Source organism: Tachyglossus aculeatus, chromosome 8 (assembly GCF_015852505.1).
Source record: "Tachyglossus aculeatus isolate mTacAcu1 chromosome 8, mTacAcu1.pri, whole genome shotgun sequence".
NCBI classification, from domain to species: Eukaryota; Metazoa; Chordata; class Mammalia; order Monotremata; family Tachyglossidae; genus Tachyglossus; species Tachyglossus aculeatus.
The window spans coordinates 10415273-10703630 of record NC_052073.1 but is presented as its reverse complement, the minus strand read 5'-3'; the positions used below and the strand labels follow the sequence as shown (position 1 = coordinate 10703630).

Here is a 288358-nt window from a genome sequence, read left to right as displayed (position 1 = left end):
CAGTGATTCAATCGTATTTGCCTGTATCCACCCCAGCGCTTAGTGCAGTGCCTGACACACATCAAGTGCTTAACAAATACCAGAACCATTATTACTATTATTGTTATTATTAAGCTGCTTTTTCCCCCCTAAACAAACTGCTGCCACACTGATCAAAGCACTTATCACCTCCTGGCTTGACTACTAAATCAGCCTCCTCACTGACTTCCCTGCCTCCTTTTTCTCCCTACTCCAGGTCTTACTTCATTCTGCTGTCAGATATTTACCTAAAGTATCATTTATCCCATGTTTCCCAACTCCGCAAGCATCTCCCATGGTTGTCCATCTGCAAAAACCCTCCTAAAATCACATCTCTTCCAAGAGACTTTCCCTGACTCAACCCTCATTCTCTTCTGTACCACCAGGGCACTTGACGCTCTAATTTTTATTAATAATAATAATGGCATTTATTAAGCACTTACTATGTGCAAAGCACTGTTCTAAGCACTGGGAAGGTTACAAGGTGATCAGGTTGCCCCACAGGGGGCTCACAGTCTTCATCCCCATTTTCCAGATGAGGTAACTGAAGCACAGAAAAGTGAAGTGACTTGCCCAAAGTCACACAGCTGACAAGTGGCGGAGCTGGGATTTGAACCCATGACCTCTGACTCCTAGGCCTGTGCTCTTTCCACTGAGCCACGCTGCTTTAACCCCTTGATATTCACCTTGCTCTCAACCCCACAGCACTTATGTTCATATCCCTAATTTATTTTAACGCCTGTCTCCCCCTCTAGACTGAAAGTAAGTTCCTTGTGGGCAGGAAATGTGTCTACCATCTCTATTATATAGTATAGTGCTCCACAAATAGTAAAACCTCAATAAATACAACTGATTAATTGATTGTATTGCACTCTTAGTAGACAGCACACAGTACACAGTAAACACTTAATAAATGCCACCTATTCATCCGAACAGCCTCTTCAGTGAGTCTTCAGTAAGATGGTATTTGATCAGCACTTACTGTGTGTCCAGCACTGCACTAGGCATTTGGGAAAACGCAACAGAGTGGGTAGACACAATCCCTGCCCAAGGACCTTACCATCTACAACTTTCAAGTACTAATCTGCCTATTTTATTGTTGCTTATGTGTTTACTCCCTTGATTTATCATTCATATCTAATTCCCTCACTCTTTCTCCCACTGTATATTTGGCAATGTCGTATCTTCTTGTCTCCTCCACTAGATTATGAGCTCTTCCAGGGAAGGGATCACATCTTTTCCGTCTTTCATATGTTCTCCAAACGCCTACAGCAGTGCTGTGCACACAGGAAACGCTCTCAATATATGTAGTTGACGATGATCATATAGACAGGTCGCCCCGGTAACATTTATTTTTCCAAAAGTCCACAGCCTTCAAAAGTTAAGTAAATGTGAATGCCTAATGCAGAGTAAATTACTATTGAAGGGCATTATTGGACTTTCATGATCACTATAAAATATCTTGGGAATTATGGTGTGGAAATGTTTAATAAATTTGATAAGAAAAAATCTTGTTAGCCAAAAAAATGGCACTATATTTCATAGTAATTTTTCAGTAAGCTTGATCAACTATTGAGCAATAATTAGGTATAAAATCGCACTGTTTGTGCCTTGTTTCTTCTGTGTTGGGCCTCACTGTTGCATTACAAGTCTTATGCAATTATTGAACTTTTCAATTATCCACCAAATACCATTCTAAGCTTAACTCAAAGGAAATATCAGATTTCAAACTGAAGCGTAACTCTGCAAAGATTATTTCCTTTACTAGTTTTTTTAATAAGCCTCCCCCAACATTCCTTATAAGAGTCAATAATTGTAGCATTTTGACCGACACTACTTCTCATGGATTTCCACATTTCCTAGGTAGCATTTTGTTGGTCCAAAAATGTCCATTTTACTCTGGGATCTTAAACCGAGCATTTCAGGCCTGAGGAAGGATGAAATATAAATAAAATAGATGAATGGAGGAGTGGGCTAACACCAGCTGAGAAGCTATGGAAAACAATCAAGCCATCGTATTTATCGACCACTTACTGTGTACAATGCATTGTACTAAGGGTTGGGAAAGTACAATATAACAGAGTTGGGAGATATGTTCCCTGCCCAGAGTGAGCTTACAGCCCAGAGGGGGAGACAGATATTAATATAAATAAATTACAGATATGTCCATAAATATATTCTACATTGTACAGAAGTATGGTGAGAGGGCAGTATAGTCTAGTGGATAGAGCACAGGCCTGAGAGTCAGAAAAACCTGGGTTCTAATCCCAGCTCCACCACTGGTCTGCTATGTGACCTTGGTCAACTCATTTCACTTCTCTGTGCCTCAGTTCCCTCATCTGTAAAATGGGGATTAAGAGAGTGAGCCCCTGGGGGACATGGACTGTGTCCCGTCAGGTTGGCTTTCATCTACCCCAGCATTTAGTACAGTGCCTGACACATAGTAATCACTTAACAAATACCACAGTTATCATTATTACGATTATTATTGTTATTATTAGTATTAGTAGTATGTGCTGCAGGGCTGAGGGAGGGGTAAATAAAGGGAGCAAATCCAAGTACAACCAAGCAGAGGCATCACAAGGGAACCAGAGACATGGGAAGGGCATTACAATCTTAGGGCACATCAGTCATGTACAAATGTCTGACATTAGACACATGGATAAATGCCTCTACAAATGGGGATATGTATATATGTATGTATATATGTTTGTACATATCTATTACTCTATTTATTTATTTATTTATTTATTTTACTTGTACATATCTATTCTATTTATTTTATTTTGTTAGTATGTTTGGTTTTGTTCTCTGTCTCCCCCTTTGAGACTGTGAGCCCACTGTTGGGTAGGGACTGTCTCTATATGTTGCCAACTTGTACTTCCCAAGCGCTTAGTACAGTGCTCTGCACACAGTAAGCACTCAATAAATACGATTGATTGATTGATTGACTGATTGATGGGGAATATTCAAACAGCCTAATGCTGCAAGACAGAGGAGGAAAAAACCTCTTAATTTGATACAGACCCAATAACACCTTTTGCTAGCCTGAATCTGATGATTTATGTTCCTGATCCACTTTGGAGAGTATGAAATGGAATACTGTTAGGGATGAGCAGGTGTTCTATAGGGAAATTCGAATACCCCTCTGCAGAAGTCTTACAGTATTAATTGTAGGGGAGAAAAAATCTGTACCAGTGGCTGTCATTGCTCTGATTCACAAGACTTGATCTGCTCTGCTGCCCCATGCAAAACATTTCCAAGATCAGTATCCTTTCTCATGCTGTAATCATCCCTGGTTACTACATGTCTTTAATGAGTAGGTGATTAATGAGTCTATTAAACTAGCAAATAAGTCAACACATAAAATTTTGGGTCACTCTAACCTGGTTATTTCTGTTCTTCCCTGAGTTGTTAAGATTCACCCTGACCTTTTTAGACTATCTGCTTATCATCAACTAAACAGAGAACAAAAAAAAAAACAAAACATGAAAAATTTCTCTTAAAAGCTTCCTGAACTAGAGGAGGAGAAGGAAAATTGGTTAGTGGAAGGAGGGTTTTTCTGAGAAATGAAAGCCAGCTATATTGAGCACATCTAGAAAAACAAGCCAGATATTACAGAATGAGGGAGAGGGATGAGTAGCTGGATAATCATTCAGTGATATTTACGGAGCAATTACTGTGTACAGAGAGCTGTACTAAACACTTGAGAGGGTACAACTGAGTTGGTAGATGTGATCCCTGCCCTTAAAAAGCTTATAATTTAGTGAGCAGTTTACAATCTAGTGATAGAAGGCAGTAAAAATGAAAACAATAAAGTAATCAAACAACCTTGACTAGCACTAGTTACTAGGAATCAATCAGTCAGTGGTATTTTTTGAGTGCTTACTGGTGCAGAGCACTGTACTGAGCACTTGGGAAAGTACTTAACAACAGAGTTGGTAGACACAATTCCTGCCCATCAAGCAAACTAGAATACCTAGGAATGCCAGACCAATTTAATTTCTTTTTAAGATGGAGCGGCAGACTATGTAGGCTAGAAAAAGTCAACAGATATGATTTAGTTTGGATCAGAAAGGTATCCAGTTACACTCAAAGGTGACATCCAGTGGCTTACTGGTGTGTCTCACACAGTAGGTCTACAGGGTGGAGTCTATTTTTTTATGGTATTTGTTAAGCATTTACCATGTGCCAAGCACTGTTTGAAGCACTAGAGTAGACACAAGCTAATCAGGTGGGACACAGTTCCTGGCCCACTTGGGGCTCACAATCTTAACCCCCATTTTGCAGATGAGGTAAGTGAGGCACAGAGAAGTGAAGCGACTTGCCCAAAGTCACACAGCAGACAAGGCACAGAGAAGTGAAGTGACTTGCCCAAGGTCACGCAGCAGACAATTGGCAGAAGCGGAATTAGATCCCAGGGCCTTCTGACTCGCAGGTCTGAGCTCTACTATTGCTGAGTTGGACAAAGGAATTGAGAGCATATTCATGAGAACTGCAAGGGGTGAAAAACAAATAATAGTGAAAAATAATATCAAGTACAAGATGGAGGTAAACTGAAATATAGCAGAAAGAGCAAGAGGTGCCAAGCCCAATATGAATTATGAGTCAGCAATGAGTGCTCAAATTTCAATGTGGGATTGGGATGTAGAACATGAAGTTACATGTAGTAAATATGTAGAATGTGTAAGAGACAGGGAGAAATCCCTCTGGCGTGGCTTAGTGGAAAGAGCACGGGCTTGGGAGTCAGAGGACATGGGTTCTAATTCCAGCTCTGCTATTCGTCTGCCATGTGACCTGGGACAAGCCACTTAACTTCTCTGTGCCTCAGTTACCTCATCTGTAAAATGGGGATAAAGACTGTGATCCCCACGCGGAACAACCTGATTATCTTGTAACTACCTCAGCGCTTAGAACAGTGCTTGGCAAATAGTAAGTGCTTAACAAATGCCATTACTATTATTATTAATAATATTATCAATTCCCTTGGAGAGTAATGACATGATCTCCAACATACCTTGGTGCCAGTAATCTTTGAGAAAGGTGGAGGCTAATCAATAATTAGAGGTATTTATTAAGCACCAACTGAGTGGAAAGCCCTGTGCTAAGCTCTTGGGAGAGTATAACTGAAACAAGACACACTGCCCTCGAGGAGCCCACACTGCCCACTTCCCAGCCCTCAAGGAGATCACATAACAGTGAAAGAGAAAGACAAAGGTGTAACTCACTTTTTGTTCTTTAAGGAGAAAATTACTTCTTGGGAGTTGTCTCCTGATCCTCAGGACAGGGAAAATTCCTGAAAGGGAACTAGCTTCTTTGTCCAAAACCAACACCCCAAGGGTGATGGAGAACAGCTTGCTTTTCCTCGGGCAGAGAGCAGCTGTCCACTGAGCTGGGGACATTGGTTACTGAGTTGACAGGATGTGGGGGTAAGTGGAAATAAAACAGGGAATGCCTCCTGGAGGAGCTGGGATTTCCACTGGTTTTTGAAGCTGGGGACGGATGTAGTCTGGGGGATTTGAAGGAGGAGAGAATTGCAGGACATGGAAAGGGCAGGATCAAGGGGTTGGAGATGGGAGAATCCCTCTAATCATCCCCCATCACCATCCTGATCGTATTCATTCATTCAATCGTATTGATTGAGCACATATTCATTATTCATTCAATCACATTTATTGAGCGCTTACTGTATGCAGAGCACTGTACTAAGCATTTGGAAAGTATAATTCAGCAAAAGAGACAAACCCTACCCAACTGTGTGCAGAGCACTGTACTAAGCGCTTGGAAAGTACAATACAGCAATAAGAGAGGTAATCCCTGTCCACAATGGGCTCACCTTAGCTATCTAGCCTTCATGGACCACCTTTTAGTACTTACGTATTAGTTACTATTTATTCATCTATTTATGTTTGTTTTTCTCAATCTGTTGTTTCATTTTTAAACTACTGTATGCTTGTCAACTTCCTCTTGGGCTCGCTTATATTCCCCATTAGCTAATAAGCTTCTCAAGGGCAGGGACTGCATCGTCTATTTCATGTTCTGCTCATTAAAGACTTTTCCAGCAGTCAATCAATGGTATTTATTGAGGGCTTATAGTGTACAGCACTGTATTAAGAAGTTGGGAGAATATAACATAATATAGTTGGTAGACATGATTGCTGCCCAACAAGGAGCCTACAGTCACACTTTTGATGAGGATGGGGACTGGTAGTCTTTATCTTCAAGGCGGAACAGTAGCAACAATAATAATAATAATAGTAATAATAATGGTATTTGTTAAGTGCTTACTCTATGTCAAGCACTATACTACTTGCTGGAGTAGCTACAAGATAGCCAGGTCCCATAGGGGCTCACAGTCTAAGTAGGAGGGAGAACAGATATTAAATCCCCACTTTGTAGATGAGGGAACTGAGGTAGAGAGGAGTTAAGTGACTTTCCCAAGCAGGTTAGTGGAGGAGTCGGAATTAGAACCTAGATTCTCTGACTCCCACGCCCATGCTCTTCCCATTAGGCCACACTGCTTCTCCTGCTGCCAAAGTAAGAGAACCTACAGCCACCTAGCCACCTGCATCTTATTCCTGAACTGGATAACTCAAGCTAACCAGCTCACTGTGTCTTCTTCTCATCTCTTGCACTGACCTCTTGCTCAAGTCATCATCATCATCATCAATCGTATTTATTGAGCGCTTACTGTGTGCAGAGCACTGTACTAAGCGCTTGGGAAGTACAAGTTTGCAACACATAGAGACAGTCCCTACCCAACAGGGACTCCCTCCCCATTTAAATTCCACAGACCTGAACTCTCCCCATTTTCAAAGCCCCTTTGAAATCCCAACTCTAGGAGGCCTTCCCATTTCCCCAGTTTATAGCCCCCGCACACCCACCCCGTGGACCATTTTTGCATTACCTTAGCACGGGCGTTCAAACAACTTTCCATAGCATTTTTGTACCTGCCTCATATGCCGTATTACTTAAACACTACTCTTGTCCATATCCCCTTTTCAATCAATGATATTTATTGCACACTTACTGTTTACAGAGCACTATACTAAGTTCATGGTCACTGTACTTTCTTCCTCCTCTCTGTAACTTAGGTAAGTGTATCTCTCTGCTAGGCTGTAACTCCATGAGAGCAGGGAACATGCCTGCTAAATTTACTGTACTCTTCCAAGCTCTTAGCAGCATGATGTGGTGGAAAGAGCATAAGCATGGGCATCACAGGACCCAGATTCTTGTCCCGGCTCCGCCATATACCTGGTGTGTAACCTTGGGCAAGTCGCTTCATTTTTCTCTGCCTCAGTTCCCTCGTCTGCAAAATGGGACTCGATACCTGTTCTCCCTCCTACTTTGACTGGGAACCCCATGTGGGCCTTGATTATCTTGTATCCACCATAGTGCTTGGTACATAGCAAGCGCTTAACAAATACCACACTTAATACTGATATTATGATTATTACAGCATTCTGCACACAGTACGCACTCAAATACTATTGACCATAATAATAATAATAATAATAATGGCATTTGTTAAGTGCTTACTATGTGCCAAGTACTGTTCTAAGCACTGGGGGGGATACAAGGTAATCAGGTTGTCCCACATGAGGCTCACAGTCTTAATCCCCATTTTCCAGAGGTGGTAACTGAGGTACAGAGAAGTGAAGTGACTTGCCCAAGGTCACACAGCTGATAAGTGGCGGAGCTGGGATTAGAACCCATGTCCTCTGATTCCCAAGCCCTGGCCCTTTCCACTGAGCCACGCTGCTTCTCTGTGCTATTTGTCAGACATATCCTTTTCTTGAGCTTCCAGGCCACTGCCCTTTGTGGCCACTGTCCACCTGCAAAAGGAAGGAACTGCGCTGGTTCAATTAGGAGATTTGAATCCTGGAGGTATGAGGAAGGGCAAGGAGCAGCCAGAGAGCTGAAGCCATCTGTCTGCTGTCAACCGCACCAACTTTGACTGCGGCCACTGCGGTGAATGACTCCTATCAGTCTCAGAGAAGGGACAGCAGGATTTCAACTCCAGATTCAAATGAAGTAAGAGGGAAAGCAGCCCAGAAGAGAAGCAAATCATGACAGGACTAAAAATCTTCCCCTGCAGCAAAGCCAGTTCTCCAAGTGGTGCAGCGGATTTGGTTTGTCAACAGGATTCCCCTGCCACTTGTAGTGACTTTATCAGCCCCGCATGGCTGATGGCAAATGTTGTATTGTACTGCTGTATTATACTCCCCCAAGCACACAATCAGTGCTCAATAAATACCGCTGATCGATTACTGGGTGACCTTAGGCAGATCACTTAACTCCTCCATCCCCCAGTTCCCTCATCTGCTTCCTCAGGGGAAGCAGTGTGGCTCAGTGGAAAGAACACGGGCTTTGGAGTCAGAGGTCATGGGTTCAAATCCTGATTCCGCCAACTATAATCTTTTAGACTGTGAGCCCACTGTTGGGTAGGGATCGTCTCTATATCTTACCAACTTGTACCTCCCAAGTGCTTAGTACAGTGCTCTGCACACAGTAAGTGCTCAATAAATATAATTGATTGATTGATTGAACTGTCAGCTGTGTGACTTTGGGCAAGTCACTTAACTTCTCTGTGCCTCAGTTACCTCAGCTGTAAAATGGGGATTATAACTGTGAGCCCCCCGTGGGACAACCTGATCACCTTGTAACCTCCCCAGCTCTTAGAACAGTGCTTTGCACAAAGTAAGCGCTCAATAAATACGATTGTTTGATTGATTGAACTGTCAGCTGTGTGACTTTGGGCAAGTCACTTAACTTCTCTGTGCCTCAGTTACCTCAGCTGTAAAATGGGGATTAAAACTGTGAGCCCACCGTGGGACAACCTGATCACCTTGTAACCTCCCCAGCTCTTAGAACAGTGCTTTGCACAAAGTAAGCACTTAACAAATGCTATTATTATTATTACCTGCAAAAATGAGGATTCAATACCTCTTCTCTCATCTACTTACACTGTAAGCCTCATGTGAGACTTGACTATCTTGTATCTACACCAGCCCTTAGTACAGTGCTTGACACATAGTAAGCACTTAACAAATACCACAACTGCAATCATTATCATTATTTTTATTATTATGTACAGTGCCATGCCTAATAAATGGAGAATGTATTTTTAAGATTCAAAACATATATCATTTGGTGGTAATAAAGGGATTTTTTTTAAGTTTAGGTAAACTTTTCTTAATTTGGCATTTCATAATTTAATTTATGTACAACCACATCTGCGGTACAAGTGCTTCTTTGGTAATATTATCCCTTTCTAGCTTTTGTAAATAACTCCAAAGAGGGCTAAAAAAACTAAAAGAGGGCTTGATATCACAACTACCCGATGAGCTCGGAGCAAAAATTTTAAGGTAAAAATGTTAATATTAATGTTAGTTTAGGGAATCAGACTCCAGCATCAACCCAAAGCTTAATTTGGAGGTGAGGGCTCTTGCTTGGAGAGAGAAGAATGAACAACAATGATATTAAATCAGCAAAACTTGCCCTACACTGTCAGTTCCGCAAGGCCACAGCAAACTATTTTCAGAGAGGGGAGAATGAGAGTCCTTCAGAAGCAGCACCATAATAAATGGTATCTACGAAGAGCACTAGAAGAGAGATTTGGTGTTAATCTCCCTTAAACTTAAAAGCTAACAACCCAAACGTTACAAGGTGAAGTTTGTGTGTAAAATCCCATCACTGCAGCACTGCCTCTGGGAAGGAGCTACTGCAGGAAAATGATCACACATTACAGCAGGGTGAGTGCATTTCGTACCCCTCTAGGGGAACAAATCCAATTTCCCTTAGGAGCAGGATTACAATCACGGTAACTCTTTGTGAACTCCCCCTTTCACAAGCATTTCTCCCTGACCCTAGAAAAGGAGACCCAAACAGCCTAAAGGGACAAGCTCTGAAGATGAAAATTGAAATTATTTCGAACTACAAAATCTCTGGGAGGCTCCAAAGTACGGGCAGCTTCTTGATGTGTTTTATTATGATGATTTGGCATTTAGACTCAGAAGCGTCTTTTCTGAGGAGCTCAGTCAGATGGGTTAGGACATAATGAGAAGCAGCAGTAATGAGAAGTGGCTTGTCTAATGGAAAAAGCATGGACCTGAGACTCAGAGGACTTAGGTTTTAAGCCAGGCTCCAACATTTGCCTCCTGGGAAATCTCAGGCGAGTCATTTAACTTCTCTGTGCCTCAATTTCTTCCACTGAGAATGGGGTTTCAATACCGATTCTCCCTACCTGGCTTGTGAGCCCCATGTGGGACAGGGACTGTGTCCAACCAGATTAACTTGTATCTACCCCAATGCTTAAAACAGTGCTTGATGCAGAATAAGTGCTTAACATATGCCATAATGATGATGATAATTATTATTATTAATACTAATAAAAATAATAATGTCAAAGCAACTAGAAATTTTACAAGTTTCTGTCATTACCTGCACCTCTGGCTGCAGCATTCTTGATGGAGACAGGAGACAGGCGCTTCCTTTCTCAGCAACTGATTAGACTATAAATTCAAGCACAGAGTCTGAAACCGAACCTTTGAATTATTGTGTATCAATCAATCAATCGTATTTATTGAGCGCTTACTGTGTTCAGAGCACTGTACTAAGCGCTTGTGAAGTACAAGTTGGCAACATATAGAGACAGTCCCTACCCAACAGTGGGTTCACAGTCTAAAAGGGGGAGACATAGAACAAAACCAAACATACTAACAAAATAAAATAAATAGAATAGATATGTACAAGTAAAATAAATAAATAGAGTAATAAATATGTACAAACATATATACATATATACAGGTGCTGTGGGGAAGGGAAGGAGGTAAGGTGGGGGGACGGAGAGGGGGACGAGGGGGAGAGGAAGGAAGGGGCTCAGTCTGGGAAGGCCTCCTGGAGGAGGTGAGCTCTCAGTAGGGCCTTGAAGGGAGGAAGAGAGCTAGCTTGGCGGATGGGCAGAGGGAGGGCATTCCAGGCCCGGGGGATGACGTCCCTACCCAACAGTGGGCTCACAGTCTGGAGTGGTCTGCACGCAGTTGGCGCTCAATAAATAGGACTGAATGAATGAATAAATGCTAGAGATCTCTGAAACCTCGAATCAATACGTTCCTGATTGGAGAAAGGGGGGATGAATTAGAGGATTTTTAGCCAGCCCTTTCCACCTGAAAATCCTGGGATTCTTTCCAAAAGGGGAAATCTGCGGTGGCCTGGGGAGGAGCGACTGGACCGCGCCACCCAGAGGCCAAGCGACGCACCTGCATCCAACCGTCTGGGCCCTCACCAAAACCCCTCTCACAATGTTTTGCGGCCTGCGGGGCAGAAAATGGAAAAATGTTGACACCCTATAAGGTACCCGAGGGTTTCCGCGTATTTTAAGTGAAACTTCGGAGGTGGGAACTTCTTAAGAATGTTTTACTGAAGTTCTAGAGCCCGATATCAAGTACGGAGAACTGGGCTTTGCACATAGTAAGCGCTTAATAAATGCCCTTATTCTTATTAATAACAATTATTATGGTATTATGGTATGGTATGGTATTATTATTAATATTAACATTAATATTGATGTTATTGATAACAATAACGGCATTTATTCGGCGCTTACTATGTGCAAAGCACTGTTCTAAGCGCTGGGGAGGTTACAAGGTGGAAATGTGTGGAGAACAGGCTTTAGCTACTGCCTGGTATCTATTCCCTTTTTAATTCATTCATATCTATTTGATGATGATGATGATGATGATGATGATGGCATTTGTTAAGTGCTTACTATGTGCAAAGCACTGTTCTAAGCGCTGGGGAGGTTACAAGGTGAAAATGTGTGGAGAGCAGGCTTTAGCTACTGCCTGGTATCTATTCCCTTTTTAATTCATTCATATCTATTTGATGATGATGATGATGATGATGATGGCATCTGTTAAGTGCTTCCTATGTGCAAAGCACTGTTCTAAGTGTTGGGGAGGTTACAAGGTGATCAGGTTGTCCCACGTGGGGCTCACCATCTTAATCCCCATTTTACAGATGAGGTAACTGAGGCTCAGAGAAGTTAAGCGACTTGCCCAAGGTTACACAGCAGACATGTGGCAGAGCCGGGATTCAAACCCATGGCCTCTGACTCCCAAGCCCGGGCTCTTTCCACTGATAATTGAGGTCGGTGTTAAGGGCTGACTCTATGCAGAGTTCTGGGGTAAATACAAGTTAATCAGGTCGTACACAATCCCTGGGCCACACAGTGTGAGGGAGGGAAAACAGATATAATAATAATAATATTAATAATAATAATAGACTGTGAGCCCGCTGTTGGGTAGGGACTGTCTCTATGTGTTGCCGACTTGTACTTCCCAAGCGCTTAGTACAGTGCTCTGCACACAATAAGCACTCAATAAATACGATTGATTGATTAATAATGGCATTTATTAAGCGCTTACTATGTGCAAAGTACTGTTCTAAGCGCTGGGGTGGTTACAAGATGATCAGGTTGTCCCACCGGGGGCGCTCACAGTCTTAATCCCCATTTTACAGATGAGGTAACTGAGGCACAGAGAAGTGAAGTGACTTGCCCAAAGTCACACAGCTGACAATTGGCAGAGCTGGGATTTGAACCCATGACCTCTGACTCCAAAGCCCATGCTCCTTCCACTGAGCCATGCTGCTTCTAATGTCATGCCGTGCCCATTTTACAGATGAGGTGACTGAGGTGAAGTGAATTGCTTTAATTTCCACAGCAGGTAAGTGGCAGAGGCGGCATCAGAGAAGCAGCGTGGCTCAATGGAAAGAGCACAGGCTTTGGAGTCAGAGGTCATGGGTTCGAATTCCGCTCCACCACCTGTCTGCTGTGTGACCTTGGGCAAGTCACTTAACTTCTCTGAGCCTCAGTTACCTCATCTGTAAAATGGGGATTAAGACTGTGAGCCCCACGTGGGACAACCTTATCACTTTGTATCCCCCCCACCAGCGCTTAGAACGGTGCTTTGCATATAGTAAGCGCTTAACAAATGCCAACATTATTATTATTATTATTAGAATCCAGGTCTTCTGACTCTCATGCCTGGGCTCTTTCCACTAATGGTAGTACAGTGCTCTGCACATAATGCTCAATTATTGCTGCTGATTGATTGATTGATTCTGAGTACTTGGGAGAGTATAATGAAGGTGGTAGACATAGTCCCTGCCCACCAGGAGCTTATAATCTAGAGGATTCTAGTACTGACTGTCAGTACTGTAGTTTGTTCTGTTACCTTCGGAAAGGCACTTTCACCTTTCTGTACCTCAGTCCACTCATCTGCAAACTGGGGCTAGTAATCCCTATCCCTCCCTATCTCAAATTAGGTAACTGGTGTAGAAGTCCTTAGAAAAAAAGTTTTATAAATTTAAAAATGAATATTAATATCGGAGGCTGAGGGGCTTAGCGAGAAGGGTGGGGGACCGGGAGTCAGGAGACCTGGGTTCTAGTCCTGGCTCCGGCACCTGCTTTGCTGTGTGATCTTGAGCAGCTCATTTAACTTTCGTGTGCCTCAAATTTCATCTGTAAGATGGGGATAAAATACCTGTTCTCATTCATTCATTCATTCAATCGTATTTATTGAGCGCTTACTGTGTGCAGAGCACTGTACTAAGCGCTTGGGAAGTACAAGTTTGCAACATATAGAGACGGTCCCTACCCAACAGCGGGTTCACGGTCTAGAAGGGGGATTCTTCATTCAATCGTATTCTTTGAGCGCTTACTGTGTGCAGAGCGCTGTGACCGCAGTGAAATAGATATGCTGCTTTGACAATGCCAAATGGATTGATCAGTGGTATTTACTGAGCACTTATTGTTTACGGGGCTCTGTGCTGGGCACCTGGAAGAGTACAATAAAACATACAGGGAAGTAGCATGGCCTACTGGACAGAGCACAGGCCTGAGAGTCAGAAGGACCTGAGTTCTAATCCTGATTCCGCCACTTGTTTGCCATGCGCCCTTCGAATTCTCTGGGCCTCAGTTACCTCATCTGCACAGTGGGGATTAAGACTATGAGCCCCACGCGGGACAAGGACTAGGTCCAACCCAATTAGCTTGCATCTGCCCCAGTGCTTAGTACAGTGCCTGGCACATAGTACATGCTCAACAAATACCTTAAAACATACATGTGCGTACATTTTACACACACACACAAACACACATCAGAGTTGGTAGATGCATTCCCAGCCCACAAGGAGCTCACAGTCTAGAGGGGGAGACAGACATTACTTGCACATAGTAAGCGCTCAATACATATGACTGAATGGATGAATTGTACCTTCCAGGCTGGGAGGCCCACAGGGACAGGGACTGTGCCCAATCTAATTATCTTGTATCTATCCCAGTGCGTGGCAGAGTATTTGGCACCTAAGCACTTAATACATATCATCATCATCATCATCCCTATTATTAGTAGTAATAATAAATGTGAATCTAAGTAGAACTTGGTACAGTATTGCATAAAGCATTGAGACGCACTATGGTGGGGGGGATGAATGGAAGCGAGACCTCAAATTGGCGTGGCTTAATGATGCTGATGATGGGTTTGTGTTGTGCCACTCACACGCTCTTGGCCCTGCCAGTGACGAACCCACAAGAGCACGGGGGACGGGGATGATGCCCACTGCAAAGTGTACAGGAAGGTTTTTGCGTGTGGGGACAACTTGTGACCAAAGTGACTAATGTTGTGCATTGTCCCTTCCCCACAGCACCTGTATATATGTATGTACATATTTATTACTCTATTTATTTAACTTGTACATATCTATTCTATTTATTTTATTTTGTTAATATGTTTGGTTTTGTTCTCCGTCTCCCCCTTCTAGACTGTGAGCCCACTGTTGGGTAGGGACCGTCTCTATGTGTTGCCAACTTGTACTTCCCAAGCGCTTAGTACAGTGCTCTGCACACAGTAAGCGCTCAATAAATACAATTGATTGATTAGAGCCGACCTACAGCCTGTTCTCAGCCCCGCATTACTTCTGTACACATCCGTAATTTATTTATTTATACCGATGTCTGTCTCCCCCTCTATTCTGTAAGGTCGCTGCAGGCGGGGAACGTGCCTACCGACTCTGTTATATCGTACTCTCCCAGTGTTCTGCACACAGTTAGCGCTCAATAAACGTGATCGATTGATTGAGCCATGACCATGTCTTGGTAGCTACCATGACCTTGGCCGTCTACTTTAGCCAGGTATTTTTCATGATCCCTGTTGAGCCTGACCTCCTGAGCCCGTTGTTGGGTAGGGACCGTCTCTATATGTTGCCAATTTGTACTTCCCAAGCGCTTAGTACAGTGCTCTGCACACAGTAAGTGCTCAATAAATACGATTGATTGATTGATTGATTACTGTGCACACTAAGCACTCAATAAATACGTTTGAATGAACACCTCTGGTGGGTTTGGAAACCTTCACTGTTGATGGCGACTTCATGGATATACTTTCTCCAGAACGTCCTGTCCTCTGCCATAATCGGCATCCTTTCTAACAGTTCTTCCGCTATCGTTAGTCTCTATCCATCTAGCTGTCGGCCTGCCTCTTCCACATTTTCCCCGGACTTTTCCTACCATTAGTGTCTTCCCCAGAGAATCAGTCCTCCGGATTATGTGTCCAAAATCTGCTAATTAAGTCGAGTCACTTGGCCTTCAAAGACCACTTTGGTTTCATTTGCTCCAACATCCATTCGTTTGTTTTTCGGGCAGTCCACGGTACTTGCACACCACATTTCGAAAGAATCGATGTTCTTTCTATCCTGTTTTTTTACGGTCCAGCTTTCCGATCCAGACGTTGTCACTGGAAACACCACGGAGTTGCCCATTTGTATTTTGGGGGCAATTGTTACACCAGCACGTTTCACGACTTTTTTTCCAGGCTCTTCCCAAGCAAGTCTTCCTATCATTGATCTTCGGCGTATTTCTCGGCTACTCGTTTCTTAATGGTTGATTATCGATCCCGGGAGAGGAAAACTGTCAACTGCTTCAAGGACCAGGATTCAAATCCTGAAAATTGTCAACTGCTTCAAGAACCAGGATTCAAATCCTGATTCCCGGAGCGGTTCTCTTTACTTTTGAGTAGCAGGGCGGTGCTCTTGACTTTTGAACAGCAGAGTGGTGTTTTCTTCCACGATGTAGACGAACCTAGGGAAGCCCCACTGAAAACCTACGGACTCCACCCCAGCTTTGCAAAAGCTTCCCATCTACGAGAAGTGCCAGCCACGCCAACGTTTTCCCAAACGTGGGATTGGCAGGGGGACCGGAGGTGGGGGAGGAGAAGGATGGGGAGGGGAGAGGGTGGGGGAGAAAGAAAGGCAGGGAGAACGGATCTTTTCCTGATTCGCTTTCTTTTCCCGAAAGAGGACCGCCTGAGCTCTCGGGATCCCTCCCGGCTTTCCAATTCCCTTTTGTGCCGCGGGAGAGCCGGGGAAGGGAGGAAGAAAGAGGCCGGAGGGGGAGGGCATTAAGAAGGAGAGGAGAGGGGACTGCAAGCGGGTGGCAGAGGCTTTCCCGGGAGCTCCCGGAGACCTGCCTCTGCCGAAACGTGGAACCTGCGCTCCGGCTTTAAACCACGGGAGCCCGAAAGGGGAGAGAGGGCGACTCCTCTCCGGGGCTCGCTGGCCTCCGCTCGCCCCCGGGCCACCTGACTCTTGCAGTCCCGAAGGGAAGTGTGAAGGCTTGAATGCAGCAGCAGCGGGAGCAGCAGCGGGAGCAGCAGCGGGAGAAGAAGCAGAAGCAGCGGCAGCGGCGGCGGCAAGGAGTTTGCAAGTGAGCGGGCCGTTCAGGACGATGCCGGGGTCGGAGGGCCGGGGCAGCCAGAAGGGGGCGCTGCGGTGGCAGGGGCAGCCAGAAGGGGGCGCTGCGGTGGCAGGGGCAGCCAGAAGGGGGCGCTGGGGTGGCAGGGGCAGCCAGAAGGGGGCGCTGCGGTGGTAGGGGCAGCCAGAAGGGGGCGCTGGGGTGGTCGGGGCCACTAGAAAGGGCAATGCGGTGGTCGGGGCAGCCAGAAGGGAGCGCTGTGGTGGTCGGGGCCACTAGAAAGGGCGCTGCGGTGGTAGGGGCAGCCAGAAGGGGGCGCTGGGGTGGTCGGGGCCGCTAGAAAGGGCGCTGCGGTGGTCGGGGCAGCCAGGAGGGGGCGCTGCGGTGGTCGGGGCAGCCAGAAGGGGGCGCTGTGGTGGTCGGGGCCGCTAGAAAGGGCCGTTCGGTGGTCGGGGCAGCCAGAAGGGGGCGCTGCGGTGGTCGGGGCAGCCAGAAGGGGTCGCTGCGGTGGTCGGGGCCACTAGAAAGGGCAATGCGGTGGTCGGGGCAGCCAGAAGGGAGCGCTGTGGTGGTCGGGGCCACTAGAAAGGGCGCTGCGGTGGTAGGGGCAGCCAGAAGGGGGCGCTGCGGTGGTCGGGGCAGCCAGAAGGGGGCGCTGCGGTGGTAGGGGCAGCCAGAAGGGGGCGCTGGGGTGGTCGGGGCAGGTAGAATGGGGCGCTGCGGTGCTTGGGGCAGCCAGAAGGGGGCGCTGTGGTGGTCGGGGCAGCTAGAAAGGGGCTGTGCGGTGCTTGGGGCAGCCAGAAGGGGGCGCTGCTGCGGTGTTCGTGGCAGCCATGAGGGGGCGCTGCTGCGGTTGTGGGGGCGGTGAGGAGGTGGGGGACGCCCCGGCGGAGGCTGGCCCGGGCACAGCTGCTGGGCGGAGCCCGGGCACAGCTGGACCCTGCGGGCACACCGGGATCCGACCGCCCCCAGCCGGACGGGCGGGCGGACGGACGGACGGACGGACGGACGGGCAGGGGTGGGCCCCCCGGGGCTCGCTCCGTCGCCCCCTCCCTCCCTCCCTCCCTCCTTTCCTCCGCCCCGCCCTCAGCTGGGCCCGGGCGCGTCTCTGCCCCTACTGCGAGCTCACCTCCTCCAGGAGGCCTTCCCACACTCAGCCCCCTTTTTCCTCTCCCCCGCCCTACCTCCTTCCCCTCCCCACAGCACCTGGATATATGTTTGCACAGATTGATTACTCTGTTTTACTTGTCCATATTTACTATTCTATGTATTTTATTTGGTTAATATGTTTTGTTCTGTTGTCCGTCTCCCCCTTCTAGGCTGTGAGCCCGCTGCTGGGTAGGGACCGTCTCTCTATGTTGCCAACTTGTACCTCCCAAGCGCTTAGTGCTCTGCACACAGTAAGCTCTAAATAAATATGACTGAATGAATGAATGAACAAACCTGTACCTCCCAAGCGCTTAGTACAGTGCTCTGCATTCATTCATTCATTCAATCAATCAATCGCATTTATTGAGCGCTTACTGTGTGCAGAGCACTGTACTAAGCACTTGGGAAGTACAAGTTGGCCACATATGGAGACGGTCCCTACCCAACAGTGGGCTCACAGTCTAGAAAATTGAGCGCTTACTGTGTGCTCTGCATTCATTCATTCATTCAATCGTATTTATTGAGCGCTTACTGTGTGCAGAGCACTGGACTAAGCACTTGGGAAGTACAAGCTGGCAGCATAGAGAGACGGTCCCTACCCAGCAGCGGGCTCACAGTCTAGAAGGCGGAGACAGAGAACAAAACAAAACATATAAACCAAATAAAATAAATAGAATAAATATGTACAAGTAAAATGAATAGAGTAATAAATCCGTACAAACATATATACATATATACAGGTGCTGTGGGGAGGGGAAGGAGGTAAGGTGTGGGGGGAGGGGGAGAGGAAGGAGGGGGCTCAGTCTGGGAAGGTCTCCTGGAGGAGGTGAGCTCTCAGTAGGGCTTTGAAGGGCTTTGCAGACAGTAAGAGCTCAATAAATACGATTGAATGAATGACAGGACCAGACGCACAGCCCAGGTCTCCATCCCTGCCTGCCCAGCCAGGGGTGACACTGCCCGGAGCCCGGAGAGGGGATGCCCAGAGACGGGATGCCCGGAGAGGGGCACGCCCCTTCAGCTGCCCCTGCCAGGCCCGGGAGCACAAGGGGCACAGAGGGCTGGTCCCGACCATTCGTCGGTCTGTCCGTCCATCTGTCCGCACAGCACCTCCCAGCACCGGCGGGGTGGACCAGACTGAGCAACAGGTTTGGATTTTCCAAGCGCTTGGTATAGTGCCCTGCACACCATAAGCGCTCAATAAGTACAACTGAATAACTAAATGAATGAGTGAGTTTGCCCCACAGGCCCCGGAGCCAAGCGGATCGCCCCCACCCACCAAGTGCCAACTTTGGGCCGCTTTGTCCGGGTCCAGCCTGTCCAGCCCGCCGGACAGATTCATTCATTCATTCAATTATATTTATTGAACGCTTACTGTGTGTCCAGAGCACTGTACTAAGCGGTTGGGAAGTTCAAGTTGGCAACATATAGAGACGGTCCCTACCCAACAACGGGCTCACAGTCTAGAAGGGGGAGACAGACAACAAAACAAAACATGTGGACAGGTGTCAAGTCGTCAGAACAAATAGAAGTAAAGCTAGATGCACATCAAGATGCCCAGGGGCCTCCCGGCTTTCTGCCCTTGCCAATTCCTCTACCCATTAACTGCCTTTTCTCTACCCATTAATAATAATAATAATAATGAGCACATTTATTAAGCACGTACTATGTGCAAAGCACTGTTCTAAGCGCTGGGAAGGTTACAAGGTAATCAGGTTGTTCCACGTGGGGCTCACAGTCTTCATCCCCATTTTACAGATGAGGTAACTGAGGCACAGATAAGTTAAGTGACTTGCCCAAAGTCACACAGCTGACAATTGGCAGAGTCAGGATTCGAATCTATGGCCTCTGACTCCAAAACCCGGGCTCTTTTCCACTGAGCCACGCTGCTTCTCTAAACTCTCCACCAACCTCCCTGGGCCAGAGCAGAATGGTTCAGTGCCCATTCTGGCTGCTACAGGGTGGATGCCCATTCTTTGTGCTGCATTGTGGCTGGCCCTTACTGCTTTTTCTTTTTAATAATACTAGTAATAATAATAATGCCATTTGCTAAGCGCTTACTACATGCCAGGCACGGTGCTAAGCGCTGGGGTGGACACAGGTGAATTGGGTTGGACTCAGTCCCTGTCCCATGTGGGGCTCACAGTCTCAATCCCCATTTTACAGATGAGGGAACTGAGGCCCAGAGAAGTGAGGTGACTTGCCGTTTGTTTTAATGGTATGCGTTTCTTCTTCTTCACCAGGAAAGCAGTTTGCAAAGGAAAAGGGAAAGTGATCGTTGGTAATGGCCTTGATTAGTTTTAGTGCTTTTTGTTAGAGCACTTACTAGGCATCGAGCACTGGGGTAGATACAAGCTAATCGGGTTGGGAGCAGTCCCACATGGAGCCCACATCTTAATCCCCATTTTACAGATGGGGTAACTGAGGCACAGAGAAGTGAAGCGACTTGCCCAGGGTCACACAGCAGACAAGTGGCAGAGCCGGGATTAGAGCCCGGGTCCTTCTGATTCCCAGGACCCTGCTCTATCCATTAGGCGATGCTGCCTCTCTCTCAGGAGTGGTGTCTGAATGTGTAAATAATGCAGGAAGGAGGCACCTCTATCGATCAATCAATCAATCAGTGGCATTTATTGAGCACTTACTGTGTGCAGAGCACTGCACTAAGCACTTGAGAGAGCACAACAGAGTTGTTAGACACATTCTCTGTCCGCAACAAGCTTGCGACACCACTGTTTGGAATATTGGCAGATACCGTCTCTCCGGTGTCTGCTTCACTAAAATGAGCACGAGGAAATGTACCCAGCATTTTTACCCAGCATTAAGTTGGAAAATATAAAGGCTCTATATTTTACCTATCATTAAGTTGGGTCGGTGATAATGATGCAGTCAGGGTAGCATTTTTACCCAGCATTAAGTTGGAAAATAAAAAGGCTCTATATTTTACCTATCATTAAGTTGGGTTGGTGATAATGATGCAGTCAGGGTAGAGGTTTGGGAGGTGAGGTTTATTAAAATGTAACGGTTGAGGGCTGTTGGTGTGATTTGAAGTCTTTAGAAGATTAAATAGGCCAAATCTGATAGGTAATGGCAGTACTGTATGCTAGATGACTGAATGTGGAGGCCATCTGTATAAAAAAAATTCTCTATGGATAGAGTGTGTGAATTTTTCAGGCACCTGTCCCAAATCGCCTGGTGCTTGGTGAATCTGAACTGTTGGATTTCCGTTAATTTATTTTGCCCCTAAAGCCCCTAAGGTGCTAATAACCTGAAAGATGTGAACAGAAAGAACATGCTTCAAAACTGAAGAATAACGGGGGCTATTGACTCATTGCAGGGCGTACGTGTGTGTGTGTGTGTGTGTGAGATTGAAAAGTCGTTTGTGGTGGTGATTATGTGGAACTGGAGTACAATTTAACGTGCGAAAATTAGCAAATAGTTTGAGACTTGACCCCAGACCCCCATTTGAGCATGTATTGCTCCCTTGGGCCCCGTATTATCTTGGAGCTAGTGTCACCTGTACACAAATTGAAATCCCTTTCATCACAGAGCCCTGAAGTCCAACCGTGTTTTTCAGAAACACGTCTCAAGTGCCGTTGTGAAATTCTTATCCAGTTGTTAGCCAGAGCCACGAGGGCTTGTGTTTCTGGTCCCTTAAGAGTGGGCTGCAGTGTCCCCTCTGACCCCTCCTTCAAACCCCACAATCCTTGCCCGATGCCCTACATTTCCGACATTGGAATTTCTGCAGAGATCAGAATCATTCCAAACTGCATCCCTCTTTAGACAAAACGGATAGACAAAAGCCTCCACCTGCGAGGAAAATGTTGATTTGGAAAGTTGTTTAGAATTGATATATGCATAGGTAAACACTCTCCTTCTTTACACCCATCCATCTGGAGCCCTAGACTCTGCAGCCTTAAAACTTACCCTGGGAACACATCATCAAACGGAGAGGAAAAGAGAAGCTGGTGTAGTTTTTGTCCGTGATTGCAGAGCTGTTTCTTTGGTAGGGTTTAAATGTCTCTCTCTCCAATTACAGTCCTAGGGGAAAAAATCAGTTAGGAGGTCTCGGAGCATCTTGCTGAAATACCTCTTCTGGCTCCAGCCTGAAAGCTTCTCCCATTGGGAGGCAGCATGACCAAGTGGAAAAACCTGGAGTCAGAGGACTTGGGTTCTAATCCTAGCTCAGCCACTCTTTTTTCTTTTTTTTTTTTTTTTTTTTTTTGGTATTTGTTACACACTTATGTGCCAGACAGTGTACTAAACAGCAGTGTTTAGTACACTGGCAGCGTGGCTCGGTGGAAAGAGCACGGGCTTGGGAATCAGAGGTCATGGGTTCAAATCCCGGCTCCACCAATTGTCAGCTGTGAGACTTTGGGCAAGTCACTTAACTTTTCTGTGCCTCAGTTACCTCATCTGTAAAATGGGGACTAAAACTATGAGCCCCACGGTGGACAACCTGATCACCTTGTATCCTACCCAGTGCCTAGAACAGTGCTTTGCATGTAGTAAGCGCTTAACAAATACTATTATTATTATTAAACACTTGGCTGCTGGGTGGCCGTCAGCAAGTCGCTTAATTTCTCGATGCCTGAATTTCCTCAGTTGTACTGTGTCCAACATGATTGTCTTGTTTCTACCCCAGTTCTTAGCATACTGCTTTGCACATAGTAAGTGCTTAACAAATAATGATGATTATTATTGTCGTTATCATTAACTGAACTGGAAGTTTTGTTAGCTGACCAGGTGCAGGCTGGGGAGATCCTCTGAACACCATCAGGGTTTTCCGTGAGGAATAGGGTCTTTTTGCTTTTGTTCCCCTGAGGAATGTTGTGGGAGCAATTGTTTATGGTATTTGTAAAGCACTTACTTTTTGCCAGGCACTGTATTAAGCGCTGAGGTAGATACAGGCTAATCTGGTTGGACGTGATCCCTGTCCCACAGGGGCTCACAGTCTTAATCCCCATTTTACAGATGAGGTAACTGAGGCCCTGAGAAGTGATGGGACTTGCCCAAGGTCACAGAGCAGATAAGTGGTGGAGCCAGGGTTAGAACCCAGGTCCTTTTTGACTCCTAGGCCTGAGCTCTGTCCACTAGGCCATGCTCTGCTTCCCACTTGTTCTATACTCCATCTGGATTGTAAAAACACGCACTTTGGCCCTTTTGGAACCTCAGCGCAATGCGCCGTCTGATATTATGCTGTTGTTGACTTTGGAAGCAATCCGGGAAAGACTGGTGTAGTCGGATCATCATCATCATCAATCATATTTATTGAGCACTTACTATATGCAGAGCACTGTACTAAGCGCTTGGGAAGTACAAATTGGCAACATATAGAGACAGTCCCTACCCAACAGTGGGCTCACAGTCTAAAAGGGGGAGACAGAGAACAAAACCAAACATACTAACAAAATAAAATAAATAGAATAGATATGTACAAGTAAAATAAATAAATAAATAGAGTAATAAATAAATCGTCACTGCTTTGAAACGGGAAGGCGACTGGGAGGTGGAGAAAGAAAAAGCATCACTATTTCACTGGTGCTCCTTAACCCTCCTCCTTTGTCCCTCTGATCAGGGCCACTTATTAGCCCATCTCTAGTGCCTGAGTCCATTCTCATTAACATATTAATTAGAGAGAAATGCAGCACGATGTCTGTGTTTGTTTGAACTTGCCCCCTTTATGTGTCCCATGAAGCAAACCTGGCCACAGACTGAGCTCAGCAGCAGTAAAATCTGGCAGTGGCAAAGAAAGGGCAGCCATAGATGGTAGTTTATGATGCCACATGTCACATGCCATTCCCTCTGCATATTGTGTACATATTGCGCTCTCTCACTTGCGCAAAATTAAGGGTCCAATACTGAGCCAGTGGGATTCTTGAAAACTATTGGCTGGGAGAAGGAAAGGTGGACTATAGAGGAACCGAAAAGTGTGCTCGGCAAGTAGAAACCTGCCTCACCATAGTGGCTACAAAACACAAAAGGAAGGAATTTTCTTTTTCCTCTTTTTTTTTTATACTTCGCAAATTTGATTCTTTTTCATGATGCACGGAACTGCCTGAGTCAGAGGCACAGATGCAACTCTTGATCCGGAAGAATTACACGAGATTACTGCCAGGGAATTCAACCCAGACTTCCCTGGGAAATCACCATAGAAGAGAACTAGAGTTTTATATATAACAGATTTTCTCAATTACCTGCTGCTTCTGCTGATTTTGTGACATCCAGTACATAGCGATTATTTTCCCCATGATGGGTGATTATTTATCCGTCTTTTTTCCCAGTGGCTATCACCAAACTCAGGATGTTGTATTCTTCTCAAGAATTTGGAAAATGAGAGCCTGCCTTTCACATGCTTTAGCCATTTCTTGAGCAGTAACATGGACAATGGCTACAGTCTCCGTTCAAGAAATCTTTTTTCATTCAGCAACATTTATTTAGTGCCCATTGGGTGTTAATTCCTGTACTGGGTCATATGGGGAGAAGGAGAAAGATATGGTCTGCTGAAAAATACAATTTACTGTATGGAAGCAAATCAGACTCAAATTCACCAGCATACCACATAAACATAATGAAAGTGACAAAGGTCTACAACCAGTAAAAGTTAGGAAGACCCACATACCTTGTATTTTTGTAGCGCTTTTATTTTTCCACAGCACTTTTATATCAGTTGAAGTAGGGAGAGGGCTGAGGTGTGACCTTGGGCAAGTCATTTAACTTCTCTGAGCCTCGGTTTCTTTATTTATGGATTCAATATCTGGTCTCCTGCCTACGTAGACTCCGAGCCTCACATGGAACATGGACAGTGCCCAACCTGATTATCTTATATCTTCCCCGGGGCTTAGTACAGTGCCTGGCATATGATCTGCTAAAATATAAGCTCGTTGTGGACAGGGAAGGGAGTCTACCAACTCTGTTGTATTGTACTCTCCCAAGCACTTAGTAAAGTGCTCTGCACAGAGTAAGTGCTTAATAAATACCAGTGATTGACTGACTGATGGCATGCTAGTTTAGAGTGAGGTTGCCACTAAAAAAAAAATGCATTCCCCATTTTTTCAGGGGATTTCATTTCTGAAACAAGCTTGTGACCTTGACTTGTCCATTTATACACCAGAGAAGAGCGTACCTGCCCGTGCATTTTCCCCACCCTGCCCGTGCAGCCAAATACATGCACATACCAGAGATCCATCAATGAACTTTAAAAAAAAAAAGTGTCTAATCCTCATTTAGCAAATTAGTCTCCTGCCGTCTCTGAGGAGCCAAGTGCTGAAGGGTTGGAGAATAAAATATTCATCATCTGTCGGTGAACTTGTAGCCAGGAAACAGAATTTTGGGTTTTTTTCCACATTATATTGCTTTCTGGGTAGAATACTTTTCAAGTAGTGACGTGTGGCAGCATTAGCACCGCAAATGAGAGATGTGCGACTTAGACCGTAAGCTCCTTGTGGGTAGGGATCGTGTCTGCCAACTCTACTGTAGTGTACTCTCCCAAGTGCTTAGTACAGTGCTCTGCACACAGTAATTGCTCCATAAAGACCATTGATTTGACAGGACTTGGGGGAAATAGCTGTAGGGAAAAGCTGAGATGGTCCAAAGGGTAGGATTTTTAGAGAGAAAACTAAGCGAACCTGGTTCTATGGTCTGTATATTGACTAGCTCTAAGGATACAAAATATGCCTCTTCCAGGGACATCCCCTTGTTAAATAAAAAGTAAAATTTCCTCTCCCATGGAATAATTTTTTTTTATCTTTGAGGGTGAAGCATCTATTTTATGATGCAAACTTGGAGACATTTTTTGAAAGGAAGCTCTCTTACTTGAATTTAACGACTAGAAAAAATTAGCCAGAAAAAAACCCCAAACTATTTCACAGCTACCATTCATAAGCATCGTACAAGTAGGTCCTCAGTCTTTAAATGGATGCAATCGCAGCGGGAAAACTCTCAAACCCAGAAAGGTGGAGCCGGTTGGAATGAATATAGAGTAATTCCTCTCATCCCTGTACCTTATAATTGTGGCACTATTATTAGTCTGCAAAACTAATAACTGTGCTATTTCTTAAGCACTTACAATGTGCCAAGCACTCTGATGAGTGTTGGGGCTAGACGGACTATAAACAGACCAGGTTTGGAGGCATGTAGCAGGCAAGTTTGCATCATAAAATAGATGCTTCACCCCCAAAGATAAAAAAAGTCATTCCATGGGAGAGGAAATTTTACTTTTTATTTAACAAGGGGATGTCTCTGGAAGAGGCATATTTTGTATTCTTAGAGCTAGTCAATGTACAGACCAGACTAGTTACTGTACCATTGGGTTTCTGGAGAGAAAAGGCAATGCAAAGGGTTGAAATTTTGCCCTGTCTCTAAATCTCCGTGGCGTCGGAGCACTCTTAGAAGCCACGAGCAAAAGGAACAGAGAGCGGTGTGGAAGCCCACAGCTGGGCTTCCTGTATGAGCCTTCCCTCACAGAGACTGGAGCATTTTGGCTGCTGCTTCTGCCTCACCAAGCAGCTGAGAATGAGCTGCTGGCAGCCCCCTTTTCTGCCGTGGTTATTCACTGATCTTAAAATAGTCCTGCAAGCAGCATGGCCATCATTGTCACTGCTTCCCCCTGGCCAAACACCTGAATGATTGTCAGAAAAACTATTGTGTTTTTTTTTTATCCCCTCCCTTCCCCCTCTTGTTTCAGAATTCCAAGGTGGAATGTAAAGTCCAGTTACCAAAATGACTCTCTTGCCCGGAGAGAACTCGGACTACGATTACGGCGCCCTGAGCTGTGCGTCCGATACCTCTTTCAACCACACCTTCTTCCCCGAGTCGCACTCGCTCAAGGGAGTGTTTTACCAAAGAGCCCGGCTTCTCCCCCCGCGAGAGGATCTCTACCAGAGCACTCAGCCCGAGGACCGCAAACGCCACATCATCATCAACGTGGGGGGCATCAAGTACCTGCTGCCGTGGACCACCCTCGACGAGTTCCCCCTGACCCGGCTCGGGCAGCTCAAGTCCTGCACCAACTTTGACGACATCCTGAACGTCTGCGACGACTACGACGTGACCTGCAACGAGTTCTTTTTCGACCGCAACCCCGGGGCCTTCCGGACCATCCTGACCTTCCTGCGGGTGGGGAAGTTGCGGCTGCTGAGGGAGATGTGTGCCCTCTCCTTCCGGGAGGAGCTCCTCTACTGGGGCATCGAGGAAGGCAACCTGGATTGGTGCTGCCAGCGCCGCTACCTGCAGAAGATCGAGGAGTTCACGGAGATGAACGAGAGGGAGGATGACCTGCTGGAGAGCGAGAGCCTGGCGGAGGTGGCCGAGGAGGCCCGGGTGGGCCTGTGTATGAAGGGGCTGAGGGACATGGTGGAGAGGCCTCAGTCCGGGCTGCCGGGGAAAGTGTTCGCATGCCTGTCTGTGCTATTTGTGACCATCACCGCGGTGAACTTGTCCATCAGCACCATGCCCATCCTAAGAGAAGAGGAAGAACAGGTGAGTTCCGGCCCGGGTCGGCAGCGGTTCGGATCCGTGGAGCCCTGAGCACGGTCACTGGCTTCCCGGGCAAAACCGAGGCCTCCGTGGCCTAAAGTGAACGGCTATTAATATCAGGCCTGGGAAATGAATCGGACGGGCGCAATTCGAGGCCCCCTTTGTCAGCTAAAAGATGTGCTCTCTGCGAGGAGATGAAAGCCTCTGCGGCTAATAGAGAAGAGCAGATTTTACAGAGGAGTGCTTTATAGGTGGGAAGCTGGCGTGGCAACTTAAATGGCAGACTAACTGGGACAGCCTGTCAGATGTATATTTCTATTTCAGCCCTAATATCCGTGATTGTGCTGCTTTGACTAATATCCAGGGAACACAGGTCACAAAGCTCAATTTTAGAGAGAGAGAGAGAGAGAGAGAGAGTGTGTGTGTGTGTGAGAGAGAGAGAGAAAGAGAGAGAGAGAGAGAGTGGGTGTTTAGGCCAAAGTAACATCTAGGGTAGCATGTGTACATTGGGCCACCTTCTTCTCATCACTACTAACTAGTTCAAAATCAAGACCCTCGAGAAAAACTCAGTTGTCCCCCAAGTTTCACTGGTGTGTACTGAGCTCCCTCTGTTTGAGGAGCTCTGGGGAATGCAAAACAGAAAAGAAGATGCAGGCCCTGTCTTCAAGACACAGGGACTGTGTCCGACCTAATGAACTCAAACCTATCCCAGCGCTTAGAACAGTGTTTGACACATACTAAGTGCTTAACCAAGTTCCCCCTGACTCCACCATCTTCAGTGATCTGCAGGAGGATTGTGCTCACTGTTGGCAGTTCTGAAGAAGTTGGGAGGAAGTGACGCTTGAGAAGGACAGTGATGAGCTCCATTTTCAACATGTTGAATTTTGTGGCAGCAGTCTGTATGGTTGGAGATATCTCAGAGGCAGAAGGGAGTATTTGAATAGATGGGTGGGAGCATAACACCTCACAACTTACTCTCGCCTTCCTTACTACAGTGGGTTTTTGTTCCTGGAAAATTGCCAGGATTACACTCCAGCTTGCCTGTCATTTAGTGAAATGGTACTGAGATTGACATCATTCTGATGAGAGGCTAGAACTGGAAATGTTAAACCTTGTGATTAAGTGACCTCCCCTCAAGAAAGTGGCTATAAAATGAGAGTTGGAGAGGGCCAGCACAAAATGATGAAGGATGCTTAGCTCGAGAATAAGTTTACGAGAAGAAGCAAAGGAGAGAGGGAGGTAGAGCAGTTTGAAGAGAACCTGGAAAATTTCTTGAAGACAAGACTAACAAGAACTTCAATCAATCAATCAATCAATCAGTCAGTGGTATTTATTGAACACTTATTGTTTGCAGAGCACTGTACTAAGTGCTTGGGAGAGTACAATACAACAGAGTTGGTAGACATGTTCCCTGCCCACAACAAGCTTACAGTCTAGACGGGGAGACAGATATTAATATACATAAATAAATAAATCATGGATATGTACATAATTTCTGTGGTAAACTCAATGCGATCAGGGAACACGTCTACCAACTCTGTTTTATTGTTATATTGTACTCTCCCCAGCGCCTAGTTCAGTGCTCTGCCCACAGTAAGCACTTAATAAATACGATTGATGAAAAGGAGAGTTTGCCTGTCACATCAAAGGCAAAGAAGAGTTTTGGAAAAATAAGAACAGAAAAGATAGCACTGGATTTGGTTAGATTTGTAAACTTCAGCTAAAGCTGTGTCAGTGAAATGGTGAAAGGAAAACCAGACTAAAGCTCATCAAAAACAGATTTGAATGGAAACACCGGATGTGGATAGCATGTCCCGAGGCTTTAGATGGGAAGGATGGAACTATAACTGGGAAGTACTGTGGGATCAAGTGAGGAGATATAGAATAGGGAAGATGTGAGACTGTTGAATGAAGTAGAGGGGAATTTGTTTTTTAGTGGTACCTTTTATGGGCTTACTTTGTGCCAAGCACTGTATTAAGTACTGGGATAGATAAAAGCTAATCAGGTTGGAAACAATCCCCATCCCAAATGAGGCTCACAGTTCATATAGGTGGGAGTAGGATTTAAGGCCCATTTTATGGATGAGGAAACTGAGGCACGAAGTTAAATGGCTTACCAAAGGTCACCCAGCCAACAAGTGGCACTAGACTCCCAGGCCTGTGTTCTTTCTAATAGACCACACTGCTCCTCAAGATGGCAATGAATGAGAGCAAGATCTTTCATGAATGAGAATGCTGGGAACATGTCCCAGGAAGTGAGGTTAGCTTCATCGAAAAAGAGGGAGACCTCTTTCTCAGAAAAGCCAGAAAGAAGAATGGGGAATATTATGATGGGGAAGACGCATTTAAATATTCTGATCACATCAATAAAGAAGGATGTACGGTCATCAACTGTTATTAATAATAGTAATAATAATAATTATGGTATTTGTTAAGGACTTACTATGTGCCAAGTACTGTTCTAAGCACTAGGGTAAATACAAGGTAATCAGGTTGTCCCATGTGGGGCTCACAGTCTTACATTTTACAGATGAGGTAACTGAGGCACCGAGAAGTTAAGTGACTTACCCAAGGTCACACAGCATTTATTCATTTCATTCATTCAATCATATTTATTGAGTGCTTACTGTGTGCAGAGCACTGTACTAAGCTCTTGGGAAGTACAAGTTGGCAACATATAGAGAAGGTCCCTACCCAACAACAGGCTCACAGTCTAGAAGGGGGGGACAAGTGGGGGAACAGACAAGGGGTGGAGCCGGGATTAGAACCCACGTCCTCTGCCTCCCAAGCCCGGGCTCTTTCCGCTAAGCCACGCTGCTTAGTGCTAAAAAGTGGAGGGCCTGGAGGATTTAGAAAGGAATTATAAATTTGGAAGAGCAGTTGAGGGTTGTGGGCCAGAGTGTCAACAAGAATAATAGCATCACCTTGATGTGATCAAAACGTTTTAGCATGGTTAAAGCCGGTCAGTTTGGGATATTTTCTGATGAGTTTAAAGAAGAGAAACCCAAAGTGAGAGCCAGATTCAGTGTGTGAGCTCCCTTGAGTGTAGGGAGGAGAACTGCAATCGGTGGTATTTATTGAGTGCTTCCTGTGTGCAAGGCACTGTACTAACCGCTTGGGAGAGTACAATATAGTTAAATTGTTCTTCCCCTCGCAAGTGGGGGTCGTTGCCTGGGATAGTAAAACAGGGTGAAAAGGCTTGAAATCTCGGGAATCTAGTGTAGTTTGGAGCAGGGAGGGGTAACTGGTCAGGAGGCTTTCGTTAGAGAGAATTTGAAATTTAAATTTAAATAGAGAAGTAGAGTGGCCCTGAGGAAAGAGCATGGGCCTGCGAGTCAGAAGGACCTGGGTACTAATCCCTGCTCTGCCACTTTTCTGCTGTATAACCTTAGATAAGTCACTTATCTTCTCTGTGCCTCAGTGACCTTATCTGTAAAATGGGGATTAAGACTGTGAGCCCTAGGTGAGACAGGGATTGTGTCCATCCTGATTAACTTGTATCTATTACAATGCCTGGCACATAATGATAATAATTATTATGATACTTGTTAAGCTCTTGCTATGTGCCAAACACTTTTCTAAGCACTGGGGTAGATTCAAGGTCATCAGGTTGGGCACAGTCCCTGTCCCACATGGGGCTCACACTCTTGTCCCCATTTTACAGATGAGGTAACTGAGGCCCAGAAAAGTTACCTGCCCAAGGTCACACAGCAGACATGTGGCAGAGCCGGGATTAGAACCCCAGGCCAATTAGACTCCTAGGCCAACGCTTTATCCCTTGTGCCACGCTATTTCTCATAGAAAGTCCTTAACAAATACATTAAAAGGGTGGGGGGTGGGGGGAGGAGTGGAATAGTACTGTAGGGAGAGAGAGAGAAAGGGAGAGAGAGTTAAAATCAACCAATGGTGTTAATCAACCCTTACTGAGTGCAGTGCACTGTACTAAGTGACTGAGAAAATACAGCCCAGTAGAATAGGCAGGCACAATTGCTACCCTCGAGGAGCTTATAGACAGGGAGATTTTGAAGTTGGAGAAGGAGGGTAGTATCCTATTTCTGACCTTTGAGGACAAGGAGAATCACTTGATAATGATGTTCAGATGTGCCCTGTTGGAGTATAGCAAATGTGTGGAAGAGATGAAAGTCAATAGAGCCTCGAGGAGTGAGGAAGTGTGAGGCAGCAGTGTGCAAAGTTCAGCTGGTTGCATATTAGAATCACCAGGATGACTGTGCAGTCGGTAGGGTGGGGAAGGAGAAATGAACCGTGAGCTGAAATTATCCAGAAATTAGAAGGTGGGTGCAGTGTGAAGCTTTAGCAGCTGTCAAAAGGGGAATGTCTTGGGCTTCAGCTGATCAGCTGATGATATCCAAGTGGCAAGGGGTCATGTGGCATTTAAAAGAAAGGAGGAGACATCAGTTCTTTGTAGATGAATGCCAAGATAAGCCGGTTAAAATTGTGCCCTTTAACCCAGAGTGCCTTAGATCTTTAAAGCTTTATTCAGGACTCACCTCAGCTCATTAGTAATATTAAAATGTACTTATTAGGCTGACCCGTGCATATCGCTCCCTGGGAGTAATTTGGATGTGAGCTCTTTCAGGGTGATAGCAAACCACACGGTGCTTTGCAGCTTCCTTCAGTAGCATCTGTACCAGACTGGTAAAATCACAAAAGTGGCCTTCGTGTTCTCAGTTCTGCAGTGGCTAACACTCCCAGGAGAGGAGCTTACCTCTGAGCCGTCTAACTCCCTGAGACCGTAGCTTAATTTGTATAACCCAAAACTTCCATGATTCCCCGCAATGATTCCTCTCTATTCCAGGGCAAGTGTTCCCAGATGTGCTACAACATCTTCATCGTGGAATCCGTCTGCGTGGCGTGGTTTTCCCTGGAGTTCCTGCTGAGATTCGTTCAAGCGCCCAGCAAGTTTGCCTTCCTGCGGAGCCCCTTGACCCTGATCGACCTAGTAGCCATCCTCCCGTACTACATCACCCTGGTGGTCGACACCACATCCGTGGGCCACAAGAAGCCGAGCTCGGGCAACAGCTACCTGGACAAGGTTGGCCTCGTCCTGCGCATCCTCCGTGCCCTGAGGATCTTGTATGTCATGAGGCTGGCCCGCCACTCTCTGGGCCTGCAGACCCTCGGACTCACCGCCCGCAGATGCACGCGGGAGTTTGGGTTGTTGCTGCTGTTCCTCTGTGTCGCCATCGCCCTCTTCGCCCCGCTGCTGTACGTCATTGAGAACGAGATGGCCGACACCCAGGAGTTCACCAGCATCCCGGCCTGCTATTGGTGGGCGGTCATCACCATGACGACGGTGGGCTACGGCGACATGGTGCCCAGGAGCATCCCCGGCCAGGTTGTGGCGCTGAGCAGCATCCTGAGCGGGATCCTGCTCATGGCGTTCCCGGTCACGTCCATCTTCCACACGTTTTCCCGCTCCTACCTAGAGCTGAAGCAGGAGCAGGAGAGGAACATGTTCAGGAGGGCACAGTTCTTGATCAAAACCAAGTCGCAGTTAAGTAACGGGTCGCAGGACAGCAACATTTTGTTTGGGAGCGTCTCCTCGGAGGCGCGAGACAACAACAACTGAAATGACCGGTCACCTTTGCCCCTCACAGACAGCGGCTCTGCGGTAATAGGCCTCTTCACGTTTGCTTCCGGAGCTCTCAATGGCAGCAGCAAGAGGCAGTCTTAAGTCCAACGGGCAAGCTTCCCAATAAATAACATTTGGGGGCATTACCTCTGAAAAGGCAAAAAAAAAAAAAAATCATATGGCATCAAAGACCTAGCTTGTGCCATCATTTGTGTCATAAAGCCGTGTACATTTTCCCTACTTTGTAGTAGTGATGATCTCAATTTCCATCAATAAAGAGATGGGTTTTCTTTTTTGGGCTATGTAAATGATTTAAGCACTAGAAAATTCCGTGCAATTATAGAAGATTATATATGAACGATTTTTAGAGGAAAAAAAGATTCTCTTTTCAAAATAGATTCTGCTAAAGAGATTTTTTTTTTAAAAAAAAAGAAATGTTCCATATAGCCTAGCCCCACACGGAGTAATAAAATTGGATTACAGAAGGGTCTTGGGGGGTAACTTAAATAGCTTATTTTCTAAATGATGTAAATCAGTAGGTTTTTTGAAAAATATAGCTATACCTGATTTATTTGTAACCTTTCTGAGGAGGCTCCAATAGCACCCAAAACTTACATTTACTGTAATGTTATCGATCAATGGTATTTATTGAGCACTTACCAGGTGCAGAACACTGTACCTAAGCACTTATCCCTCCACTTCAATCGTGAACTAGGAATAGGGTGGAAAAAATATTGGTTCCATCCTCCAGCCCTGCCGATTGGGGGTTATCCTTCTCTCAGCTCTGAGAGTTGACTGTGGGGCCTCATCTCTGGGTTGGGAAACCAAAATTATCACAGCAAGTTTTAGTGATGCAGAAAGGAAATATCACTTGAGTCATGGGAGACTCATTAAAGTCTCCTATGACAAACTCCCAGTGACTCACAGGAAAAGTAAGTTTTCTGACTAATTAGCCCTGCCTTTAACCAGTACAGTATGCGCACAGCAATCAAAAATTACTGCAGTGATAATAGTGATAATAATACTCTTCTGGATACTCTTCTTTGAGAGGCAGGAGGATAATTTAAAAATGCAAAACCGGCAGGAGGGTAACATGAACAGAGCAAATGGAGTCTTGTTTGGGGGTCTGTCTTTTTTTCCCCCCTCAGGAAACACACCCACGTGATGGCGTCAGGAGATTTTTATCTTTCTCTCAGAGTGAAAAGCAGGAACCTAGAACAGTGCACGAAGAGAAGGTAGTCCCACAGTGTTAGGGCATCAAATCTCTGGGAATGCTTACCACGTTCTATCTGTGCTGGATTGTAAAATCTTTGAGAGGAGGGACAATGTCTATCCATTTTATTATATGCTCCCAAGTACTTCTACCATGCTCTGTCTACAAGTAGATACTCAATGAATACCACTGATGGATAAATCAATGAAAACAGGAAATAGTCTCAAGCAAGGTTTGGGGAAACTCAGTCAATTGGATTAATTGAGCTCTTACTGGGTGCAGAGCACTGTACTAAGCACTTGGGAGAAATTTACAGTGCTTTGCACACAGTAATCACTTAATAAATGCTAAAAAAAACCCAATATAACAGAGTTTATAGACACGTTCCCTGCACACAATGAGTTTGCAATCTAGAGGAGGAAACAGACATTAATATAAAGAAATTACAGATGTGTACATACGTAGTGTAGGGTTGAGGGAGGGGTGAGAAAAGGGTGGAGATCTAAGTAAGGACAACACAGAAGAGAATGGGAGAAGAGGAAATGAAGGTTTAGTCAGAGAAGGCCTCTTGGAGGAAGATGTGATTTTAATACGGTTTTTGAAGGTGGGGAGAGTGATCAGCTGTTGATTATGAAGAAGGAGAGCATTCCAGACCAGAGGCTGGGTCTGGGCAAGAGGTCGGCAGCAAAACAGATGAGCTCAAGGTACAGAGAGTAGTTTGGTGTTAGAAGAATAAAGTGTGTAGGCTGGGTTGTAGTAAGAAATCAGCAAGTTTAGGTAGGTTAGGCGATTGAGTGCTTTAAAGGAGTTTCTGTTGATTGTGGCAGTGGACTGGCAACCACTGGAGGTTCTTGAGAGGGGAAACATGGAATGAATGATTTTGTAGAAAAATGATCCAGGCAGCAGAGTGAAGTTTGGACTGGAGTGGAGAGAGAACACAGACAAGATGTCACGGACAAGAGGTCTATAGTAGATTAAAAAGATAAGCGTTTACTTAAAAGGTGAGCCCACGATGGAGGTGTGGATGAATCAATATAGAGTAATGGATTCATCATATCCTTTTCTCCAAGTGCTTTTTGATAATTTTGGTGTTCTTAAGCACTTACTGTGTGCCAAGCATTCTTCCAAGTGCTGAGGTAGATACAGGTTAATCAGATCCAACACAGGGCTCACAGTATAAATAGGAGGCAGAACAGCCATTGACTCCCCCATTTTACAGGTGAAGAAACTGAGGCACAGAGAAGTTGTGACTTGCCCAAGGTCACATAGCAGGTATGTGGAGGAGCAGGGATTAGAACCCAGCCCTGACTCTCAGGCCCATTCTCTTTCCTCTAGCCCTCACTGCTCTTCTTTTAGATGCCACTGTCCAAGACAGAATATGGTGTGATTGGATTTGACCTGCCTGAGGATGATGGTGTTTCTCCCTACAAATACAAAAGAGAAAAGGGCCCATTCCAGTGCTTTCTTTATTCATGAGAGACTTCAAAAGAGTTGATGCACGTTTATTAAAATGGTATGTGTTGATAGAGCTGAATAGGTAGTCATTTAGATTCCAGATGTGGCTTAGTGGATAGAGCATAGGCCTGGGAATCAGAAAAACAGAGAAGACAACAGAGGGCCTGGGAGAAGTAGCGCACATGTCTGCTGTGTGTCTTGGGCAAGTCTCTTCTCTGTGCCTCAGTTACCTCATCTGTAGAATGGGGTTAAGAGTGTGAGCCCCATGTGGGACAGAGGCTGCGTCCAACCTGATTAACTTGTATTTACCTGGTGCTTAGAACAGTGCTTGGCACATATTAAGTGCCTTAACAAGAACCATAATTAGTATTGAAAAAAGTGTTCAGGGCAGAGCAGTGCAAACCTACTTGCCCCAGGAGGCAGGGAAAAGTCTGGAGAGGGGGTTCAAATGCAGGGCATCCATGGACGCTCTCAGAATGGACCAACCTAGGCCTGAAATGGAGCCCGGTCAGGCCAGGCAACACTGAAAACCTACTGGATGTACTGCCTTGGTCAATGGGCTTAAGGTTAATGCTAAAGAACACACTCATTCCCAAACCTCAAGAAGTTTACAATCTAACAGAGATGTGTGGCCTAGGGAGAGAGCACAGGCTCAGGAGTCAGAAGGACCTGGGTTCTAATCCAGACTCTGCCAACTGCCTGCTGTGTGACCTTGGGCAAATCACTTAACTTCTCCTTCCGCAACTGTAAAATGGGGGTACCTGTTCTCACACCTATTTAGACCGTGACTTAGTCCATGCAGGACAGGGTCTGTGTCCGACCTAATTAACTCATACCCTGATGCTTAGAACAGTGCTTGACACATAGTAAATGCTTAACAAATGCTTTAAAAAAAAAGGCTACCCTTTTTCCTTTAATCTCCCCACGGTTGATGTGTGGAGGGGATGGGATGAGGAAGAGGGTTCTCCTTAGAAATGCATGTGCAAAGAACTAGGATACCATCATGCAACCCAAGCTGTTTTGCTCCGTCTTGAGGGTCTTGGATATGTTGCAAATCCTGCTGCCTAAGAAACCAGGCCACGTATTGCTCAGTATTCCTGTTTGCTTATAATAGGTTGCTGTCGCTGCTGGCATCTATAATGTACATTTCTTCTGTATTTAAAAATGAATCCAGTAATCCACAAGCCTCTGGGTACATAAACTATTATATTGTTTGTTATTATTGCTTTAGTACCTATTGCTATAGTAATAATTAATATTTATTCATAGCAACAATGAACTACTTAAGCAATTAGACAAATCACAGTTAGGCTGGCCATTTACCAGAAAAGGATCCTTTTAAAGTATTTTACAGTACAGATTTTCATATTGTCTATTCCCATTACTGGTCTGAGTTATATGTGAGGCTGTCTAGACTTGTCCAAAAAAAAAATATATTTTTCTTCCTTATCTTGTTCGCTCCCACAAATTGACAGAGCAATAAGCAATCTCATCTTCTGCTGGACTATCTTTCATTTCCATTTTGACAAGAGATACATCAAGGTGAAACGTTGAAGTAAGTGAGAGGCAGAGAGAGAAGAGTCTTGGGAAGGAAAGAAGAAAAGGAAGAAAACCGCAGTGTGCCTTCACTACTGCAGGAAACAAAATAGGAAACGTCTTTGAGAGAAAATGGTTTATGCAAAACTAATGGATTGATACAGCACCTGACAAAGCCATGGTGTGTTGAAGACAGTAACCATTATTATAAACAGAAACACTGATGGCCCTTAATTCATCTCCAGGGGCTTCACATTAGGAGAAAATCCAGGGAAGCAGTGTAGCCTGGGAGTCCTGGAAGCAGTGGAAAGAGCACAGGTCTGGGAGTAGGAGCAGGTAAAGACCATTTACCTGCTGTGTGGTCTTGGGCAAGTCACTTAGCCTCTCTGTGCCTCAGTTCCCTCTCTGCACACTGGGGATTCAATGCCTATTTTCCCTCCTACTTACTCTGTGAGCCCCATGTGGGACCTACTTATCCTGTACCTTCACCAGCGCTTAGTACAGTGCATGGCATATAGTAAGCACTTAAATACCATAATTATTATTGTGAAGAACCTATATCTTTGGGCTTCGGGAGTGGCTTACACTATCCCATTGGAGCTAAGGCAGAGACCCCACAATTGGGACTGGTTTGAGAGGAGAAATTGCCTCATCGACATCAATAAACCAAGGAGAAAGGGCCCCCGGCAATCCGCTCTTGCCCACACACACCCAGCTCATCCGCTTGACTGCAAGCTTGTTGTGGGAAGGGAATGTGTCTGTTTATTGTTGTATTGTACTTTCCCAAGCGCTTAGTCCAGTTCCTGAACACAATAAGCACTCAATAAATACGACTGACTTATTGACTGACAGACAGATGAAAGCCACATGTGCCTTATCAATACCCAACACCTCCTCTCTCCTCAGAAACCTCTAAGTGCTAATGGGCTAGATTAAAAAACGCTATCAAAAATCAGGCCACAATGCATCCCCCACAGACACTGGACATGGCTAGGACTGGACAAAGAGGCTCAGTTACTTCGTCTGTAAAATGGGGATTAAGAACTGTAAGCCCCATGTGGTACAACCTGATTACCTTGTATCTACCCCAGCACTTAGAACAGTGCTTGGCACATAGTAAGCACTTAATGAATATCATCATTATTATTATTGGGTCAGACCAGAGCCCATAATTTTGGTCTTGTATCCCTCTATTTCTTCTAGCATACCCAACAGCAAAGACGGTAAGATATTACAAAACTGAATAGCAAGAATGGAAAAGGATACTAGTCTTAAGTTTTCGAGTTGTCTCTGACCCATAGTGACTCCATGGACACATCTCTTCCAGAGTGCCCCTCCTCCATCTGCAATCATTCTGGTTCTGTATCCAGAGAGTTTTCTTGGTAAAAATACGGAAGTGGTTTACCACTGCCTTCTTCTGCAAAATAAACTTGAGTCTCTGCCCTTGATTCTCTCCCGGGCTGCTCCAGGGTGAACTTTGACTTGTAGCAGATTGCCTTCCACTCGCTAGCCACTGGCCAAGCTAGGAATGGAATGGGTAGGCCTCTACTTGACTCTCCCTCCCATAGCCAAGACTGGTAGAGTACTGGAAACTCTCCAGGTGCCATCCTGAGAGGGAGGAAGGGACACTTAAATCCATGCAAAATGAACGTTGTCTAGAAGTCTCTCTCGCTCTCAGAATTGGCTTGGTCTCTGGAAAAGAGTTGGCCTTCCCAGAGGTTTTCCTCGTACTTTAGTTCAATTGCAAGACTGCTACTGGACATTTCAATGATCCAGGCTTAGATCTCTGTGTTCCCCTACAATGCACTTAGGGTTCTGTCTTGGGTTGGTACATGGAATAATAATAATTCTAGGAGAAATTAGAATAATAATAGTACCTAAGTACTTACACGTAAAGCCCAACCCTATGATAAAAGTACCTTTTAAGCACTTACACTTAAAGCCGAACCCTATGATAAAAACTGGAGCAAAACAAGATCATCGGACCAGGCAGAAGTCCACATTCCACATGGGCTCACAGTCTAGGAGGCAGAGCAGGGACTTAATCTCCTTTTTATAGCTGAGGGAACAGGCACAGAAAAGTGAAGTGAACTGCCCAAGGTCATGCAGCAGATAAGTGGCAGAGCCGGGATTAGAACTCCCACTCCTGTGCTCTGGGCTTCTTAAGCTAGGATGAAGCTCACTCAGGTGAAAAGAAGGCAGGAGCCAGTAGTGGGAAGGAAAGAAAGAGTCCTAGCCAGCTCATATGAAATTCCAGAATTCTGCTGTTGCCACCTTGAGTCCATCTGGAGCTCACTGTGGGATAGAGATTGTGTCCAATCTGATTACCAGCATCTGCTCCAGCATTTAGCCTAATAATAGTAATAATAATAATAATAATGGGATTTGTTAAGTGCTTACTGTGTTCCAAGCACTGTTCTAAGTGCTGGGGTAGATGCAGGGTAATCAGGTTGTCCCACATGGGGCTCACACTTTTAATCCCCATTTTACAGCTGAGATAACTGAGGCACAGAGAAGTGAAATGGCTTGCCCATAGTCACACAGCAGACAAGTGGCGGAGCCGGGATTAGAACCCATGTCCTCTGACTCCCAAACCTGTGCTCTTTCCATTAAGCCACACTGCTTCTCTAATGTGCCTAATGTTTTTAGCACATATGAAGTGCTTAATAAATACCACAATAATAACAGTAAACTGGAAGGACTTTTTATGATATTTCTTACGCACTATGTATCAGGCACTGTATTAAGCTCTGGGGCAAATACACACTAATCAGATTGGACACAGTCCATGTCCCACATGGGGCTCACACTCTTAATCCCCATTTTACAGATGAGGTAACTGAGGCACCTAGAAGTTAAGTGACTTGCCCAAGGTCACATAGCAGATAAGTGGCCAAATCAGGATTAGAACCCAAGTCCTTCCGATTCTCAGGCCCATTATTTGTACATATTTATTCTATTTATTTTATTTTGTTAATGTGTTTTGTTTTGTTGTCTGTCTCCCCCTTCTAGACTGTGAGCCCGCTGTTGGGTAGGGACCGTCTCTATATGTTGCCAACTTGGACTTCCCAAGTGCTTAGTACAGTGCTCTGCACACAGTAAGCACTCAATAAATACGATTGAATGAATGAATGCTCTGTCACTAGGCCATGCTGCTTCTCAATGCCCATTCCAGCCCTACCAATCTATAATGAATCAATTTCCAGATAGGGCAAAACTGAAGAAGAAAACTCCCTTTATTTTACACAACTAGCCTGGAAGAATTTCTGATTGGCATCAACTAAGTAGCACCAGGGTGCCATGTTACTGAGAATGGCTCCTACAGAGACACTAGGGAGGGCACTGTGACGTTCAGGCATAATGTTTTCTACCAGAACTACCTTTTCAGTAAAGGAGAAGAGTGCTAAAGGATTCCACCTGTTTCAAATCAACTCAGGTCCCCGCCGACTGGAATCCTGAACTGTAATCCCACCAGCTTGAAATGCGTTACTCCGACAGCTGTGTTCAAAGCAGAAATCCAAGTCTGGTGGTCAGCATTAGCAGAGGTAGCAATGGCATTTATTTAGCACTTACTGTATGCCAAACACTGTACTAAGTTAGGGGAAGAAATATACAGGTGGGAATTAAACACGGTCCCTGTCTCTCATTAGCTAACATTCTTAGCAAACCCTCACAGTGTGCTTGCTCTAAAAGTTCGCATGCCAGTTGGTCAGTCAATCATATTTATTGAGCACTTATTATGTGCAGAGAGAGAGAGCACTGTACTAAGAGATTGGGAGAGTACAGTATAATAAAAAGTAGACACACTCCCTGCCCACAAGTTTACAGTCAAGAAGGGGAGACAGACATTAATATAAATACATAAATTATAGATATGTGCACAAGTGCTGTGAGGCTGTGACTAAGTTCCTTGTGGGCAAGGGAACGTGTCTACCAACTCCATTGTATTGTGCTCTCCCAAGTACTTAGTACAGTGCTCTGCACGAGGTAAGGGCTCAATAAATACCATTGATTGGTTGATTGATTGTTTGAATGATGTGGCTCATTTCGCGAAGCCAGCCCCAGAGCTGTAGCCTGACAATAAACGTGAAGAAAACTGAGGCAAAGCATCTCTCTGAGCCAGGAAACCTTTCACATAACAAGTACTCTTCATTAGCAACCCAGAACCTAATGCCGTCATGGAAAACCATCAGCGAGACTCCGTCGGCTTAATAGAGGCAAGAAGAGGAGCTGCCACAGTAACTCCGCTTCCAGCCCCTTTCCTGCTTTAAAAATCCATTAGTGTTCCCCTACAGTGCCACCCACCCTTGACTCCATGGAGCAGAATTAATCCACCAACTAATCATATTTATTGAGTGCTTACTGTGTGCTGTAACTGCTTGGGAGAAAACAAAATAATAGAGTCAGTAGATGTGTTCCCTGCCCACGAGGAGCTTACAATCTACAGCAGGAGACTGACATTATTATAAATAAACTATGAATATGGACATAAATGCAGAGCCCTTGTCCCCAAGCCCTGTAAACAGCAAACATGTCAGCATAACAGGGTGTTGTATATTTGTGGTTTGGTTGGTCATACTCACACTGACCTTTTCAAACATACCCGCATCCATGAGTAGAGCTCACCATTGGTCCAAAAATAATAATAATAATAATAATGGTATTTGTTAAGTGCTTACTATGTGCAAAGCACTGTTCTAAGCGCTGGGGAGGTTACAAGGTGATCAGGTTGTCCCACGGGGAGCTCACAGTTTTAATCCCCATTTTACAGATAAGGTAACTGAGGCCCAGAGAAGTTAAGTGACTTGCCCAAAGTCACACAACTGACAATTGGCGGAGCAGGGATTTGAACCCCTGACCTCTGACTCCCAAGCCCGTGCTTTTTTTCCACTGAGCTACGCTGCTTCCCCTAAAATGAAGGATAACTCTAGATTGGTGATGTGCAGGAGTCTTTGACCCCTCAAGTACGATGAAAAGGGACGCTATAGGAAAGATAGGTCATTTTAAAAACATTTTGAACAGCCAAAGGTGACATTTCTGGAGAATAGGTGTGGGACGGCTGCATATTGAGTTGGTGGATAATCACCTCTGTTTTCCCTGATAAAATTTTGAGCTCAGATATGCTTAAAGGAAACAGATGACCCAGGGGAAAGAGGCTGGAACTGGGAGTCAGAGGATCTGGGTTCTAATCCTGGCTCTGTGTGACCTTGGGAAAGTCACTTAACTTCTCTGTGCCCCGGTTTTCTTGCCTGCACAATGGGGACTCAATACCTGTTCTCCCTTTTTAAACTGTGAGCCCCATGGCTCACACAGTACACGTGAGCTGCACTAACAGTGCTTAGTATAGTGTTTGGCACATAGTAAGCACTTAGCAAATACTATTAATAATAATAATAATAATAACGGTATTTGTTAAGTGCTTACTATGTGCAAAGCACTGTTCTAAGCGCTGGGGGGATACAGGGTGATCAGGTTGTCCCACATAGGGCTCACAGTCTTAATCCCCATTTTACAGATGAGGGAACTGAGGCACAGAGAAGTTAAGTAGCGTGGCTCGGTGGAAAGAGCATGGGTTTTGGAGTCAGAGGTCATGGGTTCAAATCCCGGCTCTGCCAATTGTCAGCTGTGTGACTTTGGGCAAGTCACCTAACTTCTCTGGGCCTCAGTTACCTCATCTGTAAAATGGGGATTAAGACTGTGAACCCCCCCGTGGGACAACCTGATCACCTTGTAACCTCCCCTGCGCTTAGAACAGTGCTTTGCGCATAATAATAATAATAATAATAATAATAATAATGGGATTTATTAAGCACTTACTATGTGCAAAGCACTGTTCTAAGCGCTGGGGAGGTTACAAGGTGATCAGGTTGTCCCATGTGGGGCTCACAGTCTTCATCCCCATTTTACAGATGAGGGAACTGAGGCTCAGAGAAGTGAAGTGACTTGCCCAAGGTCACACAGCAGACATGTGGCAGAGTGGGGATTCGAACCCATGACCTCTGGCTCCAAAGCCCGGGCTCTTTCCACTGAGCCACGCTGCTTCCCTGAAGTAAGTAAGCGCTTAATAGTAAGCGCTTAATAAATGCCATTATTATTATTATTATTATTATTAAGTGACATGCCCAAAGTCCCACTGCTGACAATTGGCAGAGGCGGGATTTGAACACATGACCTCTGACTCCAAAGCCCGGGCTCTTTCCACTGAGCCATGCTCACTGTGAGCCCCACAACATCATCATCATCATATGGCCAAATGCAGGGAAGGTAACAAAAGAATTGTACAACTGCTCTTCTGAGTCTGAAATGTAGAAAATGATTTCCATCCAACTTTCTTTTTTTCTGAACACGCCTCGGGCGTTTCTCTACTTTTTGAGTCAATCCTGCCCTCTAGGGGTCATCCGCGGAAATAGCAGTCGGCGGACAATACGGTAAACTGAATCCCATTCCTGGGCCGTTGGCGCTATCTTACAAGTGAAGTCAATTTATCCCTTTTTGGATACTTACAGATCTCAGAAAGACCCAGAAAAATACAATGCTGTGAAAGGATGAGGGGGATGAAGCTCGGCTTCTTGGAGCATATGGAGAACAAGATGTTTTTTTCCTCTCAAAATGACATCCACAGGTCTAGAAACAAAAATGTAGGAATAACTTTGCCATTAAAGTTGCGATCACAGTTTCCAACCATACGCATCTATATGTCTCTCTCCTTTCTGTGCTTGCATATGTATTTATGTAGACATATTCGTAGGGCATTTGGGTGGGTGTATAGACTATGTATGCCAGTCCATGAATGTGTGTAAAATGATGATGATGGCATTTTATAAAGCGCTTACTATGTGCAAAGCACTGTTCTAAGCGCTGGCGAGGTTACAAGGTGAACAGGTTGTCCCACGAGGGGCTCACAGTCTTCATCCCCATTTTACAGAGGAGGTCACTGAGGCCCAGAGAGGTGAAGTGACTTGCCCAAGGTCACACAGCTGACAAGTGGTGGAGCCGGGATTTGAACCCATGACCTCGGACTCCAAAGCCCAGGCTCTTTACACTGAGCCACACTGCTTCCACAAGCAGCGTGTAAAAACATGCATGTGTAAAAACCATGCAACTTATAGGCCCAGGTTTTGGAGGAAAAAAAGAGAATTAGCTGTAGGCAAGTAAGAATTTTAGTAGCCATCACCTAGATTTTATACCTCTTCAACCTACTGGTATTCTCTGACATCAGACACTTCATTACTCCAGCGCTTAGAACAGTGCTTTGCACATAGTAAGCGCTTAATAAATGCCATTATTATTATTATTATCATTACTACAACAGGAGCGATGGTATATTTGGTGAAAACTGCAAGCTAAGAGGTCGGTCAGATCTGTAGATAGACAGACAGACAGCTATACCAACAAATACATACTGCTAGATAGATCGACAGACAGACACGCATGATTTCTTCAGGGCAGCAGCAACATTCTAGAAATTATAAGTTAAATTAATTCAATAGGTTAAATTCTAGAGAAGCAGTGGGCCTAGTGGGCAGTGCAAGGCCTGGGCGTCAGACCTAAATTCTAATTTCGGCCCTGCCACGTACCTGCTGTATGACTTGGGGCAAGTCACAACTTCTCTGTGCCTCGATTACCTCAATTGTAAAATGGAATTAAGGCTGTGAGCCCCATGTGGGTCATGGACTGTGTCCAACTCAATTGGCTTGTATCTACTCCAGCACTTAATACAGTGCCTGGCACAAAGTAAGAGCTTAACAGATATCATTAAAAAATTCTAGAAGTTAAATTAATTCAAGATTCACAAGAGCCATTAAGCTTCCTGAATCTTTTTAAGATTATAAACAGTTCCCAAATTTTAGCCAGAATGATCTGTGTTGTCTGGCACAATAATTAACTGATTCACAGTGGTGGAACAGAAACTTTTTTTTCACTCTCACACTGTAAAAAATATCCCAGTGCAGCAAAGAGTCCTCACATCTCTAACCCAATTTTCCTGCACCTTCCATTTCATTCATTCAATCGTATTTATTGAGCGCTTTCTGTGTCCAAAGCACTGTATTAAGCGCTTAAGTACATCCTGAGTATACACCTAGCGGGTGGAGCTCTCAATCAATAAATCAATCAAATGCAATTATTGAGTGCTTACTGCATCCAGAGCACGTACTAAGTGCTTGAGACGCTACAATATAACGGAATTCATAGATGTGGTCCCAGCCCACAATGAGCTTACACTCTAGAGAACCTCTCTCGGGGTTGGGGGAGCTAAAGTGATTCCAAATCTTCTAGAAATGTATTTTTCTGTATTTTCCAAAAGCTTAAGACTGTAGGGATGGGTGAGTGGGGAGAATGGAAGAAGAAGCATAGCAGAAGTGGCAGGGGTAGTTGTCAACAACAGCAGCAAGTAATAAGGGGGACGGGAGAGGGAGGTGGAGAGAACTGGCCCCAGGGAACTTAAGGAGAATTTCCCTGAGACAAACCGCGGCCTAGTGGAAAGAGGATGGGCCTGGGAGACAGAAGGACCTGGGTTCTAATCCTTGCTCCGCCACTTACTTGCTGTGTCACTTTGGACAAGTCGCTTCACTTCTCTGAGCCTCACTTACCACACTCCTAAAATGGGGATTAAGACTCTGAGCGCTTTGTGAGATAGGGACTTTGTCCAACCCGATTATCCTATATTTATCCCAGCACTTCAGAACAGTGTGTAGCACATAGTAAGCACTTAAATATGTGCACTTAACTGCACTTAAAAATCACAATTATTAAGGAGAAACAGGAGGAACAGCTGGAGACCCAGCTACAAGAAGCCTCACTCTGCCAACCTCCCTTGAGTGCAGTGCTCGTTTTGATTCCCAGGTCATGCTCTATCCACTACGAATGCTGCCTCTTAGGTAACATCTGGGCCTTGACGGTCTGTTTCACAAGAGGGGAAACTGAGGCCTGGAGCGATCAAGGGACAGTGACGAAGCAATTCAGTCAGAATCACACAGTCCCACCCGGACAGAGTGAGAAGTCAAATCTTTGACTGTCAACTCCAGGGATCCTCCTTTAGGAGGCAAGACTGTTGATCACTTGTGGGCAGAGCAGAATCTTACCAACTCTATTATTTTGTACTCTTCCAAGCGCTTACTACAGTACTCTTCACAGAGAAAGCATTCAATAAATACGATTGATTGATTGGATACAAAAAGTTTTCATCTGTTTCACTCGTGTTTTTCCTCTGGGGAAACACGTGCTATTCTCTTTGTAGTTTTGATCAGCTTTATTTCCATAACATCATTCCAAGCTTAGTTTATGAGATCAATTTACACCTAGGGGGAAGACTAGAATTACACTCAGAAAAATCCTAGTAATTTTTAGCCTTAGGCAGGTAAAAAGTAGATATGATTACACCTGCTTCAAATGAGGCCACTGAAATCCAGACTTTCATCCCACACAAGACCATACCTTTTTTATGGTATTTATTAAGCACTTACTATGTCCCAGGCATTAAAGTGCTGGGGTAGATACAAGCTAATCAATTTGGACACAGTCCCTGTCCCACATGAGGCTCACACTCTTAATCCCCATTATACAGATGAGGTAAATGAGGCACAGAGAAGTGAAATGACTTGCCCAAGGTCACACAGCAGACATGTGGTGGAGTCAGAATTCAAAACCAGGTCCTTCTGATTCCCAGGCCTGTGTATTTTCCACTAGGCCACACTGTTTCAAATCTGAACACATCCAAAAGGTCCCTCTACCCCATTCCCCAAAATAGAGGATCAAAATCAACAATTTTGACCCCAATAAATGTGAAGTAGAAGAATGCTATTTAATTTCCATGAATTGGGCTAATAATTTGTTTGGCTTGTTATACTCATCTCATAATAATATTATTAATAATAATAATGTTTTAAGCATTCACTATGAGCCAAAAGCTGTCCTAAATGCTGGGGTAGATGCAACATAAACAGATTGGACACAGTCCCTTACCCACATGGGGTTCACAGTCTTAATCCCCACTTTACAGATAAGGGAACTGAGGCTCAGAGAAGTGAAGTGACTTGCCCAAGGTCACACAGCAGACATGTGGCGGAGCTGGGATTTGAACCCATGACTTCCGACTCCAAAGCCCCTGCTCTTTCCACTGAGCCACGCTGCTTCTCTTCTCAGGTGGTTCTCAGATGTGGACAGACTCATTACAGCAGCTTCAAAATCAAACAGTGATCACTGGGGGAAGATTTCCAAGCAAGGGTGGGTAATGCTACTGAAACATGGAAAAAACCCAAGGGATTGGAAAGCTAAATAGCAAGTCTATTTCTGCTCTGCTAACATGCCTAACATCGGCTCGCAATCACCAACACTACCTTCCACCTCCCAGATAAAAGACATCACAGATGCATCGAACAACGGCATCGCCATTCATTCTATGGTCGCCTGACTTCATTCAGTTGTATTTATTGAATACAGTTGTATTTATTGAATATTGTGCTTACTGTGTGTGCAAAGCACTGTATTAAGTGCTGGAATGATGAGCAGATAACTGCAGCCAGGAGAGGGGCCGAGGGAGGGGTCAAACATCAGTTTCTACACACAATTTGTAAATATTTATACATCCCTAATACTCTTTGTATATATGACCATTACAGATAAATATGTTCATGTATATTGAATGCCAAAATTGTCCAGCATGGCCTGTGGGTAGAACTTGGACATCAGAAGGACCTGGATTCTAATCCCAGCTCTGCCACTTGACTGCTGGGTGGTCACTTCACTTCTCTGGGCCTCAGTTACCTCATCTGTAAAATGGGGATTAAGACAGTGAGCCCCATGTCTACAGGGAGTCTGTCCAAACTGATGATCTTGTATCTGCCCCAGTGCTTAGTAAGGTGCCATGCTACTTCCTTGCATGTTAAGCATTAAAGGTCAAACACTGCAGTAGACACAGAATGATTAGGTTGGACACAGGCTCCGTCTCACAGGGGCTCATAGTCTAAGGGGGAGGGAGAACAGGCATTTATTTACTCTCCATTTAACAAGTGGGAAAACTGAGGCACCAAGCAGTTAAGTGGCTTGTCCAGGCAAGCGGCAGAGCCAGGGTTAGAGGTCCTCTGACTCCTGGGCGCCTGCTCTTTTCATCAGGCCACACTGTTTCTCAAGATGAAGCCCTCTGTGAGGTGTATCAATCAATCAATGGTATTTATTAAGCATTTACTGTGTGCAGAGCACTGTACTAAGCCCTTGGGAGCACATGTGTGTTTTTCATCCCTGAGAACCAAGTACAGGCCACAAAGGGACTTTTCCCCAGGCCTCGATCAATCAATCAATCAACCAATCAATCGTATTCAGTGAGAGCTTACTGTGTGCAGAGCACTGTACTAAGCACTTGGGAGAGGGCAGTCTCACAATATAACAGTCACGTTCCTTGCCCACAACGAGCTTACAGTCTAGAAGGGAGCCTCCTAAGTCCCAAAGCAATGCTCTTTCCCCTGGACCAACAGCAGGGCTAAAATAGTCCTCAAAAAGCAAGCAATTCTGTCCAGACAATCATTTTCATCCCAAATTCATGAACAGGTCAATTTCCCCTCCAGATGACATAATTAATACCCTTGTTAAAGCTAGGAAGTAAGGCATTGGATATTTTTGAGATAACCTTTCTTTTCAAGCAGAGATTTAGTAACCTAGCAACAGTATGCACACCTCTGAATAGGCTTTAAATAAAATAACAGCTTTTTACACAGAAGGGCCAGGGGCTAGAAGCGGGAGCAATGCACAAGAGCCCACAATCAGTTTCCTTTCTTCGGTGACCCATGAGGCTAATCTCTTCCAGAGAGAGAGGACAGCAGAGAAGGGAGATGGGAGGCTGAAAAGGACAGCTGAGAAGCAGCGTGGCTCAGTGGAAAGAGCACGGGCTTCGGAGTCAGAGGCCATGGGTTCAAATCCCGGCACCACCAATTGTCAGCTGTGTGACTGTGGGCAAGTCGCTTGACTTCTCTGTGCCTCAGTTACCTCATCTGTAAAATGGGGATTGACTATGAGCCCCCTGTGGGACAACCTGATCACCTTGTAACCTCCCCAGCTCTTAAAACAGTGCTTTGCACATAGTAAGCGCTCAATAAATGCCATCATCATTATTATTATTATTAGCTGAGATGGAAAATGTCCCCGAAAGAAGAGGTGAGAGAGGAAAGGTCATCCCTCTTTCTGATTTGGATTGGGAATCTCTACCGATTTGCTTCCAGGTTCCTCCGCAAAAAAATGCAGGTTGGAAGTTGGTTACCTCAGGCTCGGATGGTGCTTTGACCCCCCTGGTCGAGTGAAAATTATTGAGAGATCCTGAGTCAAACCAAGTCCCTCATTCATGGCATTCATTCATTCAGTCATGGTTTTTGAGTGCTTACTGCAGAGCATTGTACTAAATACTCGGGAGTGTACCATACAAAAACAGTCACATTCCCTGCCCAACGAGCTTACAGTCTAGAGGATGAGGTGACAGTCTGGAGGGGCATCAAGTCATACATCAATTTACCTGGAGAGACCAAGCACTGTGGGTGGGGAATAGGCCTATTATACTGTTATACTGTACTCCCCCAAGCACTTTGTACAGTGCTTCTGCACACAGTAAGCACTCAATAAATACAATTGACTGACTTTTTGTTTTTTGTTGTTTTGTCTGTTTTGTTTTCCTTTGGATGTTGTCTAACTTCTGCTTCTAATCACCTCAGGATGCAAGTTTTCAAAGGGAAAGTCCACAGAGTTCGGTAGGAGAGAACTTCATATTGCTATTTGTCTTGGGAGAGTGACTCAGGGTCCTGTGTGCTGATCACTCCATTAGGCACTTGGTATTAATAATTGTGGTATGTGTTAAGCACTTACTATGTGCTGTGCACTGTACTAGGTACTGGGGAAGATACAGGATAATCAGATCAGACACAGTCCCTGTCTCACTTGGGGCTCACCATCAGAGGGGTGGAGAACAGGGGTTTGATCCCCATTTTACAGAAGAGGAAACTGAAGCATTGCGAAGTGACTTGTCCGAGGTCACCCAGCAGGCAAGTGTCTTGAGAAGGAGCGTGGCCTAGTGAAAAGAGCCCAAGCTTGGGAATCAGAAAACCTGGGTTCTAATGCCGACCTCAGCCATGTACCTGCTGGGTGGCCCTGGGCAAGTCACTTACCTTCTCTGTGCCTCAGTTTCCTCATCTGTAAAATGGGGATTCAATATATGTCCTCCCTCTTAGACTGTGAGCCCCACGTGGGACCCGATTATCTTGTATCTACCCCAGCGCTTAGCTCCGTCACTTGTCTGCTGTGTGACCTTTGGCAAGTCACTTAACTTCTCCGTGCTTCAGTTACCTCATCTGTAAAATCGGGATTGAGCCTGTGAGCCCCACGAGGGACAACCGGAATTCCTTGTATCTACCCCAGTGCTTAGAACAGTGCTTGGCACAAAGTAAGTGCTTAACAAATACCATTAGTATTATTATTCAGTGCTTGGCATATATTACATGCTTAACAAATAAGATTTATTATTATGATTATTATTAAGCATCCAAGCCAGGACTAAAATCCACATCTACGGAATCCCAGGACTGTGCTTTTTCCAATGGCCAACACAGCTTCCTATGTTGTAAATTCTGACAGTAGCGTAGGTGATTTTGCTGTCACAATTTAAGAATTCAGAGCTTTGACGACAGATAACTCTTTACTCTGAGGGGGTCCCTACACTTAATAAACTTACCTATTAGGAATATGGCGCAAAAGAAATCATCTTTAATACCCCCAAAAAATGGTTTAGACTGCTTAGGAAGAACTGTACTCGGAATGTGATTGTATTCGTAGAGTTGAGAGGGGAGGGAGGGTAGTTAGTTCAGCCCTTTCTTCCTCTGAAGGGACAACGAAATCTTGGATACCACCTGGAAATAAAAGTTGGTTTTCTGCTCCTGGACACCCGCCTCGCAACACCCCACCTCCCTCCCGCCCACTCTGAACAACCGAAATGAATCACTACACTTTCAAGTGCGGATTACAAAGACTTGTTTGACTCCCTTACCCTGGTTTGAAGCTAATAATTGTTCTCCTGCTCGCTGTCAACTGTCACAATACTTCCTACAGTTGCCTACCCCCCTGCTGTAGCCCACTCTTCCTGCTCACCTCCACCATTATCCGTCCTGTGCTGGCCTTCCCTCGCAACGCTGTCTCCCCTGAACTCCACCCTCACTGATTTGGAACATGGGACAGTGGCAGGGATTCAGCTAGTGACTGAGGCTAGCGCACTCCCTGGCTTCTGTAATTCACTTCCCCTTTCCACTACTTCCCCTTTCCACTTCTGTTTAACTCCACCCTGCTGCTGACTCCTTGGAATTCTTGCTGCAGCCTCCCCACGGGCAAATGGGACATTTGCCAATCCCATCAGCCTTCCTGTTGGTAGCAGGATCAGGTGAGCCAGTGCCTGTTTGCCCGGGTGATTTGCACTGCCAGAGCTCGGCAGAGGCTCCGTGTCTGTTTGGCCTGGCTCAAAATCGTAATCTACTTTCATGTCCACCAACTCTGTACATTCCCAAGTGCTTAGTTCAGTGCACTACACACAGTAAGCACTAAATACCGTTGATTTGATTGTTTGATCTTATATGAAAATTAAATTACCTACTCACTGGCCCTCGATCTCATCTTGCCACTGACACCTTGCTCACCTCCTCCCTCTGGCCTGGGACGCCCTCCTTCTTCATATCCAACATATTTAATCATTTTTATTGAGCATTTACTGTGTGCAAAGCACTGTACTAAGCGCTTGGGAGAGTAGAGAGTACACTACAACAAAAAACAGACACATTCCCTGCTCACAACAAGCTGATCCAAGGGCTGGGGGTTGCCACTCTCCCATCTTCAAAGCCCTAGTAAAATCTCATCTCCTCCGAAAAATTTTCCCTGCCTAATCTCTCATTTCCCCATCCTTTTTGCCCTATCTTCTGTGTTGCCTAAGTATTTGGGCCTGTATCCTTGAATAACAATAATAATACTTACCCCACCCCCATGCCACATTATGTATGTGTCCTTTCACTCTACTGCTTTCCCTATCTGCTCCTAGTCCAAACAGATCATGCCAACCAACTCTATTGCACGGTACCTTCCCGAGCACTTAATACTCCGCTCTGCACACAGTAAGCACTCAGTACATACCATCATCAATAGTATTTATTGAGCACTTCCTGTGTGCAGAGCACTCTAATAAGGGCTTGGGAGAGGACAATATAACAGTTGGTAGACACATTCCCTGACCACGACAAACTTACAGTCTAGAGGGGGAGACGGACGTTATTTTTTTAAAAAATTATACTATTTAATTTATAGATATGCATAAAAGTGCTGTGGGGCTGAGGGTGGGGCAAATATCAAATGCCCCAAAGTCACAGATCCAAGTGGGGAGCAGCGTGGCTTAGTGGAAAGAGCACAGGCTTGGAAGTCAGAGGTTGTGGGTTCTAATCAATCAATCAATCAATCAATCGTATTTATCGAGCACTTACTGTGTGCAGAGCACTGTACTAAGCTCTTGGGAAGTACAAGTTGGCAACATAATCCCAGCTCCACCATGTGTCTGCTGTGTGACCTTGGGCAAGTCGCTTAACTTCTCTGCGCCTCAGTTACCTCATCTGTAAAATGGGGATTAAGACGCTGAGCCCCACGTGCGACAACCTGATTACCTTGTATCTACCCCAGCGCTTAGAACAGTGCTTGGCACATAGTAAGTGCTTAATACCATTATTATTATTACTGTTAAGTGCATAGATGACACAGAAGGGAAAAGGAGCCAGGAAAAAGAGGACTTTATCGGGGAAAGTCTCTTGCACGAAATGTGACCTTAACAAGGCTTCAAAGAATGAAAATGTAGTCTTTACACTTTACCCTGGGTGCATATAATTACATTCTTTAATTCTCCTCACCTAGCTGCATCTAATGCCAACGATACCGTCCTTCTGTCCTTGAGCTTTGGGGCAGCTGTGAATGGAATGACAGTATAGCAGCTTCAATCAAACTGAGGGCTTCTTGGACTATCTTGGATAAGTCTGACCTCCTGAAGATCAACCCATCTGCCTTCTACAAATGCAAAGAGACGTGGCGTTTTATTTGTATTAAGTGATCGATGGAGAAGGAGCAGAAGATGTTGAGAACCTGGTATGAGAAGAAATGACTGTAGTGGCAGGGTGGAGGGAGTACATTCATCACTCATTTTGCTTTCCCTCTTCCTCTTTCCTGCAAGGCTGTTCTTGGGTCCTATAGCTGTACTGGGGTGGGCTGGGGGAGGGGTTCGGGAAGCAGAAAATGTGATGATGTCTTTCCTTGTTTTTCGCTGATACGGATATATTAACCAACTTTTATAGCTGAACGCCCATCCGCATAAAGTTCTAGAAAGCAGAGGAAACAACTCTCAAGCAGCAGGGAGCTGGCAAACAGAATCCATAGAGCAGGTCCTGTATGCTCTCTCCATCTGTACTTTTTTTACCCTTCTATAATCAGTAGAAGAACAAAATGTATTTGAAGTCAGATTATTAAAACCTCTGAGAAAAGGTCTACGCATGCTTTTCCCCTGAAAACTGTTCTCTCTCTCCATTACGAATAGACTGTAACCTCATTGTGCACAGGGAACGTGTCTGCTAACTCTGTCATATTGAACTCTCCCAAGTGCTTAGTAAGTGCTCTGCACATAGTAAGCACTCAATAAGCACAATTGATCGATTGGTGAATTGACCATTTCCATTCCTGTCTGTTCCATTCTGTACTCCCTCACAGGTTCTAAAACCTTAGGAACTTTGTCTGCTCTAGCTAGGTTTATACAACTCTCGTTCTTCTGTGATATGTCACCATTTTAACGGGAGGGGTTTTCATTAAGATATATATTTTGTCCCAACAAAATATACCAAGATACAATACCCCCCCCCCCCCCCCCCGCCTAAAAACAATGTTAGATCAGTGATTATTACTTTAGGAGGAAGCAACAGAAAAAGTGAACCAAAATGATCCTATTTTTCCTTCCTAGCATTGCCACTGAATACGAAAATTAGAGAGGAAAATTTCTGACATATACCCAGGACACATGAGTTGTCTGAATCAACTATTCTTTACCGGATCCTATAGAATCTCCTTCGTCCTTGAAAAAAAAAATTCCACAGTTTCTTCTCTTCAAGATATTTCTGACACTAATGATTGGTACCTAATTTGTTAGCCAGTTTTTGCTACTGAAATTTAATGGAAAGATTTACAGCTCATCAGGAGAGATGTCACTACAGTATCTCACTGATGAACTGTCTCACTATTTGAAAACAAATCGAAATTTTTAGAGAAGTCAAAATATTGTCACTTCTGTTCTTCACTGTTTTCACACACAAAAAGAGGCCCATTGAGTAATAGAGATTTCACGATTATCGATTTCTAAGTGGGGAAACAGTTTTTAAATTCAGTACATGTCACGTATATAAAAATTTTAGCTGTCTTTCATTTCGAAGATGATGCTGCACACAGTGGCATTTGAGTGACTTTAAAAAGTTTCAGAAATTCTTTGTTTAAAAATCAAATGTCACTAAGAGACCGGATTTCTACAGTCTGCTCTTTTTCTCTCAAAATAACAAAGTGATCCTGACCCAAACAGAAAAATATCTCCAGAGGAGGAAGCTCTCCCAGGTGCTTTTTTTTTCTTTCAATACTTTAGATTATATCACCTTCCAAGTCAAATTATGCTCTCTGAGGGCCTCAGTGTTACTCTAAAGAAAACGTTACGGGAGTCAGACCGTTTTTAAAATTGGAAAGTACAGAGATGCATGAGTCTCATCTAATTAATGACAAAAGGAATCAGCATCCAGGATCAAATTTCCCATCAACGAATGTATTTCTGGATAGTCTATAAATGGGAAGAACATATGTAAGCATCATATTGGGAAATAGCTTCCTTTTCTCACTCGAGGTGGGAATTAGCTTTCTTTTCTCACTCGTAGTCGTTCAGGACACGGAAATACACAGAGAAGTATCTCTACCCAGAGCCAACTTCCAACTTTAGATAGCATATTCTAATTATTCCACAGAGAATGCAGTCATTGTCCTAAAGGACTAACAGGAGATTAATAATTATCATAAAAGAACAGGAAATTAAAATGTTTTCACAATCACTAAGTTCATTTTACTTCTGTCATTCATCTTGAAAGAGGATACGGTTCTTCATTTTTTCAAATAGCAATTTCTCACTCGGAGAGCTTGTGAATTCAGAATTGTATACCGCCTCTTGTCTGCTGTGTGATCTTGGGCAAGTCAATTACCTTCTCGGTGCCTCAGTTACCTCATCTGTAAAAAGGGGATTAAGACAGTGAGTCCCTTGTAGGACACGGACTGTGTCCAAACTGATTATCAGCTTCAGTACTCGCTCTGGCATGTAGTTAGCCCTTAACCTCTTTTAGGTGACGGTTGCCTGGCAGATTTTTGGGGCAATACCCCCAAAAAGGGTAATGTGTAAAACTGTCCTTTGCTAATTACATCATCATCACTTTCAGGACTGATGGTGAGCTAACAAGAACCTGCTCTGCACACAGTAAGCGCTCAATGAATACGACTGAATGAATGAAACTTTCATCTTAGAAAAGGGCAAGCAGTAATATCTCAGTATTGAATGGGAACGCCCCTGAAAAGCTTATGGCCTAGTGGAAACAGCATGGGCCTGGGAGTTGGAGCACCTGAGTTCTAATCCCCGGTCCACCACGTGTCTGCTGTGTGACCTTGGGCAAGTAACAATGTCTCTGTGCCTCAGTTTCCTCATCTGTAAAATGGGGATTTTACACCTGTCTTCCCCTTGGACTCCGAGCCCCATCTGGGACAGGGACCAGGTCCAACCTGCTTATAACACGTCGACCCCAGTGCTTGACACAGAGTAAGTGCTTAAATAGCACTATTATTTTTATTACCACCCACAATCACCTCTACACTTAGGTCAGGAATGTGATTCAATCAACAGTACTTACTGAGCTTTTAATGTGGGCAGACACATTTTGGAGAGTACGATAAAGCTGGTGGGCACAATCTCTGCCCTCACAGAGCTTATTCATTCCATCGTATTTATTGAGCGCTTACTGTGTGCGGAGCGCTGTACTAAACGGGCCCACAGCTTACAGTCTAAAGGGATCCGGGAGATTCTGAATAAGCCGGAGTTTCACTCAATTACATTTATTGAGCATATACTGTGTGCAGACCACTGTACTGAGTGAGTTGCGGGGGGGCTCAGCTGACCAAGACCAGCTAAAATTACTAAAATTCACTTCATTGCACACTTGTCCTAAATTTTTAAGGCCCTGGGGGTGTTCTAGACTAAAGGGATCTCAGCCCCTTTGAACAGCTGCCTAGAGGCTCTAGAGGGACAGGAAGCTTGGCAACTTGCACAGGCAATAAAGGTGATAACTGTTAAATCTTTACTCTGTGTTGAACATTCATTCAGTCATACTGAGCGCTTACGGTGTGCAAAGCACTGTATTTAGCGCTTGGGAGAGTACAAGACACAATCCCTGCCCACAATGAACTTGGTCTAGAGTACTGAACTAAGCGGTGGAGTACATATAACAGTGCTTTGCGCATAGTAAGCGCTTAACAAATGCCATCATTATTATATAAAATAGGTCGAACACCGTCCTTTGGCCCACATGGGTCTCCCAGGCCAAACGGTGTTCAGTGAAGCTGCAATGGGGGTTCGCACTGAAGAAACTATAAAGCCCTGGTGCAGGCAGTGTGAACTATAATGGCATCAACCAATTCAACCTGCGGACCCCAAGACTCACATTACGCACACCTCCTCTGTCAGAACACAGAATGAAGTGAATAACATCATACTCCCTCCATCTGGCAGAACTCTAACCTGGTGTAGACAGAACTGGCCCCAAACTAAGGCATTTCTCCTCTCTCTCCCACACCCTCCCTATTGCTTTGGGTGTTTAAACCACGGAACTCGGCAGGCCGAGTGAGGCTGGACGCTGACAAGACTCACCCTGGATATATAAGCGTCCAGTCCCATAGAATTACAGAACACTGGAGGAGCAGCTGAAAACCAGATGGTCATCCTAACGAGACTGGAACGCTGAGGCGCATAAAAGACCAAATGGTATCCCCTCAATCTATAAATATTTACTGAATGGCTACTGTGTACAGAGCACTGAACTAAGCCCTTGGAAGACTGCAAGAGTTGCTAAACCTGATCCCTGCCCACCAGGAGCTTACGGTCTAAGAGGGTGAGACAGACATTGAAATACATTACAGAGAGGGGAAAGGGTAAAATATAGGTATCTAAGTGCTGTGGGGCTGGGGGTGAGGTGAATATCAAGTACATAAGGGGTACATTGGTAATACAGAAGGGCAAATACTAAGCCCCCCTTTCCCTCTGCTCTCCTTCCCTTCTCCATCATCCCAAATCATTCCCTTGGCTGTACCCCCCGTCCCTGCAGCACTTGTGTATATATATGTACATAGTTATACTTACAATTCTATTTATTCATTAATGATGTGTATATATACTTCTATTTATTTATAATGATGCTACTGATGCCTGTTTACTTGTTTTGATGTCCGTCTCCCCGCTTCTAGACTGTGAGCCCGTTGTGGGCAGGGAATGTCTCTTGCTGAATTGCATTCTCCCAAGTGCTTAGTACAGGGCTCTACACATAGTAAGTGCTCAATACAATTGAATGAATGAACAAATAAGGGAAGTGAGGGCTGTCGGGGTTGGAGATGTGATTTTAGTAAAATTTTGAAGATGGAGATGTGATTTTAGTAAGAGGACCCTGAAGATGGGGAGAGTGGTGGTGGACTGTCTGATATGAAAGGAGAGGGAGTTCCAGGCCGGTGGGGTCGGCAGCGAGATAAATTGAGATTTCGGTACAATGAGGTTGGTGTTGGAGGAGCGAAGTGTACGGGTTAGGTCATAGCAGATAAGTGAAGTAATGACGCGATTGACCGGTTTAAATTGGCTTGTCTTATCCCCCCGTCCCTTGCCCTCCCACCCACACCCTCCTTTTTCTGTTATCTGTTCTCCCCTTGTTTGAAACTTGGGCTTTTTGGGTCCATCTCTGCAGATCCGCACTGGGTGGCTCCCTAATGACATCGTTTAATACAAACGGGATCTGAAGCAGGCCCTGAGGCAAAAAGTCCTTCAGAGCAATTGTGGAATAATTATCAAAGTGGTTTCACTAATTTAAGTGAGGGATAACGGTAGCCGAAAGAGAAAGGTCACCTACTATACAGTGACGGGGGGGGGGGGGGGGGCAAGAGATGGCCCAAGAAAAGGGCCCCAAAGAATTTCCTCCACCCCCACCTCACACCCAGGAGGGTCTTGAGGCTCCCCCGGAAGACATCCGAGGGAGCTCACGGCCCTTCCAAAGGTCCTCCTTGTCCTCATCGCCAAACACGGATTATGAGGATGAATCGCCTTGAAGGACGAGGCCCCCACCAACGTCGGAAACCTGGTTCTGACCTTCGCGGAGGAACTCTGTAATTTCCCCGGCTCCCCACCGGACTCAGAATGAGGTACAAGGCCTCAACTCCGGGTGCTTTTTTCCGCTTCGGGAACGACACCTCACCGGGTGGCAAATCCACAGGCCCACCGCCACTATTTTATTGATTTACAAGGGAGGAACCCCGGCTCTCCCCCTGCCCCCCCAAAATCCCGAAGCGGGAGAGGACGATAGCGGAAGGGGTGTTTTCTTTGGGGTTGATGATCACAAGACGGCGCCGGGCACATTCACGGACTTAAAATGATGAGGATGAACTGGAATCAACGTTCGATCTGGCTTTTAATAGTGGAAAATAGAAATTTTACCCCAAACAGCCCCATCTACATAGTTGCAAAAACACGGAGCCTTCGGAACCGCCACCCGAACCTCGCCTCGGTAAAGGAGCGATGGCTAATTTCTAAGGGGAAGCGGCGTGGCTCAGTGGAAGAGCCCAAGGCTTTGGAGTCGGAGGTCATGGGTTCGAATCCCGGCTCCGCCGCTTGTCAGCTGTGTGACTCCGGGAGAGTCACTATCCGAACCTCGCCTCGGTAAAGGTGCGACGGCTAATTTCTAAGGGGAAGCGGCGTGGCTCAGTGGAAAGAGCCCGGGGCTTTGGAGTCGGAGGTCGTCGGTTCGAATCGCGGCTCCGCCGCTTGTCAGCTGTGTGACTCCGGGAGAGTCACTATCCGAACCTTGCCTCGGTAAAAGAGCGATGGCTAATTTCTAAGGGGAAGCGGCGTGGCTCAGTGGAAAGAGCCCGGGGCTTTGGAGTCGGAGGTCGTGGGTTCGAATCGCAGCTCCGCCGCTTGTCAGCTGTGTGACTCCGGGAGAGTCACTATCCGAACCTCGCCTCGGTAAAGGAGCGACGGCTAATTTCTAAGGGGAAGCGGCGTGGCTCAGTGGAAAGAGCCCGAGGCTTTGGAGTCGGAGGTCGTGGGTTCGAATCCCGGCTCCGCCGCTTGTCAGCTGTGTGACTCCGGGAGAGTCACTATCCGAACCTCGCCTCGGTAAAGGAGCGACGGCTAATTTCTAAGGGGAAGCGGCGTGGCTCAGTGGAAAGAGCCCGAGGCTTTGGAGTCGGAGGTCACGGGTTCGAATCCCGGCTCCGCCGCTTGTCAGCTGTGTGACTCCGGGAGAGTCACTATCCGAACCTCGCCTTGGTAAAGGAGCGACGGCTAATTTCTAAGGGGAAGCGGCGTGGCTCAGTGGAAAGAGCCCGAGGCTTTGGAGTCGGAGGTCGTGGGTTCGAATTCCGACTCCGCCGCTTGTCAGCTGTGTGACTCCGGGAGAGTCACTATCCGAACCTCGCCTCGGTAAAGGAGCGACGGCTAATTTCTAAGGGGAAGCGGCGTGGCTCAGTGGAAAGAGCCCGGGGCTTTGGAGTCGGAGGTCGTCGGTTCGAATCCCGGCTCCGCCGCTTGTCAGCTGTGTGACTCCGGGAGAGTCACTATCCGAACCTCGCCTTGGTAAAGGAGCGACGGCTAATTTCTAAGGGGAAGCGGCGTGGCTCAGTGGAAAGAGCCCGAGGCTTTGGAGTCGGAGGTCGTGGGTTCGAATCCCGACTCCGCCGCTTGTCAGCTGTGTGACTCCGGGAGAGTCACTATCCGAACCTCGCCTCGGTAAAGGAGCGACGGCTAATTTCTAAGGGGAAGCGGCGTGGCTCAGTGGAAAGAGCCCGGGGCTTTGGAGTCGGAGGTCGTCGGTTCGAATCGCGGCTCCGCCGCTTGTCAGCTGTGTGACTCCGGGAGAGTCACTATCCGAACCTCGCCTCGGTAAAGGTGCGACGGCTAATTTCTAAGGGGAAGCGGCGTGGCTCAGTGGAAAGAGCCCGGGGCTTTGGAGTCGGAGGTCGTCGGTTCGAATCGCGGCTCCGCCGCTTGTCAGCTGTGTGACTCCGGGAGAGTCACTATCCGAACCTTGCCTCGGTAAAAGAGCGATGGCTAATTTCTAAGGGGAAGCGGCGTGGCTCAGTGGAAAGAGCCCGGGGCTTTGGAGTCGGAGGTCGCGGGTTCGAATCGCGGCTCCGCCGCTTGTCAGCTGTGTGACTCCGGGAGAGTCACTATCCGAACCTCGCCTCGGTAAAGGAGCGATGGCTAATTTCTAAGGGGAAGCAGGGTGGCTCAGTGGAAAGAGCCCGGGGCTTTGGAGTCGGAGGTCGCGGGTTCGAATCCCGGCTCCGCCGCTTGTCAGCTGTGTGACTCCGGGCGAGTCACTTGGCTTCTCTGGGCCTCAGTACCCTCACCTGTAAAACGGGGATGAAGACTGCGAGCCCCCCCGCGGGACAACCCCATCACCTCGTAACCTCCCCAGCGCTTAGAACAGGGCTTCGCACGCGGTAAGCGCTTAATACAGGCCACCGTTATTAAGCCTGGACTAGGCGAGTGGAACGAAAGGACGCGAAATGCGCCGAGGAAGAAGGTGGGGAAGAGCGGCGAGCGTCCCGGGAGGACGACCGCGCCGTTGGCCCGGGTCCGCCGCCGCCGCCCACCCGGGGGAGGGTCCCGCGGCGGGCCCGGAGCACGTCCGCCGTCCGTCAGTAGCGGGGGAAGGTGGGGTCGACGGAGGCGGCCCAGGCCATGAGCCCGCCGACGATGTCCTTGGCGTCGAGGGGCTGGAGGGCGGGCGAGCGGCGCAGGATCTCGACGGCCTTCTGGGAGTCGTTGCCCCGCTTGCAGACGACGAAGACGGGGAAGGGGGCCCCGGGGGGCAGGCGGGCCCGGCCCCGGGCCACGGCCTCGGCCAGGGCGCGCAGGGCGTCCTCGTCCCCGCGCTCCAGCCGGGCCAGCGGGACGGGCAGGGCGTGGGGCAGGCGGCAGATGTCCACCTCGACGGGCGGCCGCACGTCCAGCAGCAGGTGGGGGTGGCGGCGGTCCAGCAGGCCGCGGTAGCGCTCGGGGGAGACGCGGAGCTCGGCGGGCAGCGGGCGGGGGGCCGGGCAGCGGCCGCCCCCGCAGAAGGCCTCGTAGTCGGGCAGGGCGTCGAGGCTGAGGCGGGGCCGCTCGCCGCAGGCCGGGCAGTCGGGGCGGCGGCCCCGCAGGCGCACGCAGCGGAAGGGGCGGCCGGCGTGGCCGTCGGCCAGGGCGTCGAAGAGGAGCAGGCGGCCGCTGTAGGAGGGCGGCAAGCCGGCGGCCAGCTTCAGCACCTCCAGGGCCTGCAGGCAGCCCAGCACGCCGGGCACGACGCCCAGCACGCCGCCGTCGGCGCAGCTGGTGACGGCGCGGGCCGGCGGCGGGCGCGGGAAGGCGCAGCGGTAGCACGGCCCGCCGCCGTGGTGGAAGACGGCCAGCTGGCCCTCCAGCCGCAGGGCGCTGGCCGAGACGAGCGGCCGGCCGGCCAGCACGCAGGCGTCGCTCACCAGGTAGCGCGTGGGCGCGTTGTCGGAGCAGTCGGCCACCACGTCGTAGCGGCCGACCAGGGCGGCGGCGTTGGCCGGCCGCAGGGCCCCGGCGTGGGCCACCACCTGCACGGCCGAGTTGAGGCGGCGCAGGGCGGCGGCGGCCGAGTGCGCCTTGGGCCGGCCCGCCCGCGCCGCCGCCTCGCCGTGCAGCACCTGGCGCTGCAGGTTGCTCGGCTCCACCGTGTCGGGGTCCAGCAGGCCCAGCCGGCCCACGCCGGCCGCCGCCAGGTACTGGGCCAGCGGGCAGCCCAGCCCCCCGCAGCCCACCACCAGCACCGACGAGCCGCACAGCCGCAGCTGCCCGCGCACGCCCAGCTCCGGCAGCACCAGCTGCCGGCTGTACCGCTCGATCTCCTCGGCCGTCAGGGCGGTCCGGGCCGGCAGCGGCTCCTCGTCCGTCGCCGCCGGCGCCGCCATCCGCTCCGCCTCCTCCAGCCGCCGCCTCAGCTGGCCCAGCTCGTCCTCGCGCCGCTCCACCTCGGCCCTCAGCGCCGACACGTCCTCCCCCGCCGCCGCCATGACGCCGGAACTGGGCCGCCTTCTCCTCAGACGCCCGCCGGAGGGACGGCCCACAGCGCCCAGTCATTCGGTCAGTCAGTCGTTCATTCAGTTAGTCAGTCATTCAGTCAGTCATTAATTCGGTCAGTCATTCATTCATTCAGTTAGTCAGTCAGTCAGTCAGTCATTCAGTCATTCATTCAGTCAATCATTCATTCAGTTAGTCATTCATTCATTCATTCAGTCAGTCAGTCAGTCAGTCAGTCATTCAGTCAGTCAGTCATTCAGTCATTCATTCATTCATTCAGTCAGTCAGTCAGTTGTTCATTCATTCATTCATTCATTCATTCAGTCAGTCAGTCATTCAGTCAGTCAGTCATTCGTTCATTCATTCATTCATTCCGTCAGTCAATCAGTCAGTCAGTCATTCAGTCGTTCATTCATTCATTCATTCATTCAGTCAGTCAGTCATTCAGTCATTCATTCATTCATTTAGTCATTCATTCATTCATTCAGTCAGTCATTCATTCAGTCAGTCAGTCATTCAGTCAGTCAGTCATTCAGTCATTCATTCAGTCGTTCAGTCAGTCATTCAGTCAGTCATTCAGTCATTCATTCAGTCATTCAGTCATTCACTCGTATTTTTTTTTAATATTTGTTAAGCGCTTACTACGTGCCAAGCACTGTTCTAAGCACCGGGGAGGTTACAAGGCGTTCGGGTTGTCCCACGGCGGGGGGGGGTGTGTGCTCACGGTCTTCATCCCCATTTTACAGATGAGGGAACTGAGGCCCAGAGAATCATCATCATCATCATCAGGCCCAGACTGAGCCCCTTCCCCCCAGACTGAGCCCCTTCCTCCCAGACTGAGCCCCTTCCTTCCTCTCCCCCTCGTCCCCCTCTCCACCCCCCCCCGTCTTACCTCCTTCCCTCCCCACAGCACCTGTATATATGTATATATGGTTGTGCATATTTGTTACTCTATTTATTTATTTATTTATTTATTTTACTTGTACATATCTATCCTATTTATTTTATTTTGTTAGTATGTTTGGTTTTGATCTCTGTCTCCCCCTTTTAGACTGTGAGCCCGTTGTTGGGTAGGGACTGTCTCTATATGTTGCCAACTTGTACTTCCCAAGCGCTTAGTACAGTGCTCTGCACATAGTGAGCGCTCAATAAATACGATTGATGATGATGATGATGATTCAGTCATTCGTTCAGTCAGTCATTCAGTCAGTCATTCAGTCATTCATTCAGTCATTCAGTCATTCACTCGTATTTTTTTTTAATATTTGTTAAGCGCTTACTACGTGCCAAGCACTGTTCTAAGCGCCGGGGAGGTTACAAGGCGATCGGGTTGTCCCACGGGGGGGGGGGGGGGGGGGGGGTGCTCACGGTCTTCATCCCCATTTTACAGATGAGGGAACTGAGGCCCAGAGAATCATCATCATCATCATCAGGCCCAGACTGAGCCCCTTCCCCCCAGACTGAGCCCCTTCCCCCCAGACTGAGCCCCTTCCCCCCAGACTGAGCCCCTTCCTTCCTCTCCCCCTCGTCCCCCTCTCCATCCCCCCACGTCTTACCTCCTTCCCTCCCCACAGCACCTGTATATATGTATATATGGTTGTACATATTTGTTACTCTATTTATTTATTTATTTTACTTGTACATATCTATCCTATTTATTTTATTTTGTTAGTATGTTTGGTTTTGTTCTCTGTCTCCCCCTTTTAGACTGTGAGCCCACTGTTGGGTAGGGACTGTCTCTATGTGTTGCCAATTTATACTTCCCAAGCGCTTAGTACAGTGCTCTGCACATAGTAAGCGCTCAATAAATACAATTGATGATGATGAGGATTCAGTCATTCGTTCAGTCAGTCATTCAGTCATTCAGTCATTCACTCGTATTTTTTTTAATATTTGTTAAGCACTTACTACATGCGAAGCACTCTTCTAAGCGCTGGGGAGGTTACAAGGCGATCGGGTTGTCCCACGGGGGGCGGGGCTCACGGTCTTCATCCCCATTTTACAGATGAGGGAACTGAGGCCCAGAGAATAATCATCATCATCATCAGGCCCAGACTGAGCCCCTTCCCCCCAGACTGAGCCCCTTCCCCCCAGACTGAGCCCCTTCCTTCCTCTCCCCCTCGTCCCCCTCTCCATCCCCCATCTTACCTCCTTCCCTTCCCCACATCAATCATCATCATCATCAATCGTATTTATTGAGCGCTTACTATGTGCAGAGCACTGTACTAAGCGCTTGGGAAGTACAAATTGGCAACACATAGAGACAGTTCCTGCCCAACAGTGGGCTCACAGTCTAAAAGGGGGAGACAGAGAACAAAACCAAACATGGGGAGGGGAAGGAGGTAAGGTGTGGGGGAGCTGTGTGATTTGGGGCAAGTCACCTTTCTTCCCACAGCACCTGTATATATGTATATACGTTTGTACATATTTATTACTCTATTTATTTATTTATTTATTTATTTATTTATTTTACTTGTACATATCTATTCTATTTATTTTATTTTGTTAGTATGTTTGGCTTTGTTCTCTGTCTCCCCCTTTTAGACTGTGAGCCCTCTGTTGGGTAGGGACTGTCTCTATATGTTGCCAAGTTGTACATCCCAAGCTCTTCGTACAGTGCTCTGCACATAGTAAGCGTTCAATAAATATGATTGATGATGATGATGATGATGATGATGATGATGATGATGATGATGATCATCATCATCATCATCATCATCATCATCATCATCATCATCATCAATCGGAGAAGCAGCGTGGCTCAGTGGCAAGAGCCCGGGCTTTGGAGTCAGAGGTCATGGGTTCAAATCCCAGCCCTGCCAATTGTCAGCCGTGTGGCTTTGGGCAAGTCACTTCACTTCTCTGGGCCTCAGTTACCTCCTCTGTAAAATGGGGATTAAAACTGTGAGCCCTCAGGGGGACAACCTGATCACCTTGTAACCTCCCCAGCGCTTAGAACAGTGCTTTGCACATAGTAAGTGCTTAACAAATACCATTTTGCACTTTTATTCATTCATTCATTCAACGTATTGAGCGCTTCCTGTGGGCAGAGCACTTTCACTCATTCAGTCAGTCGTATCAATCAATCAATCAATCGTATTTATTGAGCGCTTACTATGTGCAGAGCACTGTACTAAGCGCTTGGGAAGTACAAATTGGCAACATATCGAGTGGCACTTTCATTCATTCATTCAATCGTATTTATTGAGCGCCTAGTGTGCAGGGCACTGTACTAAGCGCTCGGGAAGCCCAAGGTGGCAACATAGAGAGACGGTCCCTACCCAACATCCATGCATTCATTCAGTCGTATTTATTGAGCGCTTCTAGTGGGCAGGGACTGTCTACGTTGCCAACTTGGACTTCCCAAGCGCTTAGTGCAGTGTTCTGCACACTGTAAGTGTTCAATAAATTCGATTGATCGATTGAGATTGATTAGAAGTGGGAAGGCCTCCTCAGAGATCCCCCAACAAAGAGAACCAAAACGCTATTGTTCCCTCGACCCCCCCCCCCCGACCGCGTGGAATGGTTTCGTCCACGGGGAAGGCCAGATTGTGGACGCTGCCCACCGTCCCCCCACGTTTTTGTAGGGTTGGTACGTCCCGATTAGCCCCGCCCCGCGCCTCGCGCCTCGCGCCTTTCCGCTTCCGGTTGGTGACGCACTTCCGGCATGGCCTCCGGAGGTGGAGGAGGCGGCGATGGCGGCCGGAGCGGGCGGCCCGGGCAGGCCGATAAATACTCGGTCCTCCTGCCCACCTACAACGAGCGGGAAAATTTACCCCTCATCGTCTGGCTGCTGGTGAACACCTTCGGGGAGAGGTACCCTCCGCCTTCCCTCACGCCCACATTAATAACGATAATAATAATAATAATAATGCTTTTTGTTAGGCGCTTACTATGTGAAGAGCGCTGGGCAATGATGGCGTCTGTTAAGCGCTTTCTATGCGCAAAGCGCTGTTCTGAGCGCTGGGTAATGATGGCATCTATTAAGCGCTTTCTATGCGCAAAGCACTGTTCTAAAGCGCTAGATAATGATGACATTTATCAATAATAATGATAATGGCATTTATTAAGCGCTTTCTATGCGCAAAGCACTGTTCTAAAGCGCTAGATAATGATGGCATTTATTAATTATAATAATAATGGCATTTATTAAGCGCTTACTATGTGCGAAGCACTGTTCTAAGCGCTTTCTATGCGCAAAGCACTGTTCTAAAGCGCTAGCTAATGATGGCATTTATTAATAATAATAATGGCATTTATTAAGCGCTTACTATGTGCAAAGCACTGTTCTAAGCGCTTTCTATGCGCAAAGCACTGTTCTAAAGCGCTAATGATGGCGTTTATTAATTATAATAATAATGGCATTTATTAAGCGCTTACTATGTGCAAAGCACTGTTCTAAGCGCTTTCTATGCGCAAAGCACTGTTCTAAAGCACTGGATTATGATGGCATTTATTAAGCGCTTTCTATGCGCAAAGCACTGTTCTAAAGCGCTGGGTAATGATGGCATTTATTAAGCTCTTTCTATGCGCAAAGCACTGTTCTAAAGCGCTAGATAATGATGGCATTTATTAAGCGCTTACTGTGTGCGAAGCACCGTTCTAAGCGCTTTCTATGCGCAAAGCACTGTTCTAAAGCGCTGGGTAATGATGGCATTTATTAAGCGCTTTCTATGCGCAAAGCACTGTTCTAAAGCGCTAGATAATGATGGCATTTATTAATTATAATCGTAATGGCATTTATTAAGCGCTTACTATGTGCGAAGCACTGTTCTAAGCGCTTTCTATGCGCAAAGCACTGTTCTAAAGCACTGGATTATGATGGCATTTATTAAGCGCTTTCTATGCGCAAAGCACTGTTCTAAAGCGCTGGATAATGATGGCATTTATTAATTATAATAATAATGGCATTTATTAAGCGCTTACTATGTGCGAAGCACCGTTCTAAGCGCTTTCTATGCGCAAAGCACTGTTCTAAAGCGCTGGGTAATGATGGCATTTATTAAGCGCTTTCTATGCGCAAAGCACTGTTCTAAAGCGCTGGGTAATGATGGCATTTATTAATTATAATAATAATGGCATTTATTAAGCGCTTACTATGTGCGAAGCACCGTTCTAAGCGCTTTCTATGCGCAAAGCACTGTTCTAAAGCGCTGGGTAATGATGGCATTTATTAAGCGCTTTCTATGCGCAAAGCACTGTTCTAAAGCGCTAGATAATGATGGCATTTATTAATTATAATCGTAATGGCATTTATTAAGCGCTTACTATGTGCGAAGCACTGTTCTAAGCGCTTTCTTTGCGCAAAGCACTGTTCTAAAGCACTGGATTATGATGGCATTTATTAAGCGCTTTCTATGCGCAAAGCACTGTTCTAAAGCGCTGGATAATGATGGCATTTATTAATTATAATAATAATGGCATTTATTAAGCGCTTACTATGTGCGAAGCACCGTTCTAAGCGCTTTCTATGCGCAAAGCACTGTTCTAAAGCGCTGGGTAATGATGGCATTTATTAAGCGCTTTCTATGCGCAAAGCACTGTTCTAAAGCGCTGGGTAATGATGGCATTTATTAATTATAATAATAATGGCATTTATTAAGCGCTTACTATGTGCGAAGCACCGTTCTAAGCGCTTTCTATGCGCAAAGCACTGTTCTAAAGCGCTGGGTAATGATGGCATTTATTAAGCGCTTTCTATGCGCAAAGCACTGTTCTAAAGCGCTGGGTAATGATGGCATTTATTAATTATAATAATAATGGCATTTATTAAGCGCTTACTATGTGCGAAGCACCGTTCTAAGCGCTTTCTATGCGCAAAGCACTGTTCTAAAGCGCTGGGTAATGATGGCATTTATTAAGCGCTTTCTATGCGCAAAGCACTGTTCTAAAGCGCTAGATAATGATGGCATTTATTAATTATAATCGTAATGGCATTTATTAAGCGCTTACTATGTGCGAAGCACTGTTCTAAGCGCTTTCTATGCGCAAAGCACTGTTCTAAAGCGCTGGGTAATGATGGCATTTATTAAGCTCTTCCTATGCGCAAAGCACTGTTCTAAAGCGCTAGATAATGATGGCATTTATTAATTATAATCATAATGGCATTTATTAAGCGCTTACTATGTGCGAAGCACTGTTCTAAGCGCTTTCTATGCGCAAAGCACTGTTCTAAAGCACTGGATTATGATGGCATTTATTAAGCGCTTTCTATGCGCAAAGCACTGTTCTAAAGCGCTAGGTAATGATGGCATTTATTAAGCGATTACTATGCGCGAAGCACTGTTCTAAAGCGCTAGATAATGATGGCATTTATTAATAATAATAGTAATGGCATTTATTAAGCGCTTACTATGTGCGAAGCACTATTCTAAGTGCTAGATAATGATGGCATTCATTAATAATAATAACAATAATGGCGTTTATTAAGCGCTTACTATGTGCAAAGCACTGTTCTAAGCGTTTTCTATGCGCAAAGCACTGTTCTAAAGCGCTGGATTATGATGGCATTTATTAAGCGCTTTCTATGCGCAAAGCACTGTTCTAAAGCGCTGGATAATGATGGCATTTATTAAGCTCTTTCTATGCGCAAAGCACTGTTCTAAAGCGCTAGGTAATGATGGCATTTATTAATTATAATAATAATGGCGTTTATTAAGCACTTACTATGTGCTAAGCACTGTTCTAAGTGCTTTCTATGCGCAAAGCACTGTTCTAAAGCGCTGGGTAAAGATGGCATTTATTAAGCTCTTCCTATGCGCAAAGCACTGTTCTAAAGCGCTAGGTAATGATGGCATTTATTAATTATAATCATAATGGCATTTATTAAGCGCTTACTATGTGCGAAGCACTGTTCTAAGCGCTTTCTATGCGCAAAGCACTGTTCTAAAGCACTGGATTATGATGGCATTTATTAAGCGCTTTCTGTGCGCAAAGCACTGTTCTAAAGCGCTAGGTAATGATGGCATTTATTAAGCGATTACTATGTGCAAAGCACTGTTCTAAGCGCTTTCTATGCGCGAAGCACTGTTCTAAAGCGCTAGATAATGATGGCATTTATTAATAATAATAGTAATGGCATTTATTAAGCGCTTACTATGTGCGAAGCACTATTCTAAGCGCTAGATAATGATGGCATTCATTAATAATAATAACAATAATGGCGTTTATTAAGCGCTTACTATGTGCAAAGCACTGTTCTAAGCACTTTCTATGCGCAAAGCACTGTTCTAAAGTGCTGGATTATGATGGCATTTATTAAGCGCTTTCTATGCGCAAAGCACTGTTCTAAAGCGCTGGATAATGATGGCATTTATTAAGCTCTTTCTATGCGCAAAGCACTGTTCTAAAGCGCTAGATAATGATGGCATTTATTAATTATAATAATAATGGCGTTTATTAAGCGCTTACTATGTGCAAAGCACCGTTCTAAGCGCTTTCTATGCGCAAAGCACTGTTCTAAAGCGCTGGGTAATGATGGCATTTATTAAGCGCTTTCTATGCGCAAAGCACTGTTCTAAAGCGCTAGATAATGATGGCATTTATTAATTATAATCATAATGGCATTTATTAAGCGCTTACTATGTGCGAAGCACTGTTCTAAGCGCTTTCTATGCGCAAAGCACTGTTCTAAAGCGCTGAGTAATGGCATTTATTAAGCTCTTCCTATGCGCAAAGCACTGTTCTAAAGCGCTAGGTAATGATGGCATTTATTAATTATAATAATAATGGCATTTATTAAGCGCTTACTGTGTGCAAAGCACTGTTCTAAGCGCTTTCTATGCGCAAAGCACTGTTCTAAAGCGCTAGATAATGATGGTATTTGTTAATAATAATAATAATGGCATTTATTAAGCGCTTACTATGTGCGAAGCACTATTCTAAGCGCTAGATAATGATGGCATTTATTAATAATAATAACAATAATGGCGTTTATTAAGCGCTTACTATGTGCAAAGCACTGTTCTAAGCGCTTTCTATGCGCAAAGCACTGTTCTAAAGCACTGGATTATGATGGCATTTATTAAGCGCTTTCTATGCGCAAAGCACTGTTCTAAATCAATCAATCAATCAATCGTATTTATTGAGCACTTACTATGTGCAGAGCACTGTACTAAGCGCTTGGGAAGTACAAATTGGCATCACATAGAGACAGTCCCTACCCAACAGTGGGCTCACAGTCTAAAAGGGGGAGACAGAGAACAGAACCAAACATACCAACAAAATAAAATAAGTAGGATAGAAATGTACAAGTAAAATAAATAAATGAATAAATAAATAGAGTAATAAATATGTACAACCATATATACATATATACAGGTGCTGTGGGGAAGGGAAGGAGGTAAGACGGGGGGATGGAGAGGGGGACGAGGGGGAGAGGAAAGAAGGGGCTCAGTCTAAAGCGCTAGGTAATGATGGCACTTATTAATTATAATAATAATGGCATTTATTAAGCGCTTACTATGCGCAAAGCACTGTTCTAAAGCGCTAGATAATGATGGCATTTATTAATAATAATAATAATGGCATTTATTAAGCGCTTACTATGTGCGAAGCACTATTCTAAGCGCTAGATAATGATGGCATTTATTAATAATTATAATAATAATGGCGTTTATTAAGCGCTTACTATGTGCAAAGCACCGTTCTAAGCGCTTTCTATGCGCAAAGCACTGTTCTAAAGCGCTGGGTAATGATGGCATTTATTAAGCGCTTTCTATGCGCAAAGCACTGTTCTAAAGCGCTGGGTAATGATGGCATTTATTAAGCGCTTTCTATGCGCAAAGCACTGTTCTAAAGCGCTAGATAATGATGGCATTAATTAATAATAATAATAATGGCGTTTATTAAGCGCTTACTATGTGCAAAGCACTGTTCTAAGCGCTTTCTATGCACAAAGCACTGTTCTAAAGCGCTGGATAATGATGGCATTTATTAAGCGCTTTCTATGCGCAAAGCGCTGTTCAATGATGGCATTTATTAAGCGCTTTCTATGCGCAAAGCGCTGGCATTTGTTAAGCGATTTCTATGCGCAAAGCACTGTTCTGAGCGCTGGCATTAAGCGCTTTCTATGCGCAAAGCACTGTTCTGAAGCGCTGGATAATGATGGCGTCTATTAAGCGCGTTCTATGCGCAAAGCGCTGTTCTGAGCGCTGGCATTTATTAAGCGATTTCTATGCGCAAAGCACTGTTCTAAGCGCTGGATAATGATGGCATTTATTAAGCGCTTTCTATGCGCAAAGCACTGTTCTGAGCGCTGGCATTAAGCGCTTTCTATGCGCAAAGCGCTGTTCTAAAGCGCCGGATAATGATGGCATTTATTAAGCGCTTTCTATGCGCAAAGCACTGTTCTAAGCGCTAGATAATGGTGGCATTTATTAAGCGCTTTCTATGAGCAAAGCACTGTTCTAAGCGCTGGCATTAAGCGCTTTCTATGCGCAAAGCACTATTCTAAAGCGCTGGATAATGATGACATTTATTAAGCGCTTTCTATGCGCAGAGCACTGTTCTAAGCGCTGGATAATGACATTTATTAAGCGCTTTCTATGCGCAAAGCACTGTTGTAAAGCGCTAGATAATGATGGCACTTAAGCGCTTTCTATGCGCAAAGCACTGATCTAAGCGCTGGATAATGATATTAAGCGCTTTCCATGCGCAAAGCGCTGTTCTAAGCCCTGGCATTTATTAAGCGCTTTCTATACACAAAGCACTGTTCTAAGGGCTGGGTAATGATGGCATTTATTAGGCGCTTTCTATGCGCAAAGGACTGTTCTAAGCGCCGGATAATGATGGCATTTATTAAGCGCTCTGTATGCGCAAAGCGCTGTTCTAAGCCCTGGCATTTATTAAGCGCGTTTTATACGCAAAGCACTGCTCTAAGGGCTGGATAATGATGGCATTTATTAGGCGCTTTGTATGTGCAAAGCACTGTTCTAAAGCGCTGGATAATGATGGCATTTATTAAGCGCTTTCTATGCGCAAAGCGCTGTTCAATGATGGCATTTATTAAGCGCTTTCTATGTGCAAAGCACTGTTCTAAGGGCTGGATAATGATGGCATTTATTAGGCGCTTTCTATGCGCAAAGGACTGTTCTAAGCGCCGGATAATGATGGCGTTTATTAAGCGCGGTCTATGCGCAAAGCGCTGTTCTAAGCCCTGGCATTTATTAAGCGCTTTTTATACGCAAAGCACTGCTCTAAGGGCTGGATAATGATATCATTTATTAGGTGCTTTCTATTTGCAAAGCACTGTTCTAAAGCGCTGGATAATGATGGCATTTATTAAGTGCTTTCTATGCGCAAAGCGCTGTTCAATGATGGCATTTATTAAGCGCTTTCTATGCGCAAAGCACTGTTCTAAGTGCTGGATAATGATGGCATTTATTAGGCGCTTTCTATGCGCAAAGGACTGTTCTAAGCGCCGGATAATGATGGCGTTTATTAAGCGCGCTCTATGCGCAAAGCGCTGTTCTAAGCCCTGGCATTTATTAAGCGCTTTTTATACACAAAGCACTGCTCTAAGGGCTGGATAATGATATCATTTATTAGGTGCTTTCTATGTGCAAAGCACTGTTCTAAAGCGCTGGATAATGATGGCATTTATTAAGTGCTTTCTATGCGCAAAGCGCTGTTCAATGATGGCATTTATTAAGCGCTTTCTATGCGCAAAGCACTGTTCTAAGTGCTGGATAATGATGGCATTTATTAGGTGCTTTCTATGCGCAAAGGACTGTTCTAAAGCACTGGATAATGATGGCATTTATTAAGCGCTTTTTATGCGCAAAGCGCTATTCAGTGATGGCATTTATTAAGCACTTTCTATGCGCAAAGCACTGTTCTAAGGGCTGGATAATGATGGCATTTATTAGGCGCTTTCTATGCGCAAAGCACTGTTCTAAAGCGCTGGATAATGATGGCGTTTATTAAGCGCTTTCAATGCGCAAAGCACTGATCTTAGCGCTGGCATTAATCGCTTTCTATGCGCAAAGGACTGTTCTAAAGCGCTGGATAATGATGACATTTATCAAGCGCTTTCTATGTGCAAAGCGCTGTTCAATGATGGCATTTATTAAGCGCTTTCTATGCGCAAAGCACTGTTCTAAGGGCTGGATAATGATGGCATTAGGCACTTTATATGCGCAAAGCACTGTTCTGAAGCGCTGGATAATGATGGCATTTATTAAGCGCTTTCTATGAGCAAAGCACTGTTCTAAGCGCTGGCATTAATCGCTTTCTATGCGCAAAGCACTGTTCTAAAGCGCCGGATAATGATGATATTTATTAAGCGCTTTGTATGCGCAAAGCGCTGTTCAATGATGGTATTTATTAAGCGCTTTCTATGCGCAAAGCACTGTTCTAAGGGCTGGATAATGATGGCATTAGGCGCTTTCTATGCGCAAAGCACTGTTCTAAAGCGCTGGATAATGATGGCATTTATTAAGCACTTTCTATGTGCAAAGTGCTATTCTAAGCGCTGGATAATGAGGGCATTTATTAAGTGCTTTCTATGCACAAAGCGCTGTTCTAAGCCCTGGATAATGATGGCATTTATTAAGCTCTTTCTATGCGCAAAGCACTGTTCTAAGCCCTGGATAATGATGGCATTTATTAAGCGCTTTCTATGCGCTAAGCACTGGGTAACGATGGCATTTATTAAGCGCTTTCTTTGTGCAAAGCACTGTTCTAAGCCCTGGATAATGATGGCATTTATTAAGCGCTTTCTATGCGCTAAGCGCTGGGTAATGATGGCATTTATTAAGTGCTTTGCGCAAAGCGCTGTTCTAAGCGCTGGGTAATGATGGCATTTATTAAGTGCTTCCTATGCACAAAGCGCTGTTCTAAGCTCTGGATTAGGATGGCATTTATTAAGCACTTTCTATGCGCAAAGCACTGTTCTAAGCTCTGGATAATGATGGCGTTTATTAAGCGCTTTCTTTGCGCTAAGCGCTGGGTAGTGATGGCATTTATTAAGCGCTTTGCGCAAAGCACTGTTCTAAGCGCTCGGTAATGATGGCATTTATTAAGCTCTTTCTATGCGCAAAGCGCTGTTCTAAGCCCTGGATAATGATGGCATTTATTAAGCGCTTTCTATGCGCAAAGCACTGTTCTAAGCACTGGATAATGATGGCATTTATTAAACACTTTCTATTCGCAAAGCAGTGTTCTAAGCGCCAGGCAAGGTGATCAGGTTGTCCCATGGGGGGCTCACAGTCTTCAAACCCACTGACTTTGGGCAAGTCACTTCTCTGGGCCTCAGTTACCTCATCGAGAAAATGGGGATGAAGACTGTGAGCCCCCTGTGGGACAACTTGATCACCTTGTAGCCTCCCCAGCACTTAGAACGGTGCTTTGCACAGAGTAAGTGCCTAATAAATGCCATCATTATTATTATTATTATTAGGGAACTGAGGCCCAGTGAAGTGACTTGCCCAAAGTCACACAGCTGACAATTGGCGGAGCTGAGATTTGAACCCACGACCTCTGACTCCAAAGCTCGTGCTCTTTCCATTGGGCCACACTGCTTTTCTATTCCTGTCCCGTCCCGTCCCGTCCCCCCGAGGCCTGGCCGCTCCGCTCCCTCCCGTCCCCTCCTTTTCCTGCTGCCTCCTCCCCACATGTCTCCCGGTCAATCAATGGTATTTATTGAGCATTTACTATGTGCAGAGCACTGTACTAAGCGCTTGGGAGAGTACAATACAATAGTCAGCAGATAAGTTCCTTGCCCACAATGAGCCTACATTTTTTTTTTTTTTGGTCCAGAATACAATTCACCGCATTTCTGGCCGCAGGTAAAACCAATTCTGGCCTAGACTCTGGATTACTGTAGCCGTCTTGTCTTGGAGAGTCTTCATTCATTCATCCACTCATTCATTCAGTCGTATTTATTGAGCACTTACTGTGTGCAGAGCACTGTATTAAGCGCTGGGAAAGTACAATTCAGCAACAGATTGAGACAGTCCTTGCCCACGGGCTCGTAGTCTAGAAGGGGGGGAGACGGACATCAAAACAAGGAAACAGGCATCAGTAGCATCTATATAATGGTATTCGTTAAGTGCTTACTGTGTTGCAGGCACTGTACTAAACGCCGGGACGGAATTAAACGCAGTCCTTGTCCCATGTGGGGCTCACAGTCTCAATCCTCGTTTGACAGATGAGGTAACTGAGGCACAGAGAAGTGAAGTAACTTGCCCAGGACAAGTGGCAGAGCAGGGATTAGAACTCATGACTCCCAGGCATGTGCTCTATTTATTGTGCCATGCTGCCTCCTAAAATTGCGAAAAGCGCTTGGAATCGAGACAATTCGAATGATTTTTTTTTACAGCAAAATAGGAATGTTAGATACTCTCAAAGTATCTACCAAATAGCTGACCTTTTCTTCTTTGCTTAGAAAAACAGATGGGAAGGACATTAGCACTTGAGGAGTTTTTAGAGGCTTGTGGGTCAACTGGGGTGGCCCTAATGATGGAAAATTCGGTTAGAAACAAGGGCTGGGTTGTGGTTTTCGATTGAGAAATGCAAGCAAATTTTTAGTGCAGTGCTTTGCGCAAAGTGCTCAGTAAATGCCATCAATTATTCACTTATATGCTAAAACAGAATAGATTGCTGGATTGTGGAAGTGAGACTATTCTCATTTATTTGAAAAATGGATGCTTTAATAGTCTCATGCTTAAGATAGTATTAATGTAAGGGTTACCAAACTGTTGAATCACAGTTTGCCGTAGGTTACTGGAAGCTGCCATCATCCCTTCATCAGTGTAAACTCCACTTGGCAGCCAGGATCATGTTAAAACAAAATCCCGGTCACCTCTCTCCCCTTCTCAAAAAATTCCAATGGCTGTTGGCTGTTTCCCTCCAGATTTCCTAACCTATGTCTTCTTTGCTAATTGATCTGACCTCTTCACCAGCAACTCTTCAGCCCTTGCCCTAATCTCCTCTGAAACAACTTTCCCTCATCCCCTTCTCCTTTGACCACCCCACTGCTCCCCTTTCAATCAATCAATCAATCGTATTTGAGCGCTTACTGTGTGCAGAGCACTGTCCTAAGCACTTGGGAAGTACAAGTTGGCAACCTATAGAGACAGTCCCTACCCAACAGTGGGTTCACAGTCCCTTGGCCCGCCATCTCACATCTTCAAAGCCCTTTTGAAATCCCACCACTTACCAGCAGCAGTCCCCCCAATTACCCCCTCAGTACACATAGCCTCATGATCCCCAACGTATAGATTTCGGTGCTCTAATACATATGCCCCTATAAGCCACTGTTAGCCATGTGGGACAGGGACTGTGTTTGAGCTTATAATTTATCTACTCCAGGGCCTAGTACAGTGTTTGGCACATATTCATTCAATCGGATTTATTGAGCTCTTACCGTGTGCAGAGCACTGTACTAAGCGCTTGGGAAGTACAAGTTGGCAACATATAGAGACGGTCCCTACCCAGCAATGGGCTCACAGTCTAGAAGACTGGCGCATAGTAAGCGCTTAACAAATTCCACAGTTGTTATTACCTGTCCATCGCTCTGTTCTCTTTCTAAGCGCTTGCTTGCACACGGAAAGCCCACAATAAATACTGTTGATTAAAAGATACCCTTGTGACTGGACTTAGAAGTGTATTTGAAACAAAATCTGTTTAATGTCCAGTAAACCCCTTAAAAACAAAATATTTTGCAATTAAGGTAGAGTGTAAAATATTTGGAAATGTAGCAGAAAAAGCAGGTTGAGAGCAGTGACTGGTAGCTTACAGGCAAGGCAAGTGATAAACATTACCCCTTTTCTTTCTTTTGGTTGCTGGGGCTCAGTGGCTCTGGCTTCTAGGGTCTTCTAAACAAAAATCAACCCGTGGTATTTATTGAGCTGTGGAGAGAGCTCTTTACTAAGCACTCGGGAGAGTTGGTAAACACTTGCCCTCAAGGGTTTACAATCTAAAGGTCCTCTTAGGTTAGAGTGTTTTAATAGGATAGTGTTTTACTTCCAGAAGGAATGACAAAACTAAGCATTGTGATTTTTTTCTTTTATTAATAAAAGGTATTTTTTAATATGCTTCCCACACATCGCCAAAATCAGTAAAATTTGTTATGGGAATATAATTTGGCAAAACAGTAGTGTGCTTTGTCATCAATCATTGAGCAATAATTATTGGCATAGCTTTCTTCTAAGCCCTTGGGGAATTGTAGAGGTGTACGATGTGATCCCTTACTTTTTGAGGAAGTCTGTTAGAGATGCAAGAAGTCATAAATGCTGAAAATAAAGTCACCGAAAGAGAAAAACTATAATACATATGGGGTTGGGGAAATCATATGTAGATAAACAGAATGTGGTCACAGCTTATTGAGCACTCTACCAGGTGCTTGGAGCATACAATAAAAATAGAGTCTGCGATTCCTTCAGTTGGGAGGGTTACTTAGTGCTTCCAGAAGGAGGTGGGCCTTAAAAAGGGCTTTGATGGAAAGAAGAGGTTTGACAAAGCTGAATGGGAGGAGAAAGATGTGAAGAGTGGAATTAGAGGCAGAAAAGTCAAGAGTGAGAGACTGTTAGGTTATTAAGATTGACCAAAATTAGGGCCACTCTCCCTATTCTAAATATTTCACATTTCAGAACACCTTTCTCCCCCGAAATTTTTGCCTGGTTTGAGAGGAATCTCTTTAAAGAAATTATATGTGAATGATCTTTTATCCAAAAAAACTGTTCTGCTTCTAGGGAAACGTTACTACCACTTGATTTAATTCTTACAGCTCCTTTTTATAAAAGAAAAACTGGGTTCTAATCGTGGCTCTGCCACTTGCCTGCTGTGACTAGGGACCAGTCACTTGACGTCTCCGTGCCTCATTTTCCTCATCTGTAAAATTGGGTTTCATTTATTCAGTCGTGTTCATTGAGTGCCTGCCATATACACAACACTGTACTAAGTGCTTGGGAGAGCACGGTAGAACAATAAACAGAAACATCCCCTGTCCACAACAAGCTTGAGGCCTAGAGAGGGAGACAGACATCGTATTGTACTCTCACACAGGCAGTGCTTGATAAATACGATTGAGTGGATGAATTGATATAAATAAATTACAGAGTTGCTTAATAGTGGAAAGAGCATGAGTCTGAGAGTCAGCAGACCTGAGTTCGAACCCTGGATTCACCACTTGTCAGCTGTGTGACCTGGGGCAAGTCACTTAACTTCTCTGTGCCTCAGTGTCCTCATCTGTCAAATGGGAGACAGAGGGGCTCTCAGGGTCTGTCTCTGGGGGAACGGGCTTCACTCTGGCATGCTGGGCACCACGCTTGGGCACGAGGGAGACCTGCTCGCCTCCAATTGCTTTTCCAGCTGAGGGAATTCAGGAGTTCTATGCTCATTATGGGCAGGAAATGTGTCTGCTAATTCTGTTGCACTGTACTCTCCCAAGCGCTTAGTACGGTGGTTTGCACAAAGTAAGCGCTCAATAAAGCCCATTGATTGAATGACAGGGGGAAAGAACCACAAATTTGCTATAGCTTAAATAGATTTGAAACGTTTAATGGCCCCTCATGTCCTCTCACCAACCCAACTTTCCTCTTTTAAGAGAAGTTCATTTAGAACAGCATGCAAGAGGAGTTTAGAACCATTCTGATGCATTTTCAAAATCAAATTGTAATGCCTACTTTGAGAAATTTACAGTGAATAGTTGTATTGATGCTGGGTTCGAATCCAATTACATGCTAATTCTTTCCTTTACATATCACTTTCTCCCAACGGGGTCCTCCAGTTTAAACTAGTTCTGCCACAATTGATTGTTGTATCATTTTTTCCAATTCTTTTTTTTTATGAGCATGACATCCATAATTTAATTTTGATAGCTTGTATGTTAATACTTACCCGCATCTTTACATCTGAGCCCTTCTTGAATGAAGTTTTGCCTCTTTACCGTTCCACAAATGACATAATTCAGCTAGTGCTATTTGTTGAAGAAACAAAATATTTGTATTTTATTTTCTGTAAAGTAATTGCAGCTTGAGCAGTGAGGGAAATGGGCCAGTATTCAATTTTTACCTGTACAGCAACTGCACGCTGATTTGTACTTGACTAGTTCAGATTTTTTTTCATTTCATTGGAAATGGTATTTTCCATAATTATCATTATGCCATTTTTTAAATTATTTTCCCAATTTTATTTCAGTGGCAACAACTATGAGATTATAATCATTGATGATGGAAGCCCAGATGGGACGCGGGAAGTTGCAGAACAGTTGGAGAAGATCTATGGGTCAGAGAAAATCGTGAGTTATGTTGAATTCTTTATATTTGTCCCCAGTACTGCATTTCACTAGTTATGAGGGAAGGTCAAGTACCTGGAATTGAGTGTGTTTAGCTGCCGGGACTGACCTGGTGATGTATAAAAGCCCATCCATGTGGGATCCAGTTTTCAGTGGTGATTCAGGATGTATTTAGAGAAATTAAAATATGCTGATGGGTTTTAAGAAGGGTATAATGCTGAGTATATTCATTGATGATTTCCAAATTAACTAATATTCAGTGTAGTTAACTAGGTTCAATGTGTACTCAATTTTTGCATTCAGCTATTTCATGCCCATATAGGTCCTACTATATTTTATCCGCGTTCTTCTTCCCGCTGCATCCCCCTGTAGATCGTGAACTCCTTGAGGGCAGGAAACGTGTTTGGCTTCTGATGTATTCTTAGGTATATTTTAATTCTTGCCTCCCCCTCAAGTCTCTCTGTAAGCTCCTTGTGGGCAGGGAACATTTTCTACCTATTTTTTTGTATCAGGACTCAGAGTGCTTAATACAGTGTTCCAGTAAGCACTCAATAGATACTTGATTGATTATTTTGTTCTACTTTACTGTTGGCAGGCACTCAGTAACTACTATCAATCAGTGACGTGAATCACAAACTTTTACCTGAAACGAGTGCATTTTTGTGGTCCACTTTACAAACAGTCTTTACTGTACTGGGGGACAGAGTTTAAGTATGTATCTGCATAGTTTGGTGAAGGGTAAAGGGTATTCTTTTCTTTCTGAACATGTTCCATGGACTTCTTGTGATTGTTTATCTCTTTAACTTTTACTGCAATAGGGACTTTCACTGGAGAGAGCAATTTCCTAATTAGCGGTCTAGAAGCTTTTCAGCCAATACCAACCCCAAGGCCACATGTTTGTGGCTACTTGCGATAGGACATATCCAGCATGCCCTGCTAGCTAAGTGTTTTTAACTAGCAGAAACTGTCTGCACCCAAGCAAATCCTCCACCCTTGTCTTTGTCATTGCCCAATCAGTGTTTCTCCTTTCATTGCAGTCCCTGCCCCTGATCCTGTCTTTCTGCCACTAGCTTTCTCTTGCCCAGTAGTAACTCTGCTACTCTTCCCTCCTCAGTGACTCTTGGCTCACTGGCTCTGGCCAGCCAGCTCCTCCTTTCTCTTCCCCACTAGCCTACCTACATTTTTTTTTTTCCTCTTCGCCCTTGCACTTATTCCCCTTCTGGCTTCTCTCAAGGACCAGTCTTCTCTGCTTTACTTGCCGGGGAACTGTTTCTGAGATCCAATAATTAATTTAAAGGTCTGATGACCGATGGGAAGAGCCTCGATTGAAGCAATTAAAGACAGGTTACATTCATTTATCGTATTTATTGGGCGCTTACTGTGTGCAGAGCACTGTACTAAGCGCTTGGGAAGTGCAAATTGGCAACATATAGAGACGGTCCCTGCCCACACTGGGCTCACGGTCTGGGCAGGGGAGACAGACATCAAAACAAGTAAACGGGCATCAATACAAATAAATAGAATTATAGATATAAACATATATACATAAGTGCCGTAGGGTGGGGAGAGCAAAGGGAGCAAGTCAGGGTGACGCGGAAGGGAGGGGGACCTGAGGAAAAGGGGGCTTAGTCTGGGAAGGCCTCTTGGAGGAGGTGCGTGGGATGGGGGTGCACAGAAGGGCTCGGGGTGCAGGAAAGGGCTGGGGGCACAGGGGAGGGCTCAGGTCACTGCAAAACCTCCGAGAAGCGCCCTTATTTGTTCCCGGGAAAGTTGGGGTGGGGGCCGGGGTGCCTCGAGCCCTCTGCCAACCCCGCGGCCCCCGTCCCGCCCAAGTGTGATCACCATCCTGGGCCACATGCGGCCCATGCCAACCAACGAGGTCCTCCGGACAGCCCCTGCACCCTGCCGCCCCTGCCCCTGCAACTAGGTCTGTATTGATTATATTTGCTCTTTTTTGGCCATCATGAAAATGAAATGTTGATGACTAGAAGCTTTCAGACGCAAATACTATAACTCTCCATGAATAATATTTTGGGCAATATAGAATAAAAACTTTGGTAAATCGTAAACACCAAAACTGGGAGTTTATTGGATTTACAAATTCATGTTTGAAAAATGATTATATTTAAGCTCTTATTATGCGTCAAGCTCCGAGCACTGAGGTACGTACAAGTTAATCAGGTCAATCAGAATAACTAATTAAAGGGGCAGGAAAGGCCATTTGGTGAGGAAAAACATTTTTAATCATTTTTTCAGCATTACTTTGGCTCAGAAGCTGCCCACGGGTGAGGTAAAACAGTGACCCATCTTTTTAACACAATTAAATGGTGAATTTGGAAATTCTTCCCAGCATCGAAAATGAGAATCTTTTAGGTTTGGCATATGCAGTGTGCCGTATGAATTTAGTTTCATATGTCTCAAAAAATGACAGATGAGTTCAATGGAAATGAAATTGCAAAATTGGACCAACTTCAAATGTGAAAAGTAAATTGCATTGGGATGTACTTCACACAGTGGATAAAAGAAACAACATATTTTTGCCTCAACAAAAATATGGCCTTTTATGTATTTTCATGTACACTGTATAAAGGAGTTTCTTTTCCCTGTTTATTAATTTGCATTGGAGAAGACCCCAGACTTGAATATTTGCCCAGTTTTCCCTGAATTAGTCATTTCATTGACTAAAGCAAACATTTTGGAAAAGAAACAGAGAAGAGAGAACTTTTTTGGGTGTGTTTTCGTCATAAAATGATCACACAAACTCATAAAACATCTCAAAAATCCAGAGAGAGTAAATGTAGTGTTCATGTCAGAAATCAAGATCGGAGCTGTAGAAAAGCTACCTCTAAAAAGGGAAGATGCTTCTTTTTATTGGAATACAGAAGCTGGGAAGCAGTGTGACCAAGTGGAAATAGCCCGAAATAATCCGACAGTTACTCTCCCCCGCTTTCAAAGCCTTATTGAAGGTACATCTCCTCCAAGAGGCCTTCCCTGACTAAGCCCTCCTTTCCTTTTCTCCCACTCGCATCTTCCTGAATTGCTTCCTTTATTCATCCCCTCCCAGCACCAAAGCACTTATGTACATATCTATAATTTATTTATTTATACTAATGTCTTTTCCATCCCCACCCCCGACTGTAAATCCATTGCAGGCAGGGAATGTGTCGGTTTATTCTTGTATTGTACTCTTCCAAGCACTTAGTACAGTGCTCTGCACACAGTAAGTGCTCAATAAATATGATTGAGTGAATGAATGAATGAACGAATGCCTCATTCTTGGTGATAGTCTTGAATTCCTTTTTGTGCTTTCTAAGGCTTTCCATTTTTAATGAAAACTTTTGGGCATAGATCCAAAATCATCTTTCTACTCAAAAATATTGCAGAGCTTTGGTCACATGAAAAAAACAAACAGTAATTAAAACTTAGTATGAATATATTAATGAGTGGATAAAATCAAATCCTTGTTTTATAATCTTGCAGCTCCTGAGGCCCAGAGAAAAAAAGTTGGGATTAGGTAAGTTATTAAGTAAAACTTCTTAATCTTCACAACTACCATTTTGATTAGCAATCTCTAAATGTTTTAGAGTGGGTGTTTTTAGCCACTTGGAGAAGGGACACAAGCTGTAATCCATCATTTGCTGATTGTAATTTTCAGGTGATCTTAATGGTTTGTTTTTAATGAAGTGGCAGGTCTGGAAAGGGAGAAATCTAATGCTATTATTTTTCTCCTTTGTGTTGCTAATTTTTAGAATTTGCCATCTTAAAATAAGCCAACTGAACTGACTACTCGAGAATATTGCTAATATTGTATGCAGTTTGAATTTAGATTGCAATTAATAGAGCAGACCCCTCCCAAAAAATGTTTGCTCTGTGTCATACAGGATTAGTTCAAGAACAGTCCTCAAGCCTTTCCACTGGTTTTCTTGACTAGATTAAAGCATTTGACCACATCACTAGTCCTAGATTCTGGCATCAGCTAAGTAAATCTGGCTTCCCGAAGACCCATCCCACTTCAACAAGGTCTAGTTGGGTTGTTCGTATTTTGGTCAGCCCTGCTCAGATTTATCAATTGTGGCGTTACTGGAGGATGAATGAAGGGACTTGGGGTATGGGTGTTGAATGCCAAACTCTCAACAGCACCATTTGCTGCAAATATACCAACATAACTGGGAACACTTCTTGGGTTTGCATGAGGTGTGGTAGAGATTGGACCCCCAAGGATAAGATTTTAATGTTTGATTACAGAGGAAAAGTAATTTTCTCTCTATCATTGTTGTGTGAAATATCGGTAAAATATAATAACCTAACTAATGGCTGGTTTAGGGTGACTTGGAATATTATACTTTTATCTGAGGCTCTTTAGTGCAATAATGAAGGCATGTTTCAGGGTGATCATAGGTGTTTTTCCTTCCAGAGTATCTAGTAGGCTATTTTAAGAGAACAATGGGAGTTTGTGCTTATAGGTCACAGATAGCATGGTGCAACCTGGTAACCTCGGATAATGCAGAAGAACAAAAATTATCAAAATTATTTTGAGTCTGGAGGAAAAAAAATTTCAACTCTGAAGTCACAGACTCCAGGCAAGGAAGAAGTCCTAGATAACTAAGCTTGTTCGGAGCATTAATATCTCAAATTACTCAACTTCATTGATTTCAGTGGCACAGTTTAGCTCTTCAGTGGAAAACTTGCCAAAGTTGTTGGTTGGCTACTAAAAGCTCAGACAAAAGTGTCGGAAGAAAGCCACCAAGGAAAACTTCCCCTGACTCTTCTCAGCCAGACCTCTCCCTGCCTTCTTACTCAGGGATCTGGGGAGACCTGCCTCTCACATATTGAGATCATTTAGCTAGTTTTTTTTTAAATAATGGCATATGATTTTCAGAATTATTTCTTCTCCTACAATGGTCTGACTCTGTTTTCTAATAGTCAATTTCTGATCATCCTGTAATACCTTTCTGCTATCCCCAGGGACTGCATATATTCATGGAATGCAACATGCCTCCGGCAACTTCATTATTATTATGGATGCCGACCTATCACATCACGTAAGTTTTTGAATCATTCCTCTGTTTTCTTTTCAAGATATTTTAAATGAGGTCTGTTGACTTAATGTTGTACTTTTGTTTTTTCTTTCCAAATTTCAGCCAAAATTCATTCCGGAATTCATTAGGTGGGTACCATTTTTAGTACTTGGAAGGGCAATGTTATAACTGTTGAAAGGCACAGGTTTCCAATGTCAATATTTCATGGGATAAAAATAATGTAAATTATACCAGAGCATCCAGGTACTTTTCTGTCTAGTCAGCTGGATTCTCTTTTGGTTGAAAGACAAGAGAGATCAGAGCTCCAGGATTTCAAGGGAACAAAGGTAGAAGCTCATATCAGTCTTTCCTACACTCTAGTATGACATCTTCACCCCACACAGCTCCAAAGGTCTGAACTTAAATGTGCTGTAAAATTGGGGAAAATTGAACTAGATAAATTGTAAATAAGCTGTTAAAATGAAGGTGTGGTTATAAACATCTCGAGTCTGTACTGGAAATTTGATTTGGGTATCCTGTTGATAATAATAATTGTGGTATTCATTCAATTGTATTTATTGAGCGCTTACTGTGTGCAGAGCACTGTACTAAGCACTTGGGAAGTACAAGTTTGCAACATATAGAGATGGTCCCTACCCAACAGCGGGCTCACAGTCTAGAATGGGGTGACGGACAACAAGACAAAACATATAAACCAAATAAAATAGAATAAATATGTACAAGTAAAATAGAGTAATAAATGTGTACAAACATATAATAATAATAACGATGGCATTTATTAAGTGCTTACTATATGTCAGGCACTTTACTCAGCGCTGGGGTGGATACAAGCAAATCATGTTGGACACAATCCCTGTCCCATGTGGGGCTCACATTCTCAATCCCCATTTTACAAATGAGGTAACTGAGGCCTAGAGAATAATAATTATAGTAATAATGATAATGATGGTATTTCTTAAGCTCTTACTATGTGCGAAGCACTGTTCTAAGTGCTGGGGTTGATACAAGGTAATCAGGTTGTCCCACGTGGGAGGTAGGGACTGTCTCTATATGTTGCCAATTTGTACTTCCCAAGCGCTTAGTACAGTGCTGTGCACATAGTAAGCGCTCAATAAATATAATTGATTGATTAATCCCCATTTTACAGATGAGGTCACTGGGTCCCAGAGAAGTGAAATGAGTTGCCTATGGTCACACAGCAGACATGGTAGACCCTGCATTAGGATCCGTGAGCTTCCGATTCCCAGGTCCATGCTGTATCCACTATGCCATGCTTCTTCTGTGAGCTTGGGGTGGTCAGATTGGTACTTGTACAGTTCCAGACTTTAATTCAGGGGTTAACTAATAGGGTGTCTCGGCTTCATTAGGTACCTAAATCCCACCCGCTTTGCTTCTGGACGGATGTCAACCGGGCACTAGTCCCCCTTGCTGAAAAGAAAAGACTGCACCCAGACCAATCTTGAATTCTCTAGCAGTTCCTTGCAGTCAGTTGGGCTGTATAACATCAGAGAACGATTGGTGTAAACAAATGTTCTCTGATGTTATAAAGTCCAGACTGGATTGGCATAAACCAATCCAGCCATAGAACACACCATTGTTGCCACCCTGCCCTGGCAGCAGAACTTTCTAAAATTGTTACATGGTTCCTTTTTCTGCCCATGATAACCCTCTGGACTCACTCCATTCTGAGGCTGCTTGACTGGAACTGTCCCATCTCTTTCGTGAGAAGAGTACCAAGAAAACTGGAAATTCAAGCACATTTCCTTTAGTTGAATACCTAGGTTCTTGATAGACTGTTATTATTTAACAAGAAAATTGAAAAAATACTTCTAAATGTAGATTGGTTCAGTTGTATAACTATCTTCTTTATTACATTGTTTCTCAATAAAGATACTGTATTGGTCTTCTCCACACACAATGGTGTTTGGAAGACACCACACATCCACCCCTTGGATGTTTGAAAAATATCAATATAAACAGTCTGTTAAAACAGTATCACAATTGACTTTTCTTATGCATGAACTAATTTATATATCCTACAGAAAGCAAAAAGAAGGTAATTTTGACATTGTCTCTGGTACTCGCTATAAAGGAAATGGAGGTGTATATGGTTGGGATTTGAAAAGAAAAATAATCAGGTAAGTGGACTTTTGTGTTCTACATCATTTTGGCTGTGAAAAAAAATTTGTCTCAAATCAGTCAGTGGTATTTATGGAATGGTTACCGTGGGCAGAGCACTGTACTTAGCATTCAGGAGAGTAATAATGATAATAATTATGATGTTTAAGTGCTTACTTTGTGCCAAGCATTGTTCTGAGCACTGGGGTAGGTACAGGTTAATCAGGTTGGGCACAGTCCCTGTCCCACATGGGGCGCACAGTCTCAATCCCCATTTTGAAGATGAGGTAGCTAAGGCACAGAGAAGTTACGTGACTTGCCCAAGGTCACACAGCAGACAAGTCGGGAAGCTGGGATTAGAGTCCATGATCGCTGACTCCCAAGCCCTTGATCTTGCCACTAGGCCATGCTGATAAGAGAGTTGGTGGACACGTTCCCTGCCCACAAGAAGCTTAAGTGTGTCTTTGGAAAAGCTTGTGTCTTTGGAAAAGCTTAAGTGTGTCTTTGGGACCTCACTGTTGCAGTATTGATTCATTCAGTGGTACTTGTTGGTTTGTCAGCTGAGGCAGAGCACTGTTCTAGGTGCTTGGGAGAGAGCACGGTAGAAGAAAGAGAACCAATTCCTTGCTCTTGAGCTTACATGCTAGTGGAGCAGATAGAGACCTTACTCTTAGACATACAGTGGAAGCAGGAGGGACAGTAGAGGTTTAGCTGGTAAGAGTTCGAGAATGGAAACATAAATGGAGAATGTAAGTTGATAGGTAACTAAGTGGAAAGGGGGGCTGCTGTGTTGACATGACTGGTGGATTTCAGTGTATCAAGGAGAGAGTGGGTAGGGAGGAAGTCAAATATACAACCCATTCAGGGTTATTTGGGCAAGAATGGGAGCAAGGAAACATGGTAATAGCTCAAAGGTGCAGCGGGAATCCAAAGAAGAGAAGCTTAAGCAGGTGTGAAACCTGGGGGAAGATGGTAACGGAGGGAAGATGGGTGAGAGTAAGGCTTCTGGAGGGGGGCAGGGTGGGATCCAAAGCACCTGGAGAGAAGTGTTTAATTTTAAGAGCTTTTGGGAAAGGGGGTTGGGGGTGGGGTAAATGGAGAGAATGTGGATTTGAGGGCAGGAAAGAGAGTTGAGGAGGTGAGGATAGCCCTTGGGGCAGTTAATGTCTCATGGTCTCTATCATGCTAACTAAGTAGTAGTTAGGAGATTAGGGTGGGTTTCAGAAGGGTGTTAGAGGTCTGACATAGTTGAGGGGGTTGTGGACCTTGGAGTCAGTGAGGGAGATATAGTACTCTCAGTACTCTCGTTCTATGGTAAATATTTTTTGACATTACAAAATCACTTTGTGTTAATTGTGTAGTAATCTGGGTGACCTGAAAGACTTTGGTTAATGAAAAATACCATATACTTTAGAAAGTTTCTATTACGATCAATGTTGATGAAATCAGTTTGGAATAATTTGCTCTACATATGGTCCTGAATAGTTTTTACTCAGACCTGGTGTACATTATTGATATTCCCTTATTAGGATACTTATGCTTAGTGACAAGGCATCTTACACCAATGGAGTACTTAGATTTCACTGACCTTTCTTTCCTCCTCTTAAGTAAATAAAAAGCTGAACTATTTAATGAAGTAATTTTCACTACTACATTTTGAATGACAATAAAAACGTCCTATCATATTGACAGAATGACTAAACTGGTTCTGATGCCTGGATCACTTTAATCTTTTTATTTACCTATTGTAGCAGATATAGACGTGATACTTGTAGTATATAAGTGCTTACTCTGGACTAAGCACTAGGGTCGAATCAAGGGAGGTAATCAGGTTGGACAGAGAACGTGTGCCTCAACCACAAAAATTGACATTTTCAGCCTACATCTTGTTTACACCGGTTATGTGTAATGTTACTATTGCAACTAGTTAGGCCTTGAATAATATTGCGTGATGTTTGTGAAGATGACTCCTGCATTAACAATATATGAGTGAAATCTTAAATCTTCTTTAAAATTTAAGAAGTGCCCAATATGTCTAAAAGTAATCACCATACTACATGTATGACAGTAGTGCTTTCGTGTCCTTTCACTATATTATAGGCCACATGCGTTATTGACTTTTCACCTGAATTGTGACTAAAGAATTTACTTTTATTTGGTAGCCGTGGAGCCAACTTTATAACCCAAGTTCTGCTGAGACCCGGAGCATCAGATTTAACAGGAAGTTTCAGGTATGCAAGATTTATTTTACAGTCTTTCGATTAATGAGGAGAGAAGGGTGTCTCTAGTCAATCTGTTGTCTTCCAGGAGTTGTTCTTCTGTTCTATAGGTATGCTACACTAAATATACTGTTTGAAACAATGCACCAGATGGCCAAACATGTTATTAACAGTATTAGAAAATGTAAATGCTGATTAATTCACTGCCAGGTTTAACTGTCTTGCACCAATTAGTAATTTGTGTGTTATTTCTCCTTGGAGAATTGTACTTAGCAGCAGCTGTTTAGCCGATGCTGTCTGAGTCTGACCAGATGAATGATATTGAACTATCCCTCTCCTGATGAGCTAAGTTTTTGGAAGAGCCCTGCTATGATTATTTCAGTTGGGAAATTTTCATTTTCATTTCATTTTCAGAGCCCCACTGTTAGCAGTATCCTTTTAGATAATACTTGACACTACCCACGTTTCTCTGTCTCTTTTTTTTTGCTTTAGAAAAGTCATTTAACAGTTTTTCACCATGGCTCTGTAAACTAAAACAAAAACAAGACCTTCATTTTCCTTTCCCTCAAAGTTTTTTTTAAGCATTAATATTTGTTTAGTAGTAGCTTGTAAATAATGTTTGCTGGAATGATCATTGTGACCATCCCAACAATTTTGAGGCCGTACTTTTTTTTAATCATCTAATTATGATAAATGATTTAAGCCTAAATTCCTAGTCAGGTGCAAGTTTAAGAGCTAAAACATGAAATACTCAATGGGAACATGTACTGCTTTTGTTCTTTCTTTTGTTTGTTGGTTATACTACTGTGGTAGTGTGCTTTGACCTAATCGGAGAACTGAACATAAACTGGTATGGCTTGCACAAACAAGGTGTCTGTACAGTAAATGCCTTCCCCAAATCTCATTTCTTGGCTAGAGTCTACAGCACAGGTGCCAAATATATTGTTCCCTGTGCAAGACTAAGATTGGATTTACATGAGGTGATTGAAAAATAGGAGTGGCAGTAAACAAATAAAAATTGAAAAATGTCCTTTTAAGGTAAATGAAGCCACTAACTGATCAGTACTGAAAGAGCTCCCTGAAATAGAGATTTGGGGGATCAGGACAAAGCCAGTTCCTCCCTTTCCATCTCCTTGTGACTCATGACAGTACAGAGAGTCGGCAACTTTAGAGTCCCCTCACCTTGTATGGAGAATCAAAGGGTTCTGGGAAGGAGCAAAATAGATACTGCTAGCAACACCCCCCCGCTCCCTGTGCCATTTCCTAAACTACAGGATCCTTCCAGGCCTCAGAATCCACCAGAATCAATCCATCAGTGATATTTACTGAGTGGTTACTTTGTGAGAGCACTCTTCTAAGCACTTGGGAGACTACAGTAAAACAGAGTTGGCTGAGACATTCCCTATCCACGAGTTTACAGTCTAGAGAATCCAGGAGGCCATGGCCTCACCCTTTTCCCGTGGTCCCACGGGAGTGGATTGTCAGATCCTTTACTGGCAGGGATGGACTTATTCTTTACCTCCCTCTAGTCTCTCCAATTCTCCAAATAAATTGTCAACCAAGTGTCTACGTACTCAGTGCTCCCTGCCAAGATAGGAGGCTCGAGTGGTGAATATGGAAAATGAGGAGGGGAGCTAGAGAAAGAGACAACATTGATAATAAGTGTTCACTGTGTGCCAAACACTGTATTAAAGCACAGGTTAGAGATACAAGATCATTAGGCTGGACATAGTTCTTGTCCCATGAGAGGTTCAAAGTCTAAGTAGGAGGGAGAACAGTTCTGTAAAATGGGGATTATACAGGTGAAGAAACTGGGCAGAGAGGTTAAATGATTTGCCCCAAGTCTCACAGCAGGCTAGTGGCCAAGTCAGGATTAGAACCCAGGTCCTGTGACTCCCAGACTTGGACACTTTCCGCTGGAGGGATGTGAATATAGCAAGGGAGACAGATAGAGAACTAGGGAAAGAGGAGTAGAGGAAGAACAAAAGGGAATATTAGAGGGGGGAAAAAATCCACACAGCAATTGGAAGATGCATCCATAACAATGAAGGTTGCTGTCTAGGACCAAAAACATCATATTGTTCATCCAGTCCTCCTTTGGTGCCAATAATGGAGATAGATATGGGTTGAAAAGATCACTGGTGTGACTTGATGCCATAGTGCGTGTGTTCTTATGAGGTGGAGGAAATGGACAGGGGAAGAAACGAGTAGAGGGGTGAAGGAGAAGAGTAGGAAACTGCACGAATCCTGCAGAGGGACCCCTAGATAGGTACTCTCTTTTTTTTCGTGGCATTTGTTAAATGCTTCCTATGTGCCAGGCACTGTACTAAGCTCTGGAGTTAGGTACAAGCTAATTAGGTTGAACACAATCCATGTCCCACATGGGGCTCACATTCTTAATCCCTGTTTTACAGGTGAGGTAACCGAGGCACGGAGAAGTGAAGTGTCTTCCCAGAGGTCACACAACAGACAAGTGGTGGAGTCGGGATTAGAACCCAGGCTCGTGCTCCATCCAATAGGCCACACTGCTTCTAGTCCTTGTTTTTCCATATGAAAAACAGTCACATTATATGCAGGCTGCCTAGTTGATGACTTCCTGCCATGTTTTTAATAATATTAATAATAATGATGATGGCATTTGTTAAGCGCTTACTATGTGCGAAGCACTGTTCTAAGCGCTGGGGGCTACAAGGCGATCAGGCTGTCCCACATGGGGCTCACAGTCTTAATCCCCATTTTACAGATGAGGTAACTGAGGCTCAGAGAAGTTAAGTGACTTGCCCAAAGTCATACAGCAGACATGTGGCAGAGGTGGGATTAGAACCCATGACCTGTGACTCCCAAGTCCGTTCTCTTTCCACTGAGACAGGCTGCTTCTCTGCCCCTGCTTTTTAGTGTGTCAGGGCCAGGTCACTATTCACCGAAGAGGCACTTATAGCAATCTCATGCCCAGACAGCAACCGCAGGCACTGATGTGACAATGAACAATCTGGCAGTGGCCCTTTGGGCTAAATTATCCGCAAATCAACAGTCTAGAAATGGAAAGACAAGGGAAATGGTGCAAACCAAAAAGGATTTAAAATTGAGGGTGTTAATCAGTGAAGAAACAGGGAATAGACCCAAAAGCAAAAGAAGTATGTAAGCCCTAGGTTCTCTCAGTTTTTCCTAGTGTATTTTTTTCTCACTTTTGAGAAAAAACAAGCCTATCAGAAATAGTGCGGAAATAGAAAAAGGTAAAAAATATAGATATGCTCTATAAAAAAAGACCCCCCCACCCAAAGAAAAAAGATGCAGTGATTTAACAAATAAGAGATGGCACAACTCCTTCAGAGATGCGTTGAATGGGAGTGTGTGACTGGGAGGGTATGATCAGTGAATAAAGGGGATTTGCCAAGGGAACAGCTTGCCAAAAAGAGGGTGCCAGTTGTCACAAAGTGGTAAGTGCTGAGGGCAGAGCTGGCAGTTAGAAGAGCTGGGGCAATTCTTTTTTGGGGCTTCAAGAAAAACGGGTGGAAGACAGGCAAAAATGCACTTTGCTAGTTTTGGCATTCTAGGAATGTGAGAGATGGGATAGTATTGTATTTTTATACAGGTTTTACACACACACACACACACACACACACACTCAATTATTTTTATTCAGCCCATTTTCTGACGCTCATACTACTACCTGTTGTATCCTTGTTCTTCCTCTTGCTTTCATTATTTGTATCTAACTTTTCCCCAGCTAGATTGTAAGGTCCTTTGAGGGCAGGGAGTGTATATTTTGCTTTTGGTTCATGCTCCCAAGCACAAAGTTCAGTGTCTTGCAGTCAGTAGCTGCAAGAATAATCAATTACCTTTTTAATCAATCTTAAGACTAAAAATGTCAATAATATACTTTTAAAATATACATATACAGTAGATAAAATGACATGCTTAGGAGCAGATGATTTCACTACTGTAACCATTGTGGGTGCTCTGTAAGAAAAGTACCTAATATGAGAAATATTGGACCTCCTTCAGCACTAATTAATTTTCTAGCACATGTTGTAGGATCTGCCTGGCTTACTGACAGATATCTAGAAAACAATTTACAGTAATTGTGATATTAAGTGCTTACTATATGGCAGACATTGTTTTAAGGACTGGGGTAGTCAGCTGTGTGACTTTGGGCAAGTCACTTTGCTTCTCTGTACCTCAGTTACCTCATCTGTGAAATGGGGATTAAGACTGTGAGCCCCATGTGGGACAACCTGATAACCTTGTATCTATCCCAGCACTTAGAACAATGCTTGGCGTAGGGTAAGCACTTAAAAAATACCGTATTATTATTATGATTATTATTACTAGATAATCAGGCCCCATATAGGGCTCCCAATCTAAGAAGGCAGGAGCAGCTATTGAATTCCCATTTTGCAGGTGAGGGAATTTAGGCACAGAGTAGTTAGGCAATTAGTACAAGGTCACACCACATGTAAGTGGTGGAACTGGGATAAGAATCCAGGTCCCCGGGCACCCAGGCCCGTGCTTTTTCCACTGGACCATACTGCTTCCCCAAAATGCCTGTAATTTTTTCAATTTTACAACTATTTAGTGGGATTTCAAACCAAACAAATGACCATAAGATGAACTCCAAAACTGGGGACATCTGAGAATGAAGTATAAAATCAGTGTCTCTCTGTTTCACAGGTTATATCGAAAAGAGGTTCTACAGAAATTAATGGAAAAATGTGTTTCCAAAGGATACGTCTTCCAAATGGAGATGATTGTTCGAGCCAGACAATTGGATTACACCATTGGAGAGGTATAGTGTTAGCCGTGTTAAAAATACGTGTCGATTTTAAAGTAGTCCCATCAAAAGCATTTATTGAGCATTAGTTGTGTGCAGAGCACTGTAATAACTGCTTGGGAGGATAAGATGACATGATCCCTAGCCGCCTTTAATGCTACATCTAAATGCAGCCCAATATCACATTGGGATGAATAAACCTTTTCTACAGTAAAAGTCAGAGGTTGTAGCATCAATGATCTAAGTGACTACCGACCGTCAGCCACTCCATGCACCAAAATCCTGAGGCCCTTGCCAAGCCTGTTTGGGTTTTAAAGATGGAGAGGGTGCGGTTCTTGCTTAAGCTCACTTAGGTATCAGAGGGCCCCAAACCAACAGCATTGCTTCTTTGAGCAGAAACTGCACTTCTGAAGCCGTAGTTATAGCCGGTTGAGAGTCGTACCGGATCGCTGTCGGGTTCAGGTCTCGGCTGGGAAGATTGGTGTCAAGGATTCCGGGTCCGTCTGTCTATCCCAAGGCTGTAGCCGGTCCCTGAAACCAAACCTGGCAGCATCTATATCCGACTCTTCCCCTCAGGCCACCTTGGGAGTGGCTCAGGAACCATTTTTGGATGCCAATCTGGCCTTGCTTACATTTGGAGTAAAAGCCACTTGGTGAAATGGAGCTTGAAACCTAAGAAAATAAATTTATGCTCTACGGTCATTTTAGGTATGCTACATGTTTATTTAATCTAATTTTGTGCTTTCAAATCCTTGGTTGTCTTTAGTAAATCTGTAGAAACCGAAAGAAAATCCAAACTTTGGGCTGCTAGCGTAGGTATATTAAAATATGGGAGTTACCGTGGCCAGTTTTGTTGGAGAGTTCTCATTAATTATATTGCGCTCTGTGTTAAATCCTAATTTCTTCCAGTAATTATAGTTTTTTTTCAACAGGTCCCTATATCCTTTGTGGACCGCGTGTATGGCGAATCCAAGCTGGGAGGAAACGAAATAGTCTCCTTTTTGAAAGGACTGTTGACCCTCTTTGCCACTACATAAAAGAGCATATTCATTAATATTGAAAATATCATATCCATTTCAGTGTAAACCAAAAACAAAAGACCCTGATTGCTGATATTTTAAATCGTACTTTCAGAACATAAACATTAAAGTGAGGTAAGTTTCTGTAAAATTTTTCTTCTGGTGAAATTCCGCTGTATATTCCAAATCCATGAAGAAAAGAGTGAAAATCATAAAGGACTTTTACTAAGTACTTTAAGATTTATAAATAAATCGATACTATTTTGTATATTTTTAGCCTATTAGTTTAAGAATGCAAATTTTTTTCGTTTGAGAAATTTTGAAATAGTTGAAAACTAGCAGCTTTTATCTGTATTTGCCTAGCAGTTCAATCCAAGAGAAATATAATGTACAGGAGAGTGCTGAAAGAGCCTGAGGTGAGCCCTTGCTTGGGCCTGGCTGGCCTGCCCCCCCTCCTTCACCCTGTTTGGTGACCTTAAAGGGGAAGAGGGTTTGATGGGGTGGGAAAAGGGGCAGGGGTCCCAATCCTGGGTGAGAATGGCAGTGCCATGCAGCTTCTCACAGTTCTTGTGTTGAGGGCGGGGAGAGGGGGGAGTACAAGGGCATGGAAATCCCCATGCACTCCCTGGCATGACATGTCCAACTAGCCCCAAGCGGCTGTGCATACATGCTGTTCCCCTTTCATCCCAAGAAGGGTAATTCACCGTAAATTTCTGAGTCGGTCAACGTGCCTGTCCAAATTAGTATTTCTTGAAAAACGAGAAGAAATTTGATGTTTGTAAATACAGAGTGGCAGGGTAATTACTTTTCAGCATCTTAAGAGAGCAGAGCACAAGCTTAGATGCTACATGTCAAGATATTACCTCTGGCTAAATAATATAGACATCGTTTTTGCTTAAAACAAAAGTGTTTCTTAATGTCGTGATAGCATGCTCATCTTGGAGAGATGAATTCTAAATTGCCACATAGAGAATTCAGTGTAGCCCATAGGAGAGCAAGAGGACTAGAGAAATCGCAGTGGTCCATCCAGCTCGGTACTCAGAACGGGGTTGCCCTCCTTGACGTTGATCCAGTGTTAAAAAAAAAAAAAAGATGGGTCCAAATCTACGCCCTACTTTTACTGCTTTGAACCTACCCCCTTCAAGTGGCCTTGTCCTAGTGGTATGGGATATTCAGAGGGTTAGAAGGGAGGAAAAAAGCAATTGTTCTCTCAGTGATCCAGTAACATGGTTGCAGGCTACCTGCTAAAGTATGTGACCCTAAATCAGTTTCATAATGTTGAAAATTCAAAAATCAACTGTACAGTGTCATTTTGAGCATTGAGATCCCCCCCCGCCCCGCCCACCCCACCAAATGCAGGGGTTGCATTCTTGCAGAACCGCACATTATGAAAAACTTGCATTTGTACCACCCTGTGTCCAATATTGCACCCACAATTTTCTCCGACACCGCATTGGGCTTAATCGAGTGTTGGAAAATGCCTAGTGAAAACATATGTGGTGGAAGGTGAACATTTAACGGATGGTTAGAGATTAATTCTCACTTGGAGGTAGATTTTAATTGATGATAGGAAAGTCAAAAAGTTGCCTGTTCAATTCTTAATTTCTTCCTTTAATTGAACTCCTAATGTTTAGGGATCTCTAGTAGGAAGAAATAGTTCTTGCTTTTTTTTTTAAATCATTCTCAAAACAAAATCCTAGGGCAAGTAAGTATGCCCATTTTACAGGTGGAAAAAACCGAGGTGGAGAGAGGATGTGTCATTCATGCCCAAGCTCGGAGTAGTGGGGGAAGCGGGACTAGAATCCAGAATTTCAGGTGCCTGGTGTCTCGTGACTAGAATGGTACTTCCCAACCTTTTTGGCGGGGGACAGGTGTGTATCTTTGGGCACACCATAAACCCCAACCTTGCTGCCAGGGGTCTGATGAAGTGGGAGGATGTATACATATACCTCACTCCTCATGTGCAGTGAGGTCTCTCTTTCAGGACATTATCATCTTTACTCTGATGTAGTATTGGAGTAATTCCATATATGCACACTGGCCTGTCACAACTGTTTGGTACACAAGGTGGAAACCATTACTATTACAGGCAGCACAGTAGTTGTGGCACTGAAACCGCTAGGCACAACTCTAGAAATGTATCTGCCCTTTTATTTTTGTGGTATTTGTTACGTACTTACTCTATGCCAGGCACTGGCATGGGGGTAGATACAAGATAATCAGGTTGGAAACAGTCCGTAATCCCACATGGGATTTCATAGCCTTAATCCATATTTTACAGATGAGGCAACTGAAGCACGGAAAAGTGACTTGCCCAGGGTCACACAGTAGGCAAATGGTGGAGCCAGGATTTGAACTCACAGGCCCGGGTTCTTTCCACTAGGCCAATTTGCACACGTTGCCAGTTCTATAAGTTATCTGGGAGAGTTCGGTATACTATTTTTATATAAACTAATGTAAATATTTTTATATAAACCAATGATTTCTTCATCACCACGGAAAGTTGAAGCCAGGGAAGGAACACGGAACCCTTCTCCCATCGCATCCCTCCACGCAAATTTAGAGGGTTGTATTTCACATGACATTTTTCATCGTAAAACTGGACTTAAAATGATGGGAATAGTTTTGTGTTTTTCCATGCCGATGGTCAAACCTTATTCCAAAGAAGGCTCCTGCCAAGAGGATCTTTTGACTTTCCTCCTCTGTGAGGTCCTCAGTCTGCCCACCAGGGGTCAATCTTTCTTACAGACGTTCACCCATTATTATTCTCTAACACTTGAATTTCATTAAGAACAAAAATCTGGCTCCCTAGAAACTCACTAGAGGCTAGATGGAGTGTATAAACTTGAAAGCCTTCCTTAACGTTTGGTTTAATATATATTTTTCCATTACTCTCCGAATTTGATTTTAAAGTAGCATTAAAAAAGTTTTTACAAGTCATCGTGAATTTTAAGATTAAAATACCTCCAAAAGATACAGCTGTCACCACAGTATAGAAATATACATTCAGACACTTCTAAAGCGCCAGCACTGTTTCTAATCTTCATATGCCATTACCATACCAAATTATCTTCATTTGCAGGAAATGGTATTTAACAAAGGAGTAATCACATCATTTGAGAGTTAGTTTAAGGGAAGCTTGGTATATTTTTCCAACATTTCTAAAAGTTTCAGCAGCAACCTTAGTATGTAAATCTGACCACAGTAACCATTTCATAATTCATAATTGCTTTCCAATATAATGAAAAACATAAGGTGTGTTTCACAGTATGGAAGATGGCTATGAAGAAACCTGAAACCCATTAATGACAGCTTAAATGATATTAAGAGTATTTCTTTAGCTTTGCTGCTTCCTCATTCTTTAAAATTCTTCTGCATCAGGCTACTTTAACTTCCTTGTTGCCAATTTCAGTTGTTTCCACACGATGTCTAAAAAAAAAGTTACTACTGCCTGAGACCAAGTTTGATGATCTTCATTCAGTTCCCAATAGTGTAGTTGGGAAAGCCATGAATAAAGTCACAAGAATTCAAAGAATTCAAAAGATCACAAGAGCTCGCTCAGTCTGTTAATGAAGTTGTTCTGGACCTCAAATTACACACACTGAGCGTTACATTGCCTTGTTTAAATTGGTAGCTACTTTTCCTAATTATTTTAAGGAGGTTTTGAGTTGACTAAACTTTGAACTTTTGAAATCCTGAAAGCCAAGACGATGTGCCGTAACTTTTTTTTTTTTTTAATTGAAGAGCATACTCTAGAAAACTGACGCTGAATGACAGATCATCCTCAGGGGGTAAAAATTGCCCAGACTCCCCTGTTCCACCCACTCCATTCTAATGGCCTAGGTTGTACCTTAAAACAATTAAGGATCAGGAACCTTATCTCAAACTAGTAGTGTAGGCTCCGTTGAAAAAAAAAAAAAACTTGGGAAACTCGAGTTTACAGCCGACTCGTTTTTAAATAGGGTAATCTCTAGATTAGGCATCTCTAGATTCCTGGATCTCTGCGTGTCTACTCAGTGGAATGAAAATTTTCAGGGTGTGGTTGTCATGGGCATATGGAAGTTCAAAAGATCCAGAATCTTTCAGGCCCGGACTGCACTGGTCAGCAGGAAAGAAACATCGCTGGCGGTTCTTGGCCTTTCCCATGGTGGCTTGTCAAGTAGACTTGGGGATACCTCAGCCCCGGGTCTTTGAGGAAGATGAGCCGGGAAGCGCCCTTCCAGGCATTTACAGGGTGTGGTTGTCATGGGCATATGGAAGTTCAAAAGATCCAGAATCTTTCAGGCCCGGACTGCACTGGTCAGCAGGAAGGAAACATCGCTGGCGGTTCTTGGCCTTTCCCACGGTGGCTCGTCGAACAGACTTGGGGACACCTCAGTCCCGGGTCTTTGAGGAAGATGAGCCGGGAAGCGCCTTCCAGGCATTTACAGGGTGTGGTTGTCATGGGCATATGGAAGTTCAAAAGATCCAGAATCTTTCAGGCCCGGACTGCACTGGTCAGCAGGAAAGAAACATCGCTGGCGGTTCTTGGCCTGTCCCACGGCGGCTCGTCGAGCAGACTTGGGGATACCTCAGCCCCGCGTCTTTGAGGAAGATGAGCCGGGAAGCGCCTTCCAGGCCTTGGCTCTCCCAAGGGAAAAGGAAGAGCTTGGCTTGAGGAATTCTCCTCCACCCTGTCGGTATGAGTTGAGGGGAGCATCTCCAACCCGTGTCACGGATGGTGGTCCATCGCCCCCTCCGCTTCTCCCTCATCATCAGTCGTATTTATTGAGCGCTTACTATGTGCAGAGCACTGTACTAAGCGCCCTCAGCTTTAATAGCCCTTGTGGGGGCCCCCTGCCCATCCCTTCTAGACTGTGAGCCCGCCGTTGGGTAGGGACCGTTCTCTATGCAGCCAACTTGGGCTTCCCAAGCGCTTAGTACAGTGCTGGGCACACAGTAAGCGCTCCATAAATACGGTTGATTGATTGATCCCCTTCCACGTGGGAGCATCTCTCCACACCACACCACACCCCCCCACAATGTAGTCCAGGAGGAGCGGGGAGGTTGCGTAGGGATCCCCAGCGCGGCCACCTGACTGAGTGGTGGGGCGGTGCTGCGGCCCTGAGGCCCGGGCCTCCTCCGCCCGCTGGGGCCCGAGGAAGGCGCCCGCCGCGCACGCTGAGGGGGAGGAGGAGGGGGAGGGGGAGGAGGCGCACTGCGGCCATTATTCACGGCGCCTCCTAGTGGGTCAATGGCAAATCCCCCCACTCTCGCGAGAACGCCACCCCTCTCCTTCCCACCCACCCCCGGGCATTATATAACGCCCCCCCCCCAAGCTGGGGGGGGGGCACAGTTGGGGCGACCCAAGCCCAAGGGCTGCTTTAACGTTGGTTTGGAGAGAAATGCCCTCCCCCACGGTGGGGGGGGGGGGAGAGGGGCAACCCCCCCCTCGTGCCGGACAATGAGCCTATTATGCTAATGAGCCCTTACGTCACTTCCGCTCTTTCTCGGCCGCCATTTTGGCCCGGGCAGGTTCGGGGGGACTCTCCGAGGTGCCTGTATTGTCTGCCGAGGGGAGACGCGGGCTCGCCCCCTCCCTCCCCTCCCCCCGGCCACGGTTCCCCCCCCCCCCCCTCCAAGCCGCCCGCCGGGATCCATGAGCTGAGCACACCCACACCACACACACACACACCCCCTTTCCCGGCCGCCGCCATCTTGCGCCCCCCCCCCTCCCCCTTTTCCCCTCAGGCGGCGCTGAGGGGGATTTTGTGTCTGCCTCAGACGAGCTCCCTCTCCCGGTCCCCGCCGCCGCCGCCGCTGAGGAGGAAAGAAGCGGCCGCCGCCGGTGAGGCCGCCGCCCCCCTCCCCTTCCCCTCCCTCCCTCCCCCTTTGTCTGCACCACTCGTCGACGCCGCCGCCGCCCGCCCGCCCGGGGACTGGAGCGCCACGCTCGCGCCGCCGCTTCCCGCCGGCGTCTCGTGCCGCCGCCGCCGCCGCCGCCTTCACTCTGCTGCGTCCGCCGCCTTCACTCTGCTGCGTCCGCCGCCTCCCCCGGCAGCCGCGGCGCCAGCCGGACTGAGCCCCCCTTCGCCGCCGCCGCCGCCAACCCTGACAAACCAAATCAAGGTAAGTCGGTTGTCGGCCCCCGCCGCCCTTCCCACACCCGTCCCGGTTCCCCGAGGAGCCGTCCGCACCTTCCTTGCCACCCTCCCCCTTCCCGCCCGGGGCCGGGCCTGCCCCGTTGGGAAGAGGCGCTGTGGGCCACGCTTTGAGGGCACCGAACCGCCCCTCTGCAGACTTTTCGTCGCTTTGTTGTTTCAATTGGGCCTCCTCCCCTCCAGCGTGCCCCAGCCGCTGAATGGCTGATCATCCGCTCGCTATAACGGCGTGGACCGCTACCGGCTTTCTTCTCCCACTCCTCGCCTCCCCCCGAAACGTCGGTTCTTGTAGGTGCCCGAGGGCGACGCAACAGTCAGCGGAATAAGGCGCAGGAACGAGGGGCTGGGGCGAATCCCTCTGAGCAGCCAAGCACCTGAGCAGACATGGTTCCTACCACAAATCGCCCCGGCCTCAGCTTTGTGTGCGGAGCGGGATGGGAGATGGGTGGATTTTTCTAATTCCTTTTTTGGGGGGGGGGGGGAGCAACGAGGCGAATCAACAGAACACAAAGTGAAGTCGTCGCTCTCCGAGTGCATCCCTCCTTAGCGTGCTAGTTCCCATCCGCGTCTCCTTTCCAGCAGAAGCGGCTCCTCTTTTTAAAAATGCCGGCTGCGTGCGAAACGGCCCGGTATTGCAAAGTTCCGTGTTGGGCAGGCCGGTTAGGTGACAGAAAACGGTAGAGCGGAGAGCAGAAATGGCTAAAAAACGTAATGAATGGAGAGTAGTATCTTTGCCGCCTTCCTCTTCACCCCTCCTCTCATTCCTTTCCCCTCCCCTCCCTCTCCCCAAACTTGGGTGTCTGTGTCTGCTGGAAAAGGCGCGATTTCCCGCTGCTCCTGCTGCCAGGAGCCAGCCTCGGGGCCAGCCCCTCATTGCTTCATGACCCCACCCCCCAAAAAAACCACCCACCCCAACATCTAGTCCTGTTCTCAGGCAAGCCTTTGCTATAACCCCATTTTGCAGACAAAGGCCTGTGTGTGTTGGGGGGGGGGGGGGGGCAAACAACGAAATCCTGCCTTCTGGATGTGTCATTTTTCAGGCAGCTCCATCTTCACAACTGCCAGTTTGGTACATGTGGACCGACTCGAGCGAGGGAGAGCCACCGCACCGGGGTTGCCAGATCCCGTTTTATTTATTATTATTTTTTTTATTTTGAGGGGGGTCAGCCCGTATTGTTGCTTCTGGTTTATGGCCACGGAGAAAATACCAGCCCCCACCCAAAATGCACCGCAGCCAAAAACGCCAAAGGCAGTGAGGGTTGGAGTCAGTAGGGGGCGCATTCCGTGCACCGGGTAGGGCTGCAGAGTGGGGGGAGGGTCCCCCCCGTTGCACACGCCCAGAGCCGCTTCACAGCGCCGTCTACAGACCATGGGAAACGGGGCCTAGCCCTGCACACTTTGCTCACTCTCTTGTGAGCCGACAACAGCAGAGAAAAAGATGAGTAAGTAAAGAGCAGTGATTTCTTCCCCCCCACCCACAAAGACTGTTCTGGGTTCTTGGTGGCACCCTTTTCCTTTTGGAGGGTTAGGCTAGGCGCGTCCTCATGAACCCCATTGGCCGCAGACGCATCCGCACGTGGCCCAAACCCAAGGCCGCTCTCCCGGGGTACAGACCCGGGCAGACCGTCTTTTTGACCATCTTCACCACGCCTCCGAGGTCTCACTTGGACCCAAGTTTTGAAAGGGCCAGGATGCCGGGTGGCAGAAGGCAGCCGGGTGAGGCGGGTGGCCCGAGGGAAGGTCCTGGAAGGAGGAGAAGAGGGCCATGTCACTGTCCGTCTTCGATAGGCCGGATCTCTGCAGATGCAGGAGTTGCACTCGGGATGGTAGGTTTTCGAGCCGCGTGGGTTATGTTGCCGTGGCGGAGTGTTGCCCTCGGCAGACGTCGACGTCGTCGTGAGATTGATGCGTTCTTCGTTTCTAGGTCAAGTGATGGTCTGTTTAGAAAATGTTCCTTTCCCATGGACTGAATCCATAGTTACCATCAAGTCACTGTCACCCCAAAACCCCTCCACCTTTAAAACACTGAAGATTGGACGTCCATCTGCCAGGATCAGGCCCGGACCGATTTTTTTTTGCCCGTTTCTGCTGGTATCAGTAGTCACTGATGAATCGACCCATCTATTTTGTTGGGGGCAGGGGCGAGATTGGCAATAAAACCCTCGGTCCCCACGCCTTTGGGCGCTGACGTGGCACCGTGGCTCTTTTTGGGGAATGGAGGAGGCAGCGTAGTGGTGATGTTCTGTATTGCCATGTTGGAGAACTCCACTGGCCCTCCAGGGGCTTCGCGTCGGGCTACGTTGGGAAAGTGCGGCACGGGGTGAGGTGTTGGAGAACTGTAGCACCACAGAAGCGAAAGGAACATCTACCACCCTTCTCCCAAAGCCTCAGTTGCCCTGAGTCCTTTTGAACTGAGCGATTCCACCCCTTGGAACCAGAGATGATTCCCGTGGGGCGGGGCGGCCTGGGTTTTGCTTTACTTTGGAAAGTTGAAAAATAGAAAGCTAATGGTGCTGGATTGGTGCGCCTTATTGCTGCCTCATTAATACAGATTAAGCACCATTTGGGTCGGCATTTTGCTAGGACTCTAGACCGTAAGCTCCCTGTGGGCAGAGAACGCGTCGCCCAACTCTTTTGTTTTGTAGTCTCCCAAACGCTCGCTAAGTGCTCAAATACCATTGATTGACTCTTGAGTGGCGAAGGACACGTTGGCTTGCTAGAAGACCCTCAGCAGGAGGAAACGAGATTCTCAGAATTCCCTTATTCTGGCAGATTGATAGGGGTTCGTTTATTGAGGAGCTTCTAGTAACACTGAGGTGCACTTGGGTCATGAAATTGATGGGTGCTCCATTTGATGTAAAGTTAACAAGTTGCCATGGGCAGTAATAGAAAAGTTCCTTTGCGGAGTTCAGGAGGTTCTGTGAGCCTTGTATTCAGGGGTCGGCATTTTTTTCAAACACTCCAGATAACCTTTTCAATGGGGTTGGGGTTGGAGAAGATGCCCAAATAGATATTTAGCCTTTGCCAAGTGGTTTCAGATATGCCTGCTCATTTTCAGTACCTTCCGGGTGGTTGTAAGACCTTTGTTTGGTAAGAATGGTTTAGAGAGCAGTGTGGATTTGAAGACTGCTTATTGGTGAAGAAGATGGGTAGATAGGGCCTGTTGAGGAAAACCGTGAAGTTGCTTCGTTTTGCTTGACGTGGTGAATTCTAAGCAGGTGTACTGTTAACCCGGGTCCTTTGGAGGTGGAAGAGGTTTTTGAGGAAATCGGCTAGTTAGCCGGAATCTTGCAGCGCCCCTGGGCTCCCCTCAGAAGGAATAGATAGGCCAGGGCCCCCACAGTTAACAAGTGTGGACCATTCAGTTTTAAGGTGAGAGCTCTTTTTTTTTTTTTTTAAGGAATGACAATTTTTTGGGTTTGAGAAATGTGTTGGTAAATATTTGAGTGGCTTGCCGATTCCCCATGAACTGGAATTAGCAAAACTTCGTCCCAGAAGAAAATGACTGTCAAGGGATCCCGGTCTCCAACTAGTTATCAGAACTATGTTTGTCACCCCTCGCTCTCCCAAACAGCTCCAGGTTAGAAATGGAATCCTAAATCAGAAGCAGAGTTGAAGTCTAGCTCACGTTGAAAGTGCTTTGAATTTCAGGTTGCTTTCCAACTCCAGAGATGGGGACAACTTGTAAAATCTTGAAAGTGGTTATGAAGAGTTGTGGAATTGTGAAATGCAATGCAAGTGATGAAAGGGTTAGGCAGAATTAAGGGAATGGATGCACCCAGGTTGCACACTCCAAAAAGCTGGGGACTTTCAAGGGGAAAGTAATCGCTGGTTGGTGGAAAATGGGGGTGAATATTTGGGTGAAAGAAGGGACAAGAAAAGACTTCAGACACTTTTATGCATTGCTTTTTGAAGCGGTTAAAGGCAGCAGGCTATGGAAGCTAGACAGACCATGGACAGATTCTGCTCTGTACGGCAAAGGAGTGAAATAAATTCTGAATTGTGGTCATGGAAATAATCTTCCCTTTAAAAAAATAATAACCCCTCCAATTATTAAAGATGAGCTTCAGAGTGAACAGGTCGAGATTTAGCCCTGGACACCCATCAAGGACTTCTAAAACCTTAGGAAAACTTAACTTGAAATCAAAGAAGAGTGAATGAAATTCGGTAAATTCTATTTTATTAGATTAACATCTAATTTGTGGTTTACCCAAAGATACCCACGGGAGTGTTATGCAATAAACTGCTTGTTTGCCCTGGACTTTTCAAAAGATTTTCAGCTTGAAAGAATATAATAAAGTGTATTGTAGATTGCAGTAGGCAAATTAATTTCACTGAGGGTGTAACTTTTACTTGCCTGAGGGGTATGTGTATCGGTACAATTTTTACTCTGAATAATTTTGTTGAACTTCAAGTCCCCAGGGCTCTATTTCAAGTCACGTTGCTTTAGGGAGCCAGAGTTGTAGGGGTGGTTGGTAGGTTGTTGGTGGTGAATCTGAAACAGATATACCATATTCTGCCAAAGTTCACTATCGCTTGTACCATTTGATGTCTTTTGGAAAACTTGGCATTTGAAAGTGACTGGGATTAAAGCTGCATAGTAATTGGTTAAATCTGTGCTCCAGGACTTTTATGACCTTCTTCTCCACCAATTGGAACTGGGTCTTTCATCCTCCACCTCTGATTTTCAAGTTTCCTAAGACATGTAGTTTGAAAAGCTTGGTTTCTCGTGTTGGTTCTGATCCACAACTCGCTTAGTTTTCCTTTTGTGCAGAAGCACCTGGACCATTTTATCGGCGCAGGACTGGCTGAGCCCGCTCTCTGAAAGGAGAAGCAGCAAGCAGCATGGCCTAGTGGATAGAGCAGGGGCCTGGGAATCAGAAGACCTGGGTCCTAAGCCCAGCTCTGCCACTCATCTGCTGTGTAACATTAGACAAGCCACTTCACTTCTCTTTCTGTATCTCATCTGTAAAATGGGGATTAAGATTGTGAGCTCCATGTGGGACATGGACTGTGCCCAAACCGATTAGCTTTTGTCTACCCCAGTGCTTAGTATAGCAGAGTAAGAGTTTAACAGATACCATTTAAAAAAGAAAAGCGGGAGTGTTTATCCCCTCCAGGTTGTCATCCGGTTATTATTAATAATGACAGTATTAAACATCAAGCACTGAACTAACTGCTGGGGTAGATACACTCAAGATAGGGCAGAGAACATACATGATCCACATCTGCTTTATTCATTCATCATTTTTTGAGTGCTTTCTTTGAACGCATCATGGTACTTAATGGCTATTTATAGTAACATCTGTCCCCCTCTCTAGACTGTCCGCTCCTGGTGGGCAAGGAATGTAACTATCAACTCTGTAGATTTGTTATCTCCCGAATGCTTAGTTCCGTGTCCTGCACACAATCAACGCTCAAGAAATCCCATTGATTGATTGGTACTGGGCACTTGGGAATGTTGACTAAAAATAAGGTACACATCCCCCCACCCTGAGGGTTTTAGAATCTAGTGGGAAAGATTGGCAGATACAAATTTATTCCTATAGTTCGAGCCAGTGTAGAGCCCCAGAGCCATCTGTAGCACTTAGGAATTTAATCCATCCTTTGAATTTATGTATGTGTATTTAATTGTACATTCCATTATTCTGGTTCCATCTATCGTAAATAGTCTACTGTCCATCTCTTCAGAGTGTAAGCCTGTGGATAGGAACGTCTGCTTATGGTGTAGTTCTTCAAGTGCTTAGCTTAGTGTACATCACTCGGGTTTACTAGAAGCAGGTAGGGGGGGATAAAATCAAAAGCAAGCAAATAATGGCAGTGTGTCTGTGCTAATGGTTGCTGATTGGGAGGACCAGGAGGTGGGATTTAGTTGGGGAATGCCTCCTTGTTGCGGGGTGGCAAGGGGACCAGCCCTTTTTGGGAAAGTTTTGAAGGTGGGGAGGGGCTTGGATTCGAAGCGGGGTGAATGCCCCCAAGGAAGGGGGAAGACGTGAACATTGTTGGCCCAGTTTGGGTTGCTGTTGCCATACATCAGCATTAGCAGCTGGGCCAGCTGAGAATCGTCTCCAAAATCGGAGCTCCACCAGCTGAAAGTATAGGCTAGTTGGTCCCCGATCCGAGGAGCTAATGCTTAATGACTCTGCAGTCCCTCCATTTCCTCTTGCTCTCTCTAGGGCGTCTCCATGTCGGTGTCCCATCAGCGCCTTAAACTCAACATAGCTGAGCCTGAATCCCTTCCCTCTCTCATCCCCACCACCACTACCAATGCCCTCCAGCAACTAGAAACCTGTGGCTTTGCATTATCCTTGGCCCCTCCCCCCTCTTTCAACCCTCGCATTCAGTCTGTTACTAAAACTCACCGATTTTTCCCTCTGCATTTCCTGCATCAGCTCTTCCCCCTACATCCAGGCGACTGACAGCTCACTCGGTCCATCAATCAGTCGTATTTATTGAGCGCTTACTATGTGCAAAGCACTGTACAGAGCGCTTGGGAGAGTACAATGCAGCAGACATTTCCTGTCCATAACGAGTTTACAGTTCAGGCTCTTGTCACATTCCCAGTAGACTGTCTTCAGAGCCTCTTCACTGGCCTCCCTGGCTCTAGTGCGCATCTTTCCGCTCCTCAGGAGCCTCCCGTGGTTTCTCGTTTCTGGGTGTTAAACAGAAATTTGCCGACCATCATGGCATCACTGGTTCCCTCTTACCTTGCCTCACCTCACCTGCGCTCATTACTCCTATCGGTCAACCCATCATTGGTATTTCGTGAACACGTTGTGTGCGGAGTACGCTACTAAGGGCTGGGGACAGTACAAAGGGGTAAGTAGACACCATCCCTGCCCTTAAGGAGGTTAAAGTGTAGTGGGTGAGAGGGTCGTTAAAATAACTACAGGTAGGGGAAGCAACTGAGTGTAAGGCTTATGTGGGGAGGGGGGTAGAGCAAAGTGCATAGGCGATGCGGTAGGGAAGGCAAACACTGTGGAAAGATGAGATTTTACTTTACTCCTGCCAAGCTAACCTGACTGTGGCTCGCACATCTCATTGCATGTTAGAGAAGCAGCACAGCGTATTGGAAAGAGCATGGTCCTGGGACTCAGAGGACCTGAGTTCTACTCTTGGCTCTGCCACTTGTCTGCTGTGTGACCTTGGGCAAATCACAGCTCCATGCCTCAGTTTCCTCATCTGCAAAATGGGGATTCCCTCCTTGTGCTCCCTCATACTTGGGCTGTGAGCCCCTCGAGGGAGTTGAGGATCTTGTGCCTACCCCAGCGCCTAGTACATTGCTTGGCACATAGCTCTTAACGAATTATTAGTATGTTAATGTTCATACATTCTACCACATTCCTCCCATTAACAGTTAAAGTATTGACCTTCCCCTGCTTCCACCGTTTAAATATTAATGTCTTCCTGCTTCCCCAAATAGATAATAGACATACTGGGGGCTGGGACCCTGAAGGCATGGGCTGTATTCTCCCAGAGCTTAGCACAGTGCTCTGCACACTCTCGGCACTCAGCAAAAGCTCAAGATTAATCGATTTGTGATGACATGTTGGTGTAGCTTCCGGGGTGATTTTTCATTCTGTCAGAGGTCCCTGACTCAGTACAAAGAGCCCAGGAGAGATGTGTCCTTATCAGCATCTTTTTTTCTTCCTTTAATGATATTTTAAGTATTTACCATGTGCCAGGCACTGTATTAAGCACTGGGATAGATACAAGGTTGGACAGAGTCCGTGTCCCACGTGGGGCTCACTGTCTTAATCCCCATTTTGCCGATGAGGTAACTGAGGCCCAGAGAAGCGAAGTGACTTGCCCTAGGTCACCCAGCAGACAAGTGGCAGAGACAGGATTATAACCCAGGGCCTTCTGACTCCCAAGTCCGTGCTCTATCCACTAAGCCACAATGCTTATAAGGACATGAGCAAAACGATTCAGAAGAAGGGACTCGGGAAGGACCAACTGTTGTATTCAAGCGCTTAGTACAGTGCTCTGCACTCAGTAAATACCATTGATTGAAAAGGGAAACAGGCAAATCTTTATATGGGGACAGTTACCCTATAAGAGCCACTAAGCAGCTCCGGAAGGATCGATTGGACCTCGTAGTGTGACATTAACTCAGGAATATGTTTACACCATTCAAAGAACTAGAATCTTTGGGTGTCTCGCCTGTTAACAAGGTAAATTTTGTGGGTATGCTGGTGAGTGCCCTCTGGTCCGTGTGCCTCTCTTTTGTTGCTCAGCTGCAAATTAGGTGAATTTTGTGTGCATCAGGCTAATGCAACTGATTGGATACTTTTAATAAGGAAAGAAAGTGTCTAATCTGCCTGCAAAGGCTCCCTTGCCGGTGTTTGTGAAGTTCTAAAATAATACTGATAGCTGGCACTTTTTATTTGCAGAGCCCTTTACGAACCTTACTTAAGGCTCCCAGGGCTTTCTGTTTTACAAATCGGGAAATCAAGGGCCCAGTGATTTGTGAAGCTCTGTAAGTGGTGTACCTGAGTCACTGAATAGCATCAGGGCTGGTTCCCAAGCCTGTACTTTGCCCGTAGTCTTCTTACTGTGCCCCTGTGGGCTGTTCAGCTAATGGGTGCTTCGAAACGTAATAGTGATCCTTCGTGCTTCTGGATTCTCTTTTTTTTACCCAAGGCTCCATGTGGGCTGGACCAATATTATAGTTTACAGCACCCCATCAGGAGGATAAATGTGTAGTTGATTCCACAGGTTGCAGGCAGGAAGCTCAGAGGTGAAGTCATTAGCCAAAAGTCATATTATGAGCCTGTGGCCAAAACAGGAAAATAGAGCCCGGGAGGCTTGACTCGTGAGCCCTAAACTGTTGCGTTCTACAACTATAAATGGGCAGAAGAGTCTTTAAAAGGAGAATCAATACCAGAGCCCAGGTAGACGTGTATTTTGGGAAAGAGCAATAGGTGAGTTTGGGTGACTCCAAGGATGAGGGGTCGGTCTGAGATGGGAGGCTAGAGCGGGGAGATAGATAGAGGGGTTAGATGGGTCCACGGAGGGTGAAGTGGCTCGGGACGGACCGTGATTGGTTATTTTAAAAGAGAAGCCGGGGATGTCACGTGGAGCATCTCTGGCCCAGAGAGTGGGCAGGCGTCAAGGACGATGACCATCGCTGTTTTGCTGGAAGCAGAAGCCGGGCCTGGAGGCGGGTATTGGTTTGACCCAGAAAGGCAAAGTCTTGCTGAGAGTTGCCACAATACCGGAGTCCTAGCAGAAAATCCAGAAGGGAAAAGTTTGGAATAGAAATTCAGAGGTCTGTGTGTTTCAGAGATTTACCGTTCAGTGACTTTGCTTTGCTCAGTCCTTCTCTTTCCCTCCTGTCCCCCGTGACCTCCCCTTTTCCAGCTGCTTGTGAAACAGCCAGACCTGGGGTGCGGGGAGCCATGTAATTTATCTGTCCTCCAGCTACCAGGTTCGCTTCTTTTCCTCTTCTCTCATCCCTGATCCCTCTTCTCTTCCTTCCCCTCCCTTCCTTCTCTCAGTCTTGGAGTTTCATGTTAGATTGAAAAGGAAGAAGAGGATGCAATTTGAAGCAAAGGATAGGAAAGCAGCATGGCCTAGTGGATAGAGCACAGGTCTGGGAATCTGAAGAACCTGGGTCCTAATCCCAGCTCTGCCACATGTCTGCTGTGTGACCTTGGACAAGTCACTTAACTTCTCTGTGCCTCAGTTACCTCATCTGTAAAGTGGGGATTAAGACTGTGAGCCCCATGTGGGACAAACTAATCACCTTGTATCTACCCCAGGGCTTAGAACAGTGCTTAGCACATAGCGCTTAACAAATGCTATCATTATTATTATTCTCTGGACTTCAGTTACCTCATCTACAAAATGGGGATTAAGACTGGGAGCCCAATGTGAGACCGGGACTGTGTCCAACCCGATTAGCTTGTATTCACCTCAGCGCTTAGTACAGTGCCCAGCACATAGTAAGTGCTTAACAAATACCATTTAAAAAAAAAGTTCTCAACAAAAGTGTGGTTGAATAACTGTCAAGTGAGTAAAGTGGAGATCAAAGTAACGTATGGATGGTAATCTCCCAAAACTAAGAAGCTGGGAGAATTAGACTCAAATTGAAAACTAAATTTGCCAGTTTTCAAAATGAGGAAGATAGCAGTTCCTTTCAGTGGTAAGCTAAAATCTGATTGCCTTGTGGGTTTTTGTGATCTTGGGCAAAGCATCTCGTCAGCTTCTTGGGGTCAGTTTCCCCCTCTGGTGAGGAAAAGGTTAAGGATAAGCATTTGGGGCTGGGTCTTGCTAGATAGTTTTTGGAGGTGTGATTAAAATGTGGGAATAGCATTTATTAAGTGCTTGTGTGCAGAGCACTGTACTAAGTGCTGGGAGAGCATATACAGGTGTGAATTAGACCCAATCCCTATCCTTCAGGAAGGAAGATTGAAACCTGACTCTCCAAGAGAACTTCCTTGTCCAATCACTCAGTGCTGTTTATTGAGCAGTTACTGTGTACATCATTAAAACAGAAGCACTTACTGAGTGCCTAATGTACACTCCCAAGCACCTAGTAAAGTGTTCTGCGTACAGTAAGTGCTCAACTGATTGATTTCTGTATGTAGAGCACTCCATTGGAGGCTTGGGGAGCAAAGATTGGTGTGGAAACGCCTGCCACTTTCTTTGCTTCAAACCTAAAAGGAGATTCAAGTGGGCCCAAGTGGTCAAAAGGAAGAATAAGATCCTGGATGCAAACAGTCGCCAGGCAGTTCAGTAACAAACAGAGAAATGCAGGAGTGCCAGTGTCTCCAGGGTAGTGGCAAGACCAGGAAAGTGGGGATTCACTGGGGAATGGTTCTTGGAGAAAATTCCTTATTAGGAGACAAGCCTCTCCTCCCTCTTGACCCCAGGCAGAGCTCTTTACCTTCCAAGTTCACATGCTTCCTAGGCTGTTTCCCCTGTCCTTAATCTGTTTTAATGTCTGTCTCTTCCTTGTAGACTGTAAGCGCCTTGTGGGTAGGGATTGCTTCTACTAACCACTCTATTGTATTGTACTGTCCCAAACACTTAGTGCAGAGCTCTGCACACACTAAGCACTCTATAAATATCATTGGTTGATCGATTGATTTAATTGATCGATCGTATTTATTGAGCACTCCCTCTGTGCAGAGTACTGTGCTAAGCGCTTGGGAGAGTGCAACTCGGGAATGCAGCGTAGTCTAGTGGTTAGAGCATGGGCCCGGGAGGCAGATAGACCTGAGTTCTGATCTCGGCTCTGCCACTTGTCTGCCATGTGACCTTGGACAAGTTAATTAGCTTCTTTGTGCCTGTTACCTTATGTGTAAAATGGAGCTTGACTGTGAGCCCCTTGTGGGCCATGGCCTGGGTCCAGCCTGATTAGCTCATCTCTACCCCAACGCTTAGAACGGTGCTTGGCATGTAGTAAGTGCTTAACAAATACCATAAAAGCAATTAAACAGTTTGGTAGGCACTTTAAGCGCTTACTGTGAGTCAGATGCTGGGGTAGATAAAAGATCAGCAGATCAGACATCATCCATGCCCCACTTGGGGCTTACTAGTTGGAATCCCCATGTTACAGGTGAGGAAACTGAGACACAGAGAAGTGAAGCAACTTGCCCGAGGTCACCCAGCAGGCAAGTGACACACCCGGGATTAGAACTCAGGTCATCTGGCACCCAACCTCCTGCACTTTCCACTAGACTACTCTGCTTCCCAAGGAACTGTTTTGTCCTGGTGATTAGAGCCAAGTGAATTTTCATCCACTGGGTAGATTCATCCATCCTTCCCCAACAAAATATTAGTTTGCAGTTCTAAGTAACTGGCACTAATATTAATCCTGGCAGGGGAGGGTGTGGGGAAGGAGTCTGTATTTTTTTTTAACTAAAGTCATGCACATTTCAGCACTTAGTACAGTTCCTGGCACATAGTAAGCACTTAACTACCATTAAAAAAAAAAAGTTGGGCCCTCCACTCAAAGTGCTTTGATTGCCCTGGGGGGCTTTTTCCTTCATGTTTTTACAAATATAGGCTGTCACGTTGGAATTCAGAATTATAATCTTAGCTGTAACCTTTGCTGGAATACATATGTATTTAAAGTATTAGTGTTTGAGCCCATTACTCTGAGATCAAGGCTATACATACGCACAGACACACACAGTAAATTGGAATGCTGTGTTTGCGCGCATTCATAGTTTGTTGCTGTGACAACTCTGCCGGACTTCCTTGTGTTTTCAGGCATTTTATAATGTGAACAGTAACACTGCATTTTGATTGTTTGACATTTTAATTTTGTCAGGATTCAAAATGTGACGCCAAACCTGAGGAGTTCTGGCTGTCATGGCAAATTAACACTTGGGAAATGGGCCAAATTTTGGTGGTGATTTTTGGATTAAGAATTTTGCTTTTGAAGGAAATAAGTCATAGTTGTTGCTTATTACATTTAATAATCATGTATTTGGGATGGGAGCAATGGGGAGAAATACATGGCTCAGTCAGTGGTATTTATTGAGCCCGGACAGTGAGGAGGGCACTGTACTAAGTGTGATGGGGTGTCCAATAGAGTTCATTAGTAGGCATGTTGTTGGCCTCTTGCTGGGAATCAGACTCAAACAATGCCAGTTTCAGATAAGGAGAAAGTAATTGACTAGCTCTAATTCCCGCTTGTGTTCTCTTTCCCAATGCTTAGTACAGTGCTCCTTACGCAGAAAATGCTTAGTAAGTATTATTACTACTCCTGCTACAAGTAATGAAGTATATAAGATGTGCACTTAAGTGCTGGGTTGGATAGAGTGAAAGAGGTGACATGGATTTGGGGGTTGTAAGGTAGGAAGATGGGAAATCAGTTGAGGGCAGTCCTCCTAGAAGACATGTGATTTCAGATGGACTCTGAAGAAGGGGTAGAGCTGTGGGCTGGCGGATGCGGAGAGGGCAGGTGTGATGTGAGTGAGAGGTTGGTGGTGGGAGTAATGAGAAGGAGGCACGATGAGTAGGTTGGATAGAGCGTGGGCTGGATAGTGGGCAGTGACGAGCTCGTGTGTAAGTAAGAAAGCTGGTAAATGAACTTTGGGGCCTAAGCATGGTCATTCGCTAAGCATGAAGATGGGTGTGGGTGAAACTTCTACCTGGTGGCGGTTTTCAGTGGAGCTACTTTTCATCGTTATCAGTGGAATTTGTTCAGTGCTTACTCTGTGCAGAGCACTGTAAGCGCTGGGGCAAATACAATTCAACAGTTAGTAGGCACCTTCCGTGCCCACGATGAGCTTACAATCTAGAGGAGCTAGACATTAAATGAATTATATTTTGTAAAGCAATTATAAATATTTTATATTAGTGGGCCAGTGACTGGTGGTGCCTGGATGGGCTTGGGGCACGTGCAGTCAGAACCCAAGTTCCCTGGGGTAAGTTGGACCCCACCTTTGTAACCCCTCACTGGGGCAGGAGCCAACCCAGACCTTGTGCTGGGCACCGGCCACTCAGATGCGACTAGACCATTCCTGGCCCCACTGGCTGATGCCAGTGAGAGAGGATTTCCCTGTTCTAGGACCTTACCTTTGGCTCTGGGTGGCCTTTTTTCTCCTCAGCCTCATTGAAAGCCTTATTGAAGGCACGTTTCTAAGAAGCGTTCCCTAACTAAGCTGTCCTCTCTTCTTCTACTTCATTCTGTGCCGCTCGTACTTCCTCCTTCATTCATCCTCCCTCCCATCCCCTCAGCACATATGTATATATCTATAGTTTATCCATTTATGCATTTAATGTCTTTCTCCCCCTCTAGACTGTTAGCTCATTGTGGGCAGTAACGTATCTGTTGTTATATTGTACTTTCCCAAGCGATTAGTTCAGTGCTTTGCACATAGTAAGTGCTTAATAAATACAGTTGAATGAATGAGTCTCTTCCCCCCCACTCACTTTGCATCTCCCCTTGCGCTTGGATTCCCCCCCCCCCCCCGCCCCGTTATTCACCTCTCCCTCAGCCCCGCAGCACTTTATGTACACATCTGTACTAGATTTATTTATGTTAATGCTTGTCTCTGTCTCTAGACTGTGAACTCATAGTGGGCAAGAAATGTGCCTACCAGCTCCGTGTATTGTACTCTCCCAAGCGCTTAGTACAGTGCTCTGCACACTGTAAGTGTTCAATAAATACGATTGATTGATTGTTTTATCCTTCCACTGCAAGTTGCAGGGGAAGAATCTCCAGCTTCCTCCCTGACTGATTCTTTGGATTCAGGATAGGTCTTTTATCTCTTCTCCACCAGCTTCCTTCAGACCTCAGCCAGAGAGGGGAGGGGCAGTGCCAACTTCCCCAGTCATCACCCACCTGGCACAGAGACCAAGGCCGGCCTGCTGCCCGTCAGGGAGAGTGGTACTTTTATTGGGAATACCCTGGGTTTCTTAACTTTGAGCTTCTGTGGGAAAGTGTGGTTATAATTCTGTTTGTCTCCTTGTACTGGGCTAAAAAGAAAGCTGGATCTGGGTTTTAATCCTAGCTCTGCCAGTGATCTGCCTTGTGTCCTATGGCAGATCACTTCTTTGTGCCTCAGGTTACTTCATCTATAAAATGGGGAAGATTAAGACAGTGAGCCCCATGTGGGACATGGACTTCCTCTAACCTGATTAACTTGTATCTTGTACCTACCCCAACTCCTAGTATAGTGCCTGGCACATAGTAAGCGCTTAATAAATGCCATTTAAAAAGAAAATAAGCTTCAGCCGTCATGATGTAGCCAAATGGTATCTGCTCAGATTATCTTTTTCTTCTTTCATTTTTTCCCCATGCTCTTCGCTTGGTACCAACGAGATAAGACCTGGGAGCTAAATTCAGTCTTCATTTAAAAATACCTATTCCAGCTTTGAACCACCCAACATTCCCTCTAGAAAAAGAGGTGGTGGAGGAAAGGTTTCCAGATGGTAATATATTAAATGAAAAATGTTGTCATTTATCAGCTTTATTAACGTCCAGTAAATGGGTTGCTGCTCCTTCATGATGATAATAATAATAATAATAATAATAATAATAATAATAATAATGGCATTTATTAACCACTTACTATGTGCAAAGCACTGTTCGAAGCGCTGAGTGGCCTGCGCCCCCCCAAATTTCTTATTTGAGTTTGCTTGGGCCCGTGGGTTCTTATCTTCCTTCCCTCCCTTTATGGAATCCTTAACGTTAAACTAGATTATTGCGGGGGCGAGGCGGGCTTTCTTTTGGCCACAGTTTATTCTCCCACATTACTTGTTAATCTGTCCTCAAGCAGCTATAGTGCATAGCTTGAACATAAATATTGAAGTGCAGCTAATGTAATCTGTGAAATATGGCTTTATCGGCAGCTTCCTGCCCAATTGTAAAGCCGTGCTCCAACAGGAACTGGTATTTCTTGTTGCCCTTGAGCCTGACTGGCCCTCTCATCTCCCTCCTTCCCGGCAAGGCACCCAGGGTAGTGTCCATTCTCCAGTAGGAGGAGGAGTGGGGCTTGGGGGAGGTGGAGGGAAGAGCTGAGGTGCCCCGTCAGGGACGGATGCTTTTAGGGTCCAGGTTCCTGGAGAAGGTTTTAGGGAGGGACAGTTAGTGCATTCCTCCCTTGGGGTGAGTGTACTACCCGGTGCCAAGATTGCGAGATGCTAAGGGTTGCTGTGGAAAGGGAAGCAGCATGATCCAGTGGATAGGGCACAGGCTTGAGTCATAAGGACCTGAGTTCTAATTCTGCCTCTGCCACTCATCTGCTGCTTGACCTTGGGCAAGTCACTTCCCTTTGTCTCGGTTACCTCATCTGTAAAACAGGGACTAAGACTGTGAGCCCCCTCAAGGGACATGGACTGTGTCCAACCTGATTAGCTTGTGTCTCTCCCAGTGCTTAGCTCAGTGTCTGGCACATTCATTCATTCAGTCGTATTTACTGAGTACTTATTGTGTGCAGAGCACAGTACTAAGCACTTGGGAGAGTACAATATAACAATAAACAGATACATTCCTTGCCCACAACAAGCGTACAATCTAGAGGGGGGGAGACTGACATCAGTAGAAGTAAATAAAATTACAGGTATGTACAAAAGTGTTGTGGGCCTGGGGCGTGGAGGGGGGAATGAATGAAAAGAGCAAGTCAGAGTGATGCAGACAGGAGTGGGGGATGAGGAGAGGTGGGGCTTAGTCTGGGAAGGCCTCTCGGAGGAGATGTGCCTTCAGTAAGGCTTTGAAACAGGAGGGAGTAATGGTTGGATTTGAGAAGGAGGGCAGGGTGTGGGCTAGGGATCGGCAGCAAAGTACGTGGGCTGGGTTGTAGAAGGAAAGAAGTGAGGTGAGGTAGGAGGGGGCAAGGTGGTGAACTGCTTTAAAGCCAGTGGTGAGGAGTTTTTGTTTGATGTGGAGGTGGACAGGCAACCAGTGGAGTTTTTTAAGGAATGGGCACGTAGTAAGAGCTTAGCAGATGCCGCTTAAAAAAAATAAAAGCCCGACCTGGAGTCAGGAGACCTGGGATCTAATACTGGCTCTTCCACTTGCTTGCTTTGTGATGTTGGGGATCCCACTAAACTTCTCTGAGCCTCAGTATTCTCATCTGTCAAATGGAGATGAAATACCTGTTCTCTCTCCTATGTGTGAAAGAGGACCTGCGTCCCATCTGCTTGTACTGTAGCTGTCCCAGAGCTTAGTCCAGTGCTTAATATGTAGCAAGGGCTTAACAGATACCACCATTGTTATAATTATTATTGCTATTAAGGTGTACAATACTGGAACAATCAGTTGGAAATATTACCACTTCCTGTTGTGGTATTTGACTTGATAGTGGAATAGTGCTCGCCTGTTATTTTTGGAAGTACTTTTCATGGAATAGGAACCCCACCACCGCAGAGAAAGAAGCTGGGTTGAGCACTTTTGGAAGTGAATCACAGTGTTTAGGGCAGGGCACTATCCTTAGTCCAGGGGAAGACTTGTTTCCTCAGTGGTGCTCTCATGGCCGTAACAGTGGTTTATCTGGTGTGGAAGATGAAGCTGACATTCGGCTTTCCAGGCGTCTGCAAAACGTAGTCTAGGCAAATACTGAGGAGCGAGGGCATGCCCCCCTCACATTTAGGATCCATACTGGCACCTGCAGCACAGGACCTCGTGCAAAAAGGGAGTATTTTATCATTGCCTTTCTCTTATTTTTGTTTCTCAGCGGACCTCGTCTCCAGACAGTTCTTCCTCAAGCTTTTGCATGTGAGAAGTATTTTTGTTTACATTGGTGTCCGTCTCCCCTTCCAGGCTTTAAGTTCCTTTGTGGACAGGAAATGTGTCTACCAACTCTGCACATAGTGCTCTGCACATAGTATGCGCTGAAAAAATGCCATTGACTGTAATGGTGATAATATAATAATTATGGTATTTGTTACGCGCTTACTATGTGCCTAACACTGTTTTAAGCACTGGGGTAGATTCAGGGTAATCAGGTCGTCCCACGTCAGTCTTCATTCCCATTTTACAGATGAGGTAACTGAAGCGCAGAGAAGTTAAATGACTTGTCCAAGGTCACACAGCAGACAAATGGTGGAGTCGGGGTTAGAAACCACGTCCTCTGACTCCCAAGGCTGTGCTCTTTCCACTAAGCCATGCTGCTTCTCATGAAAGTGCATACAGAGTAACTGTTCTGTGCCTCAGTTCCTCATCTGTAAAATTGGGATTCATATATCTGTCCATCCCCCCCCCCACCTCATAAATATGCACATCTGCTGTTTGTCAGTAGACTATAAATAATATAGGATTTGTGAAATTGGAAGGTGTAGGCAGCTACTACACTCCTGCTTGTCAGATAGCTAGTTGCAAAGTCCTCAAATTGGGACTTAGTAGTGTCCAATTATTCATGTAGTATTGTTCACCAAACTCTGATCAGTCAATCTAAATGGACAGTTGTCTGTGTCAGATTTCATGAATTTGTAGCGTTTGAAGTTCCAGGGGTTTGACGTAGGGCCCAGATCTTGGTTGAAAGAAGATGTCTTTTGGGAGTGACATTGGTTAAGAACTTACTATGTGCCAGGCACTGTACTAAGAGCTGGGGGTACACACAAGCTAATCAGGTTAGACAGTCCACGTCCCACGTGGGGCTCACAGTCCTAATCCTCATTTTACAGACGAGGTAACTGAGTTACAGAGAAATTAGATGATTTGCCCAAGGAAACAGCAGGCGTGGGGTGGAGCCTGCATTATCAATCAATCGTATTTATTGAGCGCTTACTGTGTGCAGAGCACTGTACTAAGCGCTTGGGATGTACAAGCTGGCAACCTATAGAGACAGTCCCTACCCAACAGTGGGCTCACAGTCTAGAAGGGGGAGACAGAGAACAAAACCAAACATACTAATAAAATAAATAGAATAGATAGGTACAAGTAAAATAAATAAATAGAGTAATAAATATGTACAAACATATACATATATACATTAGAACTCAGATCCTCTGACTCTTAGGCCTGTGCTCTTTCCACTAGGCCACGCTATTAAAGTCACACTCAGATTAGTCAGAAAAATTATCCAGGTCGCTTTCGGATTCCAGACAAGCTTGTGCTTAAACTGTAATTCTCTTGCTATAAATTGTCCCTCAAAATCCCCCAAAGCACCCACTCTAGCGAGTGAATTTCATTCCAACTGTATTTGAACACCTACTGTTGGCAGAACAAAGGATGGGAAAGTGAGAAAAGAAAGTGTAGTCTAGGTGTGGCGTCATTCACAGTGAGCCAGGACTCTCACTTTAGATCACTAAAAGTTGTGGGTTTTGACTTGAAAGATGTTTATTAGGATTAGAGAAGCAGCCTGGCTTAGTCACTAGAGCACGGACCAGGGAATCAGAAGGACCTGAATTCTGATCCCAGCTCCGCCACATGTCTGCCGTGTGACCTTGGACAAGTCACTTCTCTGGGCCTCAGTTACGTCATCTATAAAATGGGGATTAAGAGTGTGAGCCCCATGTGGGTTAGGGACTATGTCCAACCTGATTAACTTGTATCTACCCTAGCACTTAGAACAGTGCTTGGCATGTAGTAAAGCACTTACCAAGTACTATTATTATTATGAGGTCAGGAAAACGCAATTTGTGGGCTTACACTTACTTGAGGTATACTTGTTGGAGTTGTTGCTTGAATGGCCTTTCTGAGAGGAACAATTATTTGTCTGGCTTTTATTAAGAGCTACTTAGGTGTCAGAGGTCTAGGCTAAGTGGATTTACATAACCAGGTCAGAGTTGGTCCCTGTCCAACACAAGGCTTACGACCTAGGAAGTGAGGAGAGCAAGGATCTTATCCCCAGTTTGCAGGTGGGCAATACAAGGCCCGGAGAAGTCACCCGGTGGATCAGAGTCAGAGCCGAGTACTGTCCTGTCTCTCCATCTTGTGCTTTATTCACTAGACCATGTTGAAATGAGGCCCTCAGTAGGAAGCCACCTAAAAGTTAAGTAGCGATGTGCGTCGTCATTCACTCTATTGTATATGAAGGAAGATTTGCTAGGCTTGTCAGTCAAATTTTAACTTTTGATATGTAGAGCTGTTCGGTTGGGGTGAGGTTTTGTTTTTTATCCGTGGGTAGAATCATGACACTTGAAGAAGGACACTGGCTGCTAACTTTGTACCAAGGGTGGTGATTTTCCCACCAGCCTGGGGTTGATGAAGAATTGTAGCCATTGTTGTGGGTCCTGGAGCTCTTCGGCAGGAAGCCCTGGGGTTCTCTGGGGCTTGACCGGCTGCCGGTCCCCATGTGCCAATCTTTAATGACAGGATTGCATTTTTACAGGCAGGTCAAGTTCTTGGGGCTTTTTCTGTTTTTTAAATCCCACTCTTCTCTTTTCTGTACATCTCTACTTTGGTTCCTCTTCATCAATCGATCATACTTATTGAGCATTTACTGTGTGCACTTACTGTGTGTACTCACTTGGGAGAGTACAACACAACCCTATAATAGCCACATTCCCTGCCCACAGGTTTGCGGTCCAGAGGGCGTCACAATAGCCCACCAAGCCACTTCCAGCACTGATGTATTTTTATACATCTCTCCTTCTACTGCCCAGCCCGCACCCTCCGCTCCTCCACCACTAATCTCCTCACTGTACCTCGCTCTCGCCTGTCCCGCCATCGACCCCCGGCCCACGTCATCCCCCGGGCCTGGAATGCCCTCCCTCTGCCCATCCGCCAAGCTAGCTCTCTTCCTCCCTTCAAGGCCCTGCTGAGAGCTCACCTCCTCCAGGAGGCCTTCCCAGACTGAGCCCCTTCTTTCCTCTCCCCCTCGTCCCCCTCTCCATCCCCCCGTCTTACCTCCTTCCCTTCCCCACAGCACCTGTATATATGTATATATGGTTGTACATATTTATTACTCTATTTATTTATTTATTTATTTATTTTACTTGTACATTTCTATCCTACTTATTTTATTTTGTTGGTATGTTTGGTTCTGTTCTCTGTCTCCCCCTTTTAGACTGTGAGCCCACTGTTGGGTAGGGACTGTCTCTATGTGATGCCAATTTGTACTTCCCAAGCGCTTAGTACAGTGCTCTGCACATAGTAAGCGCTCAATAAATACGATTGATTGATTGATTGATTGATTGATTTATAAACATTCCCTGGCCCTGGATAGACGATAATCAATTGCGCAGTCAGCTTATTTATTCTGATTACCTTACTTTTGAAAGTTGTATGACTGTTTGGTAGGATGTAAGCTCCGTTTGGGCTGGGAGCGTGGCTCGTATGCTTTGTACTTTCCCAAGTGCTTATAGTGTGGTGAATTTCACCCATGGGGCACTCAAATAATACCCTGCTCTGCCTCTCGCTGCTGCCGCTACCACTACCATCATTACTATTACCACCACCACCAGTACTGCTGCTGCTTTTAACCACTACTACTGCTATTGAAGTCAAGTCATTGCCCAACCCTGTAGCGTTCTTGCTTTGTGGCCGCAACACTCTGTGGGCTTCTATTGCTTACTGCCAGCTAAAGTCATCCGAATTCTCTTTCACTCAGCTGAAACCCTTTTGTTAGATACAGTAACATAACAAAGAACCTTTTAGCCACAATAAAAAAATGAAGGAAAAAAAAACTTTGTCCTGTAACCATAACTTAAATGTAGCTGTGATGCTTCTGCCTCTGCTGAATTGAAACCCTCTGCTTTCAAAAAATCCAGCCACCAAACTCAATTATGAAGAATTGAAAAATGATTATTTGAGTTGGTGAGTATTAAACTTTTTATTTTGAGGTGAAAGGAGTTTTGTGTTTGAAGCTTTGTTAGACTAATTGGATTTCTTTAATCGAATTGAGAGCCTGAAGAATCCAGTTCTGTTGGTAGTGATGGTATGGAGGAAAACACCCGAAACTGATTCAATTTCATCTCTGCCGCTTTCGTTTTCTTTTTTTGTTAACGAACCGAGCAAACTAGCATGACTATCTTCAGTTGTAATTAAGGTATTAAAGCATATTGTCACACAGGTACATTTGAGGATGGGGCCTGGGATGACCAGGCCTACTGTGCTGTCTGAGCCAAGTCTGTCTGGGTTACAATCCTGTCTCATTTGTGCAGGCTACTCTCTAAGATGACAGAGTGGGTCTAGTACAGTGCATGGCATCCAGTAGACGCGTACTTGGTACTTGTACCCCACCACCACCTCCTCGCAGTGCTGACCCCCGTTTACCAAGAGGGACGGACTGCAGTTTTGAACTGGACAGATAAAGGTCTTGAGACTTGGGGGAGCAAGCCGAGCTCCCCAACTGCCGAGTCGTGGGCCACATAGCCGACAGCCAAATCCCGAGGACCTTGATCCTGCCATCCTAAATTTTCATCCTTGGAGTTGTGGTTCGTGGCGATAGCTGGAAGGGGGCCGGCTCAATGATGCCAGAGTACACTGGCGTCACCAACCGATTGCCTCAGAGTTGGAAGTAAAACCCAAACCTTCCCATTCGCTCTTCCCCTTACGATTACCCCGCAGCTCGGCGTTCCCTCTCCCAGAGGGAGAGGAGAATAAAGGCATTTATTTTATTTCATTTCTACCATCTCCTCTTCACCTCTGCTTTGAGGCCAGTGGTTCTTGACGGGTCCCAAGGCCACCTACTGTTGCTGCTGTCTTTAGGACTGGTACTTGTGGGGCTACAGAGAGATTTTATTCTCTCCACAATGCTCAGAATGGAAGTAACTGCTGGGTGTATGGTCTGGCTCTCTCCTCTTAAGTGTTCCTAGTGTGGAAAAGCCTGTGTTCTGGTGGATTGAACAAGAATTCACTGGAGAGGTAGTTCCCATTGGGGAGTTAGGGTAATGGCACCTAAAGTCATCTCTGCCATAAAGCGGTCAGTGTGGTCTCAGAATCTTATGTAACGGGGAAATCATGTTATAATATAAATCCAGGGGAGTTTATAGGTTAGGGGGAGACAGTTTGAAGTGTCCTCCCCTGACTGACACCTTTCGGTACAGGTTCCTCTGTTGTGTCCTCCTCAAAAAGCACTCTTTATTCCCTTGCCCACTCAGGGTTCTCTTACTGTACAGACTACTGTAAAACTGGAGAAATGCCAAGAAAATGCAAAGTCCTGTGTGGTTATGTACAGTAAGGCTGAAGCAAAGGTTGGTGGCAAGTAGCCGCATCCCACCTTGACTGACGCCCTGTGCTCCCAAGAATGGGTTTGTGCTTTTTTGTTTTTTTTTTAATTTTTATTATTTTTGTGTGTGTGTCTGTGTGCCTCTGTGGTATTAAGCACCTGCTATGCGCCAGGCACTGTTCTAAGGGCTGGGGAAGATACACAGTAATCAAGTTGGATTCCGTCCCTGTCCCACATGGAGCTCACAGTCTTAATCCCCATTTTACAGATGAGGCCTCTGAAAGAAGTTCCCTGCTTCGTCGATCACGTCGTCCCAATTAGGTGATGTAAGCCTAGGCTAGGGTTCTAGTGACTGTACTTCCAGAGGCGAGCTTGGTTGAATATTTTGGAATATAAGTCTGCTCCTTCAAAAGACAAAACAAACCCAAACAGTGAACCGTGGCAGTCACAGCTTCAGTGTTTCTCCTGAGAATTCCACATGTACGCTAGCAATGAGAAGGAAGGGAAAAGGTGAATCTCTTCAAGTCTGAATCCTGGGTTGGCTCTCGTAATGTTTTTATTAATGAGGGATAAATGCCTAGACGAGTGTGTTAAATGTATTGCCATGGGGGCAATGAAACACAAGTATGGTAGTTTTGTTGTGTTATTATTGGTAACTTTATTGGTTTTTGATCAGTAATGGGCCTAAACTATTTCCACAAAGTCCGGAAATAAAATCTGTGAAGTCATGGAGTAAGAATAAAAGCTTTAGTGTTTTTCACAAGAGTTGTTGTAATGCTGAAGTGTCATTGCCAATCACCACACTGTAGCCGTTTTAGGTTTGGAGTCTTTTGTAAATACCAGGAAAGTAGCGCACTGTATCCTGGCAAAGTGGCACCTTGGGTGCTAATGGTTGAAGCAGCCAGCTGAGGCTAGCAGGAACATAGGGAGTGCCTTGACTTGGCCATGACCGGCCAGAGCAGTGGTTCGTCGGGCTGGGAGCTGACTCTGGCAACGACAGCAGGATGCGAATGGAGCCTCTGTAGCCTTCTCACCTGACAGCCATTTTGCTGTCTCGGCCTAGGGCACCGCTCTCCGTGCTCCCAAGGGCCATCTTGGGCTTCGGAGAACTCGGCTGACCTCACCCATCTCTCATTCTTCTCTCCATCAATCCTAAGAAAAATTGATATTTTACCAAGTTGTTTGGGTACACCAGCTGGCCTGGGAATTGTTCATTTCCATGAGGTTTTCGTGTAGTCGTCTTCTGCTCTCTTTTCCACTGTGTCAGAGAGGCTTCTGAAGTGTAATGGAGCGTCGTCGGCATCGTCTTAATCATCAGCTGAGGGGCCGGTGACATTGAAAACCTGTTTCCAGATCTTCCGTGTGTGTTACTCGAATGGCTTCTAGTGACTGACAGTTCTCCAGAGGTGGGTCGAACTAAGTCAGAAAAAACGGGAAGATGTCCATCGGCCCTCCCCCATTAAGCCGAGTGGTCTGGTCTGACGACTCCAGTCCCCTTCCTTCAAGGCTCCTCCTTGGCCCCAAGCGAGCCCTCCAGTGTCTTCTGTCTTACTTGGAGTACGGGGTTTCGAAGAAGAGCTTCTGCCTCTCTTTGGGATTTGAAGAGAGCCGTTGGGAGAGGCAGCCCAGAACCATCTTGACTCGGGACTTGAAATGTACCCAGAAAATAGCTGAGGACGGCCCCGGGTGGCCTCCTTCCTTCCAAGGGATCCCCACGCAACCAGGATTTGAGCGTGGTAGTTGGCTCAGGTTGGTGGATTTCTAATTTGCTGTTTCTCTTTCAAGTGGCTGTTCTCTGAAGACAGATCAAAAGTTACCAGAGGATGCAGGGACAGGCGGACATCCTAGGTACCGGTTCCAATTCAGGCCTCAGTCCAGACAGGGCCAAGAGCATTACCTTGGTCGCCTCAGACGTTTCTTTAGGGTTGCCGAGTAGCACTCTCCCCTCCGCCAACCAGCACTTGGAGCAGACAGAGCCCACGGCCTACCCCTCTCAAGAGGACGCCAACAGGGGGTTAACTCCACCTGTTGTCCAAGGTCGATTCCCAACACCTGAGACTGTCTCCCTTTTCCTCAAGGAAAGCCTGCACCCCAGCTCCCCAAATGCCCACTTTAGACCCACCTTCCTTGTCTGGAAATGGTCCTGGACTACGGGCTGACATGCTTGGCCCCAACTGGATGGTTCAGACAGCCTCTTGTAGTCACTGAGCTGTTCCCAAAGGGAGATATCCCCGAGGTTGGCACGGGGAACGTGGCCAGGGTCTCCCTGCCTCTAGCGGGAGATCACCCACTAAGCAACCTGATGATGTGAGACCTTTTCCTGGCTCTGGAGGGACTGACTCTCAGCAGTCATTGAAAGGCTGACTTCTCTCCTCTTCCTAGCTGATGGGATCATTTCCCACCCTGGTACCTCATGGCTCTCTCCCAGTGCGGCAGCTGGAAAGCTAGGAATAGGTGGGCTGGAGGTTTCTGAGCCTGGTGTTTTGCCAGTCCTTGTGGTGCTTTCCCAGGGTCCCAAGTACTAGAAAATGTATGTCTTCCCGCACACACACACACACACACACACACACACACACACACGCCATGAAGGGTGAGGCCGTCTATCCTAGAATTGCTTTGCCAAAAATGCTTGTGGTATTTTTTTAAAATGCTTACCAAGTGCCAAGGATTATACTAAGCACGGGGGTAGATACAAGCAAATCGGGTTGGACACAGTGCCTGTCCCATAAAGGGCCCACAGCCCTAATCCCCATTTTCCAGATGACAAAACTGAGGCCCAGAGAAGTGAAGTGACTTGCCCAAGGTCACACAGCAGACAAGTGGCAGAGCTGGGGTAAAATCCCAGGTCCTTCAGACTCCCAGGCCTGAGCTCTATTCACTAGAGCACGCTGGCATTGAAGGGTGATTGGAGGAACAAAGTGGTGGTTACCCTCCTTGGCATTCACCCTTGGTTATCCTGCCGAATGCCTGTTGAGCACGTCAGTATTTGCTCCCAGATACCTCTTGTTATAAAGTTTAAAAGAACCGTCTCTCTTAGGAGGGCAGGCAGCCGGTTCCAGATAATGTCAAGTTCTGTCTCTGCCAGGGTGCTAGGCAAGCCAGCCCTTTCCCTTCACCCCTTCCAGTCTTCCCTGTGCCTCCCTGCAGCCAAGGCCTCGGGACTTTTCTCCAAGCCGCGGGATGTGAGATAAGCAGCGTGGTCTGCGCAGAGAGAAGAGTAAGTAGTCTATGCACCGCGTCCTTACTTGTCTGGCCAGTGCCTTCCCTATCCTGGGTGTTAGGTCTCTCCTTTTCCCTCAAAACTCCTGTGGGCCATGAGGTCGATAACAGGAAAGGAGTGCCCAGTCCAAGGCTCTCTGCCCTTAAGGGCTCTCTTACTGACCCGTTAGGGCAGCTCTTCCTCTCTCTCTTGCCGGGAAGCCTTTCAACAGAACTTTTTCCCGTACTAGCAGTAGCCAAGCAGGCCGAACCCTGCTTATCCACCTCCAAGCCCCACTTCCCACGCACACAACATCCCTGGAGTTTGGATAGAATCTGGAGAAGAGCTCAGTGGGTGGCTCCCCCTCAAGGGAGAAAAGGAATTCTCCCACCGTCTGGGTTGGGCCCCCAGCCCTCCCCACCTACAAACCCCTCCTCCCCTCTGGATAAAACGGAGACAACGAAATGTAAAAAACCTAATATCTTGGGGTGTCTTCCTTAGCCCAATTCAAAGCAGCGGTGACACAACCATATAAACTGCACGTGCACAAGCAGCATCCTCCTGTTTGGTATATAACCATGGCAGTGCCACCCTCTGCGGTTCTTCCTTTCCCCCCTGAGAAGAGGTGGGACAAGAAGGCCCAAGCCTGGAGGGACCAGGTGAGCCTAACCTCCCCTCCCCCAAAACCGGGGTTCCTACTGCTACAAATTAGGAGGTAGGAGTATTACAGTGCTTCTAAGTAAAGAAAATATGGTTCATCCGTATACACAGGCCCAGAGAATCAGTAGCATCCCAGCCTGGATCTCTTTCATATTCAATTTGCACCACCTGTGAAGAAACCAGCAACAGTCACGTAAGCCCCAGGGTCCTCTCACTCCCTTCACCTCCCTGCCGCCTCTCTCCCCTCACGGACAATCTCACCCCAACCAGGCCAGCCACCTTCAACAGCCGCTTCCCCCTCGAACCATTCAGACGGGGGTACCACGTGCTGAGTTACCCTCCCAAAGCAAAGGTGGCCCCCCACTATGGCGAATGCTACCCAGCCAGGTGTGGCGTCAGTGCCATCAGTCCTCCACTCGGAGTGGTGGCCGGCACCGACTGGTTTCACCTTCAGGCGATGGGGCTTTCCAAGCCCGCCCTGAGGTGAAGCAGACCGCTGGTGCCCCACTGCTCTTCTGAAATAATAGCCCCCATCCACATATGCCCTGCCTCGATCCTCTTGCCAGCTTCAGACTGAACAGGCGTGCCAAGAACCCTGGTTTATTTTTGGTCTTCCCCCCGGCCCTTACTAAGTCACACTTAACAATGACTTAGGGAATGTCTGAGGGCTCGATGGTACCCTGCTGGCTGGGAGCTCAGAGAAAGTCTCTGCCTGCTCTCTCCGCTGGCAGTCCCTCCATATTGGCCACCAGTCCCAGGTGGACTGGATGCGGGAGTGGGGTTGGCTCAGCACTAACCGTCACCACTACTGCAAAAATCAGTCGGTAGAATATGACCTTTTCCCCCATTCTCCTTACCGTCCACTAGATTCCAATGAAAGCCAAGCACCTTCAGTCCGATCTCTTCCCTGGGGGCTGGATGAGGGAGAGGCGTGACATTCGATGGCACTCTTGGGTCCGAGGAGTGCCCGTCTTGAATGGTGAGGGGCCAGAAGAAGTCCTTTACGCTATTTTTGTGAGCATGTGTGCGAGAGTTTCTCTCTCAACAACCCTCACAGTTCAGAGCTATTTTCAAACGGAAGGACAGCTCTCCCTAGCAGTACAAGGCTCTGGCGTTGTACAAGATGAATCCATCAATCAATCAAAGGCACTTCTGAGTGTTTACTAGGTGCAGAACACTGTAATGAGCACTTTGGAGAGTACAATACAGCAGAATTAGCAGAATCGTCCCCTGCCCAAGACCAGCTTACTCTCTTTCCTTAGTAAATGTCGGGGTTTATGGAGAAAGACACCTGACTTCGTGAAAAATGAGAAACACCAGTTTCCTCCATGCTGCACTGTGGAAACCTTCCAGAATCAATCCATGGTATTTATTGGGCATTTACTGTGGGCAGAACAGTGTACTAAGCGCCTGAGATTACAGTACAGCAGTGTGATAGATACGTTCCCTACACAATCTAGAGGGGGATGTGTGAGCAAGTGGATAAATGAGTGCTGCCATCTTGTTTCAGCCAAGTGCCTTCTCCGTCTGGCTTTTCAGAGTGGGCCTGGAGGGTCCAGCAGCCTGGTTCTGGGGACAAAGATTCCCTTCCCAGATGGCAAGCTCTCCATTTATTCAATCGTATTGAGCTCTGTGTTCAGAGCACTGTACTAAGTGCTTGGGAGAGTACAATACAGCAGTAAGCAAGATACAGTCCCTGCCCACAACAGTGCGCTGGTGCTGAGGTAGGACCTGTTCCTTGAACTCTTTGATCTCAGAGGAATCACTCCAGAAGGTTCGTGTCCCAAAGTTTAGTTCCAGGGTATCCCAGACTCCAAGCACCTCATAATAAAAATAATGGTATTTAAGTGCTTACTATGTGCCAGGCACTGTTCTAGGTGCAGGGGAAGATACAGGTTAATCAGGGTGGACCCAGTCCTTGTCCCACATGGGACACTCAGTCTTAATCCCCATTTTACAGATGAGGTAACTGAGGCACAGAGAAGTGAAGTGACTTACCTAGTCACACAGCTGACGTGGTGGCGCCAGGATTAGAACCCAGGTCCTTCTGACTCCTAGGCTCATGCTCTGTCCATTAGGCCATGCTGTCTCATTGCACCCATCCTTCTGTCCACGTATCCTGTCTCAGAATGGGAGTTTGCCTGCCTCTAATGCAGGACAACTCCAGCTATTATAATAATAATAATAATGGCATTTGTTAAGTGCTTACTATGTGCAAAGCACTGTTGCTTTGGAGGGTGCCCTGGCAACCTGATAGAGGTTGTCCTGAGCATCTCTCTCAACCAATCAGTCGGGGAACATAAGGAGTGGTTACTGCGTGCAGAGCACTGTACTAAGCACTTCATTTCCCTCGAAAGGCAAGGGTCCCGGGAATTTCTTTGTCATCTCCACTTGATGAGACAACTTGAATGGGGCTCCCATATGAAGGAGATCACATAAAAGAATCTCATCTAGGCCGCCAGGACAGGTAGGGTCCACATAAAGGTGTATTAGAAGTAAGAGGCGTCCTCCCAAATGGCAATCAGAAGGTCACACCAGCCCAAACAGTGGGCTCGTACTGTGGTATTGAGGTGGCGGCTTCTAACAGGGGAGCCCGAGTGGCAGAAAATGGGGTGTTGTGCCTCTCGGCCAACCACCCAGCTGAGGAGAAAGAACCTGAGAGCAAATGAGCTGAATTAAGAGTTTCTGGACCCCAGTGAATGATCTTCCAACCAACGCCCTACTTGGAAACCATTCGACAGAGAATGCCAGAAACGAGTCCGTTTTCCTCACCATCGAGTCCAGTAACTAACTTCCTTCTGCTCCTAGACTGGGGAGCCAAAACAACAGGAACAAACAAATGCATTCTTAGTTGATTGGCGGTGTGAGTTTGCATATGCCTTTCCACCTTTTCCATTGATCTTCAGGGCACCAATGAGGCACACAGGCCAAGGGAAGAAACGGCACTGGGAATTACCTCTTTGTCTAAGGTAGAAGTCACTTTCTGTGGCTTTCAAGTTTATCAGAAAGTGTTCTTTTCATCTAGAATATGACTCCTACCCTTCGGCACACACAGCCAGTCGTAATAGTATTTATGGAGGGTTTACTGTGGGAGAAAAGCACCACGCTAAGCGCTGAGGGAGAATCCCTGGGTGGGAATTAGACTCAGTCCCTGGCCCTCCAGAGGCTCGCCATCTAAGAGCAAAAGTGGAGAGGGGACTGGTGACAGACACAAGGAGAGGTGAAAGGGTAACACTAAGAAAACATAAAAGAGGAGGACAGATACAAAAAAAAAATGAGTAGGGGAGTTTTGGGCTGATTGAGGCTCAGAATCTGCTGCAGCTTCCTTGGCATCCTGTATTCTGCGGAGGCCACTCAGTGAAGCTGCTTCTGTCCTTCCTGCCTTGGTGGGACAAGGCGGAAAGGCATCCCTATTTCTCTGGTCTCTAGGTTTCACTTCTCACAAGCCTGACAGTCATCGAACGGATTATTTCCCTAGGTGGCTTCACTTCCCCTAGAAAGCGAGGCCACTGCTTGTCACTGAGTTACCTCACTTTTCTTGAGCCGGCACACCACCTCTCTAGAGAAATCTAGAAGACACACACCTCGTAGTAGATGCTCTCTGAAGTTTCACAGAGCTGGCGAGGTGCCTCCCCCCTCAAGTGCTTCCCCCAGCACCTGGAACACATCTGTCGGTCACAGGCCACACGACAGGGCTATGGACAACAGAGTCCTGGAACTGAGTTACTGGACCAGGTGGAAGCCATGTTCATCTCAGCACAGCCCAGGCACTGGGTGACGGTAGGATACCTTGAGGCCCCAGGGGACCCTGCCATCCCGGAACGAGTGACCTTTTTTAAGCAGGAGCGCCAAGGCATTGGAAGCAATGGGACAGAACAACAGTCTTGGTGTGTGTGCACTTTGTAGCGGAACGAGTTGGTCCCAGTTTGAGTGTGGGTAAAGTAGAAAAGGTCAGAGGTAAATTTCATCATGGGTGGGATCATTTTAGAACATAAAGGACCATTAAATCTTGATTCAGCTCTGGGGAATTAGATGTTGAGGAGAATTACAAAGGAAATTATAAAATCCATGTCAGCCCATCAGTTGTATTTATTGACCTACTCTTTACAGAGCCCTTTACTTGGGAGAATGCAGTAGAATTAGATCTGTACCCTCAAGAAAATAAAGTAAAAATGTGTGCAAAAGTGTTGTATGTGGGTGTTAGAGCTAAAGTGTGTGAGTGGTGTAGGGTTGCTGAGGTGATAGCCGGGGGTGTGACTTGGAGGAAAAAAGTGATTTTAGAAGGGCTTGAAGATGGGGCGAACTGTGGTCTGGCAGACTAGATGGAGGATGATGAACCAGGGAGAAAGGGCATGAGAGCAAGGGGATCTGAAGGAATTGGGTAGATAAGCTTGAGACAAAGTGCGAGCTGGGGTATGGTGGGAGAAAGAGTGGATAAGAAAGGAAGAGAGGTGATTTAAGTGCCTTAAAGCCAATGGTCAGGATTTTTTGCTTAAAGCATGGAGGAATGGGTAACCCTTAAAGGATTTTGAGGAATGGCAGGGAGATGAGCATATTGTTTTAGAAAAATGATCTAGGGAGCATGATATGACGTTTACTGGAGAGGCCGGATGGAGGAAGACCACTGAGGAGGTCAGTGCAGCAGTCAAGCTGGGATGGGCTATGGAGTTATCTGGACAAGTGCACTGTGACCATTTGGATGGTGGGCAGGGCGGGTGGCTCAACTCAGTGTGGTGGGGGAAAAGCTGGCAAGATTTAATGGAAGACTGAAAATGGAAAGAGACAAAGGAGCCGAAGCTAACGTGATGGTTGTGGGCTTCAGAGATGGAAGGTGTTGGTGGTGTCAGCTGTGACGGGAAAGTTTAGGTAGAGATTTGGACATAGCTTAAGTTCTTGTGAGACATTCAGGTGGAAGTGTCCTGGAGGCAAGAGGAGATGTGTGAGATTTCAGGGGAAGTGAGAAGAGTGGGCTAGGGAGGTGGGTTTAGGAGTCACCTCCATAGAAGGGGGTAGTTGAAGCCATGGGAGCAAATAAGCTCCCCAAGGGAATGAGTAAGATGAGAAGGAAACTCAGAGCTGAGCCTTGGGGGATTTCCACAAGAAGGGGGGTGAGAGATTGACAATGAGCCTGTGACCAGGGTGTGGGAGAAAAATGAGAGATTTGTCAGAAAAAAAAACAAGTTACAGGGCATTCAAGAGAAAGGAGTGGCTTACCCAGGTCAGGGGCAGCTGAGAGCTCCAGGATGATTAGGGTAGAGTCTGTTAGCTGTGACAGGGAGGGACAGGTGACTTTGGAGAGCCCTGTTTCAGTGAAGGGGACAGAAACCAGTTGTAAAGGGTCAAACAGTAAAATGGAGGAGAGAGTGGAGGAGTGAATGCAAAAACCCATTTGAGGCATTTAAGCAGGAAAGGAAGCTGGGAGATGGGGAGAGGTAGCTGGAGGGGGGGCCAGTGGGATCCAGAAAAGGTGTGGTGGGTTTTTTTTATTTTTACTGTAAGGGGGGATAGAACTGTGTTTGGAGGTAGAGCAGAAAGAGCCTTCAGAGAATGAGTGATGGAAGATGGCAGTTTAGGAGGGAAGAGTAGGTGCAAGTGTTTTTAGTATGTGATGGACCGGTCAGCGGCAAAGGAAGGGAAGCAGCATGGCTGAGCGGGAAAAACAGGTCTAGGAGGCAAGGGATCTGGATTCTAATTCCAGCCCTGCCATTTGACTGCGGCATCTGACCTTGGGCAAATCACTTCTCCATGCCTCAGTTTTCTCATCTGTAAAGTGAGGTTTAATACGTCTTCTACCTCCCCATTAGAGTGTGAGCCCCACAGGTAGCACGTACTGTTTCCAACCTGCTTATCTTGTATTTACCTTAGTGCAGTGCTGGGCACATAGTAAGCGCTTAACAAATACCAGTTATTCTTGTTAGTACTAAAGGGGGTAGAATCCAAATGCAGGCAGAGCTCTCTTTTTGAGATGCAGCAGGGAAGGACGAGAGAGAGGATGTGGGGGTGAGGGAACACCTGTCTTTGAGGAGTTCTCAGGAGAGGAAGAGAAAAGCCATTTCAGGGTCAGAGGATTGATCCCTCCAAAAGCTGTTTTTGACGGCAGCCATGGAGGCTAAATCTAACCTCCCATCCTAAGTGCAAGAGCCATCATTAATTCTTTTTTTTTCCAGCAGTATTTGTGAAGTACTTACTATGTGGCAGGTACTGTACTAAGCACTGGTGTAGATAGAAGATAAATAGACTGGACACTGTCCCGTTCCACACGGGGCTCACCGTCCAAGTCAGAGGGAGGAGGCTTTACTCCCCATTTTACAGATGAGACAGCAGACACATAGAGAAGTTAAGTGACTTGCCCAAGGTCATGCAGCAGACAAATGCAGATTTGGAACTCAGATCCCCTGACCCCCAGGCCCTTGCTCCTTCCATTAGGTCATGCTGCTTCCTCCTAGCCATCCCCAGCTTTCATTTTAAAACACATATGGACTTGCCTCTCTAGCTAATCCGAATTTTACATTTGCCTCTGAGACCTGTGTTGTTGCTGGAGATCTTTGTTGTGTTTAGATTTCCCAGGTCGGGACTGCTTCCATTACCTCGGTTTTTCTTCAGACCTATTGTTAGTCAGCCCCATGGTGACTGCTGACTCTGAAATGCAGTTTAGAGTCATTTGCACATCCTGAGGGTGGGCAAAGTACTTTCCCTGGTGCTGTCACAGAGCCTGCTAAGGAGGGAGACATTCCCTGGGGGTATGGAGGTAACCTAAAGTTAGGGCCCTCTCTGTTCCCTTTGCTAACCAGATACTCTTGCTGGAAACACCAGATGCATAGCACCTAGTTCTTGACTCAGAATGGACACTTCTGATGGCTTGGGCTCATAGTGGAGCTATAATAACTTTCAAATGGTGCTATTATTAAGGTATTTATTCACCGACCCTGAGTTACAGGCATTAGAATGTTGTTTGAGACCCAACCGATCCATAGTCCTCTGCTTTCAAAAGTTAGCTTTGTTTAGGCTAAGCGAATAAGCACATAGTGAAGTATGGCTAGGAAAGAGATAAAACCCTCAATATTTATCCATTGCCCTAGTTGGAAAATGTACGTTCTGGGTTACTTGTCTCCTTTCTGGGCATAGTCTGTTCTCAGCTGCAACTTCTGGGTGTTTAAAACGGTGCTTTGCTTGCGGTTGCAACATCCAGTTATAACTGAAAATAGTTTTGACTGTTGAAATGCTATGCCTACGGTATACCCATTCTGTGGGAAGTGATCACTGCTATATTTTGCAACACGTTGGATTATAATTTATGCAGAAGTGTATGAACTACACTAATAAAAGTACCTCTAAGAATATTTGGGAATTTTCAATTCGAGTATAGTATTATATCCTCATCTGACAATATGGCATGTTCAACTGTAAACTAAATGTGGCAATAACCCCATACAATAAAAAGTCTTTCTGTTACCATTTAATTCACCGTGCTCAATTTCTTTGTGCAGAGAACCTATCATGTTCTGCTACATCAGGTGCCCTTCTGGAGCTTCCAGCGCATTTTACTTTGTTGTATTCCAGCAAAGCCAGGCTGTAGAATTACTGATCAAGTCACGCTGGGCTGATGAGCCCTAGTGCATGTGCAGAAGTTAGGTTTAGGGTGGTGTGTGGCAAGGGAAAAAGCTGGGAATGGCGCCCTGTAGCCTTTTGTCTGTCGGGGAACCCCCCATTCCATTGGGAGAGAGTTGGGGGCTCTAAGGGAACTGGGCAGAATATGCGGGTGAGGGGTACTGGGGAATAAATCATTCCTAAAATAATCTCGTAGGGGTTTGCTGCATCCCAGGAATCCAGAGACTGATGAGGAGGGAGCTGGGATCCAGCAGGGAGGTAAAAGTGATTTTCAGGGTCAGCCGAAATCCTGAGGCTGAGGAAAGAGGCTGGGGTGCTGGGTGGACTGTGACTAGGAGGGAATGACAATGGGACAAGGGTCCTCACTCTGACTATCTGTATCCTATTGTCCTATTTGTGTTGGTATTACTATGTGCCAAGTGCTAAGGGAGATACAAGATAATGAGGTTGGACAAAGCCCCTGTCCCACGTGGGGCTCACAGTCAGAGTAGGGGGGAGTAGGATTTAATGTCCATTTTACAGTTAAGGAATCTGAGGCATAGTTGGCTAAGTGACTTGCCAACATCACCCAGGAGACAAGTGGTGGAGTGGGGATTAGAATCCACCTCCTCTGATGCCTCAGGCCCCTACTTTTTTCATTAGGCCACACTACTCTTATTTGTTCTTCTTTTCCATGTGGTTCCCAAATGGGTGCTTGGGGGTAAGTTTAAAAAAAATACTCCAAGTGAAGGCCATCAGCATATATAGTGGAGGTGTGTGATTGTATGCTATTCGTATGCTATTCCCCCCCCACTCGTCCTGCTCTCCATCCCCCCATCTTACCTCCTTCCCTTCCCTTCCCCACAGCACCTGTATATATGTATATATGTTTGTACATATTTATTACTCTATTTATTTATTTATTTTACTTGTACATATCTATTCTATTTATTTTATTTTGTTAGTATGTTTGGTTTTGTTCTCTGTCTCCCCCTTTTAGACTGTGAGCCCACTATTGGGTAGGGACTGTCTCTATATGTTACCAACTTGTACTTCCCAAGCGCTTAGTACGGTGCTCTGCACACAGTAAGCGCTCAATAAATACAATTGATGATGATGATGATTCGTACTTAAAAGTCCACCTTCAACCAGTGCATTGGCATTTAGTAAAATTATCCAGATAATCAGCTTTCTGGATGATTCAGTGATGAGAGGAACCCAAATTTATGGAATATAAAGGCCTAATATTTCATTTAACTACCATTCCTTCAAACTTGCATCTAAAATCTAAATGGTTTGGTGCGCCACCCATATGTGAATAAACACAGGGTTTGTTGCAATCTTCTTTCTACATTCTCTCATTTTCTCTCTTTCTCCCTCTATCTCTCCCCTCTTCCTTTCTCTCTCTCTCCCTCTCCTTCCCTTCCTCCCTCCCTCTCTCCCTTCTGTATTAGGTTAGATTATTGATCTTTCCAGCTGGTATTTTCTCTGACTTTGACATGTGGGACATTTGGAGGAGCAGGGCAATAATGGTTGCCCCCTTGAGATTCTTGTCATGTTTTTCCATCTCAAGAAAGAAGTTGCATAGCCTAGTGGAAAGAGCAAGGGTTTAGGAGTCAAAAGACCTGGGTTCTAATCCTGACTGACACTTTTCTGCTGTGTGACCTTGGGGAAGTCACTTCTCTTCTCTGTGTCTGTTACATCATCTGCAAAATGAGGATTAAGACTGCAAACACTATGTGGGAGGGGGGTTATGCCCAACCTGATTATCTTGTATTTAGCACTTAGTACAGTGCCTGGCATACAGTAAGTGCTTAACAAGTGTCATAAATGGAAAAAAAAGATAAAAGTTTCCCTGGTCAAACGGGCTGAGAAAATGAGTTCGTTAGAACAATCTAGATCAGAGTAGTGACTTTATGGGGTTGTGACTGCTAAACTGGTACTCCTATTTTCCCAGCCTAAAACAGGCTCTGACCTTGGTTGTTGCTAAAATGACAGCTAGTTGAAACTGTGAGTGTGTTCCGAAAGGAGACTTAAGATCCTGGAAACCAGTGCTGCTCTTCAGAAGTGGGCTTTGCCTTTAATGGCTGCTTAGTTTGAGGATCACATCTTATTATTCCATTCTTCTTTCCGTTCAGCTCATGGGTAGCAAACTACGAGTAGACAGATTTCTCCTGAAGTTGCACATTGTATTTTTCGGAAAGGTAGTAGATTGTCTTTGTGCCAAGTGAATAAGTTATTTTGCGTGAAAATGTCCCCTACCTCCTTGTAACTTAGGTTCTAATGCCTTTTGCGGTTGGCTCTTGCCAGGTGATTTTTATCACTTTGTGTGGATTTGAGTCCATTTTTGAGATAGCCCGGGCTGCTGCTGGCCAAATTCCAATGTATTTTAGTGCTTTCGTTTTGCTTTCTTGGAAAAGTCATGTGAGCTGGACCGATGAGTGGCTAGGTAGCCAATATCAGCAGAACTGACTTTTGATCTCTTAGGACTGACGGCCACCTTGGCAGATTGATCGGAAGTCTAGGAGTAAGGATTAATCCTTTAGTTATGAACTCAGATCACTCTGCACATGGCAATATGTTTTCCTGAACAGGAGCCTGGCTAATCAGTCTCTTATATTTGCGAATGGATTTATAAGTCAAAATGTGAGAAGGAGAGATTCAAGTTTGTTTTTTGTTTTTGTTTTGTCAAGGCCCTGGTTTTGGTTGGTTTGGGGGGTTTTTGGTATCTAAAATATTTGGGGTAGAACTTTCTTGTCTGGAGGTGTCTAAACCTCTTTTTTTAAAAAAAAAAAATATTCTATTTCTAAGGGCTTACTCCATGCCAGGCACTATGCTACGCATCCTTCCCCCGTTTAGGTGATTAAAGCAGGTTCTCTGACCTGTGATCAGTGCCCCATTGTAAAATGTTCACAGGCCAGTCTAACCTAGGGAGATAGCATGGGCTTTGATCCAAGTAACTTGAAAAGGGTACTAGCATCTCTCTCTGAAACTCTTCCCCTTTCTTTTTCCCTCCAAGATTCTGATGGGTTTAACACCTTTTGGAGGTGGCATTTGGCTGTATCATACAAATGCTAGTGACTCGCTTTGGCACTTAGGAATGTGTTTCCCAACCGTTTCCATTCAACAGCAATCTTTGGAGCCCATCACACAAAAATACATGCCAGCTAAGCCGCTAGTAAGCGGGTGGTGGGGAGGGAGTTAATAATAGTAATATTTATGGAACTTGTCAAAGTGCTGCTTTTTTTTAATAGTATTTTTTAAGTGCTGGGGTAGATAAAAGTTAATCACGTTAAACGTACTCCCTGTCCCAACGTGGTAATCACAGTCTAAATAGGAGGGAGTAGGATTTAATCACCATTTTACAGATGAGGTAACTGAGGCACTGCAGAGTTAAGTGACTTGCTCAAGGGCACCCTCATTTCCTCTTCTCCCACTCCTTTCTGAGTCGCCCTTCCACTGGGATTGCATCTTTTATTCTCCCCTCCCTCAGCCCTACAGCACTTCCATGGCTCAGTGGAAGGAGTACAGGCTTGGGAGTCAGAGGTCATGGGTTCTAATCCCAGCTCCGCCACTTGTCTGCTGTGTGACTTTGAGCAAGTCACTTAACTTCTCTGTGCCCATTACCTCATCTGTAAAATGGGGATTAAAACTGTGAGCCCCACGTGGGGCAACCTGATCACCTTGTATCCCCCCAGCACTTAGAACAGTGCTTCGCACATAGTAAGCGTTTAACAAATACCATTATTATTATTATTATTCAAAATTTATTTGTATTAATGTCTGTCTTCCCCTCTAGACTGTAAGCTTATAGGCAGGGAATGTGCATGCCAACTCTGTTATATAATACTCTCCAAAGCGCTTAGCATAGTGCTCTCCACTCAGTAAGCGCTCAGTAAGTACAGTCGATAGATGTGGCAGAGCCGGAATTTGAACCAGGGCCTCTTATTCCCAGACCCATTTCCACTAGGCCATGCTGCTTGGAGTTGCGTTTGAAGTAGTGATCTGAGTTGTATTGGTCGTGGCAACAGAAACCAGCTGCAAGCTGCAGTCAGTCAATCGGTGACATTTCCTGAGCGCTCTAAGCCTCCAGGAATATAAGCAGAGTCAATGAGAAGCAACATGGCTTAGTGGCTAGAGCTTGGCCCGGGAGGCAGAAGGTCCTGGGTTCTAATCCCCGCCCCGCCACTTGTCTGCTGTAACCTTGGACAAGTCACTTCTCTGCACCTCAGTTACCTCATTTATAAAATGGACATAAGCCCCATGTGGGACAGGGACTGTGTCTGACCTTATGACCTGCCCTCTACCACAGTGCTTAAAACAGTGCCTAGCTCAAAGTAAGCTCTTAACAAATACTATTAAGGAAAAAAAAACTTGTAAATTAGTTTGGCACATTCATCATACCAAGACGGCCTGCAAAATTCCTTGGAGCCCCCCAGATGGAAAGCACTGAGATCCAACGACATATCTGGTAGGTCCAGGTCCTTTAGGCTTCGTGGAATCAAGCTTCTTAATACAGTGTTCCGCACACAGGATATGCTTAGTAAGTAACATTGATTGATTGAATTGACTTCAATGGCCTAATGAAGAATGGTGGCAGGGAACGTGTCTGCTAATTCTGTTGTGTTGCACTCTCTCAAGCTCTCTGCACACAGTAAACGTTCAATAAGTACCATTGATTGAACTGTTGCCCTTTGTCTAGAGTTGTTCTTTGGGTCAAAAACGACACTGGCTGCCATGGGACTGTTTTACCTGGGTGTGAATTGTTAGAGTCCACTATTGCACACTTGCACATGTGCACTTTTGTCCATGGAAATACAGTACGGCACGTTTTGCGGGCCCTTGCTCTTTGGGATAAGCATTGTTTGGCCGCTCCTGATCAGAAGGGGAAAGATGTGTCCTCTCATCAGTGGACATGAGTAGGCATGAGTTTTTACACTGAGCCATCCACACTCTCTGGTATCCAGTGGCATGATTGCCTGAAAATCGGAGGCCTGGTTCTGCCACTGATCTGAAAACATCACTTTCCTTTTTTTTTTATGGCACTTAAGTGCTTCCACGTTCCTGGCACTGTTCTAAGCACTGGGGTAGATAGAAGCTAATCAGGTTGGACACAGTCTTAATCCCCGTTGTACAGATGAGGTAGCTGAAGCACATAGAAAGTAAATGGCATGCCCAAGGTCACGTGGCTGACAAGTGGAGGAGTCAAGATTAGAACCCAGGTCCTTCTCACTCCCAGGCCCAAGTTCTTTCCACTGAGCCACACTACTTCCTCTGCTAAGTAGTGTAGAAGTGGGGTGATGCGGTGGCTAAGCTGGGGCAGGTGTTACAGTCCTACTTCCAACTAAAAGGGACATAAATTAATCCCAGGTTTTGCTGGAGAGATCAGGATTCAGTGTAAGATAGAAGAAATGCATGTGTGTGTTTCTTCAGGGATAGATAGAATAGGAAATCATGAATGGTAGCATCGTCTCTCCTCGTGAGCATTTCCAACATAATACTGAGGATAGGGACTTAGGTTTCTACCCCTAAAGTGCTTGATTGTCACCCCAGCCCCACAACCCAAATATCCACATCCTTATATACCTCCATTTCCCCAATCTGTCATTGCTTTTAATGTCTGTGTCCCCCTTTAGGTTGTAAGCTCCTGAGGGCAGGGTCATATCTACCAACTTGATTTTATTGTCCTTTTCCAGGTGCTTAGTACAGTGCGTATCACATAGTAAGCAATCATTAAATACCCTTGATTGATTGAGAAGCAGCATGGCTCAGTGGAAAGAGCCCGGGCTTTGGAGTCAGAGATCAGGGGTTCAAATCCTGGCTCCACCACTTGTCAGCTGTGTGACTTTGGGCAAGTCACTTAACTTCTCTGGGCCTCAGTTACCTCATCTGTAAAATGGGGGTGAAGACTGTGAGCCCCCCCGTGGGACAACCTGATCACCTTGTTAACCTCCCCAGCGCTTAGAACAGTGCTTTGCACATAGAAAGCGCTTAATAAATACTATCATTATTATTATTATTATTATTATTGAGAGACCAGTTGCAATGCCACTTAGCCTGCCACTCCAGGAGACAGGACCACTCTTATTTTTAAACCTCATTAACCCAGCCCAGAGGAGTAAACCAGAAAGGATGTGGTGGCTTTGTGGTGAAACATTAGTTTTTGCTCATTCTTAGACTTCCTGGAATCATCAGTCCAAATCTCAAGTGGGTTTGCTCAATATTTCAGATTTTTTAGATTGATAAGATGAGGTACATGGAGTTTGCTGTTTAGTAGCCCGTAGGACAAGGCCTCATTCGCTCTGGAGGGCACTTTAGAATTCTTGCCGTTCTTCACAAGGAAAAGTGCTGTCTGTTATCCCGAGCTGAAGTTTTTGCCTCCCTGGAATAGTGACTGTAAGCTGTCAGCTGCAGACATGATGACATTTTAGTGCGTCAGATGTGTGGGTGCATGTACACACAGGTTTTTTGCTATGTATCTGTGGGGCAGATAAACTAGGACCTTGTAGTAGGCACATTTACACAGTATGCTTTCCACAAAATGCAGTTGATGTTACTCCATAATTTGTTAGGGAATGTAAGGAGACTTAATAATGCCTGGTTTTGATTTGCTCTTAGGCCTCCTCAGTAAGAACCATGGTTTGCAAAAGCCTCATTTAGTTGTGGCTAGTTCTTGCTAGGAAAAACGACAGGGAATAGAGGGTGCAGGGGCCCCAGTGGTAGTGAGGGAAAAAAAGTAAGATAAGGCGAGGCTAAATCTGACATACACAGAGCCTGGGATAGGCACCCACAAACACCCAGATTTGCATTTAGAGCAACGAAAGCAGAAATCAAAGAGTAGGTGCTGTCCTTAAATACTGGGACAAAATATGACGTGGTTTGGGGTTTTTTTTTTTCCCTCAAATTATGAAAATTGATACCATGGACCTAATCCCTTAACCCATTGACCCACAGACTTCTAGGCCACTGTTTGCTATTACGAGGGATTGTCCAAGAACACTAATTCAGCGTGCTCTGAGTTGCCCCAAAAGCACAGCGCATCGTGTGGGTCGTTTCCAGCCTCCGTGGTTGGCTGGAGCCAGTGAGGTGGGGGGATTTTGTATTGTAGGAGGCCTTTCTCATCGGGGGCTCCAGCTGGTAAGTGTGTCCCCTTCTTTCTTCCCCGCCCCCACGCACACACACACACATCTCTCTCTGGGTGGAGGAAGGGAAAGGGGAGACCGGAGGCCCAGATTGAAGTAGTCTTTATCATACTTGCTCCGCTCCCCCGGCATTCTTAATCACGTCTATTGAGCTAGCGAACCTTCCTCCCTACCCTGTGGCTGTAGGCCTTAAAGGATTCTAGCATCAAGTCGGTTTATGTGGTGTCATCACAAACATATAAGAAATCAAACTAAGATCTTTTGGTTATCAAGTACGAAACCTTAAACCTTCACCCTCCCTTCTCCCGCACCACCAAAAACAAAAACCCCAACCTAACCAGTGGGTGATATTTTATCTTCGTAAAGTTTTGATTTGGGACCCAGTGACTGTTTCCTCCATGACTAGCTTAGAGAGTGCTCCACAAGTCACACACTCAGCAATGAGGATTTAGTTAACCTCACCTAGAGGGTCAGGAGAGACAGAATCTTACTGCTGGGACAGCGGTTCGATTTCTTCCTCCCTACCCTGTGGCTGTAGGCCTTAAAGGATTCTAGCATGAAGTCGGTTTATGTGGTGTCATCACAAACATATAAGGAATCAAACTAAGATCTTTTGGTTATCAAGTACGAAACCTTAAACCTTCACCCTCCCTTCTCCCACACCACCAAAAACAAAAACCCCAACCTAACCAGTGGATGATATTTTATCTTCGTAGAGTTTTGTTTTGGGACCCAGTGACTGTTTCCTCCATGACTAGCTTAGAGAGTGCTCCACAAGTCACACACTCAACAATGAGGATTTAGTTAACCTCACCTAGAGGGTCAGGAGAGACAGAATCTTACTGCTGGGAGAGCGGTTCGATTTGCAGAATTTTATTTTTATGTTGTGTCTACTTCTAAGGGTAATGAGGCTAATTGCATTGCTGGAATTGTCACTCTTAGAAGTACATTTTGCTCATGATTCACCTAGTGTGGATCCCTTTGAAACACTAAATCGTGTCTTTTGTTCCTTGTGATGTCTGGTGGCATAAAACCCTGAATTTTGAATTATTTTCCTTTGTATGATTTTAATATAGATTTGGTTTGGAGGAGAAGGCTGCACAATGTTAGGAATCGTAAAAACAAGTTAAAAGACTTATTTTAAGTTTGGGGTTTATACTTGGAACGGAACTAATGGCTAGTTTAGAATTCCAGGCCCATAAGTCTGCAGTTGCAGTGTGAGTTGAAGAGACTAATTTCATTCTTCAGCTTCTGATCTTGCCTGCTGTTCTGCATGCTTCTGTTTCTTAATGTCTCTTATTTGTATCCTCAAATGGGTTTGGTTTTGGCTTATTAAATTAAGAGCAAATTCATCCTCTTAAGTTTCAGAAAGAATTACATGTCATCACCGTATGACATGGAAAATATTTTGTGAAATATTTTGTATTGGCTGAATTTAACAGTTTCGTCGACTTGGGTGGGTTCCGCTTTAGAACAACAAACCTGATTTAGATAGGTTGTGAAAGGAAGCGAAATGAGAACATAGAGTAGAAACTATTTGGTGTGTTTGCTCTTCTCATTGGGCTATCAGTAGGTGCCCATACTTAGCAATATATTGTAATGTTTTTAGAAAGCAATTTTATTTTCTGTTCATTCAGGAAAGTGTGACATCATCTGTGCTGTACATAGCTCAACATTCATCTATTCATTCATCCATCGTAAGGGCTTAAAAAGGAAAAACCAATTTTGTGTGTTTGGGGTGAAATCTTTAAGTAGGTCACTTCAGGGATTCTACTGAAACTCCTGGAAAATAGTGTTTCCCTGACTCGTATCTCTGCCTATAAAAAGTGGTGTTAAGAGGAAGTTTCATTTGTTTATCTGAAAGACTAGTCCTTTCCAAGAGTACAGTTTAGTTTTCAATTGTATTTATTGCGTATTTACTGTGGGGAGAGGACTACACCAAGCGCTATGGAGAGACACAATCCCTGCCCTCAAGGAATTTACAGTCTAGCAGGGGAAACAGACATTAAAATGAAATACAGGTAGGGGAAGCAACAAAGCAAAGGACGGGTCTGTAAGTTCTCGGGGGAAGGTGGTGGGGATGAGTACATACGTGCTTATTTCTCAGTAGGTTTTTGTTGGTTTCCTGAAGAACACTCCTTGAAAGTTCAGATTTGAGGGATCCTCAAAGAAACCAGAAAACAGACGTTTCTTATGAGAAGGAACTTGATTTAACCCTTAGGCATTTTTCCCTTCAAAGCCCTACTGAGAGCTCACCTCTGCCAAGAGGCCTTCCCAGACTGAGCCCTCTCCTCCCCCTCCACCCCACCTTACCTCCTTCACCTCCCCACACCACCTGTATATATGTATATATGTTTGTAAGTATTTATTACTCTATTTTATTTGTACATATTTATTCTATTTATTTTATTTTGTTAATTTGTTTTGTTGTCTGTCTCCCCCTTCTAGACTGTGAGCCCGCTGTTGGGTAGGGACCGTCTCTATATGTTGCCAACTTGTACTTCCCAAGCGCTTAGTACAGTGCTGTGCACACAGTAAGCGCTCAATACGATTGAATGAATGAACGAATGAACATGTTAATCTCCTGTATATATACCATAGGATACAACAGGTTAGGTCACATTTGTTGCTTAGGACAAATTAGGATATATCCACTGCTTTTATTACCAGGTGGTGAAGGCTCTTGGGATCACATTGTGGGGAAAGTGCGGTGGCAAGTTACAAAAAGTTTAAAATACAGCAAATTATAAAAGATCATGTTTTGACCTTTCCTAATTTTTTCTCCACTAGAAACTATGTTCCAACTTCCTGTCAACAACCTTGGCAGTTTAAGAAAAGCCCGGAAAACTGTGAAAAAAATACTTAGTGACATTGGTTTGGAATACTGTAAAGAACATATAGAAGTAAGTATTAACATCCTTGGGTCTTGGGGCAGTGGTCTGTCTTTGTTTCTCATAATCCCCTTTAGCAACTGCCCCAAACTGGCGGTGTCTTCCTGTTAGGAGTTTGAGTGATAAGTCCTTTTGGAAGTTGACTACAAATCTGTCAGAGTTCAGAGGAATTGTGGTTCCTTCAAAGGAAAGACTCAATATATTTCAGATACATCCTCTCTCAAAGAGGATGGTTATGTATATAGGTATATATTTATACATAACAGCTTAGTACAGTGCTGTGCACACAGTAAGCGCTCAGTAAATATGATTGAATGAATATACATATGTATGTGGCTATCTAGCTATGTGCTTATTCATCATCCAATGTGGCACTTCCTCTCCAAAGGCCTGACTTGTTTATCTGGGCTATTCCAAGGGCCAGTGAGGGTGTAGTTGGATAAACATGAATAAAGTTGTTATTTTTTTTACCCCTAAATTCAAGAATCCTGGATTCTTGACTCAGCTGTGTTGATTATTTTATCTTGAGTTTAGGTTTGTCTCAGTCAATGAAATGTATCAGTGTTGAAGTATGATAAAATTTGATAATTTACCAAATCAGCATGAACCTTTCATTCCATTTTACATTGACCTAAAGCCTACAGCAATTGTTTTGTAAATTAGTAGTAACCAGTCATATACCCTGATCATCGTCATAATTGTGGCATTTGTTTTGTTCTTTTTATGTGCCGAGTACTGTGCTGAACACTGAGTACAATCAGATCAGACACTGTCCCTTTCCCTCATGGAAAGGAAGGGGAAGAAGTATTGAATCTCCATTTTACAGTTGGGGGAACTGGAGCTTAGAAAAGTTAAGTGTCTTGCCCACAGTCACCCAGAAGGCAAGTGGCTGAGCCAGGATTAGAACCCCGGTTTCTGGACTCCCAAATCCTGTGCTCTTTCCATTAGGCCACACTCCTCCACCTCTCTCCCTTTCCCCCATTTTTACGTGTCTTGGCTTGAGTTTGGGTTGAGTGATATTCTCAGAAAAGCAATTTTTAAAGCATTGACTACTGGTCAGAACTCCATCTAACAGTAAGATATTTATCAAGAATCCCCATTTCCTTATCCACAGTCCCTCTCATTAAGCAGAGGCATGCAGTTGAGTTACTCCCAAAGAATGCCAACATTTTCGACACAACTCAGCGCAGCTTAATGGAAAGCTTCTTACTGCAAGCTCATTTTGCTTATTTACTTATTGCTTATGATTTTTCAGCCTTTCTTATGACGTGTTTGAGGGTGTACTTTTTGACCTGGAACCAACATTTGGTTCCTTAAAGGTACCTCTCGTGGTACCTTTTGGGTAGGAGAGGACCAATAAATGCGAAGAGCTTAAACAGAAAATGCTTAGCATTCATCTGTGTTTGAATCTGTGACTTAATTAGAACGTCTGACTGTTTCTTTGGAAACTGAAATATGATTGACATAGCGAAAGTGTGGTCGAAAAGGAGTATTTTAAGTAATACTCCCTCCTACTTAGATTGTGAGCCCCATGTGGGACAGGGACTGTGTCTGACCTGATTTAACTTGTATCTACCCCAGCGCTTGAAATACAGAGCTTGACATACATAGAGTAAGCCCAGCTAGGGTTATAATGGTTCTTGCTACTAAAGTGGAAGGTTGACACTTTTTCTCCTGTGCTTTTTGCAGGATTTTAAACAGTTTGAACCTAATGACTTTTATTTGAAAAACACTACATGGGAGGATGTTGGATTGTGGGACCCTTCACTTACAAAAAATCAGGTAAGTCCAGAGACTAATTTAATCACGTAAGGCATTTTACAGTTTCTTCCATTCGTCACCTATACAGTCACCCTAAGCCATTTCTTTCCAGTACAGATTTTGAAGTCAGTGATCTAAGTGACTTGGTGGTGGAGTGTTGGGGGATGGTGAGCTGTGAGGGGACGTGGTTATTCTTGCCCCAGTGGGATGGAATGTAGGCATTTTCTTTAGCATTCCCACCAACCCAATAAAGCAGGTTTCACTTTTCCGACGCCAGAGTGTTTGCTTAAAAATTTAGTTTTTTCTAATCAATAGGCCCGCAGTTTTCCCCTCAGTTCTTTCGAGTCACACTTCACGATAGCTCGCTTTCCTAAAGGCCATGGGAAAGTGTCGGAGACCCTGACTTTTCTCACTGCAGTAGGCCTTATTGCTTCCATTGCTCTGTGGCTCCCAAAGAGTGTGGGCGGTCCAGGCCTGCACATGTGGGAGCAGATGGCTAAGTGAAGTGGCAATGAAAACATGAAGATATTTGTTTAATTTTTTTCTAATTTGACAGGAAAAACAGTATTGAGCTAGAAAGAGTACAGGGATTAAGGTTATTGGGGTTTAGTTTAGAAAGGGAGAAAATAGGCAGAATTGGAAAGACATGACAATTCAGCATCCACCCGGAAGGGAAAGAAACTAAAGGTTTTCTCCATCCTGACTGATGCTTACCCCCCGCTCTCGGAGTGGTGTGTGGCTTGTGTTTTTTTGTGTGGTTTTTTTATTTTATTTTATTAAGAGCACCAGTTCTCCATTGCCCGATCTTCCCAAGGATTAAACAGTGGGCAAACAAACAGTACTCTTCTGAACTTTGAACTTCTGCTTAGTCTGGTGGAGTTACCTGGTTTTCTTGTGCCTTGATGGTTGTGTTCTAGATAGGCTTTAATGTCAGTGCAAGAACAATCTGAGACAGGCAACATTCCAAATAGGAAAATAGCCGTATTAAATCCAGTGTTGGATAGGTCTGATAACCTGAAGGCTGGTTCCACTGTGAACGGCCAGTCTGACGTTGCAAAGGAAGACCTGGGCTCTGGCTGAAGAAAAAAGGCCAGGATCTGTTTTCCTCCTAGAGAACATGAGGTTCGGGAAGAGCGAGCCTCTCGTCGAGCGTGCGTTTTGCCAGTCATTGCTAGCCCTCGTCAAAGGACTTCCTTGAGCGCTGCTGGTTTTAATTTTGCAACTGTGAAACTGGCTGCTGCTCCGAACACCGGGACGTTCGGAAACACTGTGGTCTGAGCACCACTCATCCCATTCTGGGGGAGGTTTTTGTATAACGTCTTCGCTGGAAATCAAACAGCTCTCTTAGGCCTTCGGGTATTGCCTTGGCGTGGAAAGGAGCGTCGAAACTTTTGGTTTTGGAGGCAAAGTTCTCCATACTACGAAATTCTACTTTGTTCAGAATGTTTGGGTTGTGTCTTGGTGGAATATACACTTTTCTCCCCAGTTCCCCCATGGCAGAAGGAGAACAGCCTCATCTGTCAGTGTAGAACGGTCTGTTTCCATCCAGCTCTCACATTCGTTCATTCATCCAGTTGTATTTATTGAGCGCTTACTGTGTGCAGAGCACTGTACTAAGCGCTTGGGAAGTACAAGTTGGCAACATATAGTTGCCTCACATAAGGCGAGGACTGCGTGCCCCGCGAAAGCCCACATTAAGGAATTCTGGCGAGGTAGCCCTTGGCCACAAACCATTTTGCGGTGCGCTCTGCCCTTGCGGGGTCGGGTGGGCGTCCCTCAATCCCCCACTGGCGTTGTACCCAAAGCGTGTAGGGAAAATACACATCAGGGCAGAACCGAGCACCCGCTATCAACCGGTTGGTCTGTGGCATTTATTAGGCACTTCCTGGGCACAGAGCTCTCGGGAAAGTACAATACACCCTCCGTGCCCACAAGGAGCTTGCAGTCCAGGGTGCTGTGACTCTTTGGCGTTCATTCTGTGGGGCGGAGTCGGTCCACTGCCTTCAGCTGGAGTCGGTCCACTGCCTTCAGCTGGAGTCCAGTCGGCACGGATCAAAAGAATTTCACCACAGGGAGCTTTACTGTAGTAAGCGCTTGGGAAGTACAAGTTGGCAACATATAGTTGCCTCACATAAGGCGAGGACTGCGTGCCCCGCGAAAGCCCACATTAAGGAATCCTGGCGAGGTAGCCCTTGGCCACAAACCATTTTGCGGTGCGCTCTGCCCTTGCAAGGTCGGGTGGGCGTCCCTCAATCCCCCACTGGCGTCGTACCCAGAGCGTGTAGGGAAAACACACATCAGGGCAGAACCGATCGCCCGCTATCAACCGGTCGATCTGTGGCATTTACTGGGCACTTCCTGGGCACAGAGCTCTCGGGAAAGTACAGTACACCCTCCGTGCCCACAAGGAGCTTGCAGTCCAGGGTGCTGTGACTCTTTGGGGTTCATTCTGTGGGGCGGAGTCGGTCCGCTGCCTTCAGCTGGAGTCCGGTCGGCACGGATCAAAAGAATTTCACCACAGGGAGCTTTGTCCTGCCCCAAGGCCAAGTTGTAAATGTGCGTCCCGGAGCCGGTTGTCCTCAGTTTGGTGGAGGTCAGGGTGGCTGGGCTCTCCCAAGCAAGACGGGCCAAGTTCCAGCTTTAACTCTAGGTTTTCGTGAGGAGTCCGGCCTTCACCCTTCACTGATGACCCCGTGGGAAAGCGGTTGTTAGAGGTGAAAGATTTGTAATTGATTGAAGAGCGTCTTAAGATTGATTTTGTTTTAAGGAGCCTCTTCCATTTTATAGTCACGTTGTCGATGGCATCCAATGAAACTGACCCAGTGAATGGATGCAGGGATTGAAGAATGGTCACAGAGCCCATTCCAGGAACATGCTGAATCAGGATTGCTTTCCACATTGATTTTGGGGGCCTCTGAACGTGGCGATCCGGGCATCTCCCGGGAATGTTAAGATTCTGCTTGAGGCCACGTGTGCAGACAGTCAGATACCACCGATTGATTGTCTGAGAACCTACTAGAGCATGTTGGGACGACTTCCAGTTGGGAGTGCAAGGTGTAGTAAAGGACTTTGAGATAAAGTCTGAATCCTCAGACTGTTGCCGCCCCTCTGCTGCTCCGGGGAAGATGAAGCGGTATGGCCCGGTGGCCAGAGCACGGGCTGGGAGCCAGAGGCCCCAGGTTCTGATCCCGGCTCCGTGCCTTGTCTGTTGTGTGAGCTTGGTGGCAAGTCACTTCGCTTCCCTGTGCCTCAGTGAGCTCATCTGTCAAACGGGGATTAAGACTGTGAGCCCCATGTGGGACTGTGTCCAACCTGATTAGCTTGTGTCTACCTCAGAGCGTAGTACAGTGCCTGGTACGTGGTAAGCACTCAGCAGAGACCGTAAGGAAAAAAAAAAAAAAAACGGTGAGGGTCCCGACCGTCGGACGAGGCTCCCGGCTAGGAACGTGTCCTGATGTCGCTCTCTCTTCTTTGCCTGCAGGACTATCGGACAAAACCCTTTTGCTGCAGCGCCTGTCCGTTTTCCTCGAAGTTCTTTTCCGCCTACAAAAGTCACTTCCGCAATGTCCACAGCGAAGACTTTGAGAACAGGATTCTCCTCAACTGTCCCTACTGTACCTTCAATGCGGACAAAAAGACATTGGAAACGCACATTAAGATATTTCACGCTCCAAATGCCCCCGCACCGAGCAGCGGCATCAGCACTTTTAAGGATAAAAACAAACACGAGAGCCTTAAACCTAAGCAGGCTGACAGTGTAGAGCAAGCTGTTTATTACTGTAAGAAGTGCACTTACCGAGATCCTCTCTACGAAATCGTCAGAAAGCACATTTACAGGGAACATTTCCAGCACGTCGCAGCACCTTACGTCGCCCAGGCAGGCGAAAAGTCACTGAACGGGGCCGTCCCGCTGAGTTCCAGTGCCCGAGAGGAGGGTAGTATTCACTGCAAGCGATGCCTTTTTATGCCGAAGTCCTACGAAGCTTTAGTCCAGCACGTCATCGAAGACCACGAGCGGATCGGTTACCAGGTCACGGCGATGATAGGGCACACCAACGTGGTGGTGCCGCGGTCCAAACCGCTGATGCTGATCGCTCCCAAACCCCAGGAGAAGAAGCCGCTGGGCCTCCCGCCCCGCGTCGGGGCCCTGGGCTCGGGCGGCCTCCGGCCCCTCCCGTCCCAGCAGATGGTCAACCGGCTCACTATACCAAAGCCTAACTTGAACTCCACGGGCGTCAACATGCTGTCGAACGTCCACCTCCCGCAGAACAATTACGGCGTCAAGTCGGTGGCCCCGGGCTACGGCGTGGGGCAGTCGGTGCGGCTGAGCCTGAGCGGGAGCGCCCCGGTCTCCCTCCCGCAGCAGTCGCCGGCGATGAAACCGCTGCTGCCCAGCGGGAACGGGAGGCCGTACGGGCTGGGGGCCGAGCAGAGGGGCCAGGGCCCGGCCCGCTACGCGCTCCAGTCGGCCAATTCCTCCTCCTCCTCCTCGTCGTCCTCCTCCTCCACCTCGTCGTCGTCGTCCTCGCTGTCGAAGCCGTCCTCCCTCTCGCAGTCGCAGGCGGCCTCGCGGGCGCTGGGGCAGTCGGGGGCCAAGCCCCCCGCCGCGGCCACCGGCCCGTCGCCCGCCAACACCTCGTCCACCCAGAAGTGGAAGATCTGTACCATCTGCAACGAGCTGTTCCCCGAGAACGTGTACAGCGTCCACTTCGAGAAGGAGCACAAGGCGGAGAAGGTGCCGGCCGTGGCCAACTACATCATGAAGATCCACAACTTCACCAGTAAGTGTCTCTACTGTAACCGCTACCTGCCCACGGACACCCTGCTGAACCACATGCTGATCCACGGCCTGTCCTGCCCCTACTGCCGGTCGACCTTCAACGACGTGGAGAAGATGGCGGCGCACATGCGGCTGGCCCACGTGGACGAGGAGATGGGGCCCAAGACGGACTCCACGCTGACCTTCGACCTGACGCTGCAGCAGGGCAGCCACACCAACATCCACCTGCTGGTCACCACGTACAACCTGAGGGACGCCCCCGCCGAGTCGGTGGCGTACCACGCGCAGAACACCCCCCCGGTGCCCCCGAAGGCGCAGCCCAAGGTCCAGGAGAAGGCGGACGTGCCGGTCAAGAGCTCGCCGCAGGCCGCCGTCCCCTACAAGAAGGACGTGGGCAAGACCCTGTGCCCGCTGTGCTTCTCCATCCTCAAGGGCCCCATCTCGGACGCCCTGGCCCACCACCTGCGGGAGCGGCACCAGGTGATCCAGACGGTCCACCCCGTGGAGAAGAAGCTCACCTACAAGTGCATCCACTGCCTGGGCGTCTACACGAGCAACATGACGGCCTCCACCATCACGCTGCACCTCGTCCACTGCCGGGGGGTGGGCAAGACCCAGAACGGCCAGGACAAGGCCACCGCCCCGTCCCGCCTCAACCAGGCCCCGGCGGGCCTGGGCCCCGTGAAGCGGACCTACGAGCACGTGGAGTTCTCCATGCTGAAGAAGCGGAAGCTGGACGACGACCTGGACTCCCCGCCGTCCCTCTTCGAGGAGAAGCCCGAGGAGCCCGTGGTGCTGGCGCTGGACCCCAAGGGCCACGAGGACGACTCCTACGAAGCCCGGAAGACCTTCCTCACCAAGTACTTCAACAAGCAGCCCTACCCCACGAGGAGAGAGATCGAGAAGCTGGCGGCCAGCCTCTGGTTGTGGAAGTCGGACATCGCCTCCCACTTCAGCAACAAGAGGAAGAAGTGCGTCCGCGACTGCGAGAAGTACAAGCCCGGGGTGCTGCTCGGCTTCAACATGAAGGAGCTGAACAAGGTCAAGCACGAGATGGATTTCGACGCCGAGTGGCTCTTCGAGAACCACGACGAGAAGAATTCCCGGGTCAACGCCAGCAAAACCGTGGACAAGAAGATCAGCCTGGGCAAGGGGGACGACAGCTCGTCGGACAGCCTGGACAACCTGGACGAGGACTCCAACGGGGGCGGCAGCGACTTCGGCGACCCGGCCTTCGACGTGGACCACAAGGTGCCCGCCGGGAGCCCCGGCGAGGACCCCGACGGGAGCCCGGCCAAGCTGACCGGCGAGGACCCCGCGGACTCGCCCGGCGAGGCCAGCCGGCGGGAGGACCCGGGAGACGCCGAGTACCGGGAGCCGCGGGCCGCCGGGGAGCCGGCCAAGCTGGTGCGCGACGCCTCCGACAGCGACGGGGATCCGGACGACCCGGCCGAGTGGAAGGACGGCGGGTCCCCGGCGGAGAGCGGGCCCGCCTCCCAGCCGGTGTCCGACTTCGAGGACAACACGTCCGAGGTCAAGCCGGGGGCCTGGACGGACGAGTCGTCCCAGAGCGAGGACGCCGGCGGCAGCGGCAAGCCGCCCGCGGAGGCCGGAGGGGCGTCGGAGAGCGACGAGGAGCAGCTGAAGTGGAAGGCGGGCTCCTACGGGAAAGTGGAAGAGTTCTGGGCCAAGGACCAGTCGCAGTGGAAAAACGCGTCCGAGAACGAGGAGAGCCTGTCCAACCCCCAGATGGAGTGGCAAAATAGCACAATTGACAGCGAAGACGGAGATCAGTTTGACAATATAACCGACGGCGTCGCCGAGCAGATGCACGGCGGTTTAACCGGCGTCGAGCTGAGCAGCCAACAAGCGTAAGCTGCTCCGCTCCTGGGCTGCGGCTGTGGCGGCGGCGTTGGGGGGGGGAGGGGCGCGTGGCTGGTTGGGGGGGGGGGGGGCGCGGGGGGCCAGAGGAGGCGGGGCGGGAGGGGGGGAGAGGGCGGGGCGGCTGGCCGGGGAGGGCCGCCATCTAGAACTGTCCGACCGTGGCATTTCCGACTGACTGCTAAAGCTTCATTCGAACTGGTACTGCCCTCGGAGCGCGAGATCATCCGGCTAAGCGGGCTTGGGGGGGGCGGGGGCGCCGGGGTGGGGCGGGGGGGCCGGGGGAGAGAGACCGTGGTGGGGGGCGCCGGGGGTGGGAGGGGGAAGAAGGCGCGTGGGGGTGGCCACTCTGATTCCAGTGGTCATTGCGAAGCCAACCGTGGGCCGATCTCGCTCGAGAGTCCGCCGCGCCCGAGCCCCGCGCACCGCCACCGGAGTGCGAAAAGCGATAAGCTGGTGGCTCCCGGAGGCGCACGAGGAGAAGCAGAGGTTTATTTTAAATCCGCATTTTCACCGTTTCTTTCACCCTGTACACGTTCGGCCGTCTGTCCTTTTTAAAACGTCGCCCCCTCCTCCGCACGATAGCGTAGGGCCGACGTACGAGCTACCAGTTCGATGTGTATAGTAGACTCTGGGAAAATCGATTTTTTTTTTTTTTCATGTATTCATTCTGAATAGTTGAAATGTATATTTGTACAGTCTTTTAGACCTATTCAAGTGAAGCTTATGCTATTGTTCTTGTGTTACCCATCATAGGTTGGTTTCCTCTTTTTTAGTGGTGCCCTGCTGTGTAATAAACGCTGTATCTAGTTTACTTAGCAAAAGCTTGAAACTGCTCCAGTAAGAACTTTTGACAGACTTAGTTTTTGCACATAACCTTGTACAATCTCGAACCGGAGGCCGGGGACATAAACTATATCTGGTCTCTCTTGTATTATAGAATTTTCTCGTTCTGAATAGCCTTGACATTACAGCTGATGATAAACTGGTATTTCAGATCCGTTTTCTGAAATCTTTTAAGCTAAAAAACAAAAAGATCACCTGCAAGAAACGAATTTGCAACTACTAATTTTGACACCTTTTAGATCTGTATAAAAAAAAAGTGTATTGTGTTGAAGCAGCAGACCGAAACCCGAGAGCGCTGCCTTTTGAATATTTAGTTTTATCTTTAGTTAAACACCAAATGGTGCATCATTTATACCATCTAATATATGACACACTGTTGTAGTATGTATAATTTTGTGCTCTTTATTTCCCTTTGTATTCATTTAAGCATCTAAATAAATTGCTGTATTGTGCTTAATGTAAACCTTGGCTTTATTACGAATGACGCTGCCGCGTCAGTTTGTTCCTGCTGGCACCTGAGCCCGCTGCGGGCCTCCGGGGGAACGGTCCGATCCGACGGGCCCGGGTTTCCCGGGATCCCCGTCCCACGCTCCTTGGCGGCTCGTCTCTGGTCCCCAAAAGATCCGATTCCGGTTCCGTTTATCCCGGTGAAAGGGCGGGCGGAGACCCCACTTGGAAACGATGCACCTCGTAGATGAGAATCTTGGGACGGCGACGGGCGAGCTTCATTTTCAGACGGGCACGGCGTCATTAAACGAATCTGTTTGTTCTTTTCCGGCCGCTATTTTGCAAAACACCAGCTTGCGGGAGCGGCGGGGGCGGTCTGCTTATTTGTTCACAGGTCACCGGCAATAATAGGGCGGCGCAGACGCAGCCCCCTTCGGATCCGGGAAGCCAGTCGGGTAACCTCCGGGAAAGGAGGGAGCTGGCCGTCTTCAACCGGGGGCGCGCAGTGGAAGTCGTTCTCAGGTCTGGATAAGATTGGCCACGCGTGGGTCCGGCCTCCGGAAAATTGGGGAGCCGCGGACGTAGTCGGCGGCGGTGGGTGGGGCGAAGGGGATTTCCCCCTCGTGGTTTGGATTACGCCCCTCTGGAGTATCTCGTCCGCTGTTGTCGGTTCTCCCGGCCTTACAGGATGCGCTCCTTTTCCCTCTAGACTTGTAAGCTCCATGTGGGCAGAAAACATGTCTCCCAACTCTGTTACATTGTACTCCCTCAAGGACTTTTAGACTGTGAGCCCACTGTTGGGTAGGGACTGTCTCTATGTGTTGCCAATTTGTACTTCCCAAGCACTTAGTACAGTGCTCTGCACATAGTAAGCGCTCAATAAATACGATTGATTGATTGACTTAGGACGGTGCTCTGCGCACAGGAAGCACTCGATAAATACCGCTGGTCGGCCGGTTGACAGGTCCTGGAGGAACAGGGTTGGTTTTCCGATAGAGTCCTAAGACTTACTGGGGTACGGAAAATTCCAGAGGTAGGAAAATTGGTGCAGTTACGCTTCCTGACATGCTTGGGGAAGGTTTGGGAGTAAACTTCTGGCTTCCAGTTGGGGGGGGGCTGGTTGCTACTCGTAGAGTCTGGGGGAGCAGCGTGGCTCAGTGGAAAGAGCCCGGGCTTTGGAGTCAGAGGTCTTGGGTTTGAATCCCGGCTCCGCCACGTGTCTGCTGTGTGACCTTGGGCAAGTCACTTAACTTCTCTGAGCCTCAGTTCCCTCATCTGTAAAATGGGGATTACGACTGTGAGCCCCACGTGGGACAACCTGATCACCTTGTATCCCCCCCCAGCGCTTAGAACAGTGCTTTGCACATAGTAAGCACTTAACAAATGCCATCATTATTATTATTATTATTATCATTATAAGCTTGCACGGCCTGACTCGGTCACCTTGAAAAAAACTTTCCAGCTGTGGTAGTTCCTGCTAAACCAGAGTTGGCTCGGCAGCAGTGAGAGAAAGGTTGAAAAGAGAAACACCGCAAGTCCCACTTGCTTTGGAAATCATTTTATTTTCATTTTTTCTCTCAAGCTCTGGCAGCCTCTCTCCATTGTAACTGGAGGGTAAGGGATTAGACTTCAGGATTTAGTAAAAAGAAACAAAAAACCCTCTGCTTGCAATCACTCATTTCAGCAAATTCCTATCCTTTTTCTCAATAAAAGTCTTCGAGACTAATTCTTCCAGTAGGTCTTATTTTTTCTTCTACCTTTCCCCCAGGGAAATTTTTCTAGGGCGTTCTGGCAACGGGGCTCCTCAAAAAATTTATTTTCAGCGCGGACCTGAGTTTTGGGAAAAGCACTGTGGTGTTCTTATCCTATCTTGTTGACTCCAATGGTACTTCTTAGAATCTCTCTTCCAGCTTGGTCAAAAACCCCAAAGGGAGAGTTCTCCTGAGATCCCGCTTGGAAGGCCCACCCCGCATCCTTGCCCAGGACCGTAGAACCAGCCTGCTTGGGCAGCGAGGCGGGTGACCCTTCGGCTGCGGAAGCCATTGCCCTTTCCAAACAGTGGTTCCTTTTTTTCTTTTTAAATGATATTGTTAAGCACTTACAGCGTACTAAGCACTGGGGTAGATCCAAGTTAATCGGGTTGGACACAGTCCCTGTCTTAATCCCTATTTTACAGATGAGGTAACTGAGGCACAGAGAAGTCAACCGATTTGCCCAAGGTCACACAGCAGCCAGAATTAGAACCCAGGTCTTTCTGATTCCCAGGCCCATGTTCTATCCACTAAGCCACGCTTTTTCTCGAAAGGAGGTGGTGCTCACCCTCTCTTTTTGGCAAACGGAACGAACGCCGGTGTCTGCCGAACCCCCGGATGGGGTGGACTGGTCCGAGCGAGCCGGTAAGTGTGTCGCATGGAACGACGAGGCTGTTTTCTCAGTCCGCTGGATGCGGCAACGGAGCGACTCCGTTCGAAGAAGGCTCGCGAAGCCGTCTTTATAACGTACGTGAGCTCCATCTCTAACCGCTGTTTTGAGTGTTTCAGAAGAAACGGTCAATCGAGGGTATTTGTGGAGCGCTTATTTGGGAGAGTACGTTACAACGAGGTTGGCAGACACGATCCCTGCCCTCGAGGAGCTTACAGTCTAGAGGATTCCTATTTCTGTGTGGTGTACCAGCATGTTTTTGAAAACACGCTGTCCTTGGGTGACATGTCTGAGGTGGGGTTTTAGGAGCGGGCAAGTGCGGGCCCTTCTATCGTCCCCCAACCCTTCGCTGCAGAAAATCCGTCTGGTCTGTAGGATTCCTGCACTGCCCCTCTGATGCATCCGAGCCTCTGCCTGAAGTTCCAAAAAGGTATTTCTCCGGCGTTTAGTTGATTCCTTCCACGATGACTAATGATTTTCTTACTCTACTGTACTCCCCCGACGTGCTTAGTACACTGTACGTGCTTAGTGTAGTGCTCTGCACAAGGTAAGCACTTAATACGATTGAATGAATGAATGCACTCGGACTGAATTAATCGAGGGCCCTTCTTAGAGGGGCAAGGGATGGAGTGGCTTGGCATTGCCGATCTTGGGGCAAGGGGAATAATCTGGGTGCGTTTGTTGGGCCCCAGCAGCCACCAAGGTGGCTGTGAGCACTGAGGGCTAAATCTGGGCCTTTCCCTTGCGAGTTGGGGTCCAGGCTGAGCTGAGATTTTTCAGTCTGTGCAGGGCTCTTAGCTGAAATGGGAACTGAATGCCAAATGCTTACCAAGAGGAATTTTTTTGAAACATGACAACTACTGTATTTCCCCTGTCCTTAATCTGTTTTAATGTCTGTGTCCCCCTGTTGACTGTAAGCTCCTTGTGGGCAGGGATCGTGTCTAACTCTGGTTGTATTTTCCCAAGTGCTTAACAGATCTACCTATCTATCTGATATATAGATATAGATATATATCTAGATACACAGTGTTCTGCACCTATCTATATATAGATATATATCTATATCTATATAGATATATACACACAGTGTTTTGCACATAGTAAACACTTTATAATTACAGTTGATGGATTTTTAAAAAATGGGTATTAAGCACTTACTATGTGCCAGGCAAAAATACTAAGCACTGGGGTAGATATAAGCTAATCAGGTTGGACACAATGCAGTGTCCCACATGGGGCTCACGGTCTTTCCCATTTTGCAAATGAGGTTACTGAGGCAAAGAGAAGTGAAGTGATTCCCAAGGTCACAGAGTAGATAAGTGGCAGAGTGGGGATTAGAACCGAGGTCCTCTGAATAATAATAATAATAATAATGATGGCATTTAAGCGGTTACTATGTGCAAAGCACTGTTCTAAGCGCTGGATCCCAGGCCTGTGCTCTTCCCACTAGGCCATGCTGCTTTTCCTGACTGACAAGTGGCCGAAAGAAAAACTAATCAAAAACTGGGACTAACATTTGAAAGCTTAAAAAAAAATACTTTGGCAATTTCTGCAGAAAAGTCAGGTTTAGAACAGACCGAGCAGGTTTGTACTTAACGTTGGCTACAGACCCAAGTCCTTTTTAACTGTAATCAGTGATTTTTAAGGAGAGGCCGGAAAACACGCTTATCAATTAGTACACCTTTCACATATGAAGGGGCCGAATCCTTCCCTCGAAACTAGGTTCACCCCTTCCGATGAGAAAAAAAAATCAATCCGAATGTTGTTTTCATGTGCGTTGGTTGTAGTGGCCCGTTTAGGAGCATAAAAATTAAAAATCGTCCTTGCTGGCCCCTTGGTTGCCAGCATTCGCTGCAGCCCCAGGGCCAGCTGAGTATGGGGAAGAGCCAGCTGGGAGCCTAAAGACAGACAGCAAACCCTGCCTTGGAAACCTCCAAAATTGGGACAAAAGAAAGAGCTGCGTGACTTGCGTTTAGCTTTCTCTGCGTCTGGCCACAGCAGCGATTCCGGGTCAAGAGGACGGGTGTGCCGGAGAGGACAGGTCCTTGGTCTGGGTTGGCTGGGGGTCTGGTCCCTACCCCCTGGCCTCAGACTGTCTGGATGGGAGGGCACCAGGGATTTGCCCGAGGGGCCCACCATAAATCAATCAGTGGTATTTATGGAACGCTTACTATGTGCAAAGCACTTGGGCGAGCATGATACAACAGAGCCCGTTGTTGGATAGGGACCGTCTCTGTATGTTGCCAACTTGTACTTCCCAAGCACTTAGTCCAGTGCTCTGCACTCAGTAAACGCTCAATAAATATGATTTAATTGAATGAATTAGCAGACACGTTCCCTGCCCATAACGAGCTTTCAGTCTATACGTAGAGCTGCAGGCAATCGCCAGTCCACGGTGGTGGCCGCCCTTGCCACAATGTTTTTACACCCCTCAATGCTGTCAGTTCTTTGTTTTTCCCCTTTGTTCCCACTCAAGGAGAGAGTGACAGGGCTGGAGCACTAAAATACTCTTGCTGGAGACCCCCAGCCTTAAGGAACTGCAGTCCCCAGGACTCTGCTAGGGCAGTCGTTTCCCCAAGGGAACGACTCCGGGATTCACAGTCACTCTGTCTGGGGAAGTGTTTTCTTAAGAAATCTTCCCCAGAAGCAGCAGAAAGTCCCACGAACCTCCTGGACCTAAGGGGAGAGGCATTGGCTGGGCCTGATTTCCTCACCCCATCTTGAATCGTCAGGCTTGTCCTTGCTCGAGTGGAGATCCAAAAGGAATATCAATTAGTGCTCAAATTTTCCCATTCTGTCTGCCCACCCTGTTAACCTAGAACTCCCCATATGTCCATCTGCGTATATAAATACAAGTTTTTGCAAGGAGCAGCTGTCCCCCAAGGCTCCCTCTTTGATGTGTTGGTTTGTCGATCGTGAGTGTAGATGGCGCCATATGCTTTACTCCCAAGATTTACTCCCTGGATGGAGGGGCCATTGTGCAACGTGTCACTTCTTGTCGACAGCCTGAGCCGGTGCTTGGCTCCCCTGGGGAAAAGGACTTGCTTTCTAGTAGACCCAAGGAGTCAATGGGTCCCCCCCGCACCGCCCCCCACCCCCCAAAACCGAGAAAGGGTTGGGGCGAACCTGTAATGGAGACCTCTCTGGGCAGGGGGAAAGGATGATACAAATCCTCCTCATTATGGGAATTGATTTTCTCTTCCAAAAGGAATGGAGTAAAACTGCCTGGCCTTTTAGATTGTGGGGGGGTAGGAATTCAAGAGGGGTTTCTCAGCCTAAACTCTTCCTGACCAAAGAATGGCCCAAGCAAACTGCCAAGTGAGCCAATCTTGAGATTCAGCCTGAGGGAAGGTCCAGGAAGTTCCAACAGGCCCAGCCCATCTGAAGTACGACAGGATAAACGGACTGAGGCCGGCGAGCGAGGGCCGGAGATTTACTCCAATAAGAGGCAGAAATAAGAGGCAACATTAGGGAAATGCTTTAAGAACTTCCATGTGATCCGCAGGAGAAACACGGATCCCATTTTTCCCCCTCCTGGGGTGACCCTAATGGTCATGATCTGGATGAGGGAACTTGCCTGTGGTGTGATCTTGGGCAAGTCACTTAGCTTCTCTGTGCCTCCTTTTTCTCATCTGCAAAATGGAGATTCATTCAGTCACTGTTTCCCAGTCTGCCGGAGGTGAGAGCTCTTCCTGGCTGGACTCGAGGCCCAGGTAGGACTGATGATTTCACGTTCAGAGCCAATGCCCTCCTTCTTGGCCCTGTTGATGGAAAAAGCAGGCTTCGAATGATGGCCCGAACTTCCTCCTTTTGGGGTTACTTACCCCACCCCCACCCCTCCATATTAATAATAATTGTGATTGTGTTAAGCATTTATTATGTGTCAAGCATTGTTTTAAACACCGGGATAGGTACAAGATGGGACGGGGACTGTGTCTGACCTGATTATCGGAGGCTCACAGTCAATGGGGAAGGGAAAACAGGTAAGGTATTCCATCCCTATTTTTTGGATGAGGAAACTGAGGCACAGATAAGTGACTTGCACAAGGCCACACGGCAAGCAAGTGGCCGAGCCGGGATTAGAAGCCGGGCCCTTGCTCTTTCTGTCAATCTCTTGTTCCTGCCCTCCCATCTACCTGGACATCCTCTTCCTTCCCATCTGCTGGACCACTGCTCTCCTCACCTTCGAAGCCCTTCTGAGAAATCACATGTCTTCCAGGAGGCCTTCCTGATCCATCTGTCATCCCTTTTTCCCCCCAACTTGCACTCCTGCATCACCTAAGCACATAGATACATGTCCCCTCTTTGCCTCCAGGTAATATTTAGGTATCTATCTCTACAGTCTTGCTTCCTTGTCCCTGTAATTTATTTTAATGTCTGTCTTCCCCCTCTAGATTACAAGCGCCTTGAGGGCGGGGACTGTGTCTACGAATTCTCTGGTACTCTCCTAAGCGCTTTGCACATAGTAAGCACTTAACAAATGCCATCATTATTATTATTATCACAATGCTCTGCCCACAGCAGGTGCTCAATACTGTTGAGTTCTGTCCCAGGCCCCTCTTAGAGAGCGCTAAAGCCAGAAGGCCGCTTCACCGAAGCAGAGCCCGCTCCTTTGGCAGGTTACTCCCTGCTCCCCGAGACTCCAGGAGAGGCCTACCCCCGCTGTTCTTGGGCCTCACCATCACTTTAAGTCTACCAGCAAGACCGGACAAGCTTCCCTGAATTGGTACAGCCACTCAGTGAAGACCGAGACAGTAGGGGAGAGAGAGAAGGTGTTCCTTCAAGTACTACCCAAACCGCATCAAGAAAATAAAGGCCTCGATCATTTTGTTTTTTGTTGCCACCGTTTTCCGGTGCGAGTGGTATTTGCGAGAAGAATTCTAGGCCCTGGTTGTGGATGATCTGAACTGTGCTGACTGACCTTTCCCCTCGCCTTTAAAAATCAGGCGCAGTGCGACCTAAGCAAAAGAGCACGAGAGCCTGAGAGTCAGGAAACTTGGGTTCTAGTCCCAGCTCTGTCCCTGACCTTTCATGAGGCATGAGAGAAGTAATGTAACTGCTCTGAGCCTCAGTTTCCTCACCTGTCAAATGGGGGTAAGCTACCTGCCCTTCTTCCGTCCTAGACTGTGAACACTGCATGGGACAGGGACTCTTGCATCTACCCCAGGGCTCAGCACATCATAAGTACCTAATAATATTATCATTATTGTTAGGATATTAAGTTGGACTCTCCCAAGCGCTTGTAATAAATATGGTACTTGTTAGATGCTTACTATGTGCCAAGCACTGTTCTAAGCACTGGGGTGGGTAAAAGTTAATCAGGTTGGAAACAGTCCCTATCTTACATGGGGCTCACAGTCTAACTAGGAGGGAGCAGGAGGTAATCCCTGTTGGACAGATGAAGTAACTGAGGCATAGATAAGTTAGGTGACTTGCCTGAGGTCACACAGCAAACACGTGTCAGAGCCAGGATTAGAACCCAGATCCTCTGACTCTTGTACTCTCCCAAGCGCTTAGTTCAGCAATCTGCACAGAGTAAGCACTCGATAAATACCTTCGATTGATCGGCTAAGTTGGGGTTTGCCAAGCGTCCCCTGGAAGGAATATCCCCTTTCATTTCTGGTGCCGCTGCTAACGTGCTTTTCCAACTTGGCTGCCCTACCTTTCAGTTTCCTTCGATTTCTAATGCACCTAAGCCAATCCATCTCAGCGTATATGAGCAGCTAGTGTTATTCCTGGAAGCCAGTTTACAGAGTTCCCGGGAAGAACCCACCACTATTCAGGGAGCAAAGGTGAAAGCTGGCTTGATTTTGAGAGGTTAAAAGGACAGGGCAACAACCTGGGACCGACTCTGGACCCCAGGAAACCAAGTTCGATTCTTGGAGTCTGGCCTAAGTGACACATAACCAATCCTTTTTGGTTGCAAAGGCAGAGGCCTTTTGGTTGCAAAGGCAGAGGACTTTTGGTCTAAATTCTAACACCCTAACCAATCAATCAATCGTATTTATTGAGCGCTTACTGTGTGCAGAGCACTGTACTAAGTGCTTAGGAAGTACAAGTTGGCAACATATAGAGACAGTCCCTACCCAACAGTGGGCTCACAGTCTAAAAGGGGGAGACAGAACAAAACCAAACATACTAACAAAATAAAATAAATAGAATAGATATGTACAAGTAAAATGAATAAATAGAGTAATAAATATGTACAAACATATATACAGTTGCTGTGGGGAAGAGAAGGAGGTAAGATGGGAGGATGGAGAGGGGGACGAGGGGGAGAGGAAGGAAGGGGCTCAGTCTGGGAAGGCCTCCTGGAGGAGGTGAGCTCTCAGCAGGAGAAGATAGAGAAGCAACATGACCCAGGGGAAAAATCACGGGCCTGAGAGTCCGAGGTCCTGGGTTCTAATTCCAACTCTGCCACTTGTCTGCTGTGTGACCTGGGACAAGTTACTTCACCTGTTCATCAGTTTCCTCACCTGTAAAATAGGGATTAAACCCTACTCCCTCCAACTTAGACTGTGAGTCCCAAGAGGTAGAGGGGTGATAGCCAGCCTGAGTATCTTTTATCTACCCCAGCGCTTACTACAGTGCTTGGCAAATGGTAAGCGCTTAACAAATACCATAAAAAGATACTCCTAGAGGAATCAGGCTACTCTTGTAACAATAACAAACAGTCCTCTGAAAGATAAACCGACCCACGAGATATAAGAAGAAGCACGCTGGAGAAGCAGCGTGGCTCAGTGGAAAGAGCACGGGCTTTGGAGTCAGAGGTCATGGGTTCAAATCCCAGCTCTGCCAACTGTCAGCTGTGTGACTTTGGGCAAGTCACTTCTCTGTGCCTCAGTGACCTCATCTGTAAAATGAGGATTAAAACTGTGAGGCCCCTCCCCACCCAGGGACAACCTGATCACCTCGTAACCTCTCCAGCGCTTAGAACAGTGCTTTGCACAGGGTAAGCGCTTAACAAATGCCATCATCATCAAGTAGCTGACACCCATTTTCTGCCACCTTGATCGATATGAGATGTTTTGAGGCTATTTATATAGATTTGGGCAAAACAAACATGACTTGGATTCATTTAAGCAAATTAACAGAATTAACCAACTTTCAAGAGACCCCACTGAGGATACACAGGACCAAAAAAACCGTTAAAATCCCTTTCAGAAACCAAAAAAATCCCAATTCCATTTCTTCCCTTTCAAATCACCTTCAGCAAGCTTAACTTGAATGTCTTCATTCCCTTGATATAAAGAATGGTCAGGCAGTAAAAGTAATGCCAGTAAAAGTAATGCCTTCTTAATTCACACAGAAACCATCCAGTGACCCCTCCTCAATTTTGCTCAAACACCCACAGTGAACTGCTCCTTCAAAGGGTTGTGATGAGAGAGAGTAGCGGGGCCCAGGGAGAGGGAAGAGGGGACAGGTTGAAAAGACTTTGAGGGCATTTAGTTTTCTAACGTTAGTGAGGGGAAAATTGTCCCGTGGGATCATTGCCAAGCCAGGAGAGGAATACGTATAGCACATTATTGGGTTTAATACTCTGTACCTCCATAATTCATAGGGAAATAGTCTTCGGTTCTGTAGAGTGTCGGGAGTTCGTAGGTTGGCTGGGTTGGTGGCGACGGCTTCTGAAACGAAAGAAAATGATCCGGTCAGAGTTCCGGCGTGGTTTTTCTCCTGGATAAATGCCAAGGGGAGAGACATCAAAACCCCAACCGGCACCAGACTGAGGAACGAATCACGCAGCGTTTACTGGGTTGCACTCCTCCCAGGAGGCTCCCAAGTCACGGTCCCAGGCGTTGGCTAGTTCAGTGGCTTCATGGGGGTGTCGCAGTGGTGGCCGCTGCTTTAGATAATGAGAGGACGAGGCTGCCCTGAGGGTTGTTCTGGGGCCTCTGGCCCTCCCTGACCTTCCCAGGCTAGTCGCTTGGGATCTGTGGTTTCTGCTGTTTTCGTTTGGAAAGGGGGTGACGATCTGTGGACTGTTGTGGACCTGCCCCCGCTGGTCACCTCACCACTGGCCTCTTCCCTCTGGCCTGGATCGGGGGATGTTCCTCGTTCCAGAAGGGCTGATCATCCCATACCAGCGATGCTGTGTTTCCTAATTTTGCCCAAGATGCCCTTGAAGGCTGCTATGCCGAGCCCCCTCTCCATCCCTCCCATAAACCTCACCAGACAATGGGCCGGGGAGGGGTCAGCTTGCAGGCCGGCAACCCCTGGCTCTTGGGCTCCTCAGAAACCTGAAACCTGGCTACTGAAGCCAACCCATAGCTGGCCAGAGGCAGCATCAGGGCCTGGGAAAGAGCCAGGTGGCTCTGTTCTGTCCTCTATTCTTCGTTCCGAAAACGCTGGGCTCCCAGAGAACTGGCACAGGAGGGTGAGTACAGACTGAGCACTCTGGTCCGCTTTCCAGGCTCCTTAGGACTGAGGGAATCCAGAGAAAGAGAGCAAATGGGAGAGAGAAAGAGCAGGAATGAAAGGAGAAAGGGAGAAGGCAAGAATGAGAGAGGGAGAGAGCGAGAATGAGAGGGAGAAGACGAGAATGAGAGAGGGAGAATGAGGAGAGGGAAAATGTAAGCAAGAATGAGGGAGGGAGGGGAAGAGAGAGAAAGAGCATTCCCACCGAACCTGATGTTGCCAACTTGTACTTCCCAAGCGCTTAGTACAGTGCTCTGCACACAGTAAGCGCTCAATAAATACGATTGATGATGATGATGATGATGGTGCAACCCAGGCGCCAGGTAAGCCCGCGGGCGGGAAGAACTGAGCCCCCAGCAGCTGCACTCAGAACCAGTTGAGTAAGGATGATGATGATGATGGCATTTGTTAAGTGCTTACTATGTGCAAAGCACTGTTCTAAGCACTGGGGGAGGTTACAAGGTGGTCAAGTTGTCCCACAGGGGGCTCACAGTTTTAATCCCCATTTCACAGATGAGGTAACTGAGGCACAGAGAAGTGAAGCGACTTGCCCAAAGTCACACAGCTGACAGTTGGCAGAGCCGGGATTTGAACCCATGATCTCTGACTCCAAAGCCCGGGCTCTTTCCATCGAGCCACGCTGCTTCCCCATCCCCACGTCTGCCAACAGCTGATCGCGGTCCTGGCTTTACCCAGGAGGAGGGGGGTGAAGATTAATTAGTCAGTGTTGCAGGAGTGCTAATTAAAAGCCAGGAAGAATATTACCTGGAAAACGTAGCGCCGAGATGGCGGTTGGTCTTTTGACATTCGCTCTAACGAATCTCAACAATATCATGCCGTGTTGACTTAGCCTCCGAGCTCTGAAAAGTTCCAAGCCTTTTGCAGATGTCTAAAACAAAACTGTGCTTCCCTAGTCCCTGTGTGGTGAGGCTAGATATAATAATAATAACAATAACAATAATATTTGTTAAGCACTAAGTGCCAGGTTAGATACAATAATACTAATTCAATCAATCGTATTTATTGAGCGCTTACTGTGTGCAGAGCACTGTACTAAGTGCTTGGGAAGTACAAGTTGGCAACATATAATAATAATAATAATGGCATTTAAGCGCTTACTATGTGCAAAGCACTGTTCTATATAGAGACGGTCCCTACCCAACAGTGGGCTCACAGTCTAGAAGGGGGAATACAACACTAATTGTATTTGTTAAGCGCTTACTGTGTGCCAGGTACTGTATTAAGCGCTGGAATGAATACAAATCAGGTTGGACACAGTCCCTGTCCCACGTGGGGCGCACAGTCTTAATCCCCATTTTGCAGGTGAGATAACTGAGGCACAGAAGTGAAGTGACTTACCCAAAGTCACACAGCAGACAAGTGGCAGAGCCAGATTTAGAACCCAGGACCCTCTGAATCCCAGGTCTGTGCTCTATCCACTAGGCCATGCATTAGATCCGATACAGGGGGCTCAGAAAAGAGGCACGGAGCAGTCAAGCCTGGACAAGAAATCTGGTGTCTTGAATGCGTCCAGCCCACCCTCTTTAGTCTCTGGCTGCTGCCTTGCACGAGTTTCCGGAATGAGCCCCTCTCGTCCCTGCCCCAAGGCTGAGGCAGCTGAGAAGATGCTGGCCCTGGCTAGCCTGTCCTTCAGCCCCAAATCAATCAATCAATCAATCATATTTATTGAGCGCTTACTGTGTGCAGATCACTGTACTAAGCGCTTGGGAAGTACAAGTTGGCAACATATAGAGACAGTCCCTACCCAACAGCGGGCTCACAGTCTAAAAGTAGCCTCCTGAGAGGGACCTTTATGAAGCTTTCGCCAGCCTGGCTTCATCACCCAAAACTCAGCTGCCTCAAACCTGCCTCTGCGTAGCCGCCTTGTAGAGAATGAATGTCTCGCTTCTAGATCCTGTACTGTCCAAGTCCCTCGACAGCATCGCAACAAGTGGGTGCTCAGTAAGTGCCACTTCTGGTATTTAAAATAAAAAAGTCGATCAATCAATCATTTTTCTAGTATTAAAAATAAATTGAGTGCTTACTCTTTGAAGAATACTGTACTAAGTGCTTGGAAACAAGCGATGGTGTTGGTAGACACGATCCCTGCCTTCAAGTAGTTTATAATGCAGGGTGGGGAAGACAGACGTTAAAATAAATTGCATTTATGAGAATCAACATATAAAGATACATATATAAATGCTCATATGTACATAAGAGCCTCAAGTCACAGTTCTAGATCACCTCCATAGTCTCCATCTACACCCACTTCCTGGGAGAACTCATGGGCTCCCACAGCTTCAACTACCATCTCTACACGGATGATTCCCAAATCAATCCCTCCGTCCCTGACTGCTCTCCTTCTCTGCTGTCTTGTATTTCCTCCTGCCTTCAAGACATTTCTATTTGGATGTCCCACCAACACCTCAAACTAAACATGGCCAAAACAGAGCTCTCCATCTCCCCGCCCAAACCCTGCCCCCCGCCAGACTTCTCCATAACCGTAGACAACCCCACTATTCCCTCTATCTCACAAACCCATAACCTTGGCATTATCCTCGACTCACCTCTCGAACAACTCACATATTCGATCAGTCACCAAATCCTGTGGCTCTACCTTCACAGTATCATTAAAATCTGCCCTTTCCTCTCCATCCAAGCTGCTACCATCCTGTCCCACCTCGATTACCGCATCAGCCTACTCGCTGACCTCCCTGCCTCCAGTCTTTCCTCACTCCAGTCCTTACTTCATTCTGCTGCCCAGATCATTTTTCTAAAAAACTGTTCAGTCCACATCTCCCCACTCAAGAACCTGCAGTGGTTACCCATCCACCTCCCGCAATGCACAGAAACTCCTTAAAAGCTTTAAACCACTCAATCAGCTCTCCCGCTCCTACCTTACTTTGCTGATCTCCTACTCCAACCCAGCCTACAGACGACTCTTCTAAAGCCAAGCTATTTACTGTACCACGATCTCATCTGTTTTTTGTCGCCAACCCCTGGCCCACGCCCTCCTTTTGGCCTGGAACTCCCTTCCCATTCATATCCAACAGACCATCACTCCCCATTTTTCAAATCACATCTCCTCCAACAGACCTTCCCTGACTAAGCCCTCAATTTCCCTATTGGCCTTCCCTTCTGTATCGCCTATGTGCTTGGGGCTGTAACCCTTAAGTCCTTTGATTTTCACCACAACCCACAGCATTTCTGAACCTCTCCATCTGTGATTTATTTTAATGTCTGTCTCCCGCTCTCATCCTTAAGCTCCTTGCGGGAAGGGATCCTGTTTACCTACTCATCGTATTATCCCAAATGCTCAGTACAATTCTCTGCATCCAGTCTTGTCTTCTCTTATGCCACCAAGTCGTCTCTGACCCATAGCGACGCTACGGACGCATCTCTCCCAGAAAGCCCCACCTCCACCTGCAATCATTCTGGTACATCAGTAAGCGCTCAGTAAATATCACTGATTGATTGCTATGCTTCGACGGTACAGTCCCAAGTGCATAAGCACTGCAGAAGGGAGGGAGAACAGGATGGGGAGAAGATTGTTTAACCAGGGAAGGTTTCATGGAGAAGATATCCAAGACTTCTGACTACTGTTACTGATTAACATTTGCTCCTTGTGGGCATGGAACGGGTTTACCAACTCTATTGAACTGTACTCTCCAAATGCTTAGTATAGTGCTCTGCACACAGTAAGCACTCAGTAAATGACATTGATGGAAAGCAGCAACCACTCTGCACACACATTGTTGCACGTAACTCTTAATGGCTTTATGCAGCCGCTGTGAGCCTCCCTATCTCCTGCCCCTGTTCCACGTTAGTCTTTTAGACTGTGAGCCCACTGTTGGGTAGGGACTGTCTCTATATGTTGCCAACTTGTACTTCCCAAGCGCTTAGTACAGTGCTCTGCACGCAGTAAGCGCTCAATAAACACGATTGATTGATTGATTAGACAGCCTATCGATGTGGTAGCCAACAAAACTTGACAGGGGCTGCCAGGCTAAAAGGGAGGAAGGACAGGAGATGGGGAGACGGAAGGGGCAAGGGAAACCATCTTACTTGACCTGCCTCTTTATGGCAGCCCCATATCACCCCAACATGACAAACTCATTTCATTCCAACTTGTTCGAAGGATAAGCTACTCCAGAGTGGGTGTCGGCCTCTCCCCAGTGTGGGCTGTTCAGAAAGTGTTGGGTCATTTGGGTTTCAAGGGGTTTTGAGAGCAGAATGCCATCCTCCGTTTCCACTTGGCGGTGTTAGATTCGTGGTTACCAAGCTCCCAGTATGCCCCTTCACTCAGTCCAGAACATAAGTAGCGTAGGAAGCAGTGTGGCCTAGTGGATAGAGCACAGGCGTGGGAGCCAGAGGGATGTGGATTCTAATCCCAGCTCTGCCACTAGTCTACTGTGTGAACTTGGGCAATTTAACTTCTCTGTGCTTCAGTTACCTCATCTGTAAAATGGGGATTAATACTGTGAGCTCCCTATAGGATATGAACTGTGTCCAACCTGATTAGCTTGTATCTAACCCAGTGCTTAGTATAGTGCCTAGCACATAGTAAGTGCTTAACAAATACCATAAAAAAACGTGTAAGAGTGACCTCTTCACTCACACTATGGCCTTCCCGGATCCCCACTGCCCCTTTCCTGACAAATAGAGCAGTCAGCACATCACCTCAACAAGCTCCCAAAATAGGAGTCCCCCTGAAAAGTGCCACGTGGGTCTGGAGGATTTTTCAGAAAATTAACTCGTGTTCGGGTTAAAAAGTCACCTCTGACGAAAGCCACCTCAGGCAGCAGTGGAGAAAAAAAACCCACCCAAACCTGAACAATGGGGCAGGTCCAGAAACCTGACACCTCAGCGAGCAGCAGCCTGGGCCTGGGACCCATGTCCCGGAGAAAGAGCTCAGCCATCCTCGGCCCGGGGCCAAAGCAACTGAGGGCCAGGGGCTCGCTGAAGCCAAAAGCTCACTCCTCTGCCAAGTTCACTTAGGAATTCCATATTTACTGGCAAAATCATCCCACTTTTTGGCATAATTTTCTCACCTGAGAGATGGGGAGTTATGTGGGGTCATATCAGAATTAAGTCTAGCAATAAGGGCAGCAGAAGAGTGGAAATGGGAGAAGGAGAGGGGAGAGGAAGAGGAAGGTAAGAGGACACTTGAGACTCACTGCGTCTTTTTTACTTATACTGCACTTTTCCAAATGCTGTATACCATAGGCACTTAGTGAATGATCCACCCCACTTCCCTTTTCTTCCCAAGAGTGAGCCAGCTTCAAAGGAGAAACTCATTTCCCTATGCAACTGGACTCATTCATTCATTCATTCAATCGTATTTATCGAGGGCTTACTGTGTGCAGAGCACCGTACTAAGCGTTTCGGAAGTGCAAGTTGGCAACATATAGAGACGGTCCCTACCCAACAACGGGCTCACAGACTCCACAGAAATCCTTATCTTCCCAACCAAACTCTGTCCTTCCCCCGACTTCCCCATCACTGAAGGGATCCTTCCTTCCTGTCTCACAACCCCATAACACTAGCATTATCTTTATCTCCTCTCTCTCATTCAGCCCACATATTCAGTCAATCACTAAATCCTGTCATTTTGACCTTCACAATATCGCAAAAAATCCTCCCTTTCCTCTCCATCCAAACGGCTACCATGTTAATCCAAGCACTTATCCTATCTGGCCTTGATTACTCTATCAGCCTCCTTGCTGACCTCCCTGCCTCCTGTCTCTCCCGAGTCCAGACGGTTCAGTCCATGTTTCCTCACTCCTGAAGAACTCTCCAGTGGTTGCCCATCCACCTCCGCAGCAAATAGAAACTCCTTACCATCGGCTTTAAAGCAATCATCCTACCACACTTCACTACTCTCTTACTCCAACCCAACCCACACACTTGGCTCCTCTAACGCTAACCTTCTCACTGTACCTCGATCTTGCCTAGCTCACCACCGACCTCTCGCCCACGTCCTGCCTCTGGCCTGCATATCCCTCCCTCTTCATATCCAGCTGACTCTCCCCCGCTTCAAAGCCTAATTTGAAAGCATATCTCCTCTAAGAGGCCTTCCCTAATTAAGCCTTCCTTTTCTCTTCTCCCACTCCCTTTTGCATCGCCCTGACTTGCTCCCTTTACACATTCCCCCCTTCCCAGCCCCACGGCCCTTACGTACAAATCTGTAATTTTATTTATTTACATTAATATCTGCCTCCCCCTCCAGACTGTACGCTCATTGTGGGAAAGGGATGTGTCCGTTATATTGTTATACTGTACTCTCCCAAACACTTAGTACAGTACTCTGCATACAGTAAGTGCTCAATAAATACAACTGACTGGCTCTAGGCAGTGTTCTGCTCCTTCTCCTCTCATTTCCTTTATGTCACTGCTGCCAATTATGGAGTACCACAGATATCTACTATTTCCTCCTCAAAAATCCGGGTGGGGAAATTATGCAGTGGAAGCAAATAAGCAAGTCAATATGGTACTATCAGAGCTGAGGCTAGTTCAAATAGTCAAAAGTTTAGATTTAGTTAGGCTCCACAACAGAAACTCACCTTGTTTTGCTTGGAGAACTGGACATTTTTTTTTTTTTTTTACCTGGTCCTGGTTTCCCTCTGTTCAGATAATTGGCTTCCCACTATGGGTTTTCCCCTCCTGGTCCTGACTGTTTCCCTGCCTCTTCGCACGGTCAGTGAGGTTGTCCAGGCCTTAGATGTCCTCATTATCACCAGCTTTTAATGAACATCTACTGCAGGCAAATCACTGTACCATGTGCCTGAGAAGACACAACAGAAGAGGCCTGCCAGGAGCTTTCAACCCAGAGGGGGAGGTGCGTGGACACAAACTGCAAATGTGCAATAAGTATGAGTGAATCAAAGGAAGAGTGATAAAAAGGAAGGCAATTAAATAAAGATAAGTGGGCAGAAATGTGCCTAAGTGCCAAGGTGTCTGATGGGGAGGTATGATCAAGTATATAGGGACTAACTGTGGGCAGGTCATGTGTCTGTTTATTATGTTGTACTCTCCCAAGCACTTAGTACAGTGTTTTGCACACAGCAAGCACTAAATTATATGATTGAATGAATAAATAATTAGGGATTGAGGCTGAGAGGAGGCTTGGAACGTGAGATGATTTGAGTGGGGGAAAAGACCTCCAAGGAGCAGAGGAGGGTGAATGATGTTGTTGGGGGGAATAGGAGAGTCATGCCACACTTGACAACCGTGAAGAGGCAGGTTGGGCTACAGTGGGAGAAAAGGGCGGATGGATCCCAGGGAAGCAGCCTCTGGAGAACCTAAAACCCACTGGATGGGAGTTTTTCCTCATGCAGAGAGAAATGGGTAGCCATTGGAGGTTTCTGGGGTGAGAAGTGAGGCTTTTGAACAATGCTTTAAGAAGGTGATCTGGATGCCTGCTAGTGGGACAAGTTGATGAAGGAGGCAGGAGACAGGGAGGTTGGGAAGGAGGTTGATAGAATAATCCAGCTGGGAGATGAAGACAGCTTAAACAAGGATGGAGAGGAAGGGTGGGGGGGTTGGTAAATAATAATAATAATAATAGTATTTGTTTAGCACTTACTGTGCTTACCAAGCACTGTGGTAGATACAAGCTAATCAGGTTGAACACAGTCCCTGTCCCATATGGGGATAGTAATGATAATATTAATAATGATGGCTTTTATTGAGCACTTACTAAGCATTGTTCTAAGCGCTGGGGAGGTTACAAGGTGATCAGGTTGTCCCTCGGGGGGCTCACAGTCTTAATCCCCATTTTACAGATGAGGTAACTGAGGCACAGAGAAGTGACTTGCCCAAAGTCACACAGCTGACAATTGGCGGAGTCAGGATTTGAACCCATGACCTCTGACTCCAAAGCCCGTGCTCTTTCCACTGAGCCACGCTGCTTCTCCGGGATTAAAGACTGTGAGCTCTATTTTACAGATGAAGGAACTGAGGCAGAGAGAAGTGAAATGACTTGCCCAAGGTCACACAGTAGACAAGTGGCAGAGCTAGGAATAGAACCCAGGTCCTTCTGACCCCCAATCCTGTGCTCTAACCGCTAGGCCATGATCTGTGAAATATGGAGGAAGAACCAACTGGCAAGACTTAGAGTCCAAGTGGATGTTGGTGCCTGTAATCTGGGACACCCGTATATCCTTACTAAAGAATAATGATGGCATTTATTAAGCGCTTCCTATGTGCAAAGCACTGTTCTAAGCGCTGGAGAGGTTACAAGGGGATCAGGTTGTCCCACGGGGGGCTCACAGTCTTCATCCCCATTTTACAGATGAGGGAACTGAGGCCCAGAGAAGTGAAGTGACTTGCCCAAAGTCACACAGCTGACAGTTGGCGGAGCCAGGATCTGAACCCATGAACTCTGACTCCAAAGACCGTGCTCTTTCCACTGAGCCACGCTGCTTCTCCTGGTAAGTAAGTAAGGCATGCTTACTTATGCTGGGGTTTGTGTTTGCCCTGTCCTCTCCGAGAGACAGTGACGTCCTTGAGGGCAGTGACAGTGGTTCGTTCTGCCTCGGAAACGTGCCCATTCTTATCATCATCATCATCATCAATCGTATTTATTGAGCGCTTACTATGTGCAGAGCACTGTACTAAGCGCTTGGGAAGTACAAATTGGCAACATATTGAGACAGTCCCTACCCAACAGTGGGCTCACAGTCTAAAAGGGGGAGACAGAGAACAAAACCAAACATACTAACAAAATAAAATAAATAGAATAGATATGTACAAGTAAAATAGAGTAATAAATATGTACAAACATATATACATATATATACATATATACAGGTGCTGTGGGGAAGGGAAGGAGGGAAGGAGGTAAGATGGGGGGGATGGAGAGGGGGACGAGGGGGAGAGGAAGGAAGGGGCTCAGTCTGGGAAGGCCTCCTGGAGGCCTATAAAACAGGGCAGCAATATGACGATGGGCCTCCCCTTTGGAGTCTTCACCCTCTCTCTCTCTCGCCTTATTCCCCCCTTCAGACTTCTGACTGGATGCTCGATACCACTCCCAAAGCTGGCTAGCCCCTTAAATGACCCTTCCATTCCATTGAGGACCAGCATTGCCTTGAGGAAAGAGTACAGGTTTGGGAATCAGCAGGCCTGGGTCCTAATACCAGCTCCGCCACTTGCCTGCTGTATGACCTTGGGTAAGTCACTTATCTGGGCCTCAGTTTCCTCATCTGTAAAATGGAGAGTCAGTACCTGTTCACCCTCCTGCGAGCCTCATGTGGGAAATGGACTGTACAAACCGATCAACTTGTATCTACCCCAGTGTTTACAACAGGGTCTGACAATACTAATAATGCTAATGTGAAGCAGCGTGGCTCAGTGGAAAGAGCCCGGGCTTTGGAGTCAGAGGTCGTGGGTTCAAATCCCGGCTCTGCCATTTGTCAGTTGTGTGACTTTGGGCAAGTCACTTCACTTCTCTGTGCCTCAGTTACCTCACCTGTAAAAATGGGGATTAAAACCGTAAGCCCCCCGTGGAACAACCTGATCACCTTGTAACCTCCCCAGCGCTTAGAACAGTGCTTTGAACATAGTAAGCGCTTAATACCATTATTATTATTATTATTAGAACAGTGCTTTGCACATAGTAAGCGCTTGTGGCTCAGTGGAAAGAGTCAGGAGTCGGGGTCATGGGTTCGAATCCCAGCTCTGCCAATTGTCAGCTGTGTGACTTTGGGCAAGTCACTTAACTTCTCTGTGCCTCAGTTCCCTCATCTGTAAAGTGGGGATTAAGACTGTGAGCCCCCTGTGGGACGACCTGATCTCCTTGTAACCTCCCCAGTGCTTAGAACAGTGCTTTCTACATAGTAAGCACTTAATAAATGCCATTATTATTATTATTATAAATGCCACTATTATTATTATTATTATACATGCCATCATTATTATTATTATTAATGATAAATAATAAATCACTTATTTTTAAGATGAAAGAAAAATATGGAAATAGCTAAATCTCTGGTCTCCAACCATATGACTCAGGAGAGGGGTGGGCTCTGGGGAGGGGGCTTAACCCTGAGCCAGGGTTTTATCTTGTCCGCAAAAGCGTCAAGGCTGACTAGAGGGTGGGACCTCATGTCCCACATACAGAGAAGCAGAGTGGCTCAGTGGAAAGAGCCCGGGCTTTGGAGTCAGAGGTCATAGGTTCAAATCCCGGCTCCGCCAATTGTCAGCTGTGTGACTTTGGGCAAGTCACTTCACTTCTCTGGGCCTCAGTTCCCTCATCTGTCAAATGGGGATGAAGACTGTGAGCCCCCCGTGGGACAACCTGATCCCCTTGTAGCCTCCCCAGCGCTTAGAACAGTGCTTTGCACATAGTAAGCACTTAATAAATGCCATCATTATTATTATTATTATTATGTGGAAGTTGATTGTGCACCTTTGAGGTCTCTCCACCATTCCCAAATGCCAGGTGCAGTGTTCTGCTCACAGGCGGGGCTCAAGAAAAGCTGCCATTGATGATGATGGTGACAGACTGGCTGCCATCACCCCAATGAAGGGAGACCCCCTGAGAAACCCTGCAATTACACAGTCTTGCTCAGGTGCACAAGCTCTCTGGGAGAGGGAAAGGGAGCCAAAGAGGCCCCCTCAAACCTTCTCGCATGTCTCCAGGCATAGAAGCAATCAATCAATCAATCGTATTTATTGAGCACTTACTATGTGCAGAGCACTGTACTAAGCGCTTGGGAAGTACAAATTGGCAACATATAGAGACAGTCCCTACCCAACGGTGGGCTCACAGTCTAAAAGCAGCATGGCTTAGTGGATAGAGCATTGGCCTGAGAGTCAGAAGGAGCTGGGTTCTAATCTTGGCTCTGCCACTTGCCCACTGTGTGACCTTGGGCAAGTCACTTCACTTCTCTGTGCCTCAGTTACCGCATCTGGAACATCTGGATTAAGACTGTAGGCCCCATGTAGCAACGGGGACCGTGTCCAACCTGATTATCGTGTATTTACCCCAGCGCTTAGAACAGTGCCTGGCACCTAGGAAGGACTCATCATTCACGTTTTCCCCAGTATTCCAGAGAAACCTGGCATGGCCTGTCCTGGAGAAGGCGGTAACGATTGAAAAGAAAAAGTTTGAACATTATCGCACCCTCCTAAGTACCAAATCATCATCATCATCAATCGTATTTATTGAGCGCTTACTGTGTGCGGAGCACTGTACTAAGCACTTGGGAAGTACAAGTTGGCAACATATAGAGATGGTCCCTACCCAACAGTGGGCTCAAATTATAATTGAAAGCCACCTCAAGTTCTGCAGACAGAAATTGGCACCCGAGAAGGAATACAGAGCCCACTGGGAAATGCTCATTTCTACAGCTTTTAGATCCCACAAGAAGGATGAGGACAGAAGGCGGTTTCCTGATGAGGCAGGCTCTGTGTGCGGATCGGAGAAACCAGCGGGGAGATCGCTGAACGCATGATCCCTTCGTTAGTCCGTAATTTTATATTCCTCCCAAATCATGAAAAGCAGGCTTTCAGTGGGGAGAGCCGTTCCATTGACTTTTACAGCTTGGGTATCCCAGCCTCAGCCATTTAATTTAAGACTTCACAGACAGGATTAACGAGCGAACCGAGTGATGGGGTTTTTACCGGCGGCCTCCATGCAGCGTAGCTGGCTGACTGATGCTTATCCCGGTAGCCTCTGTGTGGCATGGCTGACTGAACAATGAGATGGTGCTTTGACCGCGAGCTTCCACGGGCTGTAGCTGTCTGACTGACTGAATGACATAGTACAGTGCTCTGCACACAGTAAGCGCTCAATAAATACAATTGATGATGACATGATGGTGCTTTTCCCAGCAGCCTTCGTGGGGTGTAGCTGACTGACAAAGATGTGAAGGTAATTCTAGACTGTAAACCCGGTGTGGGCAGGGACTGTCTCTCTTTATCGCTGAATTGTACTTTCCAAGCACTTAGTACAGTGCTCTGCACACAGTAAGCGCTCAATAAATACAACTGAATGAATGAAGTGCTTAACAAATGCCTTAAAAAAATAACCATCCCCGACAGATGGATATTGTCGGATAAGGTCAATCAATTAGTGGTATTTATTAAGCACTTACTGGGTGCAGAGCACTGTATGAAAGTACCAGAGTTGATGGACACAATCTCTGCCCACAAGCAGCTTTCAGTCTACAGGGGGAGACGGACATTAAAATAAATTACAGACAGGGGAAATTGTAGAATATAAGGATATGGGGCTAGGGTGAGCACCAGAGTTCCTAAGGAATACAGAGACAAATGCCTAGGTGATGCAGAGAAGAGGACGGATAGGGAATTGAGCCCCTTTTCCTCTTTTCCCACTCTCTTCTGCATCTCCCTGACTTGCTCCCTTTTCTCTTCCCCCCTCCCAGCCCCACAGCACTTTTGTACATATCTGTAATTTATTTATTTGTATTGATGTCTGTCTTTCCGCATCTAGACTGTAAGCTTATTGTGGGCAATGTGTCTGTTTATCGTATTGTACTCTCCCAAGTTCTTGGTACGGTGCTCTGCACACAGTAAGTGCTCAATAAGTATGAATGAATGAATGAACTGAGGGCTTAGTCAGGGAAGGTCTTTTAGAGGCGATGTGGTTATTGGAGGGTCAGCAGATTGAGAGCCAAGAGACCGGGGTTTTAAGACCCAGCTCTGCCACTGATCTCGCTACGTGACTTGGGCAAGCTACTTAACTTCTCTGGGCCTCAGTTTCTTCATCGGTGAAATGGGGATGAGGTCGGTGGTGAGTCCCGTGTGGAACCGGGGCTGTGTCCAATCTGATAACCTTGAATCTACCTCGGATCTTAGCACAGAGTAATTGCTTAATTCCAAATTTGGGAGACTGTCAAACAGAGAGTGGCTTAATTCCAAATCCCTTTGGGAGACTGTCAGAGAGTGGCGACAGCAGCAACAAGCTCCAGACCACAATAAAAGTCTACAGAGCTGTAATACCGTCCGACCTTCACTACGGCTGGTAGACCTGGACCCCACACAGGCACCACATCCGGCTCCTTTTGCCGTCCCGTCAGCGTCGGGCCCCACTCAGTATCAAATGGCAAGACAAGATGACCCACAATGGAGTGCCGGAATGTGGTCCGTCTCCTAGCGTCAAAGCTGGGCTCACCTTAACACAGTTTCCCTGGATGGGACAAGGGAAGTGAATAGTAAACAGCTGAACGGCGAGCTGGGACCGAGAACATTAAGCAAGCAGGGAAGAGAAAACGATTTAGGGCAAAATAAAGCCTGGGACCAGACTGCATCCCAGCTCAAGACTGGGAGTGGACTGCTGAGAATAGAGCAGCATGGCGCACTGTGAGCAAAAATAAAGCAGCTCTTTTTAAAAGAGCAGGAGCTTCTAAAGGAACAAGAAACGAGGTAAAACAGAAACCAGTGCCAGGTGATGCAAATATCAAACATGACAGCACGACGAAAGACAACCCTTTTGTTGGCCAATGTGACCAGAACTGTGGCATCTACACTGGCCTTTTCAGACACACAAACCACTAGTGTTGTCTTCTTTGACTGCAAAGGACAACTATAGAATATTAGTATTATATATGGGCTTATTGAATATTATTATTATTAGCAATAGCAATTTACTACCAAAGATTTTCCCACTCCAGGAAGAGCCTGCAAATAAAGTCCTTGAAGGAATTTCCTTGGAATCTGGCCTCACCATTACCCAAGGGTACTCCTTGAATAGTAAGAGTCACTGCAGTTAGTTTAGGGAAGCAGCATGGCCTAGTGGAAAGACCATGGGCTTGGGAGTCAGAGGACGTAGGTTCTAATCCCGACTCGGCCACATGTCTGCTGTGTGACCTTGGGTAAGTCACTTAACTTCTCTAGGCCTCAGTTACCTCATCTGTAAAATGGAGATTAAGACTGTCAGCCCTCCCAAGAGCCGGTGACCAACCCTGTCCGCCTTCCACTGCCCCCTTTGCCAGCCCTGCACTCAGAACAAAGGGCTGGCACTTCGACTGTATTCATTCACATTTCTGAGCCTTTTCGATTAAGGCCACCAGACAGGAAACGGCCTCAAGGACCAGCCCGCGCTCACCGTTCCCAGAGCCGGGGGCGGCAGGAGAGGAGTTCCTTCTTTCTCCACTGATCTCTAGAGGAAAAACGAGTCCCTGTGTCACTCGATCGTCCTCCCAGAACCGGTCCGTCCAGGCTGTGAGGGCCACTCGTTCCCAAGCTAAGTGAGGGCTCCTCCAGGCCGGGTCCCCTTCCGGGTCGGGGCGGCTCCACCTCTTCAGGGAGCAGCTGCCTCAGGGGCCAGAGTTTCGGGAAGCCCAACAGATGGATGACAGTAATAATAATGATGGTATTTGTTAAGCGCTTACTCTGTGCCAAGCACTGTTCTAAACACTGGGGTAGATACAAGGTAATCAGCTTGTCCCACGTGGGACTCACAGTCCTGAATCCCCAGGCCTTCCCAGACTGAGCCCCTTCCTTCCTCTCCCCCTCGTCCCCCTCTCCATCCCCCCATCTTACCTCCTTCCCTTCCCCACAGCACCTGTATATATGTATATATGTTTGTACATATTTATTACTCTATTTATTTATTTTACCTGTACATATCTATTCTATTTATTTTATTTTGTTAGTATGTTTGGTTTTGTTCTCTGTCTCCCCCTTTTAGACTGTGAGCCCACTGTTGGGTAGGGACTGTCTCTATATGTTGCCAACTTGTACTTCCCAAGCGCTTAGTACAGTGCTCTGCACACAGTAAGCGCTCAATAAATACGATTGATTGATTGATTGATTGGTTAAGTGACTCGTCCAAGGTCACACAACAGACAAATGGCGTAGCCGGGACCAGAACCCACGACCTCTAACTCCGATGAGGGATGCTGCGGTGCCGCCCTGCCTTTGAGACAGCCCACGCCTACCGGGGGCAGAGGTTAATAATAATTATCCTATTTGTTAAGAACTTACTATGTGCCAAGCACTGTTCTAACTCCGGGGTAGACACAAGGTAATCAGGTTGTCCCACGGGGAGCTCACAGTCTTAATCTCCATTTTACAAATGAGGTAACTGAGGCACAGAGAAGTTAAGTGACTTCCCCAGAGTCGCACAGCTGATAAGTGGCGGAGCTGGGATTAGAACCCATGACCTCTGATTCCCAAGCCCATGCTCTTTCCACTAAGCCACGCTGCTTCTCAAAGTTGAGGACCTCAGGTTCACGGAGGCTCTTCTCCCTCTTCTCTTCATGCCCTCACCCTTACAACTTACAGCCCGGTACCAGGGCCTCCTCGGGGGCAAGGGCTGAGGGTCTGAATGTTTGGTTTTGTTCTCTGTCTCCCCCTTTTAGACTGTGAGCCCACTGTTGGGTAGGGACTGTCTCTATATGTTGCCAACTTGTACTTCCCAAGCGCTTCGTACAGTGCTCTGCACACAGTAAGCGCTCAATAAATATGATTGATGATGATGATGAAGCTCAGGGGGGGCTCCTCTCCCTCCCTCTCTCTTCATGCCCTTATCTAATCAGAGCAGAATGAGGAACAAGAGCCTCCCTCGGGGCAGGGGCTGAGGGCCTGAAGCTCAGAGAGGCTCCTCTTCCTCTCCTTTCATTCATTCATTCAATCGCATTTATTGAGCACTTACTGTGTGCAGAGCACTGTACTAAGCGCTTGGGAAGTCCAAGTTGGCAATATATAGAGACGGTCCCTACCCAACAGCGGGCTCCTCCTTCATGCCTTGTTCTCTGTCTCCCCCTTCTAGACTGCGAGCCCACTGTTGGGTAGGGACCGTCTCTATATGTTGCCAACTTGGACTTCCCAAGCGCTTAGTACAGTGCTCTGCACACAGTAAGTGCTCAATAAATACGATTGAATGAATGAGTGAATGAATGAATGAATGCCCTTACCCACACAAGGTAGAGCCTGGGACAAGAGCCACCCTGGGGGCGGGCTGAGAGCCTGCAGTTTGCAGTTTGCAGGAGGTTCTCTCCCTCTTCCTCTCCCCTACCCTTCTCCCTCTTCCTCCTCCCTCTCTCTCTTCATGCCCTCACCCGTACAGGGCAGAGCCCGGGCCCAGATGGGGGCTCCTCTCCCTCTCCATGCCCTCTCCTGCACAGGGCAGAGCCCTGAACCACAGCCTAACCAGTTTGAACCTCAGCCCAGGGCCAGGCCCAGACTTCACCAAGCTTCCTTGGGGGGGAAGGCACTGATCTCCAAGCTTTAAGTCTCTGTAATTGCAGTCCAGATGGTCAGAAACAACTACCTCACCTACTAGGGCACTCCATCCTCTATCCTTTCTCTGCCACCTGGACCTGGGGGATTTAGTACTCAGTCACCTTGCCCCTTTATTCCTCCTACTACTACCCCAGCCCTCACACTTTGTTCCACTCACGCCATCCTTCTCACTGTACCTCGATCTCACCTATCTGGCCGCTGACCTGTTGCCTACATTCATTCATTCAATCGTATTTATTGAGCGCTTACTGTGTGCAGAGCACTGTACTAAGCGCTTGGGAAGTACAAGTTGGCAACATGTAGAGACGGTCCCTACCCAACAGCGGACTCACAGTCTAGAAGGGGGACAGACAACAAAACATATTAACAAAATAAAATAAATAGAATAAATATGTACAAGTAAAATAAATACATAGAGAAATAAATATGTACAAACATATATACATATATGCAGGTGCTGTGGGGAGGGGAAGGAGGTAAGGCGGGGGGGATGGAGAGGGAGACGAAGGGGAGAGGAAGGAGGGGGCTCAGTCTGGGAAGGCCTCCTGGAGGAGGTGAGCTCTCAATAGGGCTTTGAAGGGAGGAAGAGAGCTAGCTTGGGGGATGTGCTGAGGGAGGCCATTCCGGGCCTGGAGGAGGATGTGGGCCGGGGGTCGATGGCGGGACAGGAGAGAACGAGGCACGGTGAGGAGATTAGCGGCAGAGGAGTGGAGGGTGCGGGCTGGGCTGGAGAAGGAGAGAAAGGAGGTGAGGTAGGAGGGGGCGAGGGGATGGACAGCCTTGAAGCGGAGGGTGAGGAGTTGTTTGTGGCTCAGTGGAAAGAGCCCGGGCTTTGGAGTCAGAAGTCATAGGTTCAAATCCCAACTCCACCAACTGTCAGCTGTGTGTCTTTGGGCAAGTCATTTCACTTTTCTCAGTTACCTCAGCTGTAAAATGGGGATTAAAACTGTGAGCCCCCTGTGGGACAACTTGATCACCTTGTAACCTCCCCAGCACTTAGAACTGTGCTTTGCACATAGTAAGCGCTTAACAAATACCATCATCATTATTATTATCCTGCCTCTGGCCTGGATCACCCTCCCTCTTCATATCTGGCAGACAGTTACTCTTGTCTCCTTCAAAGCCTTACTGAAGGCACATCTCCTCCAACAGGCCTTCCCTACCTAAGCCCTCCTTTCCTCTTCTCCCATGCCCTTCTGTGTCACCCTGCTCTATTTAATTCATCCCCCCTCCCAGTCCCACAGCACTTAATGTACACATCTGTAATTTATTTAGTTATATTAATGTCCGTCTCCCCCTCTAGAATGTAAGCTCGTTGTGGGCAGGGAATGTGTCTGTATCTTGCTACGTTGTATTCTCCCAAGCGTTTCATAGAGTGCTCTGCACACAGTAAGTGCTCAATAAATATGACCGACTGACACACTCCACACCTGTGACTTTGATGGTTTCCCTGCTCACTGGACGGAAATGATGAGAAAGAGAGAGAGAAGAAGAGAGAGAATGAGACTGCGAATCAGTTTGTCTGGCTTAAGGTTGGGAATTCCCCAGGCCTAAAAATTCCCCCCAGGAGGAAAGCCCTGGGCAGTTTGGGAATGAAGGAGTTAAATGTACTAATTGGGGGGTGGGGTGTGCACGGGGAAGAGGGAGAGAAAGAGAGCCGGGAGGAGAGTTACCTTGGGTCAAACCTACCTAGCCCTGAAGTGAGCGGTGAACAAGGCCAAGCCAAGGCGAAGGAATGAAGAATAAAAATCGTCTGTGCGGGAGCAGGAGCATGTGAAGAAGGAGGAGGAGGAGGAGGAGGAAGAGGAGAAGGAGGAGAAAGAGGAGGATGAGGAGGAGGGGGAGGAGTGTCGGGGTGGGCAGGGGGAATAAGGCAAGAGAGCTGGCACTGCAGCAGCGTGGGGGATGGGCGGCTGAGGGAAAGAAACATTCAGATCAGGCTGCAGCGGCGTTCATGGTGACTCCTGCAGGCTGGATCTGCTGCTTAAACGACGCTCAACAACGTGTAGCGGCACACTGCTGCTCTGCGCAGCCCCACAGCCCACTCCGGGGCCGGAATAATAATGATAATGGCATTGATTAAGCGCTTACTATGTGCAAAGCACCGTTCTAAGCGGTGGGGAGGTTGCAAGGTGATCAGGTTGTCCCACTTGGGGCTAACAGTCTTCATCCCCATTTTCCAGATGAGGGAACTGAGGCCCAGAGAAGTGAAGTGATTTGCCCAAAGTCACACAGCTGACAAGTGGCGGAGAAGGGGTTTGAACCCATGACCTCTGACTCCAAAGCCCGGGCTCTATCCACTGGGCCACGCTGCTTCTCTAAAGGGACAAGACTGTCCCAGCCCGGATGAGGGGGTGAAGAGGAAAGGGACTCCGCCCTGGCTACTGGTGGCGGGGCTGGGGGAGCTGGGAAGGGGGGGTAAACTGACACCCCACAATATCTTCTGATGATGCGCCAGTCTTGTTTCTTCCTGAAACACTAGAGCAGGCCAAACCCTCAATGCCTATACTTTTACCTGCAACTTTGGGACCAGGACAGAAGCAGCATGGCCTAATGCAGAGAAGCAGCGTGGCTCAGTGGAAAGAGCCCGGGCTTTGGAGTCAGAGGTCACGGGTTCAAATCCCAGCTCCTCCAATTGTCAGCTGTGTGACTTTGGACAGGTCACTTCACTGGGCAAGTCACTTCACTGGGCCTTAGTTGCCTCATCTGGAAAATGGGGATGAAGACTGTGAGCCCCCCGTGGGACAACCTGATCAACTTGTAACCTCCCCAGTGCTTAGAACAGTGCTTTGCACATAGTAAGTGCTTAATAAATGCCATTATTATTATAATGCATAGAACATGGGTCTAAGAGTTGGAAGGACCTGGATTCTAATCCCAGTTCTGCTTCTTGTCTGCTTGTGTGACCTTGAGAGTCCCTTCGCTTCTCTGTGGCTCAGTTACATCAGCTATAAAATGGGGATTCTAGACTGTGAGCCCACTGTTGGGTAGGGACTATCTCTGTATGTTGCCAACTTGTACTTCCCAAGCGCTTAGTACAGTGCTCTGCACACAGTAAGTGCTCAATAAATACGATTGATTGATTGATTGATTGGTTAAGACTGTGAGCCTCATGTGGGACAGGGACTGCGTCCAACCCTATCTGCTTGTATCCACGCCAGCACTTAGTACAGTGCCTGGCACATAGTAAGCACTTAACTTGTTGGGGAGGAATTGTCTGTTGCCGAATTATACTTTCCAAGTGCTTAGTACAGTGCTCTGCACACAGTAAGCGCTCAATAAATACGATAGAATGAATGAATATCATTATTATTATTATTATTATTACTACAGGGCAAGTGTCGTTCAACCCTTAGAAGATGCATCGTCAAGCGACCTGCCAAGATGGTCTTTGCCTTCGGGAGCAAACCCAACCATGTCCGCCCACGCCCGCTGCGTGCCGCTCCGCTTCTGGTGCCCGGCTCCTCCCGCGGGGGCTATGTGTGGGTTGTCCCCAGGGCCAGTCACCTGCCAACGCCCAGACCAGGCTGATACGTGGAAACCACAACTGAACCGGGGTGAGCCGGAAAGACAACTGCACGGGAACCACGAAGCTTCCGGAGACCGGCCCCGGTCCGAGACTCCTTTTTGTCTCTCCACGTCACCTGGACTGGCCAGAACAGCCAATTCCACTTACAGTCAGAGTATCCCTTCCCGATCAGTGGTGCTCCCCGGGTTAATTATTACACGTCTCAGGTAATAGTTAAGGTCTATTTGACCTCAGGCCCTGAAACCCGGAGAAAGGTGTGATATTATCACACAGACATGCCACCTGGAAGATCTTATTGCTTAATGAGACATGCTTTATTTCCCTTAGTGGGTGGAAGCTATTCTCAGTGGGTTCTCCGCTCAATCAATTGTATTTCTTGAGCACTTACTGTGTGTAGAGCACTGTACTAAGCACTTGGGAAAGTGCAGTATAACAGAGTTGGTAGACACATTCCCTGCCCGCAATGAGCATACAGTCTCCAGACCCCACTGGATTCATCTAAAGGGCCCCAGTGTTGCCCATAAGGCTTGTGGGACCTGTTCCGGGTAATGAGAATTACAGTTCTTTAGATCCAATTCATTTTTGCCTTTCAAGTTCTGGAGGGTCATCGGGGGAGAGGAGGCTAGGACTCCGGGATACAGTTCTTTAGATCCAATTCATTTTTGCCTTTCAAGTTCTGGAGGGTCATCGGGGGAGAGGAGGCTAGGACTCCGGGATACAGTTCTTTAGATCCAATTCATTTTTGCCTTTCAAGTTCTGGAGGGTCATGGGGGGAGAGGAGGCTAGGACTCTGGGATACAGTTCTTTAGATCCAATTCATTTTTGCCTGTCAAGTTCTGGAGGGTCATCGGGGGAGAGGAGGCTAGGACTCTGGGATTCTGCAAACTCTTGGGCAGCTTTAGAAACATTCCTCAGGGCAGGGCAGGGCAGGAGCTTGGCTTCAAAGGAAAGACTTGTCCGCCGAAAGTTGAAGGCCCCGGCCTTTCCAAGAGGAAGTTACTATTGCATGAAGTGGAGGCCTGACGGATCCCGGCAGAGGCGGGAGGCAACCAATGGGGCTGCATCGAAAGGAAGAAATAACAGCCACAGCCCACACTGGACCCAGGAATCCCTCCTCCTTCCCCTGCCTGGGACAAAACCATCCCTTCGAACCCCTGCGCAGGCCTCCTTGGGCCAAAGGAGGAAATTTAGCAGGGGGGGGTGGTGTGGGGGGAGAGCAGGAGACGTCCTGCTGTAGGTGTGGCACCCCAGGGGTTAAAATCCTGGAGGCTTCAAGCTGGTGCCGTAGGACTTGCATGGGGCCCTATACCATGCATAGGAGGAGAGCACACTCCTGTTAAATATTCATCAGGCAGAGCTGGAGCTGGAGTTTGCAACAATTCAGAGCCAATACCCACTCTACATCCCGTTAGTGTGACTTATATGACTCACAACTTCTGGAACCGTAACGGATTTTCTTTTCCTGACCGTATACATAGCTCGAACTGTGGCAGGAGCCCCGGCCCCCATTGGCCCGCAGAATTCAGTCTGGAAACTGACAGCCCGGAGCAATACTGGGAACCCACCATCTCCCTCGCACCCCGCAGAACCACAGAACTTTCAGAGCACTCATATTTTTAAACTCCGTGGCTTCCCCTACCCGTTATTTATTTTAATGATGCTCTCCCCAGCTAGACTGCAAGTTCCTAGCTGGCATGTCTACTTATTAATCATAATAACAGTCATAATAATGGAATTCGTTAAGCACTTACAATGTGCCAAGCACTTGTACTAAGCGCTGGGGTGGATGCAAGCAAATCGGGTTGGACGCGGTCTCTGTCTCACGTGGGGCTCACAGTCTCCATCCCCATTTTACAGATGAGATAACGGAGGCACGGCGAAGTGAAGTGACTTGCCCAAGGTCACACAGCAGACATGTGGCAGAGCCAGGATTAGAACTAATGACCTTCTGATTTCCAGGCGCGTGGTCTATCCACTGCGCCATGCTGCTTCTACTTTACTGTACGGTGCTCCTCGGACAGTATCAATCCATCGGTCATATTTTTTGAGCGTTTACTGTGTGCAGAGCACTGCACTAAGCACTTGGAGAGAGTTGGTCGACGCATTCCCTGCCCACAACAAGCTTACATTAAGCACTCAATAAATACCACTGGCTCAGCTCCACAGCATTTATGTCTGTATCTACAATTTACTTTAATGTCTGTCTGCCTCCAGCTCAAGGCTCTAAGATCCATAAGGGCAGGGAACATGTCAACCAACTCTGTTGCACTTTTCAGAGCGCTTAGTTCAGTGCTCTACACACAGTAAGCGCTCAGTAAATACGACTGATGGATTGATCGTGTCTATTAACTACTGAACTCTCCCAAGTTCTTAGTACAGCGTTCTACACACAGTAAGCGCTCAGTAAATACGACTGAGGGATTGAGCATGTCTATTAACTACTGAACTCTCCCAAATTCTTAGTACAGCGTTCTACACACAGTAAGCGCTCAGTAAATACGACTGATGGATTGATCATGTCTATTAACTACTGAACTCTCCCAAGTTCTTAGTACAGCGTTCTACACACAGTAAGCGCTCAGTAAATACGACTGATGGATTGATCATGTCTATTAACTACTGAACTCTCCCAAGTTCTTAGTACAGCATTCTACACACAGTAAGCACTCAGGAAATACGACTAATGGATTGATCATGTCTATTAACTACTGAACTCTCCCAAGTTCTTAGTACAGCGTTCTACACACAGTAAGCGCTCAGTAAATATGACTGATGGATTGAGCATGTCTATTAACTACTGAACTCTCCCAAATTCTTAATACAGCGTTCTACACACAGTAAGCGCTCAGTAAATACGACTGATGGATTGATCATGTCTATTAACTACTGAACTCTCCCAAGTTCTTAGTACAGCGTTCTACACACAGTAAGCGCTCAGTAAATACGACTGATGGATTGATCGTGTCTATTAACTACTGAACTCTCCCAAATTCTTAGTACAGCGTTCTACACACAGTAAGCGCTCAGTAAATACGACTGATGGATTGATCATGTCTATTAACTACTGAACTCTCCCAAGTTCTTACTACAGCGTTCTACACACATTAAGCACTCAGTAAATACGACTGATGGATTGATCATGTCTATTAACTACTGAACTCTCCCAAATTCTTAGTACAGCATTCTACACACAGTAAGCACTCAGTAAATACGACTGATGGATTGATCATGTCTATTAACTACTGAACTCTCCCAAATTCTTAGTACGGTGGCCTACACACAGTAAGCGCTCAATAAATACCAATGTACACAATTGGCCTGTCTCTCCATGGTATTTCTGTCCCTATCCCTTCCCCCTGGCCCTTTTAAATTTTTTTTAATGCTATTTGTTAATAATAATAATGATGATGGCATTTGTTAAGCGCTTACTATGTGCCGAGCACTGTTCTAAGCGCTGGGGGTGGATACAAGGTGATCAAGTTGTCCCACATGGGGCTCACAGTCTTAATCCCCATTTTACAGATGAGGTAACTGAGGCTCAGAGAAGTTAAGTGACTTGCCCAAGGTCACACAGCAGACATGTGGCAGAGCCGGGATTTGTTAAGCACTTACTACGTGCCAGGCACTGTCCTAAGCACTGGGGTAGATACAAGATAATCAGGTTGGACACAGTCCTTGTCCCCCATGGGGCTCGCAGACTTAATCCCCCTTTTCCAGATGAGGTGACTGAGGCCCAGAGACGTGACGTGACTTGCCCAGAGTCACACAGCGGACAAGTGGCAGAGCTGGGATTAGAACCCAGATCCTTCTGACTTCCCAGGCCTGTGTGCTATCCATTAGGCCAAGATGCTTCTCTAAATCTTCCTGGACCATGACCCAGAAATCAAATTGCACCCATCTCCAGATCCAGTCCACTTGCTGCTCCCCCCAAATCGGTGAGCCACGAGGAGCGGCTAGGAAGACTGCGTTCGCTTGCGGCATTCCTTACGCCCCACCCCAAAGACGGGATGCAGGGGCTCCACCTCCGAGGGACAGCGGGTTCGGAGCGATGCAGAAGTGGGGACCCCCAGCATCCCGTTGCTGGGGAGCCCGAGTCCCCTCTCGTCCTCCCATCTCCCCAGATAAAATCCGGCGGCCTCGCCTCGGCACCGCGGAGCATTCCTGAATCGCACCTCGAGGAGCCCTCTGCCACTCAACCTCATCACATACCATAAAATATTTCAAGTGGAAATTCATTAACTTGTAAACACTGCTTCACTGAAAGCTGGGGGGAGGGGAAGGGAAGAGACCCAGCAGAGGGGGAGAGAGCACATGGTTAAACCAACTCTACCCGGGGCCCCGCGTTTTGTGTTAATACTTGCCATCTGCTCATGTTGCATTTTTACCACAGGGAGGGAAGAGGGGAAGAAAAAAAAAAAGGGAACATTAATGCTGAGTAAAGGCACGGAAATCTGCCTCTCTCTGTGTTCCCCGGGCCCGGGGAGAGAGCGAGTCCGGGCCTCGCAGGATAAGGACTTAAGCAAACTCTGAGCAATGAAAGGAAAGGGGAAGGAAGGTGCCTGTGCATGTTGGATACTTCACCAGGCAAGAAATCTGCCTCGGGGAGCAGCTCCGTACATGAGGATGGGGGAGGGGGTACAGGCCCGGCCTGTGTGCGCGCGGCGCGCATGTGTCTGTGTGTGCGCGTGTGCGTATGCGCTGGGGTGGGGATGGGAGGAGGTGGGGGGCGGATTGGGGAGGAGAGGCGGCCGCTGGTCTCTACGACTCCTACAGGCACAAGACGGGGAAAGCACTTTTTCCGGCAGCCTCCATTACAGCACAGCCCACGTGGCTCTCTGATCTCAGGAAACTGAGCAGGCCTCTCCCCCGAGCCCAGGCCCAGGCCCCATGACCGAGGCCCAGGCCCACCCGGCGGGAGAGAAAATGGGGAGCGAGGGTGGTTCTGAGTGACGGCTGAGGGGGTTGTTTCAGGACGCGACGTTTTACAGAGGAAGACCCACCCCCCCAACACACACTCCTGTCCCATTCCTTCCTGAATGGCCCTCGTCCCCCGCATCGACTAAGTTTTCAACTCAAACAAATACACTCTGCGGTCTCCTCTTTAGGACTTTGGACCCATCTCTCCTGGATGATTCATTCATTCATTCATTCAATCAGAGCAGAGCACTGTACGAAGCGCTTGGGAAGTACAAGTTGGCAACATATAGAGACGGTCCCTACCCAACGACGGGCTCACAGTCTAGAATTCCAGGCTCGATCATCATGACGGCATTTATTAAGGACTTACAGGGTGCCAACCACTGTGCTAAGCGCTGGGGTGGTAATCAGACACTGTCCCTACTCGACACGGGCCTCACGGTCTAAGAGGGAGGAAGAACTGGTGTTTTACTTCCATTTTACAGATGAGGCACACGGAGGTTAAGTCACTTGCCCAAGAACAGGATTCCTGAAGGCCATGAGGAGCTGCCAGTGGCTAAATGGTCTTTAAACCGAGTCTGCGAATCCTCAGGTGGGTGGCCGAAGTGGCGAGCAGGGTGCATACTGGCAGAGGGAGGGATCTGCATGGGCCTCCTCCCACCTCTCCAACCCCGCACAATTTGCTTGTGCAATTTGGGGATCTGGGTGCCAGGGCTTGGCCCAACGTGGTTTCGCTATTAGCCAAAGAGTCAGCACTGGAAACAGTCGTGCTCCTAACCATCGGAAGAATTAATCAAAACGACACCTCGTGAACAAGATGTTTTGGCTCACTGGAAGACAAACAGTGGTTTACAACAAATTAGCAGGGTTCAATCTGTGCTCCTGGGCATATAAGCAAAGAGGACAACGTCTGGGCATTCACAATCATATTCATGGTACAATTATTAGCTTGTACCAGCTTTAGGCCCAGCAGAAAGCCACGAAAGCAAAGCAGGTCTCTCCGGCTGCCTTTTCCACCCGCCTCGAGGCCTGGGGACCCGCGCAAGGATGCCTGCAGCTCCGTTTTACGCTCTCCGATTCCACCACGGCCCGCTTAACGGCTTCCAGATGTGTGCATACCACCCCCACCTCCCCCGCACCCCGGCCCCTCCACCCGCCCTCTGCAGACAGTCTCGGGGCCGGCCTTCCCCGCGCACTGTTTCCTTGTCTTCCGGTCTCTGGGCGTCGGATGGAGCTTCAAAACTCCTTTCCCTCACTCCGTCTGCGGGTCTGCCCGACGATCCCCCCCTAATGTGCCCTGCGTGCGGGCCGCCTGGAATCTGGGAGAGCAAACGCGGCGGGAAGCCGGAGAGACCAGCCCCTCGTGACCGATGTGGCCAATACATAATAATAATAATGATGGCATTTATTAAGTGCTTACTATGTGCAAAGCACTGTTCTAAGCGCTGGGAAGGTTACAAGGTGATCAGGTTGTCCCACAGGGGGCTCACAGTCTTAATCCCCATTTTACAGATGTGGCAACTGAGGCACAGAGAAGTGAAGTGACTTGCCCAAAGTCACACAGCAATTGGCCGGAGTCAGGGTTTGAACCCATGACCTTTGACGCCAAAGCCCGTGCTCTTTCCACTGAGCCAAGCAGGCCAGATGGGTGGGCCCGCTGTCTCACCCTGCCTGGGTGCCGCCAAACCCAAGCCCAGAAGCTCCACTCCAGTTCTTGAGGGGGCAACTCCCGGCTGAGCACCCCAGGGTGTTCATTCATTCATTCAATCGTATTTATTAAGTGCTTACTGTGTGCGGAGCACTGTGCTAAGCACTTGGAAGATACGATGCAACAATAAACAGACACATTCCCTGTCCATAAGGCTGTGGGTGGCTAAGCCCAAGCCTTTGTGTCCTGGAGCCTTGCAAGCGCCCAGACTTCCCAGGGAAAGTTTTCTCAAGTGAGCCAGGAAGGAAAAGAGCATTATCATCAGAGGTATCTATTGAGTGCTTACTGTGTGCAGAGCACTGGACTAAGTGCATGAGAGAGTGCAATACAACAGGGTTGGTATACACGCTCCCTGCCCACATGAGCTTATTATTATTATTAATAACAATAGTAGTATTTGTTTAGTGCTTACAAGGTGCCAATAGAGAAGCAGAGTGGCTCAATTGAAAGAGCCCAGGCTTTGGAGTCAGAGGTCATGGGTTCAAACCCCCTCCGCCAATTGTCAGCTGTGTGACTTTGGGCAAGTCACTTCACTTCTCTGGGCCCCAGTTACCTCATCTGTAAAATGGGGATTAAAACTGTGAGCCCCCCGTGGGACAACCTGATCACCTTGTAACCTCCCCAGCAATTAGAACAGTGCTTTGCACATAGTAAGCGCTTAACAAATGCCATCATTATTATTATTATTATTAAGTACTGTACTCAGCACCAGCGTGGCTCAGTGGAAAGAGCATGGGCTTTGGACTCACAGGTCATGGGTTCAAACCCCAACTCCGCCAATTGTCAGCTGTGTGACTTTGGGCAAGTCACTTCACTTCTCTGTGCCTCAGTTACCTCAGCTGTAAAATGGGGATTAAGACTGTGAGCCTCCCGTGGGACAACCTGATCACCTTGTAACCTCCCCAGTGCTTAGCACCGAGTAAGGGCTTAATAAATGCCATTATTTTCCAGCGCTTAGAACAGTGCTTTGCACATAGTAAGCGCTTAACAAATGCCATCATCATCATCACATCATCACAGTCTTTTAGACTGTGAGCCCACTGTTGGGTAGGGACTGTCTCTATATGTTGCCAACTTGTACTTCCCAAGTGCTTAGTACAGTGCTCTGCACACAGTAAGCGCTCAATAAATACGATTGATTGATTGATTGATCACTGAGAGAATACCCAGGTGGGAATTAGACATGGTCGCTGTCCCTTGGGGGGGCTCCCAGTCACAATCTACTAGCCACGCTACTCCTGCTTGCCTCGCTGGCTCTGACAACACTTGACTGTAAAGCCCCACGGGTCCCCTGGGCGGGTAAGGCTATTAGCCGCCCACCTTCACAGCAGGTAGAGGTCAGGAAGACAGCGGAGGCAGGGGGAAGAGAGGGAAGGGAGGAGCAGGAAGGTCCCGGGAAATCAGGGAGGATCAACTGTTGGCTTCACAATCACCTCAGCCTTGACGAAGACAAATAGGCCGATGACTAAGTAGTGGATACCACCGTTAGCCAAGACCCTGTCAAATGTCTGGCCCGGGGCAGAGGGGAGGCCCCAGAGCAGAGGCCGCTGGGCAGCGGAGGCAGCTGGGGAGCGGGAGAGAGGTGGGAAAGACCACCCGAGAGGACAGGCAGAAGCTCCCTGTTGCTGGATCCCTCTCCTTAGTGCTTCCGGAGGAAGGAGAAGGGTGCAGCGGGGCATTCATTCTTTCAATCGTATTTATTGAGCGCTTACTGTGTGCAGAGCACTGTACTAAGCGCTTGGGAAGTACAAGTTGGCAACAAATAGAGACGGTCCCTGCCCAACAATGGGCTCACAGTCTATTAATTAGTTAATAATTATTAATGTGGGGCTGTTAATTGGCCGGAGACTCCATACGCTCGGGAGTTTCCGGTCACCAATATCCTTACTGGATTAATACCCTCTGCAGGAAAGGGAACACGGCTGCGGCGAAATCTGCATCAGCTAATCCCAGCCCAGAGCGAATGGGCCTCCACTGGTTTGTGGGAGGGCAGGGCAGGAAGGCTCAGGGCCCGGCCGGAGCTGCTAGGAGCTAGGCAAACTAGTCAGCCCTTCATGCAGCCACTCGGGGAGGGCTCCCGGGCCCGTCCCCTCCCCCTGACTCCGAGGATCACGGGAGCTGGGACAGCTCTGGCGGTGGTGGTGGCGGCGGCAGCGGCGGCAGCTGCTGCCAGACGCCAAACTCCATTGCTCTGGTGGGGTGGGGGGGAGGAGGTGCGGCCTGGGGGAGCTGAGCAGAGTGTGGGCTAGGCCCAGACCACGCAGACGTGATTCAGAGGCAGCTGGGGCCTGCCAGGGGGGCCTTCAAAGGTAGCGAGCCGGCTGGGGGGCAGCAAGATGGAATTCGGCAGGGCACGCGTGGGGGCGGAAAGGGGAGGTGAAGAGGCCAGATCCCCCCGAGGCCCAGATCATCATCCTCTGGCTGAAGCCCAGAGCTGCCAATCGCGTGGCCTCCGTTTTCACCGCCACCTCCCGGACGTGGCTTCTGCCTGGCCTTGGGCTAGCCCTGGGACCCACGCGGTCCTCTGCTTTCCTCCTCCCCTGGGCACCAGGCCCCTTGGGTGGAAGGGATCAGGAAGATGATGATGGTGGGAGGTGCGGGGCGGAGGGAGAGGAAAATAGACTAAGGGGAAAGGAGAGAAGAGAAGAGAAGCTGATTGGCATGGGACCGCACAAGTCACTTTTTCTTCTTTGACCGTCCAGTTCAAGCGGCTAAGTTGAAGCGCTTGGAACAGTGCTTTGCACATAGTAAGCGCTTAACAAATACCATTATTATTATTATTATTATAAATGGGAGAAAGATCCCAAGTGCAATCAACAATGAATAATCAGGAGGCAGCGGCGCAACCTAATGGAAAGGGCATGGGATTCAGAGTCAGAAGATCTGGGTTCTAGCCCTGGCTCCATCACATGTCTGCTGTGTGACTTCGGGCAAGTCGCTTAACCTCTCTGGCCCAGTCTCCTCATCTATAAAACGGGGATAAGGAACCTGCTTTCCCCTCCATCCCCATCGTAGATTGTGAGCCCAGTGTGGGACAGGGACAGCGACCCCCCTGATTATTTTGTACAATGCTCGGCACCCGGTAAGGGCTTAATAGACACCCTAATTAAATGAATACCAAGGCAGCTCAGGCCAAGAGGCCTCTCGGACTTGTCTCAGGTTACCTTGGGGCACCCAAAACTGTGGCTGAACAAATTAAAACATCACTGAGAAACAGTTCTGGATCCTAGGCCTTGGAGCTTGCAGGCCAACACCCTTTGATGAAGAGCAACGTGGCCTAGTGGAAAGAGCACTGGCCTGGAAATCAGAGGTCCTGGGTTCTAATCCCAGCTCCACCACATGCCTGCTGTGTGACCTTGGGCAAGTCACTTAATTTCTCAGTGCCTCAGGTACCTCATCTGTAAAACGGAGATTAAGACTGTGAGTTCCCAGTTATCTTGTATCTACCCAAGTGTTTGACACAGATTATGTGCTTAACAGTACCATAATTATTATTAAGCGCTCACATACGAGCTCGCGTGTGCACACAAATACACACACACACACACACACACACACACACACACACACACACACCGCATGCGCACCCCTTCCCTGATACCCTGTCCCAACTCGGAGACTCCCTCTGGAACCCTGGCTGCCAGAGAGCCCCAGGCACAGACCAAGACTACGCCACTTCCCTAAATGGGCCTTGGTGACTGAACAGCCACCTGCCCAGCGCACTTCCTGGAACAAGTTACTGCAGGTAGGAGCAGGGAATGTCACTGCCAGGCGGCGCAGTGGCAGTGACACCAGGCTCTGCCCGGGAGCATTTGGGCCTAGCACATCCCCTGAGCGGCCCTAGTCAGACAGAGCCCAGAGGGGACCACCCAGCCAGAGAGGGGAGAGGGGAGGAGGGCGTGGGACCACTGTGCCACAGGACCAGCAAAAGCCATTCCCAGATCCACCACCTGTCTGCTGTGTGACCTTGGGCAAGCTATGTAACTTCTCTGTGCCTCAGTTACCTCATCTGTAAAATGGCAATTAAAACCGTGAGCCCCATGGGGGAAAAGGGGATTACCCTGTATTTACCCTCAGCACTTAGAACAGTGCCAAGATCCGCCCTTTCCTCTCCATCCAAACCGCTACCCTGCTCATTCAAGCTCTCATCCTATCCCGTCTGGATTACTGTATCAGCCTCCTCTCCGATCTCCCATCCTCCTGTCTCTCCCCTCTTCAATCCATACTTCACGCCGCTGCCCAGACTGCCTTTGTCCAGAAACGGTCTGGGCATGTTACTCCCCTCTTCAAAAATCTCCTGTGGCTACCAATCAACCTACCCATCAGGCAGAAACTCCTCACCCTGGGCTTCAAGGCTGTCCATCCCCTCGCCCCCTCCTACCCCACCTCCCTTCTCTCCTTCTCCAGCCCACCCCGCACCCTCCGCTCCTCAGCCGCTAATCTCCTCACCGGGCCTCGTTCTCGCCTGTCCCGCCGTCGACCCCCGGCCCACGTCCTCCCCGGGGCCTGGAATGCCCCCAATCCCTCCACACATCCACCAAGCTAGCTCTCTTCCTCCCTTCAAGGCCCTACTGAGAGCTCACCTCCTCCAGGAGGCCTTCCCAGACTGAGCCCCCTCCTTCCTCTCTCCCTCTTCATCCTCCCCACCTCACCTCCTTCCCCTCCCCACAGCACCTGTATATATGTATATATGTTTGTATGTATTTATTACTCTATTTTATTTGTACATATTTACTCTATTTATTTTATTTTGTTAATATGTTTTGTTCTCTGTCTCCCCCTTCTAGACTGTGAGCCCGCTGTTGCGTAGGGACCATCTCTATATGTTGCCAACTTGTACTTCCCAAGCGCTTAGTACAGTGCTCTGCACACAGTAAGCGCTCAATATGATTGAATGAATGAGTGGCACAAAGTGAGCACTTACCAAGTACCATCGTTATTATTATTAACTATTAAACTCTCCTGCTGACAGCACACCCCGCTGAGCCTGCGGGGATGGAGCTGGGGGTGATCTTGATGTCCAGGGAGTGCAGGGAAAGCTGTCCTGAGTGGCCCTCAAGTTGGCCCTCTCTGTCCCCTTCCAAAGGGACTCCAAACTCCAGAACACCTCGGGCACCATCACCACAGCCTCTGGCCTCCCTGCTCCCACCACGCTCTCTCCACGCCAAATGGCTCAGTCCATCCGGCATGCAGTGAGGCGGTGGCCAGCTCTGAACCTGGGAGGTAGCGATGACATTGCTGTTGTCCAGAAAATGTTCCAGAAGGAGAGCAACGCGGGGAAAACTTAGAGCGCGGCAGGCAGAGGAAGCTCACCCACACTTTCTGGGAGAAGACTCTAAACTAGCCCGTAAGCTCCTTGAGGGGAGGGGGGGGATCACGACTACCAAGGCTATTGTGTTGTACTCTCCTAAGTGCTCGGTACAGTGCTCTGAGCATGATAAACGCTCAATAAATACCATTCACTGTTTGATTCTAGACCAAACTTTGTAAAAGCTTCATTCGTGAAGTCACAACAGGGTGAGAAATCTGCCCTCAAACTGTATTAGAGAAGCAGCGTGGCTCAGTGGAAAGAGCCCGGGCTTAGGAGTCAGAGGTCATGGGTTCTAATCCCGAGTCCGCCACATGTCTGCTGTGTGACCTTGGGCAAGTCACTTCACTTCTCTGAGCCTTAGCAACCTCATCTGTAAAATGGGGATTAAGACTGTGAGCCCCACATGGGACAACCTAATCACCTTGTATCCCCCCCATTGCTTAGAACACTGCTTTACACATAGTAAGCGCTTAACAAATGCCATCATTATAATTATTATAATTATTACTACTCGCCTAATAATTTGACAATGTTGATGCTGCCACTGGACTTCCCTGTCCTCATGAGCCCCTTGTGTCCTTACAACATACGTTTGGTTTTGATTTCCCATGAGGAAGTCATCCGAACTCCGACAGAAAACGTCCAGGTCCTCCCACGGCTCTTGGAAAACCCAAATCCCACCTCCCTTTCCTAACTCCAGGAAAAAGCCACCTTCTCAGAAACCTTTCCAGGTTCCTCTATCAGGCTCTAATCCAGAAACCCTTTTCATTCGTCCAGATCTGTCCAATAAACTCTACGCTGACGCGCTTCTGTCCGCACATAACCTTGTTCCTGTGATTGGCATTTCAGGGATCTTTAGAATGCAGCAATGACTGGTTGGTTATTGGAAATTCCTGCAGACGAGTCTCGATCAATCAGAGCACATTCCGCCAGGCTTCCTGACACTCAGCGGACGGGTCGGGGGAAAAGGGCCAGCCCGTGGGGGCCTCTCTTAATTGGGGATTTCCACTCCAGGCCTCTTGTTGGCCCTCCATCCTCTGTTTTCCCCCGTTCCTCTGGACTGGTTCTCTCTGGCCATACCTTCGGCCAATCCACCTAGGGCTACTGTAACCTCCCGCCCCCCTCGCCTACCTCTCACCCTTCAGCTTCTCTCTCCCCACCCTCAAAGCCCCCGTCCCCTGCCCCGGCTCTGCCCTAACCCAGGACGGACCTTTAGACTCCTGGGTCTTCATCTGCCTTATGCGTGGGTTTCTGACCTGCCTCACCAACACCTGTTAAGCTCCTGGAGGGGAAGGACCAAGAGTTCTTCTTATGCACATTCCCCCGGAAGGAGCCGTGACACTGAGGGGGCAATCATTACATCGCGTGTGGCAAAGGGGCCCCAAAAGAATGCCCCAGGCAGCAAACCTCCCACCTCCACCACCCCACAAGCATCATGGCCTAATGAAAGGAGCACAGGCCTGGGAGCCCAGATCGGTCACTTACCTGCTGTAAGACATGCCCTCGGTGTCATGATTCCTTCCAGGGGAAGATGCATAGGAGGAAATCTTGGTATTTCCCCTCCAGGAGCTTAACCGGTGTTGCATAAGGCAAGTCATTCATTCATTCATTCATTCAATCGTATTTATTGAGCACAAGTCGCTTAACTTATCTGGGCCTCAATTCCCTCGTCTGCAAAGTGGGGACTCAATAGCTGCTCTCCCTCCTACTTGGGCTGTGAGCCCCAAGGAGGACCCCAGTGCTTAGTATAGTGTTTGGCATACAGTAAGCGCTTAACAGATACAACAATTACAATTTTACATGAGCCCAAGGAGCAATCCTGGAGGGGGGTGCGGGGAGGGGGCCACGGGACCCTCAGTCCCACATTGGCTTCATCTCCACGCTTGTGACCAGGAGTAAACCTCCCTGTGAATGATGCCCCATCAAACACACAGGACAATTCTAAAGCATCCCTCCAAAATGCCTAGCTCCACGCTCTCCATGAAGGGGGTGTCCTGGTCTCCCCTACTAATCCAAAATAAAGTCTTCCTTTGCATTCCCAAAATAATCCCAAGAGAATGGGCAAAGGAGACCAGGCTGGGTAGATAGGCTACAATCCTCTATATTCGGGGACCCGAAGCCAGTCAGCATCTCTCTGGGTTTGCAGAATCCTGCGCTTCTCCTCGTTCCTTCCCCGGCCAAATCCCTCCCCCCCCGGGGATACTCACATTTCGGAAGGGTGGGAAGCTGGCCAACTGCAGCCACTTGCGCACGGCCCGAGGGAATGTCCCGTGATCCTTCTCGGCTCGAAGCACTTGTGCCTCCAGGAAGGAGACGTGGTGTCCCACCATTTTGACGAACGCCTGTGGAAAGAGGCAGGCCCCCGAGAGCAGCTCAACCACATCTGCCTTGGATTTGAATACATTCCTGACAACAGACCCACCGCCAGCACCACCAACCCGGAGTAAGACGTCAAAACCTTTAATGACTACCACAAGCCTCCCCCAGGCGGTTCTGCTTTCACGTAATGCCCCACAAGAATCCCAGCGAGGTTCTGGAAACCAGGCTGGTTCCCGGGGATCCCAGAGGTCAAAAGGGGTCGTGGGGAGATCCCTCAGGGAGGTGGGCGGCAAGGGAGACCGGAGGCCTGGATCCAAGCCCTGGTCACACTGGCTCGCTGGGTCCCCTTGGGGAAGTCCCTGATCCTGTCCGTGCCTCGGTTTCTCTCAACATTACAGAGAGGGCGGCGGTCCACTTTCCTCCACAACAAAGCTTACTGAGGTCAGTGACAGGAAGCCATTTGAATTTCTTGGCCAAACGACATTAGGGAAATTCAAAATGGTGGCATCGCCATCACCACCACCAGCCGCCGGTGCCCGCAAACAGACGGCACCACGGCAGCCCCAGAGTGGCCGAGGGCTTCCTGGGGGCGGAGGAGGTTGTCGGCTTTTACAAAACTGTTGCTGGAGGGACCATCCGGCACTCGGACTCTCACACCACCCCGTCAACAGCAGTCTCTGGTTGGTCCTGGCAGGCTCTCTTCCAACGACGGGGTTCAGAACAAAGAGCCCGAGTGCATCCTCCTTCTGCAGCCGATTTCAATTTTCTGCTCTCGCATGAATACAGTTCTGGTGGGTAGTGTGAGGCAACAGGGAGGAATGCAATCATTCCAGAGCCTGAGCTGCCTTTGAAATGCCAATAATTGCTTCATGGCATAGCCACAGCAGGAGGAGAGGGAAACCTGCATAGCCACAGGGCCTGGCCGCCCTCCCAAAGGCTGTGAACTATCTGCTTGTACCCCCTTCCCCAGCTCCATAATCAGAAAAGGGGGTTCTGCCACAGCCGGGAGCTGGCCCAGCCCTCTAGGGACACAGCACGGCCTAATAATAATAATAATGATGGTATTTGTTAAGCGCTTACTATGTACAAAGCACTGTTCTAAGCGCCGGGGGGATACAAGGTGATCAGGTTGTCCCACGTGGGGCTCACAGTCTTAATCCCCATTTTACAGATGAGGGAACTGAGGCCCAGAGAAGTGAAGTGACTTGCCCAAAGTCACCCAGCTGACAAGTGGTGGAGCCGGAATTTGAACCCATGACCTCTGACTCCAAAGCCCGGGCTCTTTCCACTGAGCCATGCTGCTTCTCTAATGGATAGAGCATGGGCCTGGGAGTTGGAAGGATCTGGGTTCTGATCCCGACTCCATCCCTTGTCTGCTGTGTGACCTTAGGCAAGTCACTGCACTTCTTTGGGTCTCAGTTTCTTCACCTGTAAAATGGGGACTGAAACTGTGAGCCCCATGTGGGCTCACTGTGTCCAACCTGATTAGCTTATATCTACCCCAATGCTCAGAACAGCGCTTGACACATAGTAAGCACTTAAGTACCATACAATGATGATAATATTAATAATAATAATAATAATAAAGGATTATTATTATTACAGAAAGTACCACAACTTAGAACGGGCCTTGGTCTGGTCTCTGGGTTCACACCCTCGGTTTCCAACCCACTTCAGGAATCATCTACCCAAGCCAGGCCCGCTCTATGGATGGACAGGACAAGGTGTTTTCATTTAGGCAGAAAGAAATTCATTCATTTAATCCATTCAATCATATTTATTTATAAATACGATTGATTGATTGATTGAGTGCTTACTGTGTGCACAGCACTGTACTAAGCGCTTGGGAAGTACAAATCGGCAACATAGAATAATATTATACTATATAGTAATACTAACACTAACAATATTTGCCCTTCTAGACTGTAGGCTCACTGTGGGCAGCGAATGTGTCTACCAACCCTGTTACATTGAACACTCCCAAGCACTTAGTACAGTGCTCGGCACACAGTGGGCACTCAATAAATATGACTGATTGATTCAGTGCCTACTAGTGCTTACTATGTGCTATCTACAGTCCTGAAGACTACCAAATCTGTTGTACCGCACTTTCCCAAGCCTTCAGTACGAGTGCTCTGCACACAGTATGTGTCAATAAATACCACTGAATAATAGATTTCTAGACTGTGAGCCCACTGTTGGGTAGGGACCGTCTCTATATGTTGCCAACTTGTACTTCCCAAGCGCTTAGTACAGTGCTCTGCACACAGTAAGTGCTCAATAAATACGATTGAATGAATGAATGAATAGATTGATCACTAAGCACTGGGCTAGATGCAAGATAGTCAGATTGGACACAGTCCCCGTCCCACACAGGGCTCCCCATCTTAAGAGGAAGGGAGAGCGGCTACTGAATCTCCATTTTACAGATAAGGAAACTGAGGCCCAGAGATGTGAAGTGACTTGCCCAAGGTCACACAGCTGGCAAGTTGGTGGAGCCAGGATTCGAATGTAGGTCTCCTAACTCACATTTCTGCAGTCTATCCACTAGTCATTCATTCATTCATATTTATTGAGCACTTACTCTGTGCAGAGCACTGTACTAAACGCTTGGAAAGTACAATTCAGCAACAGATAGGGACAATCCCTACTCAACAAGGGGCTCCCAGTCTAGAAGAAAAATTGGGTCGGACTCAGTCCCTGTCCCACATGGGGCTCACAGTTTCAATCTCAGAGAAGTGGAGTGACTTGCCCAAGGTCACACAATGGACAAACGACAGAGTCGGGATTTGAACCCATGACCTGCTGACTTCCAGAGCTGTGCTCTACCCACTAGACCATGCTCCTTCTCTGAAACGGTGTGGTGCTGTATGGGTCTGCCTCAAACTGACCCCAGGACACAAGGTAAGATGGAGGGCAGAGGAGGACAAAGTGAGGCTTCATCTCCTAGTTCTGAATCTTTCGCTTTCCGTGGTGCCTGTTCCATGTCACGGCCCATTGCCTCGGTGCGAGGACGCGAAGGGCAAGGACTGACTAATAATAATAATAATAATAATAATGGCACTTATTAAGCGCTTACTATGTGCAAAGCACTGTTCTAAGCGCTGGGGAGGTTAAAAGATGATCAGGTTGTCCCACGGGGGGCTCACAGTCTTCATCCCCATTTTACAGACGAGGTAACTGAGGCCCAGAGAAGTGAAGTGACTTGCCCAAAGTCACACGGCTGACAATGGGCGGAGCCGGGATTTGAACCCATGACCTCCGACTCCAAAGCCCGGGCTCTTTCCGCTGAGCCACACTGCTTCTCTAACTAGTGCCTGCCGTCCTGGGCAAGGGGAGAGAGCTTGGGTTAGGGTACCCTCCTCGCCCACTGGCATCAGGAAAAATCACCTGCAAAACAGGTTTGCGACAGATGTTGAACGAATTGCAGTGAGGAGCAGCAGGGGCTTCTGCCAGCGGCAATCTGCCCCTGCCTAATGTCCCGCGGAGCATTTTATGAGAGGCATGGAAGTGAGGCTGGAGGCGGGGGGCTGCATTTCAGAATTTACCCTCGGTGCCCGAGAGTGTCCCCTCCCTTCTTCGGGCCCCCCATCCCCGCCTCCACACACACCTCGTAAACCTGGCAAGTCAACCCATGGCCACTTTCCACTAGACTGTAAGCTCCTCAAGGGCAAGGATCAAGTCTACCAACTCGAACTGTACCTTCCCAAGCACTTTGTACAGTGCTCTGCGCCTAGTAAGTGCTCAGTAAGTACCAGTGATGGATTGGCGGTCGGCCGGCCTCTCGGAGGAGTCTGCCCCGACTCCATCCTCCCCCTGCCCCTAAGGAGGAGAAGTCTGAATATTCCAAACAAGAAGGAGGCCTTGAATCAGGACCACTCCGCATCCGCAATCCCTCCGAGGCTTTCTGTCTGAGATAGGAAGGGGTTTTCCCGGAGTTGGGAGAGGAGGACAACTGGGAGAGGAGGCCACAGACCTTTGCTTTCTCGTCCTCTCCTGCAAACACGGTAAGTGATATTCAAGTTAATCAGCTATTCTAATGTCATGTTTTAATTATATTCATTCCTTGCCCTAGCCGACAAGAATTTTAATACCCTACTTACACAGGTGCCTGTTTTACACATTCACCTCTCGCCACCACAGAATAGGAACTGAAAGGAAGATCCGTCAGGCTCAAGTCCTTGATTTTTCCTACGGGCTTACTTACGCAAGGAAAGGTTGTGTCCATCGATGCGCATCCCCCCACATCCACTTTTGCCCGGCACCCTGGACCACCGACACCTTCACCGTGGCCTATGAGGGGCCGCTAAGTCATCCAGCCCCTAGCCCATCACCATGTCCTGTGACGGTTACACAAAGACCTCCGGCCTGGAATTAGCAGCTGGGGGGAGGCGGCGATTAAGGTTTGCAGACCCCGTTTACTCATCCAACGCCTTTATATATCAACATGACAAACCTCTAATTTATCCACTTTGGTGTAGATGCCATTCATTTCCGTCACTTTGGCCTTAATGAGCGGAATGTGTTCGTCCAGGATCTGCGAAGTGTCTCTTCGGATCTGTGTGAAAGAAAACCCAATTCCAGCATCCACCACCGGATCCCACCCCTTCATCCCCCCTGCTTTTCCCCTTCCCAGTAGCCTTATCCTGTTGTCCCTCTGGAGCACGATGATCCTACAGTCTCCTGGGAGCCTGGTTCTTTTTCTAAATGCACATGTTTAGTGCTTACTACGTGCCAGGCACTGTACTAAGCACTGGGTAGACACAAAGCAAATTGGGTCTGACCCACACGGAGCTTGCAATCTTAATCCCCATTTTACAGATGAGATAACTGAGGCACAGAGGTCACTACCCATCCAACAGCCAGGAAACGCAAAAGGAGGCTCTGGGAATGGGCTAAGCCAAACGGCTTCAAACTCCTGCCTTGAGTTTATATATTATAAATTATTTATTTATATTAATGTCCATCTCTCCCTCTGGACTAAGCTCGTTGTGGGCAGGGAACCTGTCTGCCAACTCTTTATATATCGTACTCTCCCAAGCAATTAGTACAGTGCTCTGCACAGAGTAAGTGCTCAGTAAATACCGTTGATGATGACGACGATGATGATGCTAACTGAGGACCAGGAAAGTAGCTCACACTTCTAGTGTACTTTTCCCAAGCACTTAGTATATATATATATATATATATATATATATATATATATATATATATATATATATATATATATATAATAGCATTTTATTAAGCGCTCACTATGTGCAAAGCACTGTTCTAAGCGCTGGGGACGTTACAAGGTGATCAGGTTGTGCCACGGGGGGCTCACAGTCTTAATCCCCATTTTACAGATGAGGTAACTAAGGCAAAGAGAAGTTAAGCGACTTGCCCAAACTCACACAGCTGACAAGTTGGTGGAGCCGGGATTTGAACCCATGACCTCTGACTCCCAAGCCCGGGCTCTTTCCACTGAGCCACGTGGTAGACCTGGTCCCAGACACCAGGGAGATTATGAACTAGTGGAGGAGTCGGGGAGATAGACTACCTGGGGCCGCTGAAGAGAGCAAGGGGGATGTCCCATGTTTATTTTACTTGTACATATCTATTCTATTTATTTTATTTTGTTAATATGTTTGGTTTTGTTCTCTGTCTCCCCCTTCCAGACTGTGAGCCCACTGTTGGGTAGGGACCGTCTCTATATGTTGCCAACTTGTACTTCCCAAGTGCTTAGTACAGTGCTCTGCACACAGTAAGCGCTCAACAAATACGATTAATTGATTGATTGATTGGAAATGCAAATTGCCACCACCCAGCCCCTTTGCTGCTCTACAAACTGAAGAGAGTTCAGGGGCTGGAGCCTGGAGCTGCTTGTAGTAAGGGGATTTTGTGGTTTTAAGAGGGTTATCCCCAGAAAGGGTGGTTGGGGGGAGGAGTAGGGGGACAGCCTAGAAAGGAGGGAGAAGGGCCGAATGGAAAACCAAGTGAACAACTCTCGCTGCACCTGTCGTGGGGGAAATGAGCTGATTTCTTGGGCTCATTATGTCTGACAGGAAACCAGATCAAGCCGTAGGAGGGGACCATCAAAAGGGAACCAGTGTCATGCTGTTGTTTCAAAGAAAGTTATTTTTGTGAAAGTATGAGACAGAGAAAGGGAAGAGACTTGAGTTGGGGGACCAAAGTGCACACCCTTACCCCTTTGGCTCTCCATGCTTCAAGCTCAGCCGGCAGCAAACTCTGTGTGAGCTGGGGAAAACCCCCAAGGCCGTGGGCCAGGGCAGTGCTTCCAGAGACAGAGAAGCCCGTCCCGGGCACAGCCATACCAGGGAAAGAATTAGTCAGTGCCACAAACAGTGGAAAATTATCATCGGTTCAAGGTCAGAGCGGCAAAGGAACAAGCCCAGTAATTCTCGCTCATTTTTTTTTTCCTTTTAAGATTTTCAGAGAAATAAAATGGTATAAGATACTGGCAATCAGCCTTGCCCCACAAGCCCTACGGGGCAGGAGGAAACGCTATGCAAATAAAACTCAAGTTGAGTTTCCCTGTGGTCTTCTAGAAGCAACGTGGCTCAGTGGAAAGACTCCGGGCTTGGGAGTCAGAGGTCATGGGTTCTAATCCCGGCTGCGCCACTTGTCAGCTGTGTGACTTTGGGCAAGTGACTTAACTTCTCTGTGCCTCAGTTACCGCATCTGTAAAATGGGGGACGAAGACTGTGAGCCCCATGTGGGACAACCTGATTACCTTGTATCCCCCCAGTGCTTAGAACAGTGTTTTGCACATAGTAAGCGCTTAACAAATGCCATCATTATTATTATTATTATTATTCTGCATCTGCCCCAGTGCTCAGGGCAATGCTTTGTACATAGTAAGCGCTTCACAAATACCACAATTACTATTGCTCTGAGGAACTGGAGGGAGCACAGCCAAGGCTCGATTGGGCACAGAGAAGGATGGCTCCTTTGTGGAGAAGGATATTTTCTGATGAGCCAGAAACAGGGAACTCTAGTACTATCTTTAGTTGCATAAACACAAAGCTGTGTATCAGGAGCACTAGTTGATAATCCAGGAATCATTTCTACTAAGCATCACATCAAACGAAAAGGATTACTCCATTTTCTTCAAAACCACCCCCATGAGTCTTTAGGGACTGAGTTCCAGATGCCGTGACTCAGGCTTTGGGCCAGCACCTGCCCCGTTGAGAACTGGGCTGATGTGGGTCTTCAGGGAGGCCAGGAGAGCCGGGACCTCATTGTTAGACTGTGGGCTCGTTGTGGGCAGGGAATGTCACTGTTTATTGGGCTCAAGACCCAGGCCAAGGCTACTAAGGTCAAACTCTGAAGGGAGAGAAGAAAGATCTCCAGTGAGAATCGGGGCGACTTGGATCACATCTTCCTGCCTGGGGATGCGGCTGTCAGTCATCGCTTCTTCAGCACGAGTCAGGTGGAAGACAAAGAGCCCAGGCCATGCACCGAGAGCCCCATGACCCAACGCCAGGGCTCCATGGGAAAGGGGACGTTTCAGCACAAAGTAAGTCCTTCATTTCCTTGGGTTGGTAGGAAGCACATGATCAAAGGAATTGGCTTGGAAATGCCCGGGCAGACCCAATCAGCTTAGCAGAGTAGCAGCAGAGTTGTCGCTGGATGAGCTCATTGTGAGCAGGAAACGTGTCTACCAACTCTGTCGTATTCTCCCAAGGGCTTAGTACAGTGCTCCGCCCACTGTGAGCGCTCAATAAATAACATCGGTGACGATGATGATGATGATTGATGATCACAGAGGTAAGTACACGTTCTTCAGAGTTGGAGCTGATGTTCCTGACAGACTCACCATCGTCTTGATGTGATGAGGGGAAAGAGGCTTTGAGGGCCCAGATGATTTCCCTTCAGTCAAACCCAGTGGGCAGCGCTGCCTTCCGGAGGAGGAATCGGCGCGGGGGGACCACTTGCGCAAAACCCTCTCGGAGGGCCCGCTTGGTGGGAACGACAGAAAAACGTTGGTCTCTTTGACTTCTTGTTTATCTCTCTACCCAGCCCGGCAAAGAGCCCCTGGGGGACCATCCTCAACGGAGAACACCCTCGCCTGGGAAACAACAAGCTGGCCAGCTCCTCCCTGACTCCAAGCCGAGGCTACCCGCTTCCGTTCTCCCGTGCAAGTGACCTCCTGTCCGTTGTCCGTCTGTCCCTAAGACTCAAGAAACGTCTACCTCGGAGGCTTCGCAGAAAGCACCCGCCCTCAAAGTTTCCAAGATCCCCACACCACTTCCCTCTCAACTCCCAGCCCTCGTGCCCTGGGCGGGCCCATCCCTTTCTGGCAACGCGGTCCAGGCGTCGGCGGTAGGTTCTTGGAGAAGCGCGACCCAAACCTCCTCACCAGCGGCGCCTTGGCCTAGACCGGGCGTTTCTCCCCAAGGCACCTACTTATGGGCTCGGCCAGGCCGGTTGGTGGCACCCGATGGTGGAGGTTGGTCGGGGTGTGGGGGCGAACCGAGCGGAGAAATGGACCCGGAAGGAGGGACGGGCCCCAAACCCACATGGGCCGGAATGGGCCGGCCGGCCACGGCTCTCGCTGAGGCCCTCGCAGGATTTCGAGATGTTTATCCAGTGAGCTCCATTGAGCCTGAGGAGAGTTAAATATAGTATTCCATCCCCACTGTACATTGTGTAACACATTTGTGCACCGGAGTGCCACCTTGTGGTTGTCTCCGCTCCTCTATGCGATCAGACCATCTCAGGGGAGGGAAGAGATGGCAAGATGGCCGTCGCCTCAGGAAATACTTAGGGGAGTGTGTCAGTGTGTGGTGTGTGTGTGGTGTGTGTGTCTGTGTGGTGTTTTTGTGTGTGCGTGTGCCCGCGCAGCACGGGTGTGTGCCTCCCCTCTCCACTGCTGGCTGCTGCCCCCCTCGATCCGCCCGGCTACTAAATCCCCGACAACATGGCCTCCCCGGAAACCTTCTAGAAGGGGCCGAGGCCTTGTCGGTGCCAGAAGCAGCCACCTACCACGTCGGTTAGGCCGCAGAACTCATCCAGCCTGATTAGCATCTCTTCTACGGCCGTCTCCACCTCCTTCGCCTGAAAGGAAGAAGAATGCCGAGGGGTTAGCGCTGGTGAAGGCAGGGGAGCGGCGGGCCCCATGAGCGCGCTGCTCTGACCGAAGGAAAAACGTTCGCCCATGAAAGCAGAAAGAGGGAGAGAAAGAGGGAACGTAGACACACATACCGCCTTCCTGTTTTCCTGAAAACACCCCCTTTGCCTTTTTTAATTAAATGGCAACGTGACTCAGAGAAGCAACCATTTTTTTTTTTCCTTTTACCTTCCACAATGCCTCCAGGTCCTCCTGGGCCAGTGATTTCTGAGCCTCATTTTGCCCAGCCGGGCAGTGAGCTGTCCTAAGGCCACCCCCTACCTGAGGAAAACTCACACCCACCTCCCATCTTTCAAGTGTGCATCCATCATCACACTCCTGTTTACATAGTTGTGTTACCATGTGCTCACAAACTCGGCCTTTGTTTCAAAGACGAAATAAGCCACTCGGCTCAAAAACATCCTTCGGGCCAGAATATAAATAGCACAAAGTGCAATTTAAAACTTTGAAAGCCCTGGCACAGCTGGAGTTATTTCAGTGAGTAAAGGGGGGAGGGGGTTGGCGGGGAGAAAACGGCGAGGATGGAGGATGGAAGCAAGCAGGAATGACAACAAGCAAAAAAGACTACGTTCATCTTGGAGGGAAACATTTTCGGAGAGCTCAAGATGCTGGGTTCCTTTATCAGAAACCAGAGGCCTTGAAAATGGCTTTGGAGAGGGACGGTTCATTGTTTTCTACTCTGCTAACCCACAAGTCAGTGGCAAAGGGAGACCACAGCAGGACTGCCCACATGAGACTATCAGCAGTCCTCGGTTTCTCTGCAGGAAACCCTCAGTGTGTTGGATCTGGAAAACCAGAACGGGCTGTGTTTATGTGAAAGCCAGCGGCATGGGGCAACTTCTGGCCTCCTGTCTCTGCTCTTTAAAAACCTTCCCAAGCTAGTACCCTGTACTCAAATGTAACAGCCTCCTCCCCGCCACCCCTCCAAAGGTTTTAAGTAGCCTGACCCCCTCCCTTGGTAAAACTTCCACTCGGGGAAGGCTGTACTTTCAGTAAAGTGAGTAAGTTTTCTACTAGTCAAATCTATAGTATGAGTCACCCTGGGCAAGCAGGCCAGAGACTATTTGCAAGGCTGTTCTGAGTGAATGACCACCAACTGAGCTGCCAAATGGGAATCGGCTGTTGTTAAGAAACCTGAATCAGAAATTTTCTCTCGAAATCGTCTTCCACTTACGAGTTCCTCAGAAAAGGAAGGGAAACAGTCGATTGTGAGAGGGAAGGGGACAGGAAGGGAGGGGAAAGGAGAAGAAGGAAGAGGAGGAAGGGAGGAGAAGAAAGTGGAGAATAAAAGGAGGGAGAGTGAAGGGAAGAAGGAGGAAATGGGAGGGAGAGAAAGAAGTACAAAACGTGGTGGGAAGGAGATCCTCTCACATCCCCCTGGCAGTGTTCTGCTCTGCCACTACATGGGAGACGAGGGAGGCAGGAAGAACTTGGGAAGTTAGGAAAACCTGAGAGATGACACATAAGATTTCTGGGCCCATGTTAGTTTGTGCAGATCAGAGGTCAGGTTAGTTAGGCTGCCCATTCTTCTCAGGGGATGCCAGACCTCAGAAAAATTGGAGTGCGGGCTTTGCTAATTAAAAGAACTGAAAAAACCAAGAAGCAATTCCCCAACCAAATGCTTATTCGGTATGAACCACCAACTCTGGAATGTCATGCAATGTTGCAAATACTGCTAAACACAACTAACAGTAATAATATTATTAATAATAATATGCATCTACTAAGTGCCCAGCACTGTATTAAGAGCTGGGGTAGATATGATAAAATATACAATCAGATTGGACCCAGTCCCTGTCCCACATGGGGCTCACAGTCTAACTAAGAGGGAGAACAGGTATTAGTTCCCATTTTACAAATGAGGAAATTGAAGTTCAGAGAAGTTAAGTGACTTGCCCAAGTTCATACAGCAGGCCAGAGGCAGAGCTGGGATTAGAATCCAGGTCCTCTGATTCCCAGGCCTGGGCTCTTTTCAGTAGGCCACACTGCTTCTTCCCCGATATGCTGTCGGACAGGATTCTGCATACAGGCTTCATGTCCAAAGTTTAAAAACAGAAAAGAGGAAGGAAGTGTTTTCATCTGGTTTAACTCTAAATGGAGGCTGAGTGACCCATCTGTAAAGCGCTCCAAGGTATAATCAGTTCTCCGCAGGAGAGGGGTTACGATTTTGACGAACCTTCCCATTAAGGAAAGCTGCCGTAAGAGTATTTGGACCTTGAGAAACACCGCATCCACACACGCAACCAATTCTTCCCACATCGCATCTTGCCCAGGTGGAGGCAACTTGTCAGAAGAATGTTCCCCAACTCCCCATTGATGCCCTACCCAAAACGTGGTATATAAACACACAACAGTGGGAGCTTACTGTACTATGAGAATCAGCCCCACACAACAGATAGGTGAGACGAAAAGATGGTGTAAATCAGGAGGCTCCTGAACTATGATCTTCGAGGCTTTCTGGTCGTTCTTTCTCAGTCTCTTTTGCAGGCTCCTCCTCCCCCTCCCATCCTCTTACTGTGGGAGTTCCCCAAGGTTCAGTGCTTGGTCCCCTTCTGTTCTCAATCTACACTCACTCCCTTGGTGACCTCATTCGCTCCCACGGCTTCAACTATCACCTCTACGCTGATGACACCCAGATCTACATCTCTGCCCCTGCTCTCTCCCCGTCCCTCCAGGCTCGCATCTCCTCCTGCCTTCAGGACATCTCCATCTGGATGTCCGCCCGCCACCTAAAGCTCAACATGTCGAAGACTGAGCTCCTTGTCTTCCCTCCCAAACCTTGTCCTCTCCCTGACTTTCCCATCTCTGTTGACGGCACTACCATCCTTCCCGTCTCACAAGCCCGCAACCTTGGTGTCATCCTCGACTCCGCTCTCTCATTCACCCCTCACATCCAAGCCGTCACCAAAACCTGCCGGTCTCAGCTCCGCAACATTGCCAAGATCCGCCCTTTCCTCTCCATCCAAACCGCTACCCTGCTCATTCAAGCTCTCATCCTATCCCGTCTGGACTACTGCACTAGCCTTCTCTCTGATCTCCCATCCTCGTGTCTCTCTCCACTTCAATCCATACTTCATGCTGCTGCCCGCATTATCTTTGTCCAGAAACGCTCTGGACATATCACTCCCCTCCTCAAAAACCTCCAATGGCTACCGATCAATCTGCGCATCAGGCAGAAACTCCTCACCCTGGGCTTCAAGGCTGTCCATCACCTCGCCCCCTCCTACCTCACCTCCCTTCTCTCCTTCTACTGCCCAGCCCGCACCCTCCGCTCCTCCACCACTAATCTCCTCACTGTACCTCGCTCTCGCCTGTCCCGCCATCGACCCCCGGCCCACGTCATCCCCCGGGCCTGGAATGCCCTCCCTCTGCCCATCCGCCAAGCTAGCTCTCTTCCTCCCTTCAAGGCCCTGCTGAGAGCTCACCTCCTCCAGGAGGCCTTCCCAGACTGAGCCCCTTCTTTCCTCTCCCCCTCATCCCCCTCTCCATCCCCGTCTTACCTCCTTCCCTTCCCCACAGCACCTGTATATATGTATATATGGTTGTACATATTTATTACTCTGTTTATTTATTTATTTATTTTACTTGTACATTTCTATCCTACTTATTTTATTTTGTTGGTATGTTTGGTTCTGTTCTCTGTCTCCCCCTTTTAGACTGTGAGCCCACTATCGGGTAGGGACTGTCTCTATGTGATGCCAATTTGTACTTCCCAAGCGCTTAGTACAGTGCTCTGCACATAGTAAGCGCTCAATAAATACGATTGATTGATTGATTGATTGATTTGGGGCTGAAGCAGCACCATGGCATAGAGCTGGGAGTCAGAAAGTCATGGGCTCTAATCCCGGCTCTGCCACTTGTCTGCTGTGTGACCATGGCCAAGTCGCTTCACTTCTCTGTGCCTCAGTTACCTCCTCTGTAAAATGGGGATTGAGACAGTGAGCACCACGAAGGACAGGAACTGTGTCCAACCCGATTTGCTTGTATCCACCCCAGCGCTTAGCACATAATAAATACTTAACAAATACCACAATTAACAATTAATTAACTAAAGGAGCAGATGGGCAATGAATGGAGATGCAATTGGAAGGGCTAGGGAAGGATGCTTGAAGATAACTTTAGAAGTCGGAGGGGCAGGACTCCACAACAAGTCTCTCTGCGCTGTAGGCTCTGTAGTGAACAGGCAACAGCTGTGTAACTTCTTATCTGATGGAAGATGTCTAATCTATCATGGAACTTCTATGACACAATAAAAATTAGTGAATGTAGCTAAATTACTCATCTATGATTAATTGGTCGCATGATTCCGCTCTAGACTGTAAGCTCCTTGTGGGCAGGGAATGTATCTTATCAACTCTGCTACATTGTACGCTCCCAAGTGCTTAATCAGGGCTCCACAAACAGTAAGTGCCCAATAAATACCACTGATGATGAAGTCCAGAATCTGTTTTCTTAAGGCCTGGAGCTCTCTGTCATCATGGCAAAGTGTAGCTCTGCCCCCTTGCATGGTGCTGACCATTCATTCATTCAATCGTATTTATTGCGCGCTTACTGTGTGCAGAGCACTGTACTAAGTGCTTGGGAAGTACAAGTTGGCAACATATAGACACGGTCCCTACCCACCATACAGGCTTACTGTGTGCAGAGCACTGTACTAAGTGCTTGGGAAGTACAAGTTGGCAACATATAGACACGGTCCCTACCCACCAACAGGCTCACAGTCTACCCCAACCAGCAAGGATCAAGGGCTCAATCCTCCATCAGCCCTTCCTTGATTCCTCTTGCTTCTTTCCAGCCCCAGAGGTGAGTGGTGAAAGAGCCAAATGTAGGTGGAAGGAGAAAATGGGGATGGCCACAAGTCCCTGTTACCTTGGAGAGGAGCCAGGCACCCCGCTTCCCCCAGGCTCCTTGTAAGTCCAGAACAGGGCAGCTCTCTGGCACCTGATCCCTCGTTTCTCTCCAGTTATTACCCCATCTTCCTCCTACCATTCCTCTCCAGTCTCCTCGACAGCACTGCCTCCACTTCGTCTTCTTCAATTTTCCCCTTGATCCCCTCCAATCTGGCTTCCATCCCCTTCACTTCACCCAAACTGTCCTCTCAGAGGTCATTAATGACCTCCTCGCCAAATCCAGTAGCCTCAACTAATCCTCTTCGACCTCTCAGCTGCCTTCGACACTGTCGACCACCCCCTTCTCCTGGAAACCTGATCCAGTCTTGGCTTCAGTGACACTGTCCTCTCCTGGTTCTCCTTTTATTTCTCTGGCCACTCAGTCTCAGTCTCTTTTGTAGGCTCCTCCTCTACCTCCTCCCACCGAGCTTGTGGTCTCAGTTCTGGGTCCCCTTCTATTCTCCATCTACACCCACATCCTAGGAGAACTCATTCGCTCCCAAGCCTTCGGTGTGACTTTGGGCAAGTCACTTCACTTCTCTGTGCCTCAGTTACCTCATCTGTAAAATGGGGATTAAGACTGTGAGCCCCCCATGGGACAACGTGATCACCTTGTAACCTCCTCAGCGCTTAGAACACCGCTTTGCACATAGTAAGCACTTAATAAATGCCATTATCGTCATTATCATCATCATAATTCTCAAATCTACTTCTCCAGTCCTGACTTTTCTCCTTTTCTGCAGCTTTGTATTGCCTCCTGTCTCCAGGACATCTCTACTTGGATGTCCCACTGACACCTCAAACCGAACATGTCCAAAACAGAATTCCTCATTTTCCCACCCAAACTCTGTCCTTCCCCTAACTTTCCCACCTCTGTAGACAGCCCCACCACCTTCCGTTTCACAACCTTCTAGACTGTGAGCCCACTGTTGGGTAGGGACCGTCTCTATATGTTGCCAACTTGTACTTCCCAAGCACTTAGTACAATGCTCTGCACATAGTAAGCGCTCCATAAATATGACTGAATGAATGAATGAATGAATGAACCTTGGCATTATCCTCAACTCATCTTTTTCAGTCCATTTACATATTCAATCTGTCAGCAAATCCTGTCGGTTCTACCATCAAAACGTCACTGAAATCTGCCCTTTTCCTCTCCATCCAAACTGTTACCATGTTAATCCAAGCATTTATCCTACCCCGCCTTGATTACTGCATCAGCCTCCTCACTGACCTCGGTGCCTCCTGTTTTTCCCCAGTTCGGTCCATATGTCATTCTGCTGTCTGGATCAATTTTCTAAATAAAAAAAAAAGTTCAATCCATGTTTCTCCACTCCTCAAGAACCTCCAGTGGTTCCATTTCTGGAAATAGAAACTCCTTTCCATTGGCTTGGGTGACCATGGGTAAGTCATTTCACTTTTCTGTGCCTCAGTTCCCTCATCTGTAAAATGGGGACTGAGACTGTGAGCCCCACAAGGAACAGCAATTGCGTCCAACTCAATTTGCTTGTATCCACCTCGGCCCTTAGTACAGTGCCTGGCACATAGTAAGTGCTAAACAAATACTCAATCATCTTGTCCCGTCCTCACTGACTTCCTAAAGAAATCCAGCTTGGCTCCTCTAATGCCAATCTGCTCATATATCTCGCTGCCCACTCCTTTCCCCGTCCTCCCTCCCCCTTCATAATCAACAGACCATCACTCTACCTGCCCCTTCAAAGCCTTATTAAAATCACAACTCCTCCAAGAGGCCTTTCTTAACTAACCCCTCTTTTCCACGAACTAGATAGAGCTCAGGCCTAGGAGTCAAAAGGTCATGGGTGCTAATCCTCGCTCTGCCACTTGTATGCTGTGTGACCTTGGGTAAGTCACTTCACTTTTCTGTGCCTCAGTTCCCTCATCTGCAAAATGGGGATTGAGACTGTGAGCCCCACAAGGGACAGCAATTGTGTCCAACTCGATTGGCTTGTATCTACCTCGGCGCTTAGTACAGTGCCTGGCACATAGTAAGTGCTTAACAAATACCATCATTATTATTATTATTCTCCCTTCTGCATTACCCTGGCACTTGAATTGGTACCCTTTATTCACCCCATCCTCAGCCCCACAGTACTTTCATACATAGGCTTAATTCATTTTAATGTCCCTCTCTAGACTGCAAGCTCTTTGTGGATAGTCAGTCAATCGTATTTATTGAGTGCTTACTGTGTGCGGAACTCTATAATAAGCACTTGGGAGAGTACAATATAACAATAAACAAACACATTCCCTGCCCACAACAAGCTTACAGTCTAGAGGGGGAATGTGTCTACCAGCTTTACCCTACTGTACTCTCCCAAGCACTTAGTACAGTGCTCTACACACAGTAAGTGCTCAATTTATTCATTCAATGATATTTATTGAGCACTCACTATGTGCAGAGCACTGTACTGAGTGCTCACGAGAGTATAATACAACTGAGTTGGCATACATGTTCCCGGCCCACGAAGAGGTTCAATTGTATTTAATTGTATTTATCAATCATATTTATCAAACATTTACTGTGTGACTAGCTTACAGCCTAGAGGGGGAGACAATACTACTACTACTACTACTACTACTACTACTACTACTACTACTACTACTACTATTAATAATAGTGATATTTGTTAAGTGCTATGTGCCAGGCACTTAATGCTGGGTTGGATACAAGCAAATCGAGTTGGACACAGTCCCTGTCCCACATGGGGCTCAAAGTCTCAATCCCTATTTTACAGATGAGGTAACTGAGGCACAGAGAAGTAAAGTGACTTGCCCAAGGTCACAGAGCAGACAAGCGGTGGAGCCAGGATTAGAACCCGTGACCTGACTGATTGAGTTTCCCCTTCCCTTTGAGCTCCCTACATCTGGCAAAGGACATTTCCTAGGAGAACACTGCCCAGAGGATTATGCTTTTCATCACAAATAACCTCCAGGACAAAGGCAGCACACAGAGAGAAGACTCCTCCTTCCTCAAATTCTAGCCTATACTATACAGGGAGTCACTGAGGGCTAGTGAAAAGACCATAGGCCTGGAGTCGAGACCTGGGCTTCTGCTCCAGGATAGACTCTGGCCCGCTCTGTGACTTTAGGCAAGTCACTTTAACACCCTGTCAATCAAATCTATCAATGGTATTTATTGAACATTTAAGCCGGGCAGAGTACCATGCTAAGCACCAAGAAGAGTACAATAGCAGACACAATCTCCGTCCTCAAGGAATTTACAGTCTACAAGGGAGGCACACTCTATATGCCCTAGTTTCTCCATCTGTAAAATGGATTTAACAATTCCCCTCCCTCCCCTCCCAACCGCCCCTTCGTTACCTCACGTGGACACTGGGAAGCATAAATACGATCAATGATGTAAAGTGTCATATCTTCAGTGTACATACCTTTAAATTGTATATCATAAATTATTTATTAATATTAATGTCTGTCTTCCCTCTAGACTGTAAGCTCATTATGGACAGGGAACTTGTATGTTAATTCTGCTGCATTCTCCCAAGCATTTAGTACAACGCTCTGCATAAAGTAAGCACTCAGTAAATACCATTGATCAATTGACTAAAGTGTCATGAAAAAAATTACCATTCTACAAATTTGAGATTCAGAAAGATTCAGAGATTCTTGTGTCCAACCCAATTTCCTTGTATCCATCCCAGTGCTTAATACAGTGCCTGGCACAAAATAAACACTCAACAAATAACACAATTACTATTAGTTCCTGAAAGCTGTATCTTCAGTCAACACGTGGTAAGTGGCAACCAATTTTCCCACAGGAAAACGTACTAGAAATCGGAGATTGGCTCCTTAATTCAGGTCGGATACCCTATTTTTACCTTAGAATCATCCATCAATCAATCAGTGGTATTTGAGTGCTTACTTTATGCAGAGCACTGTACTAAAACACTTGGGAAACTAAACGTGCTTACAGAGTTGATAGACACATTTTCTTCCCACAGGGAGCTCACAGTCTAGAGGGGCATCTTGAGACCAATTAATTATAGATGAGTAATTTAGCTACATTCATTTATTTTTATTGCGCCATAGAGGTTCCACGTCAGAGTAGACTAGAAAAGAAGTTACAGAGGCATTTTGATCCCCTGCCCCTCACCAGGGGTTTAGTTAACCCTCCTGATATCTCCCTCTTCCCCCTCCCACCACCCTCTTTGAACTGCCTTCCCCAGTTCCCCATCCATCTTGGCTTTAAAAATAATAATAATGACAATAATGGCATTTATTAAGTGCTTATGATTTTCTCTGGGTCCCTGGACCAATATCTGCAGCCCCAGTGAGTCCCCATCCCCAACACCTCCACTCCAAACTGGCACCTCCACCACTGGGGCCATAAAGGAGGCTAGTGTTGTAAAGTTGAGTCCAATCTGTTGTAAAGCCAAAGTATGGTGTAAACTTCGAAATGCAGTAAAGCGCTGGACATCCTGAATTAAAACATCTTGAGTCGAGGAATGCCCACACCCTAGATTCCTGAGTGGCAGGTGGCCACTTTCTCGAAAAACCCTGTGTGAAGGAAACTCATTTTGGCCTCGGCACATCATTCTCCTCAGGCAGAAGTGTGCTCTTTCCAAAATACACAGTGAAAACCCACATTGTAGGAGAACTGACTCTCTTATGATGACATGCCGTTCCTCAGAATCATCATCCACTCGGCAGATGAAAACACCCAGCCAGGATGTGGAAGGTGTCAGCAACCTGCCTCCGGAGGTTCCCCTCCCAGACTCCATTTCTTCTCCGCTTCTACAAAGACTCCAAGAAACTCACCCAACTCTCCAACCCCATTCCCCTGTACATACACACACACACACACACACACACACACACACACACACACAAACACCCCCACCACAGCTTTCTAATCCTCCCAGCCATCACCCTGCTTCCCATCTTTACCTCTGCGCCCTGCCAAATCACATTCCCCTCCTCTTTCGAAGTCCTCTAAACATCCCCTAAAGCAGGGTGAAACTTGCCCAGTGACTCCTCACACTCCCCTAGACCCACGCCTGCTCACGGCACCTCTGCACTTGGGAACTGTTCCATAAGATTTAGGGATAAAATTCTGATGTTCACGTTCCCAGGCTCACATCCAGTTGTGTGTTGGTGATTCTTTCTATTGTTACAGTATTTTCAAAGTGGTTACTATGTGCCAGGTCCTGTTATAAGCACTTGGGTAGATATAAAGTAATCAGGTTGGACATAGTCCACATACCAACATAGGACTCGCAGTCTTAATCCCCGTTTTACAGATGAGGTAACTGAGGCTCAGAGAAGTGAAGTGACTTGCCTAAGGTCACACAGCAGGTAAGTGGTGGAGCTGGGATGAGAACCCAGGTCCTTCTGATTCCCAGGCCCGTGCTCTAGCCACTAGGCAACACTGCTTCTCACTAGGCCACACGGCTTCTACGCTTGCTGGTCTTTCCCGTCAAACAGATGCTTCTGGGTCTTTTTCCTTTTGTGATTACCCTCTGCCTAACGCAGTGCTTCCGGTAGTGGAGGTGCTCAATGAACGCCGACGATGAGGCGGTGTGTAGGAGCCTGCCCCTGCCCTTCCCCCTAGGAGGGCTTCTTGGGCTTTTGAAGTCTACGACCCTAAAGACCGAGCCCAGTGCCATTCTTAACCTAGCAGAGCCCTGTGTCTTTGCCGAGCGGCAGCTGATCCATTTGCTATTTCCGGCCTTTCCGGGAAGAGCCGAAATGTCAACAGCATGGATGGAGGGCTACTGTGGCATTGCCAAGGGCAGCCGTGGGGTGTATGCTGGGAGATTAGCAGCAGCCTCTGGGTGGTCGGTCAATTGCTTGCCAGGGAAATGCATTTATCACTACTGGATGAGCTTAAGACCCACTTTCTTAAAGGAGTGTCACAGGGTCTCTCTCCCGCCCTGCCCTGCCAGGGCACAGTCGATCCTTGGGAGGGAAAGAAGGAGAGGGAGAGGAAAGCTCAACAAGAAATTCTCCAGAGAGAGAAAAGAGGAATCTTGGGTGGGCTAAGAAGCCTGGGAGGGGACAGGAGGAGGAGGGGGCGGTGAGGGCTGTGGGGCTTAAGAAGAGGAGCCTGCCCTTTCCCTTTCTGCCCAGGACATGGACAACACTATAACGGGGGCATAGCCACTTCTCCACTACAGAAGCCTAAACCGGGGAGCTAGGGAGCAGTGGAGCCCGGACTGAAAAGCGGCCACAAGATAATCCATTGCCTTAGGGTGGAGGGGCAGGGGCGGTAGGGTGGGGGTCTCCTCTGGGAAAAACACTCGGGACACGGGGTTTCCAATGGGATGATTCCAATGTTAATAAATCACTTATCCTCTCCCACCTCTATTACTGTATCATCCTCCCTGCTGACCTCCCTGTTTCCTGTCTCTCCCCACCCCAGTCCATATTTACCTCTGCTGCCTGGATCGTTTTTCTACAGAAATGTTAAGGACATGTTTACCCACTCCTCAGAAACTCCAGTGGTTGTCCGTCCACCTCCGCATCACACAAAAACTCCTCACAATTGACTTTAAAGCCCTCAATCACCTTGCTACCCGCTACCTCACCTCACTACTCTCCTACTACAATCCAGCCCGCACACTTTGGTCCTTTAACGATAAGCTTCTCACTGTACCTCCATCTCGTCCATCTCGCCGCCGACCCCTTGCCCACCTCCTCCCTCTGGCCTGGAATGCCCTCCCTCCTCATATCCGATGGACAATTACTCTACCCTGCTTCAAAACCTTATTGAAGGCACATCTCCTCCAAGAGGCCTTTCCTGATTCAGCCCCCCTCTCTTCTTCTCCTACTCCCTTCTGAGTCGTCCTGACTTGCTCCCTTTATTCACCCCCGCCCCCAGCCCCACAGCACTTACGTCCATATATGTAATTTATTTATTTATATGAATGTCTGTCTCCCCCTCTAGACTGTAAACTCATTGTGGGCAGGGAATGTGTCTATCTTGTATTGTACTCTCCCAAGCGCTTAGTACTGTGCTCTGCACACAGTAAGCACTCAATAAATACCACTGAACGCACAAATAAACGAAATCTCTGCCTTCTGGGGTGAAAATCTGGGGCCTGAGAGCTGAGCCCCAGGAGGGCCAAGGTCAGCTCCAGAGCAGGGATGACCTCACTCATCCGTGGGGAAAGCTGGGTTCCAGACCTGCTCTTCTCTGTGAAGCCTAATATTTGGGGGTGGGGAAGGGATAGAGGCCCAGGAACCAAGAGGCAGAAGAGGAAAGGCAATATCTATGTGGAGGGGCGGACTCACAAAATCATGACAAAGAGATGCACATGATTCACACCTGTGGCACTGAGCCCAGAGCCTAAGGTGACATCAATCAATCAATGGTATTTATTGAGTGCTTACTTTTGCGAAGCACCTACTAAGTGCTTGGGAGAATACAATAGAGTGAGCTTAGGGCCTAATGGGGGAGACAGGCATTAAAATGAATTAGATAGGGAAAACTGCCGAGAATAAGAATAGGGACCTTAATGTTGTGAGTCTGGGGTTGAAGTGTGTATCAGCGTGCTTAAGGGGGACAGATCTAAGTGCATAGACGACACAGAACATTTACTGTGCTTACAGCACTGTACTAAGCGCTACTGTACTCTCCCAAGCGCTTAGTACAGTGCAATATAAAAGTTATTACACAAGTTCAGAGAAGCAGCGTGGCTCAATGGAAAGAGCATGGGCTTGGGAGTCAGAGGTCATGGGTTCATATCTCCAATCTGCCAATTGTCAGCTGTGTGACTTTGGGCAAATCACTTCACTTCTCTGGGCCTCAGTTACCTCATCTGTAAAATGGGGATGAAGACTGTGAGCCCCTTGTGGGACAATCTGATCACCTTATATCTCCCCCAGCGCTTAGAACAGTGCTTTGCACATAGTAAGCGCTTAACAAAATGCCATCATTAAGCCCACAATGAGCTTCAGTGGAGGCCAAGAGCAAGGAGGGGCTAATCAAACTCACCTGTGCCAAAATCACTGCTCTGCCCAGAATTTCACACACATCATTGGCATTTAGGAACCAACATACAATGACCATTGTGGAGACAAGCAGCGTGACCTAGTGCAAAGAGCACAGGCTGCTGTGTGACCTTAGGCAAATCATTTCAATTCTCCGGCCCTCGGTGTCCTCCTCTGTAAAATGGGGATTCAACACCTGTTCATCCTCCTGCTTAGACTCTGAGCCCCTTGTGGGATAGGGGCTGTGTCCCACCTGATGGCCTTGTATCGTCCCCAGCGCTTAGAACAGTGCTTGACTCATAGTAAGTCCTAAACGAATACCAGTAAAGTCATGAGCAACATCTGGACACTGCCTTCACCTGTTGCTTAGGGAGCCAACTGGGAGCCAGGACTCTTGGCTCGACAGACTAATCTGCAGATTGTTTGGAATCCAGCTGTTCAAGAGGCTCCATCTCTCTATCTAAAAATGAAATACAGTACAGCTTGCTGATCCCGTCCTTATTTAGTGCCCCTGGAGAAGCATTTTTCCCCCCAGCAGTTCAGTCCTGGCAACTTCCCCATAAAACAATGGTATTTTGCAAGTGTGAAAGAGAGTCAGCCTCTGCTCTCTAATATTGTGCCCTTAGGCGACTCCTCCACGGACTCTCCCTAACTCGGGAGGTAGCCTAGTGGAAAGAGCCCGGGACTGGGAGTCAGGGGACCTGGGTTCTAATCCTGCCTCCGCCACTTGGATAATAATAATAATGATGGCATTTATTAAGCACTTACTATGTGCAAAGCACTGTTCTATTCGCTGGGGAGGTTACAAGGTGATCAGGTTGTCCCACAGGGATAATAATAAATAATAAATAAATAATAATATTTAAGTGCTTACCATGTGCCAGTCACTGTTGCACATGCTGGGATAGATACAAAGTCATTCAGTTGGATGCAGTCCCCGTCCCACATGGGTCTCACAGTCTTAATCCTCATTTCCTCGGTGCTTTGCACATAGTAAGCGCTTAACAAATGCCACCATCATCATCTCATATCTATTCTATTTATTTTATTTTGTTAGTATGTTTGGTTTTGTTCTCCGTCTCCCCCTTTTAGACTGTGAGCCCACTGTTGGGTAGGGACTGTCTCTATATGTTGCCAACTTGTACTTCCCAAGCGCTTAGTACAGTGCTCCACACACAGTAAGCGCTCAATAAATACGATTGAATGAATGAATGAATTTTACAGATGAAGGAACTGAGGCCCAGAGAAGTGAAGTGATTTGCCCGAGGTCACACAGCATTGGAGTCAGAGGTCGTGGGTTCAAATCCTGGATCCACCAATTGTCAGCTGTGTGACTTTGGGCAAGTCACTTCACTTCTCTGTGCCTCAGTGACCTCATCTGTAAAATGGGGATGAAGACTGTGGAACAACCTGATTACCCTGTAACTACCCCAGCACTTAGAACACTGCTCGGCACATAGTAAGCACATAACAAATACCATAATAATTATTATTATTACTATTCAAAGTCTAGTAACCTCTCCCAAGTGCTTAGTGCAGTGCTCTGTATACAGGTAAGCACTCAAATTCCAATGACTTATTGCCACTTCCAATTCCTCGATCTCGTAGCTAAAGTCCAAGAGTGTCATCACTTCAATTCTCCCCCTGCCCCCTCCAGGGTGTCCTGGCCATGTAGACATTCAGGGTGGAGAGGAGAGAGCTCTAAGGAGGGACCAAACTAGAATTCCCAAAGCCCATTACCACATTGGAAGCAGGAATCTGGGTCCCCAGTACAGCCAGAGGCCAGTGTGCCCTCTGGAATAGCTTGGCATGACTCCCCAAACCAGTGCACCCTGCTTCACCTGCGTGAATGAGTTTTTAAATCAACCCATTTCCCTGCCCCATCTCTCTAAGGAGAGGCATGACCATCCCTGCTTAGTAGCCAATGCTCTAGTGAGGCAGGGGACCTGTTAGCTAAAGAGGGTCCCAGGACATGCCCCCTGTGCTCCCTGCCCCCCTGCTTGGGGACATTTAAGTCCAAGAATAACAATAATAATAATAATAACAAAAACTGTTGCATTTGTTAAACCCTTACCACGTGCCAAGCAAGGACTGCACTAAGGAGACTGCAAGATATTCAAAGTGGGCACAGTTTCTCCCCCACATTGGGTTCACAGTAAGAAGAAGAACAGGTAATGAATCCCCATTTTAAACCGAGGCACCAAGAAGTTAGTGACTTGCCCAAGAGCACACAGTAGGTAACTGACAGTGCTGGGATTAGAACCCGGGGCCTCTGATTCCCAGGCCCATGCATTCCATGACTATCTCGATTCCCTCAGGTAACAGCTGTCATTCCCTGAAATCCGGGTGTCTTGTGTCCCCCGGGAACAATTCGGCGTTGCCCTGGATCATCCCGGCCAAAATCGCCGGTCGTACCTCCAGCTCAGAGCCCCGCAACCTGTCCGCACTCAATCCTCCTGGGGTGACTAACCCACCCCCCAGCCTGGAAACATGCAGAAAGGCTCCTCCCGCCGTGCCCCCTCCTTCACCAAAGGGCCAAGGCTGAAATCAATCAACCAATCAATCAATCATATTTATTGAGCGCTTACTGTGTGCAGAGCACTGTACTAAGCGCTTGGGAAGTACAAGCTGGCAACATATAGAGACAGTCCTTACCCAACAGTGGGCTCACAGTCTAGAAAGGCGAAGTTCGCTGGGCCCTCTGAGCTCCTGACTCTCCAACATCTGAACTGGAACAGAACGGACTTCAGAGAAGGAAGTGTGTGTTTAACCAGCTGGGGCCACAGGAAGTCCCTGATCCCCTTCCAAGGGCCCCTGTCTCCATGCCAGGCAGTAAGTGGAAACTCCCAATCCCAGAGAGCAAGGAGACTGGCCTTCTGTCCATCAGACCTACTGAAGTCAGTGTTGGACAGGACAGGACTCTGTCTTACCACCAGAAGCTTAGAAACCACTGCCAAGGACCTGGTAGATGAAACGCCATTGGCTTATGACAATAACAACAACAATAATAATAGTGGTATTTGTTAAGGGCTTACTATGTATCAAGCACATATATATATATATATACACATGAATATATATATATATATATATATATATATATATACACATGTATATAAGAGCTGGGGAAGATATAATCAGGTCAGACAGTCCCTGTCCCACATAGGACTCTCAATCTAAGAAGGAAGAGGAACAGGTATTGAATACCATTTTACAGATGAGGTAACTGAGGCACAGAGTACTTAAATGACTTGTCCAAGGTCACACAGCAGGCATGCGGTGGCATTAGAACTCAGTTCCTCTGACTCGTAGGTCCACGCTCTTTCCATCGAGCCACACTGTTCCTCTCATATGCTACATATGCATACATGTATATATAGATGATATATAATTTGCTCCACTAATGTGCTCCTACGCCAGGTCCTACCCCAAAACTGGTTTCTACTTTCCAGGTATACCAATTTCACGTCCCTCCCTTCCAAATGCCCAAACATCCAGCTTCCTCGAACCGGTTTTGTAAACAAAAATCCACCCTCTCTCTGTCCTAATCAACAGGCTCGACGGAAGCAGATAAAAGTTTTCCCGAGCCCGGCTCCGCATCATCTTTTCCCAAAGATATCTTTTTCTCAGCGATCCCCAGATGGTTTAAAGAGGTTTACCGCTGTTCAGCTGCAGCTAGCTGGTCAGTTATCTTTGCATTTTGCCCCTTCAAAATCTCGGGAAGCCCCTCTCCTGAGCAAGCTGGGTGATAAAATGAATTTCAAACATCTTCTGTCACTCAAAAGGCAGCCCTAAAGGAAGGGCCGGAGGAGAATAAAGTAGATAGGAAGCCAAAGGGGCGCTCCTTACTGAGAAGAAGATGAAGGGAGTCAGAGAGAGGTTCAAGGTTTGGGGCCGAGCAGGGACAACAGACTGGCTCCGTCTTCCTCACGAGAGAATCCAAATGAACAGGGTTGGGAAAATGAATAACTTGTGACATCAGCCCAGGCTGTCGCTGGATTTCTCCTCAGGGCCTGTTCTGTCTGTTCTATTCTGAACGGCTGCTGTGCTGGTTTCTACCCCTGGCTCCACCACTCGTCTGCTGTGTCACCCTGGGCAAGTCACTTCACTTCTCTGTGCCTCATCCTCCTCACCTATGAAATGGGGATTAAATTCTCCCTCTAGACCGTGAAGTGTTTCAATACCTGTTCTCCCTCCTATTTAGACTGTGAGCTCCATGTGGGATAGGGACTGTGTCCAATCTGAACACCTTATATCTACCCCAGAGTTTAGTACAGTGCTTGGCACATGGAAGGCACTTTAGAGAAGCAGTGCGGCTCAGTGGAAAGAGCAAGGGCTTTGGAGTCAGAGGTCATGGGGTCAAAAAACAACTCCGCCAATTGTTAGCTGTGTGACTTTGGGCAAGTCACTTAATTTCTCTGTGCCTCAGTTACCTCATCTGTAAAATGGAGATTGAGACTGTGAGCCCCGCGTGAGACAACCCGATCACCTTGTATCCTCCCCAGCGCTTAGAACAGTGCTTTGCACATAGTAAGCCCTTAATAAGGCCTTCCCAGACTGAGCCCCTTACTTCCTCTCCCCCTCGTCCCCCTCTCCATCCCCCCCATCTTACCTCCTTCCCTTCCCCACAGCGCCTGTATATATGTATATATGTTTGTACATATTTATTACTCTATTTATTTATTTATTCTACTTGTACATATCTATTCTATTTATTTTATTTTGTTAGTATGTTTGGTTTTGTTCTCTGTCTCCCCCTTTTAGACTGTGAGCCCACTGTTGGGTAGGGACTGTCTCTTTATGTTGCCAATTTGTACTTCCCAAGCGCTTAGTACAGTGCTCTGCACATAGTACACGCTCAATAAATACGATTGATGATGATGATGATGATAATAAATGCCATCATCATTATTATATAATAATAACAATAATGCTATTGGTTTTTATAGCCACGGGAAAGAGATGCCGAAGAATCTTGCAGCCCTTGTCCTCCTCCCAAAACGAACGCTTGTGGTTCAGAATCAGGTGTTGGGGCTGATGAGATGCTCTGGTGAAGCGGCACAGGGAAGGTCAGGAGAGGGAGTGGCGAGTCTCCGAGCCGGCCCAGGGTAAGCATCAGTGGTCAGCGTACAGATGGACAGACCGGAGTCTCCTCTGGGCCGGGGTCCTGGAGTCAGGGGGTCGGGCCTGAAGCCCCTCCAACCCTGGAGGGGGATTGCTCGGCTGCAGCATGCTGGCCCCCTTTCCCGGGTGGGCTCCCTGGGGGATTCCAGTTAAGATCGGGGATCCGCCGGACTCGACTCCCAGCTCAGTCGGCAGCGTGGGCGAGCTGGTGGGCAGAGTCTGTGTGGAAACTCTCTGGTCCAGGGGGTAAGGGAAGGGAAAGGAGTTGCAGCAAGAAACGGGAAAAGCTGAAGGGTGGTGGTGGGGTCAATGGGAAAAGGGCGTGAAGCGGAATGGCTTGGTGGCAGGAGTACAGGCTTGGGAGTCAAAGGTCCCGGGTTCTAATCCCAGCTCTGCCACTTGTCAGCTGTGTGACTTCGGGCAAGTCGCTTCACTTCTCTGTGCCTCTGTTCCCTCATCTGTAAAATGGGGATGAAGACTGTGAGCCCCACGTAGGACAACCTGATTAGTTTGTATCTACCCCCTTCTAGACTGTGAGCCCGTTGTTGGGTAGGGGCCGTCTCTATATGTTGCTGAGTTGTACTTCCCAAGCGCTTAGTACAGTGCTCTGCACACAGTAAGCGCTCAATAGATATGAATGAATGAATACCCCAGCACTCAGAGCAGTGCTTGGCACACAGTAAGTCAATAATAATAATAATAATAATGATGGCATTTATTAAGCGCTTCCTATGTGCAAAGCACCGTTCTGAGTGCTGGGGAGGTTACAAGGTGATCAGGTTGTGCCACAGGGGACTTACAGTCCTAATCCCCATTTTCCAGATGAGGTCACTGAGGCCCAGGGAAGTGAAGTGACTTCCCCAAAGTCACCCAGCTGACAATTGGTGGAGCCGGGGTTTGAGCCCCTGACCTCTGACTCCAAAGTCCGTGCTCTTTCCACTGAGCCCCGCTGCTTCCCCAATTATTATTATTATTCTCTGTGCCTCAGTTCCCTCACCTGTCAAACGGGGATGAAGACCGTGAGCCCCACCTGGGACAACCCGATGACCTTGTATCTAATTCAGCGCTTGGCACCTAGTAAGCGCTTAACAAATTCCTTCATTCTTCTTCTTATTCTTCTCTGGGCCCCAGTTCCCCCATCTGTCAAATGGGGCCGAAGCCCGTGGGCCCCACGTGGGCCAACCCGCTGCCCTTGCATCTCATTCCGCGCTTGGCACAGTGCTTGGCCCCCAGGGAGCACGGTGACTGCGGTCACCGTGATGCCCCTGATGACGCTGCTGATTCTAAGGGGCGGGGCGGGTGCGGGTGTGGTGTGGCCGTGAAGGTGGGGTCCCCGGTTGGGTACCTGGTCTCCTCCGGGGGTGCCTGGGGCGGCCCGGTGCGGGTGCCGGCTCCCGGCCGGCTGCATGTGGGGCCGCTCCATCCCCGGGGCCCTCGGCGCCGATGGCAGCTCCGCCCGACCGCTCCTCCTCCTCCTGCTCCTCCTGCTCCTCTCCTGCTCCTTCTCCTCCGGCGGCCCGGTCCCCGGCCGGTCCCTCCGAGCAGCCCGGGGCCTCCTCCTCCTCCTCCCGCTCCTCCTCCTCCCGCTCCTCCTCCTCCTCCCGCTCCCGCCCGCTTCCCCGCCCAGACCGCGCCGGGGGCGCCACCTAGCGGCCCACGGCGGAGCCGCACTCACTCATTCACTGGTTCTTTCTTTCTCCCTTTCTCTCTTCCTTTCTTTCTGTTTCTCTCTTCTTACCTTTCTTTTTCTCTCTTCCTTCCTTTTTCTCCCTTCCTTTTTCTCTCCTCCTTCCTTTTTCTCTCTTCCTTCCTTCCTTCCTTTTCTCTCTTCCTTTCTTTTTCTCTCTTCCTTCGTCTCTTACTTCATTTCTTCCTTCCTTCCTTTCTTTTTCTCTCTTCCTTCCTTTCTTTTTCTCTCTCTCTTCCTTCCTTCCTTTTTCTCTTTCATTTTCTCTCTTCCTTCCTTTCTTCCTTCCTTCCTTTTCTCCCTCCTTCCTTTCTTTTTCTTCCTTCCTTCCTTTCTTTTTCTCTCTTCCTTTCTTTCTACCTTCCTTTCTCTTCCTTTTTCTTCCTTCCTTTCCTTCTTCCTTGCTTTCTTTCTTTCTTCCTTCCTTTCTTTCCTTCTGCCTTCCTTCCTTTCTTTTTCTCTCTTCCTTTCTTTCTACCTTCCTTTCTCTTCCTTCCTTTTTCTTTCTTCCTTCCTTTCCTTCTTCCTTCCTTTCTTTCTTCCTTCCTTTCCTTCTTCCTTCCTTTCCTTCTTCCTTCCTTCCTTTCTTTCTACCTTCCTGTCTTTTTCTTTCTTCCTTCCTTTATTTCCTTCTTCCTTCCTTTCCTTCTTCCTTCCTTTCCTTCTTCCTTCCTTCCTTTCTTTCTTTCTACCTTCCTGTCTTTTTCTTTCTTCCTTCCTTTATTTCCTTCTTCCTTCCTTCCTTTCTCTTTCTTCCTTCCTCTTTCTTTCTTCCTTTCTTTTCTCCCTTCCTTCCTTTCTACCTTCCTTCCTTTCTTTGCTTTCTTTCCCTCTTTCTGTCCTTCATTCTTTCTGTCTTCCTCTTTTTCTTTCTTCCCTCCAATCTTTCTCTTTTTCCTTCATTCTTTCTTCTTTCCTTTCTCTTTCCTTCATTCTTTCTTTCCTTCATTCTTTCTTCTTTCCTTTCTCTTTCCTTCATTCTTTCTTTCCTTCATTCTTTCTTCTTTCCTTTCTCTTTCCTTCATTCCTTCTTTCCTTCATTCTTTTTTCTTTTCTTTCTCTTTCCTTCATTCTTTCTTTCTCATTCTTCCTTTTTCTTACCTTCATTCTTTCCTCCTCGTTCTTCCTTTTTTCCTTCATTCTTTCGTTTTCTCTTTCTTTCTTTCCTTCATTCTTTCTTTTTCTTTCTTTCTCTTTTCTTGCATTCGATCGTATTTATAATAAAAATAATAATAATAATAATAATGGTATTTGTTAAACACTTATGTGCCAAGCACTCTTGAGCCCTTACTTTGTGCAGAGCACTGTAGTAAGCACTTGAAACGTACAATTCAGCAATAGACATAATCCCCACCCACGGGTTTACAATCTGGGGGGGAGGAGGAGACAGCAGCAGCCCTCCCCCCTTCCAGCCCCCTCCTTAAGAAATAATAATAATATTCATTCATTCATTCAATCGTATTTACTGAGCACTTACTGTGTGCAGAGCACTGTACTACGTGCTTGGGAAGTACAAGTTGGCAACATATAGAGATGGTCCCTACCAGCATTTATTAATAAGAAGAATGACAGTATTTGTTAAGCACTCATATGTGCCAAGCACTGTTCTAAGTGCTGGGGTGCATGCAAGATAATCAGGTTGTCCCACATGGGTTCACAGTCTTAATCCCCATTTAATAGATGAGGTAACGAAGGCGCAGAGAAGTGAAGCGACTTGCCCAAGGTCACACAGCAGACATGTGCTGGAGCCAAAATTAGAACCCACGTCCTTTGACTCCTAAGCCCTTGCTCTTTCCACTAAGCCACACTGTATTTGTTAAGCGTTTACTATGTGCCAAGCACTGAATCCAACCTAGCACTTAGTACAGTGCTTGGCACATAGTAAGCACTTAAATAGTACAATTATTATTATTATTAATAAGCGCTGGGGTAGAGAAGCAGCGTGGCTCAGCGGAAAGAGCCCGGGCTTGGGAGTCAGAGGTCATGGGTTCGAATCCCGACTCTGCCACACGTCTGCTGTGTGACCTTGGGCAAGTTATTTAGCTTCTCTGAGCCTCAGTTCCCTCATCTGCAAAATGGGGATTAAGACTGTGAGCCCCACGTGGGACAACCTGATCACCTTGTAATAATAATAATAATAATAATAATAATAGCATTTGTTAAGCGCTTACTATGTGCAAAGCTCTGTTCTAAGCGCTGGGGGGGATACAATGTGATTGTGTTCTAAGCACTTGTATCCCCCCAGCGCTTAGAACAGTGCTTTGCACAGAGTAAGCGCTTAACAAACGCCATCATTATTATTATGCAAATCGGGTTAGACACAGTCCCTGATCCACTTGGGGCTCAGTCTCAATCTGTTTTACAGATGAGGCCTCCGAGGCCCGGAGAAGTGAAGTGATTTACCCAAGGCCACACTGCAGCCACGTGGTGGAGGTGGGATTAGAACCCGTGACCTGTTGACTCCTAGGACTGTGCTCTATCCATTAGGCCAAGCTGCTTCCATGCTGTCCCTTCCTCCTTCCTCCTCCCCATCCCTCTCCCCCTTCCCCACGGCTCAGCCCGGGCTACGGAGGAGGGTCCAGCCAGTCCAAAACCACGCAGGTCCCCCTTGAAGTCCCTCCGCCGAGGTCCCTCTGGCCCCTGCAGCCCGGGCAGTGGGATGGCCGCCCCTTTTGGACCTCCCCCTTGCACACTCTGCCTCCATCCAGCCTGCCAGAGGCAAACATGGGCCGACAGTCCCTTCACGCCTCTGAACCCTTAAGCAACTTTAGGGTGTAGCACAGTACCCTGTCCAGAATAAGCGCTCAATAAATACCACTGATGGACTGTTGTGGGCAAGGAACATGTCTATCAGCTCTGTTGCATTGGGCTGACAGTCCCTTCATGCCTCGGAGCCCTTAAGCAACTTTAGGGTGTAGCACAGTACCCTGCCCAGAATAAGCGCTCAATAAATACCACTGATTGTTGTGGGCAAAGAACGGTGTTTACCAGCTCTGTTGCGTTGTACTCTCCCAAGCGCTTAGCAGAGTGCTCTGCATCTAGGAAGCGCAAGATCAATGGTATTTATTGACCATACTAAGGTCTTCGGAGAGCTCAATTTAATAGATCATTGTGGGGCAGCCCCAGCCAGAGACAAAAGTGATTCTAGGATTTGGGGGGAGAATCAGAGACTTCCTCTCCGTGTGTTCCAAGCATTCCGCAATCCTCAAGCCACGCTGCCCCTAAACACACGCCTGGTCGGCACTATTCTCCCAGGAAAAGCCTCCCCTCACCAACATTGCCGAGGGTGCACTGATTATTGATTGACTGATTGACTGATTGATTCAGTGGTGCTGCAGGGCTGCCTAGGCAAGCTCTCCAACCCCAGGAAAGGCAACACGCAAAACTGGCTTCATTTGAAATAAATGAAGCTACACTCTATTTTATCTATCTTCCAATCGATCAATCGGTGGAATTTATCAAGTGCTTACCGTGTGCAGATCACTGTACAAAGCACTTGGAAGAGTGCAATACGGCAGAGTTGACTGAAGCGATCCATGCCTGCGAGTAGCTGAAAGGCTAGAGAGGAAGGCTCCCAGTGTATCTTTAAAAATAACTGTGGCATTTGTTAAGTGCTTACTATGTGCCAAGCATGGTGCTGAGCGTTGGGTATGTACAGGATAATTAAATCTGCCACACTCCCTGTTTCACGTGGGTCTCAGTCTAAAAGGGCCAGAGAACATGCATTAGATGTCACCTAACTTTATGCCTCAGCTCTCCTGTTCAGTATTTGACACAAAGCTCTTAGTCAATCCTATTTACTGATTACTTACTGTGTGCACAGCACCGTACTAAGCACTTGGGAGAGTACGGTACAATAATAAACAGGCACATTCCCTGCCCACAATGAGCTTTTAGTCTAGGCAGGGAGGCATTCACATAAATAAATTACAGATATACACATAAGTGCCGTGGGGATGAAATACCACAAATTGTAGTCATATAAGAAAACTGAGTGTCACCCAGCAGGTGGAACTGGGATTTAGGACCCCGGTCTCCTGATTCCCAGTCCTGAACTCTTTCCAGTAGGCCACTCTGCTTCTCTAAACCGGCTTCATTTGAGATGTATGAAGCTACACTTGATTATCCATCCTATTGATGTACGTTTATAGAAGCCTATAAAACCTCAAAGCCTTTTCCTGAAACACATTTTATACCTTAACTTGTGTACTGTCCACTCGAGGGCCACGTTCCCCAAAGGGCCCTGAAATACCAGTTGAGGAAACTCTCCGAGTTTAAGAAGACTCCTGGATTTGGGGGAGGTGCTTCGGGGAGCAGCCGGGCCGCAAGGCTAGGGTCACCCCAAGTTCCCAAAGAATTGACAGGCAGCATGGCCTAGTGGATACAGCACGGATCTGGGAATCAGAAGGACCTGGGTTCTAATCCCGACTCTGCCACAAGTCTGCTGTGTGACACCGGACAAGGCACTTAACTTCTCTGTGCTTCAGTTTCCTCGCATGGCTTAGTGGAAAGAGCCTGGGCTTGGGAGTCAGAGATGGTGGGTTCGAATCCCGGCTCCACCGCTTGTCTGCTGTGTGACCTTGGGAAAGTCACTTACCTTCTCTGTGCCTCAGTTCCCTCATCTCTAAAATGGGGATTAGGACGGTGAGCCCCCATGTGGGACAACCTGATCACCTTGTAACCTCCCCAGTGCTTAGAACAGTGCTTTGCACATAGTAAGCGCTTAACAAACACTATTATTATTATTATCATTACCTTTCATTCATTCAATCATATTTATTGAGCGCTTACTGTGTGCAGAGCACTGTACTAAGCGCTTGGGAAGTACAAGTTAGCAACATATAGAGACAGTCCCTTCCCAACAACAGGCTCACAGTCTAGAAGGGGGAGACAGACAACAAAACAAAACATGTGGTCAGCTGTCAAGTCATCAGAATAAACAGAAGTAAAGCTGGATGCACATCATTGACAAAATAAATAGAATAGTAAATATGTACAAGTAAAATAGAGTAATAAATCTGTACAAACATATATCCAGGTGCTGTGGGGAGGGGAAGGAGGTAGGGCAGGGGGGATGGGGAGGAGGAGAGGAAAAAGGGGGCTCAGTGTGGGAAGGCCTCCTGGAGGAGGTGAGCTCTCAGTAGGGCTTTGAAGGGAGGAAGAGAGCTAGCTTGGCGGATGGGCAGAGGGAGGGCGTTCCAGGCCAGGGGGAGGACGTGGGCCGGGGGTCGACGACGGGATGGGCGAGAACGAGGCACAGTGAGGAGGTTAGTGGCAGAGGAGAAGCAGCACGGATCAGTGGAAAGAGCCTGGGCTTTGGAGTCTGAGGTCATGGGTTCAAATCCTGCCTCTGCCACTTGTCAGCTGAGTGACTTTGGGCAAATCACTTAACTTCTCTAGGTCTCAGTTACCTCATCTGTAAAATGGGGATTAAGACTGTGAGCCCCCCGTGGGACAACCTGATCACCTTGTAACCTCCCCAGCGCTTAGAACAGTGCTTTGCACAGAGTAAGCGCTTAATAAATGCCATCATCATTATCATTATTATTATTATTATTACCCCAGCGCTCAGAACAGTGCTTGGCACATTGTAAGCGGTTCACAAATGCCACCATTATTATTAAAATGAGGCCTAAGATGGTGAACCTTAAGTGGGACAGGGACTGTGTTCAAAGTGATTATGTTGCATCTACCCTAGAATGCCTGGCATATAGTGAGTGCTTAAATACCATAGAAAAAAAAATTCCGGCTCTCCAGCCCCCACCCGCCTGCGCTGGGGCCTGTTTTCTCCTCCTTGCGCCAGTCTGGCCCGAGAGTCAAGGAGCTTCCTCTCAGTTGGGGCCCTGTCAGGGTGGCCAGTTGTGCGGACGTGGGGCCCGCTGGCTGCGTTTCCCCGTGCCCTGCAGACAAATTCTGGGTTCCTGTGGGCATCGAGGCCGGGCCGCCCTGGCTAACCGAGGCTTAAACAAAGACGGAAGATGGGCCGCAGCGCGCCCCCCTGCCCCACCGACAAGTTCTGGGTTCCTGTGGGCATCGAGACCAGGCCGGTCTGGCTAACCGGGGCTAAACAAAGATGTCAGGCGGGCCGCAGCACACCCCCCTGCCCCCCAGACAAGTTCTGGGTTCCTGTGGGCACCGAGACCAGGCCACTCTGGCTAACTGGGGCTTAAACAAAGATGGCAGGTGGGCCGCAGCGCACCCCTCTGCCCCGCAGACAAGTTCTGGGTTCCTGTGGGCACCAAGACCAGGCTGCTCTGGCTAACCGGGGCTCAAACAAAGATGGCAGGCGGGCCGCAGTGCGCCCCCCTGCCCCCCAGACAAGTTCTGGGTTCCTGTGGGCACCGAGAGCAGGCCGCTCTGGCTAACTGGGGCTTAAACAAAGATGGCAGGCGGGCCGCAGCACGCCCCCATGCCCCCTAGATAAGTTCTGGGTTCCTGTGGGCACCAAGACCAGGCCGCTCTGGCTAACCGGGGCTCAAACAAAGATGGCAGGCGGGCCGCAGCGCGCCCCTCTGCCCCCCAGACAAGTTCTGGGTTCCTGTGGGCACCGAGACCAGGCTGCTCTGGCTAACTGGGGCTTAAACAAAGATGGCAGGCGGGCCGCAGCACACCCCCATGCCCCCTAGACAAGTTCTGGGTTCCTGTGGGCACCGAGACCGGGCCGCTCAGGCTACCCAGGACTTAAAACAGGGACTGCAGGCGGGCCGCAGCGCGCTGCCAGGGGGCCTCCCCGCCTTTCCCTCCTCCTTCTCCGGGTGGCTTTTTCGGCCTCCCACCCTTGGGGTCGGAGGGAAGGGGAAGGCGGGCAGGCAGGCGGGCCCAGAATGGTGGCCGTCGTTCATCAGTCAGTGTCAGTCAGTCAGTGTCAGTCGGTCGGTCAGTGTCAGTCAGTCGGTCAGGCAGGGAGCGGTGGGCCCGGCTTCCCCTCAGAACCAGCTTGAACCAGCTGGGCTCATTCCGGAGGAGCAGCAGAAAACAGCGCCCTCTAGCGCCCAAGAGTTGCCCCTGAAGGCTCCTGCCAGTGCCCTGCGAAGGGCTCCCAAGCCACGCCTCTTTTCTTCCTTTTCTTTTCTTTTCTTTTCTTTTCTCTTCTTTTCTTTTCTTTCCTTTTCCTTTCTTCTTTTCTCCTTTTCTTTTCTTTTCTTCTTTTCTCTTCCTTTCTTTTCCTTTCTTCTTTTCTCTTTTTTCTCTTCCTTTCTTTTCTTTTCTTTTCTTTTCCTTTCTTCTTTTCTTTTCTTTTCTTTTCTTTCCTTTTCCTTTCTTCTTCTCTTTTCCTTTCTTCTTTTCTCTTCTTTTCTTTCCTTTTATTTTCCTCTTTCCTCTTATTTCCTTCCCTTTTCTTTTCTCTTTTTTCTTCTTTTCTTTTCTTCTTGTCTCTTCTTTTCTTCTTTTCTCTTCTTTTCTCTTCTTTCCTCTTATTTTCTTTTCCTTTCTTCTTTTCTTTTCTTTTCTCTTTTCTTTTCATTTCTTCTTTTTTCTTTTCTCTTCTTTTCATTTCTTCTTTTTTCTTTTCTTTTCCTTTTTTCTCTTCTTTTCTTCTTTTCTTTTCATTTCTTCTTTTTTCTTTTCTTTTCTTTTCCTTTTTTCTCTTCTTTTCTTCTTTTCTCTTTTCTTTTCCTTTCTTCTTTTATTTTCTTCTTTTCTCTTCTTTTCTTTTTTCTTTTTTCTTTTCTCTTTTTTCTCTTCTTTTCTTTTCTTCTTTTCTCTTCTTTCCTTTTCTTCTTTTCTCTTTTCTTTTCCTTTCTTCTTTTCTTTTCTTCTTTTCTCTTCTTTTCTTCTTTTCTTTTTTCTTTTCTTTTTTCTCTTTTCTTCCTTTCTTTTCCTTTCTTCTTTTCTTTTCCTTTCTTTTCTTTTCTTCTTCTCTTTTCCTTTCTTCTTTTCTTCTTTTATTTTCTTCTTTTCATTTTCTTTCTTCTCTTTTCTTATTTTCCTTTCTTCTTTTCTTTCCTTTTCCTTCTTTTTCCTTTCTTATAATAATAATAATAATAATGCTGGTATTTGTTAAGCGCTTACAATGTGCCGATCACTGTTCTTGTGCTGGGGGAGATACAAGGTGATTGGGTTGTCCCACATGGGGCTCACAGTCTTAATCCCAAGCCAGGCCTTTTTCTTTTCTTTTCTTTTCTAATAATAATGTTGGAATTTGTTAAGTGCTTACCATGTGCCGATCACTATTCTAAGTGCTGGGGCCCACGTCCTCCCCCTGGCCCAGAATGCCCTCCCTCTGCACATCCGCAAAGCTAGCTCTCTTCCTCCCTTCAAAGCCCTACTGAGAGCTCACCTCCTCCAGGAGGCCTTCCCACACTGAGCCCCCTTTTTCCTCTCCTCCTCCCCATCCCCCCCGCCCTACCTCCTTCCCCTCCCCACAGCACCTGGATATATATTTGTACAGATTTATTACTCTATTTTACTTGTACATATTTACTATTCTATTTATTTCTTATTTTGTTACTTTTAGAGAAGCAACGTGGCTCCGTGGAAAGAGCCCGGGCTTTGGAGTCAGAGGTCATGGGTTCAAATCCCTGCTCCACCACTTGTTAGCTGTGTGACTTTGGGCAAGTCACTTCACTTATCTGTGCCTCAGTTACCTCATCTGTAAAATGGGGATTAAGACTGTGAGCCCCCCAGTGGGACAACCTCATTACCTTGTAACCTCCCCGGCACTTAGAACAGTGCTTGCCGGTCTCAGCTCCGCAACATTGCCAAGATCCACCCTTTCCTCTCCATCCAAACCGCTACCCTGTTCGTTCAAGCTCTCATTCTAACCTGTCTGGACTACTGTATCAGCCTTCTCTCTGATCAATCAATCAATTGTATTTATTGAGTGCTTACTGTGTGCAGAGCACTGTACTAAGCGCTTGGGAAGTACAAGTTGGCAACATATAGAGACAATCAATCAATCAATCCCATCCTCATGTCTCTCCCCACTTCAATCCATACTTCATGCTGCTGCCCTGATTGTCTTTGTCCAGAAACACTCCGGGCATGTTACTCCCCTCCTCAAAAATCTCCAGTGGCTACCAATCAATCTGTGCATCAGGCAGAAACTCCTCACCCTGGGCTTCAAGGCTGTCCATCACCTCGCCCCCTCCTACCTCACCTCCCTTCTCTCCTTCTCCAGCCCAGCCCGCACCCTCCGCTCCTCTGCCGCTAATCTCCTCATCGTTAGGCCTCGTTCTCGCCTGTCCCGCCGTCGACCCCCAGCCCACGTCATCCCCCTGGCCTGGAATGCCCCCAATCCCTCTGCCCATCTGCCAAGCTAGCTCTCTTCCTCCCTTCAAGGCCCTACTGAGAGCTCACCTCCTCTAGGAGGCCTTCCCAGACTGAGCCCCTTCCTTCCTCTCCCCCTCGTCCCCCTCTCCATCACCCCATCTTACCTCCTTCCCTTCCCCACAGCACCTGTATATATGTATATATGTCTGTACATATTTATTACTCTATTTATTTATTTATTTTACTTGTACATATCTATTCTATTTATTTTATTTTGTTAGTATGTTTGGTTTTGTTCTCTGTCTCCCCCTTTTAGACTGTGAGCCCACTGTTGGGTAGGGACCGTCTCTATATGTTGCCAACTTGTACTTCCCAAGCACTTAGTACAGTGCTCTGCACACAGTAAGCGCTCAATAAATACGATTGATTGATTGATCACCATGTTACAGATGTGGTAATTGAGGCACCGAGAAGTGAAGTGGCTTGCCCAAGGTCACACAGCAGACCAGTGAAGGAGCAAGGATTAGAACCCAGGTCCTTCTGACTCCAAGACCCGTCCACTAGCCACTAAGTCACACTGCTTCTCTTTGCAAATCATTTTCATTAGTCCAGGCTGTTTGTCTGTGAACTTGTGTCTTGTTTCTGTTGTACTCTCCCCAGCATTTTGTCCAGAGCCCTGCACGCAGTAGGCATTCAAAAAATGTAATTTATAATAAAGATGGTGACTGACCCATAATGACTCCACGGACAAGCCATCTTCAAAACATCCCAACTTTCTGTCATAAAGTCGTCCTGGTAAGTGTATCCATAGAGTTTTCTTGGTAAAGATATGGAAGTGGTTTACCACTGCCTTTTTCCTCAAGTTGGTGATTACCAGTCCCCACCCACGACATGTTTTCCCAGCACTAGGGCGTTTGTCCAAGCTTGGAGAGAGAACACAAGTTCTGAGGTGGGAACCAGAGCCCCTAATGTTCGACTGGAGAGCGTTTTTGGGTAAGTGGCCTTAACTGCTTTGTGGCCCATCGAGAAATTGGGCCTAAGGTTAACCTACTTCATTGGTTTGTGTACAATAACAGACTTGCAAAGCCCTTGGAAAAACATACAAAGTGCCACACAGATTCCAATCTATTTCTTTTGGCCTTGACAGATTTAACTCTCTTTCCTCCCTCACTCCAAGATCACAGAGCACACTCATCATCATAAAAAAATAGTTCCTGAGCCTTCTTTGTGCCGGTACTGATGGTGATGAAAGACCTAAATCTATCTCTTCCAGCTCCTCGTTCTCACAGAGGGCCGGGAGAAATGGGGTATTTGAATAAAATCTTGACTGAGGAATGCCCACTGATCAGGATATTAAGAAAGTAACCACGATTCTATAGCTAGCACTCTGATTGGAACAGATGTATTTTCACTGGCCAAGGATATCTGATATATATTCTCAATTATCATAAGTGGGAGGAGTAATACGCATTTCACATTTACTTTTCCTGGCACAACTGAATGACAAGCTCCTGGATTTCATTCAAATGCCACTTCAAAAAGTAAAACAGATAAATACCAGTTGAATCATTCAAATTTAAAAATCACTGGTCTGAAGGGACCAGTAGTATTGGAAATTGTGATTTAGTGACCGTCAAGGAGGGGGAAAAAAAATCAGGGAATTCATCTCAGTAGCAACAGCTCTCCTGTCAGCAAAACAACATTCAAGATATTTGCTGCTCCCCGTTGTCACAATCACTTAGGTGCTTGCCGCTCAGAGTCTGACCTCTGTCAAGGATAGATTTAGAATCCCCAAGCAAATCACTGGCTAAGCTCACTGCTGCTTTTTAACCCATGCAAGTGTTGCCCTTTCCCACATTTTTCCTGGCGGTAACTGCATCCTGTAGACTCCAACATGATCCGTTTGGGCCCAAAGAAGAATCAGCAGTTGTCAATGTACATAACATTTTCATGGCCTTGGTAAGAACACTATCCCCTAGCAGCTTCCAATACATTTGTGACTTACTGTAAGCTCTTCAAGAAACCCCTTACTCTTGGCTTTAAAGCCCTCAATCGGCTCTCGTGCTCTTACATTACCTCGATGACCTACTACTACAAACCAGCCCTTGCAACAATCTACTCGCCGCACCTCCATCTCATCTATCTCGCCACTGACCCCCTTGTCTACGCCCTCCCTTAGGCCTGGAACTCCCTTCCCCTTCATATATGACAGCCCACCACTCTCCCCTCCTGTTTTTTAATGGTATTCGTTAAGCGCTTACTGTGTGTCAAACACTGTTCTAAGCACTGGAGTAGACAGAAGTGATTATGTTGGACACAGTCCCTGACCTGCATGGGGCTCACAGTCTAATAATAATAATAATAATGGCATTTGTTAAGCGCTTACTATGTGCAAAGCACCATTCTAAGCGCTGGGGAGGTTACAAGGTGATCAGGTTGTCCCACGGGGGGCTCACAGTCTTCATCCCCATTTTACAGATGAGGTAACTGAAGCCCAGAGAATTATAATAATAATAATAATAATAATAATGGTATTTATTAAGCGCTTACTATGTGCAAAGCACTGTTCTAAGCACTGGGGAGGTTACAAGGTGATCAGGTTGTCCCATGGGGGGCTCACAGTCTTCATCCCCATTTTACAGATGAGTGAAGTGACTTGCCCAAAGTCACACAGCTGACAATTGGCAGAGCTGGGATTTGAACCCCTGACCTCTGACTCCAAAGCCCGGGCTCTTTCCATGGAGCCATGCTGGAGAAGAGGAGAAGTGAGACACAGAGACGCCAAGTGACTTGCCCAAGGTCACACAGCAAGCATTTGGCAGAGCCGGGATTAGGCCCAGGTCATCTGACTCCCTAGTTCTTTCCACTAGGCCAGGCTGTTTCACCTTCAAAGCCTCCCTAAAATCACATTTCTAAGCTCTAATTTCTCCTACCCTCTCCCCTTTGTCACCTATGCACCTGGATTTATATCCTTTAACACTAGATATTTACCCCACCCTCAGCACTTATATACACAGCCTAAGTTTATTTTCATGTCTGTCTCCCCTTCTAGACCGTAAACTCCTTGTGGGCAGGAAATGAGTCTACCAATTCTGGTGTATTGTAGCCTCCCAAGTGCTTGTTACAGTGCTCTGCACACAGTAAGCGCTCAATAACTACCACTGTTATACTGTCAAGAGCTAATCTGGTTCATTTGGCCTTTCTTTAGTACATGGCTTTTCTCCTATCCCTCTTCCTGGTATACTGGCCTACTTCCGACTTCACCATTGTTCCTACTGTTGATGTCTGTGTGCCAGGCATACTGGCATTGTTCCCACAAAGGTTCAGTACAGTCCTCTTGGGGCAGGAAGAAAAACAAAATGTGAAGGATAGTTTGGTGGACCACAAAAGTGATATAACAATAATAATATTTATTAAGCGCTTACTATGTGCAAAGCACTGTTCTAAGTGCTAGGGAGGTTAACAAGGTGATCAGGTTGTCCCACGGCGGGCTCACAGTCTTCATCCCCATTTTACAGATGAGGTAACTGAGGCCCAGAGAAGTTAAGTGACTTGCCCAAAGTCACACAGCTGATAAGTGGTGGAGCCGGGATTTGAACCCATGATCTCTGACTCCAAAGCCCGGGCTCTTTCCACTGAGCCATGCTGATATGCCATGATTCAATATGCAACACGTGCATTGACCGGCATTCAAAATTATTACACCTCCAAAGCAGTTGTTTATAAAATGTTGAACTGTTATATTGCAAAAGAATGTTAAAATCCCCTTACTATAACTAACTGCACCCAGACTCAGAAGGGCAAAATTTAACCTATCCAAAAAATGCTTTTGGCCAACTTGCCCTCCTCCCTTAAAGAGTAACTTGCCACCTTTTCAAATCTCCCAACATAATCCATGACTCGCTCTGAGGATGAGCGTTCTTAGCAGGATTGAGTTAGACCCTCACAGTCCTCTTTCATCAAGGGAATTTCAGGCCAGCCATTCTTCCCCTGAAAAATAAAGACAAATATTTCAGGAATACCTTATATTTAAATCACCATCAGCCTTTCACCCCCTTCCCCTTGTTCTTCTGTTATTTAACCAGTTAATGATTAGAGGGTGAGTCACCAAAAAATAATTTGTGACTGAGTCAGCAAAGGTACCTCTTTCCTGGCAGCAGCCGAGAGCCCTTGTGAGCATTAAGGAAAACCTGATGTACAAGGGAATGTGCTAATTCTGTTGTATTCTCCCAAGCAGTTAGTACAGTGCTCTGCACATACTAAGCACTCAATAAATACCATTGATCGATTGATAAGGGAATATTATGGTCTTTTGTTCATGGGCAACCTGCTTTGGGCCTTGCTTTTTAGCAGAGTTTTGGAGATCTGTAAGAAGTTGAATGGGAAAGGAATATTTCCCTGAAAATAATAATAATAATGATAATGGCATTTATTAAGCACTTACTATGTGCAAAGCATTGTTCTAAGCGCTGGGGAGGTTACAAGGTGATCAGGTTGTCCCACCGGGGGCTCACAGTTTTCATCCCCATTTTCCAGATGAGGTAACCGAGGCACAGAGAAGTGAAGTGACTTGCCCAAAGTCACACAGCTGACAGTTGATGGAGCCGGGATCTGAACCCATGACCTCGGACTCCAAAGCCCGGGCTCTTTCCACTGAGCCACGCTGCTTCTCTAAATTACCAGTAAAGTTTCTAACCTCTGCTGCCTTCGTTAAAGGTAAACAGTCCAAAGTACACTTCTGGATTTTCTAAATCCCATTTTATGAACTCCTGCTCTCAGTAACAGTACTGCCCTGCAACGTGCAGCAGCACGATTTAGTGGCTAGGGCACAGGCCCGAGAGTCAGAAGGTCACGGGTTCTAATCCCGGCTCCGCCACTTGTCTGCTCTGTGACCTTGGGCAAGTCACTTCACTTGTCTATGCTTCACATCTGTGAAATGGGGATTAAGACTATGAGCCCCACATGGGACAACCTGATAACCTTGTATCTACCCCAGTGCTCGGCACAGAGTAAGCGCTTAACTATACTATCATCATGATCATTATTATTATTTTTAGGGGGTTGGCACTGAGCGGAAAAAGACTTTAGCCTACCCCCCACCCACAGCTTTCTGGGCAGAGCAGGCGGCCATAATCCATCCACCCGCCCTTTTGGAGCCAAGATGGTGACTTCACTTTTTGTCCCCTGACAGCAGATGACCCTCAGGCTGGTTGGGCCATCCTCTCACCCTCAGCCCCAACACCCCGATGCCCTACTCCTCCCCGGTCCCTGCGGACAGCCTGGGAGATGCCCCAGGGTAGAGGTGATCGCGGCTGGGGTCTAGCCGATCCGTCATGGGCCGGCGCCGAAGTCACTGTTCTTTGGCTAGTGATGGCATCAATGATGGGAAGATAAGGCAGCTGAGGAGAGCAAGTACCCCTTTCTCTCCCTCTCAGCGAGGCCTACTGGGAAGATCACAGGGCTGAGTCGGGAGACCGAGTTCTCATCCCAGCTCTGCCACTTGCCTGCTGTGTGGTCCTGGGCAAGTCATTTAACCTCTCTGTGCCTCTGTTTCCTCAGCTATAAAATGGAGATCAGGTAAAATACCCATCCTCCCTCCCTCTTAGACCTTGAGCCCTGCATGAGTCAGGGACTGCATCCGATCTGATTATCTTGTATCTACCCCAGTTCCTGGCACACAATAAGCGCTTAAATACCACAATTATCCCTTCCCTTTTCTTCCCCTCCCTTCTCCCTTTATTATACGCCTCTTCCCCAGCCCTCTCCCCTTCATTCCTTTCCCCCTCAAAACCCACCCCCCACGGCCCCACCCCCTCAGTTCTCCACCCCAGTGTGTTACTATTTCCCAAACTACTGATCCACACACTATTTCGTTCTATTGGATTGCTCAGAAGCCAAGTAGAAACCAAACAAATTCACTCTGAAAATACAAACCCCACGTGGCTTGCCAACTTAGAAAAATCACACATCAACTTCCATCTGCATATATTTCAGCTCCACGCTTTTCTTCCCCCAATCCCCGGACCCTTGACGCCACAATTCACACTGTCCATTTCATCTTCCTGTATTGCACCATTTTCAGATTAAGCCATCATTTAGTCGCGTCCCTTTTCTATTTGACCGAGTTGTCCCATGGACTCTCAGCACCAATAGTAATTGTGGTATTTGTTAAGCACCTACTAGGCCAGGCACTGTGCTAAGCACTGGGGTGGACAGGAGCAAATCAGTTGGACACAGTCCCTGTCCCACATGGGTCTCAGTCTTAATTCCCATTTTACAGATGAGGGAACAGAGACGGAGAAGTTAAGTGACTTGCTTAAGGTCACACAGCAAAGAAGGGGCAGCAGGGCCAATATTAGAACCCAGGTCTTTCTGACTCCCAGGCTGATGCTCCATCTACTAGGCCACACTGCTTTGCTTCTCATCACCACCCTTAGCTCTGCATCTACACTCTTTGTGGGCAGGAATTAGTCACATAAAGGGGCCAGAGGTGGAGCTAAAATGGTGGCTCTATTCCTTACTTCTGGACAGGCAGGACCTGACTTCCGGACTGGTAATCAGTTGCCGCTGCCCTCAATTATGTTATTATTAATAATATAATTATTATATATTTATATATATATCGGATATATATAAATATATATCGGAAAGTTGCCCTTTGGGGGCAGACCAACCCCTTCCCCAGCAGGGGGCCGGATTTCCTCTCCCCCCTCACCCACACAGCCTGCCCCGGCCACCTTCAGCAACAGAAGCGGTACTAAAGGTGGGCAAGCTCGACCAGAGCTGCTCTACAGAAGTGGGCTGGGCATTGGGCGATCCAGGTACGGCACGGGAGGAGGATGACATTGCCACTTTCAGGTTCTTAAGGGGCTGAATGCGGGCACTCCCTCCTCTGTCCCCCTCAAGGCCTCCCCAGGAGGACCACCACCCTTCCACTTCACCCAGCCTGGGAGGCTTAGGGGTTCAGCAGGGACTAGAGGTCCAGATTCAGTGTTGTGAGCGCCCTGCAGTGCCACGCAAACGTCACCCTCCCAGGCGAGGGCCCGCGGCTGCGGTGCCCGGCCTCCTCCCCGGCAGCCACGGCCCAAGGCTGGACGGTGCCCAGGCCGTTCAAGGGGATGAGGGCCCTGTGGGGGCTCCGGTTCAGCTGTGTGGGCACAGGGCTGCCACGGCATCGTGAGGCCGGAGCCCTGCGCCCAACTGGACGGATGAGGGAATGAGGCAGGCAGATGGCTCCTCCCTGTTTCTTAGGTGGGTGCACCCTCTAAGGCGTCCTGCCCCAGGGTGCCATCCTCTGACCCTTTGCTCTGCAGCAAGTGGCAGAGAGAAGGGCAAAATTGGTGACTACTTTTTCCTTCCTCTTCATCTTCTCAATCAATATAACAATGATGACATTTATAAAGCGCTTACTATGTACAAAGCACCGTTCTAAGCGCTGGGGAGGCCACAAGGTGATCGGGTTGTTCCGCAGGGGGCTCCTAGTCTTAATCCCCATTTTACAGATGAGGTAACAGGCACAGAGAAGTGAAGTGACCTGCCCCAAGTCACACAGCTGACAATTGGCGGAGCCGGGATTTGAACCCCTGACCTCGGACTCCAAAGCCCGTGCTCTTTCCACTGAGCCACTCTGCTTCTCATAATCAATGGTATTTGCGCATGTAGTACAGTGCAAAACATGTACTAAGCACCTGGGGGAGAATTGATAGACCCGTTCCTTGCCTACAAGGAACTCTTTTCCTCCTCCCTTCTCACCTCACTGCCCAGTTGTCCCACGCTTTTGAGGTTTGAGCGCTTACTCCAGTGCTCTGTACATAGTGAGTGCTCAACCACTATCACTGAATGATTGCTCCATCCCACAGTCACCGGGAAGAGTGGGCACCCCTTGGCTGGGATAACTCAAGAATCTGCCCTTTTCTACTATTTCTAATTTCCTCCAAAGGCGTGCTTATTTCAAAATTCCTCTTTTGTTATAATTTTGGCTTTGCAAAAATCCAGTCACCCAATATGATTTGTATGTTGAGCTAGGAGGCAAACATGATTTTTTGGTTTTACTTCCGACATACCTCTCGAGGGCAGTATAGGCCCAAAATGCTTCTACAATATTCGCTTGCAAGTCTACTTCAAATAAAATATGCCTTTGGAAAAGTATTTATAATAATAATAATAATAATAATAATAATGGCATTTATTAAGCACTTACTATGTGCAAAGCACTGTTCTAAGCGCTGGGGAGGTTACAAGGTGATCAGGTTGTCCCTCGTGGGGCTCACACGGAGTGGAGTGACACCCTCCTTTTTCGGTAATCATCTCTTTCGGATTAGCTAGGGTGAAAATTATCCTTGCTCTGGGGACAACAGCCACCAAGGATACAAACTCAACGGGAATTTTGAGGCAGCAGAGATAAAGCTCAGAATCTTTACTTATCAAAGAGAGCCCCTTTATTGCAATAGAATTATTTCCATTATAGCTTTTTTCCATGCTGTTGGCTAATCACTAGGTGACATGCACTAAGCGTAGTAGAAAAATAAGCGCTTAGTACACTGCTCCGCACACAGTAAGCGCTCAATAAATACGATTGATGATGATTTAGACTTTCCATTTGCATTAGATGGCAAAGATTCAAGGATACTTAATCCCCATCCACAGCAAGATGAGAAACTGCTGGAGATACAAATCAGCCCAATAACAAAGCAAAATATGTCCCTTTTATTGTTCAACGTGTTTCCAGAATGACGGAATGACCAATTGGGCGAAAAAGTACTTCCTGTACTTGCAAATGAGTCACTACATTGAAAGGTTTTGAATGTCATAAAAAATCTCTTCGTCCTTTGAAAGTTGCTCATAGCCCCAAATGACCTCTAATTCAAAGGAGATTGGGTGCTTTCCTTATGTGGGAGGAATCCTAGTTGGGGGTTCCCGGAGCTAGAAACACAGGGTGTATGTCATCTTGTTGCCAACTTGTACTTCCCAAGTGCTTAGTACAGTGCTCTGCACACAGTAAGCGCTCAATAAATACGATTGATTGATTGACTGATCTCCTGCCAAGCTTATTTGTTGCAATCGTCAACCTCCAGCAGAGCAGGTGCGCTGAATTCACCGAGAGCCCTGAATGGCCAACTCTCCTGCCTGGATCTCTGATCCTGTAACGGATGATGGTTAGAAAAATCACGCTCAACTGAAGGGATTAAGAAGCCAGGAATGGGATGGTTTACAACCTGATACTACCGGAAAGGTGGATGGATTCTGGCTGAAAAAGAACAAAAGGGGATATTGCTTGCTTACTCATCTTAGCCGTCCGCAGAGAAACAGAATACTTTTCATCCATTTTGATTTCCTGTCATACAACAATTATCCAAACAAATTGTCTTTACACAATTCTAATATTTTTATTATTCTAGTTTGTAAAAAATATAAGAAATGTACAGCTCAAGCTAGTTTTTGATTTTTCAAAAAAATCAAAATTCATTTTAGTGTGATAATGTACACTTGATATTAAAGTTGTAGTAAAAATACTGATATTTGACAGTTTGAACCAGCTTTCATCATTCATGTAAAAATCACGTTGCGTGTAAAATTTAATTAGAAAATTCATAATATTCACAAAAGTATACATATCTTGTTGACAGCTCACGAGAGCATTGTCCTAATTTTACTTAAGATACAGAGAACTTAAAATTCACAGTTAGGCTCAACTCACTTAAAACTATGTCAGGAAATAAATTTTAGAATGGGATCAGTTTTCTGAATCTGCCAGCATTTTGCCATCTACATAAGGTGCCCTTTAAAGACATTGTCTCTTTTTCCACTACAGTGATTTATTTTCAGTGTGCCAACCAAGAAACATTGGTTCTCCAACACACTTAAAATGAACTGTTCTGCAATTAATACTTTCATTTACCAAAGTCTAGGAGAGAATATTTAGTAAGACAAGAAATTCAATTAGCAGCTTCCATTTCCTATTATATATACGTACAATGATTGTTTGGATTTTAACAGCTTAAAAATCAAGATTTATAAGAGCCACACTTTGAAGTAATCTTTCCAGGAGGACTTTTAAATGTTAATCTTTTGTCCAAAACAACCCCAAAAAACTTTGAGAGGTAGCATGTGAAAGATTAATAGCATTTTTATAGAGAAAAAACTTCCATTCAACCCTCGTACCATTTACATAAAAAACTAATTTAAACTTCTTTTAGGTTTTATTATTTTTCCATTCTGGAATCCTTGTAAAAATGTTTTTAGAAAAATAATAGCGGTTTCTATGGGTGGAAGCTCTCTACGAGAATTCAGTCGTAAGGACTAAAGCGGGCCATCACAAACTGTGCAATAAGCACCGGTTCAGTAGTTCTGTCAGAACATCCATTTCAGGATGTCGAGTGTTCAGAATACTTTTCTCAAGTCGTTCATTCTATATATAAATTAGCAGTATAGAATCATCCTTCAAAACGGAGTCACAACTTTTCAATAGCACACATTTCTTACAAAGGCTAATCCTTTCTTACACACTAGCCCCACTATAAAGTTAATAAATAATCAGAATGGGAAACTCGGCCATAAAACGTGTTGGAGACTTGTGCACTTTTTTATAATGTTCTTAAATTCTATATACATACACTGCAGTGTTCGTGCATATTAAACAATTAAAAATTGGACAAAGGATGAAAGTTAGCAGCATTACTAATTCTATATGGATGTTAGTGTCAAAGCAATAAAAATATGCTAACACCAATGACACTCCATCTTTCACTTAACAAGAATACCTCCCTCTCTCTTCCATAGTGTAGGCAGTGTCCCATATCAGATGCAAAGAAAAACCTCATTACATGAAATACAACTTCATAAAAAAGTGCACATGTTCATCCTGTATCTGTGCATCATTTTCTCCCCTTCATTCAAGTGCATTTTACACCAATAAAATTCACAGGGTAAATAAAAGGCACAAGTGCAAATCAATCCCACAAATAAAGGGGAAATACTCCCCATTAAAAAGTGAGGATGGAGAACGAGGAAAAGGAATGCCTACTGTTTATGGTAAGCCAAAGAAACTACCATAAACACCATCAGGGAAAGAACTGCCTTCAAATGATAAGCTACATCCCCGTGGAATTGGTTGGCAAAGTATTTCACCAACTCTGCTACGTACATTTTCACCAAGTTTTCATTACATCCAGGAATGACCTCAACATTTCATAAGAGACATACCTTTTCGGAGTAGCTAATTGGTTTGATTTATTACAGAATTAAATTTTACACTTATAGTAAAATCATTTGGCTCGAGTAACAACATAAATATTAACGAAATCAAGGTCATAAAATACTGCAAAGCCAAGAGGACTGGTTCAGAGGAGGTTGAGGAAGACCTTCACAAGAGAATCTGAAGAGTTCAGTTAAGAGCATTAATTAAGGGGTAAATGTCCTGGGCTCCGTGTGGTAGGTTAGCAAACAACTATTTTTCTTCAGAGTTATCTACTATACTTCATATATACTGAAAACTTAACTCTCTAAAATCAGTAGCAACTCATACAAAATTCCAGAAGGTAAATATATAACTTCATCACCCAAAAGCTCCTCTTTAATCAACTCCAGTTTGCCTCTGATCCTTCAGGACTGAGTGTTACCCAAGACTAAACAATCAAGTTGATATAATTAATATTTTTTAAAACATCCAGCACTACTTTCTCTTGCCTACTCTGGTTTGTAGTGCTTGGTAGATTAAGAGGTTCACTCATATGCCTTCCATAGACTAATTTAAAAGTTCTGTGGCACCTTCACTTAAAAACCAAAAAAGAGACAAAAAAAAAACACCAAACCACAAAACAAAAAAACCACAGCAACAACAAAAAGACTCTACAACAAAAACCAGCCGAACACTCAAATTAGCTTCATAATGTTATAACAGTTCCATCTTCTTCCAAGGGCTTTTGGTCCAGAGCACACATTTCATACTCCATGTTAGTGCCACTTGCTGTATGATGCAAACTCCCTTCATTAGAAGAAATAAAACCATTTTGGGCTGACTCAAAACTGAGTTCGATTTGTGTTAACGACTCCAGGCTCTCAGTAGTTGGGACGGCCTTTGGGATTTGCTGGGGCACTCCATTATCCTCAATGATAATGTCGTCTTCCTCACTATCTTCATCCTCTGGTTCGAAATTCGTCTCAAATTGTTGAGAATAGCTGGGCAGGCTATTATCCGTAGACTGCCCTGAACTGCCAGAAGTCCGACTGTTCCTAATGACATTATTTCTCTGGTTCGCTGGCCTCACTGTTATGATCAGGTTGCGGCTGTTTGCGATCATCATGTCTGTAACTTGATCGAGACTTTTTCCGGAAACCTCTATGCCATTCACCTCTAACACTTCGTCGTTAACCGCTAACAGGCCTGTGCTTTGGGCCAGGCCACCCGGAACAAGTCTGGATATAAAGATTCCCGGTACCTTCTCTAAACCATGTGCTGTTACTCTTACACTGGAGCCATCCCGGATATAAAATCCTAGTGGTTTTTCGGTTCCGTACTTGTAAAGACGAACCCTGCGGTGTGTTTCTGGGAGAATATCCACATCTATGATGGATGACACGGGCCTGAAGTCTTGAGGCATGCTAATAACTATGTGGGGTTTCTTTCTAGAGTTGTCAGGACGTAATACATTAGTTAAGACATTCTTCTTCTTTGTCAAAGTATCGGTACCAAAGGCACTGTAGTCCGCTTCCTCTGAAAAGAAAAACACAAAAAATTTCATGTCGCCTCTGTATAAAAAGGCCATTCAAATATCAGTCTATCTGGAAGAACATTATAAATCATTGTACTGGGTAGGAAGTAAAAGTGTTCCTTGCCATGCAATACCAACCAGATGAGGTATTGGCTTAAAAATTAACTCTGGGCTATTCAACACATAATTATGACAACTAAGGAGATGTCAACTAAACTACTAAACCACCACACACTAAAGGTCATTTTTTATAAAAAAAAAAAAAACCCTCATGTACAATTAAAAAGTAAATGCTCCTAGTACCCTGCTGGCACTCAATAAATTATTGATTGAAAAGCATGCTGAACCAAAGTATCCTCTTTCAAAACAGCAGCAGTGGTAACAGGATACATCTGAAAACCAGTTTCTTGTAAGGCATACTTGTTATTTTCTCACAACTTAATAAAATCATTTGAGGTTAACAACCAAAGGGGACTTCTGTGAGTGTGTTTTGCTTTTCTTCCCTTTTTTCCCAATATTTTCAAATTTAATCTTAAAAAGGTCCAATAAGTTAATAAACATTATGCACTTTTAATAAGCTGGATGAATCTGCATGAATTCAAGCCACCAGACCATTCACAAGTTTTAATGTCAGAACTGCAGTAGGCTTGAAAATTAAAGGGACATTTGAGGGCAGCGTTAAGGTTGAAAGTTATGGCTTCCATATGTTCAGCAAAGTATTTTCTTCCTATTTTAGGTTGCTACTCAATACCTACCCAAGCGCAAACACATACAAGGTGTTTAATACCATTATTGTTACCCACTCCATTTATGTAATTTATGGGGCCATAAATACTCAACCTAGATGCAAGTAGTGAAATGCTGCTAATGAAGCATCTAATTCTTATGGCTCTTAAAAGGTAACCAGGTAACAAATTCTAGTCTTTGCTCATCACGTTTCCTCCAGGTTCCTGATCATTTTAAAAAGAGGCAGGCAGGTGATGCGCTTCAACTTTGCTTTCAGAATACTGCTAAAACAAATAATTTGTTCTAATCCACTAGTCTCCCCTTCTCAAACGACATGTAGGAGATATGGCTCCGCCACTTGTCAGCTGTGTAACTTCGGGCAAGTCACTTCACTTCTCTATGCCTCAATTCCCTCATTTGTAAAATGGGGATTAAGACTGTGAGCCCCACGTGGAACTCCCTGATTACCTTGTATACCCCCCAGTGCTTAGAACAGCGCTTGGCACATAGTAAGCGCTTAATAAATACCATTATTATTATTATTACGGTTGGCAGAAACATACCTTTGCTTATTCGGCAGTCAGGCAAAAACCATTCTTGCTTTTTTGGAATAGTGCTCGATAACTGCATATTCAGTCAGAACTACCTATCCTTTAAAACAACCCACGCTGACCTGCTGAAAATCGTTAGCTGCTGATCATTTCAAAACTCAGTCTCCACTTATTCATATGGGTTGGTGGGTATTAAATCTGCCAGAGTTGATTCTAGCCTTAGCTTTGCCAGTTTACTGATAAGTCAAAGTATGCACCATTCAATCACATCTACTGAGTGCTATGTGCAAAGCACTGTACTAAGCACTTGGGAGAGGACAAAATAATACTATTGAAGACATAAAATGAAGGAACACTGCACGCCATACAATAGGGAACAGTCAGCACGTACTCCAATAGGGGAAAAATCTTTGCCCCCCACTCACCAAAGCTGTCAGCACAATATTCTCCAACTACAAGGGACAACGATATAATAGTAATAATAATAACGGCATTTACTAAGCAGTTACTACATGCAAAGCACTGTTCTAAGCGCAGGGGAGGTTACAAGGTGATCAGGTTGTCCCATGTGGGGCTCACAGACTTAATCCCCATTTTACAGATAAGGTAACTGAGGCCCAGAGAAGTTAAGTGACTTGTCCGAAGTCACACAGCTGACAATTGGCAGAGCTGGGATTTGAACCCACGACCCGTGACTCCAAAGCCCGTGCTCCTTCCCCTGAGCCACGCTGCTTCTCGTGGAGTGAAGGAAGGTAGGTGAAGACGACAGTCATCTGGGAAATGGCATTACGTGGCTGCCTTACACATGCTCAGAGGCTTCTGGTTTCCCCACAATTCAAGGATTGAACAAAACAACAGACCCATTCATTACAAAGAGTAGGTACCCAGTCTCTAAAGACAATACCGAATCCTAACAACTTGCCTCACTCTCCTGCTGCCCACTCGGCTGGCCGCTGCCATCACTTCCGCCTCCCTATAGCACTTATGCACAAAGCTCTTATCTCTTCCTCATATCTGCACTTTATTTTAGTGCCTGCCTCCCCTCCTAGACTCCAAGCACCCTGAGGGCAGGGCTCATGATTACTAATTCCACTGTGCTCTTCCAATAACTTCATACAGTGCTCCACACCCAAGTAAATCCCAGTGGGGAAAGGAAAAAAAAAAAATGTGGGCTTTTGAAAGAGCCATGGGGATTCGAGGGGGAACATTTGAGTAAAGTGGGTATAGTCTAGGTAGTTCCCGGAATTAGGATGGATCGAAACGATTTTCTCTTAGGAATGCTGTTATAAATGGGGGATTTGTTTCTGAATCCAAAAAGAGGATGAATAACTGTGTACTCTATTGTGGATGAGTAACATAGCTATATTCATTTATTTACATTTTTAAGTCAGGAAGATCCCATGGTAGAGCAGCTGACTGTAACTTCTTTGAAAGTAAAACGGTCATGTCATACCTTCCTTGGTGACCTTCCCTGGTAATCAACTCATCTCCCCTGGCTACCCATCGACTTCTCCCTTTAAAAATGTTCCTCCTTGGCTCCCTTGCTCTCCTACCCCAGAGCTAGTGCAATGAAGGAGATCAGTGTTGTAAAGTCAAATCCTATGTGTGGGAAGGTAAAATAGGTTAGAAGTGCAGAAATGTTTTAAGTGCCATTCACTGTAATTTGAAAAGTCTTAAGACACCAGAGAGGAGAAAAGGAGCCAAAAAAAAGTTACAGAGTTACTAGGAAAGCCTGCAGAGTGTGAAGAGCAGAGGGGAAGGAGGACATCTGCAACCAGGGTCATTTGGGTTTCATCCCATCCTGTCTTCTTTTTATCTTTGCTCCGGAGGAGAGGCTAGAACTGAATCAGTAATTTGGGCTGAAACAGAGGCCAACCCACAATCCTACCTACCTTTGTACAACTACCTCTTTCCCCATCAAACCTTTCACCAGTTTTTTTTTATTTTGTTTTGGTGGAACAACAAATGTGGGTAAGAAAGCCAAATAATGAAACAGACATGGAAGATCAGTTACAATATAGGAAAGAGTCCGGACAACTATAAAAGGTGAACAGATTTTAATTTCCTACTATGTTTAAAAGGAAGTCTGAAGCTTTGTTGGGCAAATATAATTTGTTAATTTTCGGCATGAACGAAAGATCTACTGCTAATCAATCGTACCTCTTTAGACTCTGCTACCCACTTAGCTCTCATGTTGGAAAATGAGGTAATGTTCCTTGATGCCAGACTGACCACTCGACAGAATATGTACAGTGACCAGAAACAATACAATAAAAGCAAATGTAATTCAGATTTGACAGAGAATAACAACCTCAAGAGGGTAATGCAATCGAATATTCCTTCAGACCCACAAAAGCTTGGAATTGAAACTAAATGCTTCAAATAATAATAATGACTTTAGTCAAAAGTATAGGTAGTTCTAAAATGCTTGTTTTCACTAGTCTTGGTAGAACATTACTGCAGAATTGGGAAACATGCTTCCAAGTATTTACTTTGGTGGACAGAACACAGTGGAATGTCTTAAGAAACAGCAGTGTGCAAGTGGCATTTATTTAGTGTTTACTGTGTGCAGAGATCATTGTGTGCGCTGCACAAAATACACGCTCAGTAAATACCATTCATGAGCACTGTACTAAGCATTTGGGAGAGGTCAATACAATACAGTTGATAGACACAATCCTTTCCCATCAGGAGTTTGCAGTCTAGAAAGGAAGGCAGATGGTTCTTCAAGAATGTAACTCACATTATGGAACATACTATAAAACACACTCTAAAATCTTCTTATACCCATTAATTTGAGAGCCGCATTATACATTTCTTGAAACAAGTAAAAAGACACTATATAAGATCACTAAAATGGCAAATGGAAGCCAAAAGTGTTCTAACAAGCAATACATATACAGTCGTTCCTTGTACTCAGATGAAATTCATCTGTGGGTGTGTGTCAGGCCAAAAAGGCCAATGTGGGACTCAAAGTGTTGTCTACACTGTGCATACCCAGACTGTCCTTTGTTGCTTTGTCGTATTTATAGTGCCCTGTGTTGTTTTTGCTTCTGCTAACTTGTCTCACGCGCCTTATGAAACTCTGCTTGAAAAAGACTGTTTGCTTTAATGCAATGCATGATGACGGTCTAGCTCTTGCAACGTTTTTCTACTTTCAGCAGAAATGCAGCTCTGAGGCTGTTTCTGGCACCAGCCCGAGAGACAGGAGGAGCAGAAGAGAAGCAGCGTGGCTCAGTGGAAAGAGCATGGGCTTTGGAGTCAGAGGCCATGGGTTCAAATCCTGCTCTGCCAATTGTCAGCTGTGTGACTTTGGGCAAGTCACTTAACTTCTCTGTGCCTCAGTTCCCTCATCTGTAAAATGGGGATTAAGACTGTGAGCCCCATGTGGGACAACCTGATCACCCTGTATCCCCCCAGCACTTAGAACAGTGCTTTGCACATAGTAAGCGCTTAACAAATACCATTATTATTATTATTATTAAGGTCCTGCACACAGTAGGCGCTCAACACCACTGACTGAATGATAGGACTTTTCTGCAGCGGCTGCCAATGAGGGGGACCCCTAGCCCAATTAGCAGCTATTCTCCAAGAGAGAGGGGTTGGTAATTAGTGGCCTAGAAACAACTATCTGCGGAAATTTGTGCCTGACAATGGGAATGTTGGAGGGTGACTCCCCAAATCCCAAGACTTGTACACGACAGGGAGAGTGAGGCGAAAGATAAAGAGCTGTCTGCCATCTTTCCCTCTACCCTGTTTTCTCCGTACCCCAGCTTTCCGCCACCACCTCACCTACTTCTAACCCTCTTTCTGTCCCACTGACCAAATTTCTCCTAGAGTGTGTCCAAGCACAGGAAATCTTCCCAAGGACAAAGTCTCATGGCGAAGGTATTCCGCTTGCTCGACCCAAAACTAGTACTTTTTGGTTAGAATTTGCTGAAGAACAAAATCCACGTAACAGATCCATCTAACGGATTCTCTCCCAAGCACTTGATATGGTGCCATGCACTCTGTAATAATACCGCTGATTATCTTGTATCTACTTCAGCACTTAATACAGCGCTTGGCACATAAGTGCCTATCAAATATCCATTATTATCATTCTTATTTATCCCTCACCCTACCCTGAACCAAACGGCTCTAATGTTTTGGCTGATCTTTTCAGGTATGGAAATCCCTCACCTCCTCGTCTCCTGGGATGAGGTTAAACCCAAAAGAAGCTCTGTCAGATTCTCAAGGAGTAGGGACTACCCAGACAGATAACAAAGAAACCGTTGAATCGGGAGTCAACTTCATTTAGAAACAGATGATAAAAATGTCAATAAATCAATGACAGCTCAGAGGAATCATCATTGTCCAAAAAGGACCTGATTGAATGCAAACAATCCAATGCATCAGTGCAAAATGTCAAAATACATGCAGAAGTTAAAATCTCTCGACCACCATTTTAATCCTCTGGGATTAAGATGTCGCACACCAATTTTTTTTTTTTAAAAGCTGAAGACTGATGGAGAGAGCAGTTCAGAGGGTGTGCAGTTATTTAGAGATGGTATGCCTGCGATAAGATACCTTATGATGACAAGGGGGCTGCTGTTCCACTACAGGGGAAAATCTGTTCATTATAAATTAAAAAGAACACTACCACAATGGGAAATTCTTCTGCAGCCTCCTGCAAAGACTCAATTACACTACAACTCGTTTAATGCTGTGATGTTCTAATTTGAACTTAATTCTGAACAACAAACTAAACTCTCACTTAATCTTTGTTAAAAAGAGCATACGGGAATTTCGTATTATTTTTCCAGAGCTTCTGGATGGATTTCAATGAATTTCTTGTAAACTTGGAGACAATGTACCGTCACCATAAAGCCATCTTTTTGAGAAGCAGCATGACAGTGGAGAAAAAACAAACAGGCCCGAGAGTCAGAGGACCTGGGTTCTAATCCTGATCCACCAGGCACCTGTTGTGTGACTTAGGGCCTAGTTCCCTCATCTGCAAAATGGGGATTCAATACCTGCTCTGCCTCCTACTTAGACTGTGAGCCTCATGTGGGACCTGATTATCTTGTACTTACCCCAGTACTTAGTACGTTGCTTGGCATAGTAAGTCCCTGACAAATAGCAAAATTTCTAACAAGGAGTCTGCGATATTTCACAGATATCAACCCACACAAATTTAAGACCAAAAATGTGACAACCAATTGATTTTTTTAAAAATTAGGAAAGACTGACCAGGAAAAAAAAAACTGCATGAATTGGCCACACAATCACATTTGGGTTAAACCCCCCCACCTCCTACTAATTCTAAACAGCAATATGTCTGAGGACAAGAGGACCTTTGTCTTCCATCTGGCTAATCAGTTCACAGCTACTGTGAAAAGAAATATTTTGGCAGAGAGCCACAGTGCAAGGTGTTAGTGTAAAAGTGAATATCCAAAAATAAGTTGCTTTTCCACTTTAACATTCTGTACTTTTAAATACTATCATGGGATTGACTTTCATGTTTACAAACTAATATTCAAACTGCATTTACAAAACTCATTTTGATATTACAACTATTTATATCCTTAGCAGTATTCAAGGATTTTGATGAAATCTGCGTTTCTTAGGTTAACTAATATTAAGTGCCATCGAGACTTATACTCACTCAACAAAAACACACTTTTAAATGTAGTTGCCAAAAGTGATTATTGAGCTCGTTCTAAAAATACTGAATTGACAATTATTTTGAATGGTGAAAATAAGCTTTCATCCCACCTCACAATGAGTTTATGAACTTAAAAAGTTGATGTCCCTTTCCATTTTAACTCCATTCATTCAATCGTATTTATTGAGCGCTTACTGCGTGCAGAGCACTGTACTAAGCACTTGGGAAGTACAAGTTGAGCAGATGAGATTCTTTTTTACAGCCAATTCCTTTATCAATATAGTTGCCTTCATATTATGTGGCAATGACATTACCAGTTGACTGCATAGTATAATGACCATTTTCCCCTTTGAAATTTATCTAGTATAATACTGAATTATGGGTTAGGGGTGCAAGATAAACCTTCTCAATAGATGCCTATGGCAAAAAAAATCTTATCCATGAGAAAGATTTCTTTTCAGAAACAGCAACTTAGGTATCCATCAATGGTATTTATTAATAAATTGGCTGACTCACTGATATATTAATTTATATACTACATTAGATAATGCAATAGGCCTCTATAAAAGAACACATGGACTCAATCAGTGGGAGCTGTTGAACACTTACTGTGTGCAAAGCATTATATTAAGCCCTTGGGAAGGTGTAATGCAACAGAGTTGCTAGACAAGTTCCCTGCTCACAAGGAGCTTGCAGTCATCGCAAATTAGACCAAGTGTAAGTGAAGACATTCTAAACTAAGGTCCACCTTCATAAAAAACTTTACCCACTTCAATAAAAAGCAAGTCATGATTATAAAGAGCCATAAATGATTCAACTGGGTAAAAATGTAGGAAATTATATAAGCAAAAATTACAAATTTCCAGTCCAAGCACATTATATTTTAGTTCCAGCGCTTCAGCACTGGCTGAAGGCAACCTTATTCAATCATTCATTCATTCAATCATATTTATTGAGCACTGTGTGCAGTGCACTGTACTAAGCGCTTGGGAAGTACAAGTTTGCAACATATAGAAACACTCCCTACCCAACAGCGGGCTCACAGCCTAGAAGGGGGAGACAAACAACAAAACAAAACATACAAACCAAATAAAATAGAATAAATATGTACAAGTAAAATAGAGTAATAAATATGTACAAACATATATACATATATAGAGGTGCTATGGGGAGGGGAAGGAGGTAAGGTGGGGGGAGATGGGGAGGGGGAGTGGGGGAGAGGAAAGAGGGGGCTCAGTCTGGGAGGAAGGAGGGGGCTCAGTCTGGGGCCTTATCAAATAATGAAACATTTTTCCCTTTCAATGTATTTTAAGTAATGCTGCTAGAAAGTGTTTTGTGTTTAATTTCAGAATTATGTGAGCATAGCTAGGGCCAGAAGACTTCAGCAGTATTTAAAAATAAAATAAAATAAAAAGGCTGGCCAGCAATGGTATGGTTTCCCCTTCACCCTGTTTCTGAAACCAACAGCTGACTGGATTCAAAAAACTAACCCAACAAAAAACGCTCCTGCGTTGTTCTCTCCCGACTGCTTTGTACATGTACTGCACACAGTAAAAGCTCAATAAATATCACTGATTGATTCCAAGTGACAGTCACCTTAAATAAGCAGGTGATCTCCCCTCCATTCCTCATATTCAACTGCATGACTGGTTTATAGGGTCACTATTAAAAATGTTCATTAAAACAATTTACATACCAATGACTGTATGTGCGTATATACAGAATGCAATTCTATCATGTTAGTCATTTTGAATGCATTTCCTATTGTTTATACTGAAAAAGTATTAAATTTCCATTGTTCTCTTCCCAAATTTACCCACAATAAAAGTGTAAAGAGAATTTCCATGTAAATCAATCGATGGTATTTACTGAGCAGTTACTGCATGCAAAGCACTCTAGTTAAGCACTTGGGAAAGTACAATACAGAGATAGTAAACAGTTCGGACAACCCGCTTAAAATTGAATGAGAGTCCTGACAGTAAATAGGACACTCTACTGGGGAACGAACTTTTTTTTTTCCCCCCTCAGATCACTACTGGGCTGGTTGGTGCCCTGAGGCAGGGCACTCTTATAAACTATATCCTATAAATCCAAAAAAGACAAAGTGTTCTTCCAAAGTGCATTACTGCTATGAGAGAGCAACTTTAGGCAGCTACTTTAGTTTTAGAATCAAGAAAAAGGGTCAAAATTAACCATCAAAAAGTGAACCATAAACTGACCCCCTCATTTTGCCTTTAGTTTGATAGGCATCAAGCATCCTCTCAGATGTACCATTTCCCTCAAACTTATGTAATCTTGATTACATTTGCAGTTATTAATCAATTTCTAAAGATAGAATGTTAACTTGGCTTAAGGTCTTTCTTGTAGTCGGGGTAAAAACACTTGCTATAATAAAAACCAATTTCAACAGGGCAATTAGCTTTAATAAAATATGAGTACTGGAGGCCCCTATCTATCAACTGCATTTATTGAGTGCAGAACACTGAACTAGGCACTTGAGAGGGTAGAATACAGAGTTGGTAGACATATTCCCTGCCCATAACAAGTTTACAGTCTTCTAGTTTCTGTTTCCACTGATCTATACAAATTCAGCTGGACCGGTAAATTCAATTAGTGAATTTCAAATAAGCACAAGAAAGCAATGGCTGCTTGTTACACAAATGTCTTTTTTAACTACTATTGTGACATTTTTATTGACAGTAAAACACAAGCTTGCAGTTCTGCAAGAACTTAAGAGCCTGAAAAAAGGCTTACTCCACTGAGAACGGTGAAGACTAAATTGCATTATAAAGTTTCAAGCTGATGTCACAACTCCATTAATAACCAAAAACATATGGTGTTACAGAGAAATTCCAATAATCTCATTCTGACAAAGTGGCTTATCAGCTTTTGTCATATGATGGTTGAAGGAGTTTAAGCATTCTACCTGCTGAACGAGCACTTTAGATTGCAACTACATTTTTAAAGGCTTTAAGTTAATGTCTTTAGAAAGCATTTTGATTCAATATTTTCCTGTACATTCATTTTTCTTCCTAAAGCACACCTTTAAAAGGCTTAAAAAAAATGCCCATGGATAAGTCCATAAGTTGCCCCCACCATCCAAAATGGAAACCAGAAACAAGTTTAAAATTTTAAGAAAATGGGACATTTGAAAACAAACTACAGCTACTTTAAAAATACTTGTGCTTCACATTTCATTGCTTTACAAAGAATGTAATGATTTTAAATAATCTTTGGCAAAACAGTTCAAGAAAACCTGGGCTCCATTTTAGAAAGCTTTACCCAGCTATAGTGGACCGCTTCATGGTGGTAGCCTGGTCCAAGCCCAGGACTCTTGGGAAAAGTGAGGATATAAGCGCTTAGAAACACTAAATTTTTCAAAGATTTATTCACGCGCAGGGCTGCATGATACTTTGGGAAGGTGCTGCAGGCCGTTTGAATGGTTCTTCAGGAAATGGCACAGGCACTGATTGCAGCCTGCCCTGTGTAGATGTTACATATGCACTCCTGCATGTACAAACAGCTCCACGCTCCAGAACACACTGCTCCCTCCACACAGAAAACTCTGATGGTGGCACCGAGAACCACAAGACAAATTCCACCTAAGTAAAATTAGTTAATTTTGGAGGTCGGGGGTGGAGTTCAAGTCCAGATTCAACTTGAACCTGATTAGCATTAGCTTGGTAATAATAATAATGATGGCATTTATTAAGCGCTTACTATGTGCAAAGCACTGTTCTAAGCGCTGGGGAGGTTACAAGGTGGTCAGGTTGTCCCACGTGGGGCTCACAGTCTTTAATCCCCATTTTCCAGATGAAGTAACTGAGGCACAGAGAAGTCAAGTGACTTGCCCAAAGTCACACAGCTGACAATTGGCGGAGCCAGGGTTTGAACCCATGACCTCTGACTCCAAAGTCCATGCTCTTTTCCACTGAGCCACGCTGCTTCTCTAAGAGGCTCTTCTACGTGGCTGCTTCTCTAAGAGGCTTCTTCTCTGGTAGAGGCTCCATTTGGCCCTGCAGTCTCAGGTTTCACAGAACCCACAAACTGACCAGATTTTAAGTTAGGCACATTGGAAGAAGCATTTTTCCCCCCCTGGTATTTGTTAATCACTTACTTTGTGCCAGGCACCGCTCGAGGCGCTGAAATAGATGCAAGATTATCAGGTTGGACCCAATCCGTGTCCCACTTGGGGCTCAGTCAATCCCTATTTTATAGATGAGGCAGCCAAGGCACAGAGAAGCTAAGGGACCCATCGTAGGTCACACAGCAGACAAGCGGCGAGCTGGGACCAGAACCCAGGTCGTCTGATTCCCAGGCCTGTGATTTTTGCTCTTTCAGACCATTTAATGCACCTCAGCAGTGCATGCAGCAATGCATCAGATGGGTCTCGCAGGGATTGGAAAACATTACAACACTGTTATACTGTACTCTCTCAAGCGCTTAGTACCATGCTCTGCACTCAGTAAGTGCTCAATAAATACAAAGGATTGATTCCCAACCTCCACCAAGTAAACTCAGTCACTGGAGTGAAGACCATGTCTACAGGTTCTCAAATCACAATAACCTGCATTCCTACTAGGAAATTATTCATTCAAGCTAGAATTCACTTTTCTTATACAGTCTACACTTTATATATATATTTTTTAACAAGTTGCTGCAAGACATTTTCCCTCAAAGAGAATATTTTGTTAAATTCCCTAAACGAAAGGGCTAAAAAATGAAGCTTTCAAGAAGCTTTCACTCTTAAATCAAGTAATTTTGTTAGAAGCAAAGCGACTAAGAGCAAATATTAGAAACATTCATTTTTAAAACCGATAAAAACCCTAAAACAACTTAACGAGAGAAAGCAATAACTCAGTATTTTAGGCTACAGAATAAATTAAATGTTTATTAGTTCAAAATGCTTGCTGCGAGGAAGACAGGAGTCATCGGGGAAATTAACTTTATTGTGAGACATTCCAAGTCATGATGCTTACCTTTTTTTTGTATGAAAATCCTAAGCAGTGGATTGGCTGTTGAAACCGCTTTATGGTAGTTGTCATCATTATTTATGGGTAGCAGGTCTCCATGAATGTCTGCATAGCCCACTAAAACTTCAACATTGGGTATTTTATGAACATGCTGCAATAATCCATAAAACTCTTCAAATTTTCCTGGTTTGGATCGTTCCAAGGAAAATCGACGAAACTCTGCTCCGAACTAAAATAAAAAGTAGGACTTATTAAGCAACTGGAAGATAAAAACATAAAATCCAAGCTTTAGGGTTAACTGGTGTCATTGACCTTCCTACCATTAAACGCTCTGGGAGAAGCAGAAGTATCTAGAACGGATCAACTTAGGATGTCAGGGCAAGGAACCATTCCAGGGAGCCAACATCAGAATCTAAAAGTGCAGCTAGGTATAGGTGAAACTTGCCACTTTATTTCCCTTCCTCTTGTCTGGATGTGTGCAGAGTAAGGTGAGGCACAGGGCGACAGCATGTTCACCAGTCCATAGAGTAGCAGATACATACTGAACAGAAATAGACACCCCCAAGTTATATTCTCACTTCAACAAGTCAGCTTTCACTTTGGCTTGATTTTTCTGGAGCAAGTGTTTATTTCACTGATATTATTTTAAATATTTGTTTACATGCAAGGAACCTTTTAATTTTACACAGGAGGAAGCTGAATTCCAGGACTTCTCATGCAAAACTCACAAGAATGTTATGAGGATTAACAGCCCAATGTGCCCAAAGGACTTTGAACTCAGTCATAAAGCATTACATAAATGCAAACTCTGCACAGGGAGTCAATCGGTGGTATTTATTGAGTGCTTACTGTGTGCAGAGAACTATAAAGCACCTGGGAAAGCACAATGCACCAGAGATGGTAGACTCATTTCCTGCCCCTAAGGAGCTTGAAAGTGTAGTGGGAAAGACAGACATCAAAATAAATTAGGGACATGTACCTGTGTGCTGGGGGGGAAGAGGGGAGGCAAACTATCAAGAGCTTAATCCAAGTGCAAAGACATTGCCATAAAAGAAATGGAGTAGGGGAAATGAGGGATTAGTCAGGGAAGGGCTTTGAAGGTGGGAAGAGTGGTGGCCTGTTGTATATGAAGTGGGAGAGAGTTCCAGACCTGAGGGCAAGGAGTTGGCAAAGATATAGACAAGACTGAGGTGCAGTAAGTAGACTGGCATTAAAAGGATGAAGTGTGTGGGCTGGGTTGCAGTAAGAAATCAGCGAGGAATAACACAGTTGGTTCCTGAAAGCTGCTCCTTAAATCAAAACATTCAAAAATTTGTTCCTAAATCAAATACACCAGCATTTTCAAGATCCGATCATCTTGCGTCTGCTCTGGTGCTTGGCAGAAATATTCTGCTCAGGCGCAGTCACCAGCCCACATGGGGCTCACAGTCTAACAGGTAATAACTGTGGTATTTGTTAAGTGCTTATTATGTACCCAGAATTGTACTAAGCACTGTAATAGTTACAAGATAATCAGGTCTCCCAGTCTAAGAGGGAGAACAGGTACCGCATCTCCATTTTGCAGATGAGGGACCCGAGGCACAGAGAAATGAAATGACTTCCCCAAGTTCACACGGCAGGTACGTGGCAGAGCCGGAATTAGAAGCCAGACCTTCTGATTTCCAGGGCCATGCTCTTTCCCACGAGGCCCTACTGCTTCCCACGATAGTGGTGGTATTTGTTAAGTGCTTGCTAAATGTCAAGCCCTGTACTAAGCGCTGGAATAGATACAAGATAATCAGGTCGAGATACAAGATAATCAAGTCGGGCACACAGTCCCTGTCCCTCATCAATCGGGAAGGACTGCAGTGCCAAAAGGAATGCACTTGACAGCCATGAATTAACCATCTAACATCCCTGCCTTTCCTCTAATAATCCATCATGGATCTTTCCATTTAATTCTTCTTATGCCTTCAATTTGCACTAACACTTCCCTCTAACAGCTCACTATGGATCTCAGGTCCATGGATCTATCCAAACCTTCCTTGAATCTACCTCTGTGTTCTAACTCATGGCAAAAAAATTCTGTATGCTCACCACTCACTCTGACTCATATCTTAAACTATCTCACTGATTTCAGTCACACCTACACACGAAAAATAAATAAAAACTTGTATGAAGAACACCTTTCAAGTTAGGGATAGTCCTATGATGGCATCTCAAAAATACAGTTTCAGTTTCTCCGGTTTTCATTAACCAGTTGAAATGGTCCCACAGCACTTAAGAATTCTAGTTTCCAGTGCAAAATGTAGAGTATTTCGCAAATATATAACAAAATATGTGTGCTCTATTTTCTGTGCAATTTTTCAGTATACCACTTTTTACAAAACTTCAACAGACTTTTTTATCCACTAGTGTGGGCATATATCTGTTAAAGATTCATTTAACTTAGGAAAAATGTTTAATATTTAATTTATTTGTTCAACCTTTTCCCCCTCTGTCAGACATGGTAACAAATATTTTGAGAACATTAATGGAAAAGTATAAATATTTCCTTTTGGAATACATCCAGTGCTTAGAACAGTTCTTTGCACATAGTAAGCGCTTAATAAATGCCATTAAAAAAGAGTAAAGTTTTGAAAGAGGCATAAAGCTACTATTAGGATTAGGAAGAACTTTCTACTACATGGGAAAGGTATCAAAAAGAGTAAAATTATGTTACTTTACACTAAAACTACCTCGCTACCATGAGGAATAAATTACGATCTCACTAAAGGAATCTGGTGGGAAAAGACAGTTAAAGCTGATTTCATTTGCATTTAAATAGCAAGAAAAAATTAATGTTATATAATTTCCCTTTCATTGTTTAGAAAAGTTTGCCCAAGCAACTAGGGAAAAATGTTTAAGGAAGTGGGTGGATTTTCCAGATAGCTGTTTTTACACAAATATCCAAGAACTTGAAAGCCATTAATTTCAGGTATTCTGAAAAAAAAAATTTTCTAATTACAAAAACTGTGAATAGTGACACTTGAGAATTCCATCGAAATTGTTTCAATTGCTTTCCTAGCCATCATTCAGATGGATAGGTGCTTATCTTGTTTGACATTTACTAAAAAGGTGCCAGACAATAACACATAAAAAGGAACAGAGCTTTTCACATAGTGCTTAATAAATGCCATTAAAAAAAACTAAGTATAATTTGATTGCATCTATCAACATGAGTTGAGTTTAACACTTACCAATTCTTAAGTGATATCTATTTCTCTGCTACCGGCTATTGAAAAATATAGTGAGCCTCCATTCAGAAACCTGGGAAGGGGTGTTGATTGGGGTTTGGTTTCTAAAACACCTTATAGTAATAGCATTTATTAGATCCTTACTGTGTGTTAAATGTCGGGAAAGAATAGATGGAGGAAATTATATACGGTCTTTGATTCTTACCTCCTACTATTGTAAACTGAATTTATAAAGGAACTGAAGACTGTTAAATGATTGCTCTCCAATACAAATTCTGATTCCTTTTCAACTTCCATTCTAAGCTTGCACTTGCAGTTTGCAGTTGCAGTTGTGTTTACATGAGGCAGGGTGGTTGCTGCTCAGGGGCTTTGGCTGCCATCTAGTAGCTGAACAACCACTACAATAGAACCACAGAACAACCACAGAAGTAGCATGGCTCGGTGGAAAGAGCACAGGCTTTGGAGTCAGAGGTCATGGGTTCGAATCCCGGCTTCACCACCTCTGCTGTGTGACCTTGGGCAAGTCACCTAACTTCTCTGAGCCTCAGTTACCTCATCTGTAAAATGGGGATTACAACTGTGAGCCCCACGTGGGACAACCCGATCACCTTGTATCCCCCCCAGCATTTAAAACAGTGCTTTGCACATAGTAAGCGCTTAACAAATGCCATTATTATTATTATTACAATAAATGACCAGTAAGAGGAAGCGATAGGGCATAAAGTTATGTACGTAACTGAAAAGGGGAGAGGGGAGATGATAATTTAAATGTTTAAATGATGTGACAAGTGCTGAAGTGGGCCATGGGGAGGAAGTGGGATGAGCAAGACCCCAAGAAAATAAGTAAAGACAGGGCTCCACAGCAAACTGAAGCTGGCTTTCAAAAGCGATCTACTGGAGGGGTCAAGGGCCAGTAGGGTTGAATTCTAACCTATTGGCTGTGGACCTTGTACGAGGGTGGTCCAGTGGAGAATTCCCCTAACTGGGCCCAAACCGGCCCTGCCTGTCAAAGAATCCCACAGCGGCAACCTGAACCCAGGCCTGCAACCCTAAGGCAGCAAGATCCCCTTCATTCAATTCAATCCTATTTGCTGAGCGCTTACTCTGCGCAAAACATTGGACTAAGCGCTTCGGGGAGTACGATATAACAATAAAGTCATGTCCCCTGCCCAAGGTCCACAGGAGCACCCCATCTGTCCAAGAAGTCCAGAGGGGCAACCAAGGTGGGCTCCGGGGCCTACTCTGAACCAGCCCCCCCAACCTGTTGGACACCTGCTGTGCCTGAAACGATTCGCTGAGAGAAGCTGTCTGGCCAACGGATGTGGATGATTTGGCAATCTTGCTCCAACTCAGACTCAATAAACCATTCTTATCTCATGGTGGATGCGTGGGTGTGTCTCCTCGGAGCTCCCAGCTGCCAGGGACCCAGGTTTCTGGGTGGGGAAAAGCAGCTAAATGTCAGGTGCAACTACCAGGGCGGTGGACCTGGCCCTTCTGGCCACAGAGCGCGACCTGGTTGAGGGAAAGACTATTAAAACCATGCCTAAAGACATGCGCTCAGGACCTGCTATACTTCCAAGTGTGCAAAATAGTTTCCCAAATAGACACTGCACCCCCCGCGATGACAACGGGAGTTGTGAGACCCTCGAGGGACCAGGGTTCGTGTCTAATTCCCACCTGCATTCTCTTGCCCAGGGCTCTGCGCACAGGGAGAGCTTGAAAAATATTTTTTACTTTTAAAAACTCGTTTTAACATGAGACTGTTCAATTCTCATACTGGAGGTTATAAGAATTTCAAAAGTTAGTGGACAGAATGATCAAATTCAGAGAGACAATTCTTTATTATATAAACGGGTACAAAATGAAGGGTTCTTTGTGCTACTTTCAGCATATTCAAAATACTCTGAAAACGTTAATGAAGCCTCAACATTTTCCTGGAAGTAGCCTCTATTTATTCAACGGCTTACAGTTTTCGACCACAAGGCTCAGGACAATTCTGGGATCGTAACCCCGGATTCCTTACCCCAAAAGGAAAGAAAGCTAACTTAAAGGGCTTTTCCACTTTGTTCAATAAGCATGAATACCCATCTTGGCTCTCCGAATAGATGGCTACCCTGTGAAAAAGGGCCGGGGATCAGAAACCCTGAGTTTTAATCCTGGCTCTGTCGCTTGCTTGCTGCTCCACCTTAAGCAGGCCACTTAACTTTTCTGAGCCTCAGTTTCCTCATCTGTAGAACGGAGGTAAAACAACTGCTCTCCCTCTCCCTTAGACTGCATCTGATCAAGTTGTGCCGTACCCACCCCTGTGCTTAGCACTGGGCTGGGCACCCAGCAAGGGCTCAACAAATACCATTATTACTGTTGACTAGTTTAAATTTGGGGGCCACGAGACTCGGGACAATTCAGGGATCCTGAGAGGCGGTCCCATACCGCCCAAGGGGGGCGAAACAAACTTTAAAAGGGATTTATTATTGTTGTTCCATACGGGAATCTACGTCTTGGCCCCGATACTATACGGTTTTCGAATAATCCTGGCTGGAGGAGCGGCTATGAAGCTATTTATTCACGCCACACTCCCGTCAATCCAACACTTGTTCTCGTCCCTCCCTTTCTTCCAAGCAGCCCTTTTCCTGATCCCCCCGCCCCCCATCCATCCCTCCTTGTTCCCAGTCCCGGCCCCCTCATTCTCCATGGCAAAACACAAACAAGGCCAGGAGAATGGTCTTCCTAACACCCTCTCCCCCTCTCTTCTAGACTGTGATCCCGCTGTGGGCAGGAATTGTCTCTATTTCCTGCTGAATTGTACTTCCCAAGCGCTTAGTCCAGTGCCCTGCACACCACAAGCTCTCACTAAATTCATTCAATCGTATTTAATGAGCAGTTACTGTGTGCAGAGCACTGAGGTAAGCACTTGGACTCAGTCACTAAATGCGACTGAATGGACGGACTGTATTCAGTGGGCCGGACGAGGGTCTGTCAACTCCACTATATACGGTCTTCTCCCGAGCGCTTACTACAGCGCTCGGCGCATGCATTCATTCATTCATTCAATCGCCTTTATTGAGCACTTACTGTGTGCGGAGCACTGTACTAAGCGCTTGGAAAGTACAATTCGGCCACAGAGACAATCCCCAACAACAGGCTCCCAGTCAATAAGGGGGAAGACAGACAACAAGTAGACATGCATCAATAGCGTCAATATAAATAAATTATAGATTCATTCATTCGTATTGAGTGCTTACTGTGTGCAGAGCACTGTACTAAGCGTTTGGAAAGTACAGATAAGCAACAGATAACGACGGTTCCTACCCAACAACGGGCTCCCAGTCTAGAAGGGGGGGGAAGACAGACAACAAAACAAACAGACGGGCAAATAATAGCGTCAACATAAGCGCTCTGCACACACCGAGCGCTCAACAAATACGACTGACAATGAAATACATAGAATTATAGATTCATTCATTCGTATTTATTAAGCACTTACTGTGTGCAGAGCACTGGACTAAGCGCTGGGGAAGTACAAATCGGCAACAGAGACGGTCTCTACCTAACGACGGGCTCGCAGTCTAGGGTGGGGGGGAGGGGGAAGGGGGACAGACAAGTAGACAGGTGTTTAGAGATATACACATCATTAATAAAATAATAGGCGATTGGGAAGTACGGCTAATTGATTGGGGGATTGATGGGAGGGATTAATTGATGGGGGATTACTGGTGGGGGGGGCAACTGATGGGGGGCCAACTGATGGGGGGGGGGCCGGGGTCCCCCTGAACAGGGAGGCCCTAAAGACTAGGCCTAGGACTACCTGTATATATGTTTGGACATACTTATTACTCTATTTATTTTACTTATATTGTATTCTATTTATTCTATAGAATTCTTGCGTTCTATTTATTTTATTTTGTTAATGTGTTTTGTTGTCTGTCTCCCCCTTCCAGACTGTGAACCCGCTGTGGGGGAGGGACCGTCTCTAGATGTTGCCGACTTGGACTTCCCAAGCGCTTAGTGCAGTGCTCTGCACACGGTAAGCGCTCAGTAAAGACGATTGAATGAATGAACTGGGGGGGGAGACAACTGATGGGGGGGATTAATTGATGGGGGGATTAATTGATGGGGGGATGGAGGAGCAGCGTGGCTCGGTGGAAAAGAGCCCGGGCTTTGGCGTCAGAAGTCATGGGTTCAAATCCTGGCTCCGCCAATCGTCAGCTGTGTGACTTTGGGCAAGTCACTTCACTTCCCTGTGCCTCGGTTCCCTCATCTGTAAAATGGGGATGAAGACTGTGAGCCCCCCGTGGGGCAACCTGGTCACCTTGTAACCTCCCCAGCACTTAGAACAGTGCTCTGCACATAGTAAGTGCTTAATAAATGCCATCATCATCATTAACTGATGGGGGGGGGGATAGATGGGCTGTGAGCCCACTGCTGGGTGGGGACTGTCTCTATATGTTGCCAACTTGTACTTCCCAAGCGCTTAGTACAGTGCTCTGCACACAGTAAGCGCTCAATAAATACGATTGATTGATTGATGGGGGATTAACTGATGGGGGGATTAACTGATCATCATCATCATCAATCGTATTTATTGAGCGCTTACTATATGCAGAGCACTGTACTAAGCGCTTGGGAAGTACAAACTGGCAACCCATAGAGACAGTCCCTACCCAACAGTGGGCTCACAGTCTAAAAGAGGGAGACAGAGAACAAAACCAAACATATTAACAAAATAAAATAAATAGAATAGATATGTACAAATAAAATAAATAAATAAAGAGTAATAAATATGTACAAACATATACACATACATATTGATAGGGGGGTTGCTTCCACTGCTAAACTCGGTTCTCCTCAGCCGGTCTCGCGTAGTCATTGGGGGTCACACACAACACACCACAACACAACACAGCACAACACACCACAAAACAGAGATGCCCGCTGCCCGTCCCCTCACCCACCTTGCTCTTCACCTCCATGGTGCCGAGGCAGCCGCTGCCAGGCCCGGCCCGATGGCTGCGGTTCATCCTGCGATCACGGCGGAGGGAGACCGGCCGCAGCCCCCGAGCCCCGGCCTCACAACCACCTGAGGAGGCGGCGGCGGCGGCGGCCACGATCCCTCCGCCTCCTCCCGCAAGGCCCGGCCGACTGAGCCCGCCGGGCGCGCGCAGCCCACACCCTCCGCCAACGACCCCGGCGCGCGTGCGCGGCCACCTGCTTTTTTCCCCCCAGCGCCGGCGCCGCGGGACCTGCGCACCTGCGCCTGGGCCGACAGCCAATGGGCGCCGACTCGATAAGGGCAGGCAAAGAGAGCCCGCCCCTTTTGCGCACGCGCGCGAGGAGCCCACCTGCACGGAGCCCCCTCGGGCGCGCGAAGGGGAGGGGGCGGCGGCGGGAGCTGGGGGCGCCCCAGTGCGCTTGCGCGAGAGGTGGGGGGGGGAATTTCCGCTCTGGAAGAGGAGCGGGGGCGGAAGGGCGCGCGCACCTGGAGGCCGCCTCGGGGACTGGAGGGAGAGGGAAGAAAAGGCGGGGAGCGCGTGGGCACCTGCCAGGGGCGCATGCGCACGTCGGCCCGGACCTTGGCCGCCGCCTCCCTTCCTTCATTCATTCATTCTCTCACTCACGCACTTATTCATTCATTCATTCTCTCACTCATTTTTTCATTCGCTCACTCTTTCATCCACTCATTCATTCACTCATTCACTCATTCATTCGCTCATTCACTCACTCTTTCATCCACTCATTCATTCATTCATTTTTAGACTGTGAGCCCACTGTTGGGTAGGGACTGTCTCTATATGTTGCCAACTTGTACTTCCCAAGCGCTTAGTACAGTGCTCTGCACATAGTAAGCGCTCAATAAATACGATTGATGATGATGATGATTCACTCATTCACTTATTCACTCATTCACTCATTCACTCACTCTTTCATCCACTCATTCATTCACTCATTCACTTATTCATTCGTTCACCCATTCATTCACACACTCTTTCATCCACTCATTCACTTATTCATTTGCTCACCCATTCACCTCCTCCAGGAGGCCTTCCCAGACTGAGCCCCTTCCTTCCTCTCCCCCTCGTCCCCCTCTCCATCCCCCCATCTTACCTCCTTCCCTTCCCCACAGCACCTGTATATATGTATATATGGTTGTACATATTTATTACTCTATTTATTTATTTATTTTACTTGTACATATCTATCCTATTTATTTTATTTTGTTGGTATGTTTGGTTTTGTTCTCTGTCTCCCCCTTTTTAGACTGTGAGCCCAATGTTGGGTAGGGACTGTCTCTATGTGTTGCCAATTTGTACTTCCCAAGCGCTTAGTACAGTGCTCTGCACATAGTAAGCACTCAATAAATACAATTGATGATGATGATGATGATGATTCATTCACTCACTCTGTTATCCACTCATTCATTCACTCATTCACTTACTCTTTCATCGACTCATCCATTCACTCATTCACTTATTCATCCATTCACTCATTCATCCATTCACTCATTCATTCACTCATCCATTCACTCCCTCACTCTTTCATTCATTCACTCACTCACTTATTCATTCACTCGGGAGATTACCGTGGCTCAGTGGAAAGAGCCCGGGCTTTGGAGTGAGAGGTCATGGGTTCAAATCCCTACTCCGCCAATTGCCAGCTATGTGACGTTGGGCAAGTCACTTCACTTCTCTGGGCCTCAGTTACCTCATCTGTAAAATGGGGATGAAGACTGTGAGCCTCCTCTGGGACAACCTGATCACCTTGTAACCTCCCCAGTGCTTAGGATAGTGCTTTCCACATAGTAAGCGCTTAATAAATGCCAACGTTACACCCCCCAAGCTAGCTCTCTTCCTCCCTTCAAGGCCCTACTGAGAGCTCGCCTACTCCAGGAGGCCTTCCCAGACTGAGCCCCTTCCTTCCTCTCCCCCTCGTCCCCCTCTCCATCCCCCCATCTTACCTCCTCTTCCCCACAGCACCTGTATATATGTATATATGTTTGTACATATTTATTACTCTATTTATTTTACTTGTTCATATCTATTCTATTTATTTTATTTTGTTAGTATGTTTGGTTTTGTTCTCTGTCTCCCCCTTTTAGACTGTGAGCCCACTGATGGGTAGGGACTATGTCTCTATGTTGCCACCTTGTACTTCCCAAGCGCTTAGTACAGTGCTCTGCACACAGTAAGCACTCAATAAATACGATTGATTGATTCATTCATTCACTCATTCATTCATTCACTCACTCATTCACTCACTCATTTTCTCATTCAGTCACTCATTCACTTGTAGAATGTAGAATGTAGAAACAAAATATGAAGTTTTCATTTTATTTAAGCTTGAATGCTGGGCGTCACAGGAAATATTCCCTTTATATTTAAGACAAAAATAGATCTAGTACACATCTCGGAGCTTATTGGGCGGGTGGAGAGAGAGGGACATAAACCTTTTGTTCTGACGACTTGACACCTGTTGGGTAGGGACCGTCTCTATATGTTGCCAACTTGTACTTCCCAAGCGCTTAGTACAGTGCTCTGCACACAGTAAGCGCTCAATAAATACGATTGAATTGAATGAATGAATTCACTTATTCATTCATTCATCCATTCACTGACTCACTCTCATTCACTCATTCATTCATTCATTCCCTCATTCATTCAATCATATTTATTGAGCGCTTACTGTGTGCAGAGCACTGTACTAAGCGCTTGGGAAGTACAAATTGGCAACATATAGAGATGGTCCCTACCCAACAGTAGGCATTCACACACTCATTCACTTATTCATTCATTCATTCACTCATTCATTCACTCATCCATTCACTTATTCATTCAATCAATCGTATTTATTGAGCGCTTACTCTGTGCAGAACACTGGACTGAGCGCTTGTGAAGTACAGGCAGTGTGGCTCAATGGAAAGATCCCGGGCTTTGGAGTCAGAGGTCACGGGTTCAAATCCCTGCTCTGCCAATTATCAGCTGTGTGACTTTGGGCAAGTCACTTGACTTCTCTGTGCCTCAGTTCCCTCATCTGGAAAATGGGGATTAAGACTGTAAGCCTCCCGTGGGACAACCTGATCACCTTGTAACCTCCCCAGCGCTTAGAACAGTGCTTTGCACATAGTAAGTGCTTAATAAATGCCATTATTATTATTATTATTATTATTATTATTATTATTACTTCAATTCTCTGGGCCTCAGTTACCTTTTCTGTAAAATGGGGATTAAGACTGTGAGCCCCCCGTGGGACAACCTGAACACCTTGTAACCTCCCCAGTGCTTAGAACAGTGCTTTTCACATAGTAAGCGCTTATTAAATGCCATTATTATTATTATTATTACAAGTCAGCAACATAGCGCATAGGCCGTGTCCCCGGTTGGCAGTGGGGGCGGAGGGGGGTTTGTGTCTCTGCATTTTTTAATAATAATAATGATGGTATTTTGTTAAGTGCTTACTATGTGCCAGGCACTGTTCTAAATGCTGGGGGGATACAAGGTAATCAGGTTGTCCCACATGGTGCTCAGTTTTAATCCCCATTTTCCAGATGAGGTAACTGAGGCCCAGTGAAGTGACTTGATGGTATTTTGTTAAGCGCTTACTATGTGCCTTGCACTGTTCTAAGCGCTGGGGGGATACAAGGTAATCAGGTTGTTCCATGTGGTGCTCAGTTTTAATGTACTTCCCAAGCGCTTAGTACAGTGCTTTGCACACAGTAAGCGCTCGATAAATACGATTGAATGAATGAATGAATCCCCATTTTCCAGATGAGGTAACTGAGGCCCAGCGAAGTGACTTGATGGTATTTTGTTAAGCGCTTACTATGTGCCATGCACTGTTCTAAGCACTGGGGGGATACAAGGTAATCAGGTTGTTCCATGTGGTGCTCAGTTTTAATCCCCATTTTCCAGATGAGGTAACTGAGGCCCAGTGAAGTGACTTGCCCAAAGTCACACAGCTGACAAGCGTGGCTCAGTGGAAAGAGCACGGGCTTTGGAGTCAGAGGTCGTGGGTTCAAATCCCGCCTCCGCCAATTGTCAGCTGTGTGACTTTGGACAAGTCACTTCACTTTTCCATGCCTCAGTTACCCCATCTGTAAAATGGGGATTAAGACTGTGAGCCCCCCGTGGGACAACCTGATCACCTTGTAACCTCCCCAGTGCTTAGAACAGTGCTTTGCCAACTTGTACTTCCCAAGCGCTTAGTACAGTGCTCTGCACACAGTAAGCGCTCAATAAATTCGATTGAATAAATGAATATATATGTATATATCTATAAGTGTGTTATATATATGACTCTATATATACCTGTATATATGTATATATGTTTGTACATATTTATTACTCTATCTATTTTACTTATTCTATTTACTTTATTTTGTTAATATGTTTTGTTTTGTTGTCTGTCTCCCCCTTCTAGACTGTGAACCCGCTGTTGGGTAGGGACCGTCTCTATAGGTCGCCAACTTGTACTTCCCAAGCGCTTAGTACAGTGCTCTGCACACAGTGAGCGCTCAATAAATACGATTGAATGAATGAATGAATATAGTAAGCGCCTAATAAATGCCATTATTATTATAAGTGGCGGAACTGGGATGAATAACTTTGGTATTTGTTAGCGCTTACTATGTGCAAAGCACTGTCCTAAGCACTGGGGAGGATACAAGGTGATCAGGTTGTCCCACGTGGGGCTCACAGTCTTAATCCCCATTTTACAGGTGAGGTAGCCGCGGCACGGAGAAGTTGAGTGACTTGCCCAAAGTCACCCAGCTGACAAGCGGCGGAGCGGGGATTTGAACCCATGACTCCTGACTCCCAAGCGCGGGATCTTTCCACTGTGCCACGCTGCTGCTTCTTTTAGGTGCAGTGTGTGACTTTCTCTCCCTCACACCGTCGTCCTGGTTAATATTTCTCGGTGAGCTCAGCCTTCTGGGCTGCAGCCCGGCCCCGGTTGGCTTTGCAAATAAAGGGAATGAAGAATGCAAGCCAGGCTGGCAGCAACGTTGCGTTACAGCCCCGGGCCCTGGAAACTTAATTCAGTATGCCGGACATGCCAGAGGTCGTGGGTTCAAATCCCGGCCCCGCCAGTCGTCAGCTGTGTGACTTTGGGCAAGTCACTTCACTTCTCTGGGCCTCAGTTCCCTCATCTGTCAAATAGGGATTAAGACTGTAAGCCCCCAGTGGGACAACCTGATCACCTTGTAACCTCCCCAGCGCTTAGAACAGTGCTAGACTATGAGCCCACTGTTGGGTAGGTACTGTCTCTATATGTTGCCGACTTCTACTTACCAAGCGCTTAGTACAGTGCTCTGCACACAGTAAACACTCAATAAATACGATTGATCGATTGATTGATTTGCACATAGTAAGCACTAGACTGTGAGCCCACTGTTGGGTAGGTACTGTCTCTATATGTTGCCAACTTGTACTTCCCAAGCGCTTAGTAAAGTGCTCTGCACACAGTAAGCACTCAATAAATACAATTGATTGATTGATTGATTTGCACATAGTAAGCGCTAGACTGTGAGCCCACTGTTGGGTAGGGACTGTCTCTCTATGTTGCCAACTTGTACTTCCCAAGCACTTAGTACAGTGCTCTGCACACAGTAAGCGCTCAATAAATACGATTGATTGATTAACAAATTCCATTATTATTATTATTATTACTATGCCTCCGGCTTGCAACCTCTCAAGGCCTGGCACCCTTTTTGCTGCGTTATTTGCATAAGGGGGGGATTCCCAGCTTTTCCCAGTTCCTCCCGGGAGCCCGGTTATTTCCCTGTCTACTTTTAATTCTATTTCAATGGCACAAGTTGCTGTACTGTACATTTCCAAACGCCTAGTACAGTGTTCTGCACACCGTAAGAGTTCAGTGAATACGATGAAATGAATGAAAAGTCTACTCTTTTTTTCACTTAAGCAAAAAAGGTTCTCTTCTTTATTAATAATAATAATGGTATTTGTTTAGTCATTCATTCTTTCAATCGTATCTATTGAGCGCTTACTGTGTGCAGAGCACTGTACTAAGTGCTTAGGAAGTACAAGTCAGCAGCATATACAGTTTCTACCCAACAATGGGCTCACAGTCTAGAAGAGGAAAACAGACAACAAAACAAAGTACTTAGCATGTGCCAACCACTGTTCTGAGTGCTGGGGTAATAATAATAATGGTTATTAAGTGATTATTATGTGCCAAGCACTGTTCTAAGCCCTGGGGTGGATACAAGGTAATCAGGTTGTCCCATGTGGAGCTCACAGTCTTAAATCCCCATTTTACAGATGAGGAAACAGAGACACAGGGAAGTTAACTTTTAGACTGTGAGCCCACTGTTGCGTAGGGACTGTCTCTCTATGTTGCCAACTTGTACTTCCCAAGCGCTTAGTACAGTGCTCTGCACACAGTAAGCGCTCAATAAGCGCTCAAGTAAGTGCTCAATAAATACGATTGATTGATTGATTGATTAACTGACTTGCCCAAAGTCACACAGCTGACAAGTAGCGGAACCGGGATTAGAACCCATGACCTCTGACTCCCAAACCGGTGCTTTTTCCACTAAGCCATGCTGCTTCCCAGTACACAGTAAGTGTTCAATAAATACAATAGAATGAATCGTCTACTCTTTTTTCTTTCCTTCTTCCACCTAAGTAAAATAACGTTTCTCTTTATTACTAATAATAATGGTTTATGTTAAGCACGTAGTATGTGCCAAGCATTGTTCTGAGAGCTGGGGTAGAAACAGGGTAATCAGGATGTCCCATGTGGGCCTCATCCTTTTAATCCCCAGTTTACAGATGAGATAACTGAGGGACAGAGAAGTTAAGTGACTTGCCTAAGGTCACACAACCGACAAGCGGCAGAGGCGGTAATAGAGCCCACGTCCTCTGACCCCCAAGCCCGTGCTCTTTCTACTAAGCCACGCTGCTTCTCTTCTTTAAAGGTGTTGCCCTAAAAAATTACTTTCCCAATCTCTTCCTCACCTCTAGGTTCTCCTCTTGGTACTTGTATTAGATTTCCCACATGTCCCAGAAGAAATGTCCTTGTTTGAATTTATCGACTTCAGTTCCTCTCACTACCTCAGCCAGGATTTTAGTGCCTAATTTAAATTTATTGCTAACGATCCTGTGGGCTGGAGTGGTGGGGAGAGCCACCAGAAACACCGGTGGCTGCTGATAGCTTTAGCAGATAGCAAATGCAGCTATTTTTATTTTATTAATTTGTCCCCTCATTCCAAATCTATTTTAATGTCTGGCTCCTCCTGTAAACTCTTTGTGGGTAGGGATTGCATCTACCAACTCTGTTCTAGCGTACTTTCCAAGCACTTAGTACTATGCTCTGCACAGTAAGAGCTCAGTAAATGTCATGGATTTAGCACTAACTACATGCCAACCACTATACTAAGCACCGATATATGTGGATCAGACACACTCCTTGTCAAACATGGTGGGGAGAGCAGGTATCTTATCCCTGTTTAATGGATGAAGCCCAGAGCAGTTAAGTGATTTGTCTCAGGTCACACAGCAGGCAGGCTGAGGGGGGCAAGAACCTGAGACTTCTGAGTCCTAGTCCCCTGCTCTCTCCACTAGGCCTCACTGCCGCTTCCCAGGGATTTGGCAGGCATCCATTATAATAACTGTGGTCTTCAAGTGTTTAGTAGGTGTCAAGCACTGTCCTAAACACTGCTCTCTAGACTGTGAGCCCATTGTTGTGTAGGGACTGTCTCTACATGTTGCCGATTTGTACTTCCCAAGCGCTTAATACAGTGCCCTGCACACAGTAAATGCTCAATAAATACGATTGAATGAATGAATGAATGCTTTCGATAAAAGATAATCAGGTCAGACATGGGACTCACAGCCAAAGTAGGAAGGATTATGTGATACGTCAAAACAATCCCGCCTGGATTACTGCATCAACCTCCTTGATAGACTCCCAGGCCTCCTGTCTCTCCCAACTCCAGGCCATACTTCACTTCCCAGATCATTTTTCCCCCAAAACATTCAGGACATAATAATAATACTAATGATGGCATTTGTTAAGCGCTTACTATGTGCCAAGCACTGTTCTAAGCGCTGGGGAGGCTACAAGGTGATCAGGTTGTCCCACGTGGGGCTCACAGTCTTAATCCCCATTTTCCAGATGAGGTAACTGAGGCCCAGAGGAGTGAAGTGACTTGCCCCAGGTCACACAGCTGATAATTGGCGAAGATGGGATTTGAACCTATGACCTCTGACTCGCAAGCTTTCCATTGAGCCACGCTGCTTCTCATGCCACCCCGCTCCTCAAAAAACTCCAGTGGTTGCCCATCCAAGTCAAACAAAAACTCCTCACCATTGGATTTAAAGCAGTCCACCACCTTGCCCCCTCCTACCTCACCTCGCTTCTTTCCTTCGACATCCCACCCCTCACACTTACACACTTTGCTCCTGTAGTGCTGACCTTCTCACTGTGCCTCCATTCATTCATTCATTCAATCGTATTTATTGAGCGCTTACTGTGTGTAGAGCACTGTACTATCTCACCTGCAATCCCTAGCCCACATCCTGGAACATCATCAATCGTATTTATTGAGCGCTTACTATGTGCAGAGCACACCCTCCTTCCTCAAATCTGACGATCACTCTCACCCCTTCAAAGCCTTATTGAAGGCCCATCTCCTCCAAGAGGCCTTCCCAGACTAAGCCCCACCTTTCCTCATCTCCCACTCTTGTCTACATCGCCCTGATTTGCTCCCTTCTCTCTTCCCAGCCCCACAGTATTTATAATAATAATAATAATGTCATTATTAGGGGGGGCTCACAGTCTTAATCCCCATTTTACAGATGAGGTAACTGAGGCACAGAGAAGTTAAGTGATGTACATAGCTGTAATTTTATTTGTTTGTATTTACCTCTGCCTCCCTCTCAATCAATCAATCAATCAATCAATCAATCGTATTTATTGAGCACTTACTGAGTGCAGAGCACTGTACTAAGCGCTTGGGAAGTACAAGTTAGCAACATCTAGAGACGGTCCCTACCCAACAGTGGGCTCACAGTCTAGAAGGGGGAGACAAACAACAAAACAAAACATATTAACAAAATAAAATAAACAGAATAGATATGTACAAGTAAAATAAATAGATAAATACAGTAATGAATACTCTCCCCCGCCCCTCCCAGACTGTAAGCTCGTTGCGGGCAGAGAATGTGACTGTTTATTGTTGTATTCTCCCAAATGCTTAGTAGAGTGCTCTGCACACAGTAAGCACTCAGTAAATCCAATTGAATGAACGAATGCTCATTCATTCAGTTTTCTCCCTATTCATTCAATCGTATTTATTGAGCGCTTACTGTGTGCAGAGCACTGTACTAAGCGCTTGGGAAGTACAAGTTAGCAACACATAAAGACAGTCCCTACCCAACAGCGGGCTCACAGTCTAGAAGGGGGAGACAGACAACAAAACAAAACATATAAACCAAATAAAATACATAGAATAAATATGTACAAGTAAAATAAATAAATAGAGTAATAAGTATGTACAAACATATATACATATATACACGTGCTGTGGGGAGGGGAAGGAGGTGCTTCTCTACACTTGAGTAATAGGTTAGAGAAGCAGCGTGGCTCAGTGGAAAGAGCACAGGCTTTGGAGTCAGAGGTCATGAGTTCAAAACCCCGCTCCGCCAATTGTCAGCTGTGTGACTGTGGGCAAGTCACTTCGCTTCTCTGTGCCTCAGTTCCCTCATCTGTAAAATGGGGATTAAGACTGTGAGTCCCCCGTGGGACAACTTGATCACCTTGTAACCTCCCCAGTGCTTAGAACAGTGCTTTGCACATAGTAAGCGCTTAATAAATGCTATTATTATTATTATTATTATTAAATCCAGAGCTCCACAGATATTCCCAAAAGGGAACAAAATGCCTTTCTCTCCAATCCCAGGGTTAAAGGAACTAGGAGAACATCCACCTTAGGGGGTGGGGGAAGGGTGTTTGCGTTACAAACAAAACCATTGGATGCATTTATTACTGCATTCCTATGGCAGACAAACTATGCAAGGCTCTCCTCCCACTCTGTAACTTGGAAACACTGCAGTCAAGTTCGGGGAAGGGAAGGGGTAGGAAGCAGCAGTGGGGGTGGGCTTTCAAATAATAATAATAATAATAATAATAATAATAATAATAATAACAACAACAACAATAATAATAATAATGGTATTTGTTAAGCACTTACTATGTGCAAAGCACTGTTCTAAGCGCTGGATAGAAATAGTGCCCACGACCCCGCATTCCCCTTCACAATAGGAGAATTTTGCAGAGCAGAGGAGGTGACGTGGCTTAACTGACAAAGTTGCCCTCGGAAAGCTGTAGGTGATGGAGCGTGGCTCAATGGAAAGAGCCCGGGCTTTGGAGTCAGAGGTCATGGGTTCAAATCCCGGCTCCACCAATTGTCAGCTGTGTGACTTTGGGCAAGTCACTTCACTTCTCTGGGCCTCAGTTCCCTCATCTGTAAAATGGGGATTAAGACCGTGAGCCTCCCGTGGGACAACCTGATCACCTTGTATGCCCCCAGCACTTAGAACAGTGCTTTGCACATAGTAAGCGCTCAACAAATACCATCATTATCTCTTCCTCCCTTCTAGGCCTTACTGAGAGCTCACCTCCTCCAGGAGGCCTTCCCAGACTGAGCCCCCTCCTTCCTCTCCCCCTCCTCCCCCTCTCCATCCCCCCCCGATCTTACCTCCTTCCCTTCCCCACAGCACCTGTATATATGTATATATGTTTGTACATATTTATTACTCTATTTATTTATTTATTTTACTTGTACATATCTATTCTATTTATTTTATTTTGTTAATATGTTTGGTTTTGTTCTCTCCCCCTTCTAGACTGTGAGCCCACTGTTGGGTAGGGACCGTCTCTATGTGTTGCCAACTTGTGCTTCCCAAGCCCGTAGTACAGTGCTCTGCACACAGTAAGCGCTCAATAAATACGATTGATTGATTGATTGATTGATTATTATTATGGTTAATAGCTGTGCCTCAGCCAGATGTAGGAATGGTTCCTCCTAAGGAAGCAGGGAGGCCTGTGTGGACTGCATTCCTGAAGGTGTTGGCCTGTTCCACTGGGGTGGGGCCTCTCTAACTCAGACTCTCCTTTCTAGGTAGCAAGAGGTCCTGAGAGGAATTCACCCAGAGGCCTGGGTTGTGTAAATCAGGAATGCAAAAAGCAGTTAAGGGTTTAGATAAAGGAGATGGGAAAGGGTGAGGAAGGGGAGAGGGGAGTGAGAGGGTCATCTCATTCCAGAGCTGTTTTGGTCACAAGTTCACCAAGAACCATAATTCAAACTTCCCTTGAGCAAAGTCCCAGCACACCCCTTCAAGAAAGGGGCTGTTTACCATGGAAGGGAGGTTCATTTTCTCAAAATGTTCCTTATATGGCTGGGACTAACGGCTCTTCTCTCCATCCCCATCCGCTCACTGAATTTTGAAAGCCGGATCAGGAAGTGTCTTTCCTATAGATTGAGAGGAGATTACCCAAGCGGAGTGCAGTTTTCCCTCCTGGAAAATTCCAGAAGCTTCAAATCTGAGAAACGGAACTTCTTTGGGTTTAAAAGGGCTTCTTGACATCAGCCTTTCCCTCTGTCGAAACTTCCTCTCCCCCATTTGGGAAAAATATTTGTGAACGTTTGTGGGAAGGTCATAATTCTGCTTTATCACCATCCCTTCCTCATGCTAATAAGCACTTTCTATCTCTTACGGGTTTGCAAACTTCCCAAGTTATGCTGAAATCTGGAACCTGCCCAGTGTGGTGAAGGCAAAGACTGTATTTTTCCATAATGAACTTAATTAATTCACTAATTGCCTGCGTGCTTAGGGTGACTTTCCCTCTCTTCCAGCACCCCTCAAAAATAGAAGGGGGAACCCTAATTCAAAAATTCCTTTTCAAAAATAAAATGGGTTGATCCCGCCTCGGGCGGGACTTTGAAATTGCTGATCCAAGGTGGTGGCAAGTTTTTTATGGGTTTTTTTTTTTAAGAAATTCATTCCATCTAAACTCTCTCATTCCCTTTCAGCTTTATCTGGTTAATAATTATTTTAAAGAGTTTGAGTGTAAAGCACATTATAAGCTTTCACACAGATTAGATTCGTTAAAATCCTTTAGCAGAGAGAGAACAGTGCTTTGCACATAGTAAGCGCTTAATAAATGCCCTTAAAAAAAGAAAAGTGGCGGAGCCAGGATTAGAACCCATGACCTCCAACTCCCAAGCCCGGGCTCTTTCCACTAAGCCACGCTGTTGAGGGGTTGAGGGGTTGAGGGTAGGGCAAATATCAAATGCCCAACATGGGTAAATAAGATCCCTGCCCTCAAGGACTTATGGTTTTGTAATTATAAGGAATAGGTTTAATGTATTATGGTGTGCTTGAGACCTGACGTATGCCTGTCTTCATCCTCCATTAATTCTAGGGCTCTAAAGTTGATGTTCTGGTCTAACATTCCTGTTTCTCATGGTGAATCTACCTCCTCTCTTCTCCAGTGAGTGAATGGTATTTGTCGAGCACTTACTGTGTACAGATCACTGTGGCAAGCACTTAAGAAAATATAACATGATAGAATTGGATCCCTGCCCACAAGGAGTTTACCGCCTTTAGAGGGGGGATGGATATGGAAATAAATTAAAATTAGGGGAAATAGTAGAGTATAAGGATAGGTACGTAAGCGCGGTGGGGCTGGGGTATCAAGATGCTTAAGGGGTAAGTGGCCCAGTGTTTAGGTAATGCAGAGGGGAGGGAAGCTAGGCGAATGAGGGCTTAGTTGGGGAACCATGTTTTGAGCAGCGGAAAGCCTGGGAGGAGGAGAAAACCAGCTGTGTCATGTCATTCTCCTCCTGGGAGCCCTTTGTCAAGAGGCCACCCTCTCTGGGATGTGACCCCAAGCCAGATTTTATGACTAAAAACGATTTGTGGGATTTTAGGGTTAAACGATCAGGAGGTGGTGCAGAAGGGAAATTTCCAGAGTGTAAAAAAAAAAAAAAAAGAGAAAGGAACGAACCAACAGGAAAGAATCGATAACACATCGCTTAAGAAGAAATTTGGCTTATAATAACAGTAATAATAATGATGATGGCATTTGTTAAGCACTTACTAGTGCAAAGCACTATTCTAAGTGCTGGGTTGGATACAAGATGATCAGGTCGTCCTAGGTGGGGCTCACAGTCAATCCCCATTTTACAGATAAGGTAACTGAGGCACAGAGAAGTGAAGTGACTTGCCCAAATTCACCCAGCTGACAAGCGGAGGAGCTGGGATTAGAACCCAGGACCTCTGACTCCCAAGCCCATGTTCTTTCCACTGATCCACAGTGCTTATAAAAGATGTATGTTTTCCCAGTGGCCATTGAAGAACTGATATTTTTTTTTATGGAGAGGATTTTTTTTATAAAGCTATAACCTCTCAGCTGAACCTTCAGAATATTCAGATTGCTTATGACAACTAATTCCCAGCTCCCAGATTTCAGTGCAAAATTCAGTGCTCCTTAATTCCGGTCCTTTCTTTGCCATAACTCTAGATGTTTATAAAACTGGAATTACTTTGAACTCACTATCTGATGTTGGATGGACCTTTTGTTCCACAGGTAGAATTGGACAGTGCAAGTTTTGTAAGTCAATGAATTAATGGTGTTGATTTCCCATTTTACAGCAGACAAGTCACAGAGTCAAGATTAGAACCCAGGTCCTCTGACTCCCACGCAATCGCTTTTCACTAGACCATGTTTCTTGCTTGCTGTGTGACCTTGGGTAAGTCACTTAACTTCACTGTGCCTCAGTTTCCTCATCTATAAAATGAGGATTCAGCACCCGTTCTCCCCTCTCATCTATAAAATGAGGATTCAGCACCCGCTCTCCCCCCTACTTAAGAAGCAGCGTGGCTTTGGAGTCAGAGGTCATGGGTTCAAATCCCGGCTCCGCCAATTTTCAGCTGTGTGACTTTGAGCAAGTCACTTAACTTCTCTGGGCCTCAGTTACCTCATCTGTAAAATGGGGATTAAGACTGTAAGCCCCCTGTGGGACAACCTGATCACCTTGTAACCTCCCCAGTGCTTAGAACAGTGCTTTGCACATAGTAAGCGCTTAATAAATGCCATCTTTTTTTTTAAAGACATGAGCCCCATGTGTAACAGGGACTGTGTCTCATCCGCTTAACTTGTATCTTCACCAGCATTTAGAACAGTGCTGAGCACATAGAAAATCCTTAACAAATACCATAATAATTGGGGATCATGGATTGTTCTTCCAACAACATGCACCAATCCGGATAGAACACGATCTGTGGTTGGAAGAATCGATCATGTGCATGAAAGCGGCACTGGTCAAAACACCTGTTATGTGATGGGAGTTTTTCACAACATGGGTTTCATGAGAAAGAAAACTTCTGTGTCACAGGACAACTGACTGGACTTAGTTCATTTGCTCTTAGGAGCAAGCCAAACAACTCCCACAAATCATTTCCTGTCATGAGCAGCATTAACTGGGTACTTTTAACATTTCCTTGTGTACCTAGGAATCTCTCTTCCCTCAGCAATCCGCAGCCTGTAATTATAAAAAATTCTCTCCTGACACCGTAAGCTCAAGACTGTAAATCCGTTGTGGGCAGGGAACATATCTCCCAATCTCAGACCATGGTCCCCTACACAAGTTGGAATATTTTGAATAAGGGGAACAGTAATATTTAAGAGTTACATCTTTTTTTATTAGGGAGTACAATGTCTGATCCCTCTCAGGGTGGCACCTGGAGAGTTTCCAGTACTCTTCCAGTCTCGACTATGGGAGGGAGAGTCAAGTAGAGGCATACCCATTCCATTCCTAGCTTGGGCAGTGGCTAGAGAGTGGAAGGCGATCTGCTGCAAGTCGAAACTCACCTGTGCTGGGCAGCAGCGCCATGGGAGAGAGTTGAGGGTGAAGACTCAGGTTAACTGCGTGGAAGGAGTCAAAGGTGAACCACTTCCATATTTTTACCAAGAAAACTCTAAGGATACACTACAAGGACGATCGGAGATGGAGGTGGGGCGTTCCGGGAAAGATGTGGCTCTGGAGTTGCTATGGGTTGGAAACTCGACAGTAAAAGACAAGACAATGTCTGGTCTGTAGGCTAAATTAGCACCAACCCTGAGTCTCTAGTGACCTTGGACAAGTCACTTCACGTCTATGTACCTCAGTTACCTCATCTGGAAAATGTGTGAGCCCCTGAGGGGACAGGGTCAGTGTCCAATTCGATTTGCTTGTATCCACCCCAGCACTTAGTACAGTGCCTGGCACATAGTAAGTGCTTAACAAGTGTTTTATTATTATTATTAACTGTTAGTGCGTGCTAATTGTGTACAGAGCATGGAACTAGACTTTTTTATGGTATTTGTTAAGCACTTACTATGTGCCAAGAACTGTACTAAGCTCTGGGGTATATAAAAGTTAATCAGGTTGGACACAGACTAGATCATTCATTCATTCATTGTTGTATTTTTTGAGGGCTTATAATAATAATAATGGTATTTATTAAGCGCTTACTATATGCAAAGCACTGTTCTAAGCTTATTATCTAAGCTTATCTAAGCTTATTGTGCGCAGAGGGCTGTACTAAGTGCTTGGAAACGTACAATACAACAATAAACAGTGACATTCCCTGCCCACAAGGAGCTTACAGCCTAGAGGCGGGGAGGCAGGCATCAATACAAATAAATAAAATTACAGATATGTACATAAATGCTGTGGGATTGGGGTGGGGAGGAAAGCAAAGAGAGAAAGTCAGGATGACACAGAAGAGAGTTGAGGAAAGGTGGGGCTTAGTCTGGGAAGGCCTCTTGGAGGAGATGGGCCTTCGATAAGGCTTTGAAGGGGGGGAGAGCAATTGTCTGTTAGATTTGAGGAAGGAGAGTGTTCCAGGCCAGAGGCACGATGTAGGCTGCCGGCGAGACAGGCAAGGTGGAGGCACAGTGAGAAATTTAGCACTGGAGGAGAGAAGTTTATGGGCCGGGTTGTAGAAGGAGGGAAACGAGGAGAGGTGGGATGGGGCAAGGTGGTGGAGTGCTTTAGAGCCAATGGTGAGGAGTTTTTGTTTGATGCACAGGTGGATGGGCAACCACTGGAGTTCTGTGAGGAGCGGGGTGACACGTCTTGAAGGTTTTTGTAGAAAAATGATCCAGGCAGCAGAGTGAAGTATGGACTGTACATATTTATTACTCTATTTATTTATTTATTTATTGTACTTGTACATATCTATCCTATTTATTTCATTTTGTTAGTATGTTTGGTTTTGTTCTCTGTCTCCCCCTTTTAGACTGTGAGCCCACTGTTGGGTAGGGACTGCCTCTATATGTTGCCAATTTGTACTTCCCAAGCGCTTAGTACAGTGCTCTGCACATAGTAAGTGCTCAATAAATATGATTGATGATGATGATGATGACTGGAGTGGGGAGACACTGGAGACTGGACGGTCAGCAAGGAGGCTGAATCAGTAATTTAGGCCAGATAGGGTGAGTGATCGTATTAACGTGCTAGCAGTTTGGGTGGACAGGAAAGGAACGATGATGGGAGCTTTGCAAGGGGACGAAGGAGGCATGGTCCCTACTCTCCAGCCTCCTAGAATTTACCGTTTTTAAAATGGCATTTGTTAAGCACTTACTGTGTGCTGGCACCGTACTAAGCACCTGTGTAGATTAGCTAATTAGGTCCGTGCCCCACGTGGGGCTCGCAGTCTTAATCCCCATTTTACAGATGAGGCAACTGAGGCAAAGAGAAGTTAAATGACTTACCCAAGGTCACACATCAGAAAAGTGGTGGAGTCGGGATTAGAAACCAGGTCCATCTGACGCCCAGGCCCATGCTGTATGATTAGGCCACAGTGCTTATAGATGTAAAGAACAATGAATAAAATACAACGAAAAGACCATGTAGAGAGCAGAACGCAATAACAATTGGCGGAGCCAGGATTTGAACCCATGACTTCTGACTCCCAAGCCTGTGCTCTTTCCACTGAGCCACGGTGATGGGGATCACAGCATCTGTTAAGCGCTTACTATGTGCCAAAACACTGTACTGAGCGCTGCGATAGGTACAAGATAAGCTGATAGAGCGCTGAACACATAGGCAGGTTCAATAAATGATTTTAATAATCACCACAAAATAAATCCCCCACCAAGCCTGAAATCGGTCCTCAAGCCTTCTCTCCTTCAAGGGGAGCTTACTGCAGTCTTTTTACAATTTTTGAGTAACACAGATGTGGGATTTCTTGGGCACATTTGTTCAAAGCTCCCAGGGAAGGTGATCCCGGCTCCGCCACTTTTCAGCTGTGTGACTTTGGGCAAGTCATTTCGCTTCTCTGTGCCTCAGTTACCTCATCTGGAAAATGGGGATTAAGACTGTGAGCCCCTGGAGGGGCAACCTGATCAGCTTGTAACCTCCCCAGCGCTTAGAACAGTGTTTTGCACATAGTAAGCGCTTAATAAATGCCATCATTGTTATTATTATTATTATTCTCTGTGCCTCAGTTTCCTCATGTGGAAAATGGGGGTTAAGATTGTGAGCCCCACGTGGGACAACCTGATCACCTTGTATCCTCCCCAGTGCTTAGAACAGTGCTTTGCACAATAGTAATCGTTTAACAGACTGAGCCCCCTTTTTCCTCTCCTCCTCCCCATCCCCCACTGCCCTACCTCCTTCCCCTCCCCACAGCACCTGTATATCTGTTTGCACAAATTTATTACTCTATTTATTTTACTTGTACATATTTACTATTCTATTTATTTTGTTAATGATGTGCATTTAGCTTTAATTCTGTTTGTTCTGATGACTTGACACCTGTCCACATGTT

General features: G+C 46.5%; 6 protein-coding genes and 2 non-coding genes across 8 annotated transcripts; 4 read left to right on the top strand and 4 right to left on the bottom strand.

The window, feature by feature from the left end:
* Positions 1 to 26615: 26615 nt before the first annotated feature.
* On the top strand, positions 26616 to 33279 carry KCNG1 (potassium voltage-gated channel modifier subfamily G member 1). The gene is made up of 2 exons (XM_038750457.1): positions 26616 to 27394; positions 32208 to 33279. Exons 1-2 carry the CDS (start codon positions 26636 to 26638, stop codon positions 32979 to 32981), a joined length of 1533 nt encoding a protein of 510 aa, XP_038606385.1. The 5' UTR covers positions 26616 to 26635; the 3' UTR covers positions 32982 to 33279.
* A 5389-nt stretch (positions 33280 to 38668) lies between these two features.
* Positions 38669 to 38806, bottom strand: LOC119931940. Its single transcript, XR_005452236.1, has one exon. It is a non-coding gene; the product is annotated as a small nucleolar RNA SNORA7 (small nucleolar RNA).
* Positions 38807 to 60950: 22144 nt separating this feature from the next.
* Positions 60951 to 62596, bottom strand: MOCS3 (molybdenum cofactor synthesis 3). Its single transcript, XM_038750423.1, has one exon. It carries the CDS (start codon positions 62581 to 62583, stop codon positions 61201 to 61203), a length of 1383 nt encoding a protein of 460 aa, XP_038606351.1. The 5' UTR covers positions 62584 to 62596; the 3' UTR covers positions 60951 to 61200.
* Positions 62597 to 66257: 3661 nt separating this feature from the next.
* DPM1 (dolichyl-phosphate mannosyltransferase subunit 1, catalytic) lies at positions 66258 to 95138 on the top strand. The gene is made up of 9 exons (XM_038750026.1): positions 66258 to 66406; positions 79733 to 79832; positions 83310 to 83343; positions 84795 to 84871; positions 84971 to 84996; positions 86911 to 87006; positions 89149 to 89217; positions 93877 to 93991; positions 94909 to 95138. The coding sequence occupies exons 1-9, from the start codon at positions 66258 to 66260 to the stop codon at positions 95011 to 95013; spliced, it is 771 nt and encodes a 256-aa protein (XP_038605954.1). The 3' UTR covers positions 95014 to 95138.
* Positions 95139 to 100992: 5854 nt separating this feature from the next.
* Positions 100993 to 153593, top strand: LOC119931536 (activity dependent neuroprotector homeobox). The gene is made up of 4 exons (XM_038750295.1): positions 100993 to 101103; positions 145031 to 145143; positions 146821 to 146913; positions 150374 to 153593. The coding sequence occupies exons 2-4, from the start codon at positions 145036 to 145038 to the stop codon at positions 153545 to 153547; spliced, it is 3375 nt and encodes a 1124-aa protein (XP_038606223.1). The 5' UTR covers positions 100993 to 101103; positions 145031 to 145035; the 3' UTR covers positions 153548 to 153593.
* Positions 153594 to 160519: 6926 nt separating this feature from the next.
* Positions 160520 to 228270, bottom strand: BCAS4 (breast carcinoma amplified sequence 4). Its single transcript, XM_038750751.1, has 6 exons — positions 228147 to 228270; positions 208673 to 208744; positions 204138 to 204239; positions 199570 to 199704; positions 164814 to 164895; positions 160520 to 161028 (listed from the first exon to the last, which is right to left on the bottom strand). Exons 1-6 carry the CDS (start codon positions 228222 to 228224, stop codon positions 160919 to 160921), a joined length of 579 nt encoding a protein of 192 aa, XP_038606679.1. The 5' UTR covers positions 228225 to 228270; the 3' UTR covers positions 160520 to 160918.
* An 18797-nt stretch (positions 228271 to 247067) lies between these two features.
* Positions 247068 to 270659, bottom strand: PARD6B (par-6 family cell polarity regulator beta). The gene is made up of 3 exons (XM_038750454.1): positions 270476 to 270659; positions 262315 to 262537; positions 247068 to 250413 (listed from the first exon to the last, which is right to left on the bottom strand). The coding sequence occupies exons 1-3, from the start codon at positions 270539 to 270541 to the stop codon at positions 249584 to 249586; spliced, it is 1119 nt and encodes a 372-aa protein (XP_038606382.1). The 5' UTR covers positions 270542 to 270659; the 3' UTR covers positions 247068 to 249583.
* Positions 270660 to 285265: 14606 nt separating this feature from the next.
* LOC119931955 lies at positions 285266 to 285403 on the top strand. Its single transcript, XR_005452249.1, has one exon. It is a non-coding gene; the product is annotated as a small nucleolar RNA SNORA7 (small nucleolar RNA).
* Positions 285404 to 288358: the final 2955 nt, after the last annotated feature.

Excerpts from the sequence above, each read along its gene's own strand:
- DPM1 (XM_038750026.1), top strand. The coding sequence starts at position 66,258 with ATGGCCTCCGGAGGTGGAGGAGGCGGCGATGGCGGCCGGAGCGGGCGG. Across the intron at positions 83,344-84,794 it reads AGAAAAAAAGTTGGGATTAG|GGACTGCATATATTCATGGA; the intron begins GTAAGTTATTAA and ends TGCTATCCCCAG. Across the intron at positions 89,218-93,876 it reads GATTTAACAGGAAGTTTCAG|GTTATATCGAAAAGAGGTTC; the intron begins GTATGCAAGATT and ends TCTGTTTCACAG.
- KCNG1 (XM_038750457.1), top strand. The coding sequence starts at position 26,636 with ATGACTCTCTTGCCCGGAGAGAACTCGGACTACGATTACGGCGCCCTG. Across the intron at positions 27,395-32,207 it reads TAAGAGAAGAGGAAGAACAG|GGCAAGTGTTCCCAGATGTG; the intron begins GTGAGTTCCGGC and ends TCTCTATTCCAG.
- LOC119931536 (XM_038750295.1), top strand. The coding sequence starts at position 145,036 with ATGTTCCAACTTCCTGTCAACAACCTTGGCAGTTTAAGAAAAGCCCGG. Across the intron at positions 145,144-146,820 it reads ACTGTAAAGAACATATAGAA|GATTTTAAACAGTTTGAACC; the intron begins GTAAGTATTAAC and ends TGCTTTTTGCAG. Across the intron at positions 146,914-150,373 it reads CTTCACTTACAAAAAATCAG|GACTATCGGACAAAACCCTT; the intron begins GTAAGTCCAGAG and ends CTTTGCCTGCAG.
- PARD6B (XM_038750454.1), bottom strand. The coding sequence starts at position 270,541 with ATGAACCGCAGCCATCGGGCCGGGCCTGGCAGCGGCTGCCTCGGCACC. Across the intron at positions 262,538-270,475 it reads CCATGGAGGTGAAGAGCAAG|TTCGGAGCAGAGTTTCGTCG; the intron begins GTGGGTGAGGGG and ends TTTTTATTTTAG. Across the intron at positions 250,414-262,314 it reads GATTTTCATACAAAAAAAAG|AGGAAGCGGACTACAGTGCC; the intron begins GTAAGCATCATG and ends TTTTCTTTTCAG.
- MOCS3 (XM_038750423.1), bottom strand. The coding sequence starts at position 62,583 with ATGGCGGCGGCGGGGGAGGACGTGTCGGCGCTGAGGGCCGAGGTGGAG.
- BCAS4 (XM_038750751.1), bottom strand. The coding sequence starts at position 228,224 with ATGGAGCGGCCCCACATGCAGCCGGCCGGGAGCCGGCACCCGCACCGG. Across the intron at positions 204,240-208,672 it reads TCTGCGGCCTAACCGACGTG|ATCCGAAGAGACACTTCGCA; the intron begins GTAGGTGGCTGC and ends TCTTTCACACAG. Across the intron at positions 161,029-164,813 it reads TTTCCCTATGAATTATGGAG|GGCCAAGAAGGAGGGCATTG; the intron begins GTACAGAGTATT and ends TTCCATCAACAG.